Source organism: Triticum urartu, chromosome 4A (genome assembly GCF_056163025.1).
Source record: "Triticum urartu cultivar PI428250 chromosome 4A, HENAU_Tu73, whole genome shotgun sequence".
Taxonomy (NCBI): Eukaryota; Viridiplantae; Streptophyta; class Magnoliopsida; order Poales; family Poaceae; genus Triticum; species Triticum urartu.
Window position 1 is genome coordinate 551,387,317 of NC_141876.1, and position 288,358 is coordinate 551,675,674.

Below are 288,358 nucleotides of genomic sequence, written 5' to 3' on the forward strand. Positions count from 1 at the left end.
TTGGGCCAAATTGGAGGGGTGTTAGGCTGCAACACACACGAGGCCTTTTCGGTCCCTCGGTTAACCGTTGGAGTATCAAACGAAGTCCAAATGATACGAAACTTGACATGCGGTTTACCGGTAGTAACCCAAGGCCGCTTGGCAAGTCTTGGTCCAATCCGGAAATGTTTAATCCCCACACACGAAAGAAAGCTAGAACTGACCACCGGAGAAGAACGAAGCGCCGGAATGCAAAACGAACAACGGGGAAAATGTTCGAATGCATGAGATGAACACGTATGCAAATGCAATGCACATGATGACATGATATGAGATGCATGACAACGATAACAACACACGGAGACAAAAACCCGAACCCGAGAAAATAAAATAACTTAATGCCGGAAACAGCAAGAGTTGGAGTACAAATTGGGAAAGTCACATCCGGGGTGTTACAACACTCCACCACTACGAAAGGATCTCGTCCCGAGATCTAGGACTGAAAGAACGCCGGGTACTCAGAACGGAGGTGATCCTCGCGTTCCCAGGTAGCTTCACGGTCGGAATGGTGTGACCACTTGACTTTGAGGAATTTGATTGACTTATTGCGAGTCTAGCGTTCAGTCTCTTCAAGAATAGCAACTGGGTGCTCACGATAGGAAAGATCTTCTTGGAGCTCAATGTCCTCGAAGTTGACGGTGCGGTCAGGAGTCTTGAAGCACTTACGAAGCTGAGAGACATGGAACACGTCATGAACATTTGCAAAGTTTGAAGGAAGCTCGAGTTGATAGGCGAGATCGCCTCTCTTGCTGACAATCTTGAAAGGTCCCACGTATCTAGGGGCAAGCTTCCCTTTGATACCGAAGCGACGAGTACCTTTCATAGGAGAGACGCGGAGGTAAACATGATCTCCGATCTCGAAAGCCAAATCATGGTGCTTACTATCATAGTAGCTCTTCTGGCGGGATTGGGCTGCTTTGAGGTTATCTCGAATGACTTTGCACATTTCCTCTGCCTCTGTGATTAAGTCATTACCCAAAAGCCGACGTTCACCGGTTTCAGACCAGTTGAGAGGGGTACGGCACTTCCTGCCATACAGAATTTCAAATGGGGCCTTGCCCGAACTTGCTTGAAAACTGTTGTTGTAGGAGAATTCAGCATAAGGAAGACAATCCTCCCACTTCATGCCGAAGGAGATCACACAAGCCCTGAGCATATCTTCAAGAATCTGGTTGACACGCTCGACTTGACCGCTAGTTTGAGGATGGAAAGCTGTGCTGAAGCGGATGTTGGTGCCCATGGCCTTCTGAAAAGAATCCCAAAACTTTGAGGTAAAGATGCTGCCACGGTCTGAAGAGATCACTTGCGGAATACCGTGCAGAGAGACAATTCGAGAGGTATAGAGTTCCGCCAATTGAGCTGCAGTGATTGACTCTTTGATAGGCAGAAAGTGAGCCACTTTGGTGAGTTTATCGATGACAACGAATATAACATCATTGCCACGCTTGGACTTTGGAAATCCAGTCACGAAGTCCATTTCAATGTGGTCAAACTTCCATTCTGGAATGGCAAGAGGTTGGAGGAGACCAGCTGGCCTTTGGTGTTCTGCCTTCACTCTTCTGCAGACATCACATTCATTCACGAACTGAGCAATCTCACACTTCATTCGAGTCCACCAATAAGCCTGCTTGAGGTCCTGATACATCTTCATGCTCCTAGGGTGGATGGAGAGGAGAGAATTGTGTGCCTCGTTCATGATCACTTTACGAGGTCACCTTTGGGTACAACAATACGATCCTCGAAGAAGAGAGTGTCCTTGTCATCAAGGCGGTAGCACTTGTACTTGGGTTGACTCTTGGCAATCCCAATCTTCACCTTTTTCACCATAGCATCAACAAGCTGGGCTTGGCAAATCTGGTCTTCCAAGGTAGGAGAGACTTGAAGGTTGGCGAGGAAACCTTGAGGAACAACTTGCAAATTAAGTTTGCGGAAAGCTTCACAAAGCTCGAGTTGATAAGGCTTGAGAATCAGACTGTTGCAATAAGCCTTCCTGCTCAATGCGTCAGCAATCACATTGGCCTTGCCTGGAGTATACTCGATACTCGGATTATACTCTTGAATCATTTCGACCCATCGAGTTTGCCTGAGGTTGAGATTAGGCTGAGTGAAAATGTACTTGAGACTCTTGTGATCAGTGAAGATGTCCACTTTTCTTCCCAATAGAAGATGTCTCCAAGTCAAAAGAGCATGCACAACTGCCGCCAACTCGAGATCATGAGTGGGGTAGTTCTTCTCATTAGGTTTCAACTGGCGAGAGGTATAAGCGACAACTTTCTTCTCTTGCATCAACACTGCGCCAAGACCTTGGAGAGAGGCATCACAAAAGACTTCGTACGGTTTGGATTCGTCAGGCAGAGTCAGAACTAGAGCAGTGATCAATTTCTCTTTCAAAGTGTTGAAAGCAATGTCACACTCCGGAGACCAAACGTACTTGACGTGCTTCTGGAGAAGATTTGAGAGAGGCTTCGCGATCTTAGAAAAGTTTTCAACGAATCTTCGACAATAGCTTGCGAGACCAAGGAAGCTACGGAGTTGCTTCACGTTCTGAGGAGGTTCCCAATTCACAATTGCAGACACCTTCTCAGGATTCACTGCAATGCCCTTGGCAGAGATGATATGACCAAGATAAAGAACCTCATCGAGCCAAAATTCGCACTTGGAGAACTTGGCGTAGAACTGATGTTCTCTAAGATTATCAAGTACCAAATGCAAGTGCTTGGCATGATCTTCCTTGTTCTTCGAGAAAACCAGAATGTCGTCGAGATAGACCAAAACGAAGTCATTGGTGTAGGCGTTGAAGATGAAGTTCATCATGCGAGAGAACGTCGGAGGAGCGTTGAGGAGGCCAAAAGACATGACAATGTATTCATATGAACCATAGCTTGTCCTGAAAGCCATCTTGGGAATATCTTGCTCACGGATTCGAATCTGATGATAACCCATATGGAGATCAAGCTTGGAGAATACTTGGGCACCTTTGAGTTGTTCGAACAGCTCGTTGATGTTAGGAAGTGGGTATTTGTTCTTGATGGTCTTCTTGTTCAATGGGCGGTAATCAACACAAAGTCGGTCCGTTCCATCCTTCTTCTTCACAAAAAGAACACCACAACCCCACGGAGAAGAACTAGGCCAAATGAGACCCATTCTCTGTTGAATATCGATTTGCTTCTTCAGCTCCTTCAACTCTTCAGGTCCGAGCTTGTAAGGACGCTTGCACACAGGTTCCGTGCCGGGCTCAAGATCAATAACAAATTCAACTGGCCGGTGCGGAGGCATTCCTGGAAGCTCTTTTGGAAAGACGTCTTGATATTCACAAACGACTGGAATTTGCGAGATGGCATCGAGTTCACCCTTCTCATTGAGAGAAAACAGACGGATAGTATTATCCCGAGCGGCAAAGACAATTACATCCTCAGATGAATGAGTCAATTGAATCTGCCTGGCTGCACAATCAAGCTGAGCCTTGTGCTTAGAAAGCCAATCCATTCCGAGAATAAGATCAATATCCGAGTTACCAAGAACCATTGGAGAAGCCAGAAACTTGAAATCACCCATCATGATAGAAATATCCGGAATCTCGTGGTTAGCAAGCAAACATTTACCCGGAGATACAACTGCTAACGGTTTATGCATAACTTGGGAAGTCAACTCATGCTTAGATGAAAAAGGCTTCGAGATGAAACAATGCGATGCACCAGTATCAAAAAGAACTTTTGCAGGAACATCGTTAACAGGAAGGTTACCCATGATCACATCTGACGAGTCCTCTGCCTGAGCTGCATTCATCAAATTGACCTTGGCGTGCTTGGGGTTATGCTTGACCACAGCTGTACTTGCCGATCTGACAGGAGGAGGAGGAGGAAGACGCCTCTGGTTGAAACACTTGTTGGCATAGTGACCCTTCTGTTGGCACTTGTTGCACGTGACCTCTAAAAGCGGGCGGTGATACGGAGCACTCGATCTTGGAGCTTGAGACGAAGTCTTGTTCTGAAAGCCAGGGTTGGGTGGGTGGGAAGATCCACTGCCACCTTTGCTCTTCTGCTAAAACGGCTGACGGAACGGAGGAGGAGGAAGCCAATACTTCTGCTGCTTGGCCACTTGAGTAGAGGAAGAAGGAGTAACATCTCTGACTCGCTTCTTGGAAGCATCACACCTCAACTGAGCAGCCTCTTGCTTCAGTGCCATGTTGTAGAACTTGTCGTACCTCAAGGGCTCGAAGAGAACAAGAGCTAGCTGAATTTCTTCTCTGAGACCACCCCTGAACTGATATATCATGCTCTTCTCATCAGGGACGTCCTGCTTGGCAAAGCGGGCGAGCTTCTGGAACAACTTGTTGTAGTCGTAGACAGACAAAGAGCCTTGCTTCAGATTGCGGAATTCCTCACGCTTGCTTTCAACCACGCTCTACGGAATATGATGAGCTCGGAAATCTCGACGGAAATCATCCCAAGTGATAACACGTCCACCTCTGGAGTCCTTGTACTGCTGGAACCATTCTGCAGCTTGATCTTTGAGTTGGAAGGAAGCGAACTTCACAAAGTCCTCAGGCCTGACGTTGCTGCACTCGAAATGCTTGCACAGATCCACAAGCCAATCGTCAGCATCGGTTGCCTCAACACAATTGCTGAAAGTCTTTGGCCCGTTAGCAAGGAACTGGTTGAGTGAAGCAAAGTGATTCTGATTGTTGCCTTGATTCCCTTGGTTGCGCTCTTGAAGAATTTGCATGATCAACTGTGTGTTTGCATTGGTTGCGGCCATCACAGCTTGCCATGCCTCCAGAGGAGGTGGAGGTGGTGGCGGATCAGGATTCAGAATCATGCGCGTTGGAGGAGCCATCCTGAAGAGGTTGACATCCATTAGCACATTGATAGACAAATGAATATTGAAGTTGAATCCAACGGAATGAAAATTGCAACATATAGTCTTCACATCTGAACAAAATGAACGAATGCATTCCTCTTGAAATGGTCACATATCCATAAATTGAGAAGCCACTTAGAATTTAGGTAGAGAAATAAATCAACAAGGTACGGATCAAGAACGAATAATCGGTAAGAAATCCCAATCTCAAACCAATATCTGTGGAAGAAGAACTAGAGCTACGAGAATTCCCACCTATGAAACTCCCGAACCTTTCCGGTTATGCAATCAGGTGTTGGGGATACAGGGGAAGAATAATATCTCACCCAATTCTAGCAAAACCTACATCCAGCTGTATCCATCCTTCAACACATAACCGAGAAAAACTTCGGAAACCATCTACCTCAACCTTCAAAAAGCATCCGTTATACAAGTTATGGCGATACTCCCGAACTCCCGCCCTAGTACTGGGTGGCGTCGAGGTTATCTCACCAACGAACTGCATAAAAGAGATTTTCGATGTCGGCGCACTAAACTCAGGTATTCGAGAACTGCAACGATAAAATTATGACGACAACACCTCAGAGCTCAACTCCCCGGGACACTTCCACAAAACCCCTGACAGGAGGCACCAAGACAATGTTCTCATCATAAAACCATCGGAACGATTCCAAGATACCCGCGTGATCCTAAATTTTTTTAGTGAAATTTGAGAAGAGAAGAGTCAAAACTCTATGTTAGGATGCCTTACCAGAGCGATGAGGAGACTGGGAAGTAAAAAGAATTCCTAAACTCTCCGATATATAATTCCTAAATGACTCAATTTTTTTTCTAGACACAACTCGGCCGCTAAAAACGATCAAGCAATGGGGCTCCTAAGGTCGGGGAAGGCTCTGATACCAACTTGTAACACCCTCGATGCGACTATAGCTCCCACGTGTCGAGGCACGACTTAGAGACATAATCGCATTGAAGGCATATGTCGCAAGTCAGGCAATCATCAAAAACATCCCATGTAATATAGATAATAAAAGGGATAACATAGTTGGCTTACACTCGCCACGTCAATCAAGTACATAAATAACATTACATCATCCAAACACTCATGGCCCGACTACGGCGCCAAAATAAAAGATAACCCAGCATGCGACATGGTCCCGATCACCCCCAACTGGGCACCACTACTGATCATCAGGAAAGGAAACATAGTAACGTTGAGAGTCCTCGTCGAACTCCCACTTGAGCTCGAGTGCGTCACCTGGAGCGGAATCATCAGGCCCTGCATCTGGTGTAATAGTAATCTGTGAGCCACAGGGACTCAGCAATCTCGCACCCTCGCGATCAAGACTATTTAAGCTTATAGGTAAGACAAGGTAAAAATATATGTGGAGGTGCAGCAAGCGACTAGCATATATGGTGGCTAACTTATTCGCAAAAGAGAGCGAGAAGAGGAGGCAAAGTGTGAGAGAGAAACTAGAGGACAACCTGCGCAAACATTACTCCAACACCGTGTCCACTTCCCGGACTCCGCCGAGAAGAGGCCATCACGGTAACACACTCAGTTGATTCATTTTAATTAAATTAAGGTTCAAGTTATCTACAACCGGACATTAACAAATTCCCATCTGCCCATAACCGCAGGCACGGCTTTCGAAAGTTCAAATCCCTGCAGGGGAGTCCCAACTTAGCCCATGACAAGCTCTCACGGTCAACGAAGGAATAGACCTCCTCCCAAGATGTTCCGATCAGACTCGGTATCTCGGTTACTCAAGACACTTTGACAGGTTAAAACAAGACCAGCAACACCGCCCGAATGTGCCGACAAATCCCGATAGGAGCTGCACATATCTCTTTCTCAGGGCACACTCAGATTGTCCAAACTTCCGGTAGGCCAGCCTAGAGTTGCCCCTGGTAGCCACCGGCGGCTGACAGTTTGGACCAACACTCAGAGGAGCACTGGCCCGGGGGGGGGGGTTAAAATAATGATGACCCTTGAGTCTGCAGAACCCAAGGGAAAGAAAAGGCTAGGTGGCAAATGGTAAAATCAAGGTTGGGCATTGCTGGAAAAGCTTTAATCAAGGCGAACTATCAAGGGGTTCCCATTATAACCCAACCGCGTAAGGAACCCAAAATCCGGGAACATAACACCGATATGACGGAAACTAGGGCGGCAAGAGTGGAACAAAACACTAGGCGAGAGGCCAAGCCTTCCACCCTTTACCAAGTGTATAGATGCATTAAGATAACAAGATAATATAATGATATCCCAACAAGTAAATAAATGTTCCAACAAGGAACAGCCTCCAATCTTCACCTGCAACTAGCAACGCTATAAGAGGGGCTAAGCAAAGCGGTAACATAGCCAATCAACGGTTTGCTAGGACAAGGTGGGTTAGAAGTTTGACATGGCAATTGGGAGGCTGGAAAACAAATGGTAGGCATCGTAGCAATGTCATAGCAAAAGAGCAAGCAAACTAGCATAGCAAAGATAGTAGTGATTTCGAGGGTATGGTCATCTTGCCTGCACAGTTGTCAAAGTTGACTGGATCCTCGAAAGCAAACTGAACGGGCTCCTCGTTAGCGAACTCGTCTCCCGACTCTACCCAAACATGACAAACAAGCAACAAGGATACAATCAACCACGTGCAAGACTCAAACAATATGATGTAAAGATGATATGCTATGCAAGATGCGATGCGGGATGCATATGCAAGATGTGACAGGGAATGCATGAACCTGGCCTCAACATGGAAATCCAAGTGTGCCACTGGAAAGATGAGATGAAATCTCTTGAAAACGATATAAAGAACGCCGGAATCGGAGTTACGGTTTGGAAATGACAAGCGATTCAAGAATGACACCGGTCTGCGATTTACAGCAAGTAGCCATCTAAATGCAATGAGATGAACATGCTACAGCACTCAAACATGACAACAAAATACATGGCAGGGATGCATTCAAGATGCTTAACAAAAGTCTAGCACTGAGCTACGGCCAATTCATCCGTTAACAGGTTCAAACAAGCATGGCAAAAATGCATATGGCAAACAGATCTCAGACTTAGTGAAATTTACACTTGTCTGGAATTTCAGATCAGGTAGCACTCTTCGGAGCAACAAAACTACATGCTACAAGACCTGAATATGGCAAAGTAAAGCATGGCATGGAGATACTCAAAGAGCTTAACAAAAGTCCCTTAGTGACCTTGAGCCAAAAGGGATCAGAAAATACAATTGAAAGCATGTGAACATAGCAAATGCATAATCAGTTTTTAGACTTAGTGAAAAACTGGAACATGCTGAAACATAACTCAAGTAGGCATGTTTACAATCTTGATGCACTCACTACGGAGCAAGTCATGACAAGATAAGCATACATCCATCAAGAAGGCACAAAATGCAAGCTAGACATGGCAAGAACAATAGCATAGCATGCACGGATCAACTACAACATCATCGGCAAAATTGCAAACAAGTTGACAATCTTCCCAGATTCACAAAGTAGCAAAAGTAGAGCTTGATTGACTCAAGCTAGGGTGCTCCATAAATGCAAAAAAAGACATGGATGGATAGAGCACTACAAGATTAACAAAACATCCTTACTGACCATCCTCAAAAGAGGCACGGATCACTAGGAAACAACATGAACATATGACATCATGAGATAAACAGCTCAAGGACTTAGTGGAAAAGCTAAGTCCCTGAAAACAGAATTACTAAGTGCACCACTTTGCAAGCTCATGCTAGTCACCACACACATCACAAAAATACATGGGTTGCACCTCTGGAAAGATGACAAAACCCTTAACAAAACATATGTATAACTCAGGGGCATATCATGCACACATTAATCATGGCAAAATGACAAAAAGCTAAATGGAGCAGCAGATCTGACAATTATCTCAAGTAGCCCTCTTCTAACAGAATTTCGGGCATCAAGATGAACTCAAATGAAAATGATGCAATGGAATGAAATGATGTACTCTCTGAGATGAACATTTTGATATGCGATATGCATGAATCGGAGCTACGGATGCAAAGTTACGAGGGCATGAACAGGAGCACTTGGATCTGAGATTTCGGGACTTGGAAGAAAAAACACATCGCGGATTTAGGGTTTACTGCTCAAGGCACGCGAACCGAGGCGGAATCCGGCGAGGTGGCGGCTGCTCCGGCGAGGGGAGTCGAGGGGGAGGTGAGGGAGAGGCGAGGCCGGCCCCCTCTCGTCCCGATCCGGCGAGGGCGGCGGCTCCGGCCGGCTATGGCGGCGAGGGGCGCGCGGCGGCGGTGGCGCCGGCGAGCTGCCCGGCGGCCGGGGCGAGATCCGGCCGGCGAGGGGCGCGGTTGCGGCGGACGGCGTCGGAGGAGAAGGAGGCGCGGGGCGGCGCGGTCGATGGGCCCGGGAGGGCCTCCCGCGGGCTCGGGCGGGCCTCGGGCGGCGGCGGCGAAGTGGGGCTCGCCCGGGCCACGTGGCGGTCGCTGGCTGGCTGCGGCGATTTTGGTCCGGCCCGGACGGACGTGTGCGGCCGGCGCGGAGGCGATATTTAGGGTTTCGGGGGGAGAAGGAGATCCGAATTTCGGGGGGAGGGGTCTGTTTATAGGCATAGAGGGAGCTAGGAGAGTCCAAATGAGGTGCGGTTTTCGGCCACGCGATCGTGATCGAACAATCTAGATGATGGAGAAGTCTTAGGTGGGTTTTGGGCCAAATTGGAGGGGTGTTGGGCTGCAACACACACGAGGCCTTTTCGGTCCCTCGGTTAACCGTTGGAGTATCAAACGAAGTCCAAATGATACGAAACTTGACATGTGGTCTACCAGTAGTAACCCAAGGCCGCTTGGCAAGTCTCGGTCCAATCCGGAAATGTTTAATCCCCACACATGAAAGAAAGCTAGAACTGACCATCGGAGGAGAACGAAGCGCCGGATTGCAAAACGAACAACGGGGAAAATGCTCGAATGCATGAGATGAACACGTATGCAAATGAAATGCACATGATGACATGATATGAGATGCATGACAACGATAACAACACACGGAGACAAAAACCCGAACCCGAGAAAATAAAATAACTTAATGCCGGAAACGGCAAGAGTTGGAGTACAAATTGGGAAAGTCACATCCGGGGTGTTACATTTCCTCCCACTCACTTCTTTCGAGAGAAACTCCTTCTCTGGAAAGGATCCATTCTTAGCAATGAATATCTTGCCTTCGGATCTGGGATAGAAGGTGTACCCAACAGTCTCCTTTCGGTATCCTATGAAGACACATTTCTCCAATTTGGGTTTGAGCTTATCAGGTTGAAGCTTTTTCACATAAGCATCGCAACCCCAAACTTTAAGAAACGACAACTTGGGTTTCTTGCCAAACCACAGTCCATATGGAGTCGTCTCAAAGGATTTAGATGGTGCCCTATTTAACGTGAATGCAGCCATCTCTAAAGCATAACCCCAAAACGATAGCGGTAAATCAGTAAGACACATCATAGATCGCACCATATCTAATAAAGTACGATTACGATGTTCGGACACACCATTACGCTATGGTGTTCCGGGTGGCGTGAGTTGCAAAACTATTCCGCATTGTTACAAATGAAGACCAAACTCGTAACTCAAATATTCTCCTCCATGATCAGATCATAGAAACTTTATTTTCTTGTTATGATGAGTTTCAACTTAACTCTGAAATTCTTTGAACTTTTCAAATGTTTCAGACTTATGTTTCATCAAGTAGATATACCCATATCTGCTCAAATCATCTGTGAAGGTCAGAAAATAACGATACCCGCTGCGAGCCTCAACACTCATCGGATCGCATACATCAGTATGTATTATTTCCAATAATTCAGTTGCTCGTTCCATTGTTCCGGAGAACAGAGTCTTAGTCATATTGCCCATGAGGCATGGTTCGCAAGCATCAAGTGATTCATAATCAAGTGATTCCAAAAGTCCATCCGCATGGAGTTTCTTCATGCGCTTTACACCAATATGACATAAACGGCAGTGCCACAAATATGTTGCACTATCATTATCAACTTTGCATCTTTTGGCATCAATATTATGAATATGTGTATCAGTACGAACGAGATTTAATGAACCATTCACCTTGGGTGTATGACCACAGAAGTTTTATTCATGTAAACAGAATAACAATTATTCTTTGACTTAAATGTATAACCGTATTGCAATAAACATGATCCAATCATATTATGCTCAACGCAAACACCAAATAATATTTATTTTAGGTTCAACACTAATACCGAAGGTAAAGGGAGTGTGCGATGGTGATCTTATCAACCTTGGAATCACTTCCAACACACATCGTCACCTTGCCCTCAACTAGTCTCTGTTCATTTTGTAACTCCTGTTTCAAGTTACTAATCATAGCAAATGAACCAGTATCAAATACCCAGGGGCTACTATGAACACTAGTAAAGTACACATCACTAACATGTATATCATATATACTTTTGTTCACTTTGCCATCCTTCTTATCCGCCAAGTATCTAGGGCAGTTCCACCTCCAGTGACCATTTCCTTTGCAGTAGAAGCACTCAGTTTCAGGCTTGGGTCTAGCTTTGGGCTTCTTCATGGGAGTGGTAACTTCCTTGCCATTTTCTTGAAGTTCCCTTTCTTTCCATTGCCCTTTTACTTGAAACTAGTGGTCTTGTCAACCATCAACATTTGATGCTTTTCTTGATTTCTACCTTCGTCGATTTCAGCATCACGAAGAGCTTGGGAATCGTTTTCGTCATCCCTTGCATATTATAGTTCATCACGAAGTTCCAGTAACTTAGTGATAGTGACTAGAGAACTCTGTCAATCACTATTTTATCTGGAAGATTAACTCCCACTTGATTCAAGCGATTGTAGTATTGAGACAATCTAAGCACATGCTCACTGGTTGAGCTATTATCCTCCATCTTGTAGGCAAAGTATTTGTCAGAGGTCTCATACCTCTCGACTCGGGCATGAGTTTGAAATACCAATTTCAGCTCTTGGAACATCTCATATGCTCCATGACATTTCAAAACATTTTTGAAGTCCCGGTTCTAAGCCGTAAAGCATGGTGCACTAAACTATCAAGTAGTCATCATACCGAGCTTGCCAAACATTCATAACGTCTATATTTGCTCCTGCAATAGGTTCGTCACCAGCGGTGCATCAAGGACATAATTCTTTTGTGCATCAATGAGGATAATCCTCAGATCACGGACCTAGTCTGCATCATTGCTACTATCATCTTTCAACATAGTTTTTCTCTTGGAACATATCAAAAATAAACGGGGAGCTACATTGTGAGCTATTGATCTACAACATAGTTATGCAAATACTATCAGGACTAAGTTCATGATATATTAAAGTTCAATTAATCATATTACTTAGGAACTCCCACTTAGATAGACATCCCTCTAGTCATCTAAATGATCACGTGATCCATATCAACTAAACCATGTCCGATCATCACGTGAGATGGAGTAGTTTTCAATGGTGAACATCACTATGTTGATCATATCTACTATATGATTCACGCTCGAACTTTTGGTCTCAGTGTTCCGAGGCCATATCTGCATATGCTAGGCTCGTCAAGTTTAACCCGAGTATTCTACTTGTGTGATACTGCCTTGCACCCGTTGTATGTGAACATAGAGCTTATCACACCCGATCATCACGTGGTGTCTTGGCACGACGAAGTGTAGCAACGGTGCATACTCAAGGAGAACACTTATACCTTGAAATTTAGTGAGAGATCATCTTATAATGCTACCGTCGTACTAAGAAAAATAAGATGCATAAAGGATAAACATCACATGCAATCAATATAAGTGATATGATATGGCCATCATCATCTCGTGCCTTTGATCTCCATCTCCAAAGCACCATCATGATCACCATCGTCACCAGCTTGACACCTTGATCTCCATTGAAGCATCATTGTCGTCTCGCTAACTATTGCTTCCATGATTATCGCTACTGCTTAGTGATAAAGTAAAGCAATTACATGGCGATTGCATTTCATACAATAAAGCGACAACCATATGGCTCTTTCCAGTTGCCGATAACTGAGTTACAAAATATGATCATCTCATACAACAAATTATATAAACACATCTTGACCAAATCACATCACAACATGCCCTGCAAAAACAAGTTAGTCGTCCTCTACTTTGTTGTTGCGAGTTTTACGTGGCTGCTATGGGTTTAGCAAGAACCGTTCTTACCTACGCATCAAAACCACAACGATTTTTCGTCAAGTTTGTTGTTTTAACCTTCAACAAGGACCGGACGTTCACACTTGATTCAACTAAAGTTGGAGAAACTGACACCCACTAGCCACATGTGTGCGAAGCACGTCGGTAGAACCAGTCTCGCGTAAGCATACGCGTAATGTCGGTCTGAGCCGCTTCATCCAACAATACCATTGAATCAAAGTATGACATGCTGGTAAGAAGTACGACTATTACCGCCCACAACTCTTTGTGTTCTACTCGTGCATATAACATCTACGCATAGCCCTGGCTCGGATGCCACTGTTTGGGAACGTAGTATTTCAAAAAATTTCCTATGATCACGCAAGTTCTATCTAGGAAATGCATAGCAACGAGAGGGGAGAGCGTGTCCACATACCCTCATAGACCGAAAGCGGAAGCGTTAAGTAATGCGGTTGATGTAGTCGAACATCTTCACGATCCAACCGATCAAGTACCGACGCAGGGCTTCGCCTAAGCACTACTACTACGATATGACCGAGGTGGAAATCTGTGGAGGGGGGCACCGCACACGGCTAAGACAAATGTCAACTTGTGTGTTCTAGGGTGCCCCCGACCCTCGTACATAAAGGAGCAAGGGGGGAGGCCGACCGGCCCTCATGGGGCGCGCCCCAAGTAGGATTCCTACTAGGAATAGGAATCCTATTCCTAGTAGGTTTCCAACAAGGGAAGAGAGGGGGAAGGAAGGAGAGGGAGAGAGGGAGAAGGAAAGAGAGGGGGGCGCCGCCCCCTCCTAGTCCAATTCGGACTCCTCAAGGGGGACGCGCGGCCAGCCCTAGGGCCCTCTCCTCTCTCTCTCTCTCTCACAAGGCCTATGTTGGCCCATTAGTTCCCCCGGGGGTTCCGATAACCCCCCGGCACTCCGGTATTTATCCGGTGACCCCCAAAACTCATCCGGTGTCCGAATAACATCGTCCAATATATCAATCTTTATGTATCAACCATTTCGAGACTCCTCGTCATGTCCATGATCACATACGGGACTCCGAAATATCTTCGGTACATCAAAACACATAAACTCATAATACCGATCGTCATTGAATGTTAAGCGTGCGGACCCTATGGGTTCGAGAACTATGTAGACATGACAGAGACTCATCTCTGGTCAATAACCAACAGCTGAACCTAGATGCTCATATTGGCTCCCACATATTCTATGAAGATCTTTATTGGTCAAACTGCATAACAACATACATTGTTCCTTTGTCATCGGTATGTTACTTGCCCGAGATTCGATCGTCGGTATCATCATACCTAGTTCAATATCGTTACGGGCAAGTCTCTTTACTCATTCCGTAATGCAACATCCCGAAACTAACTCATTACTCACATTGCTTGCAAGGTTTATAGTGATGTGCATTACCGAGAGGGCCCATAGATACCTCTCCGACAAGCAGAGTGACAAATCCTAATCTCGATCTATGCCAACTCAACAAACACCATCGGAGACACCTGTAGAGCATCTTTATAATCACCCAGTTACGTTGTGACGTTTGATAGCACACTAAGTGTTCCTCCGATATTCGGGGGTTGCATAATCTCATAGTCATAGGAACATGTATAAGTTATGAAGAAAGCAATAGCAAAAAACTAAACGATCATTATGCTAAGCTACCGGATGGGTCTTTTCCATCACATCATTCTCTAATGATGTGATCCCGTTCATCAAATGACAATACATATCCATGGCTAGGAAACTTAACCATCTTTGATTAACGAGCTAGTCAAGTAGAGGCATACTAGGGACACTCTGTTTGTCTATGTATTCACACATGTACTATGTTTCTGGTTAATACAATTCTAGCATGAATAATAAACATTTACCATGATACAAGGAAATATAAATAACAACTTTATTATTGCCTCTAGGACATATTTCCTTCAGGGACCTTTCAAAAGATCCAAAGACAAAAATTGAACAAAAGATACTGCGGTTGACTAATTTACAAAATGGGTTGAGGCAGAGCCGGTCAGCAAGTGTGACGCGGCAACATCGGTTCAATTCATCAAAAAGGTGATTTTATGTTTTCGCTACCCTCGCAGTATCATCATGGATAATGGTACCAATTTATCTAAAGGTGCTATGAAAGAATTTTGTCAACGTGAACATATTCATTTTGATGTGTCATTTGTGGCTTTCCCCCAATCCAATGGTCAAGCTGAAAGAGCCAATCAAGAAATCTTGAGAGGTATAAAACCCCAGCTTATGGTCCCTTTGTAGAGGACGCCAGGTTATTGGGTGGAGGAATTGCCCTTAGTGCTGTGGAGTATCAATACTACCCCAACAGATCTACGGGTTACATGCCTTTCTTCGTGGTTTATGGAGCAGAGGCGGTTCTCCCTAGTGACATCCATCACGATTCGTCCCATATGGCGGCTTATATTGAAGCTGATAATGAAAAAGCACGTCAGGATGCTCTTGACCTATTGGATGAGGAGTGTGACCTTGCGGCAGATCGTTCGGCGATTTACCAGCAAGGTCTGCGTCATTATCATAGCCGTCGGGTTAAAACCAGGACCTTTCAAGAAGGAGATTTGGTGCTCCGGCTCATCCAGGATCAAGTTGACATGCACAAGCTATCCCCACCTTGGGAAGGGCCCTTTGTGGTCAGCAAAAATCTGAACAACGGGTCATATTACCTTATTGACGTTCGAGACCACAAGGACTCATGCACATCGGAGGAGGAGACCCGCCGACCGTGGAATATTGCTCATCTTCGGCCTTATTACACCTGAGCCAACGGCTCTTGTGATGTACATACTTCTATCAATGTATATATTATGATTAGTATAATAAAGCTGGCATCCCTGATAATTCAGGGCTTCTGTCGTTTCATTTCTGAAAATATGAGTCTTTATTACCACTTCATAAGATCACTTGGGGGCTTCCTGCTCGTTGAGCATAGCTGTGACTACCCTCTTGATCCGGCTTGTACGCCTTGATTACAAAATACTTGGGGGACTCCTGCTCATTGAGCATAGTTGTGACTACCCTATTGATCCGGCTTGAACGCCGTTGCTACAACCCACTTGGGGGCTTGCTGCCCGGGTTAACGGAGCCAAAGAGAGTCTAGTGCAGAGCACAGCTCAAACATGGGCACCCTGCCTTAAACTGCCCAATATATATCAATTGGGGGCTCCCTGTTCATTGAGCATAGCTTTGATAACCCTTTTGATTGGCTTGAAACGCCAGGTGTATACACCAAAAATTTCAGTTGATCCTGCCTTGTACGTCTGCCACTCCGCCCAGGTAATCCTGGAATGACCCGCCGAACTCTTGCTAGTCAATCTTATTAAGACCCTGAACTTGTCAAAGTTAAAACGGCGGTTGGTCATGTGAGGCCCGGCTTACAGGTTTGAATGAAGGATTAATTTCATGGCTGTGTAGCCCATGAAAAGCACTCGGTGTTGATGCTTGGCCGCCTATGAAAGCCTTGATTTTTTTTATTTGTTTTGAACTTTGTTTATTGATATATGGTTTAACAATTTGGTTCGGGCCATGTTGCTTTGATCCTTATGATTCATATTTTAATTTATCCGGAGTTTTGATAACCCGAACTGGCTTTGGACGATTAAGTCACCAGTGTGTCATGATTATGCGCTTGGAGTTCTGCGCTCTAAGCTTTGGGATGATACCTTTTGCTGCCTATGGCATTGTAAGCCGGCAGTATGAATTTATGGATATGGCGATGTGTTATACGTCTTTGGGCTATTACCCTTACTGCATGTGGCATGATAAGCTGGCGGTATTAACAAATATTACAGGTATGTTATTTACTTGTTATGAATAAATGAGGTTTTGATAAACCCGCGCTGATTATGGACGATCTAGTTACTAGTGGATTTTCTATGGGGCATTATGACCCGCTCTGGAGTAAGCCTGTAACATCCCAAATTTTCAATTTGGAATGTTATACATTAGATCATCATTGCATATCATATTTTATTGCATTTTGGCTAGATCCTAGAAATTGTACGCAAATCAAGGACCCACGGAGAGAGTTGGGAATTTCGTTATTTTCATATTTGAGTTTTTTTTTCAAATTTTGAAAAAAGAGGATCATTTGATTTTAATTATTTTATCTTCAAGTATTTCTTTTATAAAAATAAAAGAGAGAGGATAAAATGACTTCCTCAAAATAAAGAAATATTGGAGATTTAATATTAAAATCAACTAAGATTTTTATTCGGATTTTTATTGCTATTTTATTTGAATTAGGAAAAAAATGTGTTTTTCAAAATTGCATTTTAGGCCCAAATAAATGTCACCTTGTCCGGCCTCATTTTAGAGGACGGGGAAAATTTATTTCGGGATTTTTGGAGTCCGTTTAGTATTTCTTTTCTTTCTTTTTCTCCACGTCGGAATTATTTAAAAAAAAAGTCAAACCAACTTCGGGCCGTACCCGGCCAGGAGACCTCAGGTCGTCCCTCTTATCAGCCGCCGCCCCGCACCCGGAGCCCACCAGCCGCGCCCCGCCCCAAACCCTAACCCTAACCGTCGCTGCCACCGCCGCCGCCGCTGCCGCCCCGCTAACGCTGCCGCGCTCGCCACCGCCCGGAGCCGCCGCTCGCGCCGCCGCCGACCACCACCGCCGCCCGCCGCCACCCTCGCCGGAGTCGTCGAGGTAGCCGCCGCCGCCGCGGTTTTCATTAGAAAACCGTCAGTTTTTTTTCAAAACCCTAGATCCGGTTCGGTTTATTTTTTTCCGGTTTAGTTATTTAGCGAACGCCCATCCGTACGTTCGTTTTAACGAACAGTTTTCACTGTTTAGTCGCAGACAGCGAACGTTCGTTCGTTAGCCTGTTCGTCAGTTTTTCTTTTTCTCGAATTTTCCGCGATTATTTTCGATCGTTATTTCTAATTCGATTTTCATTTTAGTATAACTTTTCGCTCGTTTATCAGAATCAGGCGATTCAAGCGCCTAGAGTTTCGTCTCGAAACCCTCTTTTTGTTTAGTCAACTTGAACAAGATTTTGCTACTATAAAATTTGACTTTTAGTCCAGATTAGTAATCGGAGCTTGTTTTCTTTCGCCGTTTGAGTTTTGTTGCTTCATTTGATTTGATTCTTTTTTTGCCAACCGGAGTTCTTAAGTTGAACTTTGTGGTTAGATATCTTATTTGAGTTTTACCCGTGCTCTTGCTTGATTGCTTATTGTATGTTTGCTTGTTTGCGATAGAGTACCCGGAGTGCGAAGCGTGCTACATCGAGTCTCTAGGTTTCACGGATCATCAACAAGGCAAATAACACTTTGATCATGCTTTTCATTACCCAGTTTTTATGCATTAGTTTCAACCCTCACACATTGCATGAGTAGGATTGATAACATGTGGGTATTGGGAAGTAGATGATGAGGTAGAACCTATCACCTATTTTATTATCAAACCTTTGGGAGTTACTTCTACGTTGCTTATATTGCCATGCTATGCTCGTAGACGTGGATTGGGTTTGACTGTATCCATGACAGATGTGAGAATTGTTAATTAATTGTTTAACTTAAGGTGGCAACTTAAATACACATCAGGGTGGATTGAGGCACCTGGGGTATCCAGTGATTGCATGTATTTTTTTGGAAATCCCGGGGTACCGTGTGATTTTTCCTATGGACCGCCTCCCAGGCTCAAAGGGATCATGAGATTATTCATACTAGAAACTTCCGTGTGCAGCCACATGCCATTATGGGCTCTGGCATAGTTGATTAAGTAGTGTGAACTCTTACAGTGGTAGACTAGCAAATGTAGGGGATGCAGGAGGTACTGTCTACCCATCATAAGGTGCTAACGCTTCTGAAAGACTGTGTCTCGGTCATCCGTTTCTCAAACACCATGTAGTGCGAGAAATCCAATGGAGGAGATCGAGTCTTGTGGGGAAAAGTGCACAAATCTCTACAGAGTGTACAAACTAATCATGGTTAGCCGTGTCCCTGGTTATGGACATCTTGAGTATCTGGTTCTTGGATTATCATGTTGATCTCATCACTCCGAATTAATTTTGTTGGGTTATTAATTACTTTTAATTGGGATTGAGATGGGGTTTACCATTCTCAATGTTTTCAACCAACTTTTTAGTTAAATAAAATATATTCCTTTGCAGTAGGGAAAAATGGCTTTTCGCAAAACCTATTAACCATACAGCCTCCATTAGCCATATATGCATGTGGTGATAGCATTATTCTGTTCATTACTCTCTTGTGTTACATTGCCAGCATATTCCATGTGCTGGCCCATTTTCGGGCTACAACGTATCATGTTGCAGACTTTTAAGACGACGAGTAAGGAGCCTTAGGTCGTGGTCTTTCACTCAGTGATGCCGTTGGAGTTGATGGACTCACTTTATCTTCCAAGCCTTCCGCTGTTATCGTATTAGATGGCCTTAAGCCATATTTATTATAATAAGTTCTCTTTTGAGACATTCGATGTAATAAGTGTGTGATTGCTACTCTGTTATAAATCCTCAAGTACTGTGCGTGTCAGCATTACTGATCCAGGGATGACAGTGATGCACAGAGACTCGACCGTTTGAGGTCTGGTCGCTACAAGATGGTATCAGAGCACGCGCTGACTGTAGGACACGACCACTAAGCCAAAGCCTTAGATCACTACTCTCTTCTCATTTCTGACTCCTCTCCATTTTCTACTCTTTAGGATGGAGGACGCAAGGAACAAGTTTGCACAACCGGATGAAGACACCCCTTTTGGACGCCACTTGAAGGAAGTCACTAAGTACCTGAACATTGGAATACCAAGCTTCACTGGGACTTACAACGCCACTTTACCAGAATAGGAGCGCTGGATGATTCAAGTTCAAGTTCCAGGAAGGACATTCATGCCAGTCACTAAGCCCATAGAGTTTTCCTTTGATGCACCAACCTAGAGTCTAGGCAAGAGTATGGCATCCCACATCACCATGGGAGAAGTTTACCACAAGGAGCTTAAGGATACTATCTACCAGATTTGTGGGCGCCGAGATGAGGAATGGGAGATGATCAGCACCAGGAAGGATAGATCAATTGCCGCTTTCATCCAGGAGTTAAACCAGCACATCCGCCGCCAGGAGAATCAGATGTGCGCTGGCATGATAGATTTGAGGAAGGCGATGACAAGGATCATGGAGCTTGAGGAAGAACTCAAGGCAACTCACGAAGATTATGAGGACCTGGAAAGGAAGCTAGGAGTATTCATGGGAGACCCCGCGCCAGGAGGAGAAGACGACGAACCCAAGGATATTCGTCCGGAGGACTACATCATCATCGACGACACCGACTCGGACCCCGACGATAGTGATGATGACTATGTTGATGAAGCTGGAGCAGATATCATAGAGTCTTCGACCGAACAATATTTTTAGTCGACCACCATATCAGTAGTAGTATTCCACCATGTAAATAGTATAGTCCAAGCACTTTGTAACGATAGTTCTAGACCGATTGTATGCCCTTGTTTGATTTTGATTGAGTGATATGATTGTGTTTGTCTCGTGTGCATATGGGTAGTGTTTTCCCCCTAGACCTCATTCTACTCTGTTTTCTCAGCTTTTCTAAAACCTCAGATGCCTCCGAGACGTGACCCCGGATTTACCTTTCCACGGGAACTCACTTAGTTGATCCAGCAGCAAAATAACCTGATGTAGTTGTTAGTTCAGAACCAAGGCAACAACAACAACAACCCACCACCACCACCCCCAGTTGACAATTTAGCCCGTTTTCTGAGGTTGCAGCCGCCGGTGTTTTCCAGTAGCACCGAGCCGATAGTTGCAGATGATTGGCTCCGCAGGATTGGAAGGGAGTTAACCATTGTAGGATGTACAGATGCTGAGAAGGTGCATTTTGCCGCACACCAATTGAATGGACCAGCAACCTCATGGTGGGAGAATTACACTGTCACCTATCCTATAGCCACTGTTACATGGGACCAGTTCCAGCAAGCTTTTCGCACTGCCCATGTTTCAGCAGGAGCCATGGCCATGAAGAAGCATGAGTTTCGCAACTTACACCAAGGAGGGCGCACTGCAGGCCAGTATGTGGATGAATTTAGTAAGCTAGCACGTTATGCCCCAGATGACGCCGCTACAGACGCAGCCAAGAAGGAAAAATTCCTGGAAGGACTGAATGATGAGCTGAGCATGCAGTTGATGGTGGCAAATTTCAATAACTACCAGGAGTTGGTGGATAGAGCTCTCATGCTTGAAGGGAAGCAGCAGCAGATTGACAGCTGCAAGAGGAAGTATGGACAAGGGAAGTATAATTCTGGAGCTCAGCAGAGACCCTGTTTCACCCCGAACTCGGGAGGACCTGTCCATAACCATGGAGGCCACACTCATAATGGAGGAAGTTCGCACAACCATAGTGGCCCCTGGAATGGGAATGGTAATGGAGGAAGCGGCGGACAGAACCGTTCCAACCCGGCAATGCCCGCCAAGAAAGATCTAAGCCACGTTACTTGCTACAAGTGCCAGAAGACTGGACATTACACCAATGAATGTCCTGAAGCCAAAAACAAAAATGGAAGCTCTGGGAAGAAGCCCAACCCTTTCACCAGGGGACAAGTGAACCACGTTAACGTGGATGAGGTTGAAGCCCAGTCTGCTGCAGTAATAGGTAAGTTTTTGGTTAAGTCATTTACTGCAGTCGTTCTTTCTGATACTGGTGCAGCGCATTCATACATATCAAGGGGATTCGTGGATAAGTTTAAACTGCCAACCCAAGCCCTTAGGTCACCCATGTTAGTAACCTCGCCAGGAGCAAAGTATATGGCTAGCCTATGGTGTGATCGGTTCCCATTAAGGATTGGTAACTATTTGTTCCCCTTGGACCTAATAGTATTGGAGTCACAAGGATTGGATGTGATATTAGGCATGGATTGGTTATAGAAGTATGGAGGGAACATTGACTGCGCCAGTAAGTCGATTTTTTCACCACCCCAGAAGGAAGAAGGATCAAGTATGTATCCCGGCATGTGCAGAATAGGACTCAAGTAAATTCCTTATCAGGAGTTGTCCAGGAGGAAGTACCAGTGGTGAGGGATTTTCTGGATGTATTCCCAGAAGATTTGCCAGGCATGCCACCGGATAGAGACATTGAGTTTTAAATTGAGCTTTTGCTAGGCACATGGCCAATATCTAAGAGACCGTACAGGATGCCCGCACAGGATTTGGAGGAAATTAAGAAGCAGATTAAGGAGTTACTGGATAAAGGTTATATTCGCCCAAGTTCGTCACCTTGGGGATCACCAGTACTTCTAGTGGAGAAGAAGGATGGATCGTTAAGGATGGTTGTTGATTATTGTGGATTGAATGAAGTAACGATCAAGAACAAGTACCCACTGCTGATGATCAACGATTTGTTTGACCAGCTGCAAGGAGCTAAGGTGTTTTCCAAGATCGATCTGCGATCAGGATACCACCAGTTGAAGATTCGAGAGCAGGATATACCTAAGACAGCTTTTACCACGAGGTACGTGCTATATGAGTATACCGTTATGTCATTTGGCCTGACTAACACACCTGCCTATTTCATGAACATGGTGAACAAGGTGTTTATGGAGTTTTTGGATAAGTTCACCGTGGTGTTCATTGATGATATTTTGGTTTACTCGAAGAATGAAGAAGAACATAAGGAGCACTTGCGTCTAGTACTTGGGAAGCTCAAAGAACATCAGTTATATGCCAAGTTCAACAAGTGTGAGTTTTGGTTGAAGGAAGTTGGATTCCTTGGACATGTTATATCCGGAGAAGGAATAGCGGTAGACCCCACCAAGGTGGTCACTATGACAAATTGGGAGTCGCCCACGACAGTTGGAGAGATCCGGAGTTTCCTTGGACTCGCAAGATACTACCGGAGGTTCATAGAGAATTTCTTGAAGATTGCAAAGCCCATGACAGAGTTGTTGAAGAAGGACACCAAATTCAAATGGACTAAGGAATGTGAGGCCAGTTTTCAGGAGTTGAAGAGACGCTTGGTTACATCATCAGTGTTGATTCTGCCAGATCAACGCAAGGATTAATAAGTGCATTGCGATGCTTCTCGTCAAGGACTTGGAGCCATACTTATGCAGGAGGGAAGAGTTGTTTCGTATGCCTCACGACAGCTTAAACCCCATGAGTTAAATTATGCTACGCATGATTTGGAGTTAGCAGCCGTAGTACATGCGTTGAAGACTTGGAGACATTTTCTCATCGAAAACCATTGTGAGGTATACACGGATCACAAGAGTTTGAAGTATATCTTCATGCAGAAGGAGTTGAATCTCAGGCAGAGGAGATGGTTGGAACTCATTAAGGATTATGATATGTAGTTGCACTATCATCCCGGAAAGGCTAACGTAGTAGCCGATGCATTGAGCCGCAAGAGTCATGTCAATACACTCATGACCAGAGAGTTACCCAAGGAGTTAGTAGAAGACCTTCGCGAGTTATGTTTATAGATAGTTTTGAGAGGTTATGTAGAAGCTTTGGAGATTCAGTCTACTTTGATGGATAAGATCAGAGAAGCTCAGAAGATGGACAAGGAGATTGCTGATATAAAGGAAAGAATGAGCAAATGAAAAGCCAAAGGATTTCTGGAGGATGAGCACGATACCCTATGGTTTGAGGACCGCGTATATGTGCCAAATGATCAGGAGATCAGGAAGTTAATTCTGCAAGTGGCCCATGATTCGCCATATTCGATTCACCCAGGAAATACCAAGATGTATTTGGATTTGAAGGATAGATTCTAGTGGACCGGAATGAAGAAGGATATTGCAGAGTATGTAGCAGTTTGTGATGTATGTCAGAGAGTGAAGGCAGAGCATCATAAGCTAGAAGGTGTTGCAACCATTGCCGATACCCGAATGGAAGTGGGATAATCTAGGCATGGATTTTATCACGGGATTACCCAGGACTCGTTCACGCTATGACTCGATATGGGTTGTAGTCGATCGTTTGACGAAAGTAGCTCATTTCATCCCAGTGAAGACCACTTGCACCAGTGCTAAGTTGGCAAAGATATACATAACCAGGATCATATGTCTACATGGAGTTCCGAGGACAATTGTATCAGATAGAGGAACCTAGTTTACCTCAAAGTTTTGGAATCAGTTGCATGAAACTTTGGGAACCAGGCTAGAGTTCAGCACAACTTTTCACCCGTAGACGGATGGACAAACCAAGAGAGTCAATCAGATTCTGGAATACATGTTGAGAGCTTGTGCACTAGATTATGGATCTAGTTGGGACGATAATTTGCCGTATGCACAGTTCTCTTATAACAACAGTTATCAAGCCAGTTTGAAGATGGCCCCTTTCGAAGCATTGTACGGAAGGAGGTGTAGAACACCGTTGCTGTGGGACGAAGTTGGAGACTGACAGTTATTTGGACCAGATTTGATTAAAGAGTCTGAAGAGGAGGTTAAGCTGATTCGTGATAGACTCAAGGTAGCCCAATCCAGGTAGAAGAGCTATGCGGATTCTAAACGCAAGGAGACAGTTTACAAATTTGGAGACAGAGTGTATCTTCGTGTATCTCCCCTTCGAGGAGTAAAGCGCTTTGGAGTTAAGGGAAAGTTAGCGTCACGTTTTGTGGGACCATACAAAGTTTTGGAACGTATGGGGGAAGTTTCTTACAAGTTGGAATTACCTGAAGGATTGTCAGGAGTTCACGATGTGTTCCATGTTTCTCAGTTGAAAAAGTGCCACGCAGAGATGGCTGATATTCCTGTGAGAGATACAGTGCCACTAGAAGCGATATTGTTGGATAGTGATTTGACATATGAGGAGAAACCAATAAAGATACTCGAGTTTGCTAGCCGAGTCACATGCAGCAAAGTTATCAAGTTTTGCAAGGTTCAGTGGAGCCACCATACCGAAGATGAAGCCACCTAGGAACGAGAGGAAGACCTACGGAAAGATCACCCTCACCTATTTTCTAGCCAACCCGAATCTCGAGGGCGAGATTCATCTTAAGGGGGGTAGGTTTGTAACATCCCAAATTTTCAATTTGGAATGTTATACATTAGATCATCATTGCATATCATATTTTATTGCATTTTGGCTAGATCCTAGAAATTCTACGCAACTCAAGGACCCACGGAGACAGTTGGGAATTTCGTTATTTTCATATTTGAGTTTTTCTCAAATTTTGAAAAAAGAGGATCATTTGATTTTAATTATTTTATCTTCAAGTATTTCTTTTATAAAAATAAAAGAGATAGGATAAAATGACTTCCTCAAAATAAAGAAATATTGGAGATTTAATATTAAAATCAAATAACATTTTTATTCGGAATTTTATTGCTATTTTATTTGAATTAGGAAAAAATGCGTTTTCCAAAATTGCATTTTAGGCCCAAATAAATGTTCACCTTGTCCGGCCTATTTTTAGAGGACGGGGAAATTTATTTCGGGATTTTTGGAGTCCGTTTAGTATTTCTTTTCTTTCTATTTCTGCATGTCGGAATTATTTAAAAAAGATTCAAACCGACTTCTGGCCGTACCCGGCCAAGAGACCTCGGGCCGGCCCACTTATAAGCCGCCGCCCCGCACCCGAGCCCACCAGCCGCGCCGCGCCCCAAACCCTAACCCTAACCGCCGCCGCCGCTACTGCCGTTGCCGCCCCACCGACGCCGCCGCCCCGCCGCCGCTGCTCGTCGCCGCCCCGCCGCCCGCCGTCGCCCCTTCGCCCGTCGCCGCCGACCACCACCGCCGCTGCGGTTTTCGTTAGAAAACCGTCGGTTTTTTTTGAAAACCCTAGATCCGTTTTTTAGATCCGGTTCGGTTTATTCTTTTTCCGGTTTAGTTATTTAGCGAACGCCCGTCCATACGTTTGTTTTAACGAACGATTTTCACCATTTAGTCGTAGACAGCAGACGTTCGTTCGTTAGCCTGTTTGTCAGTTTTTCCTTTTCTCGGATTTTTCACGATTATTTTCTATCATGAGTTAAATTATGCCACACATGATCTGGAGTTATCAGCCGTAGTGCATGCATTAAATACTTGGAGACATTTTCTCATTGGAAACCATTGTGAAGTGTACACGGATCACAAGAGTTTGAAGTACATTTTCACGCAGAAGGAGCTGAATCTTAGGCAAAGGAGATGGTTGGAGCTCATCAAGGATTATGATATGAGATTACATTATCATCCCGGAAAGGCTAACGTAGTAGCTGACGCATTGAGCCGTAAGAGCCATGTCAACACACTAATGTCGGGGGAATTATCGAAGGAGTTAGCCAAGGATCTTCGTGAGCTATGTTTGGAGATAGTTTCGAGAGGCTATGTAGCAGCATTGGAGATTCAGTCTACTTTGATGGATAAGATCAGAGAAGCTCAGAAGACTGACAAGGAGGTTGCCTCTATAAAGGAGAAGATGGGCAAAGGAAAAGTTAAAGGATTTCATGAGGATGAGCACGATACCCTATGGTTTGAAGACCGTGTTTATGTGCCCAATGACCCGGAGATCAGGAAGTTAATTCTGCAAGAGGCCCATGATTCACCATATTCGATTCACCCAGGAAATACCAAGATGTATTTCGATTTGAAGGATACTTTCTGGTGGACCGGAATGAAGAAGGATATTGCGGAGTATGTAGCAATTTGTGATGTATGTCAGAGAGTAAAGGCAGAGCATCAGAAACCAGCAGGATTGTTACATCCTTGCCAATACCCGAATGGAAGTGGGATAAGCTAGGCATGGATTTTATTACGGGATTGCCCAGAACTCGTTCAGGCTATGACTCGATTTGGGTTGTAGTCGATCGTTTGACAAAGGTAGCTCATTTCATCCCAGTGAAGACTACCTACACCAGTGCTAAGTTGGCAAAGATATACATGACCAGGATAGTATGTCTGCATGGAGTTCCAAGGAGTATTGTATAGATAGAGGAACCCAGTTTACCTCAAATTTCTGGAATCAGTTGCACGAAACTTTGGGTACCAGGCTAGAGTTCAGTACAGCTTTTCATCTGCAGATAGATGGACAGACCGAGAGAGTCAATCAGATTTTGGAGGATATGTTGAGAGCTTGCACGCTAGATTACGGATCTAGTTGGGACGACAATTTGCCATATGCAGAGTTTTCTTACAACAACAGTTATCAATCCAGTTTGAAGATGGCCCCTTTCGAAGCCTTGTATGGAAGGAGGTGCAGGACCCCATTGTCGTGAGATGAAGTTGGAGACCACAAGTTGTTTGGACCAGATTTGATTAAGGAGTCTGAACAGAAGGTGAGATTGATTCGCGATAGGCTCAAGGTAGCCCAGTCCAGGCAGAAGAGCTATGCATATTCTAAAGGCAAGCGGACAGTTTACGAAGTCGGAGACCGGGTTTATCTTCGAGTATCTCCACTTCGAGGAGTTAAGCGCTTTGGAGTTAAGGGAAAGTTAGCGCCACATTTTGTAGGACCATACAAGGTTTTGGAGCGTATGGGAGAAGTAGACTACAAGTTGGAATTGACCGAAGGATTGTCAAGAGTTCACGATGTATTCCACGCTTCCTAGTTGAAGAAGTGCCACGCAGAGATGGCAGATATACCGCTGAGAGATAAAGTGCCGCTGGAAGCGATTCAGTTGGACAGTGGTTTGACCTATGAGGAGAAACCAGTCAAGATTCTTGAGTATGTCAGCCGAGTCACACGCGGCAAGGTTATCAAGTTTTTGCAAAGTTCAATGGAGCCACCACACCGAGGATGAAGCCACCTGGGAACGAGAGGAAGATTTGCTGAAGGACCACCCTCACCTATTTTCTAGCCAACCCGAATCTCGAGGGCAAGATTCATCTTAAGGGGGGTAGGTTTGTTACATCCCAAATTTTCAATTTGGAATGTTATACATTAGATCATCAATGCATATCATATTTTTATTTGCTTCTGGCTTGATCCTAGAAATTCTACGCAACTCAAGGACCATCGGAGAGAGTTGGGGATTTCATGATTTTTCATATTTGAGTTTCCTCAAATTTTGAAAATAGGATCATTTGATTTTATTTATTTTATCTTCACTTATTTCTATTACAAAAATATGAGAGGGGGAATAAAATGACTTTCCCAAAATAAAGAAATATTGAGGATTCAATAATAAAATCAAATAAGATTTTATTTTGGAGTTATTTGCTATTTTATTTGAATTTAGGAAAAATGCGCGTTTTTCAAAATTGCATTTAGGCCCCAAATAAATGTTCATCCTGTTCGGCTTGATTTTAGAAGCCGGGGAAAAATTGTTTCAGGATTTTTGGAGTCCGTTTAGTATTTCTTTTATTTGTTTTTCTACACGTAATTATTTAAAAAAACGAAACTGACTTTGGGCCCTGTTCGGCCAGGACTCCGCCCGATCGGCCTTTATAAGCCGGGGACCCCAGCCCGGAACCTCCCAAACCCTAGCGCCCCAGCCCCGCCGCCCTAGCGCCGCCGCCGCCTCTAGCGCAGCCGCCGCCCTGCCACGCCGCCGCCGCCCCGTCGCCGCCCTGCCGCGCCGCCGCCGCCGCCGAGGTTGACCCGCCGCCGCCGCCGGTTTTTCCTAGAAAACCATTCAGTTGTCGCCGGTTTTCGATCGGTTTTTTAGATCCGTTTTTTAGATAGATCAGTTTTTTTTCTGGTTTAGCTTATTTAGCGAGCGTTCGCTCGTTCGTTCGTTGTGTTCATCGTTTATTTCCAGATAACGAACGTTCGTTCATTAATCTGTTCGTCATTTTTCTTTTTCTTGGATTTTTCCGCGATTATTTCTGATGGCGATTTCTGATTCGATTTTCGTTCTAGTATAACTTTTCGCTCGTTTATCGGAATCAGGCGATTCAAGCGCCTGGAGTTTCATCTCGAAAACCTCTTTCTGTTTAACCAACTCAAACAAGTTTTTGCCTCTGTAAAATTTGACTTAGATCCAGATTAGTAAATGAAGCTTGTTTCTTTAGCCGTTTGACTTTCGTTGCTTCGTTCGATTTGATTCTTTTTGCAAACCGGAGTTCTTAAGTTGAACTTTCTGGTTAGATCTCTTATTTAAGTTTTACCCGTGCATTAGATGAGTACTTATTGTATACTTATTTGTTTGCGATAGAGTACCCAGAGTGCGCCACTTGCTACTTCGAATCGCTAGGTTTCACGGTCATCAGCAAGGCAAGTAACACTTTGATCATACCTCCTACTACCCAATTTTTATTGCATTAGATCAATCCTCAAACATTGCATGATTAGGATCTAATTAAATTGTGGGTTGGGAAGTAGATGAGGTAGTACCTATTACCTATTTTATTATCAAACCCTTGGGAGTTACTGCTACGTTGCTTATATTGCCATGCTATGCTAGTAGACGTGGATTGGGTGAGTGTATCCATGACAGATGTGAGATTGTTAAATTAATGGTTTATTTAAGGTGGCAACTTAAACACACATCTGGGTGGATTGAGGCACCTGGGTATTCCAGCAATTGCCTGTTTTTCTTTATGGACCGCCACCCAGGCTCAAAGGGATCATGAGATCATTCATACTAGAAACTTCCGTGTGCAGCCACAAGCTACTATGGGCTCTAGCATAGTTGATTAAGTCGTGCGAACTCTTACAGTGGTAAACTAGCAAATGTAGGGGAAAGTAGGTGTAACGGTCTACCCGTTCGTAAGGTGCTAGCACTTCTGAAAGACTATGTCTCGGTCATCCGTTTCTCAAACACCATGTAGTGTCAGAATCCCAACGGAGGAGATCGAGTCTTGTGGGGAAAAGTGCGCAAACCTCTGCGGAGTGTATAAACTAATCATGGTTAGCCGTGTCCCCGGTTATGGACAGCTTGAGTATCAAGTACTTGGATTATCATGTGAATCTCATCATGTTACTCTAATTAATATTGTTGGGTTTTATATATATTATGCTTAATTGGGATTGAGAGGGTGTCTACACTCTCAATGTTTAACAACTACCATGATAGTTAAATAAAATTTATTCCTTTGCAGTAGGGAAACATTGGCTTTACGCAAAACTGTAACCATAGAGCTTTCCACCAGCCAAATATGCATGTAGTATAGTCTTATTCTTCCATTACTCTCTATGTGTTACTTTGCCAGCATATTCCATGTGCTGGCCCGTTTCGGGCTGCAACGTTCATGTTGCAGACTTTTTAGACAACGAGTAAGGTGCCTTTTGGTCGTGGTTCTATACTCAGTGATGCCGTTGGAGTTGATGGACTCACTTATCTTCCAAGCCTTTCGCTGTTATCATCATTAGATGGCCTTAAGCCATATTTATTGTAATAAGTTCTCTTTTGAGACATTCAATGTACTAAGTGTGTGATTGCTACTCTGTTATAATCCATTCAAGTACTGTGCGTGTCGGCATTACTAATCCAGGGATGACACTGAAGCGCAGAGATCAGACTATTTGAGGTCTGGTCGCTACATTTTTTTCCTCACTTGGGACAATGCTCTAGAAAATGATGATCATCACACTTCTATTTATTTACAACTCAATGATTACAACTCGATACTAGAACAAATATTACTCTATATGAATGCCTCCGGCGGTGTACCGGGATTGCGATGAATCAAGAGCGACATGTATGAAAAATTATGAACGGTGGCTTTGCCACAAATACGATGTCAACTACATGATCATGCAAAGCAATATGACAATGATGATGCGTGTCATAATAAACGGAACAGTGGAAAGTTGCATGGCAATATATCTCGGAATGGCTATGGAAATGCCATAATAGGTAGGTATGGTGACTGTTTTGAGGAAGATATAAGGAAGTTTATGTGTTACAGAGCGTATCATATCACGGGGTTTGGATGCACCGGCGAAGTTTGCGCCAACTCTCAATGTGAGAAAGGGCAATGCACGGTACCGAAGAGGCTAGCAAGGATGGAAGGGTGAGAGTGCGTATAATCCATGGACTCAACATTAGTCATAAAGAACTCACATACTTATTGCAAAAATCTACAAGTCATCAAAAACCTCGGCACTACGCGCATGCTCCTAGGGGGATAGATTGGTAGGAAAAGACCATCGCTCGTCCCCGACCGCCACTCATAAGGAGGACAATCAAATAACACCTCATGTTTCAAATTTGTTACACAACGTTTACCATGCGTGCATGCTACGGGACTTGCAAACTTCAACACAAGCATTTCTCAATTTCACAACTACTCAACTAGCACGACTTTGATATTGTTACCTCCATATCTCAAAACAATCATCAAGCATCAAACTTTTCTTAGTATTCAACACACTCATAAGAGAATTTTATTATTAATCTTATATACCTAGCATATTAGGATTTTAAGCAAATTACCATGCTATTTAAGACTCTCAAAATAATATAAGTGAAGCATGAGAGTTCTTCTATTTCTTCAAAATAAAACTACCACCATGCTCTAAAAGGTATAAGTGAAGCACTAGAGCAAAAAATACAAACTACTCCGAAAGATATAAGTGAAGATCAATGAGTAGTCGAATAATTATGCAACTATGTGAAGACTCTCTAACATTTAAGAATTTCAGATCTTGATACTTTATTCAAACATAAAGCAAAGCAAAATAAAATGACATTCTAAGAATGGCAAACATCATGTGAAGAAGAAAAATTAGGATCAACCGAAACTAACCGGTAGTTGTTGAAGAAGAAAGGTGGGATGCCAACCGGGGCATCGCCAAGCTTAGATGCTTGAGACTTCTTGAAATATTATCTTGGGATGCCTTGGGCATCCCAAAGCTTGAGCTTTTGTGTCTCCTTAATTCCTCTCATATCACGGTCTCCCTAAATCTCAAAAGCTTCATCCACACAAAACTCAACAAGGACTCGTGAGATAAGTTAGTATAAACCATTGCCAAAACCTTATCATACTCTACTGTAGCAAATCACTAAAATTATTATTAAACATTGCATACTAAATGCCTCTGCATATTTAATAGTCCTACCCTGAAATAGAATCATTAAAGAAGCAAACATATGCAAACAATGCAAACATAACGGCAATCTGCCTAAACAGGATAGTCTGTAAAGAATGCAGCAACATCCATACTTACCTAGCTCCAAAAATTATGAAAGAAAATTACCACTGTATTAAATTTATCAGATCTTAATATTCAAAAGGTTTCAACATTTTATCACATTCTGACTTTTCTAGGGAATTATTGCAACATCGGTAAACTTTCTGTTTTCAAACAGCAACATGTGGACTTCTAACATAGGCATAGTAAAGGCTATTAATGCCACTTTTATTGAAATAAAAGATGCAAAACATTGTTCTAAATAACATCAAGCAAATCCTAACAAAATAAATTGACACTCCAAGCAAAACACATATCATGTGGTAAATAAAAATATAGCTCCAAGTAAAGTTACCAATGAATGAGGACGAAAGAGGGGATGCCTTCCGGGGCATACCCAAGCTTAGGCTCTTGTCTATCCTTGAATATTACCTTGGGGTGCCTTGGGAATCCCCAAGCTTAGGATCTTGCCACTCCTTATTCCATAGTCCATCGAATACTTACCCAAAACTTGAAAACTTCATAACACAAAACTTAACAGAAAACTCGTAAGCTCCGTTAGTATAAGAAAATAAATCACCACTTCAAGGTACTGTAATGAACTAATTATTTATTTATATTGGTGTTAAACCTACTGTATTCCAACTTCTCTATGGTTTATGAACTATTTTACTAGCCATAGATTCATCAAAATAAGCAAACAACACACGAAAAACAGAATCTGTCAAAAACAGAACAGTCTGTAGTAATCTGTAACTAACGCAAAGTTCTGGAACCCCAAAAAATCTAAAATAAATTACTGGACGTTAGGAATTTATCTATTAATCATCTGCAAAAAGAATTAACTAAATAGCACTCTCCAACAAAAAATGGAAGCAATTCTCGTGAGCGCTAAAGTTTCTGTTTTTGACAGCATAATCAACAAGACTTTCCCCAAGTCTTCCCAAAGGTTCTACTTGGCACAAACACTAATTAAAAGCATAAAACCACATATAAACAGAGGCTATATAAATTATTTATTACTAAACAGGAACTAAAAGCAAGGAACTAAAATAAAATTGGGTTTCCTCCCAACAAGCGCTATCGTTTAACGCCCCTAGCTAGACATGATGATTTCGACGATGCTCACATAAAAGATAAGAATTGAAACATAAAGTGAGCATCATGAAGAATATTACTAGCACATTTAAGTCTAACATACTTCCTATGAATAGGGATTTTTTGAGCAAACAACTTATGGGAACAATAATCAACTTGCATAGGAGGGCAAAACAAGCATAACTTCGAAACTTTAAGCACATAGAGAGGAAACTTGATATTATTGCAATTCCTACAAGCATATATTCCTCCATCATAATAATTTTCAGTAGCATCATGAATGAATTCAACAATATAACCAACACTTAAAGCATTCTTTTCATGATCTACAAGCAAAGAAAATTTACTACTCTCCACATAAGCAAAATTCTTCTCATGAATAATAGTGGGAGCAAACTCAACAAAATAACTATCATGTGATTGAAAATTAAGATCAAGATGACAAGTTTCATGGTTATCATTATTCTTTAAAGCATACGTGTCATCACAATAATCATCATAGATAGGAGGCATGCTTTCATCATAATAAATTTGCTCATTAAAGCTTGGGGGACAAAAAATATCATCTTCATCAAACATAACTTCCCCAAGCTTGTGGCTTTGCATATCATTAGCATCATGGATATTCAAGGAATTCATACTAACAACATTTCAATCATGCTCATCATTCAAATATTTAGTGCCAAACATTTTATAGATTTCTTCTTCTAGCACTTGAGCACAATTATCCTTTCCATCATACTTACAAAAGATATTAAAAAGGTGAAGCGTATGAGACAAACTCAATTCCATTTTTTATAAACTAAACTAGTGACAAAACAAGAAACTAAAAGACTCAATTGCAAGATCTAAAGATATACCTTCAAGCACTCACCTCCCTAGCAACGGCACCAGAAAAGAGCTTGATGTCTACTACACAACCTTCTTCTTGTAGACGTTGTTGGGCCTCCAAGTGCAGAGGTTTGTAGGACAGTAGCAAATTTCCCTCAAGTGGATGACCTAAGGTTTATCAATCCGTAGGAGGCGTAGGATGAAGATGGTCTCTCTCAAGCAACCCTGCAACCAAATAACAAAGAGTCTCTTGTGTCCCCAACACACCCAATACAATGGTAAATTGTATAGGTGCACTAGTTCGGCGAAGAGATGGTGATACAAGTGCAATATGGATGGTAGATAAAGGTATTTGTAATCTGAAATTATAAAAACAGCAAGGTAACTAATGATAAAAGTGAGAGTAAACGGTATTGCAATGCGTTGAAACAAGGCCTAGGGTTCATACTTTCGTAGTGTAAGTTCCCTCAACAATGATAACATATTTGGATCACATAACTATCCCTCAACATGCAACAAAGAGTCACTCCAAAGTCACTAATAGCGGAGAACGAAATAAGAGATTATGGTAGGGTACGAAACCACCTCAAAGTTATTCTTTCCAATCAATCCGTTGGGCTATTCCTATAGGTGTCACAAACAGCCCTAGAGTTCGTACTAGAATAACACCTTAAGACACACATCAACCAAAACCCTAATGTCACCTAGATACTCCAATGTCACCTCAAGTATCCGTGGGTATGATTATACGATATGCATCACACAATCTCAGATTCATCTATTCAACCAACACAAAGGACCTCAAAGAGTGCCCCAAAGATCTATCGGAGAATCACGATGAAAACGTGTGCCAGCCCCTATGCATAGGTTCATGGGCGGAACCCGCAAGTTGATCACCAAAACATACATCAAGTGAATCACGTGGTATCCCATTGTCACCACAGATACGCACGTCAAGACATACATCAAGTGTTCTCAAATCTTTAAAGACTCAATCCGATAAGATTACTTCAAGGGGAAAACTCAATTCATTACAAGAGAGTAGAGGGGGGAAGAAACATCATAGGATCCAAATATAATAGAAAAGCTCGCGATACATCAAGATCGTACCATCTCAAGAACACGAGAGAGAGAGAGAGATCAAACACATAGCTACTGGTACATACCCTCAGCCCCGAGGGAGAACTACTCCCTCCTCGTCATGAAGAGCACCGGGATGATGAAGATGGCCGCCGGAGAAGGATTCCCCCTCCGGCAGGGTGCCGGAACGGGTCTAGATTGGCTTTCGGTGGCTACAGAGGCTTCTGGTGGCAGAACTCCCAATCTATTGTGTTCTTCGGAAGTTTTAGGGTATATGGAGATATATAGGTGGAAGAAGTACTTCAGGGGGGCCACAAGGGGCCCACGAGGCTGGAGGGCGCGCCCTCCTACCTCGTGGCCTCCTCGAAACTTCCCTTACATGCACTTCAAGTCTTCTGGGCTTCTTTCCTTCCAAAAATGGGTTCCGTGAAGTTTCAGGTCAATTGGACTCTGTTTGGTTTTCCTTTTCTTCGAAACCCTAAAACAAGGTAAAAACAGAAACTAGCACTGGGCTCTGGGTTAATAGGTTAGTCCCAAAAATGATGTAAAAGTGTATAATAAAGCCCATAAACATCCAAAACAGTAGATAATATAGCATGGAGCAATCAAAAATTATATATACGTTGAAGACGTATCAGGGGCGAGGCGGGAGGTGAGGAGGAGGTAGTTCATGTGCTCGGTGCGCTTGCGGATGGCGTTCTCAGCATGGATCTGGGCGCCGTCGGCGTTGGCCTTCTCGATGGCCTTCTTCACCTTAAGCTTCTGTCATTCAACATATAAACATATATAAGTAAAGTACACTAATTCTAGAAGAGAAAACACAAAGCAATAAAGGATAAATGGACCATTTACCCACAATTTTTTTCCTGCTTCAAACATCTATAGTCCAGCCACTGATGTCTTAAGCATGTGTTGTTGGTATGACCACACATGAGAATCAACTTCAGAGAATAAAAATCACATTTGCTCAAATTTGCTCAAATTATGCAAGAAAAGTAAGGGCCCTTGTTCTCCCACTTTCCGAGAACTAAATGAGTACATGAGCAGCAGCTATATAGGACTGATGATGCATGTACTACCTGGGAAAGAGCCACCACCAGCAGCTTGTTATAGTAGCAGGGTCAGTGAACTTTCCAAAAATGGATTCAGCAAATGCATAGTGAGTTCACTTGTTAATTGGCTAGTTGAGTTCTATTGATAACCTACAGAGCAACTAAAACTATGCTGCTATATATAGACACGCAGCGTAGATGAGAAAAATGGAAGACATGAATTTGATGCTATCTTGAAAGTAAAAAAGAACTATATTTATCACAACTTTGAAAAGTAACTAAATAGTGCAATGGTATAATATTTGATACGACAACCAGGAAGTGGTACAATACAAATGCTGATTAGCCAAATTACAAAAGAGTTCCCAAACATTTGGTGCTCACAATTAGAACTTAAGAATCATTGGTGAATTACTAGTGCAATACAGAGATGCTGAAAACATACCCAAATGCGCAGGGATCTAGTTCAGCAGACCAACAATGTGTAAGGCAAGACCATGGCGGGGATCTACTTCTCCCATAGCAGAGTCCCTTTGGACCCGATTAGCTCCCCGCGCAAGCAGCTTCCGGATGCAATCCAAGTCCCCGTTGTGAGCCGCCAAATGCACAGGGTGAGGGGGCGCCATGACCCTGATGATCAGCCGGAGGTTGCTTCTCACCACACAAGTACCTGCACGTATCACTTGTTGGAGTTAGTTCTTTTCAATTAATAAATTCTGTTAGTTGAACAAGACATGCTCATCCATGGTGCATTCCAAAAATACATGTATAAATCATTGCCTGAACCATACATGTACGTATCTCTCTCTTTCTCTCTGAAATTGAATTGCCCTCTTTCTTTTTTCCTCTGTTCCATACATGTACTCACATGTTAAGTGAAACCCAAGGCACTCCAAGCTACAGGGACATGTTCAGATTGGAGTAGCCCCTAACTGTGGCAAACTAAACTAACTGATTGGATTGATTGGAACTTAAAAGGCCTGCGGGGGGCGATGAGCGATACTATTTCATAATTATGCTCATAAGTATTAAAACTAAGCAGCACTCCCTTAGAACAGACGATATGCAGATGGGGGGAAGCAGAGTTGGCCATATTCAAAAATGAAAAAAATAGTAAATGGTCTACCTACAATATTATCCTTCTAGCATGAACATGTGAGTACATACTAAGTAGCATCAGCACAAGATAAACATAAATGACACTCAAAAAAGGAAGAGTATGTACATTACAAGGAACAGTTGTCTGCACTGACAACAGAAGCTATGCTCACAAATTTATATTGTTGGTACAGGAAATGTGCCAGACATCATATAAGCATACACAATTACACACATGATACTTAGATCACAACTGATTTCCAAAGCTAATTAATAAAGGAAGTCACATTTCTACTGTAGCAATAGCAAAAGGTGACTGATTTATCATGCAAAACCCAGTTTCACGTGCTAAACATCAAGCATTACAAACAGAGAAAATAAATACTGATGCTATGACCACCTTGACCAGAAAGGCCACCACCTGGTGTCCACAGCTAGACAACAAGGCGGAGAATCACAAACTTAGAATTATGAAGGGAAACCTCCAGGCATAACAGGGTGGCAGACAAAATTCCGCACAATAATACTGGTACTGACAATGTACTGTTGTCACACATATGTGTGGCATATGCTTCAAAACTATGGTCAAATAACCATGCACATCTGATAGTTCCAGTGAAAAGAATATATGCAAATTGAGTCACCTGAGTGTAGATACACTGCATAACATCTGCATGGATCCAATTTGCAGGTCATTCCGACAACTGGCAGAGAACCAAAATAAAGATGACAGAATAAGTTGAAACTTGAAAAGTTGAATAATCCCCAATACTCAGCATCCCTTGAATGCAACCAACCCTCCATGTACAATTCAGGTTCAGACATGATTATATATATAATGACCAAAGTAAACTCTGCAGAAAACATACTTGTCCCACCGATCCTAAACTCCAGGAAGTGACCCAACAAATCTAGCGGGGCAGTGAGATGTGCAGAGACGATGGAACCTTCTTGAGCGCGAGGCGCTGCAGCTTGGGCAGGTCCTCCTCAAGGAGTTTGACCTTGGCGCGGCGGATCTCGGTGTTGAGTGTGATGACCGTGTCCCGGTTCTTCTCCTGCTTCGCCGCCTCCACTTTATGCAACCAAACTGATCAGATTCAGACCAGGGCAGCGGGGGTAGGGGAAGAAAGTAGGTTACCTCGACGCACTGGGAGATCTCGGCATCGACGGAGCCGTAGAGGCGGGCGAGCGCGTGGAGGGTGGGGCGTCACGAGGATACGACGGTGGAGAGGAAGGGGAAGGAATCGAGAGGAGTGGGGACGGAGTGGCGATGCGGTGATGAAGGGTGCGGGTGAGGATGGTGGCAAGCTCCGCCCGTTGGAGTTGGCGGCAGTGATCTGGCCTCGCCATCGTCGGAAGTGGTGGATCCCAGTGAAGTTAGGGGTGGCGGCCGATACCCTAGCTAGCCACAGGGGGTGGTGGAAGGCGGGAGCGATGATTCTAGCCATAGGGAAGGGAAGGGGAGGGTGCAGACCAGTGGCGAGGGGAGAGGTGGGTGGCGGAGGCAAGGGAAGAAGTGGGCGACAGAAGGAAGGGGAGGACGGGGCGGCGGCGGAGGGATCTGGATCGGGGAGAGGAGTGGGGGAGGGATCTGGATCGGCTAGGGTTCACGCGCGCGCGCGTGTGTGTGTGTGAGAGGCTGCACTGGGTAGGATCGACGGATGGATTGATGTATGGATGGACGGATGGACGGATGTTTGCCACGTCATCGATCCATGTCACAATGGATTCCACCAATCAAAATTCAGCCTATGTTACTCTTATAGTTTTTATCCTCTTTTTTAGGGCAAACATTCAACATATTAACCACTTATGGTTTGTTAAAATGAAATAATATTGTGCAGATGTGTGTATCATGATGACAAACAATGTTGATCTCGGGAGTTTTCATTTTCATTGCACAAAAAATCCGTTTTCTATTTTTCGAGTGTCCGAAATGAGTTTTTGTGAAGGACCTACCATATATTTGCTGCAAAATTTTACCAACTCAATTTTCTAAAATACTAGGACATATTTAATGCACAATTTACCAAATGGTTGGGTGTCAAAAGTTTTGATCCACCTCTCGTGAAAAAGACAAATTTCCACCGATTTAGTTAGAAGCGGGTCAAATTTGAACTGTAGCTACCTCGTAGTTTGTTTATTTTTTCAAAAATCATTTCTAGGTACATAAGTATCTATTTAATTAGAGAAACATCAAAAGTTTTCTAAGATTCAACATCTAGCTAGGAACGGTCATTCCCGCTGTTTTGACCGCATTTTGAAACGGGCATAAAAAATTCAAAAAAAAATCAAAAAATTGGAAAAGTTTCGCATTATGTCATTACATCTGACCAAGTTTCCAGGAAAAATAATAAACTTGTAACACGGCAATTATTTTAAATAAGTGTTCTCAGAAATGAGCTATCAAGTGTGAAGATGCATCGCTTTCAACCCAAATGCTCAATCTTATCGCCACATTCATGACATAGTTTGTTTAAATGATCTTATATTGTGCATAAGGGTGCATGTAGGAATGGCAAACAATGTTGCCTAAGGGGGTTTTCATTTTCTTTGGATGAAAAATCAATTTTCCATTTTCTGAGTGCCCAAAATGAATTTTTTTTGTGAAGGACCTACCATATATTTGTTGTAAAATTGTACCAAATAAATTTTCTAAAATATTAGGTCATACTTAATGCACAATTGACAAAATCGTTGGGTGTAAAACGTTTTGATCCACCTCTCGTGAGACTGACAAATTTCCGCCGATTCAATAGGAAATGGGTCAAATTTGAACTGCAGCTGCCTCATAGTTTGATCTTTATTTTTCCCAAAAATCATTTTTTGGTACATAAGTATCTATTTAATCACATAAACACCAAAAGTTTTCCAAGATCCAACCACTAGCTAGGAACGGTCATTCCCGCCGTTTTGAACGCATTTTGAAACAGGCATAAAAAATAAAAAAATAAAAAAATTGGAAAACCTTCGCATTGTGTCATTATATGTGACCAAATCACTAGAAAAATAATAAACTTGTAATACGACAATTGTTTTCAAAAAGTGCTCTCAGAAATGAGCTATCATGTGTGAAGATTCATGCTTTCAAGCGAGATGATCAATCTTATGGCCACATTCATGGCATAGTTTGTTCAAATGATCCCATATTGTGCACAAGGATGCATCTTGGAATGACAAACAATGTTGCCTAAGGGAGTTTTCATTTTCTTTGGACAAAAAATCACCAAATGGTTTCATGTAAAAAAGTTTCCATACACCTCTCGTGAAATTGACAAAAAAATCACTAGTTCCTCAATTTCAAACAAAGTTTAATATTTTTATTTTTTTTGAAAAACCTAGAAAATATTTGTTGCAATGTGGAACAACACCATTTTCAATACATATTTAACATTTTGGAGTGCAAGTTTAACATTTTTTGAAAACTTGGTCAACATTTAATAAAAAATGTTTAACATTTTTTTTCAATGCTTCGATTAACATTTTTAAAATACATGATAAACCAATTAGTATACATTATATATTTTTGTATAAAAATTTTCGTATACATGAGAAGTTGAAAAAACCATCAAAATTAAAAACCTTAGTGTTGTGTCACATTTGTCACATAGTTACTAAAAAAATTACCAACTTGGAAATGATGATTTTTTTGAAATTTACGATCATTTCTGTGAACTTTTTTATGAAAAAATCATGAACATTTTTTGAATTCAAAAATTTTGGGTCAAATTCACAAGCATTATTTCAATACGCAAACATTTCTTCAAAATCATGAACTTCTTTTAGTCTGCGTACATTCTATGATTTCACATACATTTTTCTAACAAATTCATTTTTTATGTTTGAAACTTTTTTGAAAACCCGAATTATTTAAAAGAATAAGAAATTAAACAATTTTTTTAATAATAAGCATACATTTCAGACCTAAAAACGCCTACTAATAGGCTATGGGCCGTGAGCCCACTCGGCGGACCGTTGTGTTAATGTAAAAAAGAAGGAGAGAAGGGGAGGCCTATCACGATTTAGGCCCAAGCCCAGGAAACGTCTTATCTATAAAAGAAAGGATTGAGGTAGCAAATCACAACCGAGATGGTGGCGTGGTGGTGCCGCTCTGCGACTTTGTGTGTTGCGGCGCGGGTTCGAATACCCTGTGGCCCATATTTATTTTCTACTTTTCTCCATTGGCAGTGGTGATGCCTCATGCCACTTGATGGGTGCTACTTGTCAGGTAAGTGGTGGGACCGCGTGTTAGTTGGTGGGTCCTGCCCGTCAGGTCGGTGATGGGACCCGCATGTCGGGTCAGTGGGGCCAACGGGTCAGTTCAGTGGTGGGATCTGGAGTCAGTTTGTTGGTGGATCCTCCATGTTAGTTTGGTGGGGCCCACATGTCATGTAGGTGGTGGGTCTGGCATGCAAATTAGTGGTGGGTATGAACTGTCATTGGATAATTGGTGTAGTTTAATAGGTCAATGTGCGGGTCCCATTTATAAGTGGTAGATTCAAACCAGTGATATGTGCATGACATATAGGAAAAAATTGACACATGGACATGGCACATAGGCACTATTTCTTTTCTACTTTTCTCCATTGGCAGTGGTGATGCCTCATGCCACTTGATGGGTGCTACTTGTCAGGTAAGTGGTGGGACCGCATGTTAGTTGGTGGGTCCTGTGTGTCAGGTCGTCCTACCCGTTAGGTCGGTGATGGGACCCGCATGTCGGGTCAGTGGGGCCAACGGGTCAGTTCAGTGGTGGGATCTGGAGTCAGTTTGTTGGTGGATCCTCCATGTTAGTTTGGTGGGGCCCACGTGTCATGTAGGTGGTGGGTCCGGCATGTAAACTAGTGGTGGGTATGAACTGTCATTGGATAGTTCATGTAGTTTAATAGGTCAACGTGTGGGTCCCATTTATAAGTGGTAGATTCAAACCAGTGATATGTGTAAAATTGACACATGGGCATGACACATAGGCAAAACTGATGAGGTGGCACCTAGTCATAGCAATGCATCACAATTTACAAGGCTATGACCATCTATATTGGTCGTGATCAGCTAGAAATAATGCAGCGGACCAGTGCTGTTTGCTTTACGACTATTTCGTGTAAGGAAATGAAGACCTTTCTGACCAAAATGGTCGTTATGGTTTACGGTTTGGAGCCCCCCAAATAGCTTTTGACCAATTGGTCTCAAATGGTCATAGATTTACGACCAATTCTTCCAAGGTCACTGAGAGAAGGTCGCAAGTTGACATATTTCTTGTAGTGCTCATGGGGGCTATACATATTTGGATTTTCTTCATGATTATGATGAGAAGTCCCAGTTTAGCTTCTGAGCTTAAGCCGGCCCTTGGGGGCTACTTGTTTGATTCTACAATGAGTATGTCATGATATGGATGAAAGACTCTAAAGGTTATTTAAAGTCTATGGCATATTCGATTCTCATATCCTGTAGACTTGGCAGCTGATATAGATATGTTTATATGGAAGACTACGATGCTTACCTCAAAATGCTCCTTCATGAGGTTGACCAAGCCAGCTTCAAAGTCCCGGCTGGTTCAAGGCGGTTTAGATACCCAGAGTGGATCTCTTCAGCGCTATATTGAGCTTAGCTTTCCAATTCTGTTGACCATTTGCCTTTGTCAGCAAAGGATAGCTCTTCCTTGGCACTGTGCTTTGACAAGACAGTGGGGTTACCCGGCACCGTGTAGCCAAGACCAGCAATGACAACGTCATCAGCCTTTTCTTCAGTAGGCTTGATGGGACTTGGCGGCTTGGTAGTGGCCGGGTCAGCATCAATATGGTCCATGGTGACATTGCGCTCTTCTGGTGGCAGGTCATCCATGGCTGCTCCTGAAACTTGATGCAAAGACTCGGAGGTGGTGTGTTTCTTTGATTCAACAGTCTTGAGTTCTTCAACTGGTTTGTCAACTTTTTGCGTTTTGCCGGGCTTGGCCATAGCACCGAAAATAAAGCATAAGACAGGATTGATATGACAGTTGGATATATGAATGAGAGCAAATAGGCTTAAATGTTTCTTACCCAGGCACAGTCTTGAAAAGAGGGACCTGAATCCTAGTTGAGTCGCCAGAGGAAGAGTGAGAGGTCCCCTGATAGTTTGAATCAGACGGGTTAAGAGGTTGCCGAAAAAGACCCGCCTTGGGATAAGCTAAGTTGGAAATATTTGAAACCTTTGGTCGGCGCTTGCGAGGAGCCGACGTGTTTGGTAAGCCAGAGGAAAGGATACCACCGCCGCTATTTCGGGTCATACGGCAAGCTTCATGTTGCTGCTTCTTCAAAATAAAATCGGGATCCAAATAAGCTAAAGGATGAGAAAACCATACTTTCCGTCTTCCTTGACGGACTTTCTGTCTTGGCAGAGGTTCTGAGTCGGAGGAAAGGATAATTACCTCTTCGCCATCTGCGTGGCTACCTTCCGCGTCATCCTGATAGTGATCATTGTCAATAAGATGTATAAAAAATGAGCCAAGGGAGTCAAGTTCTACCTCCGACTCAACATCCTCCAAATCAAATAGCTCGGAGGTGTTGGTCTTCTTCTTGGGAGGTTTATTTTGTGCCTTGTTCTTTGCCCGAGTCGTCTTGGCCAGCTTGTCCTACAGCTTCTTATTCCAAAAAGGAGAATCGGCTTGTGGAAGTCAAACGGTTATAAGAAGACAGTTTAAGTGAAAATATGATTCAACTAAAAAATGTTAATAAGCTCATAGCTGGTGGCTGGTTGAGAGTGTAGAAAGGATTCAATCCGGCTTAGCTGCAATCTGCCAACCTCTGGTTCAGTAGATTCTTGGTCATATTATTGATATCCTCATCAGTCAATTGGATCTGGCAGTGGCGTTGAGGATCTTTTAAGTCGCCGGTGTACTCGCACATTAAGCCGGGGCGGTGGCTTAAGGGCAGAACTCTCCAGGCGACCCAGCATCAAACCATACTGATTCTAGTCAAGCCGTTGGCCCTGAAGGCTCGGATCTTTGAAAAGACGAGCATATATTTCTTCCGGTACGCTGTATTAATACGGTCTGGAAGAGGGTGCCTGTTGCTAAGCCGGCTGACACGATAACCCGGCAGAGGATTCTCACCCTCCGGAGATGTGTCTTGGCAGTAAAACAAAGTTTGGTTCCAGTCCATAGAATGACTGGGCAGCTTGGTGATGACCCACAAGTATAGGGGATCTATCGTAGTCCTTTCGATAAGTAAGAGTGTCGAACCCAACGAGGAGCAGAAGGAAATGATAAGCAGTTTTCAGTAAGGTATTCTCTACAAGCACTGAAATTATCGGTAACAGGTAGTTTTGTGATAAGGTAATTGGTAACGGGTAACAAGTAATAAAAGTAAATAAGGTGCAGCAAGATGGCCCAATCCTTTTTGTAGAAAAGGACAAGCCTGGACAAACTCTTATGTAAAGTAAAGCGCTCCCGAGGACACATGGGAATTATCGTCAAGCTAGTTTTCATCATGCTCATATGATTCGCGTTCGGTACTTTGATAATTTGATATGTGGGTGGACCGGTGCTTGGGTACTGCCCTTACTTGGGCAAGCATCCCACTTATGATTAACTCCTCTTGCAAGCATCCACAACTACAAAAGAAGTATTAAGGTAAACCTAACCATAGCATGAAACATATGGATCCAAATCAGCCCCTTACGAAGCAACGCATAAACTAGGGTTTAAGCTTCTGTCACTCTAGCAACCCATCATCTACTTATTACTTCCCAATGCCTTCCCCTAGGCCCAAACAATGGTGAAGTGTCATGTAGTCAACGTTCACATGACACCACTAGAGGAAAGACAACATACATCTCATCAAAATATCGAACGAATACCAAATTCACATGACTACTTATAGCAAGACTTCTCCCATGTCCTCAGGAACAAACGTAACTACTCACAAATCATATTCATGTTCATAATCAGAGGGGTATTAATATGCATAAAGGATCTGAACATATGATCTTCCACCAAGTAAACCAACTAGCATCAACTACAAGGAGTAATCAACACTACTAGTAACCCACAGGTACCAATTTGAGGTTTTGAGACGAAGATTGGATACAAGAGATGGACTAGGGTTTGAGATGAGATGGTGTTGGTGAAGATGTTGATGGAGATTGACCCCCTCCCGATGAGAGGATCGATGGTAATGATTTCCCCCTCCCGGAGGGATGTTTCCCCAGCAGAACAGCTCCGCCGGAGCCCTAGATTGGTTCCACCTCGTGGCGCCTATGTTTCGTCCTGAAAGCTTTCTTATGATTTTTTCCAGGGCAAAAGACTTCATATAGCCAAAGATGGCCACCGGAGGCCTGCCAGGGGGCCCATGGACAGGGGGCGCGCCTAGGGGGGTAGGGCGCGCCCCCACCCTCGTGGATGGTGGGTGGCCCCCCTCCAGTGCTTTCTTCGCCCAATATTTTTATATAATCCAAAACTGACTTCCATGGAGTTTCAGGACTTTTGGAGTTGTGCAGAATAGGTCCCTAATATTTTCTCCTTTTCCAGCCCAGAATTCCAGCTGTCGGCATTCTCCCTCCTCATGCAAACCTTGTAAAATAAGATAGAATAGGCATAAGTATTGTGACATAATGTGTAATAACAGCCCATAATGCAATAAATATTGATATAAAAGCATGATGCAAAATGGACGTATCAACTCCCCCAAGCTTAGGCCTCGCTTGTCCTCAAGCGGAAGCCGATAATGAAAAATATGTCCACATGTTTGGAGATAGAGGTGTCGATAAAATAAAATACGGACATGAGGGCATCATGATCATTCTTATAATAGCAACATATATAAATATTGTCTGATTTCTTATGCTAAAGGAACAATTCATTCGCAATTTCAAGTATGAATCAGAAGCTTCATTGAAAACTAACAAACTATAATCTCAGTCATTGAAGCAATTGCAATTTATTGTAACATCGGAAAGAGTCAATATAAGAGCTTTTCAACAAGTCCACATACTCAACTATCATTTAGTCTTTCACAATTGCTAACACTCACGCAATACTTGTGGGTATGAAGTTTTAATTGGACACAGAGAAAGATAGGGGCTTATAGTTTTGCCTCCCAACCTTTTACCTCAAGGGTAATGTCAACAATAATAGTTTATCAAAACCCACATCCAATTAGCTATATATATCAGGATTTTTCCAACACACAATGCTTGCCAAAGGATAAAATGTAAAAAGGAAAGGTGAAGATCACCATGACTCTTGTATGAAGTATAGGACAGAAATAAAAGATAGGCCCTTAGCAAAGGGAAGCAAAGGTTGTCATGTGTTTTTATGGTTGGATGCATGAAATCTTAACGTGAAAGAACGTCACTTTATATTTCCACTTGTGATATGGACCTTTATTATGCAGTCCGCCGCTTTTATTTCTTCCACATCACAAGATCGTATAAAGCTTATTTTCTGCACACTAATAAATCATACATATTTAGGGAGCAATTTTTATTGCTTGGAACACCGACAACTTACTTGAAGGATCTTACTCAATCCATAGGTAGATATGGTGGACTCTCATGGCAAAATTGGGTTTAAGGATATTTGTAAGCACAAGTAGTATCTCTACTTGGTGCATAGAATTTGGCTAGCATGAGGGGGAAAGGCAAGCTCAACATGTTGGATGATCCATGACAATATAATTTATTTCGGATGTAAGAAAACGTAACCCATTACGTTGTCTTCCTTGTCCAACGTCAACTTTTTAGCATCTCATATTTTAATGAGTGCTCAAAATCATAAAAGATGTCCAAGATAGTATATTTATATGTGAAAACCTCTCTTTATTTATTACTTCCTATTAATTGCAACGATGACCAAAACTATGTTTGTCAACTCTCAACAACTTTTATTCATCATACTCTTTATATGTGAAGTCATTACTCTCCATAAGATCAATATGATAGTTTTATTTCTTTTTATTCTTTCTCTTATTCCCTCAAGATCAAAGCAAGGTAATCAAGTCCTCGACTCAAAACTAATCTATATTATATATATATATATATATATATATCACAGACTCGATTACAAAGAAGGATCATAAAGCAAAACTCAAAACTAGATCATACTAAAACTTTATTCTACTAGATCAAGTTATTACCAAAAGGATCGAACTAAGAAAAACTGTAAATATAAAAGTGTGATGGTGATACGATACCGGGGCACTACCCCAAGCTTGCTAGTTGCCATGGGGAGTGCCCATACCCATGTATTTATGTCTCTTTCTTCGGAGGTGGTGATGTGATATTCTTGGCGATGATGCCCCCCGGGATACGACTCTCTTCCTTGAGCTTATTGACTTGCTTCTTGAGGTCCATTATTTCCTTATGGAGCTTGCCCATGATGGATAAAGCTCCTTTCACCCATGGATGTTGCATAGCTGCGGGGGAACAAGTAGGACTCTTTTTCATATTTTCATAAGAAAGAAATCTAACATTGGAAGGGATGACCGAGTTTGGAATAGCCGAGCTCTGTAGTTCCCCCATCGTGAATCCGGCTCGGAAACAAGAAGTAACTTCTTGATCCTCTTCCATGGCATCTATCCTTTTCAAGTCGGCCTCCATCTCTTCCTCTGTTGATGGCCCAAAGTGGTCAGTATCACTATTTGCTCCTGGTCCCGGTGTCGGGTGGGATACCCGGCTCTCCCCAAATGACTCTTGAGAAGACATCTCGATCTAAATCTATAGCAGAAACAACTCGAAACAAAAACAGAGGATATTTGCATGGTACGATGGTCAAAACCTTTGGGGGATTATATAATGAATTTTTACCGACCAAAAGAAGTATCGTGCAAGAAAACGGAGTCCGGAGGGCACACGAGGTGCCTACGAGGCAGGGGAGCGCGCCCAGGGGGTAGGGCGTGCCCTCCACCCTCATGGATGCCTCGTGTCCATTCCAGACTGCTTCTTATTTTCCTATTTTCTTAAATATTCCAAAATGGAGAAAAATTGCTATTAGAACTATTTTGGAGTCGGTTTACTTACCGTTCCACATACCTCTTCCTTTTCGAAGGCTGAAACGTTCTGGAAGGTGTCCCTTATATACTCCTCCAGGGTTACGGTTTCAATAACATTAGTTTCAACATTTATAGGATTACCTGAGATATAATGTTTGATTCTTTTACCGTTCACCACCCTCAGATTTGTGCCTTCAAAGTTGTTGATTTTTATGGCACCGGAACGATAGACCTCCTCGATAACGTAAGGACCTTCCCATTTAGGGAGGAGTTTTCCTGCAAAAAATCTTAAACGAGAGTTGTATAACAATACATAATCACCTACATTAAACTCACGTTTTTGTATCCTTTTGTCATGCCATCTTTTAACCTTTTCTTTAAACAGTTTGGCATTCTCATAGGCCTAGGTTCTCCATTCGTCAAGTGAGCTAATGTCAAATAGTCTCTTCTCACTGGCAAGTTTGAAATCATAATTGAGCTCTTTAATGGCCCAATATGCCTTATGTTCTAGTTCGAGAGGTAAGTGACATGCTTTTCCATAAACCATTTTATATGGAGACATAGCCATAGGATTTTTATATGCAGTTCTATAGGCCCATAATGCATCATCAAGTTTCTTGGACCAATTCTTTCTAGATCTATTAACAGTCTTTTGGAAAATTAATTTAAGCTCTCTATTACTTAGTTCTACTTCACCACTAGACTGTGGGTGATATGGGGATGCAATTCTATGATTAACATCATACTTAGCAAGCATCTTACGAAAAGCACCATGAATAAAGTGTGAAACACCATTAGTCATTAAGTATCTAGGGGCTCCAAACCTCGGAAAAATAACTTCTTTAAGTATCTTAATAGAGGTGTTATGATCAGCACTACTAGTTGGAATAGCTTCTACCCTTTTAGTAACGTAATCAACAACAACTAAAATATGTGTATACCCATTAGAGGAAGGAAACGGTCCCATATAATCAAAGCCCCAAACATAGAATGGTTCAATAACAAGTGAATAATTCATAGGAATTTCTTGACGTCTACTAATATTACCAATTCTTTGACATTCATCACAAGACAAGACAAACTTACGGGCATCCTTGAAGAGAGTAGGCCAATGAAAACTGGATTGCAGTACCTTATGTGCAGTTCTATCTGCAGCATGGTGTCCTCCATAAGCCTCGGAGTGACACTTGCGTAAGATCTGTTCTTGTTCATGCTCAGGTACACAACGTCTTATAACACCATCTATTCCTTCTTTATAAAGCTATGGGTCATCCCAGAAGTAATGTCTTAAATCATAGAAAATATTTTTCTTTTGTTGATATGTGAAACTAGGTGGTATAAATTTAGCAACAATGTAATTAGCATAATCAGCATACCATGGAGCAGTACGAGAAGCATTTATGATAGCTAATTGTTCATCAGGAAAGCTATCATCTATAGGTAGTAGGTCATCAAGAACATTCTCTAACCTAGATAAGTTGTCTGCAACGGGGTTCTCAGCTCCCTTTCTATCAATAATATGCAAATCAAATTCTTGTAGTAGGAGAACCCATCTAATAAGTCTAGGTTTAGCATCTTTCTTTTCCATAAGATATTTAATAGCAGCATGATCAGTGTGAACAGTTACTTTAGAATCAACAATATAAGGTCTGAACTTATCACAAGCAAATACAACTGCTAAAAATTCCTTTTTAGTAGTAGCATAATTTCTCCAGGCACTGTCTAGAGTTTTACTAGCATATTGGGTAACATTTAATTTCTTATGAACTCTTTGTCCTAGAACAGCACCTACAGCATAATCACTAGCATCACACATAATTTCAAAGGGTAAATTCCAATCAGGAGGGTGAACAATAGGTGCCGAAATTAAGGCTTCCTCAAGTATTTCAAATGCTTCTACACAATCATCATCAAAGACAAAAGTAACATCTTTTTGTAAGAGATTAGTCAGAGGCCTGGAAATTTTTGAGAAGTCTTTAATGAATCTCCTATAAAAACTGGATGACCAAGGAAACTTCTTATACCTTTAATGTCCTTAGGACACGGCATCTTTTCAATAGCATCAACTTTTGCTTTATCAACTTCAATACCTCTTTCAGAAATTTTATGCCCTAAGACAATACCTTCATTAACCATAAAGTGGCACTTCTCCCAATTCAAGACAAGATTAGTTTCTTCACATCTCTGCAAAGCTCGATCAAGGTTGCTTTAGAAATCATCAAAAGAAGTTCCATATAGAAAAAATCATCCATGAAAACCTCAACAATCTTTTCATAAAAGTTAGAGAATATAGCAGTCATGCATCTTTGAAAGGTAGCAGGTGCATTACATAAACCAAAAGGCATACATCTATAAGCAAAGGTACCGAAAGGGCAAGTAAAAGTAGTATTTTCCTGTTCCTCTTTTGACACAGGTATTTGAGAGAAACCAGAATAACCGTCTAGAAAGCAAAAATGTGTATGTTTGGATAATCTTTCTAGCATTTTATCAATAAAAGGTAAAGGGTAATGATCCTTTTTAGTAGCTTTATTTAGTTTGCGGAAATCAATTACCATTCTATAACCTGTAACAATTATTTGTGGGATCAATTTATCTTTATCATTTGGAACAACAGTAGTACCTCCCTTCTTAGGGACACAATGGACATCACTTACCCACGGACTACCAGCAACGGGATAAATTATACCTGCCTCCAGAAGCTTTAGTATTTCTTTTCTTACCACTTCTTTCATTTTAGGATTTAACCGTCGTTGGTGATCAACAACCGGTTTAGCGTCTTTCTCAAATTTTATTTTGTGCTAGCATAGAGTGGGACTAATGCCCTTAAGATCATCAAGAGTATATCCAATAGAAGCACGGTGCTTCTTCAGAGTTTTCAATAATTTCTCTTCTTCTTGCTCTGAAAGGTTAGCACTAATAATAACATGATATATCTTCTTTTCATCAAGATAAGCATATTTAAGAGTTTCGGACAATGGTTTAAGATCAAACACGGGATCACCCTTGGGTTGAGGAGGATCCCCTAGAATTTCGATAGGCAAGTTGTGTTTCAAAATAGGTCCCTGTTTAAAGAATACTTCATCTATTTCCCTTCATTCAATCATAAACATATCATTTTCATGGTCTAGCAAATATTGTTCCAAAGGATCATTAGGAGGCACGGCAATAGAAGCAAGACCAATAATTTCATTTTTACTATGCAATTATTTATCATGGGGTTGTCTACAAAATTTAGCAAAATTAAAATCATGAGACATATCCCCTAAACCAACAGAAACAATATCCTTTTTTGCAGTCTATCTTAGCATTAACAGTATTCAAGAAGGGTCTACCAAATATAATGGGACATAAGTCATCTTGTGCGGAACCAAGAATAAGAAAATCAGCAGGATATTTAATTTTCCCACACAAGACTTCAACATCTCTAACAATCCCAACCGGTGAAATAGTATCTCTATTGGCAAGCTTAATTGTAACATCAATACCTTCTAACTCAACAGGTGCAATATCATGCATAATTTCTTCATATAAAGAATGAGGTATTGCACTCGCACTAGCACCCATATCACATAAGCCATGATAGCAACAATTTCCTATTTTAACAGAAATTACAGGCATGCCTACAACAGGTCTATGTTTATTGTTAGTATCTGGTCTAGCAATTCTAGCAGCTTCATCACAAAAGTAAATAACATGCCCATCAATATTATCGGACAAGAGATCCTTAACCATAGCAATACTAGGTTCAACTTTAATTTTCTTAGAGGGTGTAGGTGTTCTAGTATTACTCTTACAAACCACACTTGAAGCTTTAGCATGATCTTTTGTTCTAACAGGGAAATGTGGTTTCTCAATATAAGCGGTAGGAACAACGGAATCAACATTATAAGTGATGGTCTTTTCTTCAACTTTAATAGGTTCAACTAATTTTACTTCAATGGGAGGATGATATTTAAGCCACTTCTCCTTAGGGAGATCAACATGAGTAGCAAAGGATTCACAAAAAGAAGCTACTATCTCAGAGTCAAGTCCATATTTAGTGCTAAATAAACGAAAAGCATTGGTATCCATAAAAGATTTAACACAATCAAACTTAGGTGTTATACCTAAATCCTTACCTTCGTTGAGTTCCCAATATTCATAGTTGCATTTAATTCTTTCCAATAAATCCCATTTGAATTCAATAGTCTTCATCATAAAAGATCCAGTACAAGAAGTATCGAGCATGGAGCGATTATTGAGAGAAAGTTGAGCATAAATTTTTTGAATAATAATTTATCTTGAGAGCTCATGATTGGGGCATGAATATAACATTGACTTAAGCCTCCCCCAAGCTTGAGCGATGCTTTCTCCTTCGCGAGGCCAGAAATTATATATATAATTACGATCACGATGAACCAGATGCATAGGATAAAACTTCTGATGAAATTCTAATTTCAATCGGTTGTAGTTCCATGATCCAATATCATCACATAGCCTAAACCATGTCAATGCCATTCCCTTCAAAGATAAAGGGAAGACCTTATTCTTGATAACATCCTCGGGCATACCTGCAAGCTTAAATAATCCACAAACTTCATCCACATAGATTAAGTGCAAATCGGGATGCAATGTTCCATCTCCTATAAAAGGATTAGCTAGCAGTTTCTCTATCATACCCGAAAGAATTTCAAAGTAAACATTTTCAGTAGGTTCAGTAAGTTGAGGAGCAACTCTTTGCTCTACTAGTCGGGGTGAAGATACCCCAAACAAGCCCCTCAAAGGATTACTTTCCATAGTAACAAGTGACAGTAAATTTCAGCACACTATATAAATTTTTCCTTACCAAATTCCAGCTACCAAAGGCACTTCACTCCCCGCCAACGGCGCCAGAAAAGAGTCTTGATGACCCACAAGTATAGGGGATCTATCGTAGTCCTCTCGATAAGTAAGAATGTCGAAGCCAATGAGGAGCAGAAGGAAATGATAAGCAGTTTTCAGTAAGGTATTCTCTGCAAGCACCGAAATTATCGGTAACAGGTAGTTTTGTGATAAGGTAATTGGTAATGGGTAACAAGTAATAAAAGTAAATAAGGTGCAGCAAGATGGCCCAATATTTTTGTAGCAAAGGACAAGCCCGGACAAACTCTTATATAAAGGAAAGCGCTCTCGAGGACACATGGGAATTATCGTCAAGCTAGTTTTCATCACGCTCATATGATTCGCGTTCGGTACTTTGATAATTTGATATGTGGGTGGACCGGTGCTTGGGTACTACCCTTACTTGGACAAGCATCCCACTTATGATTAACCCCTCTTGCAAGCATCCTCAACTACAAAAGAAGTATTAAGGTAAACCTAACTGTCGGTGTCAAAACCGGTGGATCTCGGGTAGGGGGTCCCGAACTGTGCGTCTAGGCCGGATGGTAACATGAGGCAAGGAACACGATGTTTTACCCAGGTTCGGGCCCTCTTGATGGAGGTAAAACCCTACGTCCTGCTTGATTAATATTGATGATATGGGTAGTACAAGAGTAGATCTACCACGAGATCAAGGAGGCTAAACCCTAAAAGCTAGCCTATGGTATGATTGTTGTATGATGAAGTTGTCCTACGGACTAAAACCCTCCGGTTTATATAGACACCGGAGAGGGTTAGGGTTACACAAAGTCGGTTGCAATGGTAGGAGATCTAAATATCCGCATCGCCAAGCTTGCCTTCCACGCCAAGGAAAGTCCCATCCGGACACGGGACGAAGTCTTCAATCTTGTATCTTCATAGTCTTGGAGTCCGGCTGAAGGTATAGTCCGGCTACCCGGACACCCCCTAATCCAGGACTCCCTCAGTAGCCCCCGAACCAGGCTTCAATGACGACGAATCTGGCGCGCAGATTGTCTTCGGCATTGCAAGGCGGGTTCTTCTCCAAATTTCATGTACCTGCTGAATAATGTCCGATTTTCGTAATGTAGCGTACCTTGGCTTCCACGCCCAATAATGGCCGTCTTCCACGTGTTAAACAAATGCGAAAAGTCGGGGTGTTTTTACATTCACACCCCTAGCCGCATAAACGAGCCGCCTATTTAATGGGATGGGGATTCAGATCCAAACCACACCTTCTCCTCTCCGCGAGTAATCATCAGAGCGCCTCCAGCAAAGGTCCATTCCAACATGGCCAGCCGTCGCAGCTCCTCCTCTCACCCTTCCAGTCCTAAACCTGGAGACTGGGAGAGGTGCTCCATCCCACACAGCGAGCTAGTATCGCTTCAGGCCAAAGGATTTCTCCCTCAGGCCTATATGGTCCCGGTCCGAGACGGACTCGCCACCTATAATGGCGGAGAGCAAGCGGAGAGCATGCCCAATCCCTCCAAAGGAGAGCGGGTGTGCCTCGTCCCTTATCTAGTAAGAGGACTTGGATTTCCAATTCATCCATTTCTCCATGGGCTTCTAGAGTTCTACGGCCTCCAGCTGCACAATCTCACGCCCGCCTCTATATTGCATATCGTGGGCTTCGTCGCCCTTTGCGAGCTATTCTTGGGTGTTGAGGCTCATTTCACGCTGTGGAAGAGGTTATTCTGCCTGGTGCCCCGCTCTCAAGAGGGGTCTATATATCAAGTGGGCGGAGCCGAAGTGTGGCGTATCGCCGGGACCGGATATCTATCCGGAACCCGAAAGAAGGCGTCCGAGGACTGGCCTTCGGAATGGTTTTATATAGATGATGTCCCGCTGCCGGATCCTATCCAGGCCGGTCTCCCCGAATTCAATAGTGCTCCCTTAAAGAAACGCCTAAGCTGGCGTCCGCGGAGCTCTCAGAGAGAAGGCGACAGGGACGTCCTTCACCTGATGGGTCGGATAAGACTATTGGCTCATTCCGGACTAACCATGATTGAGGTCATGGCCGCATGCATTATGCGGGGGGTGCAGCTGCTTCAATATAGAGGCCACCCCATGTGGGATTTTAACGGGGAGGATGACGCCACCCGTTACGGTCGTCAGGGGCCAGCCTCAGCTGCCGCTCTAGTAAAGATCTTATCCTCTTTGTACAAGGGAGAAGAGGAGGAATTCCTCCGCGTCAACCCGTAGGGCGGATTTTCTATGTACAACCCTCCGAGTTGGGTAAGTGGACAATTGTGCTTGCGCATCCGTTTTATATTCCCATGATTAAATATGTGGTCTTCCGATTTCAACGCAGGAACTGCGTCAGGAAGTAAAGGATATAAACAGCCGTCCCCCACAGCCCGAGGATCCAGAACGGTCCCTCGATCCGGACTCCGAAGAGGATCCGGACATATCGGTGGAGCTGATTGATGGGGTGTTTTATCAGCTAAGCAAGGACAATACCTTGGTGGCCATTACAGCTGATTACCCAGGGTTAATCCCGGCCTCCCAGGTAACAGAGAGCGGAGTCTCATCCCCTTGAGAAGGAATCCATTCTCACGCATTTCAGTTTTTCTGACAACGGCCGTGTTTTGCAGGGGAGGTTTCCGAGGCGGGAGGCCTAACCTGCGGCGGCTAGCCAACGAGGGGCCGCAGGGCCCCGTGGGGTAAAAAGGAATGTAGTCCGGACTGAGACACCGGCGCAAAGGTATAGCGCACCCTCTTTTTCCCTGGTGTTATTTCTTCAAGGCATATTAACGTTCGTGCTATCTTCAGGACGAAGAGACCTCACCGGACTACATCCGGAGAGGTTGCCAATCGCGCCTCCACCAGCCAGGCTCCAACACCTGGCCCGGAAGCGGAAGCGAACACAAGGCGCGCACCGGACGCTCCTCCGACAGAGGACGCGGACAGGCTGTCTGCCACCAATTCCGAGGTGGAGAGTGCCATGAACCATAGGCGTCGCCGGACAGTTCTTCGCGACGCTTGTTTCTCCCAAGAGGCATTAGATGCCTTCAATTCGGGAGATGCGTATCTCCGTGCCGCTCAAAATGGTTTAGCCAGAGCCACGGAGCAATATTTAAAAGACATACGAGTAAGAAAATTTTGGTAAATATATATATACCAGTAGCCCCCGAGACTTGAAACAGTTAGGGTAACTGATTTAAGGATCATTTGTTATGCAGGTTCTTACAGAGAAGAATACCGTACTGTCCCAGGAGCTGGAAGAGTGCAAAGCCCAACTGGAGGCCGCACTAGCCGCGGCAGGGGAGCCCAAAGAGACCCCCTCTGGTAAGATACACTTCGAAAGATTAGTATCTTGCAAAGTGCGGCGTGGGTGTAAATCTGACAAATCATATTGTAGATGGCGCCGGACTAGATCCGGAGAGGCAACAACTCTTGCGCCGGCTAAAGGCCGGTGAGAGTATGTTGACAAGGGTGAGGCGGGAGAAGAATGATCTTCAGGATGCCAACACCAAGCTGGACGTTGAACTTAAAGATGTTCGTGGCCAGCTGTCGGACTCTACTAAGGAGAATCAGCGGCTTCGACCCGGCATATTTAGTAAGTGCTTAAGCGAATCTTTGAAAGAAAAGAGTTCAGCGAGGAAGTCGACTAACAGAGTAATGTCTGTAGGTATGCTAACGGGTCGTCCCGCAAAGGAGATGCCCGGTTCTACAGGTGACCTTCTTCCCGAGCTCTCGCAACTACACGAGCGAGTTCGGCAGGCGATGCGAGGCGTTGCCCAAGCCTTATGGCCTTCCCACTCCATGCCCGAGGGCCTTGGAGAGCTTTCGGAGAAGCTTAAGGGAGCTCGGCGGCGCTTCCGGTTGTGGAAGATATTGGCCTGCCGACAAGGCGCTAGGGAGGCCCGGGCCATGGTGAAGACGCGGTACACGAAGTCTGACCCAAACCACATGGCCGAGGTCGGACCTGTGGGGCCTGACGGGAAGGAGATCCCTGTAAGCTTAGTGTACGGCCAAGTAGAATTGGCCACAAAGTATTCCCAGCAGGATTGTAAGTTAGACAGCCTGTTAGATGGTATTGAAGAGGAATACAATCAGTCAGAGTGACTATGTAATTTTTTAATTGACATGTGTAATGCCTTCTAGCTGGATTGTAGATCGTTTGTCGTTGCCGACCTTTTCGCTTCAACCTCAGGACCTGACGGTCCGGAGTGTGTCCGAATACCCTACCGATTATGTAAGAACCGGGGTATGCATGGAGACCAGGCGTAGGGGTCATTAGTGCTTTATCAGACAAGTGCCCGACTAGTTATGTTATATTACATGGTTAGTAAGAAGCATCTTCCAGAGAGAATAGTTCCGTTAGGGGTTCCTTTCTCTAGGAGGCATGCCCTAAAGTGCATGTCCGGACTGCAAACACAGGAAAATCATCTGGGGGCATATATATAAATAAGTAAAAAAGGTCATCTTTTAGTTCACCGACCGAATATTCCCTTAAGAACGCTAACTTTTGGCTTCACCCAGTCTGAGGTACACATCCGGCTGATTTGGCAGTAACAATCGCAGAGGTGCTCCCTTTACCACCTAGCCGAACAATCGGGAACGTAGGGGTAAGCACAGGAGCCAGGCAACCCAGCTTGGCCAAAACTTAAGTCATATCGATGCATATAATGGTGAAGAAAAGGTACATGCGGAAGTTTGACACATGTGGTGGGCGTGAAGCCCGTATAAATAAGCTTCTGTTAAAGAAGCCCCCAGGTTTAATGAGCACGAGTAGCACGTCACTTGAGGAGCCTTTAAGGGCTATAAAAGAAAAGAGGGGAAGGAGAGAAATGTAAGACAGAAAATGTAAAAAACAGACAGAGGAAGGAGACAAACACAGAGTCCGGCGCTAGGTGTAGAATCTTCGGAGACGGGCTGCGTTCCATGGGTTCGGCTCGAGTCGGTTATCCGACGCATCTCGCAGGCAGTATGCTCCACCAGTCAGGACTTGGTCGATTATGAAGGGACCTTCCCACTTGGGCTTCAGCTTGTCCTTTTTCTTGTCCGGCAGGCGTAGAACTAATTCGCCAACGTTGTAGTTTTTGGCCCGCACTTCCCTGCTTTGATATCTTCGAGCCTGCTGTTGATAGAATGCGGAACAGGCTTTTGCCACGTCGCGCTCCTCCTCTAAGGCGTCCAAACCGTCCTGCCAATCGAGCTCGGCTTCCCTTTCTTCATACATGTGCACTCGAGGTGAGTCATGGATTATGTCGCAGGGCAAGACTGCCTCTGCGCCGTACACCATAAAAAATGGTGTGTATCCGGTGGTGCGATTCGGCATGGTCCGCAGCCCCCAGAGTACGGAGTCGAGCTCCTCTACCCAGTGCGTGTTAGATTCCTTGAGGGACTGCACTAATCTGGGTTTGATGCCACTCATGATGAGACGATTTGCACGTTCGACCTGACCGTTAGTTTGTGGGTGATAGACGGAAGCATAATCGAGCTTGATTCCCATGTTTTTGCACCAGAGTTTTACCTCATCGTCCACAAAGTTCGTGCCATTATCGGTGATGATGTTGTGGGGGACGCCATAATGGTGTACGACCCCGGATATAAAGTCTATCACAGGTCCGGATTCGGTCCTCTTAATAGGCTTGGCTTCTATCCATTTGGTGAACTTATCCACCATGACTAGTAAGTATTTTTTCTTGTGGGTTCCGCCTTTAAGGGGTCCCACCATGTCAAGCCCCCAGACCGCGAAAGGCCAAGTGATGGGGATAGTTTGGAGGGCGGTGGGTGGCATATGGCTTTGGTTTGCAAAAGGCTGGCAACCGGCGCATCGTTGGACCAAGTCCTGAGCGTCCGCCCGGGCCGTCGGCCAATAAAAGCCTGTACGGAAAGCCTTGCTTGCAAGGGACCGAGCTGCGGCGTGATGGCCACCGAGTCTGGCATGAATTTCAGCCAGCAGGTTCCGCCCTTCCTCTTCGGAGATGCACCTTTGAAGGACTCCGGTAGTGCTTTTCTTATAAAGTTCTCCCTCATGGACTTTATAGGCTTTAGATCGCCGCACTATACAGCGTGCCTCGTTTTGGTCCTCTGGGAGTTCCTGCCTAGTAAGATAGGCTAGGAATGGTTCTGTCCACGGGGCGATAACGGCCATTAGTACGTGGGCTGAGGTTGTGATTTCATTGGCAGAGCCTCCGATTATGTCAGATTGTTCGGCGTCGGACAGTGCGGTTGGGTCCGGGCTAATATTGCCATGTTCCCCTTCCCATACTACGGATGGCTTGAACAGCCTTTCCAGGAAGATGTTGGGGGGGACCGCATCGTGTTTTGCGCCGATGCGTGCCAGGACGTCTGCCGCCTGATTGTTTTCTCGGGCTACATGGTGAAATTCGAGCCCCTCAAACCGAGCTGACATTTTGAGGACGGCGTTGCGGTAAGCTGCCATTTTTGGATCCTTGGCATCGAAGTCTCCATTTATTTGGGATATCGTGAGGTTCGAATTCCCGCGCACCTCTAGGCATTGAATGCCCATGGATACCGCCATCCGGAGACCATGTAAAAGGGCCTCATATTCGGCTGCATTGTTGGAGTCCGTGTACATAATCTGGAGTACATATTGAACTGTGTCTCCTATGGGGGATGTCAAAACGACACCGGCCCCTAGTCCGGCCAACATTTTGGAACCGTCGAAGTGCATGATCCAGTTTGAATATGTGCCGTACTCTTTAGGGAGTTCGGCCTCCGTCCATTCTGCGACGAAGTCGGCCAAAACTTGCGACTTGATAGCTCGCCGTGGCCTATAAGTTATGTCGAACGGGAGGAGCTCGATGGCCCATTTTGCAATCCGGCCCGTTGCGTCACGGTTGTTTATAATATCGTTGAGTGGTACTTCCGATGCTACTGTGATTGAACACTCTTGAAAGTAGTGTCGTAGCTTCCGGGATGCCATGAATACCGCATATGCAATCTTTTGATAATGTGGGTACCGTGATTTGCATGGGGTGAGGATAGTGGACACATAGTAAACCGGCTTTTGAAGGGGGAATTTGTGTCCATCCGTTTCCCGCTCGACGACGAGTACTGCGCTGACAACTTGATGGGTTGCTGCAATGTACAATAGCATTGGTTCGCCGATGTTTGGCGCGGCCAGGACGGGGTTTGTTGCCAATATGGCTTTTATTTCCTCGAGTCCGGCCGTGGCGGCATCCGTCCACTCAAAGTGTTCGGTGCGCCGAAGGAGGCGATAGAGGGGTAGCGCCTTTTCTCCCAACCGGGAGATAAAGCGGCTTAGAGCCGCCACGCATCCGGTTAATTTTTGTATTTGTTTGAGGTCCTTTGGGATATCCAATTGTGACAAAGCTCGGATCTTGGCTGGATTTGCTTTGATTCCTCTACCGGATACAATGAAGCCCAAGAGCTTTCCGGCTGGAATGCCGAAAACGCATTTTTCCGGATTTAGCTTGATGTCATATGCTCGGAGGTTGTCAAATGTAAGCCTCAAGTCGTCTACTAGAGATTTGACATGTCTTGTTTTTATGACCACATCATCCATGTATGCCTCTACTGTTTTGCCGATCTGGTTTGCCAGACATGTCTGAATCATGCGCTGATATGTTGCGCCGGTGTTTTTGAGCCCGAAAGGCATTGTGTTGAAGCAGAATGGGCCGTATGGGGTGATGAATGCCGTTGCGGCTTGGTCTGACTCGGCCATCTTGATTTGATGGTAACCGGAGTATGCATCGAGGAAGCACAACGAATCATGTCCTGCAGTGGCGTCGATAATTTGATCGATGCGGGGGAGGGGGAAGGGATCCTTTGGGCAAGCCTTGTTAAGGTCTTTGAAGTCAACACACAGGCGCAAGGATTTGTCCTTCTTTGGTACCGTCACCAAGTTTGCTAGCCAGTCCGGATGTTTTATATCCCTGATGAATCCGGCCTCCAATAGTTTGGCTAGCTCCTCTCCCATTGCCTGTCTCTTGGGCTCAGAGAAACGCCGAAGGGCTTGTTTGACAGGTTTGAATCCTTTTAGGATATTTAAGCTGTGTTCGGCCAGCCTGCGTGGGATTCCTGGCATGTCTGAAGGGTGCCAGGCAAAAATGTCCCAGTTCTCCCGTAGGAATTCTCGCAGTGCGGCGTCTACATCGGGGTTTAATCGCGCCCCGATGGAAGCTGTTTTATTGGGGTCCGTTGGATGGACCTGGAATTTGACTATTTCATCCGCTGGTTTAAAGGAGGTGGACTTGGATATTTTATCGAGTATCACATCGTCCCTGTTTATCATGGAGCGCAGCGTAGTCAGTTCCTCAGCCGCTAGGGCTTCGAACAGTGCCTCAAGGGCCAATGCGGCTGTCTTGTTTTCAGCGCGGAGTGCTATATCCGAATCACTAGCGAGAGTGATGATTCTGTTCGGCCCGGGCATCTTGAGCTTCATGTACCCGTAATGGGGTATTGCTTGGAAGATTGTAAACGCTTCCCGCCCCAGCAGAGCATGGTATCCGCTACTGAACGGGGCCACTTGGAATGTGACCTCTTCGGACCTATAATTATCCGGCGTGCCGAACACCACATCTAGTGTGATTTTTCTTGCACAGCGCGCTTCCCGACTAGGGATTATTCCTCTAAAGGTTGTGCTGCTTCGCTCAATGCGGTTCCAGTCTATTTCCATTTTTTGAAGGGTTTCCTCGTAAATGAGGTTCAATCCGCTGCCTCCGTCCATGAGTACCTTGGTGAGGCGAAAGCCGTCCACTATAGGACTGAGTACCAACTCGGCTGGTGCTCGAGCTGTTCGGATTTTAGGTTCATCACTGGCGTTAAAAGCAATAGTCATGTCACTCCATGGGTTTATTGTTGCTACTTGATAGACTTCGACGAGGCTGCGGAGTGTTCTTTTTCGCATATTATTTGATGTGAAAGTCTCGAAGACTGTTAAGACTGTACTGGAGTCCCTGAGGTGGTTTTCTGCGGCCTCCGGAATTAGGAGATCTTCGCCCTTTTTGGCCACCTGCCAGAGTATCCAACATGCTCTAAGGCTATGAGTTGGTGTGGCGTCCTCTGTACTATGAATTTTACAGGGTCCATTAAGCCATCCCTCCAGTACGGTTCCATGCCCTGTAGAGGGTTTTGGTTTTTTGGTTTTTAACCCGGGTGTCTGATGATGATGCACCCTTTTATTTCGGACGAGGTTTCTATTCAGGGTTGGATTGTCCCAAAATTTAGTTTTGGTTTTCCGGGCGCTTTCCATCGCACAGTACTTTTGTACTATGGACGCCAAGTCAGAGAAGCGTGTAATATCACGACGACCTGTGGCGTTGAGGATTCCCTTGTCCGTGCAATTATTGCAAAAGATTGAGATTGCGTCTTCCTCGCGGCAGTCCTTTATCCTGTTCATAACCAGGAGGAACCTTGCCCAGTAATGATGTACTGTTTCTTCGGGCTTTTGCCTGATTTGGGATAGATCGCTTATGTTCGGGTGGGTGGGTGGAATTAAATCCGGAACTTCACCCAATCTAAGACTCAGAGGCCAAGGAGTTTCCGAACTCTGAAGTTTGGATTCTTGGATGTTGTCCAGTGAATCTAGCCCGTTGCCTGATTCTAAGTTCAGGTCTTGAGTTACATCCTCCCCTCCGCGGGTATCCGGCTTGGATGGATCGGGAATCCGAACGTAGCTAGTCCTTAAGATAGATGAAGAGTCGCCACACTGTGCCTCCACCACGGCAACGTGTTGGGTGACTTGGGGAGAATTAATTTCTCTTAGATCGGGTTTAAGCCCAACCTGGTCATAATCTGTAGTGACCCCCAAGGTGGCGATGCGATCCAAGAGCTCGTTTACGGAAGAGAGATCCATTGGATCTAACTGCTCGACGAGTTCCGAGCTGACGTGAAGATTGCTTTTGATGACCCGAGAGGTCACCGTCGGCGCAACGGCCGAACAGGCGGTCATGAGAAAACCGCCTAGCCGGAGAGTTTGGCCGACAGCCAAGGCTCCCTTAGTAACGGCGCCGTCTTTAAAGATGGGAAGAGGCACCCTTCCTGATTGCGACGGCACAGAGGAACTCTCAATGAAAGCACCAATGTCGGTGTCAAAACCGGCGGATCTCGGGTAGGGGGTCCCGAACTGTGCGTCTAGGCCGGATGGTAACAGGAGGCAAGGAACACGATGTTTTACCCAGGTTCGGGCCCTCTTGATGGAGGTAAAACCCTACGTCCTGCTTGATTAATATTGATGATATGGGTAGTACAAGAGTAGATCTACCACGAGATCAAGGAGGCTAAACCCTAAAAGCTAGCCTATGGTATGATTGTTGTATGATGAAGTTGTCCTACGGACTAAAACCCTCCAGTTTCTATAGACACCGGAGAGGGTTAGGGTTACACAAAGTCGGTTACAATGGTAGGAGATCTAAATATCCGCATCGCCAAGCTTTCCTTCCACGCCAAGGAAAGTCCCATCCGGACACGAGACGAAGTCTTCAATCTTGTATCTTCATAGTCCTGGAGTCCGGCTGAAGGTATAGTCCGGCTACCCGGACACCCCCTAATCTAGGACTCCCTCACTAACCATAGCATGAAACATATGGATCCAAATCAGCCCCTTACGAAGCAACGCATAAACTAGGGTTTAAGCTTGTATCACTCTAGCAACCCATCATCTACTTATTACTTCCCAATGCCTTCCCATAGGCCCAAACAATGGTGAAGTGTCATGTAGTCGACGTTCACATGACACCACTAGAGGAAAGACAACATACATCTCATCAAAATATTGAACGAATACCATATTCACATGACTACTTATAGCAAGACTTCTCCCATGTCCTCAGGAACAAACGTAACTACTCACAAATCATATTCATGTTCATAATCAGAGGGGTATAAATATGCATAAAGGATCTGAACATATGATCTTCCACCAAGTAAACCAACTAGCATCAACTACAAGGATTAATCAACACTACTAGCGACCCATAGGTACCAATCTGAGGTTTTGAGACAAAGATTGGATATAAGAGATGAACTAGGGTTTGAGATGAGATGGTGCTGGTGAAGATGTTGATGGAGATTGACCCCCTCCCGATGAGATTTCCCCCTCCCAGAGGGATGTTTACCCGGCAGAACAGCTCCGCCGGAGCCCTAGATTGGTTTTGCCTCGTGGCGGCGGTGTTTCATCCCGAAAGCTTGCTTATGATTTTTTTTCCAGGGCAAAAGACTTCATATAGCCAAAGATGGGCACCGGAGGCCTGCCAGGGGGCCCATGAGACAGGGGGCGCGCCCCCACCCTCGTGGATGCTGGGTGGCCCCCATCCAGTGCTTTCTTCGCCCAATATTTTTTATATAATCCAAAACAGACTTCCGTGGAGTTTTAGGACTTTTGGAGTTGTGCAGAATAGGTCTCTAATATTTGCTCCTTTTCCAGCCCAGAATTCCAGCTGCCGGCATTCTCCCTCTTCATGCAAACCTTGTAAAATAAGGGAGAATAGGCATAAGTATTGTGACATAATGTGTAATAACATCGTATAATTCAATAAATATTGATATAAAAGCATGATGCAAAATGGACGTATCAACTCCCCCAAGCTTTGACCTCGCTTGTCCTCAAGCAGAAGCCGATAAAGAAAAATATGTCCACATGTTTAGAGATAGAGGTGTCGATAAAATAAAATACCGACATGAGGGCATCATGATCATTCTTAGAACAGCAACATATATAAATATTGTCATATGATTTCTTATGCTAAAGTAACAATTCATTCACAATTTCAAGTATGAATTAGAAACTTCATTGAAAACTAACAAACTATAATCTCAGTCATTGAAGCAATTGCAATTTATCATAACATCGGAAAGAGTCAATATAAGAGCTTTTCAGCAAGTCCACATACTCAACTATCATTTAGTCTTCCACAATTGCTAACACTCACGCAATACTTATGGGTATGAAGTTTTAATCGGACACAGAGAAAGATAGGGGCTTATAGTTTTGCCTCCCAACCTTTTACCTCAAGGGTAATGTCAACAATAATAGTTTATGAAAACCCACATCCAATCTATTATATACTTAAAACAATAGGCAAACAAGCCATTATGTTCGTCCACATATGCTAATATTATTTTCACCGTCCGATTAAAATAATAATGCTTGAGATTTAAAGTTCTTACGTAACGCCGTAACATGTAAATAACAGCATATTGCACCCCACGTTGTCAAGTTGATGATACAATACTGTCTCAACTAGAAGCCGAACCATGATGATCGTGGTGCATACTAGAGTCCATGAGGCACTACACGTCCATGCAATGATATGCGTGATACGATAGTAAAAGAGTAGACGTGTTAGAGATGGACTCAATTAGAGGCAGATTGATCTATATATAGCAAGTCTCCCGCTTCAAATAAATAAGAGGAGTCATGTACCTTTCCCTATACGTGAGTTTCCTAGACTAGCAACATAGGTTACGTCAGCCGGGCTCGGCGGCTGCACGCGCGCAGCTGCTTCGCTCGATTCTTCCGCCGCTGCCCCTTTCTCGCCTCCCGTCGCCAAGCTGGTACGCGAGCCTCGGGTGCTCAATCCCGCGGGAGAAAGGAGCATGGTACCCATTACGGTCCATTGAAATATGACGCAGTAAGTGATAGGCTCCAGAGTGCTCGGCAATCACGGTGTTGTCACTTGGCCCTGCTTGACATCGTCGGAGACAACGGACAGAAGTGCCTACACATGTTATGCAAGGGCCATAGCAAAAGGAAGATGAAGACCTGCAGTGGCGGCCATGGAGGTGGTCCTTTTGTCAAGATCTTGGTGGAGAAGGAGATACCCAAAGTGCACCAAGTGGAGCAGAAGCCACAATAGGACCAGCCACGTTCTCTGGACTTCAGGTGTATGGCCGCGTGATGTCTACTACACAGCCTTCTTCTTGTAGACGTTGTTGGGCCTCCAAGTGTAGAGGTTTGTAGGACAGTAGCAAATTTCCCTCAAGTGGATGACCTAAGGTTTATCAATCCGTAGGAGGCGTAGGATGAAGATGGTCTCTCTCAAGCAACCCTGCAACCAAATAACAAAGAGTCTCTTGTGTCCCCAACACACCCAATACAATGGTAAATTGTATAGGTGCACTAGTTCGGCGAAGAGATGGTGATACAAGTGGTATATGGATAGTAGATAATAGCTTTTGTAATCTGAAAATATAAAAACAGCAAGGTAACTAATGATAAAAGTGAGCACAAACGGTATTGCAATGCGTTGAAACAAGGCCTAGGGTTCACACTTTCACTAGTGCAAGTTCCCTCAACAATAATAACATAATTGGATCACATAACTATCCCTCAAAATGCAACAAAGAGTCACTCCAAAGTCACTAATAGCGGAGAACGAACGAAGAGATTATGGTAGGGTAGAAACCACCTCAAAGTTATTCTTTCCAATCAATCTGTTGGGCTATTCCTATAAGTGTCACAAACAGCCCTAGAGTTCGTACTAGAATAACACCTTAAGACACAAATTAATCAAAACCCTAATGTCACCTAGATACTCCAATGTCACCTCAAGTATCCGTGGGTATGATTATACGATATGCATCACACAATCTGAGATTCATCTATTCAACCAACACAAAGGACCTCAAAGAGTGCCCCAAAGTTCTACCGGAGAATCACGACGAAATCGTGTGCCAACCCCTATGCATAGGTTCATGGGCAGAACCCGCAAGTTGATCACCAAAACATACATCAAGTGAATAACGTGGTATCCCATTGTCACCACAGATAAGCACGGCAAGACATACATCAAGTGTTCTCAAATCTTTAAAGACTCAATCCAATAAGATTACTTCAAAGGGGAAACTTGATTCATTACAAGAGAGAAGAGGGGGGAGGAGAAACATAAGATCCAACTATAATAGCAAAGCTCGCGATACATCAAGATCGTGCCAAATCAAGAACACGAGAGAGAGAGATCAAACACATAGCTACTGGTACATACCCTCAGCCCCGAGGGAGAACTACTCCCTCCTCGTCATGGAGAGCACCGGGATGATGAAGATGGCCACCGGAGAAGGATTGCCCCCTCCGGCAGGGTGCCAGAACGGGCCTAGATTGGCTTTCGGTGGCTATGGAGGCTTCTGGCGGCGGAACTCCCGATCTAATCTCTGTTCTGGAAGTTTTACGATACATAGGTATATATGAGTACAAGGGGTACGTCGGTGGACCAAAGGAGGGGCCACGAGGCAGGGGGCGCGCCCTAGGGGGGTGGGCGCGCCCCCTACCCTCGTGAGTACCTCCTTCATCTTCTGACGTAGGGTCCAAGTATATCCGGTAGGTTTCCTTCCAAAAATAACTTCCCTAGTTGATTTCGTTCCGTTTCGACTCCGTTTGATATTCCTTTTCTTCGAAACACTGAAATAGGCATACAACAGCAATTCTGGGCTGGGCCTCCGGTTAATAGGTTAGTCCCAAAAATAATATAAAAGTGGAAAATAAAGCCCAATATTGCTCAAAACAGTAGATAATATAGCATGGAGCAATCAAAAATTATCGATACGTTGGAGATGTATCACCGCGATGGCAAGCGGTACGTTTAGGAGTGCAGGTATTTGATGAGCAACACTACTTATCGGTCGTGCACTGAGGAGCGGTGGCTACACGTACCCAGCCACTAGGCTCAGCAGCGTCAGACACAGAGGAGCCATGGTGGGGGCACGACGCTGTGATGCGTCGGCTGGGAGGCGCATCGGCACTGTCCACATTCACATATGCCTGCACTCAATTGATCAGCTCCTTCTGATAGGGCTTAATAACTATTTGAACAATTGATGTGAAGAAAATCAAACTGATCGTTCTCCAGTGATGCGGCGCTAGATGATAAGGATGAAGGCAAGGAGGTTAAGGGTGATGACCAGGTTGATCACGACAATGGACGGCATTGGAATAATTTGACCATGAGATCTGCATGCACAACACTAATTAAGCTAAGCGCAGAGTTAGCTCGCTTTTCTTTGCGGGGGTGGATAAGAGGATAATGGGGTGAAAGACATGCCATCTAATGGAGCTGCGCTGCTATGTGCGCACATCCGCTGAGCCGAGCGGTGGAGCGCCTTGCGCGCAGGAGAGCATGTCGTGGGATGCTCTTCCTCGCTCCTCTCTCATCTGTTGAGGTACATGCAACATATCTCCTTTGTTCATTTACTGATTTATTTTTTTGTCAAACAATACATTTATTCAATGATATTAGTATGATATGAGAAGTGGTCCCTTAGACACGTATGTAAGCATCGAACGTACGTTATTTAAATGTGCGAATTAGTCCAACATACATGAGCATATTAACACTTGAAGCAAGATACACAGGCGTAATTTAATATTCTTTGAAACAAATACAAAAATACTGAAACTTTGTTAAGTTCTAGGTTTAAAAATATTCTTGAGGCACACAGTGCTTGAATCTAGATGGTGGGATTACACATGCCCTCCGTCAAGCAAAATACACAACTCTTGGGCCAAGGCTAAAATTGGAAAAATTAGTCGAAAATTTCAAATAAAGAATCTATAAGTTCTCAACATTAAATATGTTAGTGTTTTCTAACTCCATGTAATTTTTCATTAAAAATGACATCTATTCTGATTCTGGAAGACATAAAGCAAAATATGTGGTCTAGAAAGCTTCATGATATCCTTTTAACAAGACAACTGTGTTGGCCTTGAACACCAATATGTTAGTTTGTCAGAAAACTTTGTGTGCCCTGCAAAAGAAAACTTTACACACACATATAAGGATATCAACATGTTTGTTGTAAAAACATGATTTTATTTTCTGTTTATTATTTTTTACTATTATCAAGTTTAGGGTTCATCAGGGAGTATTTGAGCCATGTTGGCATTTTAAATAGCTAGCAATCATGTGAAGTACTCCTTTGAACCAAAATATAAGACATTTTTACAGTTCAAATTGAGCTGCAAAAATGTCTTATTTTGGTAAGGAGGTAATGATAAGTCATTTCCGGCATCCTAAATAGTAGAACTTGACGCAACCAACAGTCACGATCAAAGGAAGTTACAAGCTTATGGAAGTTTGAGATAATGTTCACGACATTTCAATAAATGCGTGATAATGGATATACATGGAGGCGAGAAAAATCAGGTATATATATGTGCATATAATCATCTGGACGGCCAATAATGCATGTGCATGTACTTAATTTTTATAATAACAATTGGCAACATAGATATAAATAATAATTTATAGGAGATTTAGCCACGCAAATGCGCGGGCCACCCCACTAGTTGGCTATATATATCAGGATCTTTCCAACACACAGTGCTTGCCAAAGGATAAAATGTAAAAAGGAAAGGTGAAGATCACCAAGACTCTTGTATGAAGTATAGGACAAAAATAAAAGATAGGCCCTTCGCAGAGGAAAGCAGAGGTTGTCATGTGTTTTTATGGTTGGATGCATGAAATCTTAACGTGAAAGAACGTCACTTTATATTTCCACTTGTGATATGGACCTTTATTATGCAGTCCGCCGCTTTTATTTCTTCCACATCACAAGATCGTATAAAGCTTATTTTCTGCACACTAATAAATCATACATATTTAGGGAGCAATTTTTATTGCTTGGAACACCGACAACTTACTTGAAGGATCTTACTCAATCCATAGGTAGATATGGTGGACTCTCATGGCAAAATTGGGTTTAAGGATATTTGTAAGCACAAGTAGTATCTCTACTTGGTGCATAGAATTTGGCTAGCATGAGGGGGAAAGGCAAGCTCAACATGTTGCATGATCCATGACAATATAATTTATTTCGGATCTAAGAAAACATAACCCATTATGTTGTCTTCCTTGTCCAACGTCAACTTTTTGGCATGTCATATTTTAATGAGTGCTCACAATCATAAAAGATGTCCAAGATAGTATATTTATATGTGAAAACCTCTCTTTATTTATTACTTCCTATTAATTGCAACGATGACCAAAACTATGTTTGTCAACTCTCAACAACTTTTATTCATCATACTCTTTATATGTGAAGTCATTACTCTCCATAAGATCAGTATGATCTTTTTATTTCTTTTTATTCTTTCTCTTATTGTGTAATAACAGCCCATAATGCAATAAATATCAATATAAAAGCATGATGTCAAATGGACGTATCACTTGGTAGATGGGAAAGTGAATTCTTTGCGCCTCTGAATTGAAATACCGCCCAATTCTAAACTGGGACCGTCAGTAAATTCAGTCTGGCGGTTCAGATAGTAGAACTCTCTGAACAGTTCTATGGTGGGCTCTTGCTAAAGGTAAACTTCATAGAATACTTGGAAACTGCAGATGTTTGAAACAGAGTTGGGTCCTATGTCTTGTGGATGAAGTTGAAAAAAGCTCAGTACGTCACGGAAAAACTTCGAGCCGGCTGGGCTGAACCCCTGGAGCAAATGGTCAGTGAAAACTATAACCTCACCGTCTTTAGGTTGAGGAGGAACTTCTGTGCCTAGCACCCTCCAATGGATGACCTCTTTCTTGGCTAAAACACCCGTTTGAACAAATTCGTTCAGTGTTTCCTCGGTGACCCGGAAGACTACAAAAAGATTCCCGATTTAATATCATGATATTAAGCCGGCCATTGATTCAAAGAAATTACTACAAAAAGCCAGTATGTTGAACCGGAGAATAGAACTGACCTATACAAATACATAGCATGGCGGCTTAAACGAGGACTAATGGTATCTGGCGGGTTATGGTTTGTCAGTTAAGCCGCCCAAACAGTTATGATTCAAACCTATAAGTGAGGAACTGCTAAGTGATGGACAAACATATTTTATAGATCGACATTACAATTTTGGATCTACCACGGTTTGGAAAATAAAATAAATTCTAGACCTAAAGTGAAGGCAGTGAAGAACACATGTATTCTAATGGATCTTATACAGGAAAAGTGCCTACTGCAGTTGGAAAAAGGGATGCTATGATGCTACCGCATGTTTCCAGTAACATCTTCAGATTCAATCATGCGGTCTAAAGAAGAACAAGAAGGAACGGAGATGAACTCCGATGAACTAGAGCAAACCCTAATGGGGATTTGGTTTGAGAAAGGAGGAGTACCTGCTGGGGCTGCTGGACAGCAGAGGTGCGCCATGGAGTTCTGGTTCGTTCAGGTTGATGCAGCGGCCGGAGTTGTGGCAATTGGCGAAGTCGACTGCAGGGCAGCTCAGGTGTGCGTGGCGTTGCGAGGAAGACGAAGACGAGGAGGCAAGGGGGAAATGAAAAGGACCCATGTCCCTATTTATAAGGAGATGGATAAAAGGCATGCGCGGGAATCGAGGAGGCCAAAATCATCATGTGGCTATGTGGACGCCTCGATTTTCAGGATGTTCATTAAAATAAAAGGATCTGTTAGGATATTCTGGGCCTTGTGTGAAATTAATGCGAGATGACGTCATGGCGGGTTAATATGATTCTGTGAGCTGACGTCATGGCGGGTTATAGCAAGTTCATGAAATGGGCGATGCAAGATTTAGACAAGTCAAGCACTGAAGATTGATGTGAACAAGTTCAAATCAACCTAGGGCCTAATGTTGGGGATATAACTATTGGGTATAACCCGCCCAGGAGGGGCCGGGTCATACCACAGGCAACTTAAAGATGAAGATGGCGGGTCATTAAGGAAGCCTATTGAAGGCCCAAGACCCCGAGGCGACTTGAGGCCCAAGAGGATGAACCGCCATGTGTGTAACTTGTATTGTAAGGCAAGCTTAGTAAGTCATCGGGCTGGAAACGTTGTGTATGGGTCGGCTGGGATTCTGTAAGCCGCCGATCATGAACCTATGTATATAAAGGGGTGGCCCGGTGGCGGGTCAACTCAAGAAACAACAAGTCGAGAAATAGGTCAAGCGTATTCGCTCCTAGGTAATCAAAAACCAAGCAATACAACCTAAAGCAGGAGTAGGCTTTTACCTTGTTGAGAGGGGCCGAACCTGGGTAAACTCTTTGTGTCCTTTGTCCCGTTTTAACCCCTTCAAGCTAACTACGTCGCGATGGCTCCACACCTAAGTCCTTTTTCTAGGGCATCTGTCGTGTTAAGTCCACGACACAACACCTAACCATAACGGTTTGAAAAATCAAATTTGTGTACTTGTGTGCGAGTTAATTCCATGTGCAGTAAATTAGAAGGAATTTTCAAACATATTGGTCTCACGGCATGGACACATGCATGGAGTGCCATGGCATTTTAATTCCAAAAAATTAAAAAATGATCAGAAAAACATGAAACCTTGCTTGATGTATTGTCATGCCACCAAGATGATGTGGTAAAAAATTTGGAATCTTTGACGAAAGTTTGGACACAAACCCCTCACAAACCGGAGCAACTCACTAGAAGGCTCGTGGGAACAATGCATCTTTGATGACGAACAGGAGATAGCTTCCTCTTACGGCCTTCAAATATTTTCTACGTTCAACGTGCCCTACTACAACTATAATTTGAAAATTTAGAAAATTCTAAGGGTCATTTGACCATTTAAAGACATTTAAGTGATTTTCTAGCCATTTAATGGCCATAATTCAAATATGAATTACATCTACATGAAACGGCTAACTATAACAGTTTGAAAAATCATATTTGTGTACTTGTGTGCGAGTTAATTCCATGTGTAGTAAATTAGAAGGAATTTTCAAACATATTGGTCTCACGGCATGGACACATGCATGGAGTGCCATGGCATTTTAATTCCAAAAAATTAACAAATGATTAGAAAAACATGAAACCTTGCTTGATGTAACGTCATGCCACCAAGATGATGTGGTTAAAAAATTGGCCTATTTGACGAAAGTTTGGATACACCATCTCACAAACTGGAGCAACTCACTAGAAGGCTCGTGGTCCTGAGACGGAATAATGCATGTTTGATGACGAACAGGAGATAGCTTCCTTTTACGGCCATCAACTTTTTCTACGTTTAACGTGCACTACTACAACTGTAATGTGAAAATTTGGAAAAATCTAGGGGTCATTTGACCTTTTAAAGATATTTAAGTGATTTTCTAGCCATTTAATGACCGTAATTCAAATTTGAACTAAATCTACATGCAACGCCTAACCATAACGGTTTGAAAGATCATATTTGTGTACTTGTGTGCAATTAATTCCATGTGCAGTAAATTAGAAGGAATTTTCAAACATATTGGTCTCACGGCATGGGCACATGCATGGAGTGCGATGGCATTTTAATTCCAAAAAATAAAAAAATGATCAGAAAAACATGAAACCTTGCTTGACATAATGTCATGCCACCAAGATGATGTGGTTAAAAAATTGGCGTGTTTGACGAAAGTTTGGACGCCCCCCCTCACAAACCGGAGCAACTCACTAGAAGGCTCGTGGTTCCGAGAGGGAACAATGCATGTTTAATGACGAACGGGAGATAGCTTCCTCTTACGGCCTTCAATTTTTTCTACATTTAACATGCACTAATACTAATGTCATGTGAAAATTTGGAAAATTTCAGGGGTCATTTGACCTTTTAAAGACATTTAAGTGATTTTCTAGCCATTTAATGACCGTAATTTAAATTTGAACTACATCTACATGCTACGGCTAACCATAACATTTTGAAAAATCATATTTGTGTACTTGTGTGCAAGTTAATTCCATGTGCAGTAAATTAGAAGGAATTTTCAAACATATTGGTCTCAAAGCATGGACACATGCATGGAGTGACATGGCATTTTAATTCCAAAAAATTAAAAAATGATCAAAAAGACATGAAACCTTGCTTGATGTAATCTCATGCCACCAAGATGATGTGGTAAAAAAATTGGCCTGTTTGATGAAAGTTTGGACACCCCCCCTCACAAACCGGACCAACTCACTAGAAGGCTCGTGGTTCCGAGAGGGAACAATGCATGTTTGATGACGAACGAGAGATAGCTTCCTCATATGGCCTTCAATTTTTTTCTCCATTTAACATGCACTAATACAATTTTCATGCGAAATTTTGGAAAAATCTAGGGGTCATTTGACCTTTTAAAGATATTTAAGTGATTTTCTAGCCATTTAATGACCGTGATTCAAATTCTAACTACATATACATGCAACGGCTAACCATAACGGTTTGAAAAATCATATTTGGGTACTTGTGTGCGAGTTAGTTCCATGTGTAGTAAATTAGAAGGAATTTTCAAACATTCTGGTCTCATGGCATGGCCGCAAGTATGGAGTGCCATGACATTTTAATTTCAAAAAATTAAAAAATGATCAGAAAAACATGAAACCTTATTTGATGCAATGTCATGCCACCAAGATGAAGTGATAAAAAAATTGGCCTGTTTGACGAAAGTTTGGACACACACCCCTCACAAACCAGAGAACTCACTATAAGGCTCGTGGTCCCGAGAGGGAATAATGCATGTTTGATGACGAACGGGAGATAGCTTCCTGTTACGGGCTTCAATTTTTTTGTACATTTAACATGCACTAATACTACTCTCATGTGAAAATTTGGAAAATTTTACGGGTCATTTGACCTTTTAAAGATATTTAAGTGATTTTCAAGCCATTTAATGACCGTAATTCAAATTTGAACTACATCTACATGCAACGGCTAACCATAACGGTTCGAAACATCATATTTGTGTACTTGTGTGTGAGTTAATTCCATGTGCAGTAAATTAGAAGGAATTTTCAAACATATTGGTCTCACGGCATGGGCACATGCATGGAGTGCCATTGCATTTTAATTCCAAAAAAATAAAAAATAATCAGAATAACATGAAACCTTGCTTGATGTAATGTCATGCAACCAAGATGATGTGGTAAAAAATTGACATCTTTGAAGAAAGTTCGGACACATGCCCCTCACAAACCGGAGCAACTCACTAGAAGGCTCGTGGTCCCAAGAGGGAACAATGCATGTTTGATGACGAATAGGAGATAGCTTCCTCTTACGGCCTTTAAATTTTTTTGTATGTTTAACGTGCACTACTACAACTGTAATGTGAAAATTTAGAAAATTCTAAGGGTCATTTGATCTTTTAAATACATTTGAGTGATTTTCTAGCCCTTTAATGACCATAATTCAAATTTCAACTAAATCTACATGCAACGCCTAACCATAACGGTTTGAAAAAAAATCATATTTATGTACTTGTGTGCGAGTTAATTGCATGTGCAGTAAATTAGAAGGAATTTTCAAACATATTGGTTTCACGGCATGGACACATGCATGGAGTGCGATGGCATTTTCATTCCAAAACAATTAACAAATGATCAGAAAAACATGAAACCTTGCTTGATGTAATGTCATGCCACCAAGATGACGTGGTTAAAAAAATGAAACCTTGCTTGTTCATTTCAATTTTACGCATTGTACCTAGTAGTTAAGTATCATCATGTACATGTGATGACATTATATATATATATATATATTCTGTGATGAACTAATCAACAATATATATATATATTATGAATTCCATTTTCTATCTGTTTTTGTATACTAATTTGAATCTAGCTGTTATCATCCACATATACAGAATGGAAAGCGTATATACACACATTGAAGAAGAACATATAAGAACGGAAAACAGAGTACACACATTGAAACAGAGCAATAAACAGAGCAATACTATGATTGCTATGAATACATAGCTATCCACAACAAAATAAAATGCATCCATGAGAGCATGACCAGCAGCCCTTGCGTACGGTAGCTCTTGGCTCTGCCTGAAATCGTGCAGGCGTTCGTCCAAGCGGTCGACATGCTCGCGGTACATCTGGAGCGCGATCTTGAGCTCCAAGTTGGCTATTTCATCGGAGATCACTAGCTCGAGGATGCGACAGCCATGTTCCTCTACTGTGCCCAGGTGGACACCTGGACCAAAGAGGCTATCGAGCCTACCGACCAGTGCGTTGGCATCGAGCACGCCGCGGACAAGGCGAACGACGCGACCTATGTGGACGACGCGGCGGGCGTCTGGTGCAAGTACGGCACAGAGGGCCTCCGCCCACTCCTGGCGAGGAACGGGAGTACTGAGGGGACGTGTACCCAGCTGCCACGCCGTGTCGACAACAGACAAGTGCCGATGGATCCGCTCTTGCTGTGCGGCGCGCCGCGCCTCTCGCTCTACGGCGCTCCAACGGTCTCGCCGCGCGGCGAGCCGCATCCTATCGGCGCGGACGCGCCTAGCTTGCTCTGCGGCACGCCATCGATCATATTGTGCAGCGAGCTGCAGCCTGTCGGCGTTGACATTCCTATCTTGATCCGCGGGCGCTCAAGCGCCATGCGCCAAGGGTCTGCTCAACCCTGGCAATGATGCGCATCACGGCGTCGTCCATCACGTTGCCGGGGAGCACCTCGGCCTCGACGGACCGTGGCGCCTGCTCGTTTTCCTCGTCGATGAGGTTGATAGCAAATGCGGTGCTTTGGTGGGTTGGCATGCTTGGAAAAGGTGGACGTGCTACAGGCTGCACTTGTTGCCTCCGTGCATCACCCGCCACCTAGGTTTATGCGCAATATCGCTGGGTGGCGGGAAACAGGTGAGGAAATGGCAGGAAATGGTGGCGTGTTCGTAAAACGCCGTCAATTAATGGAAACTTAGCATAGAAGAAACATCGAGCTAGCACAAGAAATAGATGATGATCAGATGAACACGGACCACACTAGGGAACCTGTCGGTGATGAATTCATCAATCGCAAACGGTTGTATACTAGCAAGCGTTTGCCCATAACACACATGGCTTATTCAATCACAAACAGGTCGGATGGATCAACTGTATGCCTGATACGTCTCCAACATATCTATAATTTTTTATTGTTCCATGCTATTATATTATCTGTTTTGGATATTTATTGGCTTTATTATGCACTTTTATATTATTTTTGGGACTAAGCTATTGACCGAAGGCCTAGTGCAAATTGCTGTTTTTTTTGCCTATTTCAGTGTTTCACAGAAAAGGAATATCAAACGGAATCCAAACGGAATGAAACCTTCGCGAGGATCTTTTTTGGAACAAATGCAATCCAGTAGACTTGGAGTGGACGTCAAGGAAGCAGCGAGGCGGCCACGAGGTAGGGCGGCGCGCCCCCCACCCTCGTGGGCCCCTCGCAGCTCCACCGACCTACTTCTTTCGCCTATATATACTCTCGTACCCTGAAGACATCCAGGGGAGCCACAAAACCACTTTTCCACCGCCGCAACCTTCTGTACCCGTGAGATCCCATCTGGGGACCTTTTCCGCGATCTGCCGGAGGGGGATTCGATCACGGAGGGCTTCTACATCAATACCATAGCCTCTCCGATGATGTGTGAGTAGTTTACCACAGACCTTGGGCCCATAGTAATTAGCTAGATGGATTTTTCTCTCTCTTTGGATCTCAATACAAAGTTCTCCTTGATGTTCTTGGAGATCTATTCGATGTAATTCTTTTTGCTGTGTGTTTGCTGAGATCCGATGAATTGTGGGTTTATGATTAAGATTATCTATGAACAATATTTGATTCTTCTATGAATTCATATGCATGATTTGATATCTTTGCAGGTTTCTTAGAATTATTAGTTTGGTATGGACTAGTAGATTGATCTTTCTTGCAATGGGAGAAGTGCTTAGCTTTGGGTTCAATCTTGCGGTGTCCTTTCCGAGTGACAGCAGGGGCAACAAGCCACGTATTGTATTGTTGCCATCAAGGATAAAAAGATGGGGTTTATATCATATTGCTTGAGTTTATCCCTCTACATCATGTCATCTTGCATAATGCGTTACTCTGTTCTTTTGAACTTAATACTCTAGATGCATGCTGGATAGCGGTCGATGTGTGGAGTAATAGTAGTAGATGCAGAATCATTTCACTCTAGTTGACACGTACGTGATGCCTATGTTCATGATCATGCCTAGATATCATCATAACTATGTGCTTTTCTATCAATTGCTCGGTAGTAATTTGTTCACCCACCGTAATTTATGCTATCTTGAGAGAAGCCACTAGTGAAACCAATGGCCCCCGGGTCTACTTTACATCATATAAGTTTCCGATCTACAATTCTAGTTTACTATTTATTTTGCAATCTTTACTTTTCAATCTATAAAAAAATACCAAAAATATCTATCTTATTATCTCTATTACATCTCAGTTTCGTAAGTGACCGTGAAGGGATTGACAACCCCTTTATCGCGTTGGTTGCGAGGTTCTTGTTTGTTTGTGCAGGTACTAGGTGACTTGAGTGTAGTCTCCTACTGGATTGATACCTTGGTTCTCAAAAACTGAGGGAAATACCTACGCAACTTTGCTGCATCACCCTTTCCTCTTCAAGGGAAAACCAACGCACGCTCAAGAGGTAGCAAGAAGGATTTCTGGCACCGTTGCCGAGGAGATCTACGCCAAGTCAAGACATACCAAGTACCCATCACAAACCCTTATCCCTCGCATTACATTATTTGCCATTTGCCTCTCGTTTTCCTCTCCCCCACTTCACCCTTGCCGTTTTATTCACCTCTTTTTTGTTCGCCCTTTCTCCGTCCATCTCTTTTCGCTTGCCTCTTGTGTGATTGTTTGTTGGATTGATTGTTTGTCACGATGGCTCAAGATAATACCAAATTATGTGGCTTTTCCGATACCAACAATAATGATTTTATTTTCACTCCGATTGCTCCTCTTACCAATGCTGAATCTTGTGAAATTAATACCGCTTTATTGAATCTTGTCATGAAAGATCAATTTGCTGGCCTTCCTAGTGAAGATGCGGCTACCCATCTAAACAGCTTCATTGATTTATATGATATGCTAAAGAAGAAAGATGTGGATAATGATATTGTTAAATTGAAGCTATTTCCGTTTTCGCTTAGAGATCATGCTAAAGCTTGGTTCTCTTCTTTGCCAAAAAATAGTATTGATTCATGGAATAAGTGCAAAGATGCTTTTATCTCTAAGTATTTTGCTCCCGCTAAGATCATCTCTCTTAGAAACGATATTATGAACTTTAAGCAACTTGATCATGAGCATGTTGCACAAGCTTGGGAGAGGATGAAATTAATGATACGTAATTGCCCTAGTCATGGTTTGAATGTATGGATGATTATACAAAATTTTATGCTGGATTGAATTTTGCTTCTAGAAATCTTTTAGATTCGGCCGCGGGGGGCACTTTTATGGAAATCACTTTAGGAGAAGCTACTAAACTCCTAGATAATATTATGGTTAATTATTCTCAATGGCACACAGAAAGATCTACTAATAAAAAATTTCATGCGATAGAAGAGATTAATGTTTTGAGTGGGAAGATGGATGAACTTATGAAATTGTTTGCTAATAAGAGTGCTTCTTCTGATCCTAATGATATGCCTTTTTCCACTTTGATAGAGAACAATAATGAATCTATGGATGTGAATTTTGTTGGTAGGAACAATTTTGGTAACAACGTGTATAAAGGAAATTTCAATTCTAGGTCGTTTCCTAGTAATTCCTCTAATAATTACAGTAATTCCTACATCAACTCTTATGGAAATTTTAGTAAGATGCCATCTGCTTTTGAGACTAGTGTCAAAGAATTTATGAATTCGCAAAAGAATTTCAATGCTTTGCTTGAAGAAAAATTGCTTAAGATTGATGAGTTGGCCAGGAACGTGGATAGAATTTCTCTTGATGTTGATTCTTTGAAACTTAGATCTATCCCACCTAAGCATGATACCAATGAGTCTCTCAAAGCCATGAGAATTTCCATTGATGAGTGCAAAGAAAGAACCGCTAGGATGCGTACTAAAAAGGATTGCTTTGTGAAGGCGTGTTCTTCTAGCTTTCATGATAATAATGATGAAGATCTAAAAGTGATTGGTGTGTCTCCTATTAAATCTTTGTTTGCCAATATGAATCTTAATAAAGATGGGACTGGAGATGAGTCAACTTTAGTTAGAAGGTGTCCCAATAATTCAGAGTTTTTAGATCTTGATGCAAAAATTGGTAAAAGTGGGATTGAAGAGGTCAAAACTATACATAGCAATGAACCCACTATTTTGGATTTCAAGGAATTAATTATGATAATTGCTCTTTTATTGATTGTATTTCCTTGTTGCAATCTGTGTTCAATTCTCCTCATTCTTATGGTCAAAACAAAGCTTTTACTAAACACATCGTCGACGCTTTGATGCAATCCCATAAAGAAAAGCTTGAACTAGAAGGTTGTATTCCTATGAAACTTTATGATGAGTGGGAACCTACTATTAAAATTAATATTTAAGATTATGAATGCTATGCTTTATGTGATTTGGGTGCCAGTGTTTCCACGATTCCAAAAACTTTGTTGATGTGTTAGGTTTCCGTGAATTTGATGATTATTCTTTAAATTTGCATCTCGCGGATTCCACTATTAAGAAACCTATGGGAAGGATTAATGATGTTGTTATTGTTGAAAATAGGAATTATGTGCCCGTAGATTTCATTGTTCTTGATATAGATTGCAATCCTACATGTCCTATTATTCTTGGTAGACCTTTCCTTAAAACGATTGGTGCAATTATTGAGATGAAAGAAGGAAATATTTGATTCCAATTTTTGTTAAGGAAAGGCATGGAACGCTTTCCTAGAAAGAGAATTAAATTACCTTATGAATCTATTATGAGAGCCACATATGGATTGCATACCAAAGATGATAATACCTAGATCTATTCTTGATTTTATGCCTAGCTAGGGGCGTTAAACGATAGTGCTTGTTGGGAGGCAACCCAATTTTATTTTTGTTCCTTCATTTTTGTTCCTGTTTAGTAATAAATAAATCATCTATCCTCTGTTATTATTGTGTTTTTTTATGTTTTAATTAGTGTTCGTGCCAAGTAAAGACTTTAGGATCTTCTTGGACGATTGTTATTTGATCTTGCTGAAAAAACAGAAAGTATGCGCTCACGAGAATAATTTTCATTTTTAACCAGAGAGAGATAAAATACCGATTCCAACTGCAGTAGATCAATACACAAATTATTTAGGATTTCCTAATTTCTAAGGATTTTTGGATTTATAGAAGTATTCGAAACCTACAGATTACTACAGACTGTTATGTTTTTGACAGATTTTGTTTTCTGTGTGTTGTTTGCTTATTTTGATGAATCTATGGCTAGTATCGGGGGGTATGAACCATAGAGAAGTTGTAATACAGTAGGTTTAACACCAATATAAATAAATAATGAGTTTATTACAGTACCTTAAAGTGGTGGTTTGTTTTCTTATACTAACGGAGCTCATGAGATTTTCCGTTGAGTTTTGTGTTGTGAAGTTTTCATGTTTTTGGGTAAAGATTTGATGGATTTCGGAACAAGGAGTGGCAAGAGCCTAAGCTTGGGGATGCCCAAGGCACCCCAAGGTAAAATTCAAGGACAAACAAAAGCCTAAGCTTGGGGATGCCCCGGAAGGCATCCCCTCTTTCGTCTTCATCTATCGGTAACTTTACTTGAGGCTATATTTTTATTCACCACATGATATGTGTTTTGCTTGGAGCGTCTTGTATGATTTGAGTCTTTGCTTTTTAGTTTACCACAATCATCCTTGCTGTACACACCTTTTGGGAGAGACACACATGAATCAGAATTTATTAGAATACTCTATGTGCTTCACTTATATTTTTTGAGCTAGATAATTTTGCTCTAGTGCTTCACTTATATCTTTTTAGAGCACGGTGGTGGTTTTATTTTATAGAAATTATTGATCTCTCATGCTTCACTTATATTATTTTTAGAGTCTTTTAGAATAGCATGGTAATTTGCTTTGGTTATGAAATTAGTCCTAATATGATATGCATCCGGGATGGGTATAATAAAAACTTTCATATAGAGTGCATTAAATGTTATGAGAAGTTTGATTCTTGATAATTGTTTTGAGATATAAAGGTGGTAATATTATAGTTGTGTTAGTTGAGTAATTATCGAATTGAGAAATACTTGTGTTGAAGTTGGCAAGTCCTGTAGCATGCACGTATGGTAAAAGTTGTGTGATAAATTTGAAGCATGGGGTGTTCTTTGATTGCTTTCCTTATGAGTGGCGGTCGGGGACGAGCAATGGTCTTTTCCTACCAATCTATCCCCCTAGGAGCATGCACGTAATGCTTGGTTTTGATGACTTGTAGATTTTTGCAATAAGTATGTGAGATCTTTATGACTAATGTTGAGTCCATGGTATACACACTCTCACCCTTCCATCATTGCTAGCCTCTTCGGTACCGTGCATTGCCCTTTCTCACCTAGAGAGTTGGTGCAAACTTCACCAGTGCATCCAACCCCCGTGATATGATACGCTCTGTCACACATAAGCCTCCATATATATTCCTCAAAACAGCCACCATACCTACCTATTATGGCCTTTCCATAGCCATTCCGAGATATATTGACATGCAACTTTCCACCGTTCAGTTTATTATGACACGCTCCATCATTGTCATATTGCCTTGCATGATCATGTAGTTGACATCATATTTGTGGCAAAGCCACCTTCATAATTCTTTCATACACGTCACTCTGGATTTATTGCATATCCCAGTACACCGCCGGAGGCATTCACATAAAGTCATATTTTGTTCTAAGTATCGAGTTGTAATTCTTGAGTTGTAAAGTAAATAAAAGTGTGATGATTTTCATTATTAGAGCATTGTCCCATGTGAGGAAATTTCTTGAAAAAAAGAGAAAGGCCATAAGAGAGGCCCCAAAAATGAGAGAAAAAGAGAGAAGGGGCAATGTTACTATCCTTTTTCCACTCATGTGCTTCAAAGTAGCACCATGCTCTTCATGATAGAGAGTCTCTTATGTTGTCACTTTCATATACTAGTGGGAATTTTTCATTATAGAACTTTGCTTGTATATTCCAACAATGGGCTTCCTCAAAATGCCCTAGGTCTTCGTGAGCAAGCAAGTTGGATGCACACCCACTTAGTTACTTTTGTTGAGCTTTCATATATTTATAGCTTTAGTGCATCTATTGCATGGCAATCCCTACTCCTTGCATTGACATTAATTGATGGGCATCTCTATAGCCTGTTGATTAGCCGCGTCAATGTGTGACTTTCTCCCCTTTTGTCTTCTCACACAACCTCCATCATCATATTCTATTCCACCCATAGTGCTATATCCATGGCTCGCGCTCATATATTGCGTGAAAGTTGAAAGAGTTTGAAAAGACTAAAGTATAAAACAATTGCTTGGCTTGTCATTGGGGTTGTGCATGATGGGAGCATTTTGTGTGACGAAAATGAAGCATGGCCAAACTATATGACTTTGTAGGGATAAGCTTTCTTTGGCTATGTTATTTTGATAAGACATGATTGCTTGGTTAGCATTGCTTGAAGTATTATTATTTTTATGTCAATATTAAACTTCTGTCTAGAATCTTTCGGATCTAAACATTCATGCCGCAATAAAGAGAAATACATTGAAAATTATGTTAGGTAGCATTCCACATCAAATATTCTATTTTTATCATTAACCTACTCAAGGACGAGCAGGAATTAAGCTTGGGGATGCTTGATACGTCTCTAACGTATCTATAATTTTTTATTGTTCCATGCTATTATATTATCAGTTTTGGATGTTTATGGGCTTTATTATGCACTTTTATATTATTTTTGGGACTACCTTATTGGCCGAAGGCCTAGTGCAAATTGCTGTTTTTTGCATATTTCATTGTTTCGCAGAAAAGGAATATCAAATGAAATCCAAACGGAATGAAACCTTCGCGGGGATATTTTTTAGAACAAACGCAATCCAGGAGACTTGGAGTGGACGTCAAGGAAGCTGCGAGGCGGCCACGAGGTAGGGCGGCGCGCCCCCCACCCTCGTGGGCCCCTCACAGCTCCACCGACCTACTTCTTTTGCCTATATATACTCTCATACCCTGAAAACATCGAGGGGAGCCACAAAACCACTTTTCCACCACTGCAACCTTCTGTACCCGTGAGATCCCATCTGGGGGACCTTTTCCAGTGATCTGCTGGAGGGGGATTCAATCACGGAGGGCTTGAACATCAACACCATAGCCTCTCTGATGATGTGTGAGTAGTTAGCTAGATGGCTTTTTCTCTCTCTTTGGATCTCAATACAAAGTTCTCCTCGATGTTCTTGGAGATCTATTCGATGTAATTCCTTTTGCCGTGTGTTTACCGAGATCCGATGAATTGTGGGTTTATGATTAAGATTATCTATGAACAATATTTTATTCTTCTCTGAATTCTTATATGCATGATTTGATATCTTTGCAAGTCTCTTCGAATTACCAGCTTGGTTTGGCCTACTAGATTGATCTTTCTTGCAATAGGAAAAGTGCTTAGCTTTGGGTTCAATCTTGCAGTGTCCTTTCCCAGTGACAACAGGGGCAGCAAGGCACATATTGTATTGTTGCCATCAAGGATAAAAAGATGGGGTTTATATCATATTGCTCGAGTTTATCCCTCTCCATCATGTCATGATCTTGCCTAATGCGTTACTCTGTTCTTTTGAACTTAATACTCTAGATGCATGCTGGATAGCGGTCGATGTGTGGAGTAATAGTAGTAGATGCAGAATCGTTTCGGTCTACTTGACACAGACGTGATGCCTATGTTCATGATCATGCCTAGATATCATCATAACTATGCTCTTTTCTATCAATTGCTCGGTAGTAATTTGTTCACCCACCATAATTTATGCTATCTTGAGAGAAGCCACTAGTGAAACCTATGGCCCCCGGGTCTACTTTACATCATATAAGTTTCCGATCTACAATTCTAGTTTACTATTTATTTTACAATCTTTACTTTTCAATCTATACAACAAAAATATCAAAAATATTTATCTTATTATCTCTACCAGATCCCACTTTCGTAAGTGACCGTGAAGGGATTGACAACCCCTTTATCGCATTGGTTGCGAGGTTCTTGTTTGTTTGTGCAGGTACTAGGTGACTTGCGTGTAGTCTCCTACTGGATTGATACCTTGGTTCTCAAAAACTGAGGGAAATACTTACGTTACTTTGCTGCATCACCCTTTCCTCTTTAAGAAAAAACAAATGCCTGCTCAAGAGGTAGCAATGCCACGTATCGCACATTGTCAAAAAGTAATGCGGTAGACCATCTTTAACATGTGTAAAAAAACAAGGACCTCGAGGTTAATTTAACTGATGGGATGGATCATAGAGGTCATTTAATTTGACCTTTATGAGCCATCCTATCAGTTAATTTAACATCAAGACAACTTCCCATCCAGTCACCCATATGATGGCTGCTCCAGCCTGAGCACAGTTAACTTGAGAGTTCTCTTAGATGAACTATTGGTGGAACAGCTAGTCCTTGCTGATATAGGATGCCTCTTCGCATCCTTATGACCAATAGATGTTGTGTAGACAGAGCATATCACATACGTCTTATTAGAAGCAATCGTCTGTGCTATTATCGGTCTTCACACACATTTTTGATTACAGACCTGTTTGCCGCGTATCACACACATCTTGTTATATTGAACCATTTCTGTTCTCTTGTCTCAACACAAACAGTTCATCCGAGTGAACCGTGCCGTATATCGCACACACCTTGATCTGGCCGACCGTTTCTTTTGTGTTGCCTAATCACAAACAGTTCATCCGAGTGAACTGTATGCTATATATCGCACACACCTTCATTTGGTTGTCCGTTTCTTTTGTTCGTCCTCATCGCAAACAGTTAATTGAACTGAACTGTATGCTCCGCATCGCACATGCAACTAAAATCTAAACCGTGTTAGATGCATCCATCATCACAAACGTTTTGCACCTTTTGACGGTTTTTTTACACCACCATTTGCGATTATTGCATCGCATACAGTTTGGTCGAAGGGTCTCTAATCATAGTGTCGCGTTAGTAGCATCCTGCAGTAGTGACCATGGATGCCTGATAGGAAATTTTCTGTGCTATGCGACCTTCGATCAGTGACTTCCAGCTACGCAAGGCACCTTGTCGAAGGTACTGACGGAAATCTACACCATCAGCCTTTCCGGCAATATACAAGAAATGGCATTTGTTGTCCAAATGGATCCAGAAAAACTAGAACACTAGAGGCTCACTGTGCCGGTTGTAAGGAGCGAGCTATTTCTCTCTCGATACACAAGCAAAGAAACACATAGCAGGAGTAGGGTGTTACAAGGTTGCCGGTGGCCCAAACTTAGGTCTGTGTCGTTCCGATGTGTGGAGTGGTTGGAGTGTTTTAACCCCTGGCCAAACAGTCCAGGAACTTTGCATATACTTTTGTGGTTGGATTCCTTAATGTTGTTCATTATTGGCGTGAGATGGGGTGGTGCAACGACCACAAGTTTAATCAGAATTTGGAGTTTATAGCAAAAAACTACCACATTACAGGCTAGTGCTACAAAAAACTACCATTTTTTAATTTTTCAAAACACTACCACAAATTTGGTTGGCTGTTCCAAAAAACTCAAATGACCATGTTGTTTAGAATTGATCCGTATTATGACAGGTCACGCCCGCTCCTAACTAAACCGTCCGTTGACTGTTTATTTGAACGTTAACTAACATGTGGCACCCACATGTCAACTCTTTCTTCCTTCTTCTTTTGTCTTCTTTCCCGAGAGCAGCAGTAAGGGCCGACAACAAGAAGGTGGCTGCTGCACCGGCGGGCAGCAGCGGCGAGATGAAGCAGCTGCGAGCAGCCGCGGCGAAGGAGAGAAGCAGCAGCCACGTGCAGCCGCAACGGCGGAAAGCAAGGGCGGCTAGGAGCAGCAGTCGCAGCCATGGCGCGCAGCGCCAGCCGCAAAGGCGGCGAGCAGCAGCAGCGCCAGCGAGTGGCACACATCGGCGGCGGCAGGGAGCAGCGTCAACGAGCAATAACAACCACAATGGCGGGGAGCAACGCCGGTGGGCGGCACATAGCAGCGGCGGCGGGGAGCAGCGCTGGTGAGTAGTAGCAGTCGCGAGCAGCACGCAACGGCGGGAAGCAGCAGCGGCACACATGAACTAGCTCTGAGCAGTGCCTGTTAGCAGCAAGCCATGTCTATGTGTGTGTGCGTGCATGTGTGGCATGGTGGTGTGAGTTAGCTAGCTAGGTGAGTGCATGACCGGTAGGATAGACTTCTGGATAGGTTGTTGGCTGGATCTGATTTAGCAGCCTACATGCAAGGAGTCAGTTGGTTGGTGGGCTAGTCATGCACGGTAGTTAGCAGCCACAGGTGAAGCTGGCCGCGTCGTGCGCATGGAAAACTTGGGCGTTGCGCTGCTGGGGACTACAAAAGGCCTGGCCTCGAGTGTGTGTTGTACCGGGGGAGCTGTGTTGTAAGCCATGTAGCCGGGAGACTGAGTACGTGCTCAGGGAAGAAATAATACGCCGTTCGTGCGGCGGGGCGGAGTTCGTGCTCCGGGCAAAAACCTCTGTCCATCTCCCTTTCTCGTTGGTTCGAGCCACGGCGTCACATAGAGAGCGAGGGCGAGGGCAGCGCGGCAACAACAGTGCCGACGAGTAGCACACAGCGAGGGGGAGCAGCAGTGGCGATGGGGAGCTACACCGGCGAGTAGCAGCAGCTTCCGGCCATGGCGACATCTGACGGACCCGATTGCATTTTTCAAAAACTAACAAGGACCCGATTGCTTTTTAAAAAAACTTACAGGGACCAGTTTGCTTTTTATTTTCATAGGGATCGACACGTGGGCTCCACATGTCATAACGACCAACTAACGGTCCAATATAACGATGACCCAATGAGTGGACCCCCTAGTTTAAAATTTAGCGTTTCAGCAATTAGGGTTTTTTGGAACAGCGAACCAATTTTGTGGTAGATTTTAAAATAATTAAGAAAAGTGGTAGTTTTTTAGCTCTAGCATGTAATATGGTAGTTTTTTTGTTATATACTCCCTTCATTTCTTTATATAAGGTGTAAGGTGCATTTATTCTAATTCCTCGTAAATACATCGTTAGCCCTTAAAACAAAGGAGAGTATCTTTCCCCTGATTGTATGCATCTGTTCTTGTAAAGAGAAAAAAGAAAAGTATCTCTCTCCGCCTGATTGTGTTTATCTCTTACTTTCCTTGCCTAATGATTTAGTTGCTGCTAATCAATGATTTTTCCAAGGTTAATTTCATCCTAATATGTGTATAATTATATGTCTTGGTTACCGTACCGAAAATAATACACTTTACATAAAGAAATGAAGGGAGTACTCCAGAATTTTGGAACATACAGTCATAGTCATATAGTCAGATATAGTTCCGTCGAAAAAAATCAGACACGTATAATCTTTTTATTAGAAAAAATGGGTATAGATCAATATGTATGAACAATTTCCGTCGAACCGTATAAAACAATTAATAAGGATATCGAACCGTATAAAACAAGTAATAAGGATAGGAGGAAGTATGCATAATTTCCTCCATTCCTGATCTATTCGCTCGCTCGATCAGTAGAAAGTAGGATCTGACATCCACACACACACACGATCTGCTAGGCGAGCTGCTCCTCTGCCGTCGGCTACGACCGCGCCCTGCCCTCCCCACCCCCGGGCCAACTTCTTCACCGCTCCTCTGCTCACCCCTGTTCGCCCAAGTGCCATCCTACGCGTGCCCTGTCCAACCTCCTTCTCTGTGTGGCGCGTGTCAGCCTCGACGGCAATGCCTGTCGATCACCACTAGCAACCCGAGTCGCCGCGTACGACTGGCCTCACGCGCCGACGGGTACTACACATGGGCGGAGTGGTTAGTCCCGTCGGTGGTCACCCTAGAGACCAGGGTTTGATCCTTGGGTGCTCTTTTTTATTCCCCATTTTTCAACCTTTGCACGCTAAAATAGGCCGGCCCGACACTGTTTTTTCGACGCGTGACATCCCCACAGAATCGCTTAATGCGACGAATAGTTGCCGGCCCGACACTGTTTCCTCGACACGTGACATCCCCACAGAATCGCTTAATGCGACGAATAGTTGTAGTGTTTTTTTGAGCGATCAGCTGCCTGGGACGACAACTAGGAGACCTCCATAATTTCCTCCATTCCTGATCTATTCGCTCGCTCGATCAGTAGAAAGTAGGATCTGACATCCACACACACACGATCTGCTAGGCGAGCTGCTCCTCTGCCGTCGGCTACGACCGCGCCCTGCTCTCCCCACCCCCGGGCCAACTTCTTCACCGCTCCTCTGCTCACCCCTGTTCGCCCAAGTGCCATCCTACGCGTGCCCTGTCCAACCTCCTTCTCTGTGTGGCGCGTGTCAGCCTCGACGGCAATGCCTGTCGATCACCACTAGCAACCCGAGTCGCCGCGTACGACTGGCCTCACGCGCCGACGGGTACTACACATGGGCGGAGTGGTTAGTCCCGTCGGTGGTCACCCTAGAGACCAGGGTTTGATCCTTGGGTGCTCTTTTTTATTCCCCATTTTTCAACCTTTGCACGCTAAAATAGGCCGGCCCGACACTGTTTTTTCGACGCGTGACATCCCCACAGAATCGCTTAATGCGACGAATAGTTGCCGGCCCGACACTGTTTCCTCGACACGTGACATCCCCACAGAATCGCTTAATGCGACGAATAGTTGTAGTGTTTTTTTGAGCGATCAGCTGCCTGGGACGACAACTAGGAGACCTCCTGTTCGGCGCCTTATGCGCCTGAACAGGTTTCTGGCGCCCATGCAGTGCCTTGTTGGGCCGGCCCGATAAGGCAAAGCGCAAAGAACAAAAACTACACAAAAAGGCACAAAAACTGCTTCCAACCGGATTCGAACTCACAAAGCCACCCATATATTCCTGGCTTCCTGCTTAGCTAACCACTACACCCATTGAACACTTGTAGCCAATAATAGCGCTTATAGAATAAGAACATGTGTGGCTGTGCTATTTATTATCCCTTAGTTTTTTTTAAAACATGAATTTGAAAAATGTTCATCGATTTTGAGCCAAAGTTCAACATTTGACGAAAAAATCTCACAAACTACAAAAACAATCATCGATTTTGAGACAAAAGTTCATCATTTTTGAAGAAAAAGTACATAAACTTAAAAAAACTCAATGATTTTGAGAAAAAGTTAATCATTTTTAAGAAAAGTTCATCGATTTTGAAAAGTGTTTATTGAAAAGTGAAAAAAGTTCATCGTTTTCGAAAAAAGTTCATCGCATTTGAAAAGAAGTTCATCAAATTTGAAAAAAGTTCAACAAAGTTGAAAAAAGTTCATCAAATTCGAAAAAAGTTCATCATATATGAAAAACAAATCATGATTTTGGAAAAAAGATCATCGAATTTGAAAAACAAATCATGATTTTGGAAAAAAGTTCATCGAATTTGAAAAAACTTCATCGAAGTTCAAAAAAAGTTCACTGAATTTGAAAAAAGTTCATCAAGTTCGAAAAAAAGTTCATCGAATATGAAAAAAAATCATGATTTTGGAAAAAAGTTCATCGAATTTGAAAAACAAATCATGATTTTGGAAAAAAGTTCATCGAATTTGAAAAAAGTTCATCGAAGTTCAAAAAATTTCATTGAATTTGAAAAAAGTTCATCAAAATAAAAAAACAGTTCATTGAATTTCAAAAAAGTTCATCGGATTTGAAAAAAGTTCAACGAATTTGAAAAAAGGTCACCAAATTTGAGAAACATTTTGAAAAAAAAATCGTAATTTTGAAAAAATTAACGGATTTTGAGAAACATTTCGCAGATTTTATAGAAAGAAAAAAAGAGAAACTAAACGACAAAAAGAAAAAGTAAGTAAAGAACAAAAGGGTGAGGACGAGTGTTAGTATTCACAAGAGATGCTGTTAGCGTGGTGATTACTGCGCTCCATGTAGGACAAGTCGATCGCCGGATCGAATCACCTCGCCGCGCAATTTTTGTTGCAGTTTTTCACAGAAAAAACCAACTAAATGGGCCGGCCCAGCGCGGACGGCGGGTGTGCGCCGGTTTGCAGAATACGAAGAATCGGACGCATAAGGCGCCGAATAGGAACCAGCGACAACTAGCGCTCTGCGCATGGATCACTAGACAAAGCGGCCATATGGGCTGGATACTTTGAGCTGCAGCGATTTAGTACCACCTTGCCTATCGAGCTTCAACCAGGTGAGTGGATGGCTATAAAAGAACGGGTGGCGAAGGGATCAACTCATATTATCGAACACTAAAGCGAACTTCGGTCTTTTGGTTTAACCGAATGGTTTTTGGTTTCTGACCGAAACCAAATGTTAAATGGTTTCTAGAATTGGAAACTGAAACTATAACCTAAAAAGCTGAAATTTAATTCAGTTTGTTTTTAGAAAAAGTATATTTTTCGTCCCTCAATTCTTTCAAAAGTATAGAAATGATCCCTCAATTTTAAAATCAAGAAAACATAGTCCCTCAATTGTTGAAACCAGATATTTTTAGTCCCCCGAGTTGCTTTGGGTGGTTTTGAGCTGACATGGCATGGTTTTGATGTTGACCTGCCACATCATCGTCCGTCTCAACTTTATCTTCTCTCTCTCTCTCTCCCTCCCACCCTCTGAAATCCCACAGCAGGCCGAGAAGCTCCCGTGGTCCGTGGCCATGGAGCTCTCCCACTCGAACTCAACCTCGCTGGCGCTACGAGGCGAGGGAGCGATCAGCACGCCAATGGATGTCGAGACCGACCAGTGCGTCCTCGCCCTACCCAACGGCTGCCTTCTCCTGGCCTGGAGCGGCGGCTCAAATCGTACATGACGTCGGTCAAACCTAGGGCGCCCGGCGCGACCTGGTGCGGCTGCACAAATCATGCGTGATGGCGGTGGCACAAATCATTGAGTGAGTGAGAGCACACCATGGCGCCCAGCGTGAGCTGCGTCGGGCCCCGGTGGGGCAGGCCAAAGCGCGCGGCGGCGACGCCGACCAGGGTGCCTGGTGCTGCATGCGCGCTCGCTCGGGTCAGTGCGCCGGCTTGCTAAGGTTGGCCGAGGCGCCCAACATTTGCGTGTGGCTGACTAGCTAGGCTGGCAACATGCTTTCTTGTTTGTGCATCTAGCTAGATGTGTTGCCGGCGTGCTTGTTGTGTTTGTGCGTACGGCGCCATGTGTATGTCTGGGACATCTGCCGCATGAACGAGGATGACGGTTATGGAATCGTGAGGCCAAAGTGCTGCTTCTCTGCTCTCCGATGACTAAATGCCTAAGTGTATGGTGTGTTGGGTACTTCTCTTCTCTGCACTTCTCTTCTCGGCACTTCTCTGCACTTTTCTTCTTTGCACTTCTCTTTTCTCTATGATTGCTCTGAGAAGGGGGACGAGAGAGCGCGTGAGAGAGGAAGTGAGGTGGGATTAGGAGTCGCTTTTGTGACTTGGATGGTGACATGGCGGTCAAACCCAGATGACATGTCAAGTTTTGGTCAAAACTAAATCTGAAACCATTCGAAGTAATACAAGGGACTAAACTTATCCGGTTTGAAGAGTTGAGGGACTAGGTTTTGCTGGTTTTGAAGTTGTGGGACTATTTCTATACTTTCGAAAAAACTGAGGGACGAAAAATATACTTATCCCTTTGTTTTTTTTGGATACGATTTTTGGTTTGGTTTTGCACACCCTGACTCGTTTCACGGTTTGGCGGTCAGCTTCCACTATGTGTGTACTGTCTACCATCCTGTAATTTAGATTTTCGCCACCGTCGTATATTGCAATCAATGTGGCTTGGTATAGATCCCGAAGCTTACTGGGCGACCAGGATATCAGGATCACTTGGACCCGGGAGCCAAAACGCCTGTCCCAAATTGCCGCATCATCCTTCGGGATATGCTTGTCAGGACTACGCCTGAACCAACGTTATATTCAAGACACTTCTTCAGTTAACGGATGGTGCCAATTGACCAGGACAAGAGACAACGGACAACCAGGATCTGCAAGGGCAACGGCTTATCACTGTTTACCACGTACTGTCTATCTTCTCAGTTTGTCTCTAATTCCGAACGAGCATATAAGCCAAGTGGCTTTAATGAGTAAGGCTAAGAATGGGGAACCATTTCCTAGCGTACTGTAGCTAGGGTTTATGTCTCTCTTCCTCGATATCCAGATCCCCAAATCGCTAGAACCACAACAATCTCATACGAAATTCCACGCATTGATCGTTGCAGGCCTGTCAAAGCTATAGCATCTAGAAGATCCGTCGCCCATGTATTTGTCACACACATTAGTCACATAGGACTCAATAGTACTTCTACTTAACACACACTGCTTGTATATGGTCTATTCGGATCGAGTGTTCTATTCAGTCAACAATAACACGTACTGGTGACACGTATATCCAACCAGGATCAATGCCACACAACGTTAATAGGTATTTCAACCATCACCAGGCTACGACTCCTCAGCCTCCCACGTATCTGCCCGGGAACCACTTGGATTGCATCCGGGGCTTCAACCAGACCACCAGGTAGAAGAAGAGCAAGTAACACGGAACCTGCAGAAGTCCGACCACGGCATAACTGCAATTTTTTTTACCGATCTGTTTACTTGTTGTAGATTAATCCAAACGGGGCTTATTCTACCTTTTTTTTTTTTGAGAAACAGGGCCTATTCCACATAAGAGGTAAACAAAGTCACTTACCACAATGGAGGTAACAGTGGCGTAGCTATGTTGAGGCCAGGGGGGCGCTGCTCCCCCCCCCCCCCCCCCCCCCCCCCCCCGCGTAGGGCCACCTGCAAAATTCACATGGCGTATATTTAAGTCGCTGAAGAAAAACTGCAGGCAGTGGTTTTACCCCCAAAAGATTAGACTCTAGTAGAAATCTTACGAGGTGTTATGCTTGACGTGGACAACCCACTGGAAAACCACGTACACGGTGGTTCACAGGAAAAAGTATGCGATAACCAAGGGAACGGCTGTAAATTTGTTTTAGGAATTAAATTTTGACGAGAGTAATAGATAGGACAGTAAAAATTTCTATAAGTTGCGAGTGATCAAGTATGTTAAGTTAACCCCTTCCCAAGCTGTTGAGTGCCGCGCCGCCAAGCAGAAAAACAGCGTTGAGGTAGTGCATTATCATCCTCCACTGTGAAAGGAGTTCCACATTAATTAGTGCACAAATTAGAATGGATAGTTCCGAAACGTTCATATCTTCTATATCTAAATAGCTAGCCCTTACTAACTATTTCTTTCAACATGCAAGCATGCCACATCATCGCACAACATGCACGAGAAAAGCCCCACACTCACTATCATATGTCTCGTGACATGCAAGCATGTCACTTCATCAGGAAACCTACATGAAAAAAGACCTATCTCAACCTGCGAATTTCTATTCTATTATTCTATTTATATTTAATAAACATTTTACAACTATATAGTGATCAAACATAATAAAGTAAATGTAGTAGTTTCTGTTTTATCCTTTTATATATGTTTCATACAATGAATCACATTGAGATATGTTACAAAATATTCCCGCAACAACGTGTGGGGTGTCATCTAGTATTTTATCATTTTCAGTAACAATATCTCCACTCCTGTAAACAGTGTTGATCTCCCGTCTTTATAGCAATGTATCCCCCTGCATGAAAAAAACACGGGAAAACCCAAAGCCAATGCTCCCCGCAAACTAATCTTTATCTCGAACAGAAAAACAACGTACACACCAAGCAAACAGGGAAGAAACCCTGAACGGTTGTGTAACTGACGCATGCACGATCGGAACCTCGCTCGGCGCGTACAGAATCTCAGTCCGACGAACTCTTTTTTGAGTAACACTCAGTCCCACGAACTGCACCCGCATGAATAGAACGCTCGCGACACACCCTTCCTACCCTGCCAGTTCCACCACCACCCGCCTACCCATGGCTAATCCAGGCCCAGCTTCGTCTCCCGGATAGGCAAGGGTCTCGACACCGACGCGGCGCGCGCTGCCGACGCCCAGCTTGGGACGCGCCTGTGTCGTTGCGACTCAAGTCTCCACGATGCCGTTGCCTTGCCTCGATCCTCCTCTGCCTCGCCCCTCCTTTGAGCTGAACACAGCCATTGTCGTCTCCTCGATCTGAGATCAGTCGAGAGGACCACAACACAACGCGAATCCTCGCTCACGCACTAAGATCACACGGTCCTGAACCGGCTACTGCTGATGGGCCAAGGTGGAGCGAGCGTGGTCAAAGAAAGAGTAAACGGCAGTGGGCAGGTGCGTTGGGCGCGAGGCAATGTGATGGAAGTGAGCCCAGCTGGGTGTGCCTATTTCCCTTTCAAGGGTCGAGTGCGCGTGAGGATGGGGGATGAGAAAGACCACAACCTAAAGAACTCCTCTCTCTCTTTCTCTCTCTTGTACCTTTGCAACTCTATGATTGTCCTTCGATAATCGATTTTCCCTTCGGTGCGCTGCCGAAACATAAGATGCTCCACATACGCTGGTACCCAGTCTATGTTCCCCATTTTTTAGATACTAATTTTTTTCGCTTCAAGTGGAAGAATAGACATTCAGTATCTAAAAAGGCATTGTGATTCAAAAAGGCATTGCAAGAGGTCATTCAAAATTGAACAATGCTATATGGTGCAACGAATTTTCATTCTACACCAGTACGATTAGAGACAAGCAGGGATGGTTCAGTTTGTGGGCGAACAATTTGTGATGAATTTTTATAGTAGCAACTCTTTGTTTCTTCCAACAGTTAATATAAAGTTTGAAATAGATCATTGGAAACATTTAGCCAACGGAAAAATGAAATAGATCATTGGAAACATGCAGTGTCGGGATAAAATGCATAGGTCAATTAAAAAAATGGAAAAATTGCTAAGTTAATTACTAAGTCCATTGAAACACACATGTCAATCATAGAATAACACATAATTTCTGCATTTTGGATATATTGGCCTTTTAGTGCAATTCTTAGTACCGATCACACCTTGCTTCTTTATTATTTCTTTAGAAATTACGACAAATATATTCCGTCTTGACACACTGGCAGCTTGCCACTATATCTAATTGTATAGTTAATCACTCTCCCCGTTCACTGAATTATAAGGTATTTTGGATATTTCAATATGGATTACAAACAAATTAAAATAAATGAATAAACACACTAAAACATGTTTACATACATTCAATTTAACAAAAAGTTAAGAGATCCTATAATAGTGAACGGAGGGAGCACCTGGTAAAGAATCTGAAGTAGGTAGGTCCAGAATCCAGCGAGCTCTCTATGTCCGTTGTTTCCGTTCTCAACATCAGTTGTTGTGCCAATCGTACGTGATGCACCCGCACAGGGATAACACTGTAGCAAGCTGAAATTCACATGGCAACGCGACGAGAGTCATTTTTTTTTGCGGAGGACGAGAGTCATGTTGAGGAATGTTGGTGAAAACACAAATTATTTCGCTTACCCCGAAGTACACCGTGACAAGAGTGAACGTCCACCTGCATGAAAAATTAATGAACATGCATATTAGCCAGATTGTTGATTGCACATCTATAAAAATAATAGGGCTCATTCGTTCTACAGGAATTTTGCAGGATTTTCATGGGAATTTTATATAGAAAATTCATTTCAAATCCTTTGGTTTGTAAAAATGGATTCTCATTTCTATATAGAACAGGAAACAAACCTTCATGTTTTAAAGAAAAATATTAGTCTAGACCAAATGAAAAAGGGTTTATCCTATTAATTAAATGTCATCTCATTTCCCATAAGAATTAAGCTACATGTCATCTCATTTATTATGATTTTCTTATTTTCCTAATATTCTTATTGAACCAAAGGAGATCGAAGCGTTCTGACCTAGGGAAGATGCATCCATGCCCCCATTCCAGAGGAATTAAAATATGTTCCCAGACCACATTTGTTGGCTGTAGCCCGAGTCAAAGTAGAGGAACTGCAATGTCGTATAGCCTGCTTTTTTCTAGATTTTATATGACGTATAAACTGCTTTTTTTAGCTAAATGTAGTATAGAATTTTTTTTTTTGAGAAACTGTCGTATAGATTGCTGTTCCCGTAAGAAAGCGGCTTCTCCGGTGGGCTGTCGGTGCGTAGAATGGGCCCACATGCGAGGTACTGATGAGCTCCTGCGACGCCCCTGGCGACCCGGCGCCCACGGCCACGCTGCCGCCCTCCCCGTCGCCGGCGGTCTCCCCCGCCCCCCCGCATCTCTGGCCTCCTCGTCCGCTGCTGTCCCCTCCACCCCCTCCGCCCTCCTAGCCGTCTCCGGCGCTCCGATGGGCGGATGTGGCGGAGTTGGACGATGTGGCCGCCGGCCGTCCGGTGGTTCGCCGAGATCCCCCGCCTTGGCCGGTCGGGCCCCGGCTGGCTCCCTCGCCCCCGCTCCGGTTCGGCCGCTCCGCCGTGCCCTCGTCGAGGACGCCCGGGAAAGCCGCCGCCTTGGGTCTCCGGACCGCTCGCCGCTGTCGCGCCTCGGCGTGGGGTGTCGCGGGGCGGTCCGACCAGGGGCTGGCTGGCACGTCCTGGCGCCTCGCGGCGGCCGCTCCCCTGGCCGTCGTGTCTCGGGCTTCTCCGCGCCGGGCGGCGTTCCCTCCGGCGAGCTCTCCGATCTTCCGCCGCACTTCCCCTTTCAGGCCCTTCATAGCGTCCTTTGGGACCTCCGCGCTGCGCCTATCTCCCGCTCGTGCTCCCAGTCGAACTTGGCTTGCTCCCCCGGTGGCTCTGACGCCGGCGGCGGCAAGGGAAACCCTTGCCCCGGCCTCCCTGCCTCGTGGGCTGGGCCGTGCTGCCCTGAGCGGGATGCATCCTGGGCCTTCCCCCGTGCGGGCTGCCCCCTCGATTTTGCCCCCCGGATCCGCATTTGGGCCGACCCAGTCGGGTCACCCGACCATTTGGCTCCCCGCTGGCCTGCCTCGCCCACCATCCCCGCACTCCTCTCCCCTGGCTGGAACCCTAGCGAACCCCCCTCTCCCGCTCCCCGCCGCCACATCTCATCCCGTCCCCCGCCCAGTGCCCTCCCTGCCAGCTCCCATGCTGCGCGCATGGGGGGACAACGCCCCGCGCCCCAAGCGGCGGGCTGATGACCACCGCGCTACCCCCGGCCCTCTCCCGAAGCCTCCCGCCATGAGGAGGACCTCCGCCGGCAGATTTATTCTTGCGACTCCCGGTGGTCTCCTCCCGCTCCGACCGCCGCTCGCCCCCGCGCGCCGACCACCACTCCCCGCCGCGCTGTCCTCCGGCCAGGGCTGATCGGCGGGACCACTCCCGGTCCCGCTCACCCATGCTCGCGCCTGAGTGGAGGTCGCAGCGCCGCCGCTCCTCGTCTCCTTCACGACGTAGGGATGGTGGCCGCTCGCCTGCCCGCGGCGGGCGCTCCCGCTCCCCGGTCCTCAACCGGCCTCCTGCTGCCTCCTCCGAGGCCCGCCGCTACCAGCACCCTCGCTCCGCCCCTAGCTTCCCCCCGAGCGTCACCAAGGCCGGCCGGCCGGGGCAAGGCCGGGCCTAAGTGTAAGAAGAAAGGGGGTCTCAGCCATGGCAATGGCTAGGCAATGGCCCCGACTCCTTCACGCGCTCCGGCCGCGTCCGCCTCGACCGCCCTCCGCCCGGATGACCCCGCCGCCGACCTCGTCAAGTGCTTCAATTGCGGCCGTGCGGGACACTCCGAGGTGTCCTGCTCCCACCCCTAGTGCTGCTTTGTGTGCTCGGACCCGGGCCATCCCGCGGCTCTCTGTCCCGACCGCCCAGTCTAAGAGGAGCTGATGATGTATGGGCATGGGATTGAGGGCCTCGGCTACTTCCACATCGAGGTCCCGGACCTCCCGCCGCCCACCCCCTCGCTCCTGGCTATTGTTTCTGTGAAGGATGGGGTGGCCTCTCCGGGGATGATTGACGAGGAACTCCTGCTCCTGGGATTGGTAGGTCACCTTGTTGTCGGGTAACCAGTTCTCCGTGGTGTTCACCGACGCGGTCAGTCACGGCTACGGCACCCGCAGTGGCGACATCACCCTCGCGCTCCACAAGCTCGTGGTGGACATCTCAGTGCCGGTTCGGGACCCCCTTGCTGTGGCTGTCCTGGACACGGCATGGATCCTCATCGGCGGCCTCCCTGATATTACTCACTCCGAGAGGGTCATTCGGAACATGTCCGGCATCCTAGGCAAGGTGGTCGTGGTGGACGAGCTCTCTCCCCGAAAGGAGGAGGAGGTGCAGGTCAAGGTCAAATCCCTAGACTCATCCAAGCTTCGTGCCATGATCCGAGTGTTCTTCAACGACCAGGGCTTTGACCTTCGGATCTCTCCCGAGCTGCCCAACCACATCGGTCTCCCCCTGAGGGAGTCCTGGATTAGGGGGCGTCCGGATAGCCGGACTATACCTTCGGCCGGACTCCTGGACTATGAAGATACAAGATTGAAGACTTTGTCCCGTGTCCGGAAGGGACTTTCCTTGGCGTGGAAGGAAAGCTTGGCGATACGGATATGTAGATCTCCAACCATTGTAACCGACTCTGTGTAACCCTAGCCCTCTCCGGTGTCTATATAAACCGGAGGGTTTTAGTCCGTAGGACGAACAACAATCATACCATAGGCAAGCTTCTAGGGTTTAGCCTCTCTGATCTCGTGGTAGATCTACTCTTGTACTACCCATATCATCAATATTAATCAAGCAGGACGTAGGGTTTTACCTCCATCAAGAGGGCGAGAACCTGGGTAAAACATTGTGTCCCCTGCTTCCTGTTACCATCTGCCTAGACACACAGTTCGGGACCCCCTACCCGAGATCCGCCGGTGTTGACACCGACATTGGTGCTTTCATTGAGAGTTCCTCTGTGTCATCACTTTTAGGCCCGATGGCTCCTCCGATCATCAACGACGATGCGATCCAGGGTGAGACTTTTCTCCCCAGACAGATCTTCGTATTTGGCGGCTTTGCACAATTCGCTTGGCCATCTGGAGCAGATCGAAAGCTACGCCCCTGGCCGTCAGGTCAGATTTGGAAGTTTAAACTACACAGCGGACCTCCGCGGAGACTTGATCTTCGACCGATTCGAGCCGCAGCTGAGCGCGGCGCTAAGTCACGATGGGCATGATCTAGCTCTGCCGCCGAACAGTGCCCTGGAGGCCGCACCCGCATCAGCTCCGACCCTTAGTTCGGAACCAACTGCGCCAATCGAGGATGGGTGGTTGGACACCACCTCGGGGGCTGCAATCTCTACGGCGATCGAGCCAAACACCAACCCTATTCTCTGTGAAGCCCGTGACTCCAAAGAGCCGGACTCCTCTCCAGACTCCGAGCCCTCTGCGTCCCTACCGATCGAACCCGATTGGGCGCCGATCATGGAGTTCACCGCCGCGGACATCTTCCAGCACTCGCCCTTCGGCGATATTCTGAATTCACTAAAGTCTCTCTCTTTATCAGGAGAGCCCTGGCCGGACTATGGTCAGCGAGGTTGGGACGCGGATGATGAAGAAATTCAAAGCCCACCCACCACCCACTTCGTAGCCACTATCGATGATTTAACTGACATGCTCGACTTCGACTCCGAAGACATCGACGGTATGGACGCCGATGCAGGAGACGATCAAGAACCAGCGCCTATAGGGCACTGGAAAGCCACCTCGTCGTATGATATATACATGGTGGACACCCCAAAAGAAGACAATGGCGATGGAACAGCGGAGGGTGACCCCTCCAAGAAGCAGCCTAAGCGCCGGCGTTAGCGGCACCGCTCTAAATCCCGCCAAAGCAAAAATGGTGATTCCGGCACGGGAGATAATAACACCCCGGACAGTGCCGAAGACAACCACCTCCAGCAAGATTCAGCACAGGAGGATGGAGAAGCCAGCCCTCATGAGAGAGCGACAGACAGGGAGGTCGAGGACGATAATTATATAGCTCCCTCCGAAGACGAGGCAAGCCTCGACGACGACGAATTTGTCGTGCCAGAGGATCCCATCGAACAAGAGCATTTCAAACGCAGGCTTATGGCCACGGCGACCAGCCTCAAGAAAAAACAGCAACAACTTAGAGCTGATCAAGATTTGCTAGCCGACAGATGGACTGAAGTCCTCGTGGCCGAAGAGTATGAACTCGAACGCCCCTCCAAGAGCTACCCAAATCGTAGGTTGCTACCCCGATTAGAGGAGGAAGCACCTAAACCTACATCACCAGCGCATGATGCGGCCGACCGGCCACCCCGTGGCCGCGACAGAGAGGCCTCTTGGCCCTCCACTCAAGCCGCACCCCGGCGCCGCTCAAAACATACCAAGGCACGGGAAAATGTGCCAGACCTGCGAGATATATTGGAGGACAAGGCAAGGCAAACAAGATCGATCTACAGATCGCGTGGGCACCCCACGGCACGAGACGGTAATCGTCACTTCGGATACAGTCAATCCGGCCGGGACGAACACAGTAGACAAAGCTCGTTTGAGCTGCGTCGTGATATAGCCCAATACAGAGGCGCCGCACACCCACTATGCTTCACAGATGAAGTAATGGATCATCAAATCCCTGAAGGTTTCAAACCCATGAACATCGAATCATATGATGGCACAACAGATCCTGCGGTATGGATCGAGGACTGTCTCCTTCATATCCACATGGCCCGCAGTGATGAACTACACGCCATCAAATACCTCCCACTCAAGCTTAAAGGACCAGCTTGGCATTGGCTTAACAGCTTGCCAGCAGAATCAATTGGTTGTTGGGAGGACCTGGAAGCCGCATTCCTCGACAATTTCCAAGGCACTTATGTGCGACCACCAGATGCCGATGACCTTAGCCACATAATTTAGCAGCCAGAAGAATCGGCCAGACAATTCTGGACACGGTTCCTAACCAAGAAAAATCAAATCGTCGACTGTCCGGACGCAAAGGCCCTAGCAGCCTTCAAGCATAACATCCGCGATGAGTGGCTTGCACGGCACCTAGGACAGGAAAAGCCGAAATCTATGGCAGCCCTCACGACACTTATGACCCGCTTTTGCGCGGGAGAAGACAGCTGGCTAGCTCGCAACAATAACACGACCAAGAGCCCTGGTAATTTGGATACCAAGGACAGCAGTGGCAGGTCACGTCGCAACAAGCAAAAGTGCCACATAAACGGCGACAATGCTGAGGATACGGCAGTTAATGCCGGATTCAGAGGCTCTAAACCTGGTCAGCGGAAAAAGCCATTCAAAAGTAATACTCCGGGCCCGTCCAGTTTGGACCGAATACTCGACCGCTCATGCCAGATACATGGCACCCCCAAAAAACCAGCCAATCACACCAATAGGGATTGTTGGGTGTTCAAGCAGGCAGGCAAGTTAAATGCCGAAAGCAGAGACAAGGGGCTGCATAGCGATGACGAGGAGGAGCCCCGGCCGCCGAACAACAGTGGACAGAAAGGTTTTCCCCCACAAGTGCGGACGGTGAACATGATATATGCAACCCACGTCCCCAAGAGGGAGCGGAAGCGTGCGCTAAGGGACGTATACGCGATGGAGCCAGTCGCCCCAAAGTTCAACCCATGGTCTTCCTGCCCGATCACTTTTGATCGAAGGGACCACCTCACTAGCACCCGTCATGGCGGATTCGCCGCATTGGTTCTAGACCCAATTATTGATGGATTTCACCTCACGAGAGTCCTTATGGACGGCGGCAGCAGCCTGAACCTGCTTTACCAGGATACAGTGCAGAAAATGGGCATCGATCCCTCGAGGATTAAACCCACTAAAACGACCTTTAAAGGCGTCATACCAGGTGTAGAGGCCAACTGTACAGGCTCAGTTACACTTGAAGTGGTCTTCGGATCTCCGGATAATTTCCGAAGCGAGGAGTTAATCTTCGACATAGTTCCATTCCGCAGTGGCTATCACGCACTGCTCGGGCGAACCGCATTTGCCAAGTTCAATGCGGTGCCGCACTACGCTTACCTCAAGCTCAAAATGCCAGGCCCTCGAGGAGTCATCACGGTCAATGGAAACACCGAACGCTCTCTCCGAATGGAGGAGCATACGGCGGCTATCGCAGCGGAAGTACAAAGCAGCCTCTCAAGGCAATTCTCCAGTCCGGCCATTAAACGTCTGGACACCGTCAAGCGCGCCTGGAGTAACCTACAACAAGACCGCCGGGCACGTTCCAAGCAAGCGTAGCAATGCGGCCCCAACCCCAGCCCTCGCGAACTTGCGAAACCAGTGTTGTGCGTACATAACTACGCTCTGGAAATACCATGGGAAAAAGGGGAGGGCACAATCACGGCACGCCCGAAACACGGCTTAAACCGCACTAGGGGCTGCCGACTTTTTCATTTTCTCTTACTTTCAGGACTCCACTCTTCGGAAGGCCTGTCCGGCAGTACAATTGCCGCACAAACGATACAACAACCAGGGGAGCAGAAAGCTACGCCGCACTACGGAACTCTAAGGTGGTCTCTATAACAAGCAGTATACCTGTTTCGCATAACATTCCGCAGCTCGCCCCTGGAAAGGACATATTTGATAGTCCCATCTTTTGCTTATCGCACTATTTGTATCGTCCTACTTTGATCGTAGCCTTTTTAAATAAACAATGCATAGCTTCCGTCTATTATTGCATTACTCTTTTTTACAAATATATGTTCATTAATGACATGTTGCACCCGTACACTTTGGTACGGCCAATACGCCAGGGGCTTAAGTACCCCACAATACGGTGTGAGAAGTCCGAACACTTTCACAAGTGCGGCACCCCGAACTTATAGCATTATATGCATTGACTCCGAATCATGTCTTGGGTCAATAGTTGGGTTTGCCCGGCTCCTATGTTTTGGTACCTTACGTTCCGTTATATCGGCTAAGGTAGCACTAGGAGAACTACTGTGATTGTGCCCCAGTTGAGCTGGGCTAAGCACCTCAGTAGAGAAAGCTAAAACTGACCGTCATGATGAGGCGAGAGCTGGTCGCTGTTCGAGAGGTTTTCGAGTCCCTAAAGACTTATGCCGCTTAGAGCGAGGAGTCGGCTTTGTCCGACCTAGGCGTGGATAGCGCCCCGAACTCGGTCTTCCGAACACTAGGGGCTTCGCTGAAATTTAAAATTATAGAATTCTATGGCTAAGTGAGAGTGTTCAAGCATTATAGTCCGATTGCCTTGTTCGTTGTGTTGAGCGCCTCCCTCGAAGGACCCAAGAATGGGAAAAAGAGCGCTCATGTTTATCCCGAACACCCCAGCACTCGTGCCATGGGGGCAGAAGCCGACGACTCGCCATCTCTCAAATTTGATAAACGGCCGCACAGAAGGTAATATTTTAAATTCAAAAAGCATTGCTTAGCGCACATGAACAAGTTTTCAGCGCACAGGACAAAACGAGCGAGTTTACTGAAAAATTACATGCATGGAACATTCATCCGCCACAAGGCGGACACCCTTCAGAACGCCCTCATAATACATCTTGGGCTTGTGATGCTCCTTGCCCGGCGGTGGCCCGTCCTTCACAAGCTTCTCAGCATCCAGCTTGCCCCAGTGCACCTTCGCACGGGCAAGCGCTCTACGGGCACCCTCGATGCATACGGAGCGCTTGATGACTTTGAGCCTTGGACATGCCTCCACCAGCCGCCTCACCAGCCTGAAGTAGCTCCCAGGCATGGCCTCTCCAGGCCACAGCCGGACTATGAGGCCCTTCATGGCCTGTTCGGCCACCTTATGGAGCTCGACCAGCTGTTTCAGCTGGTCGCTTAAGGGCACCGGGTGTTTGGCCTCAGTATACTAAGACCAGAACACCTTCTCCGTCGAGCTTCCCTCCTCGGCTCGGTAGAAGGCGGCGGCATCCGACACGCTACGGGGCAAGTCTGCGAATGCTCCTGGGGAGCTCCGGATTCGGGTAAGTAACAAGTAATTCACTTTTACGTGCTTGCTTTGCATAAAGAATGCCTTACCCGCCGCTATCTTTTTTATTGCCTCAACCTCCTAGAGGGCCTTCTGGTATTCGGCCTTGGCAGACTTGGCATCTTCAATGGCCGCCGCGAGCTCAGACTCTCGCGTCTTTGATTCAAGCTCCAAACTCTCATGTTTTTTCATGAGAGCCTGGAGCTCTTGCTGCACCTCGCCAACCTGCGTCTCATGCTTCTCCTGCTCGGTGCGCTCCGTGGCCGGCCTCCTCTCGGCCTCAGACAGAGCTTGCTTAAGGGTCGCCACCTCAGTTGTGGCCCCTACAATAGCCGCGTTAATCCTGTCACTTTTTGCAATTGCACCTTTCACATATTTCAATAAGGTATTTCTTACCTTCCTTCTCCTTGAGCTGCTGCTTGGCTAGGCCGAGCTCTTGCTCGGACCGGTCGAGGTTCTCCTTCAGCGTGCCCACCTCCGCTGTCAGTGCGACGGATGCTAGTAGCGAAGCCTGCATATGAATATTGACTTACTTTTGTTAGACTCTTGCGAATGTTATTAGATCCTCTATTCGGCTTTTCTTTCCGAACGCCGAACAGAGCATCAGGGGCTACTATCTATGCGGTAATATTTTTACATATTCCTTACTTACCTCAAAGCCTGTTAGAAGGCTGACACAGGCTTCAGTCAGTCCGCTCTTGGCGGACTGAACCTTCTGGATCACCGCACTCATAATAGTGCGGTGCTCCTCGTCGATGGAGGCGCCGTTAAGCACCTCTAGCAAATTGTCCGGTGCCTCCGGTTGGACGGAGGTCACCGGCTCGGTAGGCTTGCTCCTCTTGGAAGGAGGCTGCCTACCGGAGTCCGGAACCATTGAAGGTTCCGGCGCGGTGTCCGGCTCAAAGCCGGACTTAGAGCCCTTGGGGGTTCTATCCCCTTCACGCCTGGAGTCTGGGAGGTTGCCTTGTGGCGCCTCCAGGACCACCTCCTCCTGGCTTGGAACCTATTGGGACGCCACCTCGGCGTCGTCCATAGGCTGGGGGGAGGTAGCCGCCGGAAGCAAATTCACATCCGACGAATCCAGGGAGCCGCTCAACGACTCGTCGAGCCTGGCCTTGGGCGGACTGCATAGACATGTTCGACGTAAGGAAAAGCTGTGCAATGGGGGAATACTATGAATCACTCTGGTATCCGGATACTTACGATCTCGCCAGGGGCTTGGCCCTGTGCGGCCACTCCTCTTCGCCGTTGTCGGCGTTGGTGGAGTAGTTCGGAGGAGGGGTCTTCCCCCTCTTGGACCCTTCGGCCTCCCCAGTTGGGGCGGCCTTCCTTTTCTTCCCCCCCGCTGGAGGGGGAGATGTCTCTTCTTCCTCCTCCTTGTCTTCATGGGAGGAGTGCGCCTTGGAGTCGTCGGATGATGAATCTGACACCTCCTGGCGTCGGGCACTCATTCGAGTCCCCGTGGCCTTCTTCTCCGGCACCACGTAGGGTGCCGGAACTAGCAGCTTCGCCAAGCGAGCGTCCGCTGGGCCTTCGGGCAAAGGAGCCGGACAGTTGATCTGTCCGGACGTCTCCTGCCAATCCTGTCAAAGGTAAGGGAGCTTAGATCCCGCATGGAGTCAAACTATGAAAAACTAATACCCTGTAAAAGGTAAAAACAGCTTACCGCACGAGCGTGACGCTGCGTGCTGAATCCACGATCCTCGGTAGCGGATGCGGGGGCCTCGACGCCCTTGAAAAGCACCTTCCAGGCATCTTCGTACGTCGTATCGAAGAGCCTGCTCAGAGTTTGGTGCCGCGCCGGGTCGAACTCCCACAGGTTGAAAGCCCGTTGTTGACACGGGAGGATCCGGCGGATAAGCATAACCTGGACTACATTGACAAGTTTGACCTTCTTGTCCACCAGGGTTTGGACGCATGTTTGGAGTCCGATCAGCTCTCCTTTTTTACCCCACGACAAGCCCATCTCTTTCCAGGAGGTGAGCCGTGTAGGGGGTCCGGATCCAAACTCGAGGGCTGCGACCCACTCAGGGTCGCGCGGCTCAGTGATGTAAAACCACCCCGACTGCCACCCCTTTAGGGATTCCACGAAGGAGTCCTCGAGCCATAGGACGTTGGGCATCTTGCCCACCATGGCGCCTCCGCACTCCGCTTGGGTGCCGCGCACCACCTTTGTCTTGACATTGAAAGTCTTGAGCCATAGGCTGAAATGGGGGCGGATGCGGAAGAAAGCCTCGCACACGACGATAAACGCCGAGATGTTGAGGACAAAGTTCGAGGCCAGATCATGGAAATCCAGGCCATAGTAGAACATGAGCCGCCGGACAAATGGGTGGAGAGGGAAGCCCAGTCCGCGGAGGAAATGGGGGAGGAACAACACCCTCTCATGGGGCCTAGGGGTGGGTATGAGCTGCCCCTCTTCGGGAAGCCGGTGCGCAATGTCGTTAGACAACTATCCGGCCTTCCTCAGTTTTTTGATGTGTCCCTCCGTAACGGAGGAGACCATCCACTTGCCTCCCGCTCCAGACATGGCTGGAGAAGGTTGAGGTGGGGTGTGCGGACTTGGGCGCTGGAGCTCGAGTGCGCGTAAATGGATAGGCAAAGGAGGAAGAAGGCGTGGATGAAAAGGTGGATCCTTATCCCCTTATATGGGGGGACACGACTATGCGTCCCCACCAGCCTGGTAAAACTTGCTTATCTCCCAAGCGCCGTAATCAATGGCGCGGTTGGGTTACTCACGCACGTATTGATGAGAATACCGGAATAAGGGGACACGATCTCTGCTTTGACAAGACGTGCCAAGGAAACCGCCTCGCTAAACGCACTGAGGTAGAACAGTAAAACGATTCGAATAAAGACTTGGCCGTGGTGTGATGTCACGCTACGGAAAACGTCAGCAGATTAGATTTGTGTAAATATTATTCTCTCTATGGCAATATGTGGAAACTTATTTTGCAGAGCGGACACTACCTTTGTGTTCAAAATCTTCTATGAAGTACTTGGAGGAGGAACCCGCCTTGCAATGCCGAAGACAATCTGCGCGTCGGACTCGTCATCATTGAAGCCTGGTTCAGGGGCTACTGAGGGAGTCCTGGATTAGGGGGTGTCCGGATAGCCGGACTATACCTTCGGCCGGACTCCTGGACTATGAAGATACAAGATTGAAGACTTCGTCCCGTGTCCGGAAGGGACTTTCCTTGGCGTGGAAGGCAAGCTTGGCGATATGGATATGTAGATCTCCTACCATTGTAACCGACTCTGTGTAACCCTAGCCCTCTCCGGTGTCTATATAAACCGGAGGGTTTTAGTCCGTAGGACGAACAACAATCATACCATAGGCTAGCTTCTAGGGTTTAGCCTCTTTGATCTCGTGGTAGATCTACTCTTGTACTACCCATATCATCAATATTAATTAAGCAGGACATAGGGTTTTACCTCCATCAAGAGGGCCCGAACCAGGGTAAAACATTGTGTCCCCTGCCTCCTGTTATCATCCGCCTAGACGCACAGTTCGGGACCCCCTACCCGAGATCCGCCGGGTTTGACACCGACACCCCCGCATCCCCGACGACAGCCTCCTGGGCGTCCCCGACGATGGTGGCCGGGGGGATCTTCGCAGCAGCCGGGGCCCTCGCCACTGTCACCACTCCTGCTCCAAGGACGATGATGAGGAGTACGAGGACAGCCCCCAGCATGATTGAGGGAGTCATGGATTAGGGAGTCTCCGGCAGCCGGACTATATCCTTTGGCCGGACTGTTGGACTATGAAGATACAAGATTGAAGACTTCGTCCCGTGTCCGGATGGGACTCTCCTTGGCATGGAAGGCAAGCTTGGCAATACGGATATGTAGATCTCCTTCCTTGTAACCGACTCTGCGTAACCCTACCCCCCTTCGGTGTCTATATAAACCGGAGGGTTTAGTCTGTAGGACAACAACAATCATACCATAGGCTAGCTTCTAGGGTTTAGCCTCTACGATCTCGTGGTAGATCAACTCTTGTAATACTCATATCATCAAGATCAATCAAGCAGGAAGTAGGGTATTACCTGCATCGAGAGGGCCCGAACCTGGGTAAACATCGTGTCCCCCGCCTCCTGTTACCATCAGCCTTAGACAGACAGTTCGGGACCCCCTACCCAAGATCCGCCGGTTTTGACACCGACATTGGTGCTTTCATTAAGAGTTCCACTATGCTGTCACCGTAAGGCTTGATGGCTCCTTCGATCATCGGTAACGATGCGGTCCAGGGTGAGGTTTTCCTCCCCGGACAGATCTTCGTATTCGGCGGCTTCGCACTATGAGCCAACTCACTTGGCCATCTGGAGCAGATCGAGAGCTACGCCCCTGGCCATCTGGTCAGGTTCGAAAACTTAAACTACACTGCCCACATCCGCAGAGACTTGATCTTCGACGGATTCGAGCCCATGTCAGGTGCGTCGCACAATCACGGCGAGCATGACGTAACTCTGCCATCGGACAATGTTCAGGAGATCACACCTGCAACTACTCCGGCCTTCAATCCGGAGCAAATTGCGCCATCCGAGGACGCGTGGATAGACCCCGCCATGGAGGCTGCACTCTCAGTGGCGATAGAGCCGGATACTGACTTCACCCCTCACGAGAGCCGTGTTGCCGAACCACTGGATTCATCTCTGGCCACGGACTCCGAGCCGCATGCGTCCGTGCCTATCGAATCTGATTGGGCGCCGATCATGGAGTTCACCTCCGCAGATATCTTTCAGCACTCACCTTTCGGCGACGTGCTAAATTCATTAAGGTCTCTCTCCTTGTCAGGAGATCCTTGGCCGATCTATGTCCGGCTAGAATGGGATGCGGACGACGAAGAAATTCGCTGCCCACCCACCACCCACTTAGTAGCCTCTGTCGATGATTTAACCGACATGCTCGATTTTGACTCCGAAGACATCGACGGCATGGACGACGATGCAGGAGAGGTACAGGAACCAGTGCCCACAGGGCGCTGGACAGCCACTTCACCACATGACATATACATGGTGGATACACCCAAAGAAAACAATGACGAAGAACGGCGGGATGCAACGAAGAATAGCTCCCTCGAGAAGCAAGCAAAGCGTCTGCATAGGCGCCGCTCAAAATCCCGCCTCGGCAAAAGCAGCGATAACAGTGCAAGAGAAAATAACACTCCAGTCAACTCCAGAGGAAACGACGACCACATTGACCCAGCGGCAGAGCATGATGAAACTACAAACGGCGAACATAGTACGGATCCGATGTCCGAACACGGTGACGCCGAGGATAAACCTCATCAACCCCTCTTTGGGAAGGAAAACAGTCCGGACGAAGATGCACACATCCTCCCGGAAAGGCACTTGGAATAAGAGAACCTCCACAGAAGGCTTATTGCCACAGCGAGGAGTCTGAAGAAGCAGAAGCAAAGGCTTAAGGACGCACAAAATACGCTCAACAGCAGGTGGAACAAAGTGCTCGACAATAAAGAAAAGTATGGTGGAAGTTACCACACAAAGAGCTATCCAAAGCGCAAGCTATTACCTGAATTCAACGATGAGGCCGTAGAGCCCACACAGCCGAAAAATAAAACGACCAACCAGCCGGATCAACCACCTTGTGGCCGCGATAGAGCGGCTAACAAGGCTGCACATAAGTCAACACACGATCTACGTGAGGACTTGTGCCAAGAATCCAGTATGACCAGATCCATCTATGGATCTAGGAAGCGCGCTCCGGCACAAAATCAAAACCGAATACTACAACAGTCCAAACGCCATGATACATCCAAATACAGGGGTGCCGCACACCCCCTATGTTTCACCGATGAGGTGTTGGACCATGAATTTCTAGAAGGATTCAAACCAATGAACATAGAGGCGTACGACGGGACCACAGACCCTGGGGTCTGGATTGAGGACTTTATCCTCCATATCCATATGGCTCGCGGAGACGATCTCCACGCCATCAAGTACTTGCCCCTCAAGCTTAAAGGACCAGCTCGGCACTGCTTGAAAAGCCTTCCCGAAAACTCAATTGGAAGCTGGGAGGAGCTCGAGGATGCTTTTTGGGCTAATTTTCAAGGGACCTATGTCCGACCTCCGGATGCAGACGATTTAAGTCATATAATTCAACAGCCTGGAGAGTCAGCCCGAAAGCTTTGGAATAGGTTTCTCACTAAGAAGAACCAAGTCGTCGACTGCCCGGACACCGAAGCCTTAGCAGCTTTCAAGCATAGCATCCGAGACGAATGGCTCGCCAGACACCTCGGCCAAGAAAAACCGAGAACAATGGCAGCCCTGACAAGCCTCATGACCCTCTTGTGCACGGGAGAAGATAGCTGGTTAGCCCCCAGTAGCACTAGCGACCCAAGCACATCTGAAGTCAGGGATGGCAATGGAAAACCACGATGCAGTAAAAGCAAGCGTCGAAATAAATAAGATAGCCCAGATAATACGACGATAAACGCCAGATTCAGGGGCTCTTGAACAGGTCATCGGAAAAAGCCTTTCAAAGGCAGCAGAGATGGACCATCCAGCCTAAACAAGATTATAGACAAACTATGTCAGATTCATGGCACCCTCGATAAACCTGCAAATCACACCCACAGAGAATGCTGGGTCTTCAAGCAGTCCAGTAAGCTAAATGCCGAACACAAGGGGAGGGAGACACCAAGCGAAGACGAGGACGAACCTCTCCAGCAAAGCACTGGAGGACAGAAAAAATTCCCACCAGAGGTTAAAACAGTAAACATGATCCACGTGACGAAGAGGAGAAGCAAACATGCACTCTGAGACATATGCGCCGTAGAGCCCGTCACCCCTATGTTCAACCCCTGGTTGGCCTGCCCGATCACTTTTGATCGCAGGGATCACCCGACAAGCATCCGACATGAAGGATTGGCTCCCTTGGTGTTAGATCCAATAATAAACGGATACCATCTCACACGAGTCCTTAGTGACGGCGACAGTGGTCTAAATCTGATATATCAGGACACAGTCCGCATAATGGGGATAGACCCGACAAAAATCAGCCACAGTAATACTACCTTCAAGGGAGTAATACCAGGCCCAGAGGCCCTCTCCATGGGCTCTCTAATACTAGAGGTTGTATTCGATTCATCCGACAACTACCGAAGTGAGAAGTTAGACTTCGACATTGCTCCATTCCGAAGCAGCTATCAAGCACTACTCGGAAGAACAGCTTTCGCTTGTTTTAATGTAGTACCACATTACGCTTCTCTTAAGCTTAAGATGCTTGGTCCATGTGGCACCATCACAGTTAGTGGAAATATTGAGCGTTCTCTACGCACGAAAGAACGTGCGGCGGCTTTAATAGCCGAGCACTAGACGACCTCACCAACTAGAATAAATGATAGGTCGTCAAGACCGTGGACATGGTTAGACGAGTCTGGCGCATCACTAGATATACCTAAGATTGGTTTGATGATTAAACCCTCATAGACGGTACCAGGGGCTTCCCGCGTGTAATCAGGGCTAGTTCGGCTCAACATGACTTATCTTGAATTTTAATGGTTTATCGAGAATAACCAATTTTTCTGGCACGACAACTTTCACCTAAGTTCTCCTCTTTTACAGATGACAATCGTGCTACACCCATCCAGGACACGACACAACGGAGACACAGGCGCAGACATGCAGTAGGGACCCGCTCAAAGGTTTCTTTTCAGATTAAGACCCTGCGTAAACCTTTTTTACTGTCTCTTGTTTTTCACATCCTTCGGATACTCAATACAACCGAGAAGGATGCTGGCGTTATTGGCATTTCGCCACGTCAGAATATTGCACATACCTGGACACTAGGGGTTTATTATTAAGGGCATTGTTCAGCCCGAAATATGTTATAAAGACCGAATACCTTAGGGAGTGTTCGACGTCGCGAGTTTGGCCTTATCAGCTCTGAATCATTTCTTTGGTCAAATGTTGGGTTTGCCCGGCTCCCGTGTTTTGCTACCTTACGTTCCGCTCTATCGGCTAAGGTGGCACCGGGAGAACTACTGCGATTGTGCCCTGGTTCATCCGGATGAGCACCTGCGTAGAGAAAGCCGAAAACTGATTGTCATGATAAAGCGCGAGATTGGTCAACCACTCGATGACTTAGCGGAATCTTTGGGATTCCTCCGCATTAACGAAGGGCCGTTTCCCGATCATGTACGTACGTGCACCGTATTCGGACGAGCGTGGAGGTACCAGGGGCTATATAGTAGTCCCACCCTCAAACTATTATGGCTAAGTGAAACTGTTAAAGCAATATAGTCCAATTGCCTTGTTCGCTGCGCTACCACCTCCTTAATGGACGAAGACGTTGGATCAAGTGTGAACACATGTTTTTTGCAAACACCCCCGCATTATATGCGTGGGGGCTGAAGCCGACGACTGCAAACTTTCAGGTTATATACATATATACATAAACGGCCGCACATGAGGCATCATAATACTTTCAGGCAAAAGTATAAACACAACCTTTATAATTCAATAAAACATTGTTTTTACAATGGGAATACATGTCACTAGAACATAATATTGTTCGAGCACTGAGCCTCTATTGAATGAGCGCCTTCAAGGACTTCTTCAAAGTAGTGCTCGGCAGATACTTGGCCTACGGCCGAACTCTGGGTTGCAATAGTGGTGGCCTCCATCTCTGCCCAGTATGTCTTGACACGGGCAAGTGCCATACGCGCACCCTCTATGCACGCCGACCTCTTCGTAGCGTCTATGTGCGACACAACACCAAGGAACTGTTGCACTAAACTAAAATAACTATTCGGCCTTGGCCCTTCCACCCACAGATGATCCACAACAGACCTCATGGCAAGCCCGGACAACCTATGGAGCTCGGCCCACTCGGCCATTTGCTCATTCAACAGCAGCGGACGCACTGGAACATGGAACTGTGACCAGAATAGCCTTTCCACTTCACGACCTTTTTGATCCTTGAAGTACTCGGCCGCATCAGCAGCACTGGCTGCCAAATCCACGTATGCATCTGCAGAACTCCATAGTTGATCAAGAGGGGCATACTTCGGATCTCCGAACTTCGTCCGCAACAAAAAGGGCTTCCCAGCCGCGATATCTCCAGCTTGACGCAGCTCCTCCTTCGCCGCTCTGATTTTAGAATGGGCTTCCTTGGCCGCTACCATGGCCTTCTCCAGGTCCGCCGCCTTCGCCCGGCTTTCTTTTTCAAGAAGCTGGTAACGGTCGGCGGCATCTTTCAGCTCAACGGCCATCTTGGCTATTTTTTCCTTGCTTTGGCAATGCGTAGCCTGTTCGGCCCTCAGCTCTTCGACCGCCTTTAGAGTGGCCGCATCAGTATTCCTGGCTTGTTCCTTGGCCCGGGCAAGTTCCGCCCGAAGGGTCTCCATGGCGGCAGCTCCATCTGCAGTCACAAACATATTAAAGATACTAGCATCATGCTCCTCTTACTATGTGTTGATCACCGGAGAAATCACATACCCTGTGCCTCATCGAGCCGCTTGTTGACAAGCACGATGTTGGAATCTGCCGCATCAGCTCGACAAACTCACCAGTCCGACTAGCCACCGGACCTTCAGCCACCTGCACATGAAGGCGGCCTGATTATTACCTGGGACTATGATCCTCTGTTTGCCGCCGTTCTCGACGGCAACCAGAGTCTCAGGGGCTACTATCTGCATAGGGCACACCTAACGTGTGCGGTACTGTCAAAAACATACACTATTTTACGTACCTCAAAGCCTTTCAGCAGACTCATAAAAGCTTCTTGTAACCCACTTTCGGCGGATGAAATCCTCTCAATCACCTTACCCATTAGCGTACGATGCGCTTCTGAGATGGCCGCTTGCTCCAGAAGATCCTTCAGTGTGTCCGATCGCACACCGGACAGTTCCGGACTCTTTCTGTTGCTCTCTTTAGGAGCCGAATACCGAGGACTTCGGGTGGCCGAAGGATTACCCTCTGGCCTTTGCGGATCAGGAGAAACCCTCTGCGACGACACTTCAGGGTCGCCCGCCTCATGAGGTGGGGTGGCATGGGGAGGTGTTTCTCTCTCCATCATCTCCGGAAGAAGATCCCCCGAAGACGAACTCTGTCGAGAAGGGCTACGATCCAAACTACAAGATACATGCTTCGGTTATTGTCTTCAGAAGTAATGTAGGATATTTTTACTATTAAGTACCTTTTGTTTACTTACAGCTCGGTAGAGGGCTGATCCCCTTGCAGGCACTGTGCGGCAAGAGTACCCTCCGAGGCAGGACCCTCTGGCGAAGATTTCTTCGCCCGTTTGGAAACCTTTGTTTCCGGGTCTTCAGAGGTGTTCCTCTTCCTTCCTTGGGGAGAGGGAATTTCAGATTATTCTCCCTGGTTATCCTCCTTCGCGCATGCGCTAATTCCCCCAGTTTGGATGAATAATGAGTGAGGCTTGCTTTTAGCCTCTTTATTCCCCCCTTTATCTTCCCCTGAGGGCGCCTGATAAGGCACCGGCTCGAGCATTCTGGCCAGTACTGGATCTGCTGAGCCTTCGGGAAGGGGGGCCGAACACCTAATCATCTTCACCTTTGTTACCAGTCCTGGTCAAAGAGCGACCTTTCAGAATGATGTTGTGATAAATAAAAAAACAACGCGTTCGGCCATGGGATTACTTACTTGGGTATCTGGACGTTTGCAGCTCAGACCCGCATCCTCGGTGGTGTGCGGACACCTTATTTGTGGTCCGAAGAACAATTTGTACATCTCTTCGAGCGTCATGCCGAGGAAGTGCTGAATAGTTTGCGGTCCTTCCGGGTTGAACTCCCACATACGGAGGGGTCGATGTTTGCAAGGCGGGACTTGATGAACTAGCATGACTTGCATTACCATGGCCAGGCTGACATCTCTCTCTAAGAGATCTCGGATGCGACTCTGCAATATCGACACATCATTTACTGGCCCCAGTCCAGCCCCTTGTTGTTCCATGACGTCAGTTGTGGTGGGGGGCCCGAGCGAAAGGCAGGGGTGGCTACCCACTTGGTACCCCGGGGAGCTGTGATATAAAACCACTCCCGTTGCCATAAACTAGACACCTCTGGGAAGGAACCCTCTGGTCATGGAACATCAACGCTTTTGCTTATTGCTGCACCTCCGCACTCTGCGTGTCGCCCCTTGATCATCTTCGGCTTCACATTGAAAGTCTTGAGCCACAGGCTGAAGTGTGGGGTAATGCGGAGGAAGGCCTCACACACGACGATGAACGACGAGACGTGAAGGAGGGAATCCAGGGCCAGGCCATGGAAATCCAGCCCATAATAGAACATGAGCCCCCTAACAAAGGGACCCAGAGCGAGGCCTAGCCCTCGGAGGAAGTGAGATATGAATACAACGCTCTTGCCGGGTTCGGGAGTGGGAATGACCTGCCCTCGAGCAGGCAGCCTGTGCGAGATTTCGCCGGTCAAATACCTGGCCTCTCTTAGCTTCTTGATGTCTTCCTTTGTGACAGAGGAAGGCATCCACCGACCTTGAAGGTTGGATCCGGACATGGTTGAAGGTCTGAAGCGCCTGACCTGACCCTTGGGTGTTGGAACTCGAGGCGGGGGAAGGATTTGATTGAGTACGAGAGGGAAAAAAGGACATGCCTTGGCCTCTTTATAAAGAGGGTGAATATCAAGCGTCCTCCTTGTGGCCGTTTGGGACTTGCCTAAAATCGAGGAGTCATACCAACGGGCACGATTGGGTTACCCACATCCGTATTGATGAGAATCCCATAATAAGGGGACACGATCTCTGCTTCGACAAGATGTGTCAAGAAAACCGCCTCGCGATGTGTGCAGTGATGGTTAAGAAAAATGGTTCAAATAATGACCGAGCCATGGCATGATGTCATGTTGCTAAACATGTCAGCATATTAGATTTGTGGAGATATTATTCTCTCTATGGCGGCATGTGGAACTTGTTTTGCAGAGCCGGACACTATCCTTGTGTTCAAAATCTTCTATGGAGTACTTGGAGGAAGAACCCGCCTTGCAATGCCGAAGACAAATCTGCGCTGGACTCATCGTCATTGAAGCCTGGTTCAGGGGCTACCGAGGGAGTCCTGGATTAGGGGGTCTCCGGACAGCCGGACTATATCCTTTGGCCGGACTGTTGGATTATGAAGATACAAGATTGAAGACTTCGTCCCATGTCCGGATGGGACTCTCCTTGGCGTGGAAGGCAAGCTTGGCAATACGGATATGTAGATCTCCTTCCTCGTAACCGACTCTGTGTAACCCTAGCCCCCTCCGGTGTCTATATAAACCGAAGGGTTTAGTCCGTAGGACAACAACAATCATACCATAGGCTAGCTTCGAGGGTTTAGCCTCTACGATCTCGTGGTAGATCAACTCTTGTAATACTCATATCATCAAGATCAATCAAGCAGGAAGTAGGGTATTACCTCCATCGAGAGGGCCCAAACCTGGGTAAACATCGTGTCCCCCGCCTTATGTTACCATCCGCCTTAGACGCATAGTTCGGGACCCCCTACCCGAGATTCGCCGGTTTTGACACCGACAATGACCCACTGATACGTCTCCAACGTATCTATAATTTTTGATTGCTCCATGCTATATTATCTACTGTTTTAGACTTTATTGGGCTTTATTATCCACTTTTATATTATTTTTGGGACTAACCTATTAACCGGAGGCCCAGCCCAGAATTGCTGTTTTTTGCGTGTTTTAGGGTTTCGAAGAAAAGGAATATCAAACGGAGTCCAAATGGAATGAAACCTTCAGGAACGTGATTTTGTCACCGAATACAACTCAGGAGACTTTGACCCTACGCCAAGCCAACTAACAGGAGGCCACGAGGTAGGGGGGCGCGCCTACCCCCCAGGCGCGCCCTCCACCCCCATGGGCCCCCTGTTGCTCCACCGACGTACTTCTTCCTCCTATATATACCCACGTACCCCCAAACGATCAGAGACGGAGCCAAAACCCTAATTCCACCGCTGTAACTTTCTGTATCCATGAGATCCCATCTTGGGGCCTGTTCCGAAGCTCCACCGGAGGGGGCATCGATCACGAAGGGCTTCTACATCAACACCACAGCCTCTCCGATGAAGTGTGAGTAGTTTACTTCAGACCTACGAGTCCATAGTTAGTAGCTAGATGGCTTCTTCTTTCTTTTTGGATCTCAATACAATGTTCTCCCCCTCTCTTGTGGAGATCTATTCGATGTAATCTTCTTTTTGCGGTGTGTTTGTTGAGACCGATGAATTATGGGTTTATGATCAAGTCTATATATGAATAATATTTGAATTTCTCTGAATTCTTTTATGTATGATTGGTTATCTTTTCAAGTCTCTTCGAATTATCAGTTTGGTTTGGCCTACTAGATTGATCTTTCTTGCAATGGGAGAAGTGCTTAGCTTTGGGTTCAATCTTACGGTGTCCTTTCCCAGTGACAGTAGGGGCAGCAAGGCACGTATTGTATTGTTGCCATCGAGGATAACAAGATGAGGTTTTCTTCATATTGCATGAGTCTATCCCCCTACATCATGTCATCTTGCTTAAGGCGTTACTCTGTTTTTAACTTAATACTCTAGATGCATGCTGGATAGCGGTGGATGAGTGGAGTAATAGTAGTAGATGCAGGCAGGAGTCGGTCTACTTGTCTCGGACATGATGCCTATATACATGATCATACCTAGATATTCTCATAACTATGCTCAATTCTGTCAATTGCTCAATAGTAATTTGTTCACCCACCATAGAATACTTATGCTCTCGAGAGAAGCCACTAGTGAAACCTATGGCCCCCGGGTCTATCTTTATAATATCTATCTCCTACTACCTAGTTATTTACTTTGCTATTTACTTTGCCTTTATTTTACTTTGCATCTTTATCATAAAAATACCAAAAATATTTTCTTTATCATATCTATCAGATCTCACTCTCGTAAGTGGCCCTATAGGGATTGACAACCCCTATTTGCGTTGGTTGCGAGGATTTATTTGGTTGTGCAAGTATGAGGGACTTGCGTGTAGCCTCCTACTGGATTGATACCTTGGTTCTCAAAAACCAAGGGAAATACTTATGCTACTTTGCTGCATCATCCCTTCCTCTTCGGGGAAAACCAATGCAGTGCTAAAAGAGGTAGAAAGAAGGATTTCTGGTGCCATTGCCGGGGAGGTCTATGCAAAAGTCAACATACCAGGTACCCATCACATACCCTCATCTCCCGCATTACATTATTTGCCATTTGCCTCTCATTTTCCTCTCCCCCCAATTCTCCCTTGCCGTTTTATTCGCCCTCTCTCTCTATCCTCCCTCTCTATTTGCCCTTTTTGTCCGCTTGCTTTTTGTTTGATTGTGTGTTAGTTTGCTTGTTTGTCACGATGGCTCAAGATAATAATAAATTGCGTGACTTCACCAATACCAACAACAATGATTTTATTAGCACTCCGATTGCTCCTCTTACCGATGCTGAATCTTGTGAAATTAATACTACTTTGCTGAATCTTGTCATGAAAGTTCCGTTCTTCGGCCTTCCTAGTGAAGACGCCACTACCCATCTAAATAGCTTCGTTGATTTGTGTGACATGCAAAAGAAGAAAGATGTGGATAATGATATTGTTAAATTGAAGCTATTTCCTTTTCCGCTTAGAGATCGTGCTAAAGCTTGGTTTTCGTCTTTGCCTAAAAATAGTATTGATCCATGGAACAAGTGCAAAGATGATTTTATCTCTAAGTATTTTCCTCCCACTAAAATTATCTCTCTTAGAAATGATATTATGAACTTTAAGCAACTTGATCATGAACATGTTGCACAAGCTTGGGAGAGAATGAAATTAATGATACGTAATTGCCCTACTCATGCTTTAAATTTGTGGATGATTATACAATTTTTTTATGCCAGATTGAATTTTGCTTCTAGAAATCTTTTGGATTCGGCCGCGGGAGGCACTTTTATGGAAATCACTTTAGGATAAGCTACTAAAATCCTAGATAATATTATGGTTAATTATTCTCAATGGCACACTGAAAGATCTATTAATAAAAAGGTTCATGCGATAGAAGAAATTAATGTTTTGAGTGGAAAGATGGATGAACTTATGAAATTATTTGCTAATAGGAGTGTTTCTTCTGATCCTAATGATATGCCCTTGTCTACCTTGATTGTGAATAATAATGAATCTATGGATGTGAATTTTGTTGGTAGGAACAACTTTGGTAACAACACGTATAGAGGAAATTTCAATCCTAGGCCTTATCCTAGTAATCCCTCTAATAATTATGGTAATTCCTACAACAATTCCTATGGAAATTATAATAAGATGCCCTCTGATTTTGATTCTAATATTAAAGAATTTATTACTTCGCAAAAGAATTTTAATGCTATGATTGAAGAAAAATTGCTTAAGATTGATGATTTGGCTAGGAACGTTGATAGAATTGCTCTTGATGTTGATTCTTTGAAACATAGATCTATTCCACCTAAGCATGATATCAATGAGTGTTTCAAAGTCATGAGAATTTCCATTGACGAGTGCAAAGAAAGAACCGCTAGGATGCGTGCTAAGAAAGATGCCTTTATAAAAGCGTGTTCTTCTAGTTCCTATGAAAATAATGACGAAGATCTAAAAGTTATTGATGTGTCCCCTATTAAATCTTTGTTTTTCAATATCAATCTTGATAATTATGGGACTGAATATGATCCACCTTTACCTAGAAGGCGTTCCAAGAATTCTGAATCTTTTGATCTTGATGCTAAATTTGATAAAACTGGGATTGAAGAAATTAAAACCCTAGATGTTGCTAAACCCACCATTATGGATTTCAAGGAATTTAACTATTAAAATTGCTCTTTGATTGATTGTATTTCCTTGTTGCAATCCGTGCTAAATTCTCCTCATGCTTATAGTCAAAATAAAGCGTTTACTAAACATATCGTTGATGCCTTGATGCAATCTTATGAAGAAAAACTTGAATAGGAAGTTTCTATCCCTAGAAAACTTTATGATGAGTGGGAACCAACTATTAAAATTAAAATTAAAGATCATGAATGCTATGCTTTATGTGATTTGGGTGCTAGTGTTTCCACGATTCCAAAGACTTTGTGTGATTTGTTAGGTTTCCGTGATTTTGATGATTGCTCTCTAAACTTGCACCTTGCGGATTCCACTATTAAGAAACCACTGGGAAGAATTAATGATGTTCTTATTGTTGCAAATATTAATTATGTGCCCGTAGATTTTATTGTTCTTGACATAGATTGCAATCCTTCATGTCCTATTATTCTTGGTAGACCTTTCCTTAGAACGATTGGTGCAATTATTGATATGAAGGAAGGAAATATTAGATTCCAATTTCCGTTTAGGAAAGGTATGGAACACTTTCCTAGAAAGAAAATTACATTACCTTATGAATATATTATGAGAGCCACTTATGGATTGCCTACCAAAAGATGGCAATACCTAGATCTATTCTTGCTTGTTATGCCTAGCTAGGGGCATTAAACGATAGCGCTTGTTGGGAGGCAAACCAATTTTATTTTTATTCCTTGCTTTTTGATCCTGCTTAGCTATAAATAAATTATTTAGCTTATGTTTTGGTTGTGTTTTTTGTGTTTAATTAGTGTTTGTGCCAAGTAGAACCGTTGGAAAGACTTGGGGAAAGTCTTGTTGAACTTGCTGTAAAAAACAAAAACTTTAGCGCTCACGAGAACTACTGTCATTTTTATTTGGAAAGTGCTATTTAGTTAATTATTTTTTATGATTATTAATAGATAAATTCCTCACGTCCATAAATTTATTTTATAATTGTTGGGGTTCCAGATCTTGCGCTAGCTACAGATTACTACAGACTGTTCTATTTTTGACAGATTCTGTTTTTTCGTGTGTTGTTTGCTTATTTTGATGAATCTATGGCTAGTAAATTAGTTTATAAACCATAGAGAAGTTGGAATACAGTAGGTATAGCACCCATATAAATAAATAATGAGTTCATTACAGTACCTTGAAGTGTTCTTTTGTTTTCTTTCGCTAATGGAGCTCACGAGATTTTCTACTTTAAGTTTTGTGTTGTGAAGTTTTCAAGTTTTGGGTAAAGATTTGATGGATTATGGAACAAGGAGTGGCAAGAGCCTAAGCTTGGGGATGCCCATGGAACCCCCAAGATAATCTAAGGACACCTAAAAGCCAAAGCTTGGGGATGCCCCGGAAGGCATCCGCTCTTTCGTCTACTTCTATCGGTAACTTTACTTGGAGCTATATTTTTATTTACCACATGATATGTGTTTTGCTTGGAGCGTCTTGTATTATTTGAGTCTTTGCTTATTAGTTTAACACAATCATCCTTGCTGCACACACCTTTTGAGAGAGCCATATATGATTTGGAATTTGTTAGAATACTCTATGTGCTTCGCTTATATCTTTTGAGTTATATAATTTTTCTCTAGTGCTTCACTTATATCTTTTAGAGCACGATGGTGGATTTGTTTTATCGAAACTATTGATCTCTCATGCTTCACTTAGATTATTTTGAGAGTCTTAAATAGCATGGTAATTTGCTTAAAATCCTAATATGCTTGGTATGCAAGATTAATAATAAAAATTCTCTTATGAGTGTGTTGAATACTATGATAAGTTTGATACTTGATAATTGTTTTGAGACATGGAGATGGTGATATTAAAGTCATGCTAGTCGAGCAGTTGTGAATTTGAGAAATACTTGTGTTGAAGCTTGTGATTCCCGTAGCATGCACGTATGGTGAACCGTTATGTGATGAAGTCGGAGCATGATTTATTTATTGATTGTCTTCCTTATGAGTGGCGGTCGGGGACGAGCGATGGTCTTTTCCTACAAATCTATCCCCCTAGGAGCATGCACGTAATACTTTGCTTTGATAACTTGTAGATTTTTGCAATAAGTATATGAGTTCTTTATGACTAATGTTGAGTCCATGGATTATACACACTCTCACCCTTCCACCTTTGCTAGCCTCTCTAATACCGCGCACCTTTCGCCGGTATCATACACCTACCAGAAACCTTCCTCAAAACAGCCACCATACCTACCTATTATGGCATTTCCATAGCCATTCCGAGATATATTGCCATGCAACTTTTCCACCGTTCCGTTTATGACACACTCCATCATTTTCATATTGCTTAGCATGATCATGTAGTTGACATAGTATTCGTGGCAAAGCCACCGTTCATAATTCTTTCATACTTGTCACTCATGCATCATTGCATATCCCGGTACACCGCCGGAGACATTCATATAGAGTCATATCTTGTTCTAAGTATCGAGTTGTAATTATTGAGTTGTAAGAAAAATAAAAGTGTGATGATGATCATTATTAGAGCATTGTCCCAAGTGAGGAAAGGATGATGGAGACTATGATTCCCCCACAAGTCGGGATGAGACTCCAGACGAAAAATTAAAAAAAAAGATAAAGAAAAGAGGCTATAAAAAGGAGAAAAGGCCCAAATGAAAAAAATGAGAGAAAAGAGAGAAGGGAAAATGTTACTATCCTTTTACCACACTTGTGCTTCAAAGTAGCACCATGATCTTCATAGTAGAGAGTCTCTCATGTTATCACTTTCATATACTAGTGGGAATTTTTTCATTATAGAACTTGGCTTGTATATTCCAATGATGGGCTTCCTCAAAAATGCCCTAGGTCTTCATGAGCAAGCAAGTTGGATTCACACCCACTTAGTTTCTTTTTGAGCTTTCATATACTTATAGCTCTAGTGCATCCGTTGCATGGAAATCCCTACTCACTCACATTAATATCTATTGATGGGCATCTCCATAGCCCGTTGATATGCCTAGTTGAGACTATCTTCCCCTTTTTTTTCTTCTCTACAACCACCACTCTATTCCACGTATAGTGCTATATCCATGGCTCACGCTCATGTATTGCGTGAACATTGAAAAAGTTTTGAGAATGTCAAAAGTATGAAACAATTGCTTGGCTTGTCATCGGGGTTGTGCATGATTTAAATATTTTGTGTGGTGAAGATAGAGCATAGCCACACTATATGGTTTTGTAGGGATAACTTTCTTTAGCCATGCTATTTTGAGAAGACATAATTGCTTTGTTAGTATGCTTGAAGTATTATTATTTTCTATGTCAATATGAACTTTTGTCTTGAATCTTTCGGATCTGAATATTCATACCACAATTAAGAAGAATTACATTAAAATTATGCCAAGTAGCACTCCGCATCAAAAATTCTGTTTTTATCATTTACCTACTCGAGGACGAGTAGGAATTAAGCTTGGGGATGCTTGATACGTCTCCAACGTATCTATAATTTTTGATTGCTCCATGCTATATTATCTACTATTTTGGACATTATTGGGCTTTATTATCCACTTTTATATTATTTTGAGACTAACCTATTAACTGGAGGCCCAGCCCAGAATTGCTGTTTTTTGCCTGTTTTAGGGTTTCGAAGAAAAGGAATATCAAACGGAGTCCAAACGGAATGAAACCTTCGGGAACGTGATTTTCTCACCAATACAACTCAGGAGACTTGGACCCTATGTCAAGCCAACTAACAGGAGGCCACGAGGTAGGGGGGTGCGCCTGCCCCCCAGGCGCGCCCTCCACCCTCGTGGGCCCCCTGTTGCTCCACCGACGTACTTCTTCCTCCTATATATACCCACGTACCACCAAATGATCATAGATGGAGCCAAAACCCTAATTCCACCACCGTAACTTTCTGTATCCACGAGATCCCATCTTGGGGCCTGTTCCGGAGCTCCGCCGGAGGGGGCATCGATCACGGAGGGCTTCTACATCGACACCATAGCCTCTGCGATGAAGTGTGAGTAGTTTACTTCAGACCTATGGGTCCATAGTTAGTAGCTAGATGTCTTGTTCTCTCTTTTTGGATCTCAATACAATGTTCTCCCCCTCTCTTGTGGAGATCTATTCAATGTAATCTTCTTTTTGTGGTGTGTTTGTTGAGACCGATGAATTGTGGGTTTATGATCAAGTCTATCTATGAATAATATTTGAATCTTCTCTGAATTATTTTGTGTATGATTGGTTATCTTTGCAAGTCTCTTCGAATTATCAGTTTGGTTTGGCCTACTAGATTGATCTTTCTTGCAATGGGAGAAGTGCTTAGCTTTGGGTTCAATCTTGCGATGTCCTTTCCCAGTGACAGTAGGGGCAGCAAGGCATGTATTGTATTGTTGCCATCGAGGATAACAAGATGGGGTTTTCTTCATATTGCATGAGTCTATCCCTCTACATCATGTCATCTTGCTTAAGGCGTTACTCCGTTTTTAACATAATACTCTAGATGCATGCTAGATAGCGGTCGGTGAGTGGAGTAATAGTAGTAGATGCAGGTAGGAGTCGGTCTACTTGTCTCGGACGTGATGCCTATATACATGATCATACCTAGATATTCTCATAACTATGCTCAATGCTGTCAATTTCTCAACAGTAATTTGTTCACTCATCGTAGAATACCTATGCTCTCGAGAGAAGCCACTAGTGAAACCTATGGCCCCCGGGTCTATCTTTATCATATCAATCTCCTACTACCTAGTTATTTACTTTGCCTTTATTTTGCTTTGCATCTTTATCATAAAAATTCAAAAATATTATCTTTATCATATCTATCAGATCTCACTCTCGTAAGTGGCCCTATAGGGATTGACAACCCCTATTTGCGTTGGTTGCGAGGATTTATTTGTTTGTGTAGGTACGAGGGACTTTCGTGTAGCCTCCTACTGGATTGATACCTTGGTTCTCAAAAACTGAGGGAAATACTTACACTACTTTACTGCATCATCCCTTCATCTTCGGGGAAAACCAACGCAGTGCTAAAAGAGGTAGCACCCACCCCCCTCTTCCTCCAGGGGTGTCGCGGGGGCCGGCCTCTCCCTGGCAGCTCCCTCGCTCCCGTCCGACGGCAGTGACGTGTCGGGCTTGAGCCTTCACGTCTTCCCCGCCTCATCTCCGCGCTCCCCGGATGCCCCCATCTCCACGCCACTCCCCTCTGTGACCGGCTCGCCATCCCGTGTTGATTTGGCTCTCCTCGAGGGGGGGGGGTCTCGGCCTTGACCCTCCTCCCTCGTCCCCTCGCGTCGCTTCGGACCTGCCGGACTGGGAGGGCTCTGATCCCATCCTGGGGCGTCCGACCTTCCACCTCTGGACCTGCGCCTGCCATCGGCCCCTGCTTGCGGCGTGGAGGATGGGTGGGCCCGAGACTCACCCCTCGCACCTCCTCTCGTCGCTCCGGCCCCGGCAGACCCCGAGGTGGCTGTCCCCCCTCCTGGGTCCGCTGGGTCTCCGTCCCTGACGCCCCAGGTCGCGGTCATCATCAGGCAGGCGTCTCCACCATCTCCGCCTCCGAGGTCCCACTGCCTCGTCCTCGGTGGGGCGTCGATTGTGGTGGCCACCCCGGCTGCCGCCCCCACCTCCGCCTCGGACCACGACCTACTCCAGGAGGGGTTCCACTCCTTCCTCTCGATGTGGCCGATCCGCTTCCTCCCCGGTTACTGCCTCCCGCCGGAGTGCTCGGCTTGATGTGGCTTGTCCCGAGGGCACCCCGGCTCTGCTCATCCACGAGCGGGTAGAGCTCCGGGCTGCGGCCCAGAACCTGGAGCTAGGTACGCCTGCAGCTCCCCCGTCTGTTACTTCCTGCTCGTTCTCTGCTCTTGAGTCGATCCTGCTTGGCCAGCTAGTAAAGGTCGCGACCGATTCTGCGATCATCTTCAGGGGGAGGTTGCTCCCCCCCTTAGTGCAGATCGAGGCCATTAGGGCTCGTGAGATCCTCGATGGTAGACTAGCGGAAGCCCGTGCGACGCTCTCCTCTTCCGTCTCATCTCCGGAGATGGTGGAGGTCACTCCGGCACCCCTACGGTGGCCGAGTGGCCTGCTTCCGTTGGCTGAGGCTGACCTCCTGGACGCACTCGCTCCCGGACCGCAGCTCTTCGCGCTCAAAGTGCATCCCATGTCTTTGGTTCAAACAGCCCCTCGATGGACGCTTAATGCGCGCCCTCTTCTGGAACATCCGCGGTTTCGGCCATGATGGTCATCGCCGCCAACTCATTGAGTACATGAGAGAGGAGCACATTGACATTGTTGCCATCCAAGAAACCATGCGCATGGAATTCTCCCTCCCTGAACTCGATCGGCTTAGTTCCCACCTCTTTGCGTGGCATTGGCTCCCTTCTAGTGGGAGCACTGGTCACTCTGATGACATCCTGTTAGGCGTCAAGGATGCCACCTTCGAGGTTGGAGGCATGGACCGGGGCCAGTTCTTTGTTAGTATGGAACTCTTTGAACGGGCCCTCAACTTCAACTGGGAGGTTATTATCGTCTACGGCCCTGCTGACCATATTAGGTCTGCCTCCTTCCTCGAGGAGATCCACTGGAAGGTTTCGGCCGCTACTCTTCTGATGGTGGTCGGGGGCGATTTTAACCTCAAATTCGCGGAGGAAAAGAGCAACTCGCGTGTCAACTTTACCCGCATGCAAATGTTCAATGACTGCATTGCCGATCTTGGTCTCCGCGAGATAGATAGGGTGGGTGCCAGGTTTACCTGGACCAACCGCTAGGCTTCTCCAACCCAGTCCGTTCTGGACCGGTTCCTAGTCTCCCTGGAATGGGACCTCCGCTGCTCCCTCGCCTCCCTCCGAGAAATCACTAGGATTGGCTCCGACCACGTCCCCCTCCTCCTTTCCTCCGCCAACGAGCGCCCCCCGATCCCCCCACGATTCTGGTTTGAGACTTTTTGCCTGTCCCAGACTGGCTTCGTGGAGGGTGTTGGCGCTCGTTGGGTTGAGGCTCGCGCCCACCCTCAGCCTCGTCCCCCTCGGCCATTGACTCTTGGAAATTCTGTGCCAAGCGGGGCCGACAATTTATGAAGGGGTGGGGAGCCAACCTAGGGCATGACCTTCGCGAGCGCAAGAAGACCCTGTTGTCCGCCATCCAGGCCCTTGACCTGCGCGCTGACGCGGTTGGCCTCTCGCCTGAGGAGTGGCTCTCTAGGTAAGACTTGGAGGACTAGCTCTCAGTCATTTACACCGACGAGGATGCCTACTGGCACTTGCGTGGTGCCCAGAAATGGGTTTGAAAGGTGACGCAAACACAGCCTACTTCCAGGCCATAGCAAATGGTCGACATAGACGCAATACCATTCCCGTACTTTGGGATGGTGATTCTTTGCTGCAGTCCCCCCGGGACATCAGGGCTCATGTCGATGGATTCTATAGGGCCCTTTTCTCTGCCCCCCCCTCGGGGAGGCTTATCTTTGGCCCGTGACTGCTGGTCCGGCCGCCAGCTTGTCTTCGATGAGGAGAACGCGACCCTTATGGCCCCCTTCTCAGAGGGCGAGGTCTGGGATGCCATTCGCGGCATGAATCCCACCTCGGCCCCGGCCCCGGTTGGCCTCCCGGTGAAATTCTTCTAGACTTTCTGGAATGTGATCAAACCGGAGATCATGGCCATTTTCGACGAGTTCTATGTCGGGTCCATCAATCTCGGGTGCCTCAACTATGTGATCATCTCGCTCATCCTGAAGGTTCCTGGCGCCTTCGACATCCGTAAGTTTCGTCCAATCACGGTCATCAACGTGATTTTTCGGATTCTAGCAAAAGGGTAGGCCAATAGGGTGACCCTCCTCGCTGACCAGATTACCCACCCCAACCAGTCCGCCTTCATTCAAGGGTGGTATATCTTGGATGTGGTGCTAGTTCTTCATGAAATCCTCCATGATGTGCGATCTAAACACCTCAAGGAGGTCTTCTTGAAGATTGATTTCCATAAGGCCTACGACACTGTTAGTTGGCCCTTCCTTCGGGAAGTATTGCTCCGAAAGGGCTTTGACGACCGTTGGATCTCCAGGGTAATGCAGATGGTTTCTTGTGGTCGCACTGCCGTGAACATCACTGGGGAGATCGGTCCTTACTTCCCCACCTTTTGTGGGGTAAGGAAAGGCGACCCCTTCTCCCCTTTCCTGTTCAACATGGTGGTGGACGCGCTTGCCGCCATCCTGGATAAGGCTAAGGCTACTGGCCATATTTATGGGATCACTCCCCACCTAGCTGGCGGCTCCGGGATCTCCCTCCTCCAGTATGCCGATGACACCATAATCATGGTCGAAGGCTCGGAGTCGGATATCTCCAACCTTAAGTTCCTTCTCCTCTGCTTCCAACAAATGTCTGACCTTAAGATAAACTTTGACAAGAGTGATGTGATGGTGATGGGCTACTCCCCGGCCGAGTCCCTTGCCATTGCCAACCGACTTAACTGTCACCTCGGCTCCTTTCCCACGACCTACCTGGGAACGCCCATAAGCGACTCTTGACTCACCGTCGTGGACTTGCACCCGACCATGACCAAGCTTCAAACGCGCATCGAGCCTTGGCAGTCAAAGGCGGCTCGGACCATTCTCATTAACTCATCCCTCCCCAGTCTCCTCCTGTTCCTCATGAGCTTCTACAGCCTTCATGAGACTCTGCACCATGAGATCGCCAAAGTTTAGTCTCGCTTTTATTGGACAGGCGACAACAATAAGCAAAAATACCATATGGTTAGCTGGCCAGACATCTGCAAGCCTAGGGATCAAGGAGTCCTCGGGATCATGTGCTCCAAGCGCATGAATATCGCCCTTCTATCCCGCTGGCTCTGGCACATCTTGCAAGGCCATGGTGGCATCTGGCTTGACATCATCCGGAACAAGTACCTATGTGGTCAGCCACTTGCCTTTTGTCAGAGATCTGGTGGCTCGCAGTTCTGGCATTCGGTCATCCAGCTGCTCCCTGTCCTTTGCATCGGGACATCCATCTCAGTGGGGTCCGGATCGGCGACGATGTTCTGGTTTGACAGATGGGCTGGAGACCCCCCCTTCGCCGCGCGCTTTCCCGACCTCTTCCTCATCGCAGTAGACCCCTTGATCTCTGTTGAGAAGGCCCTTATTGGCCTAGGGCGCCTTGCTTTTCGGAGACCTTTTGCCCCCCCGGAGTCCACCGCTTGGCGTGAGTTACTGGACTGTGTTGCTCTCCACGAGCCTATGGTGGACAGTGGCCCAGACCAGGTGAGATGGCGGCTCGAACCATCGGGCCAATTCTCCACCAAATCTCTGTACCAGGCCATCGCTCCCTCCTCCGCCCCTCCCCCCTTTCGACGGTGTGGTCCATCCGCCTGCCCCTGAAAATCTGGATCTTCATGTGGTAGTGGATTCACGGCCGGCTCCCGTCTAGCGTCGAGGTTCGCAAGCGAGATGGTCCAGGCTCCGGCCTCTGCTCGCTTTGCAGCATCCCCGAAGACTCGAATCACATCTTCTTCTCCTGCGTGTCCGCATAATTCGTGTCGATCTGCTTCCGTGACGTGGTGGGTGGAACTTGGTGTCACACCAACTTCCCTAACCTATATGACGAGCTCCAGTCCCCCCTTGAATTCTCGCCACATTAGGTGGCCTGAGATTGGAGTCATCGCTTCGACCCTCTGGACAATCCGCAATAAGCTTTGTGATCCAGCGCGCTCCTCTTCGACGGGCTACTGACGCTATCTTCAAACTGCCTGGTTTCTTGCAGCTTTGGCGGCCGCTTAGCCGCCCCAAGGACCGCGACGCCGTCTCTGCCTTCATCGCCAACCTCCGCTCGATGGCCGTCCGCCTGTCTCCGCCGCCCCCTCCACCACCGCCGGAACCTGACTAGTCGCTTATTTGGCTCTCCGGCGTTTTTTCTTTTTGTGTTTTGGGCTTGTTGAGCTGTGCCCTCAACAAAACCTTCGTACTTGTCTGTGAGACCTGGGTGTGTGCGTTTGAACTAGTCCTTGTATGTGTGCTCTATGGTGGTTTGCTTTATTTATAAAGTGGGGCGAATGCCTTTTATGCTAGAATGGGCCTATTCGGAGCCCACCCCTTCCCGATCTCTCTCTTCTCGCAACTGCGCGAATCACAACCCAACTATGCCCGGCCACGGTGGTTCCTCTCCTCCTCCCCTCCAGCTCGCCTCAAACCTAGCTGGCGGTGGCCGTGGATTCGTCTCCTGCTCGCCTCCTTCTCACCTGGAGCCTCCACCGGTAAACTGTAAGCAAGAGATGAAATCGACCAACGGTTGACTAACTGGTATTAGCAAGAAACAGAAACCACAAAGCCAAAAGAGAATTGAACCAAGTGATCCTGAGCAGGACAACTCTCATCTCATATGATTTCTCGTCTTCCATGCCGGTTCTGCAGAATAATATTGTCCCATGAGTGATTATGAAAATTAGTCTTAGTTGCACACCCAAAAATATTTGGTATATGAACTTCGCATGGCAGTGGGTTTTCCTGCTTAAACAATTATGAGAGTGAACCAGTCTTGCAAAGAAGCTAAATTTCATCTCAAAGTAGACAAGTAGTACTGCGACACCTCTATAAAATCGAATTTTCATGGACATAAAAAAATGATCCCTACACAAATACATGAGTAGGAAACCTAGAAAGAGGTCGGATGGAGTTGCCGTCAAACTATCGCAGAATCCCGGTGAGCCTCCATATGCCATAGTTGCTGCATATGCAACTTGCTGCCGCCCATCAATATTATCCCAGACCCCTAATTCCTGGAGTGACTGATTAAGCACCCTTCATGAGGAAGTGGCATCATCATCATCATCATCAAGAAAGGTATATACCTGAAAACATTAATCTTACACCGAAATCATCGCTGCCAGCATACTCATGCCTGAGCGCCATCGACACATTGCACATCTTCTAGATCACGCCCACGCTACTCTCCCCACACAGGAGCACGCAACAACTCTTGTGTCGCCTCCTTCCATGCCATACTATGCTGCACCTCCTTCGACTCGTGATGGAGAGAGGATAGATGCGGTCGGGAGGGGAAGCAAGAGAGAAGGGATAAGGTGGTGCAGCAGGGGTAGGAGATCTGTGGGGATGGCTGCGACGAAGGTGCGCAGAGAAGGGTTCAGCCGGATTTGTTGGGGCGACGACCGGGAATCCTCATGCAGGGGCACATGGATCAAGATGGCAACAAGACGAAATTCATCGGGTTTTTCTTGCCCAAACCCATCCCCACGATAAAATCGCAAGCCCATCCCCGTCCCCATCCCAGCGCACGGGGAATTTTTTTGCCCATCCCCTAGACCCACGGGGAACCCATCTGCACGAGTAGTCAATGAATACAACAGCTTTTGAAAGAAAAGCATAGGCATATTACATCAATAGTAGCAAGAAAAATCAGCATATTTAAGCAACAATCATAGTATATTTCAGCAGCAGCAACATAAGATAAGTAGTAGCAACATGTGGAGCCCTTTCTCCTTACAGTAGGACACATCGAGGGGGCATGAAGGGAGGCTCCTTGCTGGAGAAGAAGTGGAGGGAGGCACTCACTGGCATAGAAGGTGGCCGAGTGGCACTGCGAGATAGGATCGAGCCCAGGTGGCGGCCGAAGGACTAGGGTTAGGTTTATGACTGTGTGCATATGGGATTGAGCCTGTGTGCGGTGTGGTGCGGCTGTGTGGGACAACTCAAGCGACCGAGCGAGGGGCGCTGTAACATCCCAAATTTTCAATTTGGAATGTTATACATTAGGTCATCATGCATATCATGTTTTATTTTGCTTTTGGTTTTGATCCTAGAAAAATCCTAAGCAACTCAAGGACCCACGGAGAGAGTTGGGGATTTCGTTATTTACATATTTGAGTTTTCTCAAATTATGTAAACAGGATCATTTGATTTTATTTATTTTATCATCAATTATTTCTATTGCAAAAATATGAGAGAGGGAATAAAATGACTTTCCCCAAAATATAGAAATATTGAGGATTTAATAAAAAAATCAAATAAGATTTATGTCGGAGTTTTTCAGTATTTTATTTGATTTTAGGAAAAATGCGCGTTTTTCAAAGTTGTAGTTTGGGCCCAGATAAATGTTCACTTTATCGGGCTTGATTTTAGAAACCCGGGAAAATTTATTTCATGATTTTTGGAGTCCGTTTAGTATTTCTTTTTATTTTTCTTCCGAGCAAAATTATTTAGAAAAAAAAACGCGGAACCGACTATGGGCCGTACTCGGCCAGGACTCCGCCTGGCCGGGGCCTTTATAAGGCGCGCCCGAGGCCCGAGCCGAGCCAGCCCACCACCGCCGCCCTAACCCTAGCCAGCCCCAGCCGCCGCCCGCCGTCGCCGCCGCCGGAGTTGCACGCCGCCCGAGGTTCGCCGCCGCCTTGACTTCCGTGCCATTTAAAAAAAAAATTCTGTTCGTCGTTTTTCTTTTTCGTCGGATTTTTCCGCGGTTATTATCTAATCGCGATTTCTGATCCGATTTTCATTTTAGTATAACTTTTCGCTCGTTTATCGGAATCAGGCGATTCAAGCGCCTGGAGTTTCGTATCGAAACCCTCTTTTCGAATAACCAACTTAAACAAGTTTTTGCTACTGTAAAATTTGCCTTAGATCTAGATTACTAGAACGAAGTTATTTTCTTTCGCCGTTTGATTTCTTTTGCTTCGATCGATTTGATTCTTTTGCAAACCAGGGTTCTTAAGTTGAACTTTCTGGTTAGATCTTCTATTTGAGTTTTACCTGTGCATTAGATGAGTACTTATTGTATGCTTGTTTGTTTGTCTGCGATAGAATACCCGGAGTGCGCCGCCTGTTACTTTGAATCTCTAGGTTTCGCGGATCATCAGCAAGGCAAGTAACACTTTGATCATACCTTTTTCTACAACCCAGTTTTATTGCATTAGATCAATCCTCACACATTGCATGATTAGGATCTCATTAAATTGTGGGATGGGAAGTAGATGAGGTAGTACCTATTACCTGTTTATTATCAAACCTTTGGGAGTTACTTCTACGTTTGCTTATTATGCCATGCTATGCTAGTAGACGTGGATTGGGTGAGTGATATCCATGACAGATGTGAGATTGTTAATTAATGGTTTATCTAAGGTGGCAACCTAAACACACATCTGGGTGGATTGAGGCACCTGGGTATTCCAGGACTTGCCTGTTTTTCTTTTGGACCGCCACCCAGGCTTAAAGGGATCATGAGATTATTCATACTAGAAACTTCCGTGTGCAGCCACAAGCCATTATGGGCTCTGGCATAGTTGACTAAGTTGTGCGAACTCTTACAGTGGTAGACTAGCAGATGTAGGGGATGTAGGTGGTACGGTCTACCCGATCGTAAGGTGCTAGCGCTTCTGAAAGACTATGTCTCGGTCATCCGTTTCTCAAACACCATGTAGTGCGAGAAATCCAACGGAGGCGATCGAGTCTTGTGGGGAAAAGTGCGCAAAGCTCTGCAGAGTGTAATAAACTAATCATGATTAGCCGTGTCCCCGGTTATGGACATCTTGAGTATCTAGTACCTGGATTATCATGTGAATCTCAACATGTTACTCTAAAGTTAATTTTGTTGGGTTTTAATGATGTTACTTAATTGGGATTGAGAATGCTGTCAACCATTCTCAATGTTTAACAACCACCATGATAGTAATTAAATTTATTCCTTTGAAGTAGGGAAAAATTGGCTTTACGCAAAAACTATAACCATAGAGCTTTCCACCAGCCAAATATGCATATAGTATAGTTTTTGCATTCTATTACTCTCTATGTGTTACCTTGCCAGCATATTCCATGTGCTGACCCGTTTTTGGGCTGCAACGTTAATTTTGCAGACTTTTCAGACGATGATTAAGGAGTTTTTAGGTCGTGGTCCTATACTCAGTGATGCCATTGGAGTTGATGGACTCACCTATCTTCCAAGCCTTCTGCTGTTATCGTTATTAGATGGCCTTAAGCCATTTTTATTGTACTAAGTTCTCTTTGAGACACTCGATGTAATAAGTGTGTGATTGCTACTCTGCTATAAATCCTCCGAGTACTGTGTGGTGTCAGCATTACTGATCCAGGGATGACACCGGAGCACAGAGATCAGACTGTTTGAGGTTTGGTCGCTACAGGCGCTTGTTTATTCGAGGGGCTGGGGCGTTGGGCCGAGGCCGCTGGGCCCAAACGGGTTTCCAGTTCGGGTATTACTCAAACGGGTTTGAACCCACGGAACATGTCAGATTTTGTAATGTACCCATGAAGGAAATATGCCCTAGAGGAAATAATAAAGTTGTTATTTATATTTCCTTATACCATGATAAATGTTTATTATTCATGCTAGAATTGTATTAACCGGAAACTTAGTACATGTGTGGATACATAGACAAATAGAGTCTCCCTATTATGCCTCTACTTGACTAGCTCGTTAATCAGAGATGGTTAAGTTTCCTAGCCATAGACATGTGTTGTAATTTGATAAACGGGATCACATCATTAGAGAATGATGTGATGGACAAGACCCATCCGTTAGCTTAGCATAATGATCGTTTATTTTTTCTTCGATTGCGTTCTTCATGACTTATACATGTTCCTCAGACTATGAGATTATGCAACTCCCAAATACCGGAGGAACACCTTGTGTGCTATCAAACGTCACAATGTAAATGGGTGATTATAAAGATGCTCTACAGGTGTCTCCGATGGTGTTTGTTGAGTTGGCATAGATCGATATTAGGATTTGTCACTCCATGTATCGGAGAGGTATCTCTGGGCCCTCTCGGTAAGCACATCACTATGAGCCTTCCAAGCAATGTGTCTAATGTGTTAGCCACGGGATGATGCATTACGGAACGAGTAAAGAGACTTGCTCGTGACGAGATTGAACTAGGTACAATTTTACCGACGATCGAATCTCGGGCAAGTAGCCTACCTATGACAAAGGAAACAACGTATGTTGTTGTGCGGTTTGACCGATAAAGATCTTCGTAAAATACGTAGGAGCCAATATGGGCATCCGGGTTCCGCTATTGGTTATTGACCAGAGATATGTCTTGGTCATGTCTACATAGTTCTCGAACCCGTAGGGTCCGCACGCTTAACGTTCGATGATGATTTGTATTATGAGTTTCGTGTTTTGATGAACCGAAGTTTTTTCGGAGTCCCGGATGAGATCATGGAAATTACGAGGAGTCTCGAAATGGTTGAGACATAAAGATTCATATATTGGAAGGCTACATTCGGACACCGGACTAGTTCGGGTCGTTTCGGATAAGTTTCGGAGTACCGGGGGATACCGGAACCCCTCGAGAGGTTAATGGGCCACCATGGGCCTTAGTGGAGAAGAGAGAGGGCCAGCCAGAGTTGGCGCCCCCCTTGCCCAGTCCGAATTGGACAAGGGGAGGGGGCGGCGCCCCCTCCTTCCTTCTCTTTTCTTCCTCCTTCACTTCTTCTCCTACTTGGACTAGGAAAGGGGAGGGGGAACCGAATCCTACTTGGACCGGGAGTCCAAGTAGGACTCCCCCCATGGCGCGGCCCTAGAGCCAGCAACCTCTCCTCCCCCCTTTATATATGTGGGAGGGGGCACCCCAAAGGCACACCAAGTCTTCTCTTAGCCGTGTGCGGTGCCCCCCTCCACAGTTACACATCTCGGTCATACCGTCGTAGTGCTTAGGCGAAGCCCTACGCCGGTAACTTCATCATCATTGTCATCACGCCGTCGTGCTGACGGAACTCTCCCTCATCCTCAAATAGATCAAGATATTAAGGGACGTCATCGAACTGAACGTTTGCTGAACACGGAGGTGTCGTACATTCGGTGCTTGGATCGGTTGGATCGCGAAGACGTTCGACTACATCAACCGCGTTACTAAACGCTTCCGCTTTCGGTCTACGCGGGTACATAGACACACTCTCCCCTCTCATTGTTATGCATCTCCTAGATAGATCTTGCATGATCATAGGAATTTTTTTGAAATACCGCGTTCCCCAACAGTGGCATACGAGCCAGGTCTATGCGTAGATGTTATATGCACGAGTAGAACACAAAGAGTTGTGGGCGATAATAGTCATAATGCTTACCAACAACGTCTTACTTTGATTTAGCGATATTGTTGGATGAAGCAGCCCGGACCGACATTACATGACTGTGTTCATGAGACTGGTTCTACCGACATGCTTCGCACATAGGTGGCTAGCAGGTGTCTGTTTCTCCAGCTTTAGTTGAATCGAGTTTGACTACGCCTAGTCCTTGTTCAAGGTTCAAAAAACACACTTGACGAAAAATCGTTGTGGTTTTTATGCGTAGGTAAGAACGGTTCTTGCTAGAATCCCGTAGCAGCCACGTAAAACTTGCAACAACAAAGTAGAGGACGTCTGTCTTGTTTTTGCATGGCATGTTCTGATGTGATATGTTCAAGACGTGACAATATAAATTGTTGTATGAGATGATCATGTTTTGTAACAGTTATCAGCAACTGGCAGCAGCCATATGGTTGTCGCTTTATTGTCTGAAATGCAATCGCCATGTAATTGCTTTACTTTATCACTAAGCGGTAGCGATAGTCGTAGAAGCAATTGTTGGCGAGACGACAACGATGCTACGATGGAGATCAAGGTGTCAAGCCGGTGATGATGGTGATCATGACGGTGCTTTGGATATGGAGATCAAAGGCACAAGATGATGATGGCCATATCATATCACTTATTTTGATTGCATGTGATGTTTATCTTTTATGCATCTTATTTTGCTTAGTACGGCGGTAGCATTATAAGATGATCTCTCACTAAATTTAAAGGTACTGATACGTCTCCAACGTATCTACTTTTACAAACACTTTTGCCCTTGTTTTGGACTCTAACTTACATGATTTGAATGAAACTAACCCAGACTAACGCTGTTTTCGGCAGAATTGCCATGGTGTTATTTTTGTGCAGAAATAAAAGTTCTTGGAATGACCTAAAAATAAAGGAGATTATTTTTAGAATATATAAAAAATACTGGCGAAATAATCAAGGCCAGGGGGCCACACCCTGTCCACGAGGGTGGGGGGCGCGCCTGAGGGAGTCCTAGACTAAGGGGTCCTCGGGCGTCTGGCCTGTTATCCATGGGCCGGACTGATGGGCTGTGAAGACATGAAGGCCAAATACTGTACCCGTGTCCGGATTGGACTCTCCTTGGCGTGGAAGGCAAGCTTGGAGATTGAAGATGAAGATCCCTTCTTATGTAACCGACTCTATGTAAAGCCTAGATCCCCCCGTGTCTATATAAACCGGAGGGGTTAGTCCGGAAAGGATATACTCATTACCATAGTCATACAGGCTAGGCTTCTAGGGTTTTGCCATTACGATCTCGTGGTAGATCAACTCTTGTAACACTCATATTCATCAATATCAATCAAGCAGGACGTAGGGTATTACCTCCATAGAGAGGGCTCGAACCTGGGTAAACATAGTGCCCCCATCTCCTGTTACCATCGATCCTAGACGCACAGTTCGGGACACCCTACCCGAGATCCGCCGGTCTTGACACCGACATTGGTGCTTTCATTGAGAGTTCCACTGTGCCATCAACGAAAGGTTCGATGGTCCCTCCAATCGTCTATAGTGACGCTGTCCAAGGAGAAACCTTCCTCCTCGGACATATTTTCGTGTTCAGCAACTTCGTACTACGGGCCAACTCGCTTGGCCATCTGGAGTAGATCGATAGCTACGCCCCTAGACACCAGGTCAGATTTGGAAGCTTGAACTACGTCACGGATATCCGTGGAGACTTGATCTTCAATGGATTTGAGACCACAACGATCGCTTCCCCCTCGCCCCGATGAACATGACTTAAATCTGTCATCGGATCACATCCAGGAGATGGTCCCTATTGCTGCAACGGCCTTAGAACTGGAGCAGATCGTGCCATCCGAGGCTAGAGAGTCCGCGGCGTTGGAGACGCACACAGACTCGGCACCCCGCAATATCTGCGTCAATGGAACTCCGGACTCGTCCCCGGCTATAAGTTCCGGACCAGGTACGCCTGCGGACACCGAGCTGGATCGGTTATCGATTTTCAAATTTAGCGCCGTAGACATATTACAGCACTCACCTTTGGGTGATGTGCTGAACTCTTTAAGGAACTTGTCCTTGGAGAAGGACTCACAGCCGAACTATGTTCGGTTCGAGCCAGAGGCTGATGATGGGAATTTCGCTTCCCACCCGCCACCCACTTCATAGCCACTATTGATGACTTAACTGGCGTGCTTGATTACGGCTCCAAAGACATCGACGCTATGGACGACTATGCCGACAAGGAGAAATGCCAAGACCCGCCATTTACTGGATGTTGGACGACCACCTCTTCGTATGATCTGTACATGGTCGACACACCTAAAAAAGCTAGCGACGATGACAAAGAAGAGCCAGGTACGAATAAACCCTCTGAGACACACTCCAGGCGCCGGCGCCCTAAACGCCGCTCTAAGTCACGTCGCTCAAAAGACAACAACACTGGCACCGGAGAAAATAGTACTCCGGGCGACGCCGAAAACAATGAAGACCCTGTCGGGGCTGCATCCGAACAGGAGGAACAAGACAACGGGCAAGATAACCCTGATAAACAGGCCACGCCCAATGATCCAGATGATGATAGTTATCGTCCAGTCTTCGAGGATGATGAGAGCCTCGGCAATGAGGACTTCATCGTGCCTGAGGCACCCCACGAGTAGGAGCGCTTCAAGTGCCAGCTAATAGCTACTGTAAGAAGCCTGAAGAAGAAGCAACAACATCTCCAAGTCGATCAAGACCTACTCATTGACAGATGGACCGATGTCCTGCAGCCGAAGAAAACGGCCTCAAGCGCCCAGCCAAGAGTTACCCAAAGCGCAGATTACTACCTCAGTTCAAGGAGGAGGCACCAGATCCCATACACCCCTCACGCAATGCGGACCGACCACCACGTGGTCGGGATAGTGCGGCGGACCGACCACCCCGTGGTCGGGATAAAACGACAACTGATGTCTACTACACAACCTTCTTCTTGTAGAAGTTGTTGGGCCACCAAGTGCAGAGGTTTGTAGGACAGTAGCAAATTTCCCTCAAGTGGATGACCTATGGTTTATCAATCCGTAGGAGGCGTAGGATGAAGATGGTCTCTCTCAAGCAACCCTGCAACCAAATAACAAAGAGTCTCTTGTGTCCCCAACACACCCAATACAATGGTAAATTGTATAGGTGCACTAGTTCGGCGAAGAGATGGTGATACAAGTGGTATATGGATGGTAGATAATAGTTTTTGTAATATGAAAATATAAAAACAGCAAGGTAACGAATGATAAAAGTGAGCGTAAACGGTATTGCAATGATAGGAAACAAGGCCTAGGGTTCATACTTTCACTGGTGTAAGTTCCCTCAACAATACTAACATAATTGGATCATAAAATTATCCCTCAACATGCAACAAAGAGTCAATCCAAAGTCACTAATAGCGGAGAACGAACGAAGATATTATGGTAGGGTATGAAACCACTCAAAGTTATTCTTTCCAATCAATCCGTTGGGCTATTCCTATAAGTGTCAAAAACAGCCCTAGAGTTCGTACTAGAATAACACCTTAAGACACAAATCAACCAAAACCCTAATGTCACCTAGATACTCCAATGTCACCTCAAGTATCCGTGGGCATGATTATACGATATGCATCACACAATCTCAGATTCATCTATTCAACCAACACAAAGGACCTCAAAGAGTGCCCCAAAGTTCCTACCGGAGAATCACGACGAAAACATGTGCCAACCCCTATGCATAGGTTCATGGGCGGAACCCGCAAGTTGATCACTAAAACATACATCAAGTGAATTATGTGATATCCCATTGTCACCACAGATATCCATGGCAAGACATACATCAAGTGTTCTCAAATCTTTAAAGACTCAATCCGATAATATAACTCCAAAGGGGAAACTCAATTCATTACAAGAGAGTAGAGGGGGAGGAGAAACATAAGATCCAACTATAATAGCAAAGCTCGCGATACATCAAGATCGTATCACCTCAAGAACACGAGAGAGAGAGAGATGAAACAAATAGCTACTGGTACATACCCTCAGCCCCGAGGGAGAACTACTCCCTCCTCATCATGGAAAGCACCGGGATGATGAAGATGGCCACCGGAGAAGGATTGCCCCCTCCGGCAGGGTGCCAGAATGGGTCTAGATTGGTTTTCGGTGGCTACGGAGGCTTTTGGCAGCGGAACTCCCGATCTAATCTTTGTTCTAGAAGTTTTAGGGTACGACGATATATATGGGTGCAGGAAGCACGTCAGAGGAGCTACGGGGGCCCCACGAGGCAGGGGGGCGCGCTCCCCACCCTCGTGAGCACCTCCCGTATCTCCTGACGTGGAGTCCAAGTCTATCTGGTGGCTTTCGTTCCAAAAATAACTTCTCCAGTTGATTTCGTCCCATTTCGACTCCGTTTGATATTCCTTTTCTTCGAAACACTAAAATAGGCATAAAACAACAAATCTGGGCTAGGCCTCCGGTTAATAGGTTAGTCCCAAAAATAATATAAAAGTGGAAAATAAATCCCAATATTGCCCAAAACAGTAGATAATATAGCATGGAGCAATCAAAAATTATAGATACGTTGGAGACGTATCAAGCATCCCCAAGCTTAATTCCTGCTCGTCCTCGAGTAGGTAAATGATAAAGAAGATAATTTATTATGTGGAATGCTAGTTGGCATAATTTCAATGTAATTCTTCTTACTTGTGATATGAATATTCAGATCTAAAAGATTCAAGACAAAAGTTCATATTGACATAAAAATAATAATACTTCAAGCCTACTAATAAAGCAATTATGTCTTCTCAAAATAACATGGACAAAGAAAGCTATCCCTACAAAATCATATAGTCTGGTTATGCTCTATCTTCACCACACAAAATATTTAAATCATGAACAACCCCGATGACAAGCCAAGCAATTGTTTCATACTTTTGATGTTCTCAAACTTTTTCAATCTTCACGGAATACATGAGCGTGAGCCATGGACATAGCACTATAGGTGGAATAGAATGGTGGTTGTGGAGAAGACAAAAAGGAGAAGATAGTCTCACGTCAACTAGGCATATCAACGGGCTATGGAGATGCCCATCAATAGATATCAATGTGAGTGAGTAGGGATTGCCATGCAATGGATGCACTAGAGCTATAAGTGTATGAAAGCTCGACAAAAGAAACTAGTGGGTGTGCATCCAACTTGCTTGCTCACGAAGACCTAAGGCATTTTGAGGAAGCCCATCATTGGAATATACAAGCCAAGTTCTATAATGAAAGATTCCCACTAGTATATGAAAGTGACAACATAGGAGACTCTCTATCATGAAGATCATGGTGCTAATTTGAAGCACAAGTGTGGTAAAAGGATACTAGCATTGTCCCCCTCTTTTTTTATTTTGCCTTCCTTTTTTTGGCCTTTATTTTTTTATTTGGCCTTTCTTTTTTATGGCCTTTCTCTCTTTTTTTGGGAAATGCTCTATTGAATGATGATCATCACACTTCTATTTATTTACAACTCAATGATACAGCTCGATACTAGAACAAAGTATGACTCTATATGAATGCCTCCGGCAGTGTACTGGGATATGCAATGAATCAAGAGTGAAAAGTATGAAAGAATCATGAACAGTGGCTTTTCCACAAATACTATGTCAACTACATGATCATGCTAAGCAATATGACAATGATGAATGTGTCATGATGAACGGAATGGTGGAAAGTTGCGTGGCAATATATGTCGGAATGGCTATGGAAATGCCATAATAGGTAGGTATGGTGGCTGTTTTGAGGAAGGTATATGGTGGGTGTATGGTACCGACGAAAGTTGCGCGGTACTAGAGAGGCTAGCAATGGTGGGAGGGTGAGAGTGCGTATAATCCATGGACTCAACATTAGTCATAAAGAACGCACATACTTATTGCAAAAATCTATTAGTTATCGAAACAAAGTACTACGCGCATGCTCCTAGGGGGATAGATTTGTAGGAAAAGACCATCGCTCGTCCTCGACCGCCACTCATAAGGAAGACAATCAATAAATAAATCATGCTCTGACTTCATCACATAACGGTTCACCATACGTGCATGCTACGGGAATCACAAACTTCAACAAAGTATTTCTCAAATTCATAACCACTCAACTAGCATGACTCTAATATCACCATCCTCATATCTCAAAACAATTATGAAGCATCAAACTTCTCATAGTATTCAACACACTCATAAGAAAGTTTTATTATTCTTGAATACCTAGCATATTAGGATTTAAGCAAATTACCATGATATTTAAGACTCTCAGAATGATATAAGTGAAGCATGAGAGTTCATCTATTTCTTCAAAATAAAACTACCACCATGCTCTAAAAGATATAAGTGAATCACTAGAGCAAATGACAAACTACTCCGAAAGATATAAGTGAAGATCAATGAGTAGTCGAATAATTATGCAACTATGTGAAGACTCTCTAACATTTAATAATTTCAGATCTTGGTATTCTATTCAAATAGCAAGCAAAGCAAAATAAATTGACGCTCCAAGCAAAACACATATCATGTGGCGAATAAAAATATAGCTCCAAGTAAAGTTACAGATGAACGAAGACGAAGGAGGGGATGCCTTCCGGGGCATCCCCAAGCTTAGGCTCTTGGTTGTCCTTGAATATTACCTTGGAGTGCCTTGGGCATCACCAATCTTAGGCTCTTGCCACTCCCTATTCCATAGTCCATCGAATCCTTACCCAAAACTTGAAAACTTCTCAACACAAAACTTAAAGTAGAAAACTCATGAGCTCCGCTAGTATAAGAAAATAAATCACCACTTCAAGGTACTGTAATGAACTCATTCTTTATTTATATTGGTGTTAAACCTACTGTATTACAACTTCTCTATGGTTTATAAACTATTTTACTAGACATAGATTCATCAAAATAAGCAAACAACACATCGAAAACAGAATCTGTCAAAAACAGAACAGTCTGTAGTAATCTGGATCAAACGTATACTTATGGAACTCATAAAATTATGAAATAAATTTATGGACCTGAGGAATTTATCTATTAATCACCTGCAAAAATAATTAACTAAATATCACTCTCCAAATAAACATGGAAGCAATTCTCGTGAGCGCTAATGTTTCTGTTTTTGACAGCATGATCAACAAGACTTTCCCCAAGTCTTCCCAACGGTTCTACTTGGCACAAACACTAATTAAACACATAGAACCACATCTAAACAGAGGCTATATGAATTATTTATTACTAAACAGGAACAAAAGGCAAGGAACTAAAATAAAATTGGGTTGCCTCCCAACAAGCGCTATCGTTTAACACCCCTAGCTAGGCATGATGATGTCAATGGTGCTCACATAAAAGATAAGAATTGAAACATAAAGAGAGCATCATGAAGAATACGACTAGCACATTTAAGTCTAACCCACTTCCTATGCATAGGGATTTTGTGAGCAAACAACTTATGGGAACAATAATCAACTTGCATAGGAAGGTAAAACAAGCATAACTTCAAAATTTTAAGCACATTGAGAGGAAACTTGATATTATTGCAATTCCTACATGCATATATTTCTCCCTCATAATAATTTTCAGTAGTATCATGAATGAATTCAACAATATAACCAGCACCTAAAGCATTCTTTTCATGATCTACAAGCATAGAAAATTTACTACTCTCCACATAAGCAAGATTCTTCTCATGAATAATAGTGGGAGCAAACTCAACAAAATAATTATCATGTGATTGAAAATTGAAATCAAGATGACAATTTTCATTGTTATCATTATTTTTTAAAGCATACGTGTCATCACAATAATCATCATAGATAGGAGGCATGCTTTCATCATAATATATTTGCTCATCAAAACTCGGGGGACAAAAAATATCATCTTCATCAAACATAGCTTCCCCAAGCTTGTGGCTTTGCACATCATTAGCATCATGGATATTCAAGGAATTCATACTAACAACATTGCAATCATGCTCATCATTCAAAGATTTAGTGCCAAACATTTTATAGATTTCTTCTTCCAACACTTGAGCACAATTTTCCTTTCCATCATACTTACGAAAGATATTAAAAAGGTGAAGCATATGAGACAAACTTAATTCCATTTTTTATAGTTTTCTTTTATAAACTAAACTAGTGATAAAACAAGAAACTAAAAGACTCGATTGCACTAGTTCGGCGAAGAGATGGTGATACAAGTGGTATATGGATGGTAGATAATAGTTTTTGTAATATGAAAATATAAAAACAGCAAGGTAACGAATGATAAAAGTGAGCGTAAACGGTATTGCAATGATAGGAAACAAGGCCTAGGGTTCATACTTTCACTAGTGTAAGTTCCCTCAACAATACTAACATAATTGGATCATAAAACTATACCTCAACATGCAACAAAGAGTCACTCCAAAGTCACTAATAGCGGAGAACGAACGAAGAGATTATGGTAGGGTACGAAACCACCTCAAAGTTATTCTTTCCAATCAATCCGTTGGGCTATTCCTATAAGTGTCACAAACAACCCTAGAGTTGGTACTAGAATAACACCTTAAGACACAAATCAACCAAAACCCTAATGTCACCTAGATACTCCAATGTCACCTCAAGTATCCGTGGGCATGATTATACGATATGCATCACACAATCTCAGATTCATCTATTCAACCAACACAAAGGACCTCAAAGAGTGCCCCAAAGTTCCTACCGGAGAATCACGACGAAAACATGTGCCAACCCCTATGCATAGGTTCATGGGCGGAACCCGCAAGTTGATCACCAAAACATACATCAAGTGAATCATGTGATATCCCATTGTCACCACAGATATCCACGGCAAGACATACATCAAGTGTTCTCAAATCTTTAAAGACTCAATCCGATAAGATAACTCCAAAGGGGAAACTCAATTCATTACAAGAGAGTAGAGGGGGAGGAGAAACATAAGATCCAACTATAATAGCAAAGCTCGCGATACATCAAGATCGTATCACCTCAAGAACACGAGAGAGAGAGAGATGAAACACATAGCTACTGGTACATACCCTCAACCCCAAGGGAGAACTACTCCCTCCTCGTCATGGAGAGCACCGGGATGATGAAGATGGCCACCGGAGAAGGATTGCCCCCTCCGGTAGGGTGCCGAAACGGGTCTAGATTGGTTTTCGGTGGCTACGGAGGCTTCTGGCGGCGGAACTCCCGATCTAATCTTTGTTCTGGAAGTTTTAGGGTACGACGATATATATGGGTGCAGGAAGCACGTCAGAGGAGCTACGGGGCCCCACGAGGCAGGGGGCGCGCCCTATTGGGGGGGGGGGGGCGCCCCCCACCCTCGTGAGCACCTCCCGTATCTCCTGACGTGGAGTCCAAGTCTATCTGGTGGCTTTCATTCCAAAAATAACTTCTCCAGTTGATTTCGTCCCGTTTCGACTCCGTTTGATATTCCTTTTCTTCGAAACACTGAAATAGGCATAAAAGAGCAACTCTGGGCTGGGCCTCCGGTTAATAGGTTAGTCCCAAAAATAATATAAAAGTGGAAAATAAATCCCAATATTGCCCAAAACAGTAGATAATATAGCATGGAGCAATCAAAAATTATAGATACGTTGGAGACGTATCAACAACTCAGCCAAACAACAACCCGCCCCACCGCCTTGTAAAAATAGGGAATGAACAACCCGGGACCATACATACGACCTTCGGCAGGATCTGGACAGTAGAGCAGGACACACTAGATCAATCTACGGATCACGAGGATGCTTCCCGACTCGGGACGACGGCCACCTATTCGGACATGATAAACCTAGTCATGCCCGGGTCGATAACCATAGACGGGCTGCATCGGAGGTGCGCCGTGACGCGGCCCGATATAGAGGTGCCGCACACCCTCTCTGCTTCACAGATGAGGTGCTGGATCACGAATTCCCCGAGGGGTTCAAGCCCGTCAATATTGAATCATACGACGGAACAACCGATCCCACAGTGTGGATCGAAGATTTTATTCTCCACATCCACATGGCCCGAGGAGATGATCTTCACGCTATCAAATACCTCCCACTAAAATTAAAAGTGCCGGCTAGACACTGGCTAAATAGCCTGCCTGAAAATTCCATCGGCAGCTGGGAGGACTTGGAAGAGGCTTTCCTTGATAACTTCCAAGGAACTTGTGTCCGGCCACCAGACGCCGATGACTTAAGCCACATAGTTCAACAACCTGGAGAATCAGCAAGAAAATTCTGGACTAGGTTCCTAAGAAAAAAGAACCAGATCGTTGAGTGTCCGGATGCCGAAGCACTAGCGACCTTTAAACACAACATCCGTGATGAATGGCTAGCATGCCACCTTGGCCAAGAAAATTTGAAGTCCATGGCAGCCCTTACGGCACTCATGACCCGCTTTTGCGCGGCTGAGGATAGCTGGCTGGCTCGTAGCAAAAACACAGCCAGCGAGACAGGCCCCTTTGAGGCCAAGAGCAGCTCCGGCAAGCTCCAGCGCAACAGACACAAACACCGAAGCAATGGCGACAACACCGGTGACACCATCGTTAACGCTGGATTCAACGGCTCCAAGTCCGGCCAGCGAAAGAATCCCTACAAAAGGAACAGTGAGGGACCATCCAGCCTGGATCGCAAACTCGATTGTCCGTGCCAGATACATGGTACCCCAGATAAACAAGCCAATCACACCAACAGAGACTGTTGGGTTTTCAAACAGGCTGGCAAGTTAAATGCCGAAAACAAAGAAAAGGGATCACAAAGTGAGGACGAGGACGAAGAGCCCCAGCAGCTGAACACTGGAGGGCATAAGAAATTTCCCCCTCAAGTCAAAATAGTGAATATGATATACGCTACACACATCCCCAAAAGGGAGCGCAAGTGAGCACTTAGGGACGTCTACGCGGTAGAGCCAGTCGCCCCAAAATTCAATCTGTGGTTGTCATTCCCGATCACCTTTAATCGTCGAGATCACCCAACTAGTATCCGGCATGGTGGTTCAGCCGCACTGGTCCTTGACCCAATCATCAACGGATTTCACCTAACATGAGTCCTAATGGACGGTGGTAGCATCCTCAACCTGCTCTATCAGGATACAGTGCGGAAGATGGGCATTAATCCCTCACGAATCAAACCCACAAAGACTACCTTTAAAGGAGTCATACCAGGCATTGAGGCCCGCTGCACGGGCTCAATACGCTGGAGGTGGTCTTCGGTTCTCCGGACAACTTACGAAGCAAGGAGTTAATCTTCGATATCGTCCCCTTCCGCAGCGGCTACCATGCACTGCTCGGACGAACCGCGTTTTCTAGATTCAACGTGGCGCCACACAATGCTTATCTCAAGCTGAAGATGCCCGGTCCGCGCGGCGTGATAACAGTCAACAGAAACACAGAATGCTCCCTTCGGACAGAGGAGCACACCGCCGCCCTAGCAGCAGAGGTACAAAGTGGCCTTCTCAAGCAGCATCATAGTCTGGCTGCCGAGCCCCTGGACATCATTAAGAGGGTCCGGACTACATTGCAACATGACAACGCGGCTCGTCAAGATCTCGATTAGCAATTCGGCCTCCGTCCCGATCCCGATCAGGTAGTGGCATTCATACCACGCATACATAACTACGCACTCAAAATTCCATGGGCATCGACGGAGGCACAAGCTATCCCGGGATCTATGGTTCGGCTAGACCGATCCCAAACACACATATAACTTTACTATCTCATTTTCCCTTGTTTCAGGTTTCTCCTATGGGGGCCTCCTTCGACGGCCTGATTAATGATCCTGTCAAAGGATAAACACACCGGATTGACACGGAGCACATGCGTACATGGGAAGCCCTAGAGGCTAACCATCTTCAGGACCCACACACAGCTCGCCTTCGGTTATGGCATGTCAAATAGCCGGTTGCTTATTGCATTATTTTGTACCAATGTGCTTGGACACATTAACCCAACTATAATGGAAACAGTTCATGATCCAAGTTCAAGGGCCCCAGATCCTATCTCTGTTCTCCTTCTATTTTTCCTTTAAATTACTTATTTCCTAGCAACCGTACACTCTGGTACGTTTCATATTTGCCAGGGCCTCCCCATCGCCCCACGACACGGCAACAAAGTCCGAACAATCCTTAAAGATAAGTTCGGCACCCCGAATTTAGCATTATATCACTACAAAAAAATACACTTCCGTGATGATATGTGTTTGTCACAGTAGGTCGCGTTTTCTGTCATGCATGTACACCCATGACAAATTTATGACAGAATCAAGATAGTCATACCTGTGCGGTCGTAGAAGTGTTCCACGACATTGCCAAAATTATCATCACGGAAGTGTCCACTTCCATGACGATAAATCACGCGTCACAGAAGTGCTTTCGTCAAGGGTGACCGACACGTGGCATCCACCGTAACGGAACGCCGTTAAGCTATCGGGTCGGATTTTGGATCCGATAACCCGTTAACAGCCACGACCAATGCCGATTTTCCACGTGTAAAATTCTCATTGGCTGACGGATCCACGCGTCAGCTCCGCGTTGGCACAGGTGTCACTCCTCCAACGGTCGAGATGGGCCTATGATATGTTGACACATGGACCGGCCCAAAAGTGGCAAACAAAGAGTAAATGGGCCGGCCCAACCGAAGGCGCATAAGATTTAGAGGACCATAATGGGCTGACCCAGCTAAAGGCCCACAAAATTTAGTGGACCATAATGGGCCGGCCCAGCTAAAGGCCCACACGATTTTGCAGACCATAATGGGCCGACTCATCTAAAGGCCCACAAGATTTTGCGGACCACAATGGGCCGGCCCAGCTAAAGGCCCACTAGATTCTGCCGACCATAATGGGCCGGCCTAGCTAAAGGCCCAACATTCTCTGTCAAATCGGCCCATCAACGGCCTGTCCTAAACTTGTCATCAACGCGGCCCATGGTCACTTCTGGCCCGTTAACAGTCCGCTAAGTAATTGGGCCGAATTACGGCCCGGTGTATTTCCGGCCTGTTAAAGGTCCGGCTTCATTTGGGCCCATTTACAGGCCATCAAAACTTTCGGCCCATAAACGACCGTGAAGGATTTGGGTCATATTCGGCCATGTCTGACATTCGGCCTGTTAGAGGCCCACTATAGCTTTGGGCCACTTTCGGCCTGTTGTCATTTTCGGCCTGTTAACGCCGGATGTAAACCATGGGCCATATGTGGCCCAACGTCATATCGGGCCCATTAACGGCCCATATAAAAATGACGATAATCTAGCCCGACCGAAGTTCCGGCCTGTTAAAGGCCCGTGTATTAGGTCAGCCCATTTACGGCCCGTCCGAATTTTGGCCTGTTAAAGTCCAGTGGGTTATTTGGCACAATCAGGGCCCAATCTCACTTTCGGTCTATTAAAGGCCCATGTATTTTATGGGCTCGAGATATTTACACCTATAAACGGCCTATTTTTACTGAGGGCCCAAATTATGTTTAGGCCTGTTAAAGGCCCACTATGGGCACAGGCCTACCAGAAAAATATGAAATCTTATGCTGATTTAGGCCCAGATATTTTTAGTGGGCTACATGCCAATTTGGCCCATAATCATTTTTAGCCCAATTGGAATGGGCCCGACGAATGTTGGCATGTTGGGCTCCTAAGATAAACCTACACTATACAAAAATAGCATCGTAATTACTGCAGCCTGAGGCAGCATCATAAATGTGGTATCACAACAAAATAAATTCCAACCATACAACAAAAGGCCTGTTGGCATAAAGTTTACAGTCCTTCCAGATAAAAGCACCATCAGATGTATAGAAGCACAGATCATTTGACCTGAGTGCTAATGTTTTAGGCTGTAGAATATGATGGAGCAGCACGATCTCCACCTTTTTCCGCCATTGCTCTTGAACAACGAAGCGAATGTCTGATAGTCTGGTTTCAAAACCATTCATATCTTGACGACATTTCTCAACCACTATTCTTGTATCCGAAACAATGTCCACTAGGGATTGGACTTGTGTCTGGAGCACAGATATATCACTCTGTCTAGCAGGAAGATTTCGCTCAGTAGGCAATTTGGACGAGGTTACCTTGACAACCAACCCAGAATTGCGCAGGAAGGTGCTTTTTGCACTGTTAGTGGAGAGATACTGACGCACTGCAACAAGAGGTGACATTGTGCCTGTAGTAGCCTCGTCACCTTCAGGTGGTTGTGGCTGTTCAATCATTTGTTCCATAGCTTCCTGAAAGTTTGAACTTGTAGATTAGTGTACCAGATAAGTTACTAATGAGACAAAAACAAACAAAGTAGGTTAAACATTTATACATAACTTATTTTGGTGAACTACTGTAATACATTAGCATGTATTGTAGTGCCAACTACATAATAAAATCACTTTTGGAACATATGTCCATGTAGCATGCCTACTATATTGTCTATTTCCTCACATTCGTTGACATCTAAGGATAAAGAGACATGGTTTAAAGTAGGATGAACATAGTATGACATCATTCATATCATGGGAAAACAGATATAAAACAAACATGCTATTTTATCATTATGTGCGCACGTGAACATAACAACTAGATTACAGATCAAGACCAAAAGAATATCCTTCATCTCTTTTAAACCATGTAAAGTGAAATGATACGTTAAGACAACTGTGAATAAAAGTGAACAGAGTAACTGACATTGGCTGCAAACCAAGTAGTTAAATGAACACATCACAGTACCAATCAGTTGAAGGCAGGAGGAGTAAGGACTTACAACAGTGGCTTGAACTGGTGTGCTCATGCCCTTCATCTTGCTGGTGTGGCAATCCTTGAAGATTTGCACTCCATTTGGTTCAGGTTCTTTTTGGCCCGCACGGGATTTCCTCTGTATTTGGAACAAGTCAATATAGATACGATAATATGGCACAAAAAAAAGAAGGAAGTAGCAGCTATTTACAAGAGCCTCGCAGTGTGCAATATAGCTACGAGATCCTGTGGTCTGTTGGAATTTCACTTTAGAACGGTTAGTTTTGTTCTTCAAACAGTTAGCCTAGAAGAAGATACACTTGTAAGGCACATACATAAATACAAGTTCAATATGTGGTCTGATCAAATACATATCACTACTAGGAAAAGGGCTATAGATGGAATTGACACTAATGGCGCACCAGACATGTGGTGCGCCATTACTATATACTAATGGCGCACCGTGTGTTGGTGCGCCATTAGTGTGGAAGACACTAATGGCGCACCAGGCACACGGTGTGCCACTAGTAACAAAATGTTTTTTTTCATTTTTTCAAACATAGTAATGGCGCATCCGGGCAAAGTGCGCCACTAGTAGTTAGAACTACTAATGGCGCACCAGCCATAGAGTGCGCCACTACTGTATTTTTTTTACTTTTTTGCAAAACTACTAATGGCGCACCGTTGCATAGTGCGCCATTACTAGTTTAAACTAGTAATGGTGCATTGTGCCACGGTGCGCCATTAGTATATTTTTTTTTACTTTTTTGCAAAACTACTAATGGCGCATGTCTGTGTGGTGCGCCATTAGTATGTTGGGTTACTAATGGCGCATGTCTGTGTGGTGCGCCATTAGTAACCTGGGACCAGCTAGATATTTTTGGACAGCCACACCTACACACTCACTTTCCCCACTTCATTCCCCCACCTCCTTCTCTAAGCTTGTCGCTGCCTCCTCCTCCTCACCTCATTTGCACCATAGATTCATCAAAATTACGTGTTGAAATTATCTTTTTTGATAGGTAAGTAAGGGGAAAGCTATCTTCCTATTGTAGATCTACTTTTTTTCCCTAGCTCGCTCCAACAACGTGCACATGCACTTTTTGTGGCCTAGCTAGATCTATGTATGTTTGTGGTGTTGCATATGTTTGTGGTGTTGCATATATGTTTGTGTTTGCAGGTACCGGTATTTGAAATGCGATAGTTGCCAATATTTTGCCGGAATGTTGATTCATTTCCGTTTTGGCGAGAATTTTGGCACTATGCATTCTTTTTGGTCCTATTTTAGGGAAAGTCATGCCAAATTTTTTCTTGGTTCTAAAATATCGTTTTGCTCTACCCCGAAGGCGACCATGGTCCGCACGATGACCGAAGGCATCGTGAATAGGTTTTTGAGCTCTGCGAAGGCCGAGATGCTTCAAAAGAACGAGACAGAGATAAGATGTCCGTGTCAAAGATGCAAGCTGAAGAGCCTTATTGCGGACCCGGATTCCGGGCAGGTGCGGGACCACCTGCTCTTGCGTGGTTTCATGGATGGCTATCGGTGGCAAGGTGATGAAGATGACTATAAAGTCGTCCATGGGGGCCGGGCAAGAAATGAGGAAGGGCAGCAAGAAAACCACCGCGGCTCGGTCGGGTGAGAAGACGAAGAATCTCCAGGACATGATCACGACGGTGATGCTGTACACAGTCATCATGTAGAAGATGCCGGACATGATGATGAGGAAGATGCCAGAGCAGACGAAGGGCATGATCATGAAGATATAGATGCCGGAGGAGCAGACGACGATGGACCATCGATGGGCTGGGTGCAGGACCCTCATATTCAAGAGCTGCTTCTCAAGCAGACGGATAACGCAAGAGTTGCCGCCCGAGAGAAAGCCAAGCTGGATCAACTGGAGATAGACGCGGTTACTCCATTGTATGAAGGATGCAGACCCGAGGATACCCGCCTGAAAGTAACGCTCATGGCTTTGGAGATGAAGGTAAAACACAAAATGACCGACGCATGCTTCGACGAGAACATGTCATTCTGGCACGAACGTCTTCCCAAGGGGAATAAGTGCCCGACCAGTTTCGAGGAGGCGAAGAAAGTCGTGTGTCCTCTGGATTTACCGCACGTGAAATACCATGTGTGCATGCACAATTGCAACATTTATCGGGGCGAGCACGCGGAGTCTACCATATGTCCGGTGTGCGGCGTCACTCGATACAAGAAGAGGAAGAAAGCTCCTCGAAAAGTGGTGTGGTACTTTCCGATCACTCCTCGTCTACAGCGGTATTCCGTGGACCCTAAGGTAGCAAAGCTCCTGCGTTGGCACGCGGATAGGGAGGAGAAGAAGCGAGAAGATGACGCAAATGATCCGGAGATAAATAAAAAAGACAAGATGCTGAGTCACCCTAAGGATGGGAGCCAGTGGCAAGTGTTGAACTTCGAACACCCAGAATTTGGGAAGGATCCAAGGAACATCGTGCTGGGCGCGAGCACCGATGGAGTCAATCCGTTTGGCAGCCAGAGAAGCACACATAGCACTTGGCCTGTGTTTGTGTGGATGTACAACCTTCCCCCCTGGTTGTGCATGAAGAGGAAGTATCACATGAGTATGCTAATTGAAGGGCCGAAACAACCAGGGAACGACATCAATCTATATCTGGGGCTGCTGAAAGAGGAGCTTGACACGCTGTGGAAAATGCCAGCCAATACGTGGGATGTCGCAGAGAAAGAATATTTCCCTATGAGAGCCGCACTGCTCACGACGGTGCACGACCGAAGAGGCAACGAAAGGACCGGCGCCCGACCGTGCTCGGCACCGTCAGGGAGGAATTTACTGAAGTGAACTTCGACGGACATCCGATGGCGCCCAAACACGTAGTCAAGGGGTACTCGGTTCAGCTCAGGTGCATTCTCCGGAGCACCGCCTTGATCAACACCGAGAACCTAAGGCATAAGGACCGAGGGAATTTGCGCAGCCTCCTCTTCACGAAGTTGCACGAACGATACAAGTTCCCCGCTGAGTTCGCAAACACACGCCTCTCGGGGAATAAAGTGAACGGTGTTGCCCTCACAACGATGTGCACGACCCTTTCTACTTGGAAAAGCACGGTGAAGGCAATGATTGACAAAGGTGATAGTTATGAGAAGATCAAGGCAAAATATCCTTTGATTAGCGAAGATGACTACAAGGAGTTCAAGATCAAGTGCAAGAGCCCCGCAACCTCCAAATCAAGTCAGTGGGGGAAAGAAATGCGGCAGTTGAACATAGGGGTCCACCAACTCGGTCCCGGCGGTTACAGAGTGGCGGAGCCTATATGGGACAAGGAGGATGCGGAGCATGTAGAGCAAGGCCTACCGCCCCGCTTCGAGAAATACAATGACAAGCAGACCAGGAACTTTCTCAGGGCCCGGTACAAGGAGGACCCCGTAACAAAGGAGCTTACCACGGATCCGAAGACCAAGGCGCTTGAGCTTGTTCTGGTAAGGAATACACCTCCGCGTAATTAGCTCCATATGGTTGCATTCTAATTAATCCCCAATATTTCTAAATGGTTCACGGTCCTTCCGCAGGACAAAGAAAGTAGTAGCGCGGGGTCGTCTCAGAGCTCCCCTTTCGACACCCCTTTGAATAGGGCGTTGAACGTAATGAAAAACAAGGATAAGCTCAGTAAACCAACGTCAGCTGGTCGTGTGGCCGGCAAAGGCTTGTCCACAAAATGGTCGTCATACTATACCGCTGGTGGGCGAAAGGAGAAAAAGACCAGCTCGGAAAGCCAGTCACGCGAGGTTGAAGCACTCAAGGCGCAAGTGGCGCAGATTCCGGAGATGGTCCAAGAGCAAGTGCAACAACAACTGGGATCGACGCTCACCGGCATTATGCCTACCTTGATTCATGGCATAACGACGTGGATTGCGGGTAGCCAACAGGGGCTGCCCCCGATTCCCAGCTTCACGGCCAGCAACTCACACAACGCGCAGGCGGCGCCATTGGTGTCTCCGGCGGCTTCGGTATTGGTGTCTCCGACGCCGGCATTGGAGCTTAATGCACCCAGGTGTACGCCGGCCGGCACCTCGCCAGCAAGCGGCCCCTCCGTCAGTTGCACGCCCGCCGTTGGCGGTGCCTCGACATTAGCCGAGCTCGACGGCATCACGGTAACTAAGCCTCTCGGCCGAGGACTTCATCTCCTTGCCTTTGACTGGGCATCCCTGACGCCCTACATGTTTTCGTAGGGCGCCGCCGATGTTCCTTGCACTCTCCTGCACTTCGTGGGCGGCGAGTTGGTCGATGTCGCCAAGGGCAGAATCATTCAACCGGGCAACCCCGTGTTCCACGGTAATCTGATGCCACCCACAATGTATAGGGTTGAAGTGGTTCGGGTGCTGCCAGGCTGCGACGAGCTGTTACCTCTGATTCGACCCGCTGGGGCCGACGAAGAAGATGAGATGACCCTCAGCGCCTGCGTAAGCTGGCCCCTGCTTTGGCCGAAGAGCCAGATTCTTTTGGGGGCGGGGGACACCACCCCACAGACAAGACTGCCAGTCGTGCCGGCACCAAGCCATGGAAAGAATGCCGCAACGCTACTGGACATGCCGGACATCCCTATGGCACAGGATTCGGACATGCATATGGCACAGGATCTGGACGACGACGATAACGATGATGGTACATTTACCAACGTCGATAAGTACTTTGCCGAACATGGGTACGGTGACGAGTTCTACGGGCCTCCTTCTCAAGAACCCAAACAAGACGACCGTGATCTAGTTGGTACGGCGGAGAAACCCAATTGCAACAGGCGTCGTCTGGCGTTCAGTTCTCAGGAGACGCCTCCAGCTGTCGCCTTCACCGAGCCTCAGATAGCGGAGGTGCCAAATATTATCAGCCCCAACACGCTCAAGAAGGCGGTCTATGAGCAGAACTCGGTCCAATTACAGCAGATCAAGAAGAAGGGCCGGAAATGGCAGACTAAAAAGGGCGCCGGTGCGAGCCAGCCGGCACCGAGTATGATCCGTGCTCAGGACGGGCCACCTTCACCTAAGGATATCTCGAGGAGGGTGCATGTGGTGGGTAGGGCGATGCTACCGACAAATATGCTCAATGCTGCAACCGGTGCTATGCAGAGTCTGCACGACAGTGTTCTTTCTTTGGAGAAGCGGCGTCTCAGAGAGAATGATGTGGCATACCCGGTTTTCATGGCCAAGGTGCCAGAGGGCAAGGGCTTTGTGGATGGTGACATCGGGGGTACGATCGTCCTGTGGTTTGATGACATCTTTGCTATGTTTAACCTTCATCCGCTGCACTACACCTTCGTTCGGTTGTTTTCGCTGAGTATGGAGATGCGGATCATTAGAGACAAGACCCCGGACATCGTGATCGTCGACCCCTTCTACATGCGTGCCAAGCTCTTGAGCAGCGCTGGGGACCGCCAAGTCGCGAGTTCACACCTTGAAGACGTCATTCTGGCAAACCCAGATAAGGATAACTTCCTTGTGGCTTACTTTCCCGAGTAAGTCATCCCTTAACCGCCCCATAACATATGATTTCTTAGATTTCGATCGTTTTTTTTCTAACATTCCGTGTTCTGTGCAGTGACACACATTGCACACTCATCCTCTTAAGCCCAAAATATTCCATGGCCACGTATTTTGACCTGAACCGTAACTCCAAGATAGACTATCCAAATATCAAGAAAGTTCTTGATGATGTTCTCCCCGGCTACGCCAAATCTAGAGGCACCTTCACCAGGGCAGTTCATAAGTACGGCAAGCATGTGTTCGCCCACAATACGACGTTCTGCTGCGTCAAGTAGCCGCCTGGCGGTCAGAAGGATGCCTACTACGCCCTCCATCACATGCGGGTGATCGTAAGGGACCATCATCACCTTGTGCTACCAAATAATCTCAAAGATTGGGCCACGAGCTTGTCGGCAATCCAGGACGCGGACATCAGACAAGAATTCTTTCGCATCCAGTTGGAGTTTGCGGACATCATCCATCAATATGTCCTTCATACCTCGGGGCAGTTCTACCTCAGATATCAACCGTCCAACAGGGAGATAGACGGAACGCTACAAATGCAGCCTAACAATGCCCGTGATTTCATGACCATCACGACAGACGGCGGCTTCATCCACGCTCCGGTCCCATGAGTCGAGTCGACAGTAGTGATGCTATGTGTAGTTCTGAAACATTGATTGGCTCATGTTGTAATTAAACTTTAATGAACTTGTATGTCTCTTTGGTTTGGACAGTCGTTCAACTTAGATGTAATCGATGCTATTTATTAGTAGGACCATGAATCGTGCTATTAATGTCATATCTTGCTTTTCTCTTCCGATCCTTTTGTTGCATACTTATATATTGCTTATGTATGTATTGTCTGTTGTTTGGCTTGTGCATAGAGATGCCGTCGTATGTCGTGTACAAGGGTAAGGTTCCCGGAGTCTACGACGACTGGGAGGAGTGTCGGAGACAGGTTCACCATTTCAGCGGTAACAGTTACAAAGGGTACACCACTAGGGTAGAGGCGGAATCTAGATACGCCCGCTATCTAGCTGGAGAGAGGAGGGAGCATTTGAGGAACTGGATGAAGACCAGTTTCATCGCGATGACCGCAGCTCTCTTCTATGTGATGGTAGTTTAGATGATCGATATCGACTTGTAATGTGAAGACAAACTCGATACTCGCGGTCTCGAGACTTGTAATGTTTTATCTTTGTTCGGTCTTTTGAATTCGGAGACTAATATGATGAATTGTATTCGGAGACTAATTTTCTATTGTATTTGATGAATCTGCTGTTGTTGTGTGCTACTGTCTATATTCTGTCAAATAATATATTTTGTAACCTGTGCAAAAATCAGAAAAGTAAAAAGAATAAAACCTAATATTCATACTAATGGCGCATCACTACAGAGTGCGCCATTAGTATGCCAAAGTATACTAATGGCGCATCACCAAATAGTGCCCCATTAGTATGCCAAGTATACTAATGGCGCATCCATCCGCAGTGCGCCATTAGTGTGCCAAAGCACATGGTTAAATATGGCCCCTGGGAGGCATACTAATGGCGCATGGTGTTATATACTAATGGCGCACTGGGTGGTGTGCCATTAGTAATAAATACTAGTGGCGTGATACTAATGGCGCACCGGTGATGCGCCATTAGTAGGCAAAACTGGTGTGCCATTAGTAGGCCTTTTCCTAGTAGTGTATAGCCTACCTGATACTTTGGATCAGACCAGTGTTTAACGAGGGCTGTCCAGTCTTCATATGTAATATATTCCACTGGAGATGTTTGGGCGATTTCATTGTTAGCCTTGCCTTCGAAGTGAGATTTTCTAAGGTGGTACCGATACTGTCACAGAGCAAACTGAAAAACATGAGTGCATGCTTGTCTAGTTGCATCATCTTTCGGATCCAACTTGAACCTCATCTGTTGAAAAAAGAATGTAAGTCTTATTAGGAGGAAGCTAGAAAGTATGGGACAGAGCAAGACAATATTACTAATTGCGATGAATTACATTACTTACGGATAAATGGTCAAGGAGGGTGTTAAACTAGGTATTGTCTTTCTCATTCCTGTACTGGATCCACGTTGGGAGGATACGTGCATGACACCTAACGGCAACGGCTGCCTCTGATACTAACTTGGCTGACTCTATAGCATCACGTGGCCTTTTTAAACCCGCCTCAAAATGGATCTCCATTCTTCCTCCTTTAGATGTTGTTAATCTGTCAAGCATTATCCCTGATGTCTGTTTCCGCTTGCGCCATGGTGCTAGTTCAACTACGAATATGGAAAGTGTTAGTGTACATCAAACTGTGAGAGTACATATAAAGGATCATGCAACTGCAACTTGACTCGGTCAGGTACCGTCTTGGTGTTGATGCTCATGAGGTTCATCTGATCTTGCCAAGTCCTGTTGTGTCAGCAGTGCTTCGGAAGTAGTGTTAGGTGTGAAGGCAGCTTGGGAACTGGCCAGTTCCGGAGTAAACGAACGAGTAACTGGTTGAGATGCTGGTATAGTTGAAGCGGATCCTGCAGCTGGTGGAGCAGGTGATACTGTGTTTGTAGATTTAGCCGGTGGACTTGGACCTTCTACTGCACTATAAGTACCAGCAGAATCTTGACGGCAGAACCTTTTCCGTTTCACCCGACGAGTAACAGCACTCCCTACGATATTATTTTCCTTGCTCTTTTTTTGACTTTGCCATGTCAAGCTGTACCCACAACACAAAAGAATAAAATCACTCTTCAGAACTCATTGATGCATGATACAGACAAGCAATACTTTGATGTAAGACAACCGTATGAGGATGGAATATGTAAGAAAAACAGGACGGCATGACATATTCACAGCTACGATGTGCAAACTAAGCAGAAGGATTTTCAAGAAAATAGAAGTAATGCAAGCTAGACACCATATGAAATATGCAACCAATATTACTCTACCAAGTTAAAAGTGTCTTGTCATAAGTGGCAATTCAAAAAATTAGAAGTAGTACAACGTAGAAATCAATGCAAGATGCAACCACTATCAAACTGCCGTGGTAGAAGCGTCCAATCATGAGTGACTGATGCAGGATACACAACAACAGTACTTTGATGTAAGAACATGGTATGATAGATAGATGCAGTGTATTCTAGACATAGAAAGCCGTGTCATATGCACATGTATAATGTATAAACTCACCAGGTGCAATTTAGTCAAAATAGAAGAAATACAGGCTAGACAACATATGCAACATGAAACCAATTATCACACTGTCAACTTAGAGCAAGCACCTGCGATGGTGGAGTACGGGAGATGAACTCATCATGTAGACTTGGGACTTCAGCTTCATTAGCAGTAGCAGTGGAAAATCTAGAGAGTCTCTGTTTGCATCGGTGCGGAGGACCACAAACATCCCCTAACTTACTCTTTTCCTTCCTATTTTCTGATATTGCCTTATGAAGTCAAAACCACAAGAAGATGAATAAAAATTAGCTCTCCATAACTGGTTGATGCATGATACAGACGAACACTACTTTGATGTAAGGAAAGCGCAGGATAGGAGGATGGAATATATACAAAAAAAGACAGTGTTTCATATTCACACGTACGATAGGAGGATGGAATATGTATGAAAAAATAGTAAGCGAAAGGCATTTCAACAAAATTAGAAGAAATGAAAGCTAGGCACCATATGAACATGCAACCAATATCACTCTATCAGGTAAAAAGTGTCTCGTTGTAAGAGCCATTTCAAGAAATTCGAAGCAGTACAAGCTAGAAGACAATGCAAGATGCAACCTACATCACAGTCCCAAGTTAAATGTGTCTTATGGGTAAGTGATCATTGCAGGTATAAGTTGTAAGCTACACAGATGCAATTCAACATAATCAGAAGCAATACAAACTAGACATCATACGGAAAACACAACCACGTATAACAGTTCGAAGTAAGAGCAAGCACCTGTGATGGTGGAGTAGGGGAGATGTGCTCATCATGTACACGTATGTTCTAGAAACAGGAACACGTGTCATATTCACAGGCATTATGTGTAAAGTAAGCAGATGCAATTCAAGTTAGAAGCAATACAAGCTAGACATCATACGCAACATGCAACCACATATAATAGTGTCAAGTTAGAGCAAGCACCTGTGATGGTGGAGTAGGGGAGATGTGCTCATCATCTACACAACTACGTTGACTGTCCATCCTTGTGTTGTATTGCGAATCTTGTTGGGAGGATGGCGGAGTAGAATCTGTAGAGACCCCCTATTTGAGTTGCTCCGAAGGACCACCATCATCCACTGCCGGACTAATTTCCTTTAGCTGTAATGATTTTGCTCTTCAGAACTCATTCATGCATGATACTGACAAACACTACTCGGATGAAAGGCAAACACATGATGCGAGGATGGAATATGTATGGAAAACAGGATGGTGTGACATATTTACACCTATGATGTGGCAACTAAGCAGAAGGCATTTCAACAAATTAGAAGCACTGCAAGCTAGACACCATATGAAAGATGCAACCAATATCACTCTGCCAAGTTCAAACTGTATGGCGTTTCAACAAATTAGAAGCAGTACATGCTAGAAATGATATGCAAGACACAACCAATATCATAGTGGCGACTTAAAGGTGCCTTATCATAAGTGACTGATGTGGGATATGCAAGAATTGTAGTCTGATGTAGAAACAGGAACACATGTCATATTCACAGGCATTATGTGTAAAGTAAGTAGATGCAATTCAACAAAGTTAGAAGCAATACAAGCTAGACATCATACGCAACATGCAACCACATATAATAGTGCCAAGTTAGAGCAAGCACCTGTGATGGTGGAGTAGGGGAGATGTGCTCATCATCTACACAGCTACGTTGACTGTCTAGCCTTGCGTTGTCTTACGATTCTTGTTGGGAGGATGGCGGAGTAGAATCTGTAGAGAACCTCCGTTTCAGTTGCTCGGAAGGACCACCATCATCCAATTCCTTGCCAATTTCCTTCAGCTTTATTGATTTTGCATTGTGAGGTCATACCGACAAGAAAAAGGAATATCATTCGCTCTTCAGAACTCATTCATGCATGATATTGACGAACACTACTCTGATGAAAGGCAAAGTCATGATACGAGGATGGAATATGTACGAAAAAATGGACGGCTTGACATATTCACACCTATGATGTGGTAACTAAGCAGAAGGCACTTCAACAAATTAGAAACACTGCAAGACACCATATGGAAGGTGCAGTCAATATCACTCTGCCAAGTTAAAACTGTCTCGTCATAGGTGGTGTTCATCAAACTAGAAGCAATACATGCTAGAAATCATATTCAAGACGCAAACCAATATCACACTGCCAACTTAAAGGTGTCCCATCATAAGTGACTGATGCAGGATACACAAGAAGAGTAGTTTCATGTAAGGACATGGTGTGATAGACAGATATAGTATGTACCAAAAATAGGAAAGCGTGTCATTTTCACATGTATCATGTGTAAGCTAAGCAGATGCTGTTTACACTAATTAGTACCAATACGAGCTAGACACCATATGCAACATGCAACCAGATATCACACTGCCAAGTTAGAGCAAGCACCTTGGATGGTGGAGTAGGGGAGCGGAGACTTGGACCTTGTAATGCACTATCAGTACAAGGAGAATCGGTACAAATGCTCCGTTTACGTTGCTGCAGAGGACCACCATCATCGCCTTCCTTACTCTTTTCCTTCCTCTTTCTTGATTTTGCCTTGTCAAGTCAAACCTACAAGAAAAAAGAATACAATTTGCTCTTCAGAACTCATTGATGCATGATACTGACGAACACTACTTTCATGTAAGGCAGCCGCATGATAGGAGGATGGAATATATATGAAAAACAGGACGGCGTGACATATTGACATGTATGATGTATAAAGTGTAAATTAAGCACAAGGTGCTTGAACTTGTTAGAATTGATGCAAGCTAGAAACCATATGAAAGATGAAACCAATATCACTCTGCCAAATTAAAAGGGTGATGAGGGAGTCCTGGATTAGGGGGTCTCCGAACAGCCGGACTGTTGGACTATGAAGATACAAGATTGAAGACTTCGTCCCGTGTCTGGATAGGACTCTACTTGGCGTGGAAGGCAAGCTAGGCAGTACGGATATGGATATATCCTCCTTTGTAACTGACCTTGGGTAACCCTAACCCTCTCTGGTGTCTATATAAATCGGAGGGTTTTATTCCGTAGGACAACATGCAATCATACCATAGGCTAGCTTCTAGGGTTTAGCCTCTCCGATCTCGTGGTAGATCAACTCTTGTAATACTCATATCATCAAGAATAAATCAAGCAATACGTAGGGTTTTACCTCCATCAAGAGGACCCGAACCTGGGTAAAACATCATGTCCCCTGCCTCCTGTTACATCCGCCTAGACGCACAGTTCGGGACCCCCTACCCAAGATCCGCCGGTTTTGACACCGACATTGGTGCTTTCATTGAGAGTTCCTCTGTGTCGTCATCATCAGGCTTGATGGCTCCTTCGATCATCATTAGCGATGCAGTCCAGGGTGAGACTTTTCTCCCCGGACAGATTATTGTATTCGGCGGCTTTGCACTATGGGCCAATTCGCTTGGCCATCTGGAGCAGATTGAAAGCTACGCCCCCTGGCCATCAGGTCAGGTTTGGAAGCTTAAACTACACGGCCGATATCCGTGGAGACTTGATCTTCGACGGATTCGAGCCTCTGCCTTGTGCGTCACGCGGTCACGATGAGTACGATTTAGCTCTACCATCAGACAATGTTCAGGAGATCGCACCGGCAGCCGCTCCGACCCTCAATTCGGAGCCAGTTGCGCCGTCCATGGACGGGTGGATGGACCCCGCCACGAAGGCCTTACCCTCAGCGGCGATCCAGCCGAAAATCAACCTTAACCTGCACGAGAGCCATGTTGTCAGACTGCCGGATCCTTCTCCGGCCACGGACCCCGAACCGCCTGCGCCCGTTCCTAGCGAATCCAATTGGGCGTCGATCATGGAGTTTACCTCCGCGGATATTTTTCAGCACTCGCCCTTTGGCAACATACTGAACTCATTAAGGTCTCTCTCCTTGTCAGGAGGATCCTGGCGGAACTATGTCCGGCAGGATTGGGATGCGGATGACGAAGAAATTCGCTACCCAGCCACCACCCACTTAGTAGCCAATGTCAACGACTTAACGGACATGCTCGACTTTGACTCTGAAGACATCGACGGTATGGACGACGATGCGGGAGACGAAGAGGAACCACTGCCCCTGTGGACAGCCACCTCATCGTATGATATATACATGGTGGGCACACCAAAGAAGGCAATGACGACGAGACAGTGGAGGATGACCCCTCCAAGAAGCAACCCAAGCGCCGATGTCAGCGGCGCCGCTCTAAGTCCCGCCAAAGAAAAAGTGGTGATACCGGCACATGAGATAAATAACACTCTGGATAGTGCCAAAGACGGCAACAATCCCCTCTAGCACGATCTAGGACATGAGGATGGAGAGGCCAGCCCTCTAGAGAGAGCGGCAGATGGAGAGGCGGAGGATGATAATTACATGCCCCCTCCGAAGACGAGGCAAGCCTCGACGATGATGAATTCGTCGTGCCAGAGGATCCCGTCGAACAAGAGCACTTCAAGCGCTGGCTTATAGCCACGGCAAATAGCCTTAAGAAAAAGCAGCAGTAGCTTCAAGCTGATCAAGATCTGCTAGTTGACAGATGGACTGAAGTCCTCGCGGCAGAGGAATATAAACTCGAACGCCCCTCCAAGAGTTACCCAAAATGCAGGTTGCTACCCCGACTGGAGGAAGAAGCGTATGACGTGGCTGATCGGCCACCTCGTGGCCGCGATAGAGTGGCATTCCAGCCAAAAGCTCAGCCTGCACCCTGACGCCATTCAAATAAAAAGGCATGTGGAAATACGCCAGACCTGCGAGACATATTGGAGGACAAAGAAAAACATGCAAGATCAATCTACGGATCACGAGGGCGCGCCACTATGCGAGACGATAAACGTCACGCCGGATATAGTAAAACTAAATCCGGCTGGGCCAAACACAATGGGCAAGACTCATTGGAGCTGCGTCGCGATATAGCCCAGTACAGAGGTGCCGCACACCCCTTATGCTTCACAGACAAAGTAATGGATCATCAAATCCCAGAGTGTTTCAAACCCGTAAATATAGAATCATACGACAGCACAACAGATCCTGCGGTATGGATCGAGGATTTCCTCCTGCATATCCACATGGCACGCGGTGATGATCTACACGCCATTAAATACCTCCCACACAAACTCAAAGGACCAGCTCGGCATTGGCTCAATAGCTTGCCAGTAGAGTCCATTGGCTGTTGGGAGGATCTGGAAGCCGCCTTCCTCGACACCTTTCAGGGCACTTATGTGCGACCACCAGATGCCGATGACTTGAGCCACATAATTCAGCAGCCAGAGGAATCGGCCAGGCAATTCTGGACACGGTTCCTAACAAAGAAAAATCAAATCGTCGACTGTCCGGATGCAGAGGCTCTAGCAGTTTTCAAGCACAAAATCCGCGACGAGTGGCTGGCCCGGCACCTTGGTCAGGAAAAGCCGAAATCTATGGCAGCCCTCATGACACTCATGACCCGCTTTTGTGCGGGAGAAGACAGCTGGCTGGCTCGCAGTAACAACATATCAAAGAACCATGGTACTTCGGATACCAAGGACGGCAGTAGCAGGTCACGTCTCAACAAACATAAGCGCCACATTAACAGCGACAATACTGAGGATACGGAAGTCAATGCCGGATTCAAAGGCTCTAAACCCGGTCAGCGGAAAAAGCCATTCAAAAGAAGCACTCCGGGCCCATCCAGTTTGGACCGTATACTCGATCGCTCGTGTCAAATACACGGCACCCCCAACAAGCCAGCCAACCACACCAATAGGGATTGTTGGGTGTTCAAGCAGGCCGGCAAGTTAATTGCCGAAAACAAAGATAAGGGGCCACATAGCGATGACGAGGAGGAGCCCCGGCAGTAGAATACCGGAGGATAGAAGAGGTTCCCCCAACAAGTACGGACGGTGAACATGATATACGCAACCCACATCCCCAAGAGGGAGCGGAAGCGTGCGCTCATGGACGTATATGCGTTGGAGCCAGTCGCCCCAAAGTTCAACCCATGGTCCTCCTGTCCGATCACCTTCGATCGCAGGGACCACCCCACTAGTATCCGTCATGGCAATTTCGCCGCACTGGTCTTAGACCCAATTATTGACGGATTTCACCTCACTCGAGTCCTTATGGATGGCAGCAGCAGCCTGAACTTTCTTTACCAGGACACGGTGCGCAAAATGGGTATAGACCCCTCAAGAATCAAACCCACAAAAAATGACCTTTAAAGGCGTCATACCAGGTGTAGAGGCCCATTGCACAGGCTCAGTCACACTGGAAGTGGTCTTCGGATCCCCGGATAACTTCCGAAGCGAAGAGTTAATATTCGATATAGTCCCGTTCCGCAGTGGTTACCATGCACTGCTCGGGCGAACCGCATTTGCGAGATTCAATGCGGTACCACATTATGCATACCTCAAGCTCAAGATGCTAGGACCTCAGGGGGTCATTACAGTTTATGGAAACACAGAGCGCTCTCTCCGAACGGAGGAGCACACTGCGGCCCTCGCAGCGGAAGCGCAAAGAAGCCTCTTAAGGCAATCCACTAGTTCGGCGTTTAACGACCCGAACACCTTCAAGCGCGCCCAGAGTAATCGGCAACAGGACCGCCTGGCACGTTCCAAGCTTGCATAGCAATGCAGCCCCCAGCCCGGCCCAAGCAAACGGCGAAACTCGTGCCACGCATACATAATTACGCATTAAAAATACCATGGGCACAGGTAGGGAGGGGGCATGACTACAGCACGCCCCAGGACGCGGCTTAAACCGCACTAGGGGCTTCCCGCTTTGTTATTTTTCTCTCTTTCAGGACATTAATCTATGGAAACCCTGTCCGGCAGCATGATTGCCGAACACATGATGCAGCAACCAAGGAGGCAGAAAGCTACATCACACCACGGAACTCCTAGGTGGATTACGATAACGAGTGAAATACTTGCTTTAATATTATTCCTCAGCTTGCCCTTGGAGGGTACATAGTCCTACTTTTTGCTTATCGCACTACCTGTATCATTCTGCTCTAACGCACGTTTTTTAATAAACAATGCATAGCATTAAGACTATTATTGCATTCTTCTTTTATATATATGTGTTCATTAATGACACCTTGCAACCGTACACTTTGGTACGGCCAATACACCAGGGGCTCAAGTACCCCACAATATGGTGTGAGAAGTCCGAACACTTTCACAAGTGCGGTACCCCGAACTTATAGCATTATATGCATCAGCTCTGAATCATGTCTTTGGTCAATAGTTGGGTTTGCCCGGCTCCCATGTTTTGGTACCTTACGTTCCGCTATATCGGCTAAGGTAGCACTGGGAGAACTACTGCGATTGTGCCCCGGTTCAGCTGGGCTAAGCACCTCAGTGGAGAAAGCTAAAACTGACTGTCATGATAAGGCGAGAGACTGGTCGCTGTTCGAGAGGTTTTCGAGTCCCTAAAGACTTGTGCCGCTTAGAGCGAGGAGTCAGCCCTGTCTGGCTTAAGACGTGTATCGCGCCCCGAATTCGGCCTTCCGAATACTAGGGGCTTCGTCGAAATTTAAAATTATAGAATTCTATGGCTAAGTGAGAGTTATAACGCATTATAATCCGATTGCCTTGTTCGTTGTGCTGAGCACCTCCCTCGAAGGACCCAACAATGGGAACAACAGTGCTCAGGTTTATCCCGAACACCCCAGCACTCGTGGCATGGGGGCAGAAGCCGACGACTAGCCATCTCTCAGATTTGATAAACAACCAAACAGAAGGTAATATTTTAAATTCAAACAAGCGTTGCATAGCGCATATGAACAAGTTTTTCATAACTACAGGATTACACGAGCAAGTTTACTCGAATATTATATCTTTCGTACACTCGTCCGCTACGAGACGAGCACCCTTCAGGACACCCTCATAGTACATCTCGGGGTGGCAATGCTCCTTGCCCTCCGGCGGCCCTTCCTTGATCAGCTTCACGGCGTCTAGCTTGGCCCATTGCACCTTCACACGGGCGAAAGCCCGGCGTGCACCTTCGATGCAGACGGACCGCTTGACGACTTCCAGCCGAGGGCAGGCATCCACAAGCCGCCTCACCAGGCCGAAGTAGCTGTTCGGAAGGGCGTCGCCAGGCCACAACTGGACTATAAAGCCCTTCATGGCCTGTTCGGCCGCCTTGTGTAGCTTGACCAACTGCTTTAGCTGGTCGCTCATAGACACTGGGTGTTCGGTCCCAGTATATTGGGCCTAGAACAACTTCTCCGTTGAGCTCCCCTCCTCGGCCTGGTAAAATGTTGCGGCATCCGACATGCTGCAAGGCAAATCTCTGAATGCTCCTGGAGAGCTCCGGATTCTGGTAAGTAACAAGTAATTTACTTTCACATGCTTGCTTTGCATATAGAATGCCTTACCCGCCGCTATCTTCTTCATCGCATCAATCTCCTGGAGGGCCTTTTGGGCTTCGGCCTTGTCATTCTTTGTGCTCCCGAGGGCCGTGGCAAGCTCGAACTCTCGTGTCTTCAAGTCAAGCTCCAGCGCCTCGTGCTTCGTCACAAGAGCATGGAGCTCTTGCTACACCTCGCCCACCCGTACCTCATGCCTCTCCCGCTCGGTGCGATCCTTGGCCGCTTTGTTTTCAGCCTCGGATAGCGCTTGCTTCAGGGTCGCCACCTCGGCCGTGGCCCCTGGCAAATTTACGATGATCCTGTCATTTTGCAATCGCTTTCTTTTTATACATATCCATAGACTAGGTACTACTTACCTTTGTTCTCCTCGAGCTGCCTCTTGGCAAGGACGAGCTCGTCCTTGGACCCCTTAAGGTCCTGCTTCAGTGCGGCGACCTCCGCAGTCAGTGCGGCAGAGGCCAGCAGCGAAGCCTGCATAAGCATATAGACATACTTATATTAGACACCTGCGATATTGTTTGATCCTCTGTTTGGCTTTTCTTTGTGAACACTAAACAGAGCATCAGGGGCTACTGTCTGCGGTAATATTTTTCCCATATTTCAAAAACTTACCTCAAAGCCTGTTAGAAGGCTAGAACAGGCTTCAGTCAGTTCGCTCTTGGTGGACTGAACCTTCTGGACCACCGCACTCATAATAGGGCGGTGCTCCTCGTCGATGGAAGCGCTGCGAAGCGCTCCCAGCAGATTGTTCGGTGCCTCTGGATGGACAGAGGTCACCGGCACAGGCGTCTTCCCCTCTTGGATGGAGGCCGCCTGCCCGAGTCCGGAACCACTGGAGGTTCCGGTGCGGTGTTCGGCTGAGGGCCAAACTCGGAGCCCACGGGGGCCTTGTTCCCTCTGCTCCTGGAGTCCGGAAGGTCGCCTTGAGGCGCCTCCGGGACTGTCTCCCCTCGATCCGGTGCCTCTCGAGACAACACCTCGGCGTTGTCCGTAGGGCAAGGGGAGGTAGCGGTCGGAAGTGGATCGCTATCCATATTCGACGAGTCCAGGGAGCTGTCCAACGAGGATACGTCGATACGGGCTCGGGACGGTCTGCATAATCACGATTCGGTGTTAGGAGAAGCAGTGCAACAAAGGAATGCTATGAGTTACTCTGGTATCCGAATACTTACGACTTCGCCAGGGGCTTGGCCCTGGGCAGCCACTCGTCTTCGCCTTCGGCGGCGGTGGTGGAACTGTCCGGAAGGAGAGTCCTTCCCTTCTTGGACCCTTCGCCCCCCAGTTGGGGCGGCCTTCCTTTTCTTGTCTCCCCCGACTGGAGGGGGAGCATCTTCATCTTCCTCCTCGTCTTCGTGGGAGGAGTGCACCGAGGAGTCCTCGGACGATGAGTCCGATATCACCTGGCGCCGGGAACTCTTTCGGGTTCCCTTGGCCTTCTTGGTCTTCTCCGGCACCTTGTAAGGAACCGGAGTCAGCATCTCCGTCAGGAGAGCGTCAGCTGGGCCTTTGGGCAAAGGAGCCGGACAGTCGATCTATCCGGCCATCTCCTGCCAGTCCTGTCAAAGGTACAGGAGCTTAGAACCCGCATAGAGTCAAACTATGAAAAACGAGTATCCTGTAAGAGGTAAAACAGCTTACTGCGCTGGCTTGGCGCTTCGCGCAGAATCCACGATCCTCGGTAGTGGGAGGGGGAACCTCGGCGCCCTTTAATAGCACCTACCAGGCATCCTCGTGTGTTGTGTCGAAGAGCCTGTTCAGAGTTTGGTGCTGGGCCGGGTCGAACTCCCACAAGTTGAAAGCCTGTTGTTGACATGGGAGGATCCGGCGGATGAGCATGACCTGGACTACGTTGACGAGTTTGAGCTTCTTGCTCACCATGTTTTGGATACATGTTTGGAGTCCGGTCAGCTCTCCCGAACTACCCCAGGACAGGCCTTTCTCTTGCCAGGAGGTGAGCCGCGTGGGGATGCCAGATCGGAACTCGGGGGCCGCTGCCCATGCAGGGTCACGCGGCTCGGTGATGTAGAGCCACCCCGATTGCCACCCCTTTATGGTCTCCACGAAGGAGCCCTCGAGCCATGTGACGTTGGGCATCTTGCCCACCATGGCGCCTCTGCACTCCGCCTGGCGGCCGCTCACTACCTTCGGCTTGACATTGAAGGTCTTCAGCCATAAGACGAAGTGGGGCTTGATGCGGAGGAAGGCCTCGCACAGGACGATAAACGCCGAGATGTTGAGGATGAAGTTCGGGGCCAGATCGTGGAAATCCAGGCCGTAGTAGAACATGAGCCCCCGGACGAATGGGTGGAGAGGGAATCCCAGTCCGCGGAGGAAATGGGTAAGGAACACTACCCTCTCGTGGGGCCCGGGGGTGGGGATGAGCCGCCCCTCATCTAGGAGCCGGTGCGCGATGTCCTCGAGCAGGTATCCGGCTCTCCTCAGCTTCTTGATGTGTCCCTCCGTGACGGAGGAGACCATCCACCTGCCTCCTGCTCCGGGCATGGTTGGAGAAGGTTGAGGTGGGAAATGCGGACTTGGGCGTTGGAGCTCAAGTGTGCGAAAATGGATGAGCAAAGGAGGAAGAAGGCGTGGATGAAAAGGCGAATCCTTGTCCCTTTATATGGGCGGATGAAACTATGCGTCCCCACTAGCCTGGTAAAACTCACTTATCCCCCAAGCGCCGTAATCGATGGCGCGGTTGGGTTACCCACGCCCGTATTGATGAGAATCCCGTAATGAGGGGGACACGATATCTGCTTTGACAAGACGTGTCAAAAAACTGCCTCGCGTTATGTGCGGGGCTAGTTAAAGGAAACGGTTCGAATAATCACCGGGCCACGGCTTAATGTCATGTTGCCAAAACAAGTTATGGATTTGTGGAAATATTATTCTCTCTATGGTGGTATGTGGAACTTATTTTGCAGGGTCAGACACTATCCTTGTATTCAAATTCTTCCGTGGTGTATTCGGAGGAAGAACACGCCTTGCAATGCCGAAGACAACACTGCGTGTCGGACTCATCGTCATTGAAGCCTGGTTCAGGGGCTACTGAGGGAGTCCTGGATTAGGGGGTCTCCGGACAGCCAGACTATATCCTTTGGCCGGACTGTTGGACTATGAAGATACAAGATTGAAGACTTCATCCCGTGTCCGGATAGGACTCTACTTGGCATGGAAGGCAAGCTAGGTAGTATGGATATGGATATCTCCTCCTTTGTAACCGACCTTGTGTAACCCTAACCCTCTCCGGTGTCTATATAAACCAGAGGGTTTTAGTCCGTAGGACAACATACAATCATACCATAGGCTAGCTTCTAGGGTTTAGCCTCTCAACTCTCGCGATACTCATATCATCAAGAATAAATCAAGCAGGACGTAGGGTTTTACCTCCATCAAGAGGGCCCGAACATGGGTAAAACATCGTGTCCCCTGCCTCCTGTTACCATCCGCCTAGACGGACAGTTCGGGACCCCCTACCCAAGATCCGCCGGTTTTGACACCGACAGGTGCCCTAACAAATGTATTTGACCAAATTAGAAGCAATACATGACAACAGGCTAGAAATAATATGCAATATGCAACGAATAAAGGTGACTCATCGTAAGTGATTGATGCAGGATACAGAAGAGGGGTAGTTTCATGTAAGAACAAGGTTAACACATAGATGTAGTGTGTACCAAAAATAGGAAGGCATGTCATATTCACAAGTATAGAGTGTAAACTAAGCAGATGCAATTTCCCTAATTAGAAGCATTACAAGCTAGACACTGTATGCAACATGCAACCACATATCACACTGCGAAGTTAGAGCAAGCACCTGTGATGGTGGTGTAGGGGAAGTGCGGTCTTCAGGTACAGACCTACGTTCAATATCTTCATTTAGGCTTGCTGTTTCTTGAGAATCATGTGGATAGGATGAAATTGCATTCTTTATAAGAGTATTGTGTCTCATGTTAACCCACGTGCGTGACTGTCTCATCATAAGCGATAGACGCAGGATACACAAGAACAGTAGTTTGATGTAAGAACATGGTGTGATAGGCAGATGTAGTATGTACCAAAAACAGGAAGGCGTGTCATATTCACATGTATAATGTGTAAGCTAAGGAGATGCAATTTAACAAATTAGGAGCATAGATGAGGGATACACAAGAAAAGTGCCTTATCATAAGATATAGTATGTACCAAAAACAGGAAAGCGTGTCATATTCACATGTATCATGTGTAAGCTAAGCAGATGCAGTTTACACTAATTAGGAGCAATACGAGCTAGAAACCATATGAAACATGCAACTAGATATCACACTGCCAAGTTAGAGCAAGCACGTTGGATGGTGGAGTAGGGGAGGGGAGACTTGGACCTTGTAATGCACTATCAGTACAAGGAGAATCGGTACAGATGCTCCGTTTACGTTGCTGCAGAGGACCACCACCATCGCCTTCCTTACTCTTTTCCTTACTCTTTCTTGATTTTGCCTTGTCAAGTCAAACCCATAAGAAAAAGGAATAAAATTTGCTCTTCAGAACTCATTGATGCATGATACTGACGAACACTACTTCCATGTAAGACGAACACTACATATCACACTGCCAAGTAAGAGCAAGCACCTGCGATGGTGGTGTGGGGGAATTGCGGTGATCAACTAGAGAGCTACGTTGACTATCTTCAATTAGCCTTGATGTTTCTTGAGAATCATGTGGGGAGGATGACACTGCACTCTTTATACGAGTATGGCGTCTCACAGAAACCCACCCGGGTGACTATCTCATCATAAGTGATTGACGAGGGATACAAAAGAGAGTTAGTTTAATGTACGAACATGGTTAATAGACATATGTAGTATGTATCAAAAACAGGAAGGCATGTCATTATCAAAGGTATAATGTGTAAAGTAAGCAGATGCAATTTAACCAAATTGGAAGCAATACAAGCTAGACACCATATGCAACATGCAACCACATCTGACAACGCGAAGTTAAAGCAAGCACCTGGGATGGTTGTGTGTGGCAATTGAGATCATCAACTGCAGAGATAAGTTTATTGTCTCCAACTGCTGGCACTGCACCCGTTAGAGCGCTGGAACGCTTAGTGCTTATCTTCGAATTACACTGGAGCGACTTCTGTCTTTTCTTTTCTGCATTCATCAACACTGTGTCAGAGTCTGAAATACCCATGCATACAAAAACAATAGTGTGAGTATGGGTGAAGTGTGTGCACAATTAGTATAGTGTAAAGGTAGCAGATAGCAGGTCGGTGAGAAATAAATGATGGGAGACATATGATAGCTCTACAACATGCATGGCACACTAAATTACTACAGGATTCTATGAAAATAACAGTTGACTGAAAGCAAATAGGTCAGTCCATTTTTTCTGCACTGTCCGATGTACAAAGAATGGGCAGATCACATTCATCTACCTCCAGCGAGTCAGTGTTGACGATCTTCCTCGAAACGCCAGCGACCACCGGCCGAGTATTCCTCCCCTGCCTGCGCCCTCCCCTCGACCTCACCGCACCGCCGTGCTTGGCACCGCCCCCCGGCCATCCATTCAAGCCCCGCCGACCTCCAGATCGGGCGCAAGTAGCTCCTGCGCCCCACACCCCTATGATAGACACCGATGCGCCGCTTCCCCGGGGAACAGGCGGACTAGGTGCTCCGCGCGCCTAAGCGGGTGCTGCTTCTTTTAATTGAGGTTCGACTGACCCGGAATTTAAATCCAGGCGGGCTACTGACCTCTAGAAAAGGTGAAATAGTAAAAGGGAGGAAACCTTGTGCATTTAGTATCACGAAGAAGATGCAGTAAGAAGCACTCAACTAGTTTCTTTCGTGGGATGAATACGGTGTGAGCGGAGACATAAGATTCGCACGAATAAGGGAAGAGGAGTACCTCTTTCTGCTGGCAGTGCTGTGTCCTCCTTCTGTTTTTCCGACGATCTTCTTATTCTTCGCCGGAAACCAGAAGTTGTGGAGGACGGTGCAGCCTTGGACGAACCCATGGCCAAGTTGTTGAGTGTGGTGCGGTGGCCGTCTGTCGACGGTGGGGAAGCAAATCTGAGTTGGCGAACGATGACATAGCAGGAACAGCTCCGGTGCGGTGGACGGTTGCGACAGTGGAGCCGCAACAGTGAGGCGCAGGACGGCGTCGTCGGAGTGGTTCTGGTACGGCGCACGTCGGCGTTGGCATCGTGGAGGCAGCTCTGCCTCGGCTTCAGCTGCTAAGTCCTTGAGGGAGTTGCGGTTGTGGTTGCATTGGACGACGACATCGGGGTACCGGCTCCGGCGTGATGGAGGAGGGCGGCGGTGGATTGGCCGCTATGGGGTGGAGGACGGAGGAGGCTGGGGTTTCGTGGCTGGTGGAGAGGGCGTTTTCGCGCCCATGAAGTATGAACGGGGAACGGAGGGAGGCGGGGAACTAAGGGGGAACAATGTTTTGGTTTGAGACGCGCTTGTTTGAAATTTGGGGATAGTTACAAACTTTCCCCCCATCTAAAATTTTGGACATATTGCGGGTTGGGGGTAGGACAGTCATGTCAGGTGTCCCAAATGTGGGCGTGATAGATTTCGGCCGAGCGCATGGGTAGGTGCCCACGGCGTATGAATGCTTCTCTGGCGTCTTGGTGAAGTTACAAACCTACCCCGGTTTAGATCTTTGGACATCGGGCCGATAGGCTACACGGGCCAGAGTCAAGACAGTAATTTCCTACCACCAAAACATTAGTCTCGCGCGGTTTCGGGTGATCAGAGGCCTATTTGGCGCTTTGTTCAGGGCCTCTTTGATTCACAGGATTGTCAAAATAAAGGAATAGGAAAAATGCAGGAATAGGGTGACATGTCCCATAGTATCCTACAGGATTTGAAAGAATGTTTGATAGCATAGGAAAAAGAAAGGAATTCTACAAAGAGGTTTGAGTGGATAGAAATTTTCCTCCAAAATGTAGTACAAATGGATCATATGGAAAAATTCCTAAGGATGCCAATCCTACGAATCAAACGAGCATCACAGGAAAAATTCCTAAGGGTTTAAGTCCTCCAAAAATCCTATGCAATTCCTTTGAATCAAAGGAGCTCTCAATATTTGGGAGCAGAAGCATTTAACGTTTTCGGTTCTCTTGAATTGAACTTTCAGGATTTGTCAAACTTCAAAAATCTTTACTCTTGAAAATCCTAAAGCTACGATTATTTTGGAATGGAGGGGGTACATTTGAATATACATTGTACACGAGTATATATATTAAAAAATATGCAACTTACCTCAGTTCATGCATGGTTCCAGATATAATCTCCTTGGTTGCAAAAAAAGTTAGATATGCGTATGAATATATATATATATAGCATGCTCAAACTCACAACAAAGATTGATGCCCCTTTTACATCTGATTTACAAATGCCATTATCTCGGGTTCAAATAGATGAATGCACTTCCTATGAATTCGAATCTTCAAAACCCCCTTTATGTTGAATTCAACATGTATTCTATTTCGTAGCTAGCAATCTGGAATGTATCCATGCAAGTGACAAATGTATAAAGTGCTTCACACTAACAACATGGAGTGCACTAATTAATGTTTATATATGAATTGCAAAAGTATCCATTTCCTGTATTTCAAACCGCTCTCACTCTATGGATCGATAATATGAAATAAACACATGCACGTGCTAGAATTCAATTGTAGTTGAAGAAAGAGCCTACTCCTGGTACTGTATATTAGTGATAGGGGTGTGTACAAAGTACATGTGAATACCAGGCATTGTGCGTGTGTGTATACTATCGACAAACTAGCCGCCAAGCTTGTATAACATACTAAGGGCCTAGGGTTACAAATCATATATAGTCGGCTGATCACCAGTGGGGATAGAGTCCTCCGCGACTCTGGTAGCTTCGTGTTGTACGCCGAGTCCTCCACATGGGTCTTCGTATAACACGTCTCGGTCCAACCTATATGTGGCGCAGGATGGAACCGACCCATGAGTCTTCATGTTGACCCACCACAACTAGAAATGATGTGCCCACCACACCACACACGCAATCGGCCACTAAGAAAATAAGCATATACAATAGTACAACGGTACCTAGCTCACGATACGTCTCCATATTTTGTTGATGACACTGACAGACTTTGCATTTGATGCGTCCTGCGTATTTTGTTGACGACACTTACAGTCATTGTATTTGAAGCGAAAGCACGATATGGTCACTGGACTTCAGAATAAGCTCATCACGGTCACCACATACATTTTGTCGTGCTAACCAACATGTGGTTGGATGGTTAGAGGACAGTGGTTTCTCGAGCCCACCAAGGTTAAATTCCCGGTGCTCGCATTTATCTTGTGTTAATTTCAATATTTTCCGGCGATGTATGTTCAGTGGGAGGAGACGTTCCACTCGACTACGAGGCACCTATGGTGACTTCGTAAAACCGCAAGATCATATATGCTGGCCCACTCTCTCGAAGGTGCTCATAGGGGCAGGGTTCGCGTGTGTGCGCTTATAGCGGTGAGTGCTTGCGCGTATATATGAGCCCTTGCGTCTGTACCGTGTTAAACAAATACATATCATGATTATACGGTCACTGGCTCACCCGTACAACTCCTTATTTTGTTGATGACACAATCAATTGACCAGTCAAATGTTCCACGCGACGCAACTAGTGTTGCACCATCGGGGCGCGTAACCGTGGGGCCCACCTGTCAGCCCGTATATGGAAGAAAGAAACGGTAGTTTGAGTCTGTACTGTGTTAATAAAATAGGAGTACATTTTAGGGTGATCTTACGGTCACTGGCTCACCATACAGCTCCGTAATTTTTTGATAACACGATCAATTGACCAGTCAAACTGTCCACATCCAGCAGCGCACATTACCATAGGGCCCACCCGTCAGCGCGTATATGAAGGACAAAAATGGTAATAAATGAGTGGTTTCGGGGAGGGCGGGCCGGCCGCGGGCGGCGGGGGCTGGCGGTTCGGCCGGTGGTGGCTGGCGGGTCAGGGGGGGTGGAGTTTGATGATAAACTGGAGGCCCTTGATTCCGTATCCAATGGCTGGAAAATCTAATGACCAAAGATGAAAAAGTTAGTCGACTGACGTGTAGCCTCACCCCGCGCGTACACATGCACGCACACAAGACACGAACGCATGTAGGCGTGCAACACTGACACATACACACACACGCATGCCGGCGTGCAACACTGACACGTACACATGCACTCACGAACACACACACGTACGCACCCATGCATGCAACACTGACACGCACGCAACACTCGCACGCCTGCATGCACACAACACACGACGCAAGACACACGTTCAACCTATACGTGCATGCACCCTTTGTTAAGGACATGTATTGTTATGGGTATTAATCAATCTTATCTGTGATAAGCAGAACATTGATGTTTGCAGCGGTCTTTATGAAACACAACGTATCGAACGGGCTATCAACATAGTAGGCTTATCTACATGAAAAAGATGACGTCACACTCAATGAACAATCATCGGTTTATGAAATGCCTGCTTCTGACCGCCCTGGCCCACCAAAGGTTGCTCTGTTGTGCGCTGCCTGCGTTGGGTCACTAACATGCATGCCATGCACCCAAAGAGCCCACATGTCAGTGAAGAACGGCGTGGTGTCCTAGGTCAGAGTCGAGGGCGACACTCGCGGCACGCCTGGCTGAACATGCCTCCTTGCCGCATTCAAACGCCTCCATGAAACCCGCCTGTGTGGAAGCCGAGAAACCCACTCTGGACACACGTCCGTTCATGACCAGGCCGCTCCCCTATCTCCTCCACCATATTGTCCACTATTACAATGGCTTACGAAGAGTAGTTATTCCGCATCCAAGCCGACTGGGTAGCCCGCCGGATACGAGCTATGCAGCTCGCTAATCCACCTCCCTCCCCTAGCCCGACAATGCCAGTTGCCGCCCCAAGCCGTGGAATTTTGCCATGTGTTGTTTTCATGGACTAGCAAGATGCCCGTGCATTGCACGGAACATCAAGATGCATTTTTTACAAACTCCCGCATGCATGCAAGGGATAATTAATGTCCTCCTTTGCTAGTACCACGAGGCAAACACCCTTAATATTGCATCGATTAGTGTTAGTGGCCTTGTATATCTGCAAATTGTAATTTTGATAGTGGCCCCTTGTACATAAAAATGGAGGGAGAAAGATGAGACGTAAGGTGAGGAGGAGTGGGGCGTGGTGGTGATTGGTGGTCGGACTGGGCGGAGGCATGGGGATGGACGGCGCATTATGTCTAGGTTTGTATCTCTCTCACACACACCCACGTAGGTGGGGGACGTGCACGAAGAGAAGAGGTGCACGCACGGCGCACGTACTCCCGTATCTTTCCCAACCACACCCACGCGGGTACACGGTGGAGCTCATTTCTGTACGAAAAAGGCAGCCCACGTGGTAATTTGGCACGTGTACTGGTTGTCCACTTGGTGGAGGGAGGATCGTCTACCACAGGTGAACAAACAAATTGCGACTTGACGCGTTATGTTAAATTAAAAAAAGAGGCAAACCATGTGGGGCCTACCTTAGATGCAAGGCTCTATACACTGGAGTACTTTTGATGTGTCCCGTCAACTCGCAGAACGAGGAGAAGCTTGCTTAGTACGCCGTCTACCCCGCCCACGGGCGTGGTGGCTCGCAGGATGAGGTGAAGCTTGCTTAGTAGTATGCCTTACGCCCGCTCCCTCGTCCACGCGCGCGGTGGCTCGCAGCACGAGGAGAAAATTTTACTACTCCCTCCGTTTACTCCTCGTCCCTACTACGTACTTTGGTTAGTACTCCCTCCATTTACTTATACAAGGCCACTATAAAAAAATACATTTTGCATCTATACAAGGCCACAAATAGTAATCGAGACAAAAGTTACTACTCCCTCCTTTCCAGTTTATGGCTCAATTTCAAAATCTCTCCAACCAAGGTAGACGGTGAGTGGTCAAATTAATTTCGTATTTTGCACAAGTAATTAGTACGCTCATTTTTCTCAAGAAGTTACGTTTACCGAGGTATTAATTAGAACGAATGCATGAATGACCACTAAGTTTCCATGAACTTGTACATGCATTGGTTAGTTTCCTCTTGGCACTGCTTGCGTCGGGTGATCTAACGCACCTCGAAATCCAACATGTAATGGTACTACTACTAGTATAGTAGAATTGAGACTTATCAAACGGAAAAACGAATGTTTTTTAGATGAGCCCTATAAACCCTAGTGCGTACATACTCCGTAAAAACAGACTTTTCCAAAACTAAGTCGCTCCCTTTCATGAATTCTGTAGTATACTCCTCCGTCGATGCTCCCTTTCATGAATTCTGTACTTCCTGTCACCGACATGTGGGACATATAGCAACCGGGTCGACGTGTCAAGCACCAAATAACAGTGCAGAACAGCAGGGGGACGCACCCCACTCGTACCGGCCCAGTAGTAATAATGAGCAAGGTGACGTCAAATCACAATGCCGCACTTTCCCAGACGGACGAAGCAACCATTATTTCACACTTCGGTTTGCCATCATCTCAAACCACATACTAGTATTGCTTCTGCCTCAAGAGGGACACGCGCATCGCCTTGGTACATCATGACACGTGGGACCACATCACAGGCCATGCTCCCCCGACGATCGCTCGGTAAAATCACCTCATTTTTACTATACTTCCTCTGTATCGGTTTACTACATGGCATGCACGTCGTTCTAGGTTGAGAATTTAACTGGCTATATATGTGATGAACAGTACTCTAGCCTTTTAAAAATGTACACTTTTGTACAGCAGTACTATCGATGGATTGCGCCATGGAGCAAAACTTGAAATTAAAAAAAGGTGGTACATATAGAGAGCGCTCGTCGCCAAATTATGCATATAGTACTATTAAGAAGGCTAGTCACAATAATGGTGTCCAGCACAACCCACCCCTCAAATAAAACTAAGAGGGTTCTTGGATACGTTTTAGTCCCATGACTAAAAGTAGTGGGACTAAAACATGCTAGCCTCACCCATGCTTGGATCCAAATACTAAAAAGGCTAAAATCAAGTTAATGAGCATTTATTATCCTCCAAACCCTCCAATCAAGAACTCGCCTGTGTTAAAGGAGAGGAGTTAAATGAGTAGAGAGAGGACTAATCCACATTTTAGTAGGGGTACCCCTGACTAAATTTTTTTAGTCTCAAGACTAGTTTTAGCCCCTCTTTAGTCAGGGGTGCTTGGAACTTTAGCCTCTTAAAGAGACTATTTTTAGTCAGACTAAAATAAGTCCCTTGGATCCAAGCACCCTCTAAGAATCCTGGAATTCTTTGACAAAACTAAGCACCCTGAAATTCTTTGACAACTAAACTGCTGGCTATATGATGTTGGCCATATATATTGTACGTATATAATGTGAAGAAACGAGTGGTAGTACTATACCAACTAAAAGATGAAATGTAAGAAATACTATTATGTATGTACTGAAGAGATAAAGTAACAAGAAGAAACATAACATAGTGCTGCTAGGGGCTCAGCACAACACACCCCTCAAATTAAATTAAGCACACCTGAAATTAAACTTTGCAACTATTCCGGTAGACACTGCATTAGAACCACCATGAGCAATGACACTGCCACCTTACTCGGAGTCCTCATCCACGTCCTCGACTTCGTCCTTGTCCCTCTTCCTCTTGGCCGATACTTCTTTGCTTGAATCGCACACTTGGCTGTTGCTCTTCATCCAACTCTTGTAGATATTGAAGCAAAGGTAGCCATCCATTGTAGCATAGTGGATGTGGTCTATATCTAGTACATTCCGCTGCCATGCATGACGATGAAACGTGTATAGATGTTTCTCTAGTTTACCGTACGAAGGATGAACCATGGCTCCTGCCAGGGTCAACATTGAAGGCTGACAAGAGGACACCAGCCGATTCTTCTGGAGGTCGAAGGAGTTGCCTACAACGAGACCTATCCGACGCAGGACATCCCTGTCGTTCTTAAAGTCTACGGTAACGAATTTCACTATTTTGTCCTTGAGGAAGTTCTTAAAATCCTGGCACTCAACGTCGGCATGGCATATGTGGTAGACCAAGCAAATGTTATGTACGCAAACCTGGATCACGACGGGCTTCTTCCTATCTTCGTCCTTTAGATCCTTCTCTGGTCCCAGGACTGTGGTGTACTCAACATCTAGCCTAGCGACCCACTCATCATCTGAGTTTTCGAACATGCGTCTGAAGCGAGAAAGGCATCCTTTCACCGTCGCGGAAGAACGGGTGTAGATGATGTCGAACTCATCGCCGGTGATGGTTCTAACCTTGTACTCACCGCCGATCGTGCAGATTTGGGACGCCATGGATTTGGGAGGAGGGTTAGGATTAGTGGAACTGCCGTAATGTGAATGGACGGGACGACTAGGAGTGAACCGTCGTAGTATTGAAGGACGTGCGGGGACGAGTAGGAGCGAACTGCCAGCGTGCGAACAGAAGGGTAGTGGCTTTCCATTCTCCCATCATACAGGCTTCCGAGAGCCCTTGGATCTGAGAACGAACGGTTGCATGGCGTGATTCTAGACCTATGGGTGAATATCCTATCCTGGAGGGTTATTCTACAAATTTTCAGCAACTTAGCATGCGACCGTTTGATCTCAGATCCAAGGGCTGCCAGCAGCCCATATCATGGTCGCGCCTACCACGACCGTCGCGTCGCTCGCGCCCTTGGAGATTTAACGGGGTGCGTTAGGCTATCTGATGTTGGCATGTCATACATAGTCATCACTTAGTCACTCATACTACAACAAGGTTGGCTATAAGTGTATTTTTTTACTCCTCTCTATCTCTTTCTTCGTACTCAAGGGAGAAACCGTGCTAAGAGCATGTATTTATTGCATTTGCCAAGGAGTGACCTCTTCCAATGAAATGATGTTGCTAAGTTTGCTTCATTTAATTAGCTATAGACTAAAAATTGTCTTTTCACCTAGGTACACGTGCTTAGCACCGTTTCTTCCTTGGGTCACCAAACTAGTCTCTCTCTTCTTGATTAACTTGCCAAATTAGACTTTATCCTTATGTGGCAAGCTTAAGCACCCGTAGGAGCAAGTAAAAGCAAGTACAATAGTGCGCTTTACATGGCATTTTTGCATATGTGGAGGAAAGAGAGGCAAGGAAAAAGTGGAGATGTGGGCTCTCATGCAAGAGCCAGCCTCTACTACATGGTGGAGCATTGGGAGAGGCACCTGTATGGAGGTGGTCAGGAATCTGGGAGACTCACGCCGGTCGTAGCGCCGCAGTTAAAATGATAATGGCAAGTCAAATCATGGGGCCCCACCTGTCTAGCAGTAACTCGCTGTCAAATCACACAGCCCTACGTTTGCAGCAGCCTACTCCCTCGTCTTCTCCAGTCTCTGTCGAACCGACTAGGCGGAACTGCCCCATCGCCTACCGCACAGGAAAAGCCCCGCCCTCGACTTTTAAATACAACTACATCCGCTTAAGAATCCAATGATATACTTTTTGTGACATAGTAACTCATATTTAGTTAGTCAAATGGATGACCTAGAACTACGTGCAGGCCCTATAAACCGAGACGCCTAAAAATAAAAAAACCGAGATGGAGAGGGTAGTTCAGCATGTATCTTTTTAGATCAATATAGTCATGATTCACCAAGGAGCAAAACCAAGTGGTAGGCTGCTCCTGTCGTGTTAGCGTAGCAACTCAAGCAGGGTCAGTCCGCACACGAAATGGCGACACACTTAACAGGACCCCTTTGGCCGACATGTGGCTCATCCACCGTCTTGTTCCACGTGCGATGCACCAAATTACAGTTTGGAGCAGCGGTTGGAATTGGAGGCACCCCGGTCGTAGCGCCGCAGTAGTAGAAAATGAGCGACGAGGGGTCAAATCACAAAGCCCCACCTTTCCCGCATTAAGCTGGACGGATGAAGCAACCATCATTTCACTCTAGGGCACAAGAGCATAAAGAAAAGAGAAAACAATGATGCGTGCGGCAGCTACCTAGGGCACCCTAGGGTAGGGGTCTCCACTACAGATCCTTTTTTTGAGAGCGCCTCCACTACAAATCGTCTTCTCCCTCGTCCTCTTGAAGAAAACCAATGATGAGTGCAGTGGTAGGGTTTGTAGGAGTACTAAGGCGTGCGGGGCCACGTCGTAGTAAACGGGTTCGAGCCGACACCTTAAATATATGTGGGCCGCTTGGTTTTACGGGAACGAGGCAGCATTTTGGGTTCGGGGACCAGTTGAGATATAGTACGTACAAAAAATTGTGGATGTAGGTTCGACCGAAAGGCAATGATGCATGGGCCCTGCATTTTTAAATACCCGGGGCCGCGTGAAATTTGCTACTCTACTCAAAACTAGTAAGGTACACATGTATTGAACGCATGGTATTTCGAAACCAAATTATGAATAAATACACACTATAGGATGTAAAGCTTTGAGTCATATATGCATGATGTAGATGTTCGCTTAGTTCTTATAGTTCATCTCATTCAAAATCAATAAGTTTTATAAAAATGTGAAGATTCATCGGGTTGTGCATTGTACTCCCTCCGTTCCAAAATAGATGACCCAACTTTGCACTAACTTTGTACAAAGTTAGTGCAAAGTTGGGTCATCTATTTTGGAACGAAGGGAGTAAACCATAAAGTAAAAAACAAATAATGGCAATTCATTTAGAAAAAAATAATCAATTATGATACAGAAGATTCTAGAACAAAGGAGAAGTGCTTGTGTTTTGAGGTTTGTGCATTATGCTTAAGTTCAACCATGGAGTCTTCTAAATTGTACATGTGGCAGATCTGGTGGAATGTTGATGATATCCAACGACCAGTAGTGCTCGGATTTGCCTATCTCTGCACTGTCAGGTTAGCTTCATCCAGCGACCATCTTTCAAAGTTATTGGCACACTATATAGTTCTTGTGCCATAGTTGCATGTTTTGGAAAAAAGCTACTAGTGGGTTGTACTATCTATTTAGGAATAGAAGATGTATACATGGAAGTTGTAGGGAAAAAGATGACATGGAGCATCTTAATTCCTATGAGTAGGGATTGGAAAAGAGATGTCATTTGGTTCACATCATAGGAACTTTTCTATTGAATATAGAGATGACATGTTTCTCAATTCCTATGAGGAGGGATTAGAAAAGAGATGTAATTTGATTCATATCATAGGAACTTTTCTATTGAATATACGCTAATGTTTATTTTCCTTTGAAATTAAGGGAGTATAGAAATCCATTCATATGAACCAAGTGGCTCTAAAGCTATAGAAATGGTATCATGTTTATTTCCTTTGAAATGTGGAGTGTATGAATCTATTCCTATGAACCAATTGGCTCTAAAGGAAAAAATCCTATAAAAATCATATCATATAGAGTTCCTATGATATTCCTCGACACTAAAGAATGCTTGAAATTGCTGCGGGTGATACGATGGTCTTTCTTTGTAGACTCCTCACCCAACTTTATAGTTACCTCTCGAAGATGAATGAAATGATATATACATGGTATTCTACATGTGCAATTTGGTACACGAAAACTCGGTAAAAGTTTGCGAGGTTCGAATTTTCAATAAAGCTATATGCACTGCATTTCGGAATGGAGGGAGCATACGGCAGTTTCTAACACTCACATGGAAGATTTGTGTGTAGGAGGAGTGGCTGTTCTGTTAAATGACATGGCAAAACTGACACTGTCGGATGCCGATCTAACGGTCCTTACGGCATTCGTCAGGAAAAGGCGTGTGGCGAACATTTGTCGGATAATGATTTACAGACACATGCATTGCATTGATATGTGCCCCCCTCTCTCTCACGCACACGCACCCTCACGAGTCACGACTCTCCCGAGTCCTCTCGCAGACTCGCACGTCGCACCCACCGTCGATCTGCAGGTAGACGTCACGGACATATGTGCTCTTCACACCCTACCCTCAAAACTTCTAAAAAACAAAAGACGGCGCACACATTTTATTTTAGCTCACACGTCACACACTTGTACTATTACTCTTGCGGTGAACGTTCTTTGGGCATAGTATGTTGTACTCTCATGAAGAGAAGCGGTGCACGCATGCAGTAGTTCTCTCACACCCACTCGCGGGTACACGTAGGAGCGCATTTTTTTGAAGCTGGTACAACAAAATCACTCCACTATATATAAAAGAAGGAGCCTTAGCGCTTGCTTTACTAGGGTTCCTCTCGTTCACTCTCTCATGCTCTCCAGATCTAAGCAACACATAGGTGGCCACACTCTCTCTCAGCTTATGGCTGGTCACAAATCCGACCGGACAACCTCGACCGGGGCAGGGGTGTAGGGGCATCGTTCACGCTGTCGTCGGCAGCGAGGGAGGAGACCAACGGCTGCCCGCGCGTCCCGATCGGCGGCCGTGCCGTTCTCTCCGAGAGAGCGCCGGCTCGGGAGGGCCTCCGACCCCTTCTTCCTCCCTGCGGTATTGTGGCCAAGAAGCGGCCTCCCGACGCCGTCTTTGCGACATGCTGACGACCCTCGGGTATATATTCCTTCGAAACCTGCCTTGCTCTACTGCCCCAGCTACCTTCGTGTGGATCCTTTTCTACTCCCGTCCGCTATTCCAAAGCCACCTAGACTTATACTAAGGCACGTGCTTTGCACGTATGTTCTGTATGATAGATACTCATATACCTTCTTTTTAGAGAGAGAAATGGGTACTCATATCTTGAGTAGATATCATAGTGTGTTTGTTTGCATGATCTAAGGACTATTCTGAAATAAGAAGCAAATCACTTGCACAAATCAAACTGAGTTCCAAGTAAGAATTTGATTACAAGATAAAAGTTGTAGTTTTATTATATGTTGTTTCCTGGGTTGCACTGATGTATAGTTCCAGAGTTGTTTGACGGTTTACATGCATGTTTATGGACTATTTTGTGCAACTAAATAAGTCATTTAGGTCTAATAGGCACTCATGTCCTGTATTATCTTGAGGTATAGCTTATGTATGAGTGAAATAAAATATTACACTTTTTCTGTGAATAATAAAAATATTACATTTCTCGATGAAGCAGAATAAAACTTTAGCTAGCATCAGCCATGCAATGTTATGTTATGTGAACAGTGTAAACTTTGCAGTATAGCGGTATCTAAAAAATCCATTTTTACAGTAATCTAAAAAAATTAGTTAGTAGTAGAGTGTTTATTTCCCAGGTGACAACGGGGAACCAAAATGTGCTAGCTATTTGCCAACTTGTCGTACTTGCATGTGAGGAGGTGGCAGCAGTTTCTAGACATTTCTGAACTTAGGTGCAATCCAGATTCAATGGGGACTTCTTTATTTGTTTACTTGGAGAGCAGAGTCGACCATGTGCACAAGGAGCGGGAGCGAATCCGGCAGCTCTTAGCCGTCAGATCATGTCATCCTTTGTTTGATGGATGGCAGTAATATGCATGAGAGGGGAAATGAACGGTGGATTTTGAGCCAATGCTTGTTTGGGCGGGAGAACCGAATATGGAGTGGTAAATCCAATTTCAAAACTGCGCATTATAGTAGTAGTAGATTAGAAGTAAAGCTATTTCATACAGTCGACTCAAAGCGTTGGTTCAAACAGGGAAAAAAGTGGGAAAGCTGTAGCATGAGTCTAGGACTTGGTTCTAAGAGGAAACGGGGGAAAGTAGTAATATATGTCATTGTTTAAATAACCGTATATCTTATTTGCGCAAACAGGGATGTCTGTCTCCATATCGTTTCGGGATGTCTGTCTCCGTATCGTTTCTATCCGCGCAATCAAAAGCACACACCTCAGTTTTAGTACAACTGCGCAAAATGAGATGGCTAGCCCTCGTTGCCGTCGTCTAACATCCCGTCTTCAAGGTATCCCTACATTGGTAGTAACTAAGGTAGAATGACCAACGCAATCTAAAAGAAGCTAATTCATACGTTTTACTTCCTGATTGCAATGCAGGGACAAGCGAAAAACAACTGCATCCTAGTCCGGAATGCACTTTCTACCAGTTCATCCATGGACCAAGGACTAGCTGGCACGGCTACACGTCGGTTTTTTGGACAGGTGCGCGGACAAGAGGCCTTGTGGTCTGCTTATTTATGCAAATAGCGGTGCTTAAATTTAGTGGAATGCACAAGCATTTCAGCTGGTCAGTACACTGCATGATTCAGTTCAGCATTCCAGCTAATACCACAATTATAATTGGTTATTCTGGAATGAGAGAACCTAACCCTGAATGGTGGCAACAAGAAAAAACTAGAGTGAACTCCAGGAAATTTAAGCCTGCCGGGAGGCCCTTTTCTCAGTGAGAAGCCTTGCTTGTTTTTTCCTGATTTGTAAACCTTCTCACAACTTTGTCTTTTGCTGTGAACTAGTATATGTTTGTTATGTTCTATGAATCATTGAGATGTATAAAATTGCTTAACTTATGCTTTTCAAGTTTTTTATGAAGACGAGTTTAATGTGAGTGTTCCACATGAGCGCTGGACTAGCGTGTGAACGTTTGGAATTTATTACATTGTGGCCTCAATTAACTGCATGAACCACTGTAACAACATACATAGTTGCTTATATGTCAAACAGCAGATTGTTGATTGTTAGCTGGTCGATAGCCTAGTGTTGAAACGAGCTGAGCCAATGTGCCGTGTTTTGCACAACTGCTTACAAGTGGGGTAGCACCAACAGTGCTTACAAATACTTATGTATACAGCGATGCACGATTCTCGAACGAGTGCTCTATTTCGTCAAAACACACACTGCTCGTATGATAAACCGTGACAACTTATGTCTTACCATGCCATATTCATGAAAAAACTAGTGAGGACGCATCTGTTTCGGCAACAATTACGATGGTTCTCACATGATTGACAGGCACACAAAAGTAGCAGTAGTTCCCATAGACGGATTCAAACTGAGTACTAGCCCCAGAGGGGTCGATAACAGGCAAGGTTCGGATAATTAAACACAATCCAAACTACTATTAAACACTAGCTGGGCCAACTATTTCATGCCTCAATCTAATTTGGGCTGGACACAAGACAGACCTTGCCATGAACATCATCGAGGACGTCCCGCAGCAGCTCAATCCTGTGAACCTTCATGAAGACGACCTTGTGGCCTTGCCACTGATAAACTTGTTTGTGGAGGCATGCCACGTCATCTTCCTGCGTAAGCTTGACAAGAACAGTATTCCTCACAAACAAAGGAGTAGCTTTGAAATTCTTGTGCTTCTGTACACCCTAGAAAACATGCCTGACAACAGTGAGGCTGGAATACAACTCTTCATTGGTATAACCGCAAATGGCTTCCAGGATCCAACAGCCTAAGAACTCTGTTTTACCAGTGCGTATATTCAGGTCGTCTGCCTCATAGCGAGTGACATGTACAACCACACAATCCTTGTCTACATCAGGGCTCTAATTGAAACATAAACAAATTCTGAATTACTTTTCAGTATAAGAAACACAAGTTATTTAAACCACTACGTATACCATGGCATCGAATCTAATAAAATTGTGCATTATTAATCACCACATACTTCCTTTTCTAAAAAAATCACCACATACTTAGATGAAAAACCACAATCGAGATCAGCAAAGAAGGAAATCACCTTCGGCAGCTCAGCGGGGGGGGGGGGGGGGGGGGACACATCCTCGAAGGGGGCCTGTAGTGCCACGGGGGCTGTAACCTCAAACGGGGCCTTGACCATCTCAGTATCTGGGGTTGCCTCGGTGGTTGCCTCCATCTTCTTGGAGCTCTCTTTCTCGTGGGGATCAGCCTCCCGCGTCTGCTCCAATATCGGCAGATCTTTGCCTGGTTCTCCTTGGTCCATCATGAAACTGACGAATACTAGGAGTCCACTGAAAGGAACACACAATCGCAATGACAATGAAACAAAAAAGAGAGTGAGGATCGGTTACTGCTTTGCAAAAGTTCTTTTTTTCCTCTGAACAAAAATATACCAACATCACGGATCCGCTTACCTTCCCTTCATTCGGAGAGAAGAACAGTGGCAGATGCAAGTGTTGCCTTTCTTGAAGACGGTGAGGGAGAAGGGGATTCAGCGAAGAGTGAAATGATGGTTGCTTCATCCGTCAAACTTAGACTGCGGGGAGGTGGGGTTTTGTGATACGACGGCTCGTTACTGCCGCGCTACGACCGGGGTGACTCTCCGCCTGCATACTGCCATCTAATTTGGTGGATGGCATTTGGGCCCGTGCGCTGCATGGCCCGCATGTTGGTGAACAAAAGTATAACGACATTCAGTAGAGGGAGACGTTTCAATGACCTAGGAGGAGCCAGAAGCGGTAGAGTGTCTCCACTGTACTAGTAGTAATTGTTTTTCTGGGTAGCTATAGAGTTTCTCCACTGTACTAGTCGTAATTGTTTCCCGGGTCCCAAGACAAAACAGCCCATCCACACTAGTAAATAGTAAAATCAATTCAAAAACCTGGGTGCTCTTCTTCTTCCTCGCTCCCACCCACCTCACGTCAGCTCGCTCCACTCGTACCCCCAAATTCCTCACCTCACTCCTACGGAAAACCCCAGCTCCCCTTCTTCCTCACTCCTACAGAAAACCCCCAGCTCCCCTTCTTCTTCGCTCGCACAACAACTAGGCTCGTCATTCGTTACTCTGCTCAAATTCGTGAGTGCGACGCGACGCCCTCGAGGAAAATGGAGTCGGCTGACCCCAGCGCCAAGAAGATGAGGCTCCCGCCAGCGGCGACGCCTGTTGTAGATCCTGCACCCGACAGCGTGGGGAGAAGCGGCGACCCTGCCCCCACCGGATCCCAGGAACCCGTAGAATCTCAGGAGGACCGGCATCAGTGATCTCCCGGACGCCATCATTGGGGAGATCATCTCGCTTCTCCCCACCAAGGATTGCTGCCGCACCCAAGTCCTCTCAATTCGGTGGCGCCCTCTATGGCGCGCTGTTCCCCTTAATCTCGACTGTCGTCAGCTATCTCTCTTCAATGATTTTGAAATCCCTAGAGCCATCATCTCCTCCCACCAGGGCTCCGTTCAAAGCCTCTGCATCCCGTCATGCTACCCGAGCAAGCATACCATGCCCTGCACGGTGGACGCCTGGCTGGAATCCCCTGAATTCAAAGAACTATAGCTGCTTGAGTTCTACTATTCCCCAGGAAATCACATACCACATACCGAACGCCGTGAACTTGTGCCCTCAGCACTGATGTTCATCTCGGGGTTTTTGTCCTCTCTCCACACTGCCACCTTTGCGTACTGCTACCTACCAGACAATCTGGTACTAAACCTTCGACTCCCATTTCTCAAGAAACTTTCACTTGTGCGGTTTCGTATATCGGAGGCCTCATTGCACATCATCATCCACTCTAGTTGCCCTGCGCTGGAGTGCTTGGTGCTTGTTTTCACAGTTAGAATCGGTTGTCTCCAAATAAAGTCGCCTAACCTTGTAAGAATTGGAATTTCTTTTGAAGGAAGGCAGCTCATCATCCAAGATGCCCCTTCACTTCAAAGGTTGATCCTTGATTCTAGTTATTCACCGTTGCAAATAACCGTCCTCTCTGCGCCTAAACTGGAGACCTTGGGTGTAATACATGATCTCTGTGCTCATTTCAATATGGTGTTTGGCTCCACAGTTCTTCAGGTACTTTATATCAGAAATAATTTGCTACCCATGGTGGTAGCTATGCACGGCCCCACTTTTTATCTCTAATTACTTTGGTAAATTATTTTGGACTATGAAAAATAACTCTATAATAAAAATATCATTACTTTGGACCAGCCAGGCAAGCAAACACACAATTATACCAAAAAGTCAAGCAAAAAGAGTGAGAGAAGTGAGGAAAGGCCATTTTTACACAACAAAAAGGCACTTGTTTCGAAAAGGAAATAAAAAAGACAAAGAGAAGTGAGAAAAAGTTATTTTTGTACAACAAAAATGCACTTGTGCCGATGCCATAAGAAACCCAACACCTCATATATAAAAAAGGCACTTATGCCAAAGGATATGTAGCTGCCACCATGCGTGCGTAGCTACCACCATGCATAGGAAATCGCCTCTCTACTTTATATTATCATCTACACTTGTAACCATAAGCTGCATTTTAAATTTCTGCGCATAATATTATGTTCTATCCAAATGAATAGTTTTGATCTGAACAAGATTATTGGCTTGCTGCAATGCTTTCCATGTCTGGAGAAGTTGTATATAAAGGTGATAATTTCACGCACATTGGAAGCCCGCATATAGTGTACTAGAATTAACCATTCAGCTGTTTCTCTTTTGACACTCTTCTTTTAGACCTTAACTGTTTTCAATCTTCATGTCTATTTAGGCAAAAGGACGGGGTAAGAAAGTTATAACCAATCGGTGGATTCGTAAGCATCGGGATTTTCTCACTTCTCATGAGATTCGATTGAAGACAATAACGCTAGAACGATATGTAGCCAACTGTGCAAACACAAGATTTGTCACATTCTTCCTGCTGAATGCGAGGTTACTATTGTCCATCAGGCTTAAGTTTATCAGCAGCATGCTTTTGTCGGATGGGTATGTCGAAGAGCAGAAAAAGGAGTTTCAGGTGGGCAAAAGAGCTTCTGAACGTGCCAGGCTTCTATTTACAACATATTGTGGTCATAATCCAGTAAATTTTACGACCCAGGATGTTCATTCTATGGACCTGACCGATCCATTTGACTGTGACTGCCAAAAACAGTGCTGGAGTTAGATGTTGTTGCCCTTTTCAATCTGGTTTTTTTTTGTAAACCTGATGAACAATTAACCCTCGTGCTTTTGTACAGATTGTAAGCTGGAGTTAGATGTTCCTGCCCTTTTCAACTCGGCTGTGACTGTCATATTTACTTTGAAACAAGGAAAATGTCTTGCCATTCGTTTAATTTAGAGTGAAATATTGTAACAAATCCCAACCAAGGGAAATAACATCACTCTCGCCGGCTGCTTGAGCTCACTGTGCATTTCAGAAGCCAAGTGATTAGCCCCCACCAGCACCCACAAACTTATTTCGAACTAGCACATCAAATGGGCTGTAAATTTTCATAGGAAAGGCTGCACGACCGTAACAGATTTGGATTCTGACATTTGGGACCCGCGAGGAAATAGCCTATCCAAGGTGGTGTCGACTTACTAGCCAGTCAACAAACGATTCTGCCTACCAACCGTTGGATTGACATCCAACATCTGTCGTGTATCTTCTATCTCTTGTCTTCTTCTTCCTCCAGTCGCCCAAACCAAACCACCCCATCGGCTCCGCCTGCTCCCGCCTCCCATGGCTGGCTGCGCCTCCGCCGCCCTACCGTACGTACCCTCCAACGTTGGCCAGTCCCTCCCTCTATTCCCCCACACGTCCTGTTATTCTCCGGCGAAGTCAGCCCCAACACGCACCCGCGCCCAAACCAGTCAACCCTCGTACTCCCCTCCACCTGCGACTGGACCGGCGCATCTTCAATGTCTCTTGTTCGTTCCGTCCGAGGCCTCGCCGTCGTCCTTCGCCTTGCGGCCTTGGTTCACTCGCCGTGCGCGGTGCGCCGCCCTCTTGCGTTGTCAACGTCGTCAACAACCGAGAGGAACAAGGAGATGATTGTACGTGGAGAGGATGACAGTAGGGACCCACCAGTGTCATGGCAGTACGCAAGCAAGTGCCTCTATAGTACAAGCCCAAAAATATGGTTCCTCCTAATTGGTTGGACATCTGGGGCTCACGCCATTGTCAACGTAGTCAATAAACGAGAGAATTACACTATGAGCGGCTAACACCAGGGACCCAGCAAGTCGCAAAGTTGTTTTTTTGAGGAACAAGCAGTTGTTATTTATACTAGTTTTAGCGACGGATCAGGGTAACAACGGGGCTGTGCGGGGGCTGTGGCCCGTCTAGCCAGGGTTTTATTTATGTTTACCACATCATGAGCCCAGTTGTGTTTTTTTCTTGCTGAAAATGGCTGGCCCAGTTCTATTTTTTAAAAGAAATACCCTAACAAGGCCTACTTGCTTTATCGGTCCTGCTGGGCTGCAAATCTTTCAAGACGAGGAGAGTTTCATTCGGTTTGCCCAGAAATGGGCTGTACATTTTTAAAACACATCAAACCGGGAAATAGTTTCAATTTTTTTCATTACAAGATCTTAAATTCCATTGATTTTTATGCGTGGACAATTATTTGGATTTTATATTTATATAAATTATTTTTCAAAATAGTTTGAATGTGAATCGATATTTCTTGATTAAAAACAGTTGACCGCACGGAAATATGCAAAATTTCGTATACTTTTTAACCATGGCCACAATATGGGGTGTGATGCTAACAAAAAGAAGATGGGCTCCTAAAAAATTCTTACGAATTAGCAAATGGGCTGTACATTATTAGAAATAATGGCAAATGGGCTGTATGCTGTTTCCACAGATTTGAGGCTGACTTGTGCGCCTACTACAGGTTGACGTGTATGCTTTCATAAAAAAAGGTTGACGCACACGCAACGCCCTGTCAACTTAGTCAACACACGAGAGCAGTGATTGTTGGATGTCCATACAACGGCTGTCGTGCTTCTTCAATCTCTGCTCTTCATGCTCAAGCCGCTCAAACAAGCACCGGTGGGACTGCCTGCTCCCTCCTCCCGCGACCGGCTATGCTGCCGCGCAGGCCTCACGGCCCCACCGCACTCCCATCGCTGGCCTAGCATCCCTCTACTCACCCACACCTGCTGTTATTCTCCGGCGACGGCAGACGAACCAGTAAACCCTCGTACTCCTCAGCGTGGGAAACAACTGCCGAGTATTCCCTAGCTCTGTGTCGTTCCCTTCCTAGGCCTCGCCGTCGTCCACCGCCCTGGTGCTCTCGGCGCGGCCTGGTCAACGTGGTCAATGAACGACATCCATCGGAACTGGACTGTACGTGGAGAGGCTGACAGCTGGGTCCACGACCGCACGCAAGGAAATGCCTCCTTATTACGCGCAAAATAATGATTCCTCCACCTTATAGGTAGGACCCATAGGAAGGGCCTCTGTATTTCATGAAAAAACGTTCCCCCGCTGACAGGTCGGACCCACCAGCTATATGTTCGCACGCAAGGAAGTGCCTCCTTATTACGCCCAAAAAAATGAATACCCCCCTGCTAGCTGGGACCCACCATATTGTTGGGCTGACTTGTGGGCCTACTAAGTTGACAGGGACGGAGAGCTTTGTCAACTTAGTCAATACTCCAGTGACCGTATGATGTCCATCCAACGGCCATAGTGCTTCTTCAACCTCTAGTCTTCTTGCTCCAGCCACCCAAAGCAGCGCCGGTCGTGCTGCCTGCTCCTGCCTCCCGTGGCCAGCTGTGCTACCGCGGAGGCCTCACCGCCCCCATACTACTCCCACCACTGGCCAGGCCATCCCTCCACTCACCCCCTGTTATTCTGCGGCGACGACAGCCTCACACCGCAGCCGAACCAGTGAACGCTCGTACTCCTCTCCGCGCGGGCATCCACTGCCGTGTCTTGCACGGCTCCGTGTCATCCCCTTAATAGGCCTCGCCGTCGTCCACCGCCGTGGTGCTCTCGGTGCGGCGTGGTCAATGTGGTCAACGACCGACTTCCATCGGAAGAGTACTGTACGTGGAGAGGTTGACAGCTCGGTCAACGGCAGCCGCAAGGAAGTGCCTCCCTATTACGCGGAAAATAATTATTCCTCCACCTGACAGCGGGGACCCACCGGACGGGCCACCAGTATTTTGCGAAAAAAATCGTTTCCCCCTGACTGCTGGGACCCACCGGACGGGCCACCGTATTTCGTGAAAAAACGTTCCTCCCACTATCAGCTCGGACCCACCAGAAGTGCCTCCTTATTACGCACAAAAAATGAATACTCCCCCGGCTAGCTGGGACCCACCTTGCTGGGAGGCTGACTTGTGGGCCTACTAAGTTGACGGGGATGAAGGGCTTTGTCAACTTAGTCAATATGAACGATTCTAGCTCCAGTGACCGTACGATGTCCATCCAACGCCCGTAGTGCTTCTTCAACCTCTGGTCTTCTTGCTCCAGCCGCCGAAAGCAGCGCCGGTCGTGCCGCATGCTCCTGCCTCCCGTGGCCGACTGTGCTGCCGCAGAGGCCTCGCCGCCCCTACTATTCCCACCGCTGGCCAGGCCCTGCGGCGACGGCAGCCTCACACCGCAGCCGAACCAGTGAACCCTCTTTAGTCCTCTCCGCGCGGGCTTCCACTACCGTGTCGTCCCCTTCCTAGGCCTCGCTGTCGTCCACCACCGTGGTGCTCTCCGCGCGGCATGGTCAATGTGGTCAAGGAACGACTTCTATCGGAAGAGTACAGTACGTGGAGAGGCTGACAGCTGGGTCCAAGGCCACAACCCAGTTTTTTTTGTGATTTGCCAAGTAAGTCGCTTTGTCAGGCCTGTTGGGCTGCAAATCTTTCAAGACGGGGAGAGCTTTCATTCGGTTGGCCGAGAAAATGGCCCATCAGTAATGAGAAATGGGTTGTACATTTTTAAAACACATCAAACCAGCAATTAGTTTCAAATATCTTTTTTTCATTTCAAGATTTTAAATTACATTAATTTTTATGCGTGGAGAATTTGTTGGATTTTATATTGATATACATTTATTTTTAAAATTAGTTTGAATGTGAGTCGACATTTCGGGATTAAAACAGTTCGGACCGCACCGAAATATGCAAAATTTTGTATAATTTTTTAACAGTTGCCACAATATGGGCTGTAATGCTAACAAAAAGAATACGGGCTCCAAAAAAAACCTTAAGAATTAGCAAATGGGCTGTAAATTATTAGAAATAATGGCAGATGGGTTGTATGCTGTTTTCCACTGATTTGAGGCTTTCCTAAAAAAAGGTTGACGCACAAGCACTGACTGTTGGATGTCCATCCAACGGCCGTCGTGCTTCTTCAATCTCTGCTCTTCCTGCTCCAGCCGCTCAAACAAGCGCCGGTGGGACTGCCTGCTCCCTCCTCCTCGCGGCCGGATGTGCTGCCGTGGAGGCCTCACCGCCCGACCGTATTCCCATCGCTGGCCTAGCCATCCCTCTACTCACCCACACCTGCTGTTATTCTCCGGCGACGGCAGAAAACCAGTAAACCCTCGTACAGTCGTACTCCCCTCCGCGTGGGAAACAACTACCGATTCTTCCCTACCTCCTTGCCGTCCCCTTCCTAGGCCTCGCCGTTGTCCACCGCCCTGGTGCTCTCTGCGCGGCCTAGTCAACGTGGTCAACGACCGACATGCATCTGAAGTGGACTTTACATGGAGAGGCCAAGAACTGGGTCCACGGCCGCACGCAAGGTAATGCCTCCTTATTACGCGCAAAATAATGATTCCTCCACCTGACATCGGGGACCCACCAAAAGGGCCTCTGTATTTCGCAAAAAAACGTTACCTCCGATGACAGCTCGGACCGACCAGCTATATCTTCGCACGCAAGGAAGTGCCCCCTTATTGCGCATAAAAAATGAATACTCCCCCTGTTAGCTGGCACCCAGTATATTGGCAGGCTGACTTGTGGGCCTACTAAGTTGACAGGGACGGAGGGCTTTGTCAACTTAGTCAATATGCACGACTCTAGCTCCAGTGACCGCACGATGTCCATCCAACGGCCATAGTGTTCAACCTCTGGTCTTCTTGCTCCAGCCGCCCAAACCAGCGCCGGTCATGCCTCGTGCTCCTTCCTCCCGTGGCCGGCTGCGATGCGGCGGAGGCCTCACCGCCCCCTACTACTCCCACCGCTGGCCAGGCCATCCCTCTACTCACCCACACCCCCTGTTATTCTGCGGCGACGGCAGCCTCACACCGCAGCGAACCAGTGAACCCTCGTACTCCTCTACGCGTGGGAATCCACTGCCGCGTCTTCCCCTGCTCCGCGTCATCCCCTTCCTAGGCCTCGCCGTCGTCCACCGCCCTGGTGCTCTTGGCGCGGCGTGGTCAACGTGGTCAAGGAACGGCTTCCATTGGACGTGGACTGTACGTAGAGAGGCTGACAGCTGGGTCCATGGCCGCAGCAAGGAAGTGCCTCCTTATTACGTGCAAAATAATTATTCCTCCACCTGACAGCGAGACCCACCGGACAGGCCACCGTATTTCGCCCCCCTGACTACTAGGACCCACCAGCTACATCTTCGCAGCCAAGGAAGTGCCTACAGTCGGGACCCACCTGGTCGAAGCGTATGTACCGTTGTCATTCTGGTCGTGAACGTGTACGTACATACTGGTCGATGAAGAGGCGTGCACGTGTCATAGTAGTGGCGCGCACATGGCGTAGTAGAGGCGCGCACGTAGCATGTACACGTACGTACAGCGGCCAGGGTGCAAGAAAGAAAATACAGCCACGTATGTGTACATATGGGCGGGGTCTCGAACGCCTACTCGCGCATATGTACGGCCAGGGCTCGTGTACATTGCTGGGTCGGAACGGAGAAACAGCGTCGTCGTCGTGTTCATGGGGAGGCAACGGAATGCATCGTGTTCATGGTGAGGCAACAGAATGCGTCGTGTTCATCGGGAGGGCTTGGACGGAACAGGCGATGGAAACGAGGCCCGGCGTACCGCAGAACGGAGGAAATGGCCTTGTGTTCGACCGGCCACGTTCGAAACGGGATCCTGTTCATCGGGAGGGGTCTGGCATACCGCAAAATGGAGGAAACGGACCTCCTACGGTCGAAACGGGGGTCCTGTTGATCGGGAGGGGTGTGGCGTACCGCAAAACGGACGAAACGGACTTGTGTTGGAGCGCTACGGTCGAAACGGGGGTCCTATTCATCGGGAGGGGTGTGGCGTACCGCAAAACGGGACTCCTTGGGATACTATTCATCTCCACCGTCGACCCCCTCCAGCCTCCAAGAGCTACTGTTCATCCACCGTCGACCTCCTCCAGCCTCCACCTGCGACTGTTCATCCACGGGCTCCTGTTCATCCAGCCTCCACCGCGCGATACTCCATCAGCTACTGTTCAACCACCCCTCCACCGTGTACTGTTCATCCAGCCCTCCACACCACGGAGTCCTGTTCAACCACCCCTCCACGGGCACCCCTCCACCATCTACTGTTCATCCAGCCCTCCACACCACGGGGTCCTGTTCAACCACCCCTCCACCGTCTACTGTTCATCCAGCCCTCCACACCACGGGGTCCTGTTCATCCACCCCTCCACTATCACCCCTCCACCGTCTACTGTTCATCCAGCCCTCCACCACACCACGGGGTCCTGTTCATCCAGAGGTAACGCCACCGCTCACTGTTCATCCAAACCCCCCACAACGCTCACTGTTCATCCCATCGATCGGCTTAAGTTAGCAGCAGTAGCGAAGGAATTGCTCGATCGGGTTCAGTTAACAGCCATCGATCGATCACTCGGGTTCAGTAACGTGTAGCCTGCAGTGCAATCGCTCGGGTTCAGTTAGAGCCCAACACCTCGCTCGGGTTCAGTTAGAGCCAATGCCTCGCACACACGCGTGTACGTGTACGAGAGAAACGTGCATCGCTCGGCCCCCGACCTCCCACCGTAACCAGAACTCCCCAAAATTCCCCCCCCCCCCTCGCTTCTACCACGGTTTTTCCGTCATGGACGGCCCAAAGAATGTCATGCAGCTGCGTCTCCAGCCCGCCCAGGACGAAAAGCCCATTTTTTGTCATGATTTTTTGTCATAGAAGTAGGAGCCCACCACATCTATGATGATACTGGGTTTTGTCACAATTATCATCATAGAAGTGTCATATGTATGACAGAAATTTTTTTCGTTCGGCCCAAAATGTCACGGATGTTTTTTTTTGTAGTGTATGCATTGGCTCCGAATCATGTCTTTGGTCAATAGTTGGGTTGCCCGTCTCCTGTGCTTGCTACCCTACGTTCCGCTAAATCGGCTAGGGTAGTAAAGGGAGAACTACTGCGATTGTACCCTGGCCTTGACCAGACGAGTGCCTTAGTAGAGAAAGCCGAAAACTGACTGTCATGATACTGCAATTGCCGGTCAGCTATTTGAGGGTTACAAATCGTTGGAGATTTTTTCCGCATTATGCGAAAGGTCGGCACTTCCCGATCAGATGCTGACATCACTCTGGTTCGAACCAGTGGCTGCGCCCACGCTTTCTTATAAAACTCCTATGGCTAAGTGAGGGCGTTTAAGCCGTACAGTCTGATTGCCTTGTTCGTTGCGCTAAAGAACTCCTTCAAGGACCATATAATTGGATCAAGATTGTTTAGATTCCATCCTGAACACCTCCATACTACCTACGTGAGGGCAGAAGCCGACGACTGGCCAACCCTCAGATTAAAAGCATAACAAAATTACATTACAAAACAGGCTTTGTTTTCATAATACAAGGCAAAAGGCAACATGAATACATTTATTGAAATACAATGTCTTGCAAACATTGTGCTGCCGCAAGGCGATCCCCCTCCAAGCATGCGCAAAATACCATTCGGGTGTGCGGTGCTCCTGCCCTCTGGTGGCCCTCGGGTCACCTCGACGGTGTCCATCTTCGCCCACCACATCTTGCAATGGGCGAAGGCCATGCGTGCACCTTCAATGCAGGCTGAGCGCTTGACGTCGTCCAGCTGAGGACAGGCATTCACCATCCGCCTCACGAGTCCGAAGTAGCTGCCGGGCATAGCTTCGGCTGGCCATAGCCGGATTATCAAATCCTTAATGGCTAGTTTGGCCACCCTATGCAGCTCCACCAGCTGTTTCAGCTGATCGGTGAAGGACACGGGATGCTCTGGCGCCGCATACTGTGACCAGAATAGCTTCTTCGTAGAACCCCCTCCTATGGCTCGATAGAACTCCCCGAGCGACGTCTGATACACTGCATGGTAAATCCGCAAAAGCCCCTGGGGAACTCCGAACCCAGGTTAATAAAAGGTACTGCTTCTCCGCATACTTGCGTTGCATCATTAATGCCTTACCCACCGTGATCTTCCTGGCCTCCTGGATCTCCTGGAGGGCGGCCTGGGCCTCATTCTGTGCGGTCTCCGCGCTCTGATGAGCCTTGGCGAGTTCGGTCCCTTGAACCGACGCATCATGCTCCAAGGCTTCGTATTTCTTGACCGCATCCTAGAGCTCCTACTGGACTTCTTTGACCCGGGCCTTGAGCTTCTGATGGGCAGCTTGCTGCTAGACAGCCTTCTCCTCGGCCTCACCCAGGGCCTTCCTTAGGGCCTCGACCTCGGTTGCGGCTCCTACACATATCACGACACTGCGGTCAATATGCAGCGCCTATCCTTTCTGAACACACAGCAAGTCGTCACTCACCTTGCTTCTCCTGGAGCCGAACCTTATCCTCGCCGAGCTCGTTCTCGGTTCGCTCCAGCCTCTGCCTCAGTTCAGAGACTTCGGCAGCATGCGAGGTTGCGGCCAACAGCGACGCCTACTTATTCATACATATTACGTTAGTCTCCTATAAAAAAAGATTGATCCTCTGCCCGGTTCTTCGTGCCGAACACCGGACAGTGTCTCAGGGGCTACTGTCTACATGCGGTTTTTTCTCTTTCTTACCTCAAAACCGGTCAACAGGCTGCTGCAGGCTTCATTCAGTCCACTCTTGGCCGACTAAACCTTCTCGATCACCGCACCCATAAGGACACGGTGCTCGTCCACGACGGAGGCACCTCGTAGTGCCTCCATCAGGTTATCCGACGCCCCTGGATGAACAGGGGCCACCGGTGGAAGCAGCGCACCCCCCTCCTTCAAAGGGGGCTGCTCGGCCGACTCTGGAGCCATATGAGTCTCCGGAATCGTATTTGGCTAAGGGCTGAACTAGATGCGACCCTCTTCACCATTCTCCAAGGGGATCGGCTCCCCCATGTGTCCGGCATGGAGGTCTCACCTTGTGGCGTCTCCCGGACAGTGTCCTAGGCTCCTCCCCGGTTCGGAGTGGTTCTCCGGGATAACACTTCGGTGTCATCCCTAGCCCCGGGGGAATAAGCAGGCGGGGTGACATGCTCGCCATCTCCGACGGAGCCAATGAACCTCCAGATGAGGATCGCTGGATAAGGTCGCAGGCCGGACTGCAATAGTACAACTAACTATGTCAAGATAATGAAGAGAAAGGGCCGAATGCATGCATGAGTGAGCCATGTCACTTATGATGCGGCGTGGGGCTTAGTGCGGGGGTGTCATTCTGGACTGCTTTCAACGTCCCACGCGGTGTTGACCGCTGGGACACCCTTCCCCTTCTTGGGTGTTTCTGCCTCCGGATGCGCCGAAGCCGCCCTCTTCTTCTTCCTCTCCTCAGGGGGAGGGTTGTTTTCCTCCTCCTCCTCTTCCTCGCCATTGTCCTCAGGGACAGAGGAATGAGCTTCGTCATCTTTGGACATCATGTCTGAAGTTCCCTTGCGATGGGGGCCACTCTTGGCCCCCTTGGCCTTCTTCTTGGCCTTCTTCTACGGCGCCTTATAAGGCGCCGGCACAAGCATCTTCGCTAGACACGGGATGACCGGTTCTTCAGGCAGCAGAGCCAGATACTGATCCACTTCGCCCTCTCCATCCAGTCCTGAAAAAGCAACAATAAGAGCTCAGGCATCATCCTTGAAACAAACAAGTGGTGAATGCATCGAAAAAACATACCTCACTAGCGAGGTGTTTAGCGTTGTGCCCGCGATCTGAATCTGCGTCCGGCGGTTTCTCGTTGCCCTTAAAGAGCAACTTCCATGCACCTTCATGAATAGTCTCGAAGAGCCTCACTAGGGTCTGGTGCTTCTTCGGGTTCAACTCCCACAGAGGGTGGCTCCGGCGCTGGCACGAAAGGATCCGACGAACTAGCATCACCTGGATCACATCAATGAGCTTGAAGTTCTTGATTACCATGTTTTGAACGCGCGTCTGCAGCGCTATCAGCTCGTCAGGTGAACACCAGTCCGGACTCTTCTCGACCCAGGAGGTGAGTCGCATGGGAGTGCCAGAGCAGAATTCAGCAACTGTGACCTAGGTGGTGCCGTGAGGTTCTATGATATAGAAACACTTCTTCTGCCACTCCTTTACTGTGTCCACAAAAGTACCTTTGGGACAGGAGATGTTGGACAGCTCGCTCACCATGGCTCCTCCGCACTCCGCGTGCTGGCCATCCAGCACCTTCGGCTTCACGTTAAAGAATTTGAGCCATAGGCTGAACTGGGGTTGGATGCAGAGGAAGGCCTCAGACACGACGATAAACACCGAGATGTTGAGGAAGGAATTCGGGGACAGATCATGGAAATCTATCCCGTAATAATACATCAGCCCGCGGACGAAAGGGTGGAGTGGAAACCCTAGCCCGCGGAAGAAATGGGGGATGAACACTACCCTGTCGGTGGGCTTCGGCGTAGGGATGACTTGGCCCTCGGTCGGCAGGCGGTGAGTGATCTCCTTTGCCAAGTATCCGGCCACCGGAAGCTCAGTAATGTCCTCCTCCTTGACGGAGGAGACCATCCACTTTCCTTGACCTCCGGATCCGGACATGGTTGCTTGAGTGGAAAGGAGATGAGAACTTGGGCGCTGGAGCTCGAGATTGGAAAGGCGGAGACAGAGAGATGGCATGAGAAAGGAAGAGGGAATCCTTATCCCCTTATAAAGGCAATGAATATTAAACGCCTCCTCACTCGCCTTAAGATTCGCCTATTCCCAAGGGTTGTATAAACGGCACGGTTGGGTTACCCATGCCCGCATTGATGAGAATCCCGCGATAAGGGGACACGATCTCTGCTTTGACAAGACGTGCCGATGGCAACCGCGTCTCGGGACGTGGGGCGTCGAAACATGAAACCGGTTTGGAATTATGGCTGGTCAGACGTAATATCGTGCTGCGAAAAAGTTGTCAGCGGATGGAACTCGTGTAAGAATATATTCTCTCTGCGGTTGTGTATGGTGTGTGTGACAGGTCCGGATACTATCATCGCATCCGAAGACTATCTTGAAGTTCAGATAGAAGGGAACCCGCCTTGCAATGCCGAAGACAATCGGCGTGCTGGACTCCTCGTCATTGAAGCCAGGTTCAGGGGCTACTGAGGGAGTCTTGGACTAAGGGGTCCTCGGGCATCTGGCCTGTTATCCATGGGCCAGACTGATGGGTTGTGAAGACATGAAGGCCGAAGACTATACCCGTGTCCGGGTTGGAATCTCCTTGGCATGAAAGGCAATCTTGGCGATCAAACATGAAGATCCCTTCTTATTTAACTGACTCTATGTAAACCCTAGATCCCCCCGGTGTCTATATAAACCGGAGGGGTTAGTCCGGAAATGATATACTCATTACCATAGTCATACAGGCTAGGCTTCTAGGGTTTAGCCATTACGATCTCGTGGTAGATCAACTCTTGTAACACTCATATTCATCAAGATCAATCAAGCAGGACGTAGGGTATTACCTCCATAGAGAGGGCCCGAACCTGGGTAAACATCGTGTCCGCCGTCTCCTGTTACCATCAATCCTAGACGCATAGTTTGAGACCCCCTACCCGAGATCCGCCAGTTTTGACACCAACATTGGTGCTATCATTGAGAGTTCCACTGTGCCATCAATGAAAGGTTCGATGGCCCCTCCAATCGTCTATAGTGACGCTGTCTAAGGAGAAACCTTCCTCCCCGGACAAATTTTCATGTTCGGCGGTTTCGTACTGCGGGCCAACTCGCTTGGCCATCTGAAGCAGATCGATAGCAACGCCCCTGGCCACCAGGTCAGATTTGGAAGCTTGAACTACGTTGCGGATATCTATGGAGACTTGATCTTCAATGGATTTGAGACCGCAGCGATCGCTCCCCCTTGCCCCGATGAACATGACTTAAATCTGTCATCGGATCACATCCAGGAGATGGTCCCTATTGCTGCAACGGCCTTAGAACCGGAGCAGATCATGCCATCCGAGGCCACAGAGTCCGTGGCGTTGGAGCCGCACACAGAATCGGCACCCCGCAATATCTGCGTCAATGGAACTCCGGACTCGTCTCCGACTATAATTTCCAGACCGGGTACGCCTGCGGACACCGAGCTGGATCAGTTATCGATTTTTGAATTTAGCGCGGCAGACATCTTCCAGCACTCACCTTTGGGTGATGTGCTAAACTCTTTAAAGAACTTGTCCTTGGAGAAGGACTCACAACCGAACTATGTTCAGTTCGAGCCAGAGGCTGATGATGGGGAATTTCGCTTCCCACCCGCCACCCACTTCATAGCCACTGTCGATGACTTAACCGACGTTCTTGATTACGGCTCAGAAGACATCGACGGTATGGACGACGATGCCGACAAGGAGCAAGGCTAAGATCCACCATTTACTGGACGCTGGACGACCACCTCTTCGTACGATGTGTACATGGTCGACACACCTAAAAAAGCTAGCGACGATGACAAAGAAGAGCCAGATACGAATAAACCCTCTGAGACGCAGTCCAGGCGCCGGCGCCCTAAACACCACTATAAGTCACATCGCTCAAAAGACAGCAACACTGGTACCGGAGAAAATAGTACTCCGGGCGACGCCAAAAATAATGAAGACCATGTCGGGGCTGCATCTGAATAGGAGGAACAAGACAATAGGCAAGATAACCCTGATAAACAGGCCATGCCCATTGATCCAGATGATGATAGTTATCGTCCAGTCTCCGAGGATGATGAGAGCCTCGGCAATGAGGACTTCATCGTGCCTGAGGCACACCTCGAGCAGCAGCGCTTCAAGCGCAAGCTAATAGCTACTGCAAGAAGCCTGAAGAAGAAGCAGCAATAGCTCCAAGTCGATCAAGACCTACTCATTGACAGATGGACCGATGTCCTCGCAGCCGAAAAAAATGGCCTCAAGCGCCCAGCCAAGAGTTACCCAAAGCGCATACTGCTACCTCAGTTTGATGAGGAGGCACCAAATCCCATACATCCCTCACGCAATGCGGACCAACCACCACGTGGTCGGGATAGTGCGGAAGACCGACCACCCCGTGGTCGGGATAAAATGGCAACTCAGGCCGAACAACAACCTGCCCCACCGCCTCGTAAAAATAGGGACAGAACAACCAGGGACCATACATATGACCTTCGGCAGGATCTGGACAGTAGAGCAGGACACACCAGATCAATCTACGGATCGCAAGGATGCTTCCCGCCAAGGGAGGACGGCTACCTATTCGGATGTGATAAAACCTAATCATGCTCGGGTCGATAACCACAAGCGGACTGCATTGGAGGTGTGCCGTGACGCAGCCTGATATAGAGGTCCCGCACACCCTCTCTGCTTCACAGATGAGGTGCTGCATCACGAATTCCCCTAGGGGTTCAAGCCGGTCGATATTGAAACATACGACGGAACAACCTATCCCATAGTGTGGATCAAAGATTTTCTTAGAGTGGCCTTTAGGGCGCCGGCGCCTGGACTGCGTCTCAGAGGGTGTATTCGTATCTGGCACTTCTTTGTCATCGTCGTTAGATTTTTTAGGTGTGTCGACCACGTACACATCGTACGAAGAGGTGGCCGTCCAACGTCAAATAAATGGCGGGTCTTGGCCTTGCTCCTTGTGAGCATCGTTGTCCATACCGTCGATGTCTTCGGAGCCGTAATCAAGCACGTTGGTCAAGTCGTCGACAGTGGTTATGAAGTGGGTGGCGGGTGGGAAGCGAAATTCCCCATCATCAGCCTCTGGCTCGAACCGAACATAGTTCGGCTGTGAGTCCTTCTCCAAGGAAAAGTTCTTTAAAGAGTTTAGCACATCACCCAAAGGTGAGTGTTGGAAGATGTCTACGGCACTAAATTCGAAAATCGACAACCGATCCAGCTCGGCGTCCGCAGGCGTACCCGGTCCAGAACTTATAGCTGGAGACGAGTCCGGAGTTCCATTGACACAGATATTGCGGGGTGCCAAGTCCGTGTGCGGCTCCAACGCCGTGGACTATGTGAGCCTCGGATGGCACGATCTGCTCCGGTTCTAAGGCGGTTGCAGCAATAGGGACCGTCTCCTGGATGTTCTCCGATGACTGATTTAAGTCATGTTCATCGGGGCGAGGGGGAGCGATTGTTGCGGTCTCAAATACATTTAAGATCAAGTATCCATGGATATCCGTGACATAGTTCAAGCTTCCAAATCTGACTTGGATGCCAGGGGCGTATCTATCGATCTGCTCCAGATGGCCAAGCGAGTTGGCCAGCAGTACGAAGCCACCGGACACGAAAATCTGTCCAGGGAGGAAGGTTTCTCCTTGGACAACGTCACTATAGACGATTGGAGGGGCCATCGAACCTTTCATTGACGGCACAGTGGAACTCTCAATGAAAGCACCAATGTCGGTGTCAAAACCGGCGGATCTCGGGTAGGGGGTCCCGAACTGTGCGTCTAGGATCGACGGTAACAGGAGACGGGCGACACGATGTTTACCCAGGTTCGGGCCCTCTCTATGGAGGTAATACCCTACGTCCTGCTTGATTGATCTTGATGAATATGAGTGTTACAAGAGTTGATCTACCACGAGATCGTAATGGCTAGACCCTAGAAGCCTAGCCTATATTATCGGCGTTCTGGGAACGGGGGTCCCCAGACTTGCCTGCCTGTGGCCTGCGGCGTGGCTCAAGTGGGGGCCCAGCGTGGCCCATCTTCATCAACACAAGCTCAAGACCCTCGCGAGGGGCCAAACGTCGCAGGGCGGACGACAGGAAGCTTCCTCAGAGGCAGCCTCATCAGGCAGGCTCGCGAGGAGGCGGAGAGATCAAGGCAGGGGTACCTCGCGAGGAACCCGTGACACAAGCCATGACGATCGAGGCCAGGCGGGCGCCGGCCTACGCAGGGTCCTTGTTTCCTCTTTGGTGCAAAGGGAGCAAGAACAGGCCATGGCATCGGGCAAAGGTTACCATTCTGGTGCAACGAGACCAAGACCAGCCGGACGGCCGGACGGAGGTCACCGTGGAGCCCAAGACGGCGTCATCACCAGTGCTTTTGGCTGCCGAAGACCACCTTTGGTCAGGATAACTTGTACTAGATGTTCCCATTCAAAATGGCCAATTGTTGGCGCCCTTCCCACTCAATTATTCGGGGAGAGGCCGAGGGCCTCTATAAATAGAGCTAGCCTCCACAAGGAGAAAGGGGGACGGGCAGCAGCAGCTGACATCGAGAAATCTGGTAGAACCCTAGCAGAGAGAGAGAGAGAGAGGTGACGGAACTCACCCTAGCAGTTCATCGCACCAGCTCAAGAACACCTCTCGCGAGGCTGTTCTTCCCTTGTACTATTCATCATCAGCCCCTGAGGCAATCCACCACACCACACACTATAGTAGGGTATTACACCACAACGGTGGCCCGAACCAGTATAAACCTCCTGTCTCTTGTGTTGCTCATCATTTTCATCTTAGTTCGCACGAGAGGATCGGATGTCGATCGATAGGGGAGAGATCTCCGCGCACACCCCAGTGTTCGAACCTCAAGGGTCTGCCGGAACCCGAAATCCGACATTTGGCGCTCCAGGTAGGGGGTGAGCCGGAATCTTTCTTGCGCTGTTCGCGTGTGATCTTCCGTCATGTCCATGGCTCACGCTCGCCGGGCTCGCGCCGAGCGCCGGACTGCTCGCGACACTCGCGTCGCCTAGACAGCGCCCGTCGGCGGCCCCCCACGTCGTTTCCCGCCGCCAACGCCGCCACTGGCCCAGCGGGGAACGAGCAGCAGGCCTCGTCCCAGCATCCTTCGGTGCGGCGGGATGGCCGCACCGCCACCCCATCGCTGACTCCAGCTGGCTCGTTGTCCCACGCCCGTCGCGCACCCATGGATGCACACGCCTCATTTCTCTTGGCACGGGAGCTCCTGCACTATCGCCCCGTCGACAACCTCTACGAGGACTGGCTCGCCCGCATCACCGAGCTCGTCAGTGCCGCAATGGGCTCCCCCTTGTGGTCCCTCTCGCTGCTTCGCCCTCCATCCCGTGCAGGGGTGAGGATCAGGAGGCGCCTCCGCCGCCTCCTCCCCAAGAAGGTGCCTTGGCTCCAAGGCGCGCAGCCCCAGGGCGCGACCCTCCACGTCCGGCGCCTGCGCAGCAAGAAGGGAGCTGCCAAGAGATCCCACATCGCCCCCACGACGAGATCCCACCGGTGCCCTTTGCTCCCAGCGCCGGCACGCCAAGATCAGCCCCAGCGCCCACACGACGAGACCCCGCGCTGCTCCTAGCGGCGGCGCGTGGTGACCCACAAGAACAAGTCCAGCACCAGCAAAGGGCACCGGTGGCCACAGCGGGCTGCCTCGCCTTCACCCCCGAGCTGCGCGGCGTCACATGGCCAGGCATGTTCAAGCCTGACCTCCCTCCCTGCTACGATGGCACAGCGGACCCCGCGGAATTCCTGCAGCTCTACGAGTTGGGCATCGTAGCCGCCAACGGAGACGAAAAGGTCATGGCGAATTGGTTCCCCATGGCGCTCAAGGACGGTGCGTGCACCTGGCTCCTGAACCTGGCTCCCGGCACGATCTCCTCCTGGAGCGAGATGCGCACCCGCTTCATCGCCAACTTCTAGGGCACTCGCGACGGCCCCCAGCCATGAGCGACCTGCGCCGCATCAAGCAACAGCCGGGAGAAACCCTGCAGAAGTACATCCAGTGCTTCAACTACGCTCACCTCAAGATCGCCAAGGTGACTAAAGAAGCTATCATCTCAGCCTTCTCCAACGGCGTGCGCGACGTCAAGATGAAGGAAGAGCTAGCAATCCATGAAGACCTGTGCACATCCCTGGAGCTGTTCAACTTGGCAACCAAGTGCGCCAGGGCTGAGGAAGGGCGTCTCTCCCTCCTCGAGCTCCCGGCAGCCGACCCGGAAGAAAAGAAGCTCAAGGCCAAAGACATGAAGCACAAGGGGGCTGCCGTGCTAGCAGCAGAATCGGACACCAAGCAAGGTAGGGACCAGCCAGAGTCATCCAAGGGCGGACGATACTGCGTGTACCACGACCTCCACACCCACAACACCAACGAATGTCAAGAGCTCAGAGCCGTGCAAGATGGGCGGATCGGTCGATGCCCAGAGCGCAACGACAGGGGCTATGGCCGAGGAGGAGGAAGAGGCGGCGGACGATGGGAAGATCGTGGCCTTTGCCAGGGATGGCGTGACCGCCCTCGCGAGGACCCTTGGCAGGACCAGCCTCGCGAGGGAGGCTGGAGGGACCAGCCTCGTGAGGGCCACCCGCACGGCAACGCAGGCCCCCCTCCTCTGCCGCCTCCACCAATGAGGAACGAAGACCAACACCAAGACGATGGGGCTGGGGGCTTCCAAGAGCCGCATGCAATCACTTGCATCTTGGGTGGTGCGCAGGCCCCAGCCTCACAGCGCATCTTCAAGCAGTTTGCTCGCGAGGTGAATGCAGTCCTTCCCAAGCTTGAGGCCATGCGCCCTCTTAGGTGGTCTTCGTGCGCGATCACATTCAGTTCCGCAGACCAGCTCAAGTGTGCGTCAACGGCCGGAGTCCTCCCAATGCTTTGCTCCCCAGTCATCAGCAACGTGCAGGTCACCAGGACCCTCATCGATGGAGGGGCAGGACTCAACGTCCTGTCCGTCGAGACGTTCGACAATCTCCAAGTGCCGTACGACTAGCTTCAGCCGACCAAGCCTTTCTCAGGAGTCACCGATGGTTCCACTATTCCAATTGGGCAGGTTCACCTTTTGGTCACCTTCGGGCAACGCAAAAACTACCGCACCGAGCTCATCGACTTCGACGTCGCTCACATTCGCCTGCCGTACAACGCCATCCTTGGGTACCCAGCCCTAGCCAAGTTTATGGCAGTGACTCACCATGGTTACAATGTCCTCAAGATGCCAGGAAGCGGTGGAGTCATCACCATACCTTGTGAAGAAAGGGACGCAGTGTGCTCGCTTGAGCATGCGTTCCAAGCCGCAGCAATCGAAGACCCAGATCATGGGAGCAGGAGGCCTCCCGAGGCGACCCTCAAGAAGAAGAAGAAGACCTCACCTGGCCCGAGCCACAAGGAGGCAGGCACCTCTGGACGTATCGCGTCAGGATTCGTGCCCGATCAGGGAGCGCCGCCCTCTCATGCATAGGAAGGCGCACCCGGCGCCCTCCTCAGGCAGGTCTAGGGGGCTCTCTCTTGGAGAGCCGCTGACCTTACCAAGGTCGCGGGGGAGGTGCTCGGGCACTACTTGGAGGGGTGCTTTCAAGCACGCTTCCCTCGGAAATGTACAAGTCAAAGGAGACCAAACCCTCAGGAGTTCATCGCAAGGAACACCCATGAGCTACAAGAGTCCAGAGTCATGCGCGGCAGCTGCTGCTTACCTGCCGAGGCCCCACATCCAGGCGAGGATGGAGGACTGCGCGTTTGCATCGATGTACCAGGGCTCAACCGAGCTGCGTCCCAGGAGCGCCTATGGCCTTCGGTCGTAGGCACTGCGAGGGACCACCAGACAGCTACGTTCGCATGCCCTTCGGCCTGCCGAGCGCGGTCGCCGCACATCAGCGCCTGTTGAGGAGCATTCTGGAGGCTCAGGAGGTCAGGCATCGCGCGGTCTTGGCAGAGGTGGCGATGATCCCCGAAGACCTGCACGTGCCACCGGAGCCTCCCGAGGCCCCTGCGCCTGGGGGCTCATGAGGGCCGACGTCTTCACCGCGCATCGCTCACTTCCTCAGCATCACTTCATCTTCAACAGCACCAGGTGACATCTTTCAGAGTTCTACTTTCAGCTGGGAGCACCCACAGGGCTGCACCATTCCCAGGCCGCGTGGGTCCGTCCCCGCGGCATGTATCCATTTTGCTTATGCTGTTTATTTACCTTGTTGGGGGCGCCCCTCGGGCTGCATCATCCCCACGCCGCTCGGGACCGACCCAGCGGCAGTTGCTTTTCCAACATTTACCTTAGGATGAAGTTGTTCTTTCACGCTTAATCTGATTCCCATAATTATCACCTACTGCTTGTCGTCATGCAAAGCGCTTGCATGTTAAAAGGGGGGCGCCTGAGCATCGCGACTCATGGGCTCTCACTGCCTCTCCAGCCCTCACCCCCTGGCCTTGACCCACGGCATCGTGACCTGTCATACCAGCGGCGGCTGACCTCGCTCGAAGGCCGGGACCTGAGGATGTAGAGAATTTGCATTCTAACGACCCTACATGAACACACCAATTGATAAAGGCCTAGAGCCAGGCGCAACCCGCCTCGAGGTAGGGCCTCGTGAGTCCTGCGCTGGCTCATGGGTGCCCAGATACACCTCTCCTAGCCCTACCGTGTGGGCCACATGTCAGGGCGGGGCTGTACACCCCCCGGGGGCTCCTCTCGGAGGGGAGCCCCCTCCCACGCACCAGTGGAAGCACCATGCTCCGTGCTGGCTGACGACACTGCCGAGGAGCGGCTATGCCCGTGCACATACGGAAGCACTATGCTCCACGCTGGTGATAAACAACTGAGGGTGGCCCACGGCCGTACCAACCTCAGGGAGCCCAGAGCTCAGTGTCCGGCACCATCGCAACGCCTCCCCTCGGGAGTGCCGCACGAGGGGGCTGGACACGAGGGCTACGCCTGGGCCTTGCCCGAGCGCACGCCACCCAGCCAGGTCCCTTGGACCTGGTCGTCGCGCGCCACTTCCCGAGCGGAGCCAAGGTACGAAACCCGTTCGAGCGTCAATGGGGACTCCTGAGCATCACGACTCAGGAGCCTAACGTGGCACGTAGCCCCTCACTCCTTAGTCCCGTCCATGGTTTCTGGTCGGGGCTAACATTGGGTGAGGTACACGCGGGGCCGGGCCCTGCCGACGTAGAATGATCAATCCACTCCTCGCTCCCCCCTTCCCTACTTGTTGCTCGCGCGTCAAGGGGGACTCCTGAGCATCGCGACTCAGGAGCCTAACTTGCCACGTAGCCCCTCACTCCTTTGTCCCGTCCATGGTTTCCGGTCAGGGCTAACGCTAGGTGAGGTACGCGCGGGGCCGGGCCCTGCCGACGCGGAGCATAAGCAAGTAGGAGAGGAAAATGCAAATTCCAGGAAATTCAAAGCAAATATTACAAGCCATAAGATTGTTCCACAACGCCAAAAACAAGTTTAAACTCCTCCGCGAGGCATGGTGCATGTGCATGAATAAAACAGGATGGAAGTCGCGAAGGGATCAGTCCCCAGTAACACCGTTACTGGTGGTGGAGTCACGCTAGACGGCTTCACCTCTCGAGGTCGCAAGGCCGGCGGCACCGCGCCCGGGCAGGACGCTGGGGGAGCGGAACTTCCCCAGCAAAACCTCGGCTCGGCCTCTCACGGTCGCCGCTCACGGGCTCCAGCAGGCTGTCAAAGTCGACGTTGGGGTCGTGCAGGTAGACATGGCTCAGGACATGCGTCAGCGCCGTAGAAGACAGGGCACGCGCCTCGGCCTTGACCATGGGGCCAAGGCCATCTGTGACGTCCTCAAGCGCATCAACCAGGAAGGGGAGCAGCTTGGCGGGGCCGTCCTCCGCACCAGCCAACGGCTCCTCCAGGCCGCTCTCATACATCGTCTTCAGTATGCCACGAGCCTTCTTCTCCAGCTTCACGAAGGCCACCCGATCCTCCCTCAGGACCTTCGCCTTGGCGTCCAGCTCGGTCCTCTCCGCCTTCAGCGACCGCTCCAGAGTCTCCAGTCGGCTGTGGCGGTCGTCAAGCTTGGCGTCTCGGTCCTTGGTGGCGGCCTCCCTAGCCTTCATCTCCTTCTCCATCTCCCGGCGGCTATGCACCTCCTTGGCGAGCTTGTCGCACAGGCCTTGCAGCTCGGCCTCAAGTGTCTTGCAGCGGCCCTGGGCAGCTGCAGCGTCGCCCAGGGCAGCGTCGCGAGCGGCCTTGGCTTGGTTAGCGGCCCGCTTCTCCTCGTTGGAGGACGACACGGCCTGGCTCAGCACCGCTCGGACGGAAGCAGCAGAACGGGCCCAGCTCGAGGCCAACTCCAGACGCCCGGCCACCAGACGAGGGTCCGCTCTCAGGAGATCCTCCCGCAGTTGGCACAGCTCATTGGCAACCTGGTCCAAGACAGCGGCGGAGGGAGCGGAAGAGACAAGAACGTGTGGAGCAGGCGGAGAAGATGGCAGCGTGACCACGGCTTGGCAGGAAGGGACCTCCTGAACCTTGGCCGCCACGGCCGCAGCGTCGGGCACAGTCGACTCCAGGTCCAGCGGGGCCACGGGGGCTGACTCCTCGCCGGGGTGACCCAGTTGGCCTCACGAGGGCGGTTGGGTCAGAGAGGCGCGAGCCTTGGCATCCTCTCCCCCAACAGCCAAAGGCGTCGCCCCGGCAGACGGATTCACCCCAAGCGGGGCCGCAGAAGCCTCCTTCAACCTCTTGGCAGCAGGTGCCGGCCTGGTAAAAGAGCGCAAACGTCAAGCTTCAGCGGCAGAAACCAAGTAGAGCACGAATCGAGCACTTACTGGACGTCGTCCGTGTACTCAAGCAACCTCCGGCCAAACTTGAAGCCCGAGAGCCTGCAACGGGGGTTAGCTTTGGAGGGCCCGAAAGCAGAAGGTGCATCAGGAGGGATGGAGCTGGCCTTGGACCACCCAGGGACCAAAGCAGACCCTGGGGGAACCAGGCTCGACCTGCCCTTCCTCGTGACCGAGGAAGAGCCCTCTCTTCCTCACCTGGCGCTGGCCTCGTCGTCGTCCGGCATGGAGCGGAGGGCCTGAGACCAGTGCCGAGGGAAGGACTCCCCCCAATCCTCGCCAGTCTCCTCCGACGGACACTTCCTCCTCCGCCTCTTCTTCCCCCTTCTCCCCGCTGGAGCTGCCGGAGGACAAGTTCACTGCCGCCAACACCGCCAGATCTTTGAGAGCTGCCGCGGGCACCAGCCCCTCACCGTTGAAGGTGGGCATGGCGTTCACCACCTGCTCCCAGTCGTCATGAAGGAACAGCGGGACGGGGGCGCCCACCGGGCTCGCCACGTCTCCCCCAACCAAGGAATGGAGGGCCGCAGTCAGATCTTCATCGGTCAGGGCCTCGGAGCTCAGGCGCAGGGCGGCGTCTACTCCTCCAAGCCTCCACAGTGGGAGCGAGTGCTCCTGGAGCGGAGCCACCCGGTGCTCCAAGAACTCCCTTAGGAGCGTGGCCCCGGTCAGCTTCGCCACCCCGAAGTTGCTTGGCCTCAGGTCCGCGTTCATCCTCCTCAACACCACATTCACGCGAGGGTCGACGAGCTCCACGTGGGACCATGCGTCAACGGACTTAGGTTGCCTCGTGGGCAATGCCAGACGAGGGTGGAGGCGCTCGACATCCATCATGACCCACTTGCTCCGGTAGCCTTTGATCCTCTTCCCAGGCTTCGAGATGGTGTTGGAGCTGGAGTAGGCAATGAAGCTCGCTCATGCAGAGACCTGAGCGCCAGAAACCCAGAGGGAGAAAAAGTGGCGTAGCGAGGACACCGAGGGCTTCACACCAACATGAGCCTCACAATAGTAGGAGAAAATCGCCAGGAGAAGGACAGAGTTGGGGTGGAGATGCAGGGCTTGCAAGTTGTATTGGCGGAGAATGACATAGAAGAACTCAGAGAAAGGAGGCCCCAGACCGGCGACAATTGCGCTCACGAAGAACGGGTAGAAGGTGCTCCCCTTGTCCTCAGGCTGGTCAGAGCCGACCTTGAGCACAGTCGCCCCCTCGCTGCCCTGCGCCACCATCATCAGGCGCGCGAGAGCGAGGTTCTTCTCCGACAAATTCGGGGAATCCAGGGCCGGCGAGTACCAAGCATCAGCCGGGGACTTGCGAGTCGCCATGGCGTGCCGGATGCGAAGGATTGAGACAGATCTGGAGGATTTCGGGAGCAAGAGGGAGGAAAGAAAGAAAGGGGATCTAGGGCAAGACGGCGAGAGCAGGGCAACTAAGCCTGGCCCGGGCACCCCCTTTTGTCAGTCGGGCAGTTGCCGAGGCGTCGTGGGAAGTGCAGACGCCCACGTCCAGTCAACTACCACGCGGCGCCCAAGGCCGCAGGCTGTTAGGGCCCGTGGCACTTCGCGCTTGCCCCTTCGCTTCTCTACTAAGCCAAGCCCGCGCGCCCCTTGGGCCTGGGGGCTACTATCGGTGTTCTGGGAACGGGGGTCCCCAGACTTGCTTGGCTGCGGCCTGCGGCGTGGCTCAAGTGGGGGCCCAGCACGGCCCATCTTCATCAACGCAAGCTCAAGACCCTCGCGAGGGGCCAAGCCTCGCGAGGCGGATGACAGGAAGCTTCCTCAGAGGCAGCCTCATCAGGCAGGCTCGCGAGGAGGCGGAGAGATCAAGGCAGGGGTACCTCGCGAGGAACCCGTGATGCAAGCCATGACGATCGAGGCCGGGTGGGCGCCGGCCTGCGCAGGGTCCTTGTTTCCCCATTGGTGTAATGGGGGCAAGCACAGGCCAAGGCATCGGGCAAAGGTTACCATTCCGGTGCAACGAGACCAAGACCAGCCGGACGCCCCAGATAGAGGTCACCGTGGATCCCAAGACGGCGTCATCACCAGTGCTTTTGGCAGCCGAAGACCACCTTTGGTCAGGATAACTTGTACTAGATGTTCCCCTTTAAAACGGCCAATTGTTGGCGACCTTCCCGCTCAATTATTCGGGGAGAGGCCCAGGGCCTCTATAAATAGAGGTAGCCTCCACAAGGAGAAAGGGGGACGGGCAGCAGCAGCGGACATCGAGAAATCTGGTAGGACCCTAGCAGAGAGAGAGGCGACGGAACTCACCCTAGCAGTTCATCGCACCAGCTCAAGAACACCTCTCGCGAGGCTGTTCTTCCCTTGTACTATTCATCATCAGCCCCTGAGGCAATCCACCACACCACACACTAGAGTAGGGTATTAGACCACAACGGTGGCCCGAACCAGTATAAACCTCGTGTCTCTTGTGTTACTCATCATTTTCATCTTAGTTCGCACGAGAGGATCGGACGTAGATCGGTAGGGGAGAGATCGCCGCACGCACCCCGGTGTTTGAACCTCAAGGGTCTGCCGGAACCCGAAATCCGACATGTATGACTATGGTAATGAGTATATCCTTTCCGGACTAACCCCTCCGGTATATATAGACACCGGGGGGATCTAGGGTTTACATAGAGTTAGTTACATAAAAAGGGATCTTCACCTTCGATCACCAAGCTTGCCTTTCACGCCAAGGAGAGTCCAACCCGAACATGGGTACAGTCTTCGGCCTTCATGTCTTCACAGCCCATCAGTCATGCCCATGGATAACAGGCCGGACGCCCGAGGACCCCTTAGTCCAGGACCCCTACCCCCTATATGCGCCCCTGCCTCGTGGGCCCCTGGTGCTCCTTTGACCTCAACTCCAACTCTATATATTCGTGCTCGGTGAGAAAAAAACGAGAGAGATGGATTCATCATGTTTAACGATACAGAGTCACTGCCAAGCCCTAATCTGCCAGGTTCGGGGCTCCGGAGAGGGGAATCCGTCGCCATCGTCATCATCAACCTTCCTCCATCACCAATCTCATGATGCTCACCGTCGTGCATGAGTAATTCCATCGTAGGCTTGCTGGACGGTGATGGGTTGGATGAGATTTATCATGTAATCGAGTTAGTTTTGTTAGGGTTTGGTCCCTAGTATCCACTATGTTCTGAGATTATTGTTGCTATGACTTTGCTATGCTTAATGCTTGTAACTAGGGCTTGAGTGCCATGATTTCAGATCTGAACCTATTATGTTTTCATGAATATATGTGAGTTATTGATCCTATCTTGCAAGTCTATAGTCACCTATTATGTGTTATGATCCGTTAACCCCGAAGTGACAATAACCGAGATACTTACCGGTGATGACCGTAGTTTGAGGAGTTCATGTATTCACTAAGTGTTAATGCTTTGGTCCGACACACTATTAAAAGGAGGCCCTAATATCCCTTAGTTTCCAATAGGACCCCGCTGCCACGGGAGGGTAGGACAACAGATGTCATGCAAGTTCTTTTCCATAAGCACGTATGACTATATTCGGAATACATGCCTACATTACATTGATGAACTGGAGCTAGTTTTGTGTCACGCTATGTTATAACTATTGCATGAGGAATCGCATCCGACATAATTATCCATCACTGATCCATTGTCTACGAGCTTTTCATTGCTACTGTTACAATCACTACAAAACCAAAACTGCTACCATTACTTTTGCCACTATTACCACTACTATCATATTACTTTGCTACTAAATACCTTGCTGCAGATACTAAGTTTCTAGGTGTGGTTAAATTGACAACTCAGCTGCTAATAGTTGAGAATATTCTTTGGCTCCCCTTGTGTCAAATCAATAAATTTGGGTTAAATACTCTACCCTCGAAAACTGTTGCGATCCCCTGTACTTGTGGGTTATCTAGACTATTTTCTGGCGCCGTTGCCAGGGAGCATAGCTCTGTTCTTTGAGTCACTTGGGATTTCTATCTGCTGGTCACTATGAAGAACTTGAAAGATCAAAGAACCAAGATTTTCCCTCAACTACGAGGGGAGGTAAGGAACTAGCATCTAGCTCTGCACTTGATTCACCTTCTATTTTGAGTAAACTTGCGACACCTACTCCTGCTATTCATTCTGATATGTCGCATGTTATTGATGATGCCACGTCTGCTTTGCATGTTACTTATGATGAAACTACTTCTATGATTGATAATAGTGTGCCACTAGGTGAATTTCTTGATGAACAACTTGCTAGGGTTAGAGAGAATGAAATTATTGAAACTGATAATATTGATGAAAGTGATGATGAAGATTCTCCCCCTAGATATGAATTGCCTGTTGTGCCTGAGGGTTATGTTATGGATGAAGAAACTGCTAGAGACTTCTTAGCTTGCAATGATATATCTGATCTTAAGAAATTATTATCTAAGCTTAAAGAAAAGTCTTTGAATGCTAGAATGAAATATGACCCTGCTTTTGCTACTTCACCTATCTTTATTACTGATAAGGATTATGATTTCGCTGTCGATCCTGAGTTAATTACTTTGGTTGAATCTGATCCTTTTTATGGCTATGAAACTGAAATTGTTGTGGCACATCTTACTAAATTAAATGATATAGCCACCCTGTTTACTCATGATGAGAAGACTCGCTATTACTTTATCCTTAAGTTGTTTCCGTTCTAATTAAAGGGTGATGCTAAAACATGGTTTAATTCTCTTGATCCTAGTTGTGTGCGTAGTCCCCAGGATATGAATTATTACTTCTCTGCTAGATATTTCCCTGCTCATAAGAAACAAGCTGCCTTAAGGGAAATATATAATTTTGCGCAAATTGAAGAAGAGAGTCTCCCACAAGCTTGGGAGAGGCTTCTTCAATTACTTAATGCTTTGCCTGATAATCCTCTCAAGAGAAATGAAATACTTGATATCTTTTATAATGGACTAACCGATGCTTCCAGAGACTACCTGGATAGTTGTGCTGGTTGTGTTTTCAGGGAAAGAATTGTTGGTTAAGCTTAATTGCTATTGAATAATATGTTGAGTAATAAAAATGATTGGACACTTCCTGAACCAACTCCGAAGAAAAGGGGTATTCTATTTCTCAATCCTGAAGATATGCAAGAGACAAAGAAATCTATGAAAAAAGGTATTAAAGCTGAAGATGTTAAGAATTTACCACCTATTGAAGAAATACATGGTCTTGATAACCCGACACAAGTAGTAAAGGTAAATTCTCCCTATAGATTTGATGAAGGTGATATTCCTTGTAATAAGTCTGCTAGCCAATGCTCAGATGAGTTTGATAATTTTATTGTTAAACAACAAAACTTCAATGCTTATGTTGGTAGACAATTGAAACGCAATGCTGATATGCTTGAACACTTGAGCAATTATATGTCTAGAGTTAAAGGTGAACTTAAACTTATTAGTAAACATGCTTCTATGGTTACCACTCAAGTAGAACAAGTACTTAGGCTCAGAATGATTTGCTCAATGAATTAAATAATAAGAAAAATGATAATGGTGTTAGAGTTATGACTAGATGGGGTAAAATGACTCAGGAACCTTTATATCCTGAGGGCCACCCTAAGAGAATTGAGCAAGATTCTTAGAGAACTAATGTTGATGCACCCAGTTCTTATAAGAAGAAGAAAAAGAAAAATGATAGGACTTTGCATGCTCTGTGACACTCCAAAAAATTCAATTTGGTTTTTATCAAAATCTTTATGTGATTTGGAGGAAGCTATTTAAAAATTTTCTTAAACCCTCTCCCCCTCAAAAACTTTTATGACAAATATTTTTGTACTCTTCTCAACCTTGATTTTCGGCCTTGAGAGCTTTTCATTTTCGTCTTGCCTCTACTCAAATTCATTTTTGAAATTCCTTCTATTAAAAAGAAACCCGAGGAGTTATGGGTTTATTCTTTTCCCCTTTCAAAATTTCCTCTTTTGCCATGTCACTTTTTGACATAGCCTTCCAAAACCCCTCCCTGCCTTGGATCAAGTCAGGACTCCCATCTACAGCAAGTCTCAAACCATATTTGGCTTTTATTCAATTTATTTTTCCTCAAAAACTATTTCTGCCATTATTTATGGGCCTAGGTGATTTGCAAAGGAAGTAGCAAATTTATTTTGAGTTTTGATCCCAAACCAACTCCTCTGACTAGTCCTTAGTACCCTCAACCTAGATCCATCAAGATCCACTTGGCCTTAGTTCAAATATTTAAAATTTTGTCCACTGCAAGTTTGGACCAGAAATGCCATTTTTGGTGAAATTCATTTTTTTTCTTTTTCCAAAAATTCTGAGATAATTCATGCAGCTTCCAGATACACCAAGAGGCCACTTCACCAAAGATCAGCTCCAGAAAAATTTCCCACATGCCAAAATCATTTCATCGAACACCTGGCATGCACTGTTTCTGTCTGGATTCAGAAAAGTTTAGAGATTCAGTGTCTGGGTTCAGGCGACAGTGTCGTTTCGTCAGAACCCGTCGACGATCTCGCCAGTAGCCTCCTTGGATCCTAGCTCCCTGTTCCCCCTCCTTATCCAGAGCGCCGCACACTCGTTTGGATGGGCACCATCGTCGGTGGTGACGCGTCTCGCCGATGCCGGCAGCTTCTGTGGTGGCAGAGCCACCCGTGGCGGCCAGCAGGGATCGGCACTACCCTTCAGTGCCGTCCAGCACCGCCCAAGCTACCCATGGCCTCGGCGTGGCTGTCCGCTTGCCTGTGCACACTGCGGCACCGTCGCCGTGGCCTGAGCAGCACAGCGTGTGCTCTCTGCCGCCGACGAGTCCCGTGAGCCGTTCCGTTGGGAACATGGAGTAACACCCAAGGCAGGCCAAGCTTAGCACTTGAACGGAACCAGTGAACCCTCGCGGTGATGCCTAGCTCCCTAATCCACCTGACCGTCCTCTGCCTCGCCGTAATCATCGCCGGCGTTATCCCGTTCACAGCCACCGCCTCGAATCGGCTATAAAAGGAGCCCCCGAGCTAGTTCTCGACCCAGCGCCACACCTCCACCTCACCAGAGCCCCGCCTAGCCACTAGAAGGACCCCGAGGAGGTCACCTTCCCCGACTCCGGCCGCCCCGTTCCGCCTCGGGCTCCGGCTTGATTCACTCAGGTGAGGCCACCCCCGCCTCCCAAACCGCGTAGGCAAACCCCTAGTGCACCCAGTACCCTAACCCGAGCCACAATTCGATCTTTGCAGCTCTCCCCCGTGAGATCAACCTCACCCGAACCACCGTCCGCCGGAGTTGGGGCCGTCGTTGACATGGTGCCCACCGACGCTCAACTCCACCACCCACAGGTGCGGAAGAACACGGTGAACACATTGGTAACCCCCGATCCCCCTGCCTCGCCATGGATGCCGCTGGCGACCACCGCGGCCCTCGGGCGCCAGCACTCTGTTTCAGTTTTTAAACCCGACGGGTGGGACCTCCCCGTCAGCTTCTTCTTATTTTTGAAATGTTTTCTGAAAACGCCTTCGGGCAAAACACGTCTTCCCCCTGGACTGACGTATTCTATACTGAAACATTTTCTGTTTTTATAAAATAAACCCTGAAAACTTTCTGTTTCATTACAGAAAGGTCCCTGGACTAAAACTCTTATAACTTTTAAACAAAAGATGATTTTAACTTGAAACCTTTTCGGTCATCTTTATATTTCTGTCTAGTTTTTTGGTCATATTTATTTGAAAAATATTTGGGATACTTTTTGTGCACGCACGGTATTTATGTAGTATCCGGTTTTTCTTTAAATACGTAGATACCGGGAGGAGTAAAGGAGACGCGTACTTCGCCGAGCTAGACTCCGACTTCTCCGAACCAGGCAAGCATGTTTGAACCTTTGATATGATGAGTTTTTTGCATGTTTGCTCGAGTAGTTTTCTCATGGCATGTCTATATAAGCATTTGTGAATGTTATGTACATGCAAGGCAAGCTATCGATGAGCTTCGAAGTTGATGTGTTCTTATGATGATAAGATAACACGATCATGTGGTGACATGATAGGTTGCAGGCTGGTATTGTTGAAGCATGCCAGTTTTATGCCAACCGTGAACTCCGGTTTTAACGTGGGTCAAGTCTCGATCCCGTTCATTTCCCCTTCGTGCTGCCACATGTTTTCTGCAAAGAGTGCAGTTTAGTAAGTTGCAAACCTCTTTCCTGGTACACACCAAACAGAGGGACCGCGATGAGGGTTCCATGGCCCTAGATTAAAGCCAGTCATCCGGTCAGGGGGCATGGGTGTTTCCGGTTGGAACCGAGAGGGGGGCACCTTTTAGAGCGCGTGATATAAATTTGATCCCATGCTATTCGAGGTTGTAGCCTCCCCGTCTTAAGGTTTTTCTTGAACGTCGCCAAGGGTTATCCCTAGCAACGGAATGTGGAATGGGTGTGTACTGGTTAGACGTGTTTCTTCTAAAACACCGTAAACGGAACTAGTCCTTGTGACTACTGAAATCCGTTGGCTGTGGTTAAAGAGTACAAACTCTGCAGAGTCAAAATCATTCGAGTATCCATGTCCACGATCAAGGACTTGGACATCATCTCAGTGTCAGTGTCAGTCTCAGTGTCAAATCTCAGTGTCAACCCCGGTGATAGTCTCCGGAGTATAAATATACAACCGAGAGTGGTAAACTCGGTTGAAGGTTATTCATGTGAATGGACTAACCAGTTTATTATTATACGCTGAGTATTTCCTTGTGATGATTTGAATTCATGAGCTACTTAAATTCGAAAGATAAACTATAAGCCCTTTATGTGATGTCGCTCAGACGTCCGACTGTGGCATGATTGTTATTTACTTTTGATATAAGCCCTTTATGTGATGTCGCTCTGACGTCTGACTGTGGCATCATTGTTATTTATTTTCATTATAAGCCCTTTTCGAGGTGTCGCTTAGACGCCCGACTGTGGCACGTCCTGTTATTTACTTTTCAATATAAGCCCTTTATGTGGTGTCGCCTCGACGCCCGACTGCGGCATATTTACTTTTCATGTTTACATTTGTTATATCTTATGTCCGAACTGTCTTGCGAGTACATTCAAAGTACTCACCTGGCTTGTTGATTTGGCAAGATGTTGACGAAGGAGATCTTATGGATGAAGAGTTCGATAGCGAGTCCGACACCTAGAGGAGTCCCAGTCAGTCACGTGCGACCCTGGAGTTGTTCAATTGTATTATACATGCTTCCGCCACCCAAATAAAAATCATCAAGCCTCACTCCGACGCTTGATGAGCTGTAAGATTTCAGAGTCATGTCACCCACCTCACTGTGACATATCCACCACCACCTCTATTACGAGTCAGTAGTTATGCCACCATACCCTTGTGTCATATCCGCCTCTATGTATAATATAGGCATGCTTGTAATAATTTGTTGAGCATCCTCAGCTCAACCATGTATAATATTAGTACTATTGGATTTCTGTATCAAGGTTTTGTCTGCCTGTAAGAAGAATTCTTCTGTACTGGTTAATACAAAGGTCGGCTTTTCAATAATGTTTTATTGGAAAGGCGGTCGTGAAAAACTTGGCATCAGAGGCAGGCTGACTATAGGAAGCCACTAGGTGCGATGGCTAATCGGTTATTAGCTTATTTTATTATTCTGCATATTGTAGCAATTTTCTGTTGGTCATCATAAATTTATGATTTGACTATTTGGGATTTTGTCTACTTTTGTAGATGGCGGGCAACGTTTGTGGGTCACAGGTGTTCGCCAATGTTCCTGAGGGGTTTGTCAAACTCCTCATCTCCATCACCAAGATCGCGATCGGGCCATCAGTCCGTCTGGAGTTCACACTCTACCGGCACAAGCTCAGCGACAGTTTATCCATGTACCAGGCTGCAATTCAGTTCAAGGGAGGACGCGCCGAGTTCCACCGCTTCCGGTTCGTCGGGAGGGCCATGCCTACGGAGAGGCATGCCATGCAGATGGCTGCTCGCGAGGCAATAGCTCGTCTCCGGGATGTTCTTCCTTCAATGAAGACTCGTCGCTACCGCTACCTCCCATGCCACGTGCCATACACTTGCCACTATGCATTCGCTTGCACCAGGGGAGAAAGAAATGAGGCTATTGAGATGCTTGTTGAGTACCTCAAGGCACTAGAGGCAGCTTTCGACAACCTCGTGGACGACCTCGTAGCTGCTCGCATGGATTCCATCCATGGCTGCTCCGCCAATAGGAGGGAGCTCCTCCACATGGCACCACCACTGACGTTCGTCTCGTCCTCAGCATCATATACACCGGCCATCTTAGCCACCGCTCGTCGCCTGGCCACCACTGAGGAGTTTGACTAGGTCATTGCTCCTACTCCCGCCAGAGCCGCACCACCTGCCACACCCGCGCCAGCTCCACAACCCAGTACTTCGCGCCTGGAGCCTATCATTGAGGAAGAGGTTGAGTCTCCAGCACCACTGGGTCTTACCCTCGGCAGGCCAAAGGAGGTCTTCACCATCTCCGACTGAGTACGCCTAGTAGCAGTGTGATGTGCCAGCTTGTATGATATGTTTATATGTACATAGGTTTGGTGAGTAGTAGTTTGTGTGTGCATCATGTAGGATCTCGGAAAAGTGCACTAGCCTAAATAACATGTCAGGAATGTGTACGCACATCCTGAGTAATGTATTGTATAATTAAGGCTTGCATGTAATATATGTACTGAGCGGTCCTTCTCCACGCGTGATCTAGTGTTTATCTTGTAAAATCTGAGAGTTCTTAAAATTTCCGCCTTTTCAAAATTATTTTTTTATGACTCAATTTTCTCATGGGTTTGAAAAATTACCCCAGAGTGAAAAATGCCTCGTCCCTGGACGTGTTCCATGCCAAACCCGCCGGAAGAAAATTATGGTGCCCAGACTAGCAACAACTTCACACAGGGACAGTCAAGTCAGGAAGGCAGTGAGACAGCATTTACTCAAGTATGCCGACTTTATGAGCAAAGCTAGCAGCAACACCAGGAAATGATGAACCATGTTATCAATATGGGGAATCATCGTGAGCCTTATCAGCAGCATTCTAAATTGTCTGAATTACAGAAGACGCATCCCCCAATGTTCTCTCATACTGATAAACCTCTTGAGGCCGATGATTGGCTACGAGACATTGAGAGGAAACTTATTATTGCACAGTGCTCAGACCGTGAGAAGGTACTTTATGCACCTCACTATCTCACGGGAGCAGCCGCATCATGGTGGGAGAATTTCCTGCACATGCACCCCGATGAAAACAGTATCACATGGGAAGATTTTAAAGAAGGATTTCGTGGGGCGCACATTCCCAGGAGCATTATGAAGATCAAGAAAAGGGAATTTGACGACCTCAAGCAGAGAAGCATGACAATGACTGACTACAATAGTCAGTTTACCCTATTATCTCGTTATGCCAACGAAGAACGTATGACGGAGAACAAAAAGATGGAGAAGTTTCTGGATGGTCTGGCACCAGCACTTAAAATGCCAGCTGGTCGTACACACCTTTCCGGACTTCAAAACGCTTGTGGACAAGGCCATTACATTGGAAAATGAGCGCCACAGCTTGGAGGAATTTCGCAAGCGGAAAAGGGACCAAGTTACTCATGCTCGCAACAACCGGCACAAGACTGACCCTCAGAAGATTGGAGCAAACCGACCCACAACCAATGTTCCGCGCCCAATCAAGAATTTTCACGCAAGGGACAAGGATTTTTCGTATTGCCCAGGTGTTACTTGCTATGCTTGTGGGGAGGAAGGACACTATGCTAAACAGTGCCCAAAGCCAAGAAACTCGGCCCCAAAGCCAAACAACAATGGGAACAATTCAGCACCCAAGCGTAACAACTTCAACCCCAACAACAATCACAAGAAGGGTCACCTGAACCATGTGACCAAGGAGGAAGCACAAAATGCCCAAGATATCGTACTCGGTACGTTCCCTGTCAACACAATACCAGCCACGGTTTTGTTTGATTCTGGAGCTTCTCACTCGTTCATTTCGAAGAGTTTTGCTTTGCAACATGATTTTTCGATACTCCCTTTGGAAAAATCCATGATCATCAAGTCCCCTGGGAATAAGCAAGTCACACAGAGTTACTATCAAGGTGTGGTTATTGAGCTCAGAGGACTAAAATTTCAAGCAAACCTCATCGTATTGGAAAATAAAGGACTGGAGGTTATCCTAGGAATGGATTGGTTAACACCAACAAGGGATTTATCGATTGCTTCAGCCGGACTGTAATCCTCACTCATCATCACGGGAAGACAATAAAAGGTAGCCCAAGAAAGACCAGGATCACGACAACCAAGATTGAACAAGGTGGACACCTCAGAGTTAAGCAAAGTTCCAGTGGTATGTGCGTTCCCCGACGTTTTTCCCAAAGAACTACCAGGCATGCCACCAGACCGGGAAATAGAATTCAGCATTGAACTAGCACCTGGAACCACCCCCATCTACAAGAAACCCTATAGGATGGCACCCTCCGAGTTATTAGAATTAAAGAAGCAAATAAAAGAATTGCTGGACAAAGGATTTATACGAGCCAGCTCCTCACCTTGGGGTTCGCCAGTATTATTTGCCAAGAAAAAGGATGGGACACTAAGATTATGCATAGACTATCGAGCACTCAATATGGTCACCGTCAAAAATAAATATCCGATGCCACGGATAAATGATTTATTGGACCAGCTCACACAAGCCAAAGTTTTCTCAAAAATTGATTTAAGGTCAGGATATCATCAATTAAGAGTCTGGACAGAAGATATCCCTAAGACAGCATTCACCTCCAGATACGGACAATATGAGTTTATAGTAATGCCGTTTGGACTAACAAACGCCCCCGCATATTTTGTCCACCTCATGAACAAAGGGTTTATGAAATTTATGGACAAATTTGTCGTGGTGTTCATTGACGATATTCTGGTATACTCTAAGACACCAGAAGAGCATGCAGAACATCTCAGGATTGTACTGGGAAAGTTAAGGAAACACCAATTATACGCCAAATTCAGCAAATGTGAATTTTGGTTAAGACAGGTTGGTTTTCTAGGACACGTATTGACCCAAGAAGGTGTTGCCGTGGACCCAGAAAAAGTCAAGGCCGTACTTGGCTGGAAACCACCAGCCAACGTAATAGATGTCCGCAGTTTACTGGGAATGGCTAGATACTACCGAAGGTTCATTGAGGGATTCTCCACCATAGCGAAACCAATGACATAGTTACTCAAGAAGGAGAAGAAATTTGTGTGGACTGAAGCTTGCGAGAAGAGTTTCCAAGAACTCAAGAAGAAATTAACAACCGCACTAGTGTTAGTTATACCAGACATACACAAAAGTTTTGAAGTGTATTGTGACGCATCCCGGAAAGGCCTCGGATGTGTGCTGATGCAAGAAGACAAGGTTGTCGCATATGCTTCAAGGCAACTTCGAAAGCATGAAGAAAATTATCCCACTCATGACTTAGAATTGGCAGCAGTCATTCATGCACTCAAAGAGTGGAGACACTTTTTGCTTGGGAACCGTTGTGAAATATATACGGACCACAAAAGTCTCAAATATATTTTCACACAGCCAGAGCTCAATTTGCGGCAACAGCGCTGGTTGGAATTAGTGAAAGACTATGATGTTGGCATCCACTACCACCCAGGAAAAGCAAACATAGTGGCAGATGCTCTTAGTCGAAACTCCAGCTCGGACGACAACAGTCTGCAAGGCTTGAGACCTGAATTTCAACATGAGTTCGCCAAACTCAACTTGATGATGGTCATGGAAGGCACTGTGCCAAATTTGGAAGTACAACCCACCCTTGTGGAGCACGTTAAGAAAGCTCAACATGGACACCCCAGCATCGAAGGCATAAAAAGAAAAGTGAGTATGGGCAAGGCCTCAGAATTCGTCATAGACAATGAGGAAATATTATGGTATGGAGACAGACTTTGCATGCCAAATATAGAGGGCCTCAAATAGCAAATCCTGACCGAAGCCCACACCGCTCCATATTCGATCCACCCTGGAGGAACCAAAATGTATAAGGACATTCAGGAAAGATTCTGGTGGCATGGTATGAAGAGGGATATAGCCACCTTCATTGCATGTTGCGATTCTTGTCAATGCATAAAAGCCGAGCACCAAAAACCAGCCGGACTACTGCAACCAAACAAGATACCTGAGTGGAAATGGGACGAAATAGGGATGGATTTCATTGTTGGACTACCTCGGTCACAACGCGGAAATGATGCCATATGGGACATCGCCGATAGATTAACCAAGGTGGCACATTTCATTCCAGTGAAGACAACCCACACCACTCAAAAACTTGCCAAGATTTATCTCTCCCGTATAGTTTGTCTGCATGGAGTTCCAAAGACTATAATATCCGACAGAGGCACTCAGTTCGTCTCGAAATTCTGGGATCATTTACAACAGGCTCTGGAAACTCAGCTAGCATTCAGTACAGCCTACCACCCCCAGACTGATGGACAAACTGAACGCGTGAACCAAATTCTAGAGGACATGCTAAGAGCATGTGTCCTCACCTATGGAACCAGTTGGGAAGAAAGCCTTCCATATGTCGAGTTCGCATACAACAACAGTTACCAATCCAGCCTACAAATGGCACCTTTTGAAGCCCTGTACGGACGGAGGTGTCGTACCCCATTAAATTGGTCAGAGACAGGAGACAGCCGTATCTTTGGCCCAGGCATGCTCAAGGAAGCTGAAGAGAAAGTTAGACTCATCAGGGACCAACTCAAGACAGCGCAAAGTCGACAAAAGAGCTATTATGATCAGAAGCACCGTGAAGTCAGCTTTGAACTCGGTGAATATGTGTACCTACGAGTATCCCCTATGAGGGGCCTGCAACGGTTCAAGGTTAAAGGAAAGCTAGCACCAAGATTTACTAGACCCTTCTATGTGGTTGCACAGAGAGGCACCGTAGCCTACCAGCTAGACCTACCCAAGGAGCTGTCAGATGTCCACGACGTGTTCCACGTCTCACAGTTGAGGAAATGTGTAAGCAACCCAGAGAAGCAGGTCTCACATGAGAACATTGATGTGCAACCAGACCTCACCTACAGGGAGTGTCCAATAAAGATATTAGAGGAGTCTGAAAGGAGGACCCGTCAGAAAGCAATTAAGTTCTTCAAGGTTCAGTGGAGCAATCACACCGAGGATGAAGTGACATGGGAAAGAGAGGACTCTCTCCGGGCAGAATACCCACACCTATTTGAGGATCAGCTGAAATCTCCAAAAAATTTAATTTGGTTTTTATCAAAATCTTTATGTGATTTGGAGGAAGCTATTTAAATTTTTTCTTAAACCCTCTCCCCCTCAAAATCTTTTATGACAAATATTTTTGTACTCTTCTCAACCTTGATTTTTGGCCTTGAGAGCTTTTCATTTTTGTCTTGCCTCTACTCAAATTCATTTTTGAAATTCCTTCTATTAAAAAGAAACCCTAGGAGTTATGGGTTTATTCTTTTCCCCATTGAGAATTTCCTCTGTTGCCATGTCACTTTTTGACATAGCCTTCCAAAACCCCTCCCTGCCTTGGATTAAGTCAGGACTGCCATCTCCAGCAAGTCTCAAGCCATATTTGGCTTTTATTCAATTTATTTTTCCTCAAAAACTATTTCTGCCATTATTTATGGGCCTAGGTGATTTGCAAAGGAAGTACCAATTTCTTTTGAGTTTTGATCCCAAACCAACTCCTCTGACTAGTCCTTAGTACCCTCAACCTAGATCCATCAAGATCCACTTGGCCTTAGTTCAAATATTTAAAATTTTGTCCACTGCATGTTTGGACCAGAAATGCCATTTTTGGTGAAATTCATTTTTTTATTTTTCCAAAAATTCTGAGATAATTCATGCAGCTTCCAGATACACCAAGAGGCCACCTCACCAAAGATCAGCTCCAGAAAAATTTCCCACATGCCAAAATCATTTCACCGAACACCTGGCATGCACTGTTTCTGTCTGGATTTAGAAAAGTTCAGAGAATCAGTGTCTGGGTTCAGGCGACAGTGTCGTTTCGTCAGAACCCGTCGACGATCTCGCCAGCAGCGTCCTTGGATCCTTGCTCCCTGTTCCCCCTCCTTATCCAGAGCGCCGCACACTCGTTTGGACGGGCACCATCATCGGTGGTGACGCGTCTTGCCGACGCCGGCAGCTTCTGCGGTGGCAGAGCCACCCATGGCGGCCAGCAGGGATCGGCACCACCTTTCGGCGCCGTCCAGCACCGCCCAAGCCACCCATGGCCTCCGCGTGGCTATCCGCTTGCCTGTGCACGCTGCGGCACCGTCGCCGTGGCCTGAGCAGCACAGCGCGTGCTCTCTGCCGCCGCCGAGTCCCGTGAGCCGTTCCATTGGGAACGTGGAGTAACACCCAAGGCAGGCCAAGCTTATCACTTGAACGGAACAAGTGAACCCTCGCGGTGATGCCTAGCTCCCTAATCCACCTGACCGTCCTCTGCCTCGCCATAATCATCGCCGACGTTATCCCGTTCACGGCCACCGCCTCGGATCGGCTATAAAAGGAGCCCCCGAGCTAGTTCTCGACCCAGCGCCACACCTCCACCTCACCAGAACCCCGCCTAGACACTAGAAGGACCCCGAGGAGGTCACCTTCCCTGACTCCAGCCGCCCCGTTCCGCCTCAGGCTCTGGCTTGACTCACTCAGGTGAGGCCACCCCCGCCTCCCAAACCGCGTCAGCAAACCCCTAGTGCACCCAGTACCCTAACCCGAGCCTCAATTCGATCTTTGCAGCTCTCCCCGGCAAGATTAACCTCACCCGAACCACCGTCCGCCAGAGTTGGGGCCGCCACCGACGTGGTGCTCACCGACGCTCAACTCCACCACCCACAGGTGCGGAAGAACACGGTGAACACGTTGGTAACCCCCGATCCCCCTGCCTCGCCGTGGATTGCCGCCGGCGACCACCGCGGCCCTCAGGCGCCAGCACTCTGTTTCAGTTTTCAAACCCGACGGGTGGGACCTCCCCGTCAGCTTCTTCTTCTTTTTGAAACGTTTTCTGAAAACGCCTTCGGGCAAAACACGTCTTCCCCCTGTACTGACGTATTCTAGACTGAAACATTTTCTATTTTTATAAAATAAACCCTGAAAACTTTCTGTTTCATTACAGAAAGGTCCCTAGACTAAAACTCTTATAACTTTTAAACAAAAGATGATTTTAACTTGAAACCTTTTCGGTCATCTTTATATTTCTGTCTAGTTTTTTCCATATTTATTTGAAAAATATTTGGGATACTTTTTGTGCACGCACAATATTTATGTAGTATCCGGTTTTTCTTTAAATACGTAGATACCGGGAGGAGTAAAGGAGACGCGTACTTCGCCAATCTAGACTCCGACTTCTCCGAACCAGGCAAGCATGTTTGAACCTTTGATATGATGAGTGTTTTGCATGTTTGCTTGAGTAGTTTTCTCATGGCATGTCTATATAAGAATTTGTGAATGTTATGTACATGCAAGGCAAGCTACCGGTGAGCTTCGAAGTTGATGTGTTCTTATGATGATAAGATAACACGATCATGTGGTGACATGATAGGTTGCAGGCTGGTATTGTTGAAGCATGCCAGTTTTATGCCAATCGTGAACTCCAGTTTTAACGTGGGTCAAGTCTCGATCCCGTTCGTTTCCCCTTCGTGCTGCCACATGTTTTCTTCAAAGAGTGCGGTTTAGTAAGTTGCAAACCTCTTTCCTGGTACACACCAAACAGAGGGACCGCGATGAGGGTTCCATGGCCCTGGATTAAAGCTAGTCATCCGGTCAGGGAGCATGGGTGTTTCCGGTTGGGACCGAGAGGGGGGCACCCCTTAGAGCGCGCAATATAAATTTGATCCCATGCTATTCGAGGTTGTAGCCTCCCCGTCTTAAGGTTTTTCTTGAACGTTGCCGAGGGTGATCCCTGGCAACGGAATGTGGAATGGGTGTGTACTGGTTAGACGTGTTTCTTCTAAAACACCGTAAACGGAACTAGTCCTTGTGACTACTGAAATCCGTTGGCTGTGGTTAAAGAGTACAAACTCTGCAGAGTCAAAATCATTCGAGTATCCATGTCCACGATCAAGGACTTGGACATCATCTCAGTGCCAGTGTTAGTCTTAGTGTCAAATCTCAGTGTCAACCCCGGTGATAGTCTCCGGAGTATAAACATACAACCGAGAGTGGTAAACTCGGTTGAAGGTTATTCATGTGAATGGACTAACCAGTTTATTATTATACGCTGAGTATTTCCTTGTGATGATTTGAATTCATGAGCTACTTAAATTCGAATGATAAACTATAAGCCCTTTATGTGATGTCGCTCAGACATCCGACTGTGGCATTATTGCTATTTACTTTTGATATAAGCCCTTTATGTGATGTCGCTCTGACGTCCGACTATGGCCTATTGTTATTTATTTTCATTATAAGCCCTTTTCGAGGTGTCGCCTAGACGCCCGACTGTGGCACGTCCTATTATTTACTTTTCAATATAAGCCCTTTATGTGGTGCTGCCTCGACGACCGACTCCGGCATGTTGAATTTGTTTCCACCTTTCGAGGCGTCACTTCAGACACCCGATCGGTTTTCAGTTAATTTTATTGGGATTTCGGGAGGACTACTGCCTGATTTCCTCATATTTATCGTGCAGTGCAAATCTATTATTTGATTGTGCATACTGACCTGTTCATGTGCATCATGTTTACATTTGTTATATCTTATGTCCGAACTGTCTTGCGAGTACATTCAAAGTACTCACCTGGCTTGTTGATTTGGCTAGATGTTGACGAAGGCGATCTTATGGATGAAGAGTTCAATAGCGAGTCCGACGCCTAGAGGAGTCCCAGTCAGTCACGTGCGACCCTGGAGTTATTCAATTGTATTATACACGCTTCCGCCACCCAAATAAAAATCATCAAGCCTCACTCCGACGCTTGATGAGCTGTAAGATTTCAGAGTCATGTCACCCACCTCACTGTGACATATCCACCACCACCTCTATTACGAGTCAGTAGTTATGCCACCATACCCTTGTGTCATATCCGCCTCTATGTATAATATAGGCGTGCTTGTAATAATTTGTTGAGCATCCTCAGCTCAACCATGTATAATATTAGTACTGCTGGATTTCTGTATCAAGGTTTTGTCTACCAGTAAGAAGAATTCTTTTGTACTGGTTAATACAAAGGTCGGCTTTTCAATAAATGTTTTATTGGAAAGGCGGTCGTGACATGCTCCTAATGAACCTGTTGTTGACACACCTGAGAATCCCAATGATATTTCTATTTTTGATGCTGAAACACAATCTGGGAATGAACATGAACCTAGTGATAATGTTAATGATGATGTTCATGTTGATGCTCAACTTAGCAATGATAATGATGTAGAGATTGAACATGTTGTTGATCTTGATAACCCACAATCAAAGAATCAATGTTATGATAAGAGAGACTTTGTTGCTAGGAAGCACGGTAAGGAAAGAGAACCATGGGTTCAGAAACCGATGCCTTTTCCTCCTAAACCATCCAAGAAAAAGGATGATGAGGATTTTGAGCGCTTTGCTGAAATGATTAGACCTATCTTTTTGCGTATGTGTGTGACTGATATGCTTAAAATGAACCCTTATGCTAAATACATGAAAGATATTGTTACTAATAAAAGAAAGATACCGGAAGCTGAAATTTCCACCATGCTTGCTAATTACACTTTTAATGGTGGAATACCAAAGAAACTTGGAGATCCAGGAGTACCAAATATACCATGCTCCATTAAAAGAAACTATGTTAAAACTGCTTTATGTAATCTTGGAGCCAGTGTTAGTATTATGCCTCTCTCTTTATATCGTAGACTCGATTTGAATAAGTTGACACCTACTGAAATATCTTTGCAAATGGCCGATAAATGAACTGCTATACCTGTCGGTATTTGTGAGGATGTGCCTGTTGTGGTTGCAACCATTACTATTTTAACGGACTTTGTTATTCTTGATATTCCCGAGGACGATAGTACGTCGATTATCCTTGGTAGACCCTTTTTGAATACTGCAGGGGCTGTTATTGATTGCAACAAGGGCAATGTCACTTTTCATGTTAATGGTAATGAGCATACAGTACACTTTCCGAGGAAACAACCTCAAGTCCACAGTATCAATTCTATTGGAAAAAATTTAACAATCACTATTGGAGGGTTTGACTTTCCTCTTCCTACTGAAGAAATATGATATTCTTATTGTTGGGGATGTGCATATCCCCGTTGAGGTAACCTAGTGTTATTCGAAATTTCTCCGGTTTCATGTTATTCGAAATGAGTTTGTTAACAAGACTTGATCAACCTTGTTAGTGGATTCCTTTTAATGAGCATGAGATGGATGAATTTAGAAATCACAACTTTCTGTACCCTCTTTTTACTTTCTATTATTTATATAAAATAAAGTAAAAATAGTATTTTATGTCTATTTTCTAAATTATCCCTGCAATAAAAAATACACCAAAAATAAAAGTTCTCCAAATGCCCTGAAAATGAAATATGATTTTTTCTAGAATATTTAAGAATGATTGGCACCGGGAACACACCAGGGGGACCCACCATGTGCCCACGAGGGTGGAAGGCACGCCCACTCCCCTGGGCGCGCCCCCTGCCTCGTGGACCCCACGTGGGTCCCCTCCACTTATCCTTGCACCCACACACTTCGTCTTGCTCCAGAAAAAATCACCCACCAGCTCAAATCCGAGTTCTTGCTCATCTTGCTGCCATTTTTTATCTCCTTGCTCAAAGCTCAATTCGCAAAACTGCTTCGGGGGATTGTTCTTTGGTATGTGACTCCTCCAATGGTCCAATTAGTTTTCATTCTAGTGCTTTATTTATTGCAAAATTTTTCTTCTTAGGTGACCATGTTCTTGAGCTTGCATGTCAAATTTATGTGGTCAAAAGTAGTTTTAATGCATGATATAGCCTCTAGACACTTGTAGGAGTAGTTGCTATAAATTTTCTTGAGTTTGGTTCACTTTTACTTTGAGTCACTAAAAATTTCAGATATTTTTCAGAGGAAGAAATATGTTTAGGAAAATGTACCAAGGTGGTTCCACAAGGAAGCAAGGCCCAAGGCCCGCAATATGCGAGCCGGACAATGAACTACCAAGGGAGGCTCAAGTGCGGCCTTGTGAATGGCCGTCAGAGGATTTCATGGTTCGGGCAGGCATAAAGGAAGAATTTAACGCATATGTGCGTAACGATGATCTGGAGAGTTTTGAGGCAGATAAGTGCCGGCAATACCTCTACTTAACTGATTCATTTGTGAGAAGGTTTAAATTTACATCCTCGCGCAATTCTCACACTGTCCTATTTGATCTTTATGATAAATCTTATACCATGGACTTAGAAGACTTTGATACTGCTTGTTAACTCCCGCAGTGGGTAGTGCAAGTGAACCCCGCAAATCTGAATTTAAAGACTTTCTTGCTAGTATCACTATGGGGGAATCTAGAGAAATAACACAAGCTACCATAGGGAGCATTCATTTTCCTGCTATACATTATTTTGCTCTGTTTGTGGGTAGATGCATTAACGGTAAGGATGAGGCATGTCATATGTGTGTTCCTAATCTTAGTGTTCTCAAGTGTGTTGTATTAGGAGATAAGCAATACAACTTGGGGGCGATTGTTGCATGTAGGTTGCATCTTAATGGTTTAACTGGAGATTTGTTTGGTGGAATTTATGCAAATCATGTAGCTAACTTTCTTGGTATACCCATACGTGGGGATGATATTGAGTTACCTCCTGCTTATCTAGATTATAATGCTATGATTCATCACCAGTTTGTTGAGAGGAATGATCAGTTCCTCCAGTACCGACTAATCTTTGACAAACGACGCACCGCCCATGTTGCTCTTCCTACTCCTGCTTTCTTTGATTTTCAGACAAAAGGGAGATATGTTATAACCAGGGAGGAGGCTAGCGAGTACGAGAGGTGGACGGAGGCAGCTCTCCTCCAAGCTGCAGCTCATGAGGCAATTGCTGCTACATCTCAGTACGACCCCAGCTACAACTTTGATCCATGGGCATAGACCAACTTAGGTCAAAAGCCTAAGCTTGGGGGAGTACGTATTCCTCACCGACATTACATTGATGTTCACACACTCATGCCAGTTGTCAGTGCTCATACTTTTTCATTGTGTCATACATGCTAGTTTATTTTCTTTTTTTAAGCTTTCTTCTTGTGTGTTTGAAAAACCTTAAGAAAAGCCCCCAAAAAAAATTAGTTGTAGCTTTTAGCTAGTTTACTTTCCATGCCTGTAGTAGTAATTAAAAAGAAAATCCAAAAAGATTTCTTGTTCTTCTTTTGCTTGTTGGGAGCTTTCCCGTGTAAATAGTTTTGCTTCTTTTCTTTTTCTTTGGGGGTCGAGAGGAGAAGACCATGATGAAAATGTTGAGTAGCTCTCATATGCATTATTGTTGATCTAACAAAGAGCCCATATTACCTTGTCTTCTCTCGTGAATTGAATGCTTGCAGATTCCAGCTTAGTCCAATGCACGTGCACTATTATTATTATCCACACTAGTCAGTCGTGCAAGTGAAAGGCAATAATGATGATATATGATGAACTGATTGCGATGAGGAAAGCTGGTATGAACTCGACCTCTCTTGTTTTTGTAAATATGATTAGTTCATCGTTCCTGATTCATCCTATGATGAACGAAACATGTTTGCAATGACAATTAGAGATTATAGTTTCTCATGCCATGCTTAAGTAGCTAGGAGTTTATAATAGTCTACCTTGCATGCCAACATGCTATTAAAATGGTTGTGATGTGGTATGATACGGTGGTATCCTCCTTTGAATGGTTCGAGTGGCTTGACTTGGCACATGTTCATGCATGTAGTTGAAACAAAATCAACATAGCCTCCACGATATTTATGTTCATGGTGAATTATATCCTACTCATGCTTGCATTCGGTGTTGATTAATTTTAATGCATGTTCATGATTGTTGTCGCCCTCTAGCTAGTTGCTTCACAGTCTCTTTCTAGCCTTCACTTGTACTAAGCGGGAATACTGCTTGTGCATCCAACTCCATAAACCCCAAAGTTATTGCATATGAGTCCACCATACCTTCCTATATGCGGTATCTACCTGTCGTTCCAAGTAAATTTGTATGTGCCAACTCTAAACCTTCAAATAAACATTCTGTTTTGTATGCTCGAATAGCTCATGTATCAAATAGGGCTATCTGTATCTTCCATGCTAGGCGGGTTATTCTCAAGAGGAGTGGACTCTGCTCCTCACTCACGAGAAAATGGCTGGTCACTCGGATGCCCAGTCCCATGCTCAAATCAAATCAAAATAATTGCAAACTAAACTCCCCTAGGATTGTTGTTAGTTGGAGGCACCCGTTGTTTCGGGAAAGCCATGGATTGATGCTTTTTGGTGGTGGGGGAGTATAAACTTTACCATTCTTCTTGGGAACCGCCTATAATGTGTGTAGCATGGAAGATATTGAGATCTCTCGGTTGTTATGTTGACAATGAAAGTATATTGGTCAAAATATTATTCATCCCTATTTCAAAACTGAGCTCTGACACCTCTACAAATCCCTGCTTCCCTCTACGAAGGGCCTATCTATGTACTTTTATGTTGAGTCATCATCCTCTTATTAAAAAGCACCAGTTGGAGAGCACCGCTGTCATTTGCATGTATTATTGTTAGTTTACATTGAGTATGACTTGACTGGATCTCTTTTACCATAAATTACAATTTCTAGTTAGTCCTTGATCTTCAGGGGTGCTCTGCATTTATGTTTTGCGGTCTCAGAAAAGGCTAGCGAGACACCATCTTGCTATATCATACTATGATTGTTTTGAGAAAGTGTTGTCATCCGAGATTTATTATTATTGCTTGCTAGTTGACTATGCCATTGATATGAGTAAACATGAGCCCTAAATATTATTGTGAATATGGTTAGTTCATAATCTTTGCTGAAAACTTGAATGCTGGCTTTACATATTTACAACAACAAGAGAAAATAGAGTGTGTAAAAGTTTTTCTTTATCACTTGCAGTTTGTCAACTGAATTGCTCAAGGACAAGCAAAGGTTTAAGCTTGGGGGAGTTGATACGTCTCCAATGTATCTACTTTTCCAAACACTTTTCCCCTTGTTTTGGACTCTAACTTGCATGATTTGAATGAAACTAACCCGGACTGACGCTGTTTTCGGCAGAATTGCCATGGTGTTATTTTTGTGCAGAAATAAAAGTTCTTGGAATGACCTGAAAATCAACGGAGATTATTTTTGGAATATATGTAAAATACTGGAGAAAGAATCAGGGCCAGGGGCCCACACCATGCCCACGAGGGTGGGGGGCGTGCCTACCCCCCTGGGCGCGCCCCCTGCCTCGTGGGCCCCTTGGTGCTCCTCTGACCTCAACTCCAAGTCTATATATTCATGTTCGGGGAGAAAAAACCAAAGAGAAGGATTCATCGCATTTTACGATACGGAGCCACCGCCAAGCCCTAATCTCTCTTGGGAGGGCTGATCTGTAGTCGGTTCGGGGCTTCGGAGAGGGGAATCCATCGCCATCGTCATCATCAACCTTCCTCCATCACCAATTTCATGATGCTCACCACCGTGCGTGAGTAATTCCATCGTAGGCTTGCTGGACGGGGATGGGTTGGATGAGATTTATCATGTAATCGAGTTATTTTTGTTAGGGTTTGATCCCTAGTATCCACTATGTTCTGAGATTGATGTTGCTATGACTTTGCTATGCTTAATGCTTGTCACTAGGGCCCGAGGGCCATGATTTCAGATCTGAACCTATTATGTTTTCATGAATATATGTGAGTTCTTGCTCCTATCTTGCATGTCTATAGTAACCTATTTATGTGTTATGATCCGTTAACCCCGAAGTGACAATAACCGGGATACTTACCGGTGATGACCGTAGTTTGAGGAGTTCATGTATTCACTAAGTGTTAATGCTTTGGTCCGGTACTCTATTAAAAGGAGGCCCTAATATCCCTTGGTTTCCAATAGGACCCCGCTGCCACGGGAGGGTAGGACAAAAGATGTCATGCAAGTTCTTTTCCATAAGCACGTATGACTATATTCGGAATACATGCCTACATTACATTGATGAACTAGAGCTAGTTTTGTGTCACCCTATGTTATAACTATTGCATGAGGAATCGCATCCGACATAATTATCCATCACTGATCCATTGCCTACGAGCTTTTCATATATTGATCTTTGCTTATTTACTTTCTCGTTGCTACTGTTACAATCACTATAAAACCAAAACTGCTACCATTACTTTTGCCACTGTTACCACTACGATCATATTACTTTGCTACTAAATACCTTGCTGCAGATATTAAGTTTCCAGGTGTGGTTGAATTGACAACTCAGCTGCTAATAGTTGAGAATATTCTTTGGCTCCCCTTGTGTCGAATCAATAAATTTGGGTTGAATACTCTACGCTCGAAAATTGTTGCGATCCCCTATACTTGTGGGTTATCAGGTACAAGTGTTCGTCCTGAGTATTCACCGTTGCTACAGTTCATCGTGCCGAGACACCACGTGATGATCGGGTGTGATAAGCTCTACATTCACATACAACGGGTGCAAGCCAGTTTGCACACCAATACATAGGTTAAACTTGACGAGCCTAGCATATGGAGATATGGCCTCGGAACACTAAGACTGAAAGGTAGAGCGTGAATCATATAGTAGATATGATCAACATAGTGATGTTCACCATTGAAAACTTCTCCATCTCACGTGATGATCAGACATGGTTTAGTTGACATGGATCACGTGATCATTTAGATGACTAGAGGGATGTCTATCTAAGTGGGAGTTCTTAAGTAATATGATTAATTGAACTTTAATTTATCACGAACTTAGTACTTGATAGTATTTTGCATGTCTATGTTGTTGTAGATAAATGGCAGGTGCTACTGTTCCTTTGAATTTTAATGCATTCCTAGAGAAAGCTAAGTTGAAAGATGATGGTAGCAACTACACGGACCAGGTCCGTAACTTGAGGATTAACCTCATTGCTGCACAGAAGAATTACGTCCTGGAAGCACCGCTCGATGCAAAGCCCGCTGCAGGAGCAACCCCAGATGTTATGAACGTCTAGCAGAGCAAAGCTGATGACTACTCGATAGTTTAGTGTGCCCAGCTTTACGGCTTAGAATCGGGACTTTGACGATGTTTTGAACATCATGGAGCATATGAGATGTTCCAGGAGTTGAAGTTAATATTTCAAGAAAATGCCCAAATTGAGAGATATGAAGTCTCCATTAAGTTCTATAACTACAAGATGGAGGAGAATAGTTCTGTCAGTGAACATATACTCAGAATGTCTGGGTACCGCAACCACTTGACTTAACTAGGAGGTAATCTTCCTGATGATAGTGTCATTGTCAAAGTTCTTCAATCACTGCCACCAAGCTACAAAAGCTTCATGATGAACTATAATATGCAAGGGATGGATAAGACAATTCCCGAGCTCTTCGCAATGCTAAAGGCTGCGGAGGTAGAAATCAAGAAGGAGCATCAAGTGTTGATGGTTAACAAGACCACTAGTTTCAGGAAGAAGGGCAAAGGGAAGAAGGGGAACTATAAGAAGAACGGCAAGCAAGTTGCTTCTCAAGTGAAGAAGCCCAAGTCCAGACCTAAGCCTGAGACTGAGTGCTTTACTGCAAAGGGACTGGTCACTGGAAGCGGAACTGCCCCAAGTATTTGATGGATAAGAAGGATGGCAAAGTGACAGGTATATTTGATATACATGTTATTGATATGTACCTTACTAATGCTCGTAGTAGCGCCTGGGTATTTGATATTGGTTCTGTTGCTCATATTTGCAACTCGAAATAGGGACTATGGATTAAACAAAGATTGGCTAAGGATGAGGTGACGATGCGCGTGGGAAATGGTTCCAAAGTCGATGTGATCGCCATCGGCACGCTACCTCTACATCTACCTTCGGGATTAGTATTAGACCTGAATAATTGTTATTTTGTGCTAGCGTTAAGCATAAACATTATATCTTGATCTTGTTTGATGCAAGACGGTTATTCATTTAAATCAGAGAATAATGGCTATTCTATTTATATGAGTAATATCTTTTATGGTCATGCAACCTTGATGAGTTGTATATTTTTATTGAATCTCGATAGTAGTGATACACATATTCATTGTATTGAAGGCAAAAGAAATATGTTTACTTGAAAGTGCTAGTGATCGACTAGAGGGGGGTGAATAGGCGATTTTTATGGAAGTCTTCAAAACATGGAAGTTTCGAAGACAAACGATAGAAATAAACCTATTACCATGCAGCGGAAGGTAGACTACACAAAGCAAGCCATAGTCAAGTATTCAATGAAATGAAAGCACAAAGACTAATAGCAGCTAGGCAGTATAGATCAGGATGGAAGATAGTATGAAGCCAATCAGAACAAGTAGTCAGACAGGATAATGCAAACAGGCAATGACTTCACAAGGACCAAACTGTAAATAAAGAGATGGGAAGGATAGAACCAGTGTCTCGTTGAAGACAATGATTTGTTGGACCAGTTCCAGTTGCTGTGACAACTGTATGTCTCCTTAGGGAGGCTGAGATTCAACTCAAAAGATCGCGTATTCACCTTATTCCCCTTGAGCTAAGGACACCCAGTCCTCGCCCAATTACTCTGGTAAGTCTTTAAGGTAGACTTCCAAACCTTCACAGACTTCATTCACCGGTGATCCACAATGACTCTTGGATGCTCAGAACGCAACGCATAACCGGCTGGAGGATTCACAGTCCTCAAGTGTAATAAGTCTTCAGATCACACAGACAGGAAGACTTCGGTGATGCCTAACACTCTTTGGCTCTGGGTATTTAGGGCTTTGTCCTCACAAGGATTTCTCTCTCAAAGGCTTCGAGGTGGGTTGCTCTCAAACGATAAAATCCCTGCACTAACTCTGAGCAGCCAACCAATTTATGGTGTAGGGGTGGGCTATTTATAGCCACTAGGCAACCCGACCTGATTTGTCCGAAATGACCCTGGGTCACTAAGGAACTGACACGTGTTCCAACGGTCAGATTTCAAACACACACGGCAACTTTACTTGAGCTACAAGCAAAGCTGACTTATCCAGCTCTAGATAAGGTTTTCTCTCATTGTCTTCGCTCGAAGAGATATGATTTTTGCTTAAGAATCACTTCAGTCAGTCTAACTAGTTTAATTGGACCCCACTTAACAGTACGGTGGTTCCTATGACTCAATAAAGAAGAAAACGAAACAACGAAACAACTAAGTCTTCGTGCTCCATAGTCTTCACACAATGTCTTCTCTTGTCATAGACTTCAATGTGAATATCTTCACATACCACCTTTGTCTTCAATGTCTTCATACATTTTTAGGGGTCATCTCCGGTAGGTAAACCGAATCAGTGAGGGACTACTACCTGTGTTATCCTGCAATTCTCACAAACACATTAGTCCCTCAACCAGGTTTGTCGTCAATACTCCAAAACCAACTAGGGGTGGCACTAGATGCACTTACATTACTAATGATAGTGCAACTTATTTGTGGCACTGCCATTTAGGTCATATTGGTGTAAAGCGCATGAAGAAACTCCATGCTGATGGGCAAGATGACTAAGACTCCGTTCTTCGGAACAATGGAGCAAGCAACAAAATTATTGGAAATAATACATACTGATGTATGTGGTCCGATGAGTGTTGATGCTTGCGGCGAGTGAGGGAGTCCTGGACTAAGGGGTCCTCGGGCGTCCGACCTATTAGACATTGGCCGGACTGATGGGCTGTGAAGATACAAATACTGAAGACTCTACCCGTGTCCGGATGGGACTCTCCTTGACGTGGAAGGCAAGCTTGGCGTCTGAATATGAAGATTCCTTTCTCTGTAGCCGACCTTATGTAACCCTAGATCCCTCTGGTGTCTATATAAACTGGAGGGCTAGGTCCGTAGACAGTTATCCTCATAGTCGTAGTCAGACATGCTAGACTCTTAGGGATTAGCCATTACGATCTCGTGGTAGATCAACTCTTGTAATACTCATACTCATTAATATCAATCAAGCAGGAAGTAGGGCATTACCTCCATAGAGAGGGCCCGAACCTGGGTAAACATTGTGTCCCGTGTCTCCTGTTACCATCGACCTTAGATGCACGGTTCGGGACCCCCTACCTGAGATCTGTCGGTTTTGACACCGACATTGGTGCTTTCATTGAGAGTTCCACTGTGCCGTCATCAAAAGGTTTGATGGCTCCTTTAATCATCTACAACAATGCTGCCCAAGGGGAAACCTTCCTCCCCGGACAAATCTTTGTATTCGGCGGCTTTGCACTACGGGCCAACTCGCTTGGCCATCTGGAGCAGATAGAAAGCTACACCCCTAGCCATCAGGTTAGATCTGGAAGCTTCAACTACGTCGCGGATATCCGCGGAGACTTGATCTTCAACGGATTCGAGACCACGACAGCTGCTCCCTACCACCACGATGAACATGTCGTAAATATGTCATTGGACCATACCCAGGGGATAGTACCTGTAGTTGCTCTGGCCTCAGATCCAGAGCAGATCACGCCATCCGAGGACGGGAAGCTCAACCCCACCGCGGAAGCCGCAAACTCAGCGGCATTGGAAACGCACACAGACCTAATTTCAAGTGACATCTCTATCACTAGAACCATGGACTCGTCTCCGGCTACAGGTTCCGAACCTTGTGTGTCCTCGTATGTCGAGCTTGATCGGTCATCGATCATCGAATTTAGCTCCGCAGACATCTTCTGGCACTCGCCTTTGGGCGACGTGTTAAAATCGTTAAGAGTACTATCCTTAGTGGGGGGGCTCACAACCGAATTGTATCCGGTTCGAACTGGAGGCTGATGACGGAGAATTTCGCTTCCCTCCCACCGTCCACTTCATAGCCACTGTCGAAGACTTAACCGACAGGCTCGATTACGGCTCTGAAGACGTCGACGGTATGGATGACGATGCCGATGAGGAGCAGGGCCAAGACCCGCCGTTTATCGGACGCTGGACGGCCACCTCTTCTTACGACGTGTACATGGTGGATACACCTAAAAGAACTAACAATGAAGAAAAAGAAGATCCGGTTGAGGACGAACCTCCTGTGATACAACCAAAACACTGACGTCAGCGGCACAGCTCTAAGTCGCGTCGTGAAAAAGACAACAACACCGGCATGGGAGACGATAACACTCCGGACGGTGCCGAAGACTGAGAAGATCCCGACGAATGAACTGTCGAACAGGACGATCGGGAAGATGGGCAAGTTAGCCCTAATGAACATGCCATAAATGAAGACTTGAAGGATAGTAGTTATCTCCTGCCCTCCGAGGAGGAGGTGAGTGTCGGTGTCAAAACCGGCGGATCTCGGGTAGGGGGTCCCGAACTGTGCGTCTAAGGTCGATGGTAACAGGAGACAAGGGACACAATGTTTACCCAGGTTCGGGCCCTCTCTATGGAGGTAATACCCTACGTCCTGCTTGATTGATATTGATGAATAGGAGTATTACAAGAGTTGATCTACATCGAGATCGTAATGGCTAAACCCTAGAGGTCTAGCTTGTATGGCTATGATAATGAGTCTCTCCTATCCAGACTAAGTCCTCCAGTTTATATATACACCGGGAGGATCTAGGGTTACACAAGGTCGGTTACAAAGGAAGGAATCTACATATCCGGTCGCCAAGCTTGCCTTCCCCACCAAGGAGTGTCCTATCCGGACACGGGTGCAGTCTTCGGTATTCGTATCTTCATAGCCCATCAGTCCGGCCCATGGCCAACAGGCCGGATGCCCGAGGACCCCTTAATCCAGGACTCCCTCAGTAGCCCCTGAACCTAGCTTCAATGAGAAGGTATCCGGCGCATAGATCTGTCTTCGGCATTGCGAGGCGGGTTCCTCCTTCCGAACTCCAAAATAGTCTTTAGAAGAATTGATCGTGTCCGGACCTATAACTCACACCACACACAACCGTAGAGAGAATATAATAATACACGAGTCCAATCCGCTGACAACTTTTAAAACATGACATCACGTCGATCCGGCCATAATTTCGAACTGTTTTTTTGCCTGCCGCTCCACGTTTCGAGACGCGGTTGTCATTGGCACGTCTTGTCGAAGCAGAGATCATGCCCCCTAATTACGGGATTTTCATCAATACGAGCGTAGGTAACCCAACCGTCCCGTGGGAAATATTCCTTAGGAATAGGCAGGTTCTTAGGCTTAGGAGGAGGCGTGCAATACCCGTGACCTTTATAAAGGAACCAAGGGCCGTCCTTTTATGCCAAACCTCTCCTCAGCCTCCCCAACCTCGAGCTCTAGCACCCAAGGTTTTACTTCATTGTTTCAAGCCTCCTCATCATGTCCGTACCCAACTTTCAAGGCCGATGGGTGGCTTCCTCCGTTACAGAGGAGGATATCACAAATCTTCGGGCAGCCAGGTATTTGACCGCGGAGGTCCACCACAGGCTTCCAACTCAAGGATAGGTTATTCCGACCCCCAGATCCGGCGAGAGGGTCGTATTCATCTCCCACTTACTCCGGGGGCTAGGGTTCGCTCTTCACCCCTTCGTCCGGGGGCTAATGTTTTATTACAGACTAGATTTTCATGACCTAGCCCGGACTCTATCCTCCACGTCTCGGCATTTACCATTACATGCGAGGCCTTCCTCCGAAACCCCCACACTTCGGCTTATGGCTCAAGACCTTCAATGTGAAGCCGAAGGTAGTCGACGGGGAACATGTGGAGTGCGGCGGTGCTATGATCAGCCAACTCACCAGCACTCCTTGGCCAAAAGGTTCTTTTGCTGAAACTTCCAATCATTGGCAGCGGGAGTGGTTTTATGTTACGGATCCCTGCAACACCAAGTGGGTAGCTGCATCCACATTCCGTCCTGGCCCACCGTTACAGCTTGCATCATGGGTCAACAAGGGGCTAGACTGGTGATTAGTTGATGAAGTGTAGACTTTACAGAGCCGCATCCGAACCCTCCTTGAGAGAGACATCGATCTTGTCAACGTGATCCAAGTGATGTTAGTTTGCCGAATCCTGCCATGCCAGTGCAGGTCTCGCCGCATGTGGGAGCTTAATCTAGAAGGACAAAAAATGGCACCAAACACAAAGGGATGTGGAAGTTATTTTTCGGGAAGTGGAAACATCAGCCGAACACTACCGAGGACGATGGCCTTAACTGCAACCGTCCGGATACCCTGGTAAGCACTTGGCTCCCGAACACTTAGTAAATATGCATACCGTAATATGGTACTGAGCAAGCTATCTTCTTCCAAGGCTGGACAAAGAAGGCGGAACTAATTATCTGTTCGGCCCCTCTGCCCGAGGGCCCAGCGAATCCTGTTCTAACAAGGATGTTGGCCTGGCACCATACCAGATGCCTGTGAAGGAGGGCGAGGCGGAGAGTGAGAGGACCAAAGACGGCCCCTGTTCCAAGGGTGCACCGGACATTGTGTCCGGAGGAATCAAAATCCCCTCATCTGGAGACAAAAGTGAAGGGGGGCCACTGCCTCCTTTCCTCCTAGGAAGAAAAGGGCCGCCTCCGAAGATTGGGAGAAGTAGGCTCCTAAGAGAGGCAAGATGCCTCAGGTGGGTGGCTCGGACTTGGAGGACATCGAAGCGCGGTCTCATGACGAGGACAAGCCTCAGGCCAAATCGTAAGTGAACAAGGCTGTTTTAAACATGTCCCGTTCCTTTCTTATAATGCCTGGAATCTTTTTTTTGCAGCTTAGCACGCAGTCTTCCTCAACAATCCTCTTCCTCGGGGGACCTTCTCCCAGAGATGATGGAAAGCGAGATGTGCCCACCGGGCTCTCCATCCAATGGGGCGGACGACTTCGAGGTGTCGTCGCGGAATGTCTCCCCCGACCAACAAGTGGTGCAAGGGACGATGAAGATATAACCCGAAGGTGATACTTCGGTGGCCCAGGGTCCGATATATAGCCAGATACGAATGAACGGATCCCTTCAAAGGGTGGTCGTACTCCTACGACAGCCTTCGGAGACCCAGAGGCGCCGGATATCTTGACGAACATGCTGCGGCAGGTGGCTGTCTAAGAGGAACATCGTACCTTGATGGGCCCGGTGGTTGAAAAGGTCCAGTCCGTGAAGAGTGGATTGGATAAGGCCTTTGCGAGCCTACTAAGAGGCTTCGAGGTTTGTACAGTAATATGTGCAATTGTGTTTTATTCGCAAAATACACCTGTGTATAGATAGTAGCCCCTGAGACTCGGGTTGGCTTCCCATGGGAGGCGAATGGAGGATCAAGAAAAAAATTCAAGGACTAATCTGATTAACTTGAACACTGGCTGCTTCCCCCTGGCTACTTCCCATACTACGAATATTGCCGAGCTGCAACAGAAGCTAGATATGGCCGGGGATGACATTGCGTTAATCAATATGCGTCTTGATGAATCGCAAGGTATGTATTCAAGGTAGTCCCTTCACATACATTGTTGTGATATAAGCATGATGCTGAAATTTATATACTGTAATATGCATGGCTGCAGATTGTGCTGCCGCCATTGAAATTCTTCGGGCAGAGCTGGCCCGGGCCAAGGAGCTGGCCCGGTGTAGTAATGCGGTTGCCGAGAAGGCATCGGCTGAGTTAAAATCCGAATGAGCTGCTCGGCGTCAAGACAAGGAGAAGATATCCACGATGGTGCTCGAACTAAAAAATGCTGCTAGCCGCTATGAACTCCTTGAGAAGGAGAATGAAGCCAAAACTGCTGAAATTTGCAGGGCCTTACGAGAGGCGAGAGAAGCGCGGTCTGAATCTAGAGCCGTCCGTGAGGAGATCCGGCAAGCTAGGAGGATTGCGGCTGGTGAGCCATTTTTGCTACAGACTAAGTTCGGCGATCCGAACTATGCTCAGCTTAACCAATTGTGGAGTTCTCCAGACGAGTTTTTAGACTTGCCGAAGAGTTCTTCCAATGCGACACAGTTTTACCAGGAACGAGAGGGGTATGCAATGGAGAAGCTTTTCTGGTCACAATTCGGCACGTCGAAGTGCCCCCTATTGCTGAATGAGCAGATGTCCCAGTGGGCCGAGCTTCATAGGATATCCGGCGCTGCCATGAAGAACGTCATAATCCGGTTGTGGCCAACTGAGCATGTTCCGAATAGTTACTTCGGCTTGGTGCAGCGGCTTGTTGACGCGGTGCCACGTATCGACGCTGTGAAGCAGTCGGTGTGCATCAAGGGTGCATGGATGGCCTTTGCCGCGAGTCAAGACGTTCTGGGGGAAGATGAAGGCCATCGATGTTGCGGTGAAGAGTCCACCCAAGGGCAAGGACCACCACAAACCGGAGCATTATTTTGAAGACGTCCTAGTGGGCGCCCGCTTGATAGAGGGTCAGTGCTCGAAAGACATAATGTTCAAATGAGGTGTATGGGAATTGTATGAGACAATTTTATAGTTAATCTGTTTTTATATATTACTTGAAAGTTTGTGTTCGTCCTGTGCGGCCGTTTTAATATAATTTGAAAGTTTTCCGGTCGTCGGCTTCAGCCCCCTCGTAGGAAGTACGGGGGTGTTCAGAAAAGCATTTGATCACTCTTGACCCAACGTCTTGGTCCATGAAGGAGGTGTCAATGCAGCGAACCAAGCAACCAGACTATAGGGCGTTAACACATTCACTTAACCATAGGAGTTTTATGGTGGGTCTATGACATACCCCTGGCATGTATGCGGCTTATTCATATGATGCGCATACATATTTGACCGAAAAGTGGTCTTTCGTGTGACATAGAGGAATCGCTAAAGATTCCGATAAGTCACTGAGTGGTTGACCAGCTCTCGCCGGATCATGACATTCAGTTTTCGGCTTTCTCTTCTGAGGTGTTGAGCCAAGTGAACCGGAAGCACAATCGCGGTAGTTCTCCCTTTACTACCCTAGCTGATAGAGCGGAACGTAGGATAGCAAGCACAGGAGCCGGGCAACCCAACTATTGACCCAAGACATGATTCGGAGCTGATGCATATAAGGCCAAACTCGCGACGCCGAAGAACGCTATAAAAGCTATTCGGACTTTGTTGGCAACTCATTTGTTCCTGTACCGAGCCCCTGCCAAGTTTAAGCCGGGGTATATCTGTGAAACGACCATAGGAGGCGTATTCATTTGTGGAAAGACGCGGATGATTAATTCGGATAATGCGAGCTGGGACCTGAGCGATATGCCAATGATTACTTGATATATATAAGGGTCACGACCCCGGCGATTTGATATGCCCTGGGTCGAAGGCAGAGGAAAAAGGCATGTTACAGGATCGAAAAAGAGTGTGGTCTACAAAAAGTTATTTTCAACCTCCTGTCGCATGTCTGTGCCACCTGTCCTCGGCGAGGGGAATCCTTGAAGGAAGTAGCCCCATAGGTGAGTGCCCGAGTCGCTGGCGCTAATGCTTCTACGAGCGAGCCAGCTGTCTTCTCCTGTGCAAAAGTGGGTCATCAGAGCGGTAAGGGCTGTCATGGATCTAGGTCCTTCTTGATCGAGGTGGCGTGCAAGCCATTCATCCTGGACGCTGTGTTTAAAGGCCGCAAGGGCTTCTGCGTCCAGATAGTCGACGATTTGGTTCTTTTTAACTAAGAACCTAGTCCAGAGCTTCCTGGCTGACTCTTCGGGCTGCTGGACAATGTGACTTAAGTCATCGGCGTCTGGTGGCCGGACATATGTTCCTTGGAAGTTGTCGTGAAAGGCGTCCTCCAAATCTTCCCAGTTGCCAATAGAATTTTCCGGCAGACTGTTTAACTAGTACCGAGCTGGTCCTTTGAGGTTTAGTGGTAGGTATTTGATGGCATGAACGTCGTCTCTGCGGGCCATGTGGATATGGAGGAGGAAGTCCTCGATCCATACCGTGGGATCCGTTGTTCCATCATATGATTCGATATTTATAGGTTTGAACCCGTCTGGGAATTCATGCTCCATTACTTTGTCTGTGAAGCAAAGAGGGTGTGCAGCGCCTCTATGTTGGGCCACACTATGAGTACCTCTGATGGAGTCCATTTGCGGTTTTCGGCTCGGGCGTGGCTAGGTTTGTCACATACGAATAGGTGGCCGTCGTCGCGTGTCGAGGTATGTCCTCGCGATCCGTAGGACGCTCTTGAGTATCCTTCTTTACTACCCATGTCCTTTTGACGGTCGTATGCACAACCCCAAGCTGTTTTGTTCTTGCCTTTACGGCGAGGTGGAGCGGTCTGGTGTTCGGCTTGATTTGCCGCTTTACCTGGACCAAGTTGTGGTCGACCTGACGCCTTGTGCGATAATGGCACGGGCTCGAGTGCCTTGTCGTCGCCCTGGGGTAGCAATCTACTCTTCGGGTAGCTTTTGGCTAGGCCACTAAGGCCGTATTCTTCGGCGGCCAGGACTTCGGTCCATCTATCACTGAGCAGATCTTGGTCCGCTTGAAGCTGCTGCTGCTTCTTTTTCAGGCTCCTTGCAGTGGCTATTAGTTGGCGCTTGAAGCGCTCCCGCTCAAGAGGTTCCGCGGGCATGATGAAATCCTCGGTGCCGAGGATCACCTCATTCTCAGAGAGCGGAAGGTAATTGTCTTCCTCCGAATCTTCGTGCGTGGCCTGTTTACCAGGGCTAACCTACCCATCTTCCCGTTCATCTTGTTCATTAGCTGTATCAACAGGATCGTCGTTGTCTTCGGCATCATCGTCCATACCGTCAATGTTCTCGGAGTCTTAATCAAGTGTATCGGTCGAATCCTCGACCGTGGCTATGAAGTGGGCGGTGGGTGGGAAGAAAAATTCTCCACCGTCAGCCCCTAGTCCGAGCCGGATATAGTTCGGCCGTGAGTCCTCCGCGAAGGACAGGTTTTTTAATGAGTTTAGCACATCGCCCAAAGGCGAGTGCTAGAAGATGTCTGCGGCGTTGAACTTGAAGATCGATAAACTATCAAGTTCGGCGTCCGCGGGCTCACGTGGTTCGGAACTTACGGCCGGAGACGAGTCCGGAGTTCTGGTGACAAAGATGTCGTGAGAGGGTAAGTCTGTGTGCGGCTCCAACGCCGTGGAATCCGCGACCTCCGTGGTGGGGTTGATCTTCCCGTCCTTGGATGGTGCAGCTTGCTCCAGATCTAGGGCTAGACCAGTTACAGGAGCAATCTCCTGGATGCGGCCTGATGACAGATATAGGTCATGATCATCGGGGATGACCGGGAGCGGCTACCGCAGTGTCGAATCTGGCGAAGATCAAGTCTCCATGGATGTCCGCAACGTTGTTCAAGCTCCCAAATCTGACCTGATGGCCAGGGGCATAGCTTTCGATATGATCCAGATGGCCAAACGAGTTGGCCCGCAGTACGAAGCCTCCGAAGATGAAGATCTGTCCGAGGAGGAAAGTTTCTCCTTGGACAACGTCATTATTGACGATTGAAGGGGCCATCAAACCTTTTAGCTACAACACAGAGGAACTCTCAATGAAGGCACCAATGTCGGTGTCAAAACCGGCGGATCTCGGGTAGGGGGTCCCAAACTATGCATCTAAGGTCGATGGTAACAGGAGATAAGGGACACGATGTTTACCCAGGTTCGGGCCCTCTCTATGGAGGTAATACCCGTCCTGCTTGATTGATATTGATGAATCGGAGTATTACAAGAGTTGATCTACCTCGAGATCGTAATGGCTAAACCCTAGGGGTCTAGCTTGTATGGCTATGATAATGAGTCTCTCCTATCCGTACTAAGTCCTCCGGTTTATATAGACACTGGGAGGATCTAGGGTTACACAAGGTCGATTACAAAGGAAGGAATCTACATATCCGGTCGCCAAGCTTGCCTTCCATGCCAAGGAGAGTCCTATCCAGACACGGGTGCAGTCTTCGGTCTTCGTATCTTCATAGCCCATCAATCTGGCCCATGGCCAACAGGCCGGATGCCCGAGGACCCATTAGTCCAGGATTCCCTCAGTGAGCCTTGGCAATGAGGATTTTATCGTACATGAGGAACCTCTCGAGCAGGAGCGCTTTAAACGCTAGCAAACAGCCACTACAAGGAGCCTAAAAAAGAAGCAGCAACAGCTTCAAGCTGACAAAGATCTGCTCAATGATAGATGGACCGATGTCCTAGCAGCCGAAGAATATGGCCTCAAGCGCCCAGGCAAAAGCTACCCAAAGCGCAAATTGCTACCTCGAGGCACGGGAGCCCGTACCATCATTGCGCAATGCGGCTAACCGACCGCCACGTGGTCGGGATAAAATGAAAACTCAAGCCGAACACCAGCCCGCCCCGCCTCATCGTAAAGGCAGAGATAAAACAGGTTGTGGTTATACATATGACCTTCGGCAGGACCTGGACAATAGAGCAGGACATACCACATCGATCTACGGATTGCGAGGACGTGCCCTGACACGTGATGATGGCTATCTATTCGGACGTGACAAACCTAGTCATGCGTGGGATGAAAACCGCAGACGGACTCCATCGGAGCTACGTTGTGATGTGGTGCGATATAGAGGCGCCGCACACCCTCTTTGCTTCACTGACGAAGTAATGGAGCATGAATTCCCAGAAGGGTTTAAACCCGTGAATATTGAATCATACGATGGAACAACTAATCCCGCGGTGTGGATTGAGGATTTTCTTCTCCATGTCCATATGGCCTGCGGAGACGACCTCCACGCCATCAAATACCTCTCGTTAAAACTCAAAGGTCCAGCTCGACACTGGTTAAATAGTCTGCCAGAAACTCTATTGGTAGCTGGGAGGATTTGGAAGACACCTTCTGCGACAACTTCCAAGGTACATATGTCCGGCCACCAGATGCCGATGACTTAAGCCATATAGTTCAACAGCCCGGAGAGTCAGCCAGGAAATTCTGGACTAGGTTCCTAACCAAGAAGAACCAGATCATCGACCGTCCGGATGCCAAATCCCTAGCGGCCTTTAAACATAGCATCTGCGACGAATGGCTCGCCCGCCAGCTCGGCCAAGAAAAGCTGAAGTCCATGGCAACCCTCACAACACTCATGACCCGCTTTTGTGCGGGTGAAGATAGTTGCCTGGCCCGTAGCAAAAACAATGCAAGCAACGCCGGCACCTCTAAAGCCAGAAATAGCAACGACAAATCCTGACGCAACAGACACAAGCGTCAAAACAACAATGAGAACACCGATGATATGGCGGTCAATGCCGGATTCAGTGGCTCTAAGTCCGGTCAGCGGAAGAAGCCGTTGAAAAAGAACAATTCGGGCTCATCCAGCCTGGACTGCATACTCGATTGTCCGTGCCAGATCCATGGCACCCCAGACAAACCACCCAATCATACCAACATAGATTGTTGGGTTTTTAAACAGACCGGCAAGTTAAATGCCAAAAGCAAGGAGAAGGGATCGCAAAGCGAGGACAACGACGAGGAGCCCCGGCCACCGAACAAAGGGGAATAGAAAAGGTTTGCCCCTCAGGTTAAAACTATGAACATGATATACGCTACCCACATCCCCAAGAGGGAGCGCAAGCGCGCGCTCAGGGACGTCTACGCGATAGAGCCAGTTGCGACAAAATTTAATCCATGGTCGGGATGCCCGATCACTTTCGATCATCGGGATCATCCGACCAGTATCCGTCATGGCGGTTCAGCCACACTAGTCCTGGACCCAATAATTGATGGGTTCCACCTGACGCAAGTCCTGATGGACAGTGGCAGCAACCTCAACCTGCTCTATCAGGATACAGTGCGCAAAATGGGCATTAAGCCATCACGGATCAAGCCCACAAAGACCACCTTTAAAGGAGTCATACCAGGTGTAGAGGCCCGCTGTACGGACTCAATCACACTAGAGGTTGTCTTCGGATCTCCGGACAACTTCCTAAGCGAGGAGTTAATCTTCGATATCGTCCCCTTTCGCAGCGGCTATCACGCACTCCTTGGACGAACCGCATTTGCTCGATTCAACGCAGTGCCACACTATGCTTATCTCAAGCTCAAGATGCCCGAACCACACGGCGTCATAACAGTTAATGGAAACACAGAATGCTCCCTCCGCACCGAGGAGCACACCGCTACCTTAGCAGCAGAAGTACAGAGCGGCCTTTTCAAGCAGAACCTTAATTCGGCGGCCGAGCACCCGGACGCTGTCAAGAGAGTCCGGACTATTCTGCAGCAGGACAACTCGGCTCGTCAAGAGCTCGACTAGCAATTCGGCCTCCATCCCAGTCTCGACCAAGTGGCGGCAATTGTACCACGTGTACATAACTACGCACTCAAAATACCATGGGCATGGATGGAGGCATAACTAGCTTGTGATCCACAATACGGCTCGACCGCCCCCAGACACACCTACTTTCACTTTTTCTTCTTTCTCCTTTTCAGGTTTCTTTTCCACAGGCCTTCCCTGACGACTTGACCATCGGTCCTTTTCGAAGGATAAAAACACCAAGACGAGAAGAAGCATGGACGTACCAGGGAATTTTTAGGTGGTTTCTTTAACGACTCATTTACCTCTTCTCAGGACCCACATGAAGTTCTCCCTTGGTTAATGCATATTAAATAGCCTTTTGCTTATTGCACTACTTGTATAAATGCGCTTTAACGCACCAATGAAATTATAATGGAAACAGTTTGCGGCCCAAATTTTACGGCTCTAGCTTACTACCCTTCCTGTTTTTGATAACTTTATCAAATAGCACCCGTACACTTTGGTACGATTTAATTTTCCAGGGGCTTCATAGCGCCCCACAACACGGCAACAAAGACCAAACACTTTTTACAGTATAATTCGGCACCCTCAATTCAGCACTATATGCATTGGCTCCGAATCATGTCTTTGGTCAATAGTTGGGTTGCCCGTCTCCTGTGCTTGCTACCTTACGTTCCGTTATATCGGCTAGGGTAGTAAAGGGATAACTACTACGATTGTGCCCTGGTTTACCCGGAGGAGCACCTCAGTAGAGAAAATTGAAAACTGACTGTCATGATGCGGTGAGGGCCGGTTAGCTCTTCTGAGGTCTCAAATCTTTAGAGATTTTTTCCGCACTACGCGAGGGATCGGTACTTACCCAATCAGGTGTTTAGAGCATCCTAGTTCGGATACTAGGGGCTACGCCTATATTTTTATTGTCAAACTCCTATGGCTAAGTGAGGGTGCTAAAGCCGCATAGTCCGATTGCCTGGTTCGTCGCACTAAACACCTCCTTCAAGGACCAAACAATTGGATCAAGAGTGTTTAGATTACATCCCGAACACCCCCGTACTACCTACATGGGGGCAGAAGCTGACGACTGGCCAACTCTCAGATTTCACACAACACGGCCGCACAGGAGGTGATTTTTTTAAATAAAAAACATTATATTACATAACGACTTTGTTTCATCATACAAGGAAGAGACAACATGAATGTATTCATTCGAAAATAATGTCTTCAGCACATTGCGTCGCCATAATACGAGACCCCTCTAGGATGTCTTCAAAATACCGCTTGGGCGTGCGGTTCTCCTTGCCCTCTGGCGCTACCCCGGTCGTAAGCTTGACGACGTCCATCTTCGCCCACCACACCTTGACACGGGCGAAGGCCATGCGCGCGCCCTCGATGCAGAATGACCGCTTGACGACTTCCAGCCGAGGGCATGCATTCGTCAGCCGCTTCACGAGCCCGAAGTAGCTGCTGGGTATAGCTTTGGCAAGCCACAGGCGGATTATTATATCCTTCATGGCCAGCTCGGCCACCCTATGCAGCTCGACCATCTGTTTTAGCTGATCGCTAAAGGGCACTAGATGTTCAGGCGCAAGATATTGTGACCAGAACAGCTTATCCGTAGAGCTCCCTTATTCGGCTCGGAAGAACTCTGCAGTGTCAGACACACTGCGCGGCAGATCCGCAAACGCCCCTCGAGAACTCTGAATCCGAGTTAGTAAGAGATACATCTTCTTTGCATATTTGCTCTGCATACTAAACGCCTTACCCGCCGTGATTTTCTTGGCCTCCTAGATCTCCTGGAGGGTGCCCTGGGCCTCAATCCGGGCCTCTTCCGCGGTTTGGCGGGCCGTAGCGACTTCGGTCTCTCGAGCCGAAATGTCGCACTCCAAGGATTCACATTTCTTCACCGCGTCGTGGAGCTTTTGCTGGACCTCATCAAGTTGGGCCTCGTGCTTCTCACGGGCGGCTTTTTCCTTGGCAGCTTTCTCCTCGGCCTGGGCCAGGGCCTGTTTAAGGACCTCGACCTCGGTCGCCGCTCCTACTCATATCATGGAACTACGGTCAATACGCATTATTTATTCTTTCCAAATATATAGCCAGTCAGTACATACCTTGCTTGTCTTCTAGTGGCTTCCTCGCTTGGCCGAGGTCCTCCTTGGCCCGTCCAGTCTCTGCTTCAGTCCGGAGACTTCGGCAGTGTGTGAGGCTGCGGGCAACAAAGACGCCTGCTTATTCATATAAGACATATTTAGTTAGTTTCCTGCGAAAATAAATTGATCCTATGTCCGGCTCTTCTTTCCGAACACCGGACAGTGTCTCAAGGGCTACTGTCTATATTGGGATTTTCTCTTTTGTGTCGCTTACCTCAAAACCTGTCAGCGGGCTGCTGCAGGCTTCGGTTAGTCCACTTGATGGACTGAACCCTCTCAATCACTGTACCCATAAGTATACGGTGTTCATCCACAATGGAAGCGCCTCGTAGCGCTTCCAGAAGATTATCCGGTGCCTCCGGTTGGACAAAGGTCACCGGTGGAATAGGCACACCCCCTTCTTTCGAAGGAGGTTGCTCGCCGGATTCCGGAGCCGTATAGCTCTCTGGACTTGTATTCGACTAGGGCCGAACTGAGAAAAGCCCCCATCCCCAGTCGCCATGGGGGTCTGCTCCCCCATGTGTCCGACAGCCGAGGTTTCGCCCTCTGGCGTTACCCTGGCAGCCTCCTGAACCTCTCCCTGGCTGGGGAATGTCCTTTGGGACAACACCTCGTCATCGCCCTTGGCCGTGGGAGAGTGAGCGACCGGCGGTGAATCGCTGTTCATCGCCTTCGAATCCAACGAACCTCTTGATGAGGATCGCAGGGAGCTTTCGTGGGCCGGACAGCAATGGCATAAATTAACATATTATATTATGAAGCAAGAGAGGCCGGATGCATGGACATATGCGGGTTTTTTGTACTTACAACGCGGCCAGAGGTTTATTTTGGGGGCGTCGCTCCGGGCTGCTGTCGACGTCCCACGCGGAGTTATCCGCAGGGGGACCCTTCCCCCTCTTGGGCGCCTCCACCTCCAGATTTGTGGAGGCCGCCCTCTTCTTCCTCCCCCTCCAGATTTCTTCCTCCTCCTCACCATCGTCTTCGGCGGTGGAGGAGTGGGTCTTGTCTTCGGACGACACGTCCGAAGCTCCCTTGTGGCGGGGCCGCCCCGGACCCCCTTGGCCTTCTTCTCTGGCACCTTATAGGGCGTCGGCACCAACATCTTCGCCAGGAGCGGGATGACTGGTTCCTCGGGCAGCGGAGCCGAACATTGAATCCTCTCTGCCCTCTACGTCCATACCTTAAAAAATAATAAAGTTTAGATATCCTCCTTGAAATAAGCAAGTAGAGGGTGCGCCTGGAGACGTCAAAGGCTTACCGCATTGGCAGAATGGGTAATATCATGCTCGCAATCCGAGTCTATGGCTAGCGGCGTCTCGTTTCCCTGAAAGAGCAACTTCCAGGCATCTTTGTGAGTGGTTCCGAAGAGCCTTTCCAAGGTTTGGTGCTTCTTCGGGTCGAATTCCCATAAGGGGCAGCTTCGGCTTTCGCATGGGAGGATCCGGTGAACCGGCATCACCCGGATTACGTCAATGAGCTTGATGTTTTTATCCACCATGCTTTGAATGTGCGTTTGCAGTGCTATTATCTCGTCCGACGAAGACCAATTCGGGCCCTTCTCTATCCAGGAGGTGAGACGCGTTGGAGCTCCGGACTTGAATTCGGAAGCTGCGGCCCAGGTGGCGTCGCGAGGCTCTGTGATATAGAACAACAGTTTCTGCCACTCCTTGACGGTCTCCACAAAAGTACCCTTGGGCCATGTGACATTGGGCAGCTTGCTCACCATGGCGCCTCCGCACTCTGCGTGCTGGCCATCCACCACCTTCGGCTTCACGTTGAAAATCTTGAGCCATAGTCTGAAGTGGGGTTGGATGCGGAGGAAGGCCTCACACATGACAATGAATGCCGAGATGCTGAGGAAAGAATTCAGGGCTGGCTCATGGAAGTCTAGCCCGTAATAGAACATAAGCCCGCGGACGAAAGGGTGGAGAGGAAACCCTAACCAGCAGACGAAATGAGGGATGAACACCATCCTCTCGTTGGGCTTCGGGTGGGGACGATTTGCCCCTTGGCTGGAAGCCGGTGGGCGATTTCTTTCGCCACATACCCGGCCTCCCGAAGCCTGGTGATGTCCTTCTCCCTAATGGAGGTGGCCATCCACTTGCCTTGCCCTCCAGATCTGGACATGGTGGAGTGCTTCCTTGGGGCGGAAATAATGAGGACTTGGGCGGTGGAGCTCGAGAATGGAAGAGCAAAGAAAGAGAGAAGGCGTGGGTGAAGAAAAGGGAGTCCTTATATCCTTATAAAGGCAGTGAATATCAAGCGCCTCCCCACTCGATTTAAAACGCGCCTGTTCCCAAGGGTTGTGTAAATGGCACGGTTAGATTACCCACGCTCGTATTGATGAGAATCCCGCAATAAGAGGACACGATCTCTGCTTCGACAAGACGTGCCTATGAAAACCGCGTCTCAAAACATGGAACAGCAGACGGAAAACGGTTCTAAATGATGACCAAGTAGACGTGATGTCACATTACAAAAAGTATATTATATTCTTTGCGGTTGTGTGTGGTACTTGTGTTGCAGATCCGGACACGTTCATTGCGTCCGGAGACTATCTTGGAGTATTCAAACAGGGGAACCTGCCTAGCAATGCCGAAGACAATCTGCGCGCTGGACACCTCGTCATTGAAGCCTGGTTTAGGGGCTACTGAGGGAGTCCTGGACTAAGGGGTCCTCGGGCGTCCGACCTATTAGACATTGGTCGGACTGATGGGCTGTGAAGATATAAAGACCGAAGACTCTACTCGTGTCCTGATCGGACTCTCCTTGACGTGGAAGGCAAGGTTGTCATCCGAATATGAAGATTCCCTTCTCTATAACCGACCTTATGTAACCCTAGATCCCTCCAGTGTCTATATAAACCGGAGGGCCAGGTCTGTAGACAGATATCCTCATAATCATAGTCAGATAGGCTAGACTCTTAGGGTTTAGCCATTACGATCTCGTGGTAGATCAACTCTTGTAATACTCATATTCATCAAGATCAATGATACGTCTCCAACGTATCTATAATTTTTGATTGTTCCATGCTATTACATTACCTCTTTTGGATGTTTATGGGCTTTATTATACACTTTTATATTATTTTTGGGACTAACCTATTAACTGGAGGCCCAGCCCAAATTGTTGTTTTCTTGCCTATTTTAGTGTTTCAAAGAAAAGGAATATCAAACGGAGTCCAAACGGAATGAAACCTTCGGGAGAGTTATTTTTGGAATGGAAGCAAACCAGGAGACTTGAAGTAGACGTCAAGGAAGCTTCGAGGTGAACACGAGCTAGTGAGGCACGCCTGCCCCCTGGGCGCGCCCCCACCCTCGTGGCTCCCCTGACCGACTTTTTTCGCCTATATATGTCCATATACCCTAAAAACACCAGAGAGCAGAATAGATCGGGAGTTCCGCCGCCAGAAGCCTCCGTAGCCACCAAAAACCAATCTAGACCCGTTCCGGCACCCTGCTAGAGGGGGGAGTCCCTCTCCGGTGGCCATCTTCATCATCCCGACGCTCTCCATGACGAGGAGGGAGTAGTTCTCACTCGGGGCTAAGGGTATGTACCAGTAGCTATGTGTTTGATCTCTCTCTCTCTCTCTCTCTCTCTCGTGTTCTTGAGTCGGCACGATCTTGATGTATCACGAGCTTTGCTATTATAGTTGGATCTTATGATGTTTCTCCCCCTCTACTCTCTTGTGATGAATTGAGTTTTCCCTTTGAAGTTATCTTATCGGATTGAGTCTTTAAGGATTTGAGAACACTCTATGTATGTCTTGCATGTGCTTATTTGTGGTGACAATGGGATATTACGTGATCCACTTGATGTATGTTTTGGTGATCAACTTGCGAGTTCCGTGACCTCGTGAACTTATGCATAGGGGTTGGCACACGTTTTCGTCTTGACTCTCCGATAGAAACTTTGGGGCACTCTTTGAAGTTCTTTGTGTTGGTTGTATAGATGAATCTAAGATTGTGTGATGCATATCGTATAATCATACCCACGGATACTTGAGGTAACATTGGAGTATCTAGGTGACATTAGGGTTTTGGTTGATTTGTGTCTTAAGGTGTTATTCTAGTGCGAACTCTAGGATAGATTGAATAGATCGATCAGAAAGGATAACTTTGAGGTGGTTTCGTAGCCCACAATAAGCTCTTCGTTTGTTCTACGCTATTAGTGACTTTGGAGTGACTCTTTGTTGCATGTTGAGGGATAGTTATATGATCCCATTATGTTATTATTGTTGAGAGAACTTGCACTAGTGAAAGTATGAACCCTAGGCCTTGTTTCAACGCATTGCATTACCATTTTCACTCACTTTTATCATTAGTTACCTTACTGTTTTTATATTTTCAGATTACAAAAACCTATCTCTACCATCCATATTGCACTTGTATCACCATCTCTTCGCCGAACTAGTGCACCTATACAATTTACCATTGTATTGGTGTGTTGGGGACACAAGAGACTCTTTGTTATTTGGTTGCAGGGATGTTTGAGAGAGACCATCTTCATCCTACGCCTCCTGCAGTATGATAAACCTAAGGTCATCCACTTGAGGGAAATTTGCTACTGTCCTACAAACCTCTGCACTTGGAGGCCCAACAACATCTACAAGAAGAAGGTTGTGTAGTAGACATCAAGCTCTTTTCTGGCGCCATTGCCGGGGAGGTTAGCGCTTGAAGGTATATCTTTAGATCTTGCAATCGAGTCTTCTAGTTTCTTGTTTTATCACTAGTTTAGTTTATAAAATAAAACTATAAAAAATGGAATTTAGTCTGTCTCATACGCTTCACCTTTTTAATATCTTTCGTGAGAATGATGGAAAGGAAAATTGTGCTCAAGTGCTAGAAGAAGAAGTCTATAAAATATTTGGCAGAAAATCTTGAATGATGAGCATGATTGCAATGTTGTTAGTATGAACTCCTAGAATATCAATATTACTAATGATGATTCCACCAGTCATGATGAAAATATCTCTTATAAGAATGTCAATTTTTGTGGAGTGCATAGAGTTTGCAAGTACACACCAAATAGGGAAGATAGATTTTGCAAGAGGCATAAGTATTTGGAAATGAAATGGTTGCAAGAGAGGCTAGATGTTTGTGCTGAAAATTTAAAATTTCTTCGCCATACTTGTGAACTTTGCAATGAACATGGTCATTTAAATCTCCAATGCAAATTGTTTCATGATCGTATCATGCCCAAAAATTGTGATGATTTGATTTTCCTTGCACATCATAATGAACTTACTTTGATTTTGGGTTATGAAGAAATGAAACGTATAACTAAGCATATTCCAGAATATAACCTTGAAAATTTCCTCGATATTGATATAGAAGAAACTTTTATGTATTGTGCGGTGAATTGCATTGAAAATCCTTATATTTCCAATTACATAAAGAAAAGAAAACAAATAGAGGATGAAGAGAATACAAATGAAAGGGAAGAGGCTTCCCAATAGCCTCCTATTATTTCTTATGATGAATCAGGTAACGAGGAGGAGCCTCCTATTCAACCAATCTCATTAATAAGGAGCTCCAAAAAGAGGGTTAAACCCACACATGATGTGAAGAAGAAAAAGAAAAGACAGAGAAGCAAAGGTAGAAAGGTATCCCTCTAAAATGATGTTGCTCCTATTACTCATTGTGATAATGGTAATTGCTATACTATTGGTGCTATCCATACTATTAATGACGAGAGTGATTATGCTTATGATATGAAAAGGCCCAAGCTTGGGGATGCTATGTTTAATGAGAATGACATGTTTGAGAATATATTTGCTGCAATTAATGTTCGTCCAAAGCTTGGGGATGATATGTTTAATGAAGATGATATTTCTAGCCTCCCAAGTTTTGATATGCAAATTTGTTATGATGATAGTATGCCTCCTACTTATGATGATTATATTGATGAAAGCGGGTTTGGAAGAGTGTCAACTTTAGGAAGTAATGATCCCACTATTTTGGAGGATGTTGAATCTTATTGTGATAATTATGAAAGTGGATTTGGAGAGGTCATGACTTTATTTAGTAATGATTCCACTATCTTGGAAGAGGTTTCAATTGATTATGATGAGAACAAAGTTTCTACTTATGATGATTATTGTGATGATACTTATGCTGTAAAAAGTAGTGATGATTATATTCATAAAACATGTCATGATTATGATTACCCTTTTTCTGAACATTACTCTTTTAATGTGGAAACAATTTATAGTATTCTAGTCTCTTATGATACTCCCACTATTTTGAATGAGAAGAATTTTGCTTATGTGGAGAGTAAAATTTTTTTATGCTTTTAGATCATGAAAAGAATGCTTTATGTGATAGTTATATTGTTGAATTTATTCATGTCGCTACTTAAAATTACTACGAGGGAGGCACATATGCTTGTAGGAATTGCAATAATATCAAGTTTCCTCTCTATGTGCTTAAAGTTTTGAAGTTATGCTTGTTTTGCCCTCCTATGCTAGTTGATTATGGTTCCCACAAGTTGTTTGCTCACAAAATCCCTATGCATAGGAAGTGAGTTAGACTTAAATGTGCTAGTCATATTCTTCATGATGCTCTCTTTATGTTACAATTATTATCTTTTATGTGAGCGTCATTGAAATTATCATGCCTAGCTAGGGGTGTTAAACGATAGCACTTGTTGGGAGGCAACCCAATTTTATTTTTGTTCTTTACTTTTTGTTCCTGTTTAGTAATAAATAATTCATCTAGCCTATTTTTAGATGTGGTTTTATGTTTTAATTAGTTTTTGTGCCAAGTAGAACCTTTGGGAAGATTTGGGTGAAGTCTTTATGATCTGGCTGTAAAAAACAGAAACTTTAGCGCTCAGGAGAATTGCTGCCATTTTTATATTGAAGAGTGATATTTAGTTAATTATTTTTGAAGATTATTAATAGATAAATTACTCACGTCCAGAAATTTATTTTAGAATTTTTGCGGTTCCAGAAGTAGTCGAAACCTACAGATTACTAAAGACTGTTTTGTTTTTGACAGATTCTGTTTTCTATGTGTTGTTTGCTTATTTTGATGAATCTATGAGTAGTATCAGATGGTATGAACCATAGATGAGTTGGAATACAGTAGATATCACACCAATATGAATTTAGAATGAGTTCGCAACAGTACCTAAGTGGTGATTTATTTTCTTATACTAACGAAGTTTACGAGTTTTCTGTTAAGTTTTGTGTTGTGAAGTTTTCAAGTTTTGGGTAAAGATTCTATGGACTATGGAATAAGGAGTGGCAAGAGCCTAAGCTTGGGGATGCCCAAGGAACCCCAAGGTAACATTCAAGGACAACCAAGAGCCTAAGCTTGGGGATGCCCCGGATGGCATCCCCTCTTTCGTGTTCGTTCATCGGTAACTTTACTTGGAGCTATATTTTTTTGTTTTGCTTGGTGTTTGAATAAAATACCAAGATCTGAAATTCTTAAATGTTAGAGAGTATTCATGTAGTTACATAATTATTCGACTACTCATTGAGCTTCACTTATATCTTTTGGAGTAGTTTGTCATTTGCTCTAGTGCTTCACTTATATCGTTTTAGAGCACGGCGGTGGTTTTATTTTGGAGAAATAGATGAAATCTCGTGCTTCACTTATATTATTTTTAGAGTCTTTAGAACAGCATGGTAATTTGCTTTGGTTATGAAACTAGTCCTAATATGATGGGCATCCAAGATGGGTATAATAAAAACTTTCATATAGAGTGCATTGAATACTATGAGAAGTTTGATACTTGATGATTGTTTTGAGATATGAAGATGATGATACTAGACTCATGCTAGTTGAGTAGTTGCGCATTTGAGAGATACTTGTGTTAAAGTTTGTGATTCCCGTAGCATGCACGTATGGTGAACTGTTATGTGATGAAGTCGGAGCATGGTTTATTTATTGTTTGTCTTCCTTATGAGTGGCGGTTGGGGATGAGCGATGGTCTTTTCCTACCAATCTACCTCCCTAGGAGCATGGGCATAGTACTTTTTTCGATAACTAATATATTTTTGCAATAAGTATGTGAGTTCTTTATGACTAATGTTTAGTCCATGGATTATACGCACTCTCACCCTACCACCATTGCTAGCCTCTCTACTACCGCGCAAATTTCGTCGGTACCATAAACCCACCATATATGTTCCTCAAAACAGCCACCATACCTACCTATTATGGCATTTCCACAGCCATTCTGAGATATATTGTCATGCAACTTTCCACCATTCCGTTTATTATGACACGCTCCATCATTGTCATATTGCTTTGCAGGATAATGTAGTTGACATCGTATTTGTGGCAAAGCCACCTTTCATAATTGTTTCATAAATGTCACTCATGAGTCATTGCACATCCCGGTACACCGCCGGAGGCATTCGTATAGAGTCATATTTTGTTCTAAGTATCGAGTTGTAATTCTTGAGTTGTAAGTAAATAAAAGTGTGGTGATCATCATTATTTGAGCATTGTCCTAGTGAGGAAAGGATGATGGAGACTATGATTCCCCCACAAGTCGGGATGAGACTCTGGACAGAAAAAAAGAGCGGGCATAAAAAAAAGAGAAAAGGCCCAAATAAAAAAATGAGAGAAAAAGAGAGAAGGGACAATGTTACTATCCTTTTACCACACTTGTGCTTCAAAGTAGCACCAAGATCTTCATGATAGAGAGTCTACTATGTTGTCACTTTCATTTACTAGTGGGAATCTTTCATTATAGAACTTTGCTTGTATATTCCGATGATGGGCTTCCTCAAAATGCCCTAGGTCTTCGTGAGCAAGAGAGTTGGATGCACACTGTCGGTGTAAAAACCGGCAGATCTCGGGTAGGGGGTACCAAACTATGCGTCTAGGATCGATGGTAACAGGAGACGGGGGACACGATGTTTACCCAGGTTCGGGCCCTCTCTATGGTAATGAGTATCTCCCCTTTACGGACTAACCCCTCCGGTTTATATAGACAACCGGGGGGGAATCTATGGTTACATAGAGTCGGTTACATAAGAAGGAATCTTCATAGTCGGTCGCCAAGCTTGCCTTCCACGCCAAGGAGAGTCCAATCCAGACATAGGTACATTCTTTGGCCTTCATGTCTTCACAGCCCATTAGTCCGGCCCACGGATTACAGGCCGGACACCCGAGGACCCCTTAGTCCAGGACTCCCTCAGTATCCCCTGAACCTGGTTTCAATGACGAGGAGTCCGGCATGCAGATTGTCTTCGCCACTGCAAGGCGGGTTCCCTTTTATCCGAACATGAAGATAGTCTTCGGATTCGATGATAGTATCCGGACCTATCACACACACCATACATAACCGTAGAGAGAACATATTTTTACACGAGTCTAATCTGCTGACAGCTTTTCATAATATGACATCATGTCTGTCCGATCATAATTTCGAACCGTTTTTCATCTGCCGCTCCATGTTTCGACACGCGGTTGCCATTGGCACGTCTTGTCGAAGAAGAGATCGTGTCCCCTTATTACGGGATTCTCATCAATACGGGCGTGGGCGACCCAACCGTGCCGTTTGCACGACCCATGGGAATAGGCGAGTTTAAGGCGAGTGGTGAGACGCTTGATATTCATGGCCTTTATAAGGGGATAAGGATTCCCTTTCTTCACCCACACCTCGGATCCTGCTCAGTCCTTCCATCCCTGAGCTCCAGCACCCAAGCCTTTAGCTTTTCCCTCGTCCGAGAAAGCACTCCAAAGATGTCCGGATCCGGAGCTGGGGGTAAGTGGATGGCCTCCTCCGTCAAGAAGAGGGATATAAGAGCGCTCCGGGAGGCCGGATATCTGGCCAAGGAGATCGCTCACCGACTCCCGGCTAAGGGACAGATCGTCCCTACTCAAGAGCCCCACGAGAGGGTTGTGTTTCTCACACATTACGTCTACGGGCTGTGCTTCTCTCTTCACCCCTTCGTCCGTGGACTGATGTTTTACTACGGTATAGACGTCCATGACCTAGACCCCAACTTCATCCTCAACATCACGGCATTCATTGTCATGTGCGAGGCCTTTCTTTGCATCCCGCCTCATTTCGGCCTATGGCTGAAGACCTTCTATGTGAATCCGAAGGTGGTGAGCGGCCAACAAGCAGAGTGCGGAGGTGCCATGGTGGGAAAGATGCCCAACGTTACCTGGCCCGAAGGCTCATTCGCTGAGACGGTGAAGTGCTGGCAATCGGGGTGGTTCTATATCACTGAGCTGCGTGACGCCAACTGGGTGGCGGCCCCCGAATTCCGATCCGGAATCTCGATGCGGCTCACCTCCTGGCAAGAGAGGGGCCTAACCTGGGGTCCCTCGGACGAGCTGACTGGGCTCCAGACGTGCGTCCAGAACATGATAGATAGGAAGATCAAGCTCGTCAACATGGTCCAGGTCATGCTCATTCGTCGGGTCCTTCCGTGCCAACGCCGGACTTGCTATCTGTGGGAGTACGATCCGGCCAAGCACCTTACGCTACTAGAGCTCTTCGGCATGACGCATGAAGAAATCTGGAAAGTGCTCTTCAAGGCCGGCGAGATGCCACCGCCCACAACCGAAGATCGCGGGCTCAGCTTAAGACGCTAGGCTAACCCGGTAAGTTCTTTTAATGTTTTCAAGGCGTACCCTTTACTAGCATATTTTGAGAAAAAGCCTAAGCTTTCCTACCCATATTTTCAGGCCTGGATCAAGATAGCTGAGGGGATTAACTGCGTGGCTCCGCTGCCCGAAGACCAAGAATTCCCATTACCAATGAAAATGCTTTTTCCAGCACCTTACGAGGTTCCAGAGAAGACGGCCAAGAAAGCGGCCAAAGGGGCCAAGAAGGGCCCTCGCCAAAAAGACGCTCCGGACGTGATGCCCGAAGACGAGACTTCCTCTTCGTCCGCTGACAATGACGAAGAAGAGGAAGAAGAAAGCGACTCCCCACCAGAAGTGGGGAGGAAGAAGAGAGTGGCCTCCACAAATCTGGAGGCGAAAGCGCCTAAGTGGGTTAGAGGCTCCCTCGCGGATAACTCTGTGTGGGATGTTGATAGCAGTCCAGAGCGACCTCCCTGGACCAAGCCTCGGGCCGCCTCGTAAGTACCAGAATCCGAAAACATCTGGCCTTCCCGGTTTGTAATATTGATATACCTTAAACCTTGATATTGCAGTCCAGCGCGCGATGGCTCACCGCGATCCTCGACAGAAGGGTCGCTAGACGCAAAGGATATGGCTAGCATGTCTCCGCCACCTGCTCATTATGTCTCTCCCAAGGGTGACGACGAGGTGGTGTCGCAAAAGTCCTTCCCCGACCAGGGGGGCTTCCAGAGATCGTCGGGGTGGTGCTCCAGGACGATTCCTCAGTCGCCGGACACATGGGGAAAAAAGCCCCTATGGGGACTGGTGACGGGGGCCGACTTCACATCGGACCTAAGCCGGATACCATTCTGGAGATCTATGCGGCTCCGGAGTCCAGCGGACGGCATTCCCCAAAAGGAGGGAATGTGCCTGTTCCGCCGGTGACCTCTATCCAACCAGAGGCACCGGATAATCAGCGGGAGGCGCTACGAGGCGCCTCTATTGTGGATGAACACCTCGCCCTTATGGGCACGGTAATAGAGAAGGTCCAGTTCATAAAAAGCGGACTCACCGAAGCCTGCACTAGCCTTCTATCAGGCTTTGAGGTAAGTAATGCGTTTGTAGGAAGAATATCACACTATAGACAGTACCCCTAATGCTCTGTTTGGTGTTTGGAAATAAAAAGACGAACAGAGGATCGAGAAGAAATATCGCAGGAGTCTAACATAAGTTGTCTATGTGAATAAGCAGGTATCGCTGCAGGCTGCCACCGCTCATGCTGCGGAGGTCTCCAGACTGAAGCAGAAACTAGAGCGGGCCAAGGAAGAGCTCGACCTCATGAAGAAGTAGTTGGAGGATAGCCAAGGTATGCAGTAACCTGTGGGTACGTGTTAAGAAAAAATGAATAGTCCGTCCGGACTGAGGTGTCGTAAACTTTATTAGGGGCCACGACTGAGGTGGCAGCCCTCAAGAAGGCGGTAGCCGATGCCGAGGACAAAGCGGCCAAGGAACGCGCCGCACACGAGAAGCACGAGGCCTAGGTTGGCGAGGCACAGCAACAGCTCTAGGGCGCGATTGAGAGATTTGAGTCCTTGGAGCGCGATTGTAAGGCGCAAGAGTCTGAACTGGCGAAGGCACGCCCAAGCGCACAGGATGCACGAGCCAAAGCCCAGAATGCCTCCAGGAAATTCAAGCGGCCAAGGAGATTGCGACGGGTAATTCTTTCACAGTGCAAAGCAAGTATGTAGAAGAAACGTTCCTTGTACTTATCTGAATTTGGGTTTTCCAGGGGCGTTTATGGATCTGCCGTGCAATATATCAGATGCTGCCGAGCATTATAGAGCCGAAGAAGGGATGTCTACGGAGAAGCTATTCTGGTCCCAATATCTTCGACCCGAACATCCGTTTCCCTTCAGCGACCAGCTAAAGTAGTTGGTCGAGCTGCACAAGTCGGCAGAGCTAGCCATGAAGGACATGATAGTCCATTTGTGGCCTGCCGAGCCTATACCTAGTAGCTACTTCGGACTTGTTAAGCGGCTTGTAAGTGAACGTCCACAGCTCGAAGCCGTGAAGCGGTCGGTCTGTATTGAAGGTGCGCGTATGGCCTTTGCCCGCGTCAAGACACATTGGGCAAAGCTGGATGCCAAGAAGCTGATGACCGAGGGGCCGCCGGAGGGCAAGGAGCATCGTCAACCCGAGCTCTATTTTGATGGCGTCCTGGAGGGGTCCTGCCTTGTGGCGGAGCAATGTTCGAAGGATGTCACATTCCCGTGAGAACATTTGTATTATCATGTCCTGTAATATGGAACAATGATGTTATGTATTATAATGCTTGTGATTTACATTTTACCTCCTGTGTGGCTGATAACCCCCAAGTATAGGGGATCGCAACAGCTTTCAAGGGTAGAGTATTCAACCCAAATTTATTGATTCGACACAAGGGGAGACAAAGAATATTCTCAAGTATTAGCAGCTGAGTTGTCAATTCAACCACACCTGGAAACTTAGTATCTACAGCAAAGTGTTTAGTAGCAAAGTAATATGATAGTTGTAACATCCCAAATTTGCAATTTGGAATGTTATACACTAGATCATCATGCATAGCATATTTTCTTGCATTTTGGTCGATCCTAGAAATTTCACGAAACTCAAGGACCTTCGGAGAGAGTTGGAGATTTCGTTATTTTCATATTTGAGAGTTTTCTCAAATTTGAAAACGGGATCATTTGATTTATTTATTTCATCTTCAATTATTTTTCCAATATCAAAAAAATGAGAGAGGGAATAATATGACTTTCCCAAATTTAGGAAAAATGAATATTTAATAAATAAATCAAATTTTTGTTTTTTCGGAGTTTTATTTGCATTTTATGTGGATAGGGAAAAATGCGTGTTTCCAAAATTGCATCTAGGTCCGGAGGAAAGTTCATTTTGTTCGACTCATTTTTAGGAGTCGGGGAAAATTTACTTTAGAAATTTTGAAGTTTGTTTAGTTTTTCTTTTCTTTGTTTTTCTGCGCGCGTAACTTTTTTTTTTAAAAAAAAGGAGACCGCGCCCGCCTGGGCCAAGGCCCAGCCGGCCTCCTCCCCGCGCGCAGCCCCGCCGCCTGCCACCGTCGAGTCCGGCTTGGACTCAGCCACCGCCGCCGCCCCTTGCCTTGCCCCCTCCCCCAAGCCACCCTTCCCCCCCTTTAAATACCTAGCCACCCCCCCTCTCCTCCCCACACCAGTCCCGCCGCCCCAAGCAGCAGTAGCAGCCGCCGCCGCGCCGCCTGCCGCCGCCGCCTAGCCGCCGCCGCCGCCCCTGCCCCGCCGCCGCCGGAGCCCTCGCCGGAGCCTCGCCGGAGGTAGCCGCGCCGGGCCACCCTCCCCTCGGTTCGGTTTTTTTTTTAAAAAAATAACCGTTCCAGTTTCTTTTCGTTTCGTTGTTTCGGTTTTTTTCGAAACCCTAGATCGGTTTTTGTTTTTCTTTCGGTTTAGCTGTTTAGCGAGCATTCGCTGGACCGTTCGTCTTAACGAACGTGATCACCGGTTATTCTCAGTTAATGAACGTCCGTTTGTTTAACCGTTCGTCTCTTTCTTTTCGTCGGATTTATTCCGCGATCGAGATCTCAGATCCGATCTTCGTTCTAGTCTTTCTTCCCGCTCGTTTATCGGAATCAGGTGATTCAAGCACCTAGAGTTTCGTTTCGAAACCGCCGTTCCGTCTAATCAACTTGAACAAGCCTTTGCTACAGTAAAATTTGACCTAGTTTCAACTTGCTAGAACCGAGTTGCTTTCTTCCGCCGTTTGTTTTTCCGTCGTCTGTTCGGTTCTTTCTTTCTTTGCAACCGGAGTTCTTAAGTTGAACTTTCTGGTTCGTTCTCTTGTTCGAGTTTTACCCATGCATTAGATGAGTACTTATTGTGTGCTTGTTGTTTATCTATGATAGATCACCCGGATTGCGCCGCTTGTTACTTCGAAACCCTAGGTCTCGCGGATCATCAGCAAGGCAAGTAACACTTTGATCATACCTTTTCTACAACCCAGATTTATTGCATTAGATCAATCCTCTCACATTGCATGATTAGGATCTAATTAAATTGTGGGATGGGAAGTAGATGAGGTAGTACCTATTACCTGTATTATTATGAAACCTTTGGGAGTTACTTCTATGTTTGCTTATTATGCCATGCTATGCTAGTAGACGTGGATTGGGTGAGTGATATCCATGACAGATGTGAGTTTGTTAATTTTAGTGGTTTATCTAAGGTGGCAACTTAAACACACATCTGGGTGGATTGAGGCACCTGATGTCTATCGGGACTTGCCTCTTTTTCTTCGGACCGCCACCCAGGCTCAAAGGGATCATAAGATCATTCATGCTAGTAACTTCCGTGTGCAGCCACAAGCCATTATGGGCTCTGGCATAGTTGACTAAGTCGTGCGAACTCTTACAGGGTAGACTAGCAGATGTAGGGGATGTAGGTGGTACGGTCTACCCGAACGTAAGGTGCTAGCGCTTCTGAAAGACTGTGTCTCGGTCATCCGTTTCTCAAACACCATGTAGTGCGAGAAACCAAACGGAGGCGATCGAGTCTTGTGGGGAAAAGTGCGCAAACCTCTGCAGAGTGTACAAACTAATCATGATTAGCCGTGTCCCCGGTTATGGACAACTTGAGTATCTAGTACTTGAATATCATGTGAATCTCATCATGTTACTTCTAATTAAATGTCGTTGGGTTTTAATTACTTAATTGGGATCGGAATGCTGTCAACCATTCTCGATGTTTAACAACTACCATGATAGTTAAATAAATTTATTCCTTTGCAGTAGGGAAAAACTGGCTTTACGCAAAATCGTAACCATAGAGCTTTCCACCAGCCATATATGCATGTAGTATAGCTGTTTCATTCCATTACTCTCTATGTGTTACATTGCCAGCATATTCCATGTGCTGGCCCGTTTTCGGGCTGCAACTTCTCATGTTGTAGACTTTTCAGACGACGAGTAAGGTGCTTTTAGCTCGTGGTTCTATACTCAGTGATGCCGCTGGAGTTGATGGACCCATTTATCTTCCGAGTCTTCCGCTTTTATCGTTATTAGTTGGCCTTAAGCCATATTTATTGTAATAAGTTCTCTTTTGAGACAACGATGTAATAAGTGTGTGATTGCCACTCTGCTATAAATCCTTCGATGTACTGTGTGGTGTCAGCATTACTGATCCAGGGATGACACCGGAGCACAGTAGACTTGATCCATTCGGGTCAGGTCGCTACAAAGATGGTATCAGAGCACACGCTGACTGTAGGACACGACCACTAAGTTAAAGCCCTAGATCACCATTCTCTTCTCATTTTCTAACTCCTCATCTTTTCTACTCTATTAGGATGACGAACGTGAAGATCAAGTACGCCCAACCGGATGAAGGAACACCTTTTGGATTTCACTTGAAGGAAGTCACCAAGTACCTGAACATTGGATTACCAAGCTTCACGGGAACCTTCAACGCCACTCTGCCTGAAGAGGAGCGCTGGAAGATTCAAGCTCACGTTCCGGGAAGGACATTCGCGCCAATCACGAAGCCCATAGATAGTGTTTTCAATGCACCAACCTGGAGTCTGGGAAGGAGCATGGCAGCTCATATCACCATGGGATGCATTGGAGAAGCTTATCAAGAAGACCTTAAGGACACTATCTACCAGATTTGCGGACGCCGAGACGAACAATGGGAGTTAGTCAGCACCAAGAAGGATAGATCCATTGCATCTTTCATCCAGGAGTTAAACCAGCACATTCGACGCCACGAGAACCAGATGTGCAATGATATGATAGAGTTGAAGAATGCAAAGGCAAGGATCATCGAGCTGGAAGGAGAACTGAAGTCTACATGCAAGGACTACATGGACGAGATCGTAGCTCTAGCAAGACACAATGGCGATCTTAAGAAGGAGATTGAAGAACTCAAGGTGAAGTTAGCATCCAGGGAGGAAGACATGTACGACGCATGTCCGGACAACTACATCATCATCGACGACACCGATTCGGATCCACGTGAACCCGACTTTGAAGACGAAGCTGGAGCAGATATCATGGAGTCTTCCACCGGTTCAAATTTCTAGATGACCACCAAATAGTAGTAGTATTCCCCCATGTAAACATCATTAGTTCGAGCACTTTTGCGATAGTTCTAGACCGTTTGTATGCCCTTGTTTGATTGAATGAAGTGAATTGTGTGCATTTGCTCATGTGCATTGGGGTAGTGTTTTCTCTTTAGACCTCACTCTATTCTTAAATCTCGTCTTTTCTAAACCCTCAGATGCCTCCGAGACATGACAATGGATTCCCACCGGAGCTCACTCAGTTGATCCAGCAGCAGAATCAATTGATGCAGTTGTTAGTCCAGAACCAGCAAAACAACACCAACAACAACCCACCACCACCACCACCTGTTGACCACTTAGCCCGTTTCCTTAGGCTGAATCCACCGGTGTTTTCCAGTAGCACCGAGCCAATAGTAGCAGACGATTGGCTCCACAAGATAGGAAGGGAGTTGACCATTGCAGGATGCACAGATGGTGAGAAAGTGAAGTTTGCCGCACATCAGCTTGACGGACCCGCGGCAGCATGGTGGGAGAATTTCATAGCCACTTACCCAGTTGACACTGTCACATGGGATCAGTTTCAGCAAGCTTTCCGCACTGCCCATGTTTCAGCAGGAGCTATGGCCATGAAGAAGCGTGAGTTTCGCAACTTACGCCAAGGAGGAAGGACAGTTGGCCAGTACGTTGACGACCTCAGCAAGTTAGCACGTTATGCCCCAGATGACGTTGCTACGGATGCAGCTAAGCAGGAGAAGTTTTTGGAAGGACTGAATGATGAACTAAGCATGAAATTGATGGTAGCAAGTTTCAACAACTACCAGGAGTTGGTAGATCGTGCCATCATGATTGAAGGAAAGCAACAGCAGATTGAGAACCGTAAGAGGAAGTATGGACAGGGGAAGTATAACTCTGGAGCCCAGCAGAAGCCCCGTTTTACCCCTAAACCGGGATTTCAGTTTCAGCATACCCATGGAGGAGGTAGTTCGCACAACCATAATGGCCACAAGAAAGGTAATGGGAATGGAGGAAGCAACGGCCAGAACCGTACCACCCCATCGACCCCAACCAAGAGAGATCTGAGTCAAGTCACTTGTTTCAAGTGTTCCAAGACCGGACATTATGCCAATGAATCTCCCGAAGGCCAGAATGGAAATGGCAATGGAAGCTCTGGGAAGAAGCCGAACCCTTTCAATAGAGGACAGGTGAACCACGTTAATGTGGAGGAGGTTGAAGACCAGCCTGATGCAGTAATCGGTAAGTTTTTGGTTAAGACATTTACCACACTCGTTCTTTTTGATACTGGTGCATCGCATTCATACATATCAAGGGGATTTGTGGATAAATATAACCTGCCAACCCAAGCCCTTAGGTCACCCATGTTAGTAAGCTCACCAGGAGCGGAGTATATGGCTAGAGGATGGTGTGATCGGTTACCATTAAGGATTGGTAACTATGTGTTTCCCTCAGACCTAATAGTATTGGAATCTCAAGGATTGGATGTGATATTAGGCATGGATTGGTTATCGAAGTATGAAGGGAACATTGAATGTGCTAGTAAGTCAATTTTGCTTACCACACCTGAAGGAAGGAGGATCAAGTATGTATCCCGGCATGTGCCAAACAGGACACAAGTAAATTCTTTAACAGGAGTTGTGCAGGAAGAAGTACCAGTGATGAAGGATTTTCCTGATGTATTTCCTGAGGAATTGCCAGGCATGCCACCAGATAGATACATTGAGTTTTTGATTGAGTTATTGCCAGGTACAGGCCCAATATCGAAGCGACCATACCGGATGCCAGCAAAGGATTTGGTGGAAATTAAGAATCAGATTAAGGAGTTACTAGAGAAAGGTTACATTCGCCCAAGTTCTTCGCCTTGGGGATCACCAGTACTTTTAGTGGAGAAAAAGGATGGATCATTAAGGATAGTTGTTGATTACCGTGGATTGAATGAAGTAACCATCAAGAACAAGTACCCACTACCAATGATCAACGATCTGTTTGATCGGTTGCAGGGAGCTAAAGTGGTTTCCAAGATCGATTTGCGATCAGGGTACCATCAATTGAAGATTCGAGAGCAGGACATACCTAAGACAACATTCACGACAAGATATGGACTGTATGAGTATACCGTTATGTCATTTGGATTGACTAACGCACCTGCCTATTTTATGAACCTGATGAACAAAGTGTTTATGGATTTTTTGGATAAGTTCGTCGTAGTGTTCATAGATGATATCCTGGTTTATTCAAAGAATGAAGAGGAGCATAAGGAACATTTGCGTTTGGTTTTGGAGAAGCTAAGGGAACATCAGTTATATGCCAAGTTCAGCAAATGTGAGTTTTGGTTGAAGGAAGTTGGATTCCTCGGACACGTTATATCCGGAGAAGGTATAGCAGTTGACCCCACCAAGGTTGAGACCGTAACCGAATGGGAATCACCAACGAAAGTTGGAGAGATCCGGAGTTTTCTTGGACTCGCAGGATACTACCGGAGGTTCATTGAGAACTTTTCAAAGATTGCAAAGCCTATGACGGAGTTGTTGAAGAAGGATACCAAGTTCAAATGGACTGAGGAGTGTGAGGCTAGTTTCCAGGAGTTGAAGAAACGCTTGGTTACCTCACCGGTATTGATATTGCCAGATCAGACCAAGGATTTTGAGGTGTATTGCGACGCTTCACGTCGAGGACTTGGAGCAGTGCTTATGCAGGAAGGGAGAGTTGTTTCGTATGCTTCACGGCAACTGAAGCCTCATGAGTTGAATTATGCCACGCATGATTTGGAGTTAGCAGCCGTAGTGCATGCATTGAAAACGTGGAGACATTTCCTCATTGGAAATCATTGTGAGGTGTACACGGATCACAAGAGTTTGAAGTACATTTTCACGCAGAAGGAGTTGAACCTCAAACAAAGGAGATGGTTGGAGCTCATCAAGGATTATGACATGAGATTGCATTACCATCCTGGAAAAGCTAATGTAGTAGCTGACGCATTGAGCCGTAAGAGCCATGTCAACACCCTAGTGACGGGGAAAATACCCAAGGAGTTAGCAGAAAACCTTCGTGAGCTATGTTTGGAAATAGTTCCGAGAGGCTATGTAGCAACATTGGAGATTCAGTCAACATTGATGGATAAAATCAGAGAACCTCAGAAATCTGACAAGGAGATTGCTTCTGTAAAAGAGAGAATGAGCAAAGGAAAAGCAAAGGGATTTTGTGAGGATGAGCATGATACCTTATGGTTTGAGGACCGTGTTTATGTGCCAATGACCCGAAGATCAGGAAGTTGATTTTGCACGAGGCACATGATTCACCGTATTCGATTCACCCAGGGAATACCAAGATGTATTTGGATTTGAAGGAAACATTTTGGTGGACCAGAATGAAGAAGGATATTGCAGCATATGTAGCAGTTTGTGACGTTTGTCAGAGAGTAAAGGCAGAGCATCAGAAGCCAGCAGGATTGTTACAACCATTGCCGATACCCGAATGGAAGTGGGATAAGATAGGCATGGATTTTATCACAGGACTACCCAGGACGAAAGCAGGATATGACTCGATATGGGTAGTAGTGGATCGTCTGACGAAGGTAGCACATTTCATTCCAGTTAAGACCACTTACGCCAGTGCTAAGTTGGCAAAGATATACATGACTAGGATCATTTGTTTGAATGGAGTTCCGAGGAGTATCGTATCGGATAGAGGAACTCAATTTACCTCAAAATTTTGGAATCAGTAGCATGAAACTTTGGGAACCAGACTAGAGTTCAGCACAACTTTTCATCCGCAGACAGATGGACAGACTGAGAGAGTCAATCAGATTTTGGAAGATATGTTGAGAGCTTGTGCACTAGATTATGGATCTAGTTGGGACGATAACTTGCCGTATGCGGAGTTTCCTTACAACAACAGTTACCAAACCAGTTTGAAGATGGCACCTTTCGAAGCTTTATATGGAAGGAGGTGCAGGACACTATTGTCATGGGACGAAGTAGGAGACCGTCAATTCTTTGGACCAGATTTGATTAAGGAGTCTGAACGGAAGGTTAAGTTGATTCGCGATAGGCTCAAGGTAGCCCAGTCCAGGCAGAAGAGCTACGCAGATTCTAAACGCAAGGAGACAGTTTACGGAACCGGAGACAGAGTTTATCTTCGAGTATCCCCACTTCGAGGAGTTAAGCGCTTTGGAGTTAAGGGAAAATTAGCACCACGTTTCGTTGGACCGTATAAGATCTTGCAACGTATGGGAGAAGTCGCTTATAAGTTGGAATTACCCGAGGGACTGTCAGGAGTTCATGATGTATTCCATGTTTCTCAGCTGAAGAAATGTCACGCCGAGATGGCGGAGATACCACTAAGAGATACAGTGCCTCTTGAAGCGATACAGTTGAAGGATGACTTAACATATGAGGAGAACCCAGTCAAGATTCTCGATTATGCTAGCAGAGTCACCCGCAGCAAGGTCATCAAGTTTTGCAAAGTTCAGTGGAACCACCACTCAGAGGATGAAGCCACCTGGGAGAGAGAAGAAGATTTGCTCAAGGACCACCCTCACCTATTTTCTAGCCAACCCGAATCTCGAGGGCGAGATTCATTTTAAGGGGGGTAGGTTTGTAACATCCCAAATTTGCAATTTGGAATGTTATACACTAGATCATCATGCATAGCATATTTTCTTGCATTTTGGTCGATCCTAGAAATTTCGAGCAACTCAAGGACCTTCGGAGAGAGTTGGAGATTTCGTTATTTTCATATTTGAGAGTTTTCTCAAATTTGAAAACAGGATCATTTGATTTATTTATTTCATCTTCAATTATTTTTCCAATATCAAAAAAATGAGAGATGGAATAATATGACTTTCCCAAATTTAGGAAAAATGGAGATTTAATAAATAAATCAAATTTTTGTTTTTCCGGAGTTTTATTTGCATTTTATTTGGAAAGGGAAAAATGCGTATTTCCAAAATTGCATCTAGGTCCGGAGGAAAGTTCATTTTGTTCGACTCATTTTTAGGAGTGGGGGAAAATTTACTTTAGAAATTTTGAAGTTCGTTTAGTTTTTCTTTTGTTTGTTTTTCTGCACGCGTAACTTTAAAAAAAAAGGAGACCGCGCCCGCCTGGGCCAAGGCCCAGCCGGCCCAGCCGGCCTCCTCCCCGCGCGCAGCCCCGCCGCCTGCAACCGCCGAGTCCGGCTTGGACTCAGCCACCGCCGCCGCCCCTTGCCTTGCCCCCTCCCCCAAGCCACCCTTCCCCCCCTTTAAATACCTAGCCACCCCCCTCTCCTCCCCACACCAGCCCCGCTGCCCCAAGCAGCAGCAGCAGCCACCGCCGCGCCGCCTGCCGCCGCCTCCCGCCGCCGCCTAGCTGCCGCCGCCGCCTAGCCGCCGCCGCCCTTGCCCCGCCGCCGCCGGAGCCCTCGCCGGAGCCTCGCCGGAGGTAGCTGCGCCGTGCCACCCTCCCCTCGGTTCAGTTTTTTTTTTAAAAAAATAACAGTTCCGGTTTCTTTTCGTTTCGTTGTTTCGGTTTTTTTTCGAAACCCTAGATCGGTTTTCGTTTTACTTTCGGTTTAGCTGTTTAGCGAGCGTTCGCCGGACCGTTCGTCTTAACGAACGTGATCACCGGTTATTCTCGGTTAACGAACGTCCGTTCGTTTAACCGTTCGTCTCTTTCTTTTCGTCGGATTTATTCCGCGATCGCGATCTCAGATCCGATCTTCGTTCTAGTCTTTCTTCCCGCTCGTTTATCGGAATCAGGTGATTCAAGCGCCTGGAGTTTTGTTTCGAAACCGCCGTTCCGTCTAATCAACTTGAACAAGCCTTTGCTACTGTAAAATTTGACCTAGTTTCAACTTGCTAGAACCGAGTTGCTTTCTTCCGCCGTTTGTTTTTCCATCGTCTGTTCGGTTCTTTCTTTCTTTGCAACCGGAGTTCTTAAGTTGAACTTTCTGGTTCGTTCTCTTGTTCGAGTTTTACCTGTGCATTAGATGAGTACTTATTATGTGCTTGTTGTTTTTCTGTGATAGATCACCCGGATTCCGCCGCTTGTTACTTCGAAACCCTAGGTCTCGCGGATCATCAGCAAGGCAAGTAACACTTTGATCATACCTTTTCTACAACCTAGTTTTATTACATTAGATCAATCCTCTCACATTGCATGATTAGGATCTAATTAAATTATGGGATGGGAAGTAGATGAGGTAGTACCTATTACCTGTATTATTATGAAACCTTTGGGAGTTACTTCTACGTTTCCTTATTATGCCATGCTATGCTAGTAGACGTGGATTGGGTGAGTGATATCCATGACAGATGTGAGTTTGTTAATTTTAATGGTTTATCTAAGGTGGCAACTTAAACACACATCTGGGTGGATTGAGGCACCTGATGTCTATCGGGACTTGCCTCTTTTTCTTCGGACCGCCACCCAGGCTCAAAGGGATCATAAGATCATTCATGCTAGTAACTTCCGTGTGCAGCCACAAGCCATTATGGGCTCTGGCATAGTTGACTAAGTCGTGCGAACTCTTACAGGGTAGACTAGCAGATGTAGGGGATGTAGGTGGTACGGTCTACCCGAACGTAAGGTGCTAGCGCTTCTGAAAGACTGTGTCTCGGTCATCCATTTCTCAAACACCATGTAGTGCGAGAAAACAAACGGAGGCGATCGAGTCTTGTGGGGAAAAGTGCGCAAACCTCTGCAGAGTGTACAAACTAATCATGATTAGCCGTGTCCCCGGTTATGGACAACTTGAGTATCTAGTACTTGAATATCATGTGAATCTCATCATGTTACTTCTAATTAAATGTCGTTGGGTTTTAATTACTTAATTGGGATCGGAATGCTGTCAACCATTCTCGATGTTTAACAACTACCATGATAGTTAAATAAATTTATTCCTTTGCAGTAGGGAAAAACTGGCTTTACGCAAAACCGTAACCATAGAGCTTTCCACCAGCCATATATGCATGTAGTATAGCTGTTTCATTCCATTACTCTCTATGTGTTACATTGCCAGCATATTCCATGTGCTGACCCGTTTTCGGGCTGCAACTTCTCATGTTGCAGACTTTTCAGACGACGAGTAAGGTGCTTTTAGGTCATGGTTCTATACTCAGTGATGCCGCTGGAGTTGATGGACCCATTTATCTTCTGAGTCTTCCGCTGTTATCGTTATTAGTTGGCCTTAAGCCATATTTATTGTAATAAGTTCTCTTTTGAGACAACGATGTAATAAGTGTGTGATTTCCACTCTGCTATAAATCCTTCAATGTACTGTGTGGTGTCAGCATTACTGATCCAGGGATGACACCGGAGCATAGTAGACTTGATCCATTCGGGTCGGGTCGCTACAATAGTGATGGTGTAAGTGCATCTAGTGCCACCCCTAGTTGGTTTTGGAGTATTGACGACAAACCTAGTTGAGGGACTAATGTTTTTGTGAGAATTGCAGGATAACACAGGTAGAAGTCCCTCATTGATCCGGTTTTCCTACCAGAGATGACCCCTAAAAATGTATGAAGACATTGATGTCAAAGGTGGTATGTGAAGATATTCACATTGAAGACTATGACAAGAGAAGACATCGCATGACGCCTATGGAGCTCGAAGACTCAAATCTTTCGTAGTTCTTTTTCTTCTTTATTGATTCATAGGAACCACCGTACCATTAAGTGGGGTCCAAGAGAAACAGTCAGAATGACCGAAGTGATGCTTAACCAAAACCTATGTCTTCGAGTGAAGACTATGAGAGCAAATCTTGTCCAGAGTCAGACAAGTCAGCTTTGCTTGTAGCCCAAGTAAAGTTGTCGTGTGTGTTTGAAATCTGACTGTTGGAACACGTGTCAGTTCCTTAGTGACCCAGGGTCATTTCGGACAAATCAGGTCGGGTTGCCTAGTGGCTATAAATAGCCCACCCCCTACAACCATAAACGGTTGGCTGCTCAGAGTTAGAGTATGGCTTTTGTCGTTTGAGAGCAACCCACCTCGAAGCCTTTGAGAGAGAATTCCTTGCGAGGATAAAGCCCTAACCACCCAGAGCCAAAGAGTGTTAGGCATCACTTAAGTCTTCCTGTCTGTGTGATCTGAAGACTTATTACACTTGAGGACTGTGAATCCTCCAGCCGGTTAGGCGTCGCGTTCTGAGCATCCAAGAGTCATTGTGGATCGCTGGTGAACGAAGTCTGTGAAGGTTTGGGAGTCTACCTTGAATACTTAACAGAGTGATTGGGCGAGGTCTGTGTGACCTTAGCTCAAGGGGAATACGATGAGGACTGGGTGTCCTGAGCTGCGTGTTCAGGACTGGGTGTCCAGGACTGGGTGTCCTCAGGTTTAAATACCTAGCCGCCCTAACCAGACGTAAAGTTGTCACAGCAACTGGAACTGGTCCAACAAATCATTGTCTTCAACGAGTCACTGGTTTCATCCTTCCCTTCCCTTTACTTACTGTTGGTCCTTGTGAAGTCATTATACGATTGCACTATCTTTTGTCTTCACTGAATGACTGCTTGTTCTGATTGGCTTCATAATATCTTCCTACCTGATCCTTACTACCTAGCTGCTATTAGTCATTGTGCTTTCACTTCATTGAATACTTGACTATGGTTTGCCTAGTGTAGTCTACCTTCCGCTGCATGGTAATAGGTTTATTTCTATCGTTTGTCTTCGAAACTTCCACGTTTTGAAGACTTTCATAAAAATCGCCTATTCACCCCCCCTCTAGTCGATATAACGCACTTTCAATTGGTATCAGAGCAAGGTACTCCCTTGTTCTGTGTGATTCGGTTTAACCACCTGGAGTTTTAGCTATGTCGACTGCAGGGATAATTAAAGTCTCCGCTGCGTGCCCCGTCTTTGATGGAACTGAATATCCCTACTGGAAGAATAAGATGCGCATGCATCTTGAAGCCATTGACATCGACCTATGGTATGTCATCAAGAACGGCGTTCCCAAGGCTGGAGAAGGTGTCACTACTGCTGACGTCAAGAAGTTCGTTCAACTGGACTCTTCTGCCAAGAATATCATCTGTGGTCATCTGACCAAAGGACAGTATGGCCGCGTGAGTAACTTGGAAACATCTAAGCTAGTCTGGGACTGGCTCTCCAAGGTCAACGAAGGCGTCTCAACCCAGAGAGATCAGAGAATCAGTGTCCTTCGCAACCTCTTCAACCGCTTCAAGAGAAATGACAATGAGAATGTCCAGCTCACGTTTGATCGACTCACTGACATCACAAATGAGCTTCAAGCCCTCGGCGCTACTGAGATCACCAAGCATGAAGTCGTCAAGACACTCCTGAGATCACTTGACAGTTCGTTTGACACTCTAGCCCTGATGATTCCAGAATGTCCTGATTTCAGGACACTCGATCCATCTGACATACTTCAGAGGCTCAACACACATGAGTTTCAGCTTTCTGAGAAAAGAGATATCTACGGTCCCAACTATGGGCGAACTCGTGCCTTGAAGGAAAAAGCTGTCTCCTCATCTGAAGAAGAATCTAACAGCAGTTCTGATGATCCTGAAGACATTGGAAAGGAGCTTGCTATGCTTGTGAAGAAGTTCCAAAAATTCACCAAGAAGAAAGGCTTCAGAAAGTCTTCACGATCAAGCTCAAGGAATGATGAAGCTTCTGCTCATGACTACAAGAAGAAAACATGCCACAAGTGCAAGAATCCTGGCCACTACATCTCTGAGTGTTCGCAGTGGGACATTGAGAGCAAGGAGAAAAAGAAGAGCAAGGAGTATGATTCTGATGACAAGAAAAAGAAGAAATACTCAAAGTCTTCTTCCAAGTCCTCCTCAAAGTCTTCATCACACAAGAAGAGCTCATCTGGCAAGGCACGTGCGTTTGTTGGCAAGGAAATAGATTCAGAGGAGGAGTTCGCTTCTGAGGAGGCAGAGGTGGAGTCCGAGGAGGAGTCCGATTCTGGCATTGCGAGTCTGGCTACAGCATACGTTGCCAAGTCCATCTTCAACACTGAAGACAATGACTCCATCACCGACACCGATGCAAATGACAAGGACTACTCCGCTCCTACCTACTGCTTCATGGCACGCGGTGCCAAGGTAAACACACGCACTAGTCACTATCAAACATCTAGTGACGATGACTCTGATTGTGGTTCCAAACCCAGCTACAAAACACTCGCTAAAATTGCAACTGAACAACAGAAAACCATGGAACACATTCAAAAACTGTTAGACAAAAGCGATGATCTGTTAGACACTGAAATGACTCGATCTCAGTCCTTAATTGAAGACATAAAAAATCTTCACGTTAAGTATGAGGAACTTGAAAGTCGTCATGAAACGCTCTCAACAGCTCATGAAAGGCTTTCCTATGCTTATCTTCAAAGGAAGCAAGATCTTGTGAAATTGAGAGCGGCTCATGAAGATCTTCAAAAAGAAAATGAGTCGCTTCGCGCCGAACAGATCAGTTCAGCTCTGGAAGGATTTGAACCACCATGTCTTAAATGCATTGAGCGTGATAATGCTACTTCTGTTGCTGAATGTTCTACTGTTGCTACTGTTGCAATATCTTCAACTGTTGATGTGGGAACTAACCCCTCTGCTGAGGATACCACTACTATTGCTGATGAGAATGCTAGGTTGAAGACATTGCTTGAAACAGGGATGTATAAAAGTTTGAAAGGGCATCAGACACTATGTGATTTCCTCAAAAGGAAGATCCTGAACCAAAACCCTAGGAAAGAGGGTGTTGGGTTCGTAAGGAAAATGAATGCTGATGGCTCTTACTGGAAACCTAAGCAGTACCCCAAAACCACATGGGTTGCTGCAAAGGAACCTTCAGCAGATCCATCCACTCTATCTGGCTTCACTTGTGCGAACCCCATTGTCATTGATGAATCCTTTGATGCAAACTATAAACTGTTTAAGAATCAGAATGGTAAAGTGTTTGCCAGGTATATTGGTACTAACTGCAGGAATGGACCGTCTATGAAGAAGATCTGGGTGCCCAAAAAGTGTTTGGAGAATCTTCCTGTGGATGTCATCATGACACCATAGGTGAAGAAGACAAACCCCAGACCATAGGCTTCATATAGACAGAGGACTCACCGGAGTCAAACTAACGCAAATGTTTTGCAGGGAAGCCATACTCAGGCCTATGAATATGAGCGCAGTTCATCAAACTGCCATGTTCATAAGACCAAGAACTATTCTGCTTATTCTTATGAATACTATTGTCCTCCTGCAAGACTTTTCGCTAGGGCTGCAAAGCCAAAGTTCTCAGATGCTGCACTTAGACTCATTGCTTCGAAGCCACCCTTGAAGATGTGGGTGGCTAAGAAAGCTTAACTCTCTTTTGCAGGGAAGGGTCTCCAGCAGAAAACCAAAATCGTCTGACGCTATTGCTGGGGACCTTAAACATCTTGTAGGGCGCAAGATCAAATGCCCAAATGGTCTTATTATGTACTTCGTTCCTGAATCGCTTGCTACTCGCCCTATCAGTCCAAATCTCGATCTAAGCTTTCATCACCCACTGGTTCGTCAAATGTTTTTGCTTCACAATTCTCTTCGTGAAGCCTATCCCCCTAACTGCACTGTAGGGTACGACACCAGCGGCTTCATAATGGATTATTGATAGTGGGTGTACGAATCACATGACTGGCAAGAGAAGCCTTCTTATGGACTCAACCTTACGTCCATCCGACAAGAGTCACATCACATTTGCTGACACTGGTAAAAGTAAGGTATTGGGTCTAGGTAGGGTTGCAATCTCAAAGGATCAACACATGGATAAAGTCATGCTTGTTGAATCCCTTGGTTTCAACTTAATGTCTGTCTCAATGCTTTGCGATTTAAACATGATCGTGATGTTTGGAAAATATTGTTGCCTTGTTCTAATGGAATCTGACAAGTCTCTAGTGTTTGAAGGGTATAGGAAAGATGATTTGTACGTGGTAGATTTCTCAGCAGGACCACAACTTGCCGTATGTCTTCTGGCAAAAGCTTCGGAATGCTGGCTCTGGCATCGGAGGCTAGGGCATGCTGGCATGAGGAACCTCCACACCCTTGCAAAGAAGAAGCATGTCATAGGCATCGAGGGCGTCAAGTTCAAGAAAGATCACTTATGCGGTTCCTGTGAAGCAGGAAATATGACGAGGGCAAAGCATCCCTCGAAGACAATCATGACAACAACTCGACCCTTCGAACTGCTCCACATGGATCTTTTCGGTCCCAGTCATTACTCAACTCTTACTACTACTGCTTGTTTCTATGGCTTTGTCATTGTTGATGATTATTCTAGATATACTTGGGTGCACATAATCCTCTACAAGACTGAAGTGCAGGATGTCTTCAGACGCTTCGCCAGTCGAGCAATGAACAACTATGGCGCCAAGATAAAGCACATCAGAAGTGACAATGGCACTGAATTCAAGAACACTGGCCTTGATACATATCTTGATACTTTGGGCATCACACATGAATTCTCAGCTCCGTATACGCCACAGCAGAATGGCGTCGTCGAACGCAAGAACAGAACACTCATTGAGATGGCCCGAACGATGCTTGATGAATACAAGACTCCAAGAAAATTCTGGCCTGAAGCCATTGATACTGCATGCCATACAATCAATCGTGTTTATATTCACAAGCTTCTGAACAAGACATCTTATGCGCTCCTGTATTTGGCGCCAGGTGCTGGATCAAGGATCCACATCACACTTCAAAATTTGCACCAAAAGCACATGAGGGTTTTATGCTCGGATATGGAAAGGATTCGCACTCCTACAGAGTCTTCAATCTCTTTCATTATAAAGTGGTTGAAACAGTGGATGTGCGGTTCGATGAGACTAACGGTTCACAAAGAGAGCAACTGCCAAATGTGCTAGATGAAGTTCCATCCAGTGAATCAATCAAACTTATGGGAACTGGAGAAATCATACCCTCTGAAGCTCAACCTGAAGAGGAACTTATCATCTCTGCACCTGATCAACCTGAAGACAATGCTCAGCCTGAAGACAATCCCTCTAACAATGACAATGATCAGCAAGAACAAAATCTTCGCCCTGTACATCCTCGTGTTGCAAATGAAGTGCAGATTGAGAGAATAATTGATAGCATCAATGCACCCGGTCCGCTCACTCATTCAAGGGCAACACAGCTAGCAAATTTCTATGGGCACTTCGCATTCGTCTCAATAACAGAACCCAAGAAAGTTGAAGAATCCTTCATGGAACCTGAATGGATTCAAGCTATGCAAGAAGAGCTTAAACAGTATGAGCTGAATAATGTATGGGAACTGGTTAAGCGTCCTGATCCTCGGAAGCACAATATAATAGGCACCAAATGGATATACCGCAACAAGCAAGATGAGCATGGTCAAGTTGTCAGAAACAAAGCTCGTCTCGTTGCTCAAGGATATACTCAAGTGGAAGGGATTGACTTCGATGAAAAATTTGCTCCCGTGGCTCGACTTGAAGCCATACGCATACTGCTGGCCTATGCAAATCATCATAACATACTTCTATATCAAATGGATGTGAAGAGCGCATTTCTCAATGGCAAGATTGATGAAGAAGTGTATGTTGCACAACCACCTGGCTTTGAAGATCGAAAACATCCTGACATGGTATACAAGCTCAACAAGGCACTGTATGGCCTCAAACAAGCCCCTCGGGCTTGGTATGACACACTCAAACACTTCCTGAAGAGCAAAGGCTTCACACCTCGTTCCCTCGACCCCACTCTCTTCACGAAGACATATGATGGTGAACTATTTGTGTGCCAAATATATGTGGATGACATTATCTTCGGCTGCACCAATCAGAAATACAGTGAAGAATTTGGATATATGATGCAAGAGCAATACCGGATGTCCATGATGGGAGAGCTGAAGTTCTTCCTTGGTCTTCAAATACGACAGCAACGCAACGGCATCTTTATATCTCAAGAGAAGTATCTCAAAGATTGCCTGAAGAAGTTCGGTATGCAAGACTGCAAAGGCTTCACGACGCCAATGCCAGCCAAACATCATCTAGGTCCCGACGACAATGGTAAAGAGTTCAATCAAAAGGTATACCGCTCCATGATTGGTTCTTTACTTTATCTATGTGCATCAAGGCCAGATATTATGCTTAGTGTTTGCATGTGTGCTCGATTCCAAGAGGCACCAAAGGAATCGCATCACTTAGCTGTGAAGCGAATTCTTCGATATTTGGCTTACACCCCAACTCTAGGATTATGGTATCCAAAGGGCTCAGAGTTTGATCTAGTTGGATTCTCAGATGCTGATTATGCTGGTGACAAGGTGGATCACAAGTCTACATCAGGCACATGTCATTTTCTGGGACGATCACTTGTATGATGGTCTTCAAAGAAGCAGAACTGTGTATCTCTCTCCACTGCTGAATCTGAATACATTGCTGCTGGATCTTGCTGCGCTCAGCTTTTTGTGGATGAAGCAAACACTCAAAGACTATGGCATTCATCTGAAGCAAGTGCCACTCTACTGCGACAACGAAAGCGCCATCAAGATTGCCAACAACCCAGTTCAGCACTCGAAGACAAAGCACATTGAGATTCATCATCACTTTCTCAGAGATCATGTTGTGAAGATATTGATATCATACATGTCAACACTGAAGAGCAATTGGCAGATATCTTCACCAAGCCCTTGGATGAGAAGAGATTTTGCAAGTTACGGTGTGAGCTAAATATCTTGGAATCCTCAAATGTCCTGTGATCAGGCACACGTCCTAACACTTATGCATATTGATGACTTAGATGTGCAACACACGAAGTAAAGTATATCTTCAATCAATGAAGACATGCATTCTAAGTGTGAATACATTAATGAGGAATTTGACTTCGGAACGCCACGATAATTGTGCGCCGTGTATGGGTCTAATACTTCCTATACGGTGGGTAACGCCACCACCAAATGTTCTGTTTGAAGCGTTTCACTCATGGCGTTACATTTGCTATGTCTTCACATTTGGTCTGGCTTCAATCTCAACATGTCTTCATGATTATCTTCACTATGTTGATTATATATATATACTAGTGTTCTGTCCTCTACAGCATTCACTTATAGCTATGTCTTCTTGTTGAATCTTTTGAACTAAGTGAATGTGATCGGACCCTAACCTCTCTATGCTTTCTATCTCAAATTCTATCTCTCCAAATCATACGCATTCTCTTGAAACTGTCAAATGTCTTCTCTGCGTCCTTGTCAACAGAAGATACAGAGACAAACATTTTGTCCGCTTTCAATGATAATTCCTTCACCTGAAACCCGGAGAAGTGGGAACGACCACCCGACAATCAAGGCGTGCGTGTGTCGGCATTCTGGGAACGGGGGTCCCCAGACTTGCTTGCATGCGGCCTCCGGCGTGGCTCAAAAGGGGGCCCAGCGCGGCCCATCTTCATCAACACAGACCCAAGACCCTCGCGAGGGGCCAAGCCTCATGGGGCGGACGACATGGAGCTTCCTCAGGCACGGCCTCATCAGGCTGGCTCGCGAGGAGGCGGAGAGATCAAGGCGGGGTACCCCACGAGGTGCCTGTGACGCAAGCCATGACGACGAAAGGCGCCAGGCGGGCGCCAGCCGCGCAGTGTCCTCCTTTCCTCTTTGGTGCAAAGGGAGCAAGCGCAGGCGAGAGCATCAAGCAAAGGCACCCGTTTCGGTGCAATGAGACAAAGACCAGTCCAACGGCAGGGAGGAAGTCATTGTGGAGCCCAAGCCAGCGTCACCACCAGAGCCTTTGGCAGGCGAGGACCAACTTTAGTCAGGATAAGTGTACCAGATGTTCCCCTTTAAAATGGCCAATTGTTGGCGCCCTTCCCACTCAATATTTGGGAAGAGGCCTAGGGCCTTTGCCTATAAATAGGACTAGCCACCCCCGGGGTAGGGGG

The 288,358-nt window shown here is 46.4% G+C and overlaps 1 protein-coding gene and 1 pseudogene across 1 annotated transcript; both read left to right on the plus strand.

Annotated features, from left to right (window-relative positions):
• The first annotated feature begins 129,242 nt into the window (after positions 1–129,242).
• On the plus strand, positions 129,243–130,317 carry LOC147976562 (uncharacterized). Its single transcript, XM_087520901.1, has 2 exons — positions 129,243–129,695; positions 130,195–130,317. The coding sequence occupies exons 1-2, from the start codon at positions 129,243–129,245 to the stop codon at positions 130,315–130,317; spliced, it is 576 nt and encodes a 191-aa protein (XP_087377027.1).
• An 89,822-nt stretch (positions 130,318–220,139) lies between these two features.
• LOC147976563 (uncharacterized) lies at positions 220,140–224,006 on the plus strand (annotated as a pseudogene).
• The last annotated feature ends 64,352 nt before the right edge of the window (positions 224,007–288,358 follow it).

Coding starts and splice junctions, on each gene's coding strand:
- LOC147976562 (XM_087520901.1), top strand. CDS start 129,243: ATGTGCTCCAAGCGCATGAATATCGCCCTTCTATCCCGCTGGCTCTGG. Junction 129,696..130,194: donor TGGACAGTGGCCCAGACCAG/GTGAGATGGCGG, acceptor GGTTTCTTGCAG/CTTTGGCGGCCGCTTAGCCG.